General features: G+C 39.7%; 2 protein-coding genes, 2 long non-coding RNA genes, 2 other non-coding genes and 1 pseudogene across 15 annotated transcripts; 2 read left to right on the top strand and 5 right to left on the bottom strand.

Moving 5' to 3' along the window:
• Positions 1-16,095: 16,095 nt before the first annotated feature.
• LOC144365604 (uncharacterized) lies at positions 16,096-65,144 on the bottom strand. The gene is made up of 3 exons (XR_013424246.1): positions 65,069-65,144; positions 35,081-35,134; positions 16,096-17,552 (listed from the first exon to the last, which is right to left on the bottom strand). It is a non-coding gene; the product is annotated as an uncharacterized LOC144365604 (long non-coding RNA).
• LOC144365603 (uncharacterized) lies at positions 46,358-56,897 on the bottom strand. The gene is made up of 2 exons (XR_013424245.1): positions 53,719-56,897; positions 46,358-50,248 (listed from the first exon to the last, which is right to left on the bottom strand). It is a non-coding gene; the product is annotated as an uncharacterized LOC144365603 (long non-coding RNA).
• Positions 65,145-80,638: 15,494 nt separating the features above from the next.
• Positions 80,639-172,495, bottom strand: Cdk15 (cyclin dependent kinase 15). 3 transcript variants are annotated; one of them, XM_040294710.2, is made up of 14 exons: positions 172,139-172,495; positions 171,259-171,408; positions 170,944-171,041; positions 164,348-164,427; positions 151,683-151,777; positions 150,641-150,703; positions 141,032-141,155; positions 139,027-139,147; positions 123,010-123,103; positions 115,325-115,388; positions 100,272-100,320; positions 95,454-95,593; positions 84,601-84,743; positions 80,639-82,462 (listed from the first exon to the last, which is right to left on the bottom strand). In XM_040294710.2, exons 1-13 carry the CDS (start codon positions 172,259-172,261, stop codon positions 84,634-84,636), a joined length of 1,311 nt encoding a protein of 436 aa, XP_040150644.2. In that variant the 5' UTR covers positions 172,262-172,495; the 3' UTR covers positions 80,639-82,462; positions 84,601-84,633. The 3 variants fall into 3 exon arrangements, with proteins under 3 accessions (XP_040150644.2, XP_005338968.2, XP_040150647.2); XM_005338911.4 differs by having other exon boundaries at positions 170,944-171,038; positions 172,139-172,494; XM_040294713.2 differs by lacking the exon at positions 172,139-172,495 and adding an exon at positions 172,042-172,130.
• LOC110599524 (elongin-C pseudogene) lies at positions 146,783-147,054 on the bottom strand (annotated as a pseudogene).
• A 13,034-nt stretch (positions 172,496-185,529) lies between the features above and the next one.
• Positions 185,530-185,727, top strand: LOC120883833 (U2 spliceosomal RNA). The gene has a single exon (XR_005726023.2). It is a non-coding gene; the product is annotated as a U2 spliceosomal RNA (small nuclear RNA).
• An 8,529-nt stretch (positions 185,728-194,256) lies between these two features.
• Positions 194,257-269,139, top strand: Als2 (alsin Rho guanine nucleotide exchange factor ALS2). Of its 8 annotated transcripts, XM_078017849.1 has the most exons (36): positions 194,257-194,400; positions 197,135-197,214; positions 198,315-198,419; positions 206,931-207,010; positions 209,479-209,633; positions 212,863-213,800; positions 217,701-218,058; positions 220,777-220,945; positions 221,804-221,900; positions 223,025-223,102; positions 226,597-226,779; positions 232,834-233,005; positions 235,134-235,314; positions 238,202-238,267; positions 238,602-238,764; positions 242,517-242,648; positions 243,037-243,165; positions 244,000-244,070; positions 244,509-244,575; positions 244,881-245,083; positions 245,195-245,260; positions 246,655-246,753; positions 247,427-247,591; positions 249,156-249,267; positions 249,435-249,512; positions 254,454-254,587; positions 255,480-255,647; positions 259,139-259,256; positions 260,530-260,687; positions 262,845-262,967; positions 263,422-263,598; positions 264,858-264,903; positions 265,092-265,153; positions 265,291-265,440; positions 265,785-265,881; positions 267,773-269,139. In XM_078017849.1, exons 4-36 carry the CDS (start codon positions 206,991-206,993, stop codon positions 267,809-267,811), a joined length of 4,974 nt encoding a protein of 1,657 aa, XP_077873975.1. In that variant the 5' UTR covers positions 194,257-194,400; positions 197,135-197,214; positions 198,315-198,419; positions 206,931-206,990; the 3' UTR covers positions 267,812-269,139. The 8 variants fall into 8 exon arrangements, 7 of the variants coding, with proteins under 7 accessions (XP_077873975.1, XP_077873976.1, XP_077873977.1 ...); XM_078017850.1 differs by lacking the exon at positions 198,315-198,419; XM_021735672.3 differs by lacking the exon at positions 197,135-197,214 and having other exon boundaries at positions 194,267-194,400.
• Positions 201,809-201,884, bottom strand: Trnai-uau (transfer RNA isoleucine (anticodon UAU)). Its single transcript has one exon. It is a non-coding gene; the product is annotated as a tRNA-Ile (tRNA).
• Positions 269,140-269,921: the final 782 nt, after the last annotated feature.

Below are 269,921 nucleotides of genomic sequence, written 5' to 3'. Positions count from 1 at the left end.
TGTTGTACCTGATTGTGAGGCCTGAAGTCTCTAAGCTACTCCTAGAATCGAGGTGTTCACAAATTGAACCCGGCCTGATTTTCACCTTGGGGGAAACTGAGGCAAAGAGTTCATGAGGCCTTCACCGAAGGTCATGCCAAGAGTCAGTACCCAGTGGCCAAGTTCCCTTCCTCTCACCACAGTATGACTCTGCCTCCTGGTATGTTTATGGCAGCATGGAAGGTAATCTCACATGTCAGCATGGGCTTCCGGAATCCGTGCATCTCATATTCTGGGAAAAGCAGGCAGCGGGGGTGAAGGTGAGACAGGAAATCTTTCTGGAGGCACTGAAGCCATTCCGGTTTTGGAGCGTCCCCAGCAACTCCCACAGAGTCAAGCCTTTTAAATTGCCTTTTGGAGAGGTTGGACCGGGAGCAAGGTTGCCTCAATCTGCTCTGGCCCAGCTTCCTTTCTGTGGGACCCTGTGAGAGGAACAGAGCAGTGCCCCAGGGTAGATGCAAGGAGAATGAGCTGATTGAGGGATGTGGGCACAGGGCTGGCAGGCTGCCACCACCCAGCCCATCAGCAGGCTGCAGGGTAGCTGTTCTTCTTGGTTTGCTCAAGAACCAAGAGGCTGGGTGCCAGGGAGGATATTTCCTCTGGGAAAAGCCAGGTCCATCTGGCCTGCTCCATAGCCTGTAGCTTCTTGCTTGAGGAGATTTCCTCCCGGATGAGGACCCTTCTGGCTGGTCATCTGCATGACTGACAGGGGACACTGACCCTGGAAGAGGCAGCTGGTGAGGACCCCCCATTGGAATGTGTACACAGCTGGACTGGCCTGGCCAGCCATTCCTTCTTCCTGCAGACACCAGCTAGGGTCTCTCCCACTGGAGTATGGACATTGGCTTGTTATGGTGTCAGAATTGTCAAAAATGGTGGTTCAGCATTCTCAGGGAACTGAGGCTCAGAGATCTGAAATATTTTGGGCAAGTTCTCACAAGAAAGCTAGGATTAAGACCTGGCTATACCAGTGCATTGTCACGTGGCCATGAGCTAGCTACTCAAGCTTGCTGGGCCTCTTGCCTCAACTCTACAGGGGAATAAGAGAAGTACCTAGTTGACAAGGCTAATGTGAGCCTTAAATAAGATAATCTAGGTGCAGGGCTCATCATAGGCCCTCTACCCTATGCAATCCGACTTCATCTCAGAGTTGGCACTATCACTGTCTTAGTATTGCTGCTCCATTGCCACCACACACTGCATTTGCATGAAGACTTCAGAAACCAGGGCTATGTAGTTCATATGTTCTACCTGGCTGTCGACCAAATGCTTTCAGAATCCCTATCACTTTCCATCCTCCCCGTCCCTCTTCAGTAGAAGACAAATCTCCTCTCTTCCATTTTACTAATGAAAGAAAAAGTCCCAATGTGGCCCTCAAAACCCAGTTCTTTACTTCCGGATCCCCTTGTCCTTTCTGCCTCTACCTGCTGCCAAGTACAGCATTCCTGCTGGGGTAATATTCCAGCTATGTTGGGACTGACTGTGGGAAAGAAGGAATACCCTCCCCCCTCCCAAATGAGTGGAAAGCACCTCAGCATTCTTCCCCTTTTCTGTTAGAGGGCTGGATCTGACAGACAGAAGCATTTCTCTGCTCTAGGGCCGGGGGGGTCAGTGACAACTTTAACAGCAAAGACTTACCATCCATTGTGTTATAGTGGCTGAAGGGATTTATGGACATTTTCTGTGACTCTATGGACACAGACCCATGGTTCCAAGTGAACAGAGCCCAGAGGAAACACAGTGGTCCTTGTTAAACGGGAAGAATGAGTTTAATGTACACAGGGTGAGGCTGAGGGGTGGTGGTGGGGAAGTCAAAAGGAAAGGGGGTTCGCCCTGTTAAATATTTACAACTTGGGCCTTGGGCCCTGTATTTCCCAAGGTGGTGGCAGGAGGGTAATTTCCGTAATATATTCCTCCCTCTAAACCCACCTTGCATGAGAAACTGCGGCAGGCATAAAACACTGCTCATGAATATTAATCAATAAACTCCCCCTGCCACTTGGAAGCTGGGGCTGATATTAAAACTCTCCCTCCCTGACCCCCAAAGGCAAGTCCCCCACCCCACAAAAACCCCGAAGCAAGCACAGGAGGCTGAGAGAACAGTCTTCCAGGCAGTGGGGTCAGAGGGCATGGCCAGGGGAGGGGTCAGCTTTGTTTCCACTCTGTGTTGGTGAAAGCCAAACCTTTATGGAACTTTTTGAGCTGCATTTTGGGCTATTTAGCTTCAAAAACAAAAGATTTATTTTTCTCTTCTCCTTTTGGGTTTTGTCCTCCACTGACAGCAGTGACGCATGCAGGTCTGGAGGCTGTGAAGGCCAGGCCAGGCTTGCCCCCGGCTTGAGGAAGAGAAAAGATAGGATCTTAATTAGAAGAGAGCTCAACATGCCGAAAGCTAGCATAAACATTACCAACATCCTCTGCTGCTTCTCTCCTCTTTTCAATACAGGAAAAATAAGAGCAGGTTGGTGGGGAACACCTCTCATAATACACCCTCTTTGAACAACATGTTACATTTTATAAAACATTTCTACCTCCTATGGTATCCTATGTTGTCCCTGCCTCAGTGCTGGGAGATGAGACTTACAGTTTCCTTTAACATAGGAGGAAACCGAGGCTGATAAGTAACTTCACCAAGGTCACAGGGATCAGAAGAGGTAGAACCAATACTCAGACACAAGGTTCTGTCTCTAATCACAAGGACCTTCTCAACACGTAAAATAATGGTGTGGTTTAAACTTCTCTGGGTCTCATTTCCCAAATCTGTGAAAGACAGCTATTCTCTAAGTTCCATTCAGATCTTCCAAACCCTCGATCTCACATTGTCCCTTCACAGAAGCAGTCAATCAAAAGGGTGTCGGACCATGACAATGCTGGGAAGAAATCAAGTTGTGTACTTCAGGACAAGCACGATGACAAAGACAAGTTTTGTTTCCATACTGTTGTCAAATGTTGATCAGGATGGTTATAAGATCCATCTGGAATACAGCATTATAGGGTGTCTGAAAGTATGTGATTTTGGTCAAAAACACCATCCCGTTTTTGACATCATGATATTGTTATTGCCACAAGAGTGTGGAGAATGCTGCTAGGCTTCTGCACTGCTTTAGGGAGTGTTCTCATGGCAGGCATTCTGGATAAAAATTTGTAATTAGGTCGTTTGCGAGGGTAGGTGACATGAGGCATGGTAATGCTGAGTCTCAACCCATCTTATTTTTTAGTTCTTGAGTAAAAAGCTATACCTTAATTTCCACAATCCAGATGAAAGTGTTCTGGTGAATTCTGGTAGCCTCCAGAATATGTGTTTAGGCTTTATCCTGGCTAGTGTGGATGTAGCAAAGGGATTGGAGTAGGGCTGGGGGTAGAAAACCCCAGGGTCAGGTCCTCTGGCCCACATCTGAAAAGATGCTCTGGTTTGGTGGCGAAATAAGACCTTGGTATTGGGCTCACCATTTATCCCTCTCCAGTGCCTTTTCTTTGTGGGCAGGAGAGAGCAGAGGGCATTAGGGAACCCACATTGTTGAATGGTTATTTCTCTTCCCAGATCTCAATCTGCTTGGGAGCATGACATCAGTGAGGTGGTGCCAGAAGCGAGCTCTGTGGGAAAGTTCTTTTGCTCCTGGTCTCCACTCACTGCTTCTGCAACAACAACAAGCCCACAAACAATCACAGAAGTGGGTGGGATGGAGGCAGCAGTTTGGGCTCTGAGATGAGATTCCCTGGGTTTGGACCCCAGCTTTTCCATCCTGGCATCTTGGCAAGTTAATTTACCTCCAGGTGCCCCTTTTTTTTCTTTTTCTATAAAGGAGGCATAATGATATTCCTTCCACACATGGAATGAACTGATGATCAGCATAGGTTGAGTGTCCCTTCTCCCTGATTCCTGGGTCAAGGCCACATACTCTTCTCTGGTATCACATTGGGGAATTGCCAACACTTGGTTTTTCCATTTTTCTTGTGGGAGTGGAGCCACTCTGAAAGCTGTGCAGAGAAATGCAAACTCTTGCAGCTTTCTTTCTGCTGCTGAAGTGGGACAGGGATGTGCGTTCCCCACCCAGCCTGGTCCTCTTTGGGTTCATTGCCATAACATGGACCTCTAAGCACAACGGTGTGCTCCACATGAGGCTGCTTGTAAACCAATTGGCTCAACATGGCCTCCAGGTGGGAGGACTCTCTGATCCTCAAGGAAGCCAAACTTCCGTGGACTCTGTAGGGTATGGCCAAGCCAGGAAGCAGGCTCTGATGTCCCCACACTGCCTGAAACAGTGGTTCTCAGGGGACCCAGAAGCCAGTCAGAACTATGAACAATTGCAAGGGAGAGTTTATCCTTTCCCCAGTTTCTTCTTAAAGGAGCCTGGGACCTTGAAATGGGAATCATGTTGAAAAGAAGATGACCCAGGACAGTCATAGCCAGGAGGGAGAAGCCCGGAAAATGTTCCAGCATGAGATGGTCATTAGTAAGCCAGTCAGGGTCCCACTCAGGCTCTGCCGCTGGGGATGGCCGTGCTGAGGACACTAGCTGTGTTCTCCCCCCAAACCACCATATGGCTTCTGGCTGCCAGGCTTTTAGGACAATAAACCAGGGATTCTTCTATTCAAATACATGATTTAGGTTGAGGACCTGACTCTAATTAATACATTTGCTAATGCTGTTCTCTTTAAGGTTCCAAATTGGAAATCATGACAGATGATACAAGTTCCTGGGGTTGCTGTGGATACTCCAACCTTAATGAGAGGACAAAGGGTGCTGATTTTTTTTTTCTGGGGTGAGGGTTTCCTTCCTTGAGTGCTTTAGCTTGCATCTCTCCATCTTTGCTCCTCTCCACTTTCCAGCCTTATTTTCAGCCATTACCAATTCTAGGGCAGTTGTTGTGCACCAGGCACTAGGTGGGATGGTTCTTCCTTATTATCTAGATGAATCCCAACAATATTCCTTGAATATAAGCATTACAATGATTTCAGAGACAGGGAAACTGAGGCTCAGAGAGTTGAGCTCTCTTGCTGGTACCCGGATGAGGCAGGATTAGCCCAGTGTCTGCCCTGTCCTGCCCACTTTCTTCCCCTTCCCCTTCAGCCCCCAGCAGACGAGCTGAGTGTTGCCCTTTTGGCCTATGGGAAAAAAAGGGGAGAGGGTATAAAAAGGATAGGACAGCTTTGCTGGTGTCTGTGTGTGTGGTGGTGGTGTGTAGTGTTATGTGAGTGTTGTGTGGCACCATGTGTGGTGTGGTGTGGTGTAGTATTGGGGTATTGAATGGTGTTGTGAATATGTGTTAGGGCTATATAGAGTTGGATATGTGTGTTTTGGGGTATTGTGTCATGTTGTATGTGTTATGCTGTAGTGTTGTGTGTTTTGGGGTGTTGTGTCATGTTGGGGGTGTTGGGATGTTGTGCAGTGTTGAGAGTGTTGTGAGGATGTGTGATGTGGGTTATATATGACAGAAGGGGAGCAAGACTCTGTTCTCATGCTTGGCTGGTCATTCCTTGGCTGGGGACTTCACTCCTCCTGCCAAAGTCCCAATCCTTGCTGCTCCCTGCCTGCTGCAGGCCTCCCAGACAGAAGGAGATGGAGCAGCTGGCCCTCTGTCTCTTTCCTCTCTGACCTTGATGTGGGGCTGGAACAGGCTGCCAGGCTCAGTGCCAGGAAGCAAGATGATGGGCTTGCAGGGAGAGCTTAGGGTAGAAGGATCTTGGCATGGCTGATGGATTTATAAAGGTTCTGCAATCAGGCAACCCCGGTGAATATAAATACACAGAGAAATGAAGGAGTTGCTCAAGCTTTGCTTTGTATATGGAGTGTGTATATGGAGTATATGTATATGCTTTGTATATGTATACAAAGTATTTGTATATGCTTTGGAGAAACATATGAATATATCTAGTATATATATCATATACCAGATGTTAAAGATGCTACTACAATGATAATACAAATTAGCTTATTGTTATATAATGCTTATTATGTATCAGGTGTTGTTTTGTTATTTATATATTTATTTTTGCAGTACTGATGATTGAATCCAGGGCCTCTAGCATGTTAGGCAAGCATTCTATCATTGAACTATATTCCCCAGCCCTCAGGCACTATTTTAATTGCTCTACATGTAGTATTTAATTTAAACCTCAGAATAACTTTCAAGTAGCTACTTTTATTGTCCCCATTTTAAAGATGAGGACCCTGAGGCACAGAGTGTTATGCAATCTATCTAGGCTAGCACAGGCATGTGCTTTGTAAACCCTGTACCTGTGCCCTTAACCACTCCATGGCCCCATCATCATACCAAGGTGCAGTGACAGGCAGCTCTGACTTCTGTCCCCGGATAATGCAGCTATACGTCCATTTCTTCCAGGTCCTGAGATTGTTGAAGCTGGTGAGGCTTTGCGACTAAGTTAATAAAGATTTTGGTGAGGTTTATTTAGAGCAGCATTTCCATGGCTGTTTTGAACAATCCAGGACTCAGCCTGCTGGTTCTGTGGTGTTTGTAGCAAGAAACTTTTTTTATTGATTCAAGGGAAGATGGTCCAGGTGAGCCCCTGATAGAAGACAAAGGAGGCGAAAGGCAACATCTTTCCCTGCTGGCTTGAGAATAGTCATCATTCTCCCCAGGAATCAATTCCTTTGCATTCTGAGTGTTTAAAGAAAAGAATTGTGTCATTAAAAATAAAGTTTTTTAAAGGAAAAAAAAAAACTCACAGCAATCTTTGACTCTACATACATCTCTATTCCTCCTTAGATGTGTTTTCAGAAAAACTCAGTTAAATGAGCCGCACTCAGTGTTAAGGCATAAATGGAATAGGAAGTGAACTGGCTACTTGGTTATTTGACAATTCTCTGTGGGAGAAAAACTTAGGACAATGTGTAAAGGTCTCAGAAATGCAAAACAGGAGGATGTCAAAAGGTAATGGGGGCTGGGAATGTAGCCCAGTGGTGGAGCTCTTGAGTAGCCTGTGGGAGGCCAATCCCCAGTAACACACACACACACACACACACACACACACACACACAGAGTACAGGGATTCTTATTTGGGGGGGGGGAATGAAGGAAAGGTATCTAATGAAATTGTACCAGACTGTAAAACGCAGGAAAAAAACAAACTAACATTTTTAGCCGCTGAGGAATTCACACTGAACTCAGACAAGACAATGGACTTATTTTACAGGTGCCCTGTGGTGTGTATTGGGAGGATGTGGAAGGGGGACATTTGGCAACAAGAATTTTTCTTAACTGGAAAGTAGATTTCTAGCAGAACTGGAACCTGGTTGGTTTCAGATTCCTAAAGGACAGAAGAAATTTCCTGGGGCTCACACATAAGAGTCTGTTTCTACTGGGGGTTCAAGAGGAGCTGTTCCTGGGCTCTGTGGCACCTGCTTGGGAGGCTGAGGAAGGATTGATTGCAAGCTCAAAGGCGGCCTCAGCAGCCTAGTAAGGGGCTAAGCAACTTACTGAGACCCTGTTTTGAAATAAAAAATAAAAGAACTGGGGCTGGGAGATGTGATATGGCTCAGTGGTTCAGTGCCCTTGGGTTTAGCACCAAAGGAAAAAAAAAAAAAAAAGGAGTTGTCCCTGAGTTGCACATGTAGCACTTACCCAGGAGAGGAGCTCTCACTGTTTGGCCCAAGACCAGGTCCATGAAGGACACCTCACCTTTGTGTTGGCCAGTGTGAGTCTGAGGGAAATTATCAGAAGTCCCAGTGGTCTCAGTCAGAACCCCATACACAGTTTGAGACCATTACTGATCAATTTGGGGCAAAAGAACTATACAGAAGGGACTCAGAAACAGATGTAGAAGAAAATATAAATAAACAGACCCCCAAAACAAAACCCAGGAAGGCCTGGAGATAGCATAGATTGGATTGATAATTAAGGTGGGGGATGAGTGGAGGCCTGTCCCAGTACTCTGGAAACTCCCCTTCCTGCCTTCTTCCAACCACCTCCCCAGCCTTCCCCAAGACCTAGCATGAGGAGGGTACTCTTAGGGTCTTTCCAGAACAAACAATCTGAGCCCTAGATTTCTTCCAGGTGCACTTACCACTCTGGGATCAGTTGGAACCATGAGACTCTCACAGAATATGAAGATTTGGGGGCTAGGGTTGGAGCTCAGTAGTAGAGTGCTTGCCCAGCATGTATAAAGCTCCAGCCAGGTCCCATCCTCAGCCCTGCATGGTTTCCCTGAATAGTTCTAGAACGCAACCTGCACTTTCTGAAGCAACCTGCTTTCTAAGAATTAGGGAGCTTCAGCATTAGGGACCTGGGTGCAAGCTGGGCCCTGTGTTGCAGAGAAAATTCCATTTGTTAATGCTGTCCAGTCTCTGATCTGCCGGAGGATCTGGTCTAGCCTCTCCCAATCCCAATCTCTCCTCTGGTGACTTCTTAGTTCTGAGGTAAGCCTGGCTGTCGCTCTGTGGTGGGGCAGGGATGTTGCTCTCTGTCACAGAACCACAGAACTGTAGATCTCTGAGGGACCCTGGACACAGGATCAAATTGCTTGAGCCTCAAGAGACTGAATCTTAAAGGAAATCAGCTCTTTCAATGTCATCGGGCCTTCATGAGCTTTCTTGACCCCTTCCCTACCATCCCCATATCACCGCTTAGACCTCATCTCCCACCACTCTCCACGTCCCTCACCTGCGGCAGCCATGCTGACCTTCCAGCTGTTCTTGAGCACACCAAAGCCTTGGCACTGGCTCCTCTCTTTATGGAACTCATTTCCAGAAAAACTGCTTGGCTAATGTCCTCCTCTCTTTTGAGTCTGTTCAAATGGCAGATCTTCAGTAAAGTTCACCCTGATCACCTTATCAAAAATTCCAAACTTCCTGCCTTCCCCTCTCTAATGTTTTGGTTTAGCTATGAGGTGTCACCCAGAAGCTCATATGTGAGATAAAGCAAGAAAGTTTAGTGGTGAAATGATTGGGTTTTGAGAGCCTTAACTTTATAGTGTATTAATCCACCAATATGGATTAACTGGGTGGTAACTGTAGGCAGGTTAGGGTGTGATAGGAGAAGGTAGGTCACTGGGGATGTGCTTTTGGGGTTTATATTTTGTCCCTGGTGAGCAGAGCTCACTCTGCTTCCTTGTTACCACACTGAGCTGCTTTCTTCATCCACACCCTTCCACCATGATATGCTGCCTTACCTTGGGCTCAGAGCAACCCAGTCAGCCATGGATGGACTGAGACCTCTGAAACCATAAACCCTAAAAATACACTTTTCCACCTCTAATTGTTCTTGTTAGTTTTTTTGGTCACAATGATGAAAAGGCTGACTGAAACATATGGGGATCTTTGTTTTCTTACTGTTCCAAGAATTGTCTTTTTCATAGTTCTGAGCACCTAGAACAGTCTTGACCTGCCCGAGTCAGCCCTTCATGTGTATTTATTTATTTCTTACTTTATTTATTTGTTTGTTTCTGGGTACTGGGGATTGAATCCAGGGCTCTCTGTCACTGAGCTACATCCCCAGCCTTTTTTTAAGTTTTTATTTTGAGAGGGTCTTGCTAAATTGCTGAAGCTAGCCTCAAACTTGCAATCCTCCTCTTAGACTGGTGGATTGCTGGGATTACGGGCATGTGCCACTGTGCCTGGCAATATGTATCTCTTTAATGCACAAATGTCATCGATAGACTTCTCTATGGAGAAAAGAGGAACTCATTACTATTGTGTGGGGACTTTGAGGTGAGGTCAAAGTCAAGTTTACTTAGCTAATAAATGCAAGAGGCAGGGTTTGAACCCAGCACTGATGAATACTAACTCCCTGCCACTTCCTAGCTCTGGGTACCTCTTACCTCTGGGATCTTAGGCAACCTTGCTAAGATTCCATTTCTTCACTTGTAAAATGAGAATCAGGTAACTCCTCTTCAGAGATAATTGTAAGAATTAAAGGTCTTATAGTTCATATCTCAGCTCAAATGCCACCTCCTCAGGAAACCTTTCTGGCTACCCATTCTAAAGTCGTCCCTTGTTAGTACGTGGCATTCAGTAGGCATTTAAATATTTAACAAATAAGTCCCAAACCAAAAATCCATCAGGAACTCAGGGGAAAGAAAGTTCAAATCCTTTCCAGAGCTTGCATGATTCCATAGAGACTCACCTCCTTTTTACCGCCTCCAGGCTCCCCCCTCAGCCTGGAAGACCCTGAATCCCAGCCTCCGCCTCCACATTGACAACTCTTCCTCCCTTGGGCCATTTCCAACCCAGGAGCTATGAAATTTTACCCTTTAAAATGGTAGGGAGAAAAAAAAAAAAAAAACAAAGCAAGAAAAAAATCAAAATAAGAATAGCATTTCATGATGCCTGAACATTATATGAATTCAAATTTAAGTATCCAAGTTTATGGAACCCAGTCATGCCCGTGCCCATTTGTTTACGTATGGCAGCTCTGTACTGTGAAGGCAGAATCGAGTTAGTTACAACAGAGATCATAAGGCCCATGAAGCCTGATATATATTTATTGTTGGTCAGTTTTGAGTTCCTTTAGCAAAATACCCAAGGTAATCAACTTAAAAAGCAGAAAGGTTTATTTTGGTCACAATTTTGAAGGTTTCAGTCCATGGTCAGTTGGACTGTCACTTTTGGGCCTGTAGCACATCATAGTGGGAGCCTATGGTGGAGGAAACTGTCACTTCATGGTAGCTGAGAAGAGAAAGAGCAGAGAGACCTGGGTCCTGCTACTATTTCCTTCAAGGGCAGACTCCCAGATGATCTAAAACCTCCCTCCAGGCCCCACCTCTTAAAGGTTTCTACCGCCTTCCAAAAGTGCCAAGCTGAAGACTAAGTCTTTAACACCCAGGCCTTTGGGACACATTTTGGACCCAAACTATAGAATTTACTCTCTGTAGTTGTAGGGAAGGACCTCTCCAGAAAAGGTGTGTGACCCCCATCTAGATATTTTCTAGTTACTCTCAGGGTCATTATCTGAACCTGGAAAGCCTTTGTTGATACACCAAGTCTGGGGTAGGGAGTCTTCTTACATGTGCCCCAGATTTAGGTGTACTCATCCATCTCCCACAGGGCTGGGGTAGGTCCACCTTGTTCTAGGTTGCACCCCCAATGTCTAGAACCATGAGTGTAACACGATCAGTAAGATTTGTTGCATGGATGAATGGCTTCCAGGCTAAGCCTCCCTAGTAGCTGGGATTTGGAGCCGAGTTTCCTGACTGGGTCTCTCAGGACCCTCCAAGAGGGATCCTGGAATTTGCAGAGGCCCCATGGCCCTGAAGGCTGGGGATGGGAGGGTGCACCGAGGGTCCCCTCCCAGGTCTGGTAAAAACCTCAGATTGACTTGCTTTGTGTCTGATCTTTAGCTCCATGTGCATGAGAATGGGTCACTGGCAGGTGGCCTCAGGGTGGGCATGAATAGCAGTAATTGTCCTTGTGTCAAAAGGATGAGCTAGGAAACAGGAATAGGACTGGAGGAGGTGTGGGGGTGGGGAGTAGCTCTCAGTGAATTAGGCCTTTTCTGTAGATTCCATAAGGCTACATAATGAGCCCTTTGGCTTCACTACCCCCTGACCTGGTGTGGAGGGGGGGCACATAAGAGGGCGTCAGCCCCTCCCCTGCTTAATGTGCTCTGCCTTTGTTTACCTCTCATTTCTCAGGGAGGGAGACCAGATTAGGGAGCTAGCTGTTAGGTATTTGCCAAAGAGCTCTCCTGCCACTGACACCTTTGGCCAGGAACTGTACCTTTCTGAGCTCACTTTCCCCCTTTACTAAGTGAGGATGAAAATATTCCCAGCCTCTCCAGGGTATCACCAGGGCTGTGGGAAACCATGCCTGTGGCTGCCTGGTGTATCTCACTAAAGCGCTCAGTGGAGGGCAACGGCCAGTATTTTTCTGATTTCTGGCCAAGGCCCCAGCACAAGCTATACCTAAAATTGTGACTAAGTGTGTGACCTGGGCCAGCACCTTCTCCCTTCCTCCCGCCCCCCTCTGTCTCCTCTCCCAGTGAACTGTGGGTAGTCACACTGGGTCCTCCCTGCCTCCCAGGGACAGGAGGATTAATGAGATAATGTGAGAAGCCGGCTGCTCTGGGGAAGAAAGGTGTTCTGTACATGGAAGGTGTAATTATTATCCTGTAACTACATGAATGTTTATATTGTGCCTACCCTGGCAATTCCAAGGGGCTTTGACAAACGCGTTGTCTCAAGCTGGAAACCGGTCCAAGGGGTGAGGACAGCAGAAAGCTTGTTTCTGCTTCTGACTCTGACTCTGGCATCCTGGAGCCTTCTGGGGAGGCTGTGTCTGGGCTCCAGGTGTCAGGAGCTCTGTGGTTGCTAGGGGAGCAGGAGTCACCAATGGCTCCACACCCAGAATCTCAGCAAGGCCCCAGCATGGCTGCATAAAGCACTTGGGTTGGAATGGAAATCCAGGCCTGAGCATAGCAATTTTGTGGCTGGCAAAGATGTTGGTGCAGGGTTTAGCAAATTATAGTCTTACTTGGTTTCTCTTGCCCTCTCCCTAACATTTCAGTCTCTCGCTCCCCTCCACTGTCATCACCACCAACACTAACTTCATCATCCCTTAGGAAGTGACCCAGAGGGCAGGGCCCCATGCTGGGTCTTGGGCTGCTGCAGAACTCAGAATTGAAAATACCACTGCTACTCTCCTTTCTAGTTTCCCTCCAGAATTAGCATGCCAAAGTAGGGGTTGGGCAAAGAAATGGAGATAAGCCACCCCAGTCTTTGTAGCATTGAGGAGAAGGGAATATTTGGGGTGAGAAAAAGGAAACAGTGTGGGAAAAATGGCACCAAGATCAAGGCACCAATGGATGAAGGTGTCTGGTAAGAACTATGTTCCATGGTTGGCAACTCATTGCTGCACCCTTGTAGCACAAAGGGTGAGCGAGCTTCCTCAAGCTTCTGATCCCATTCCTGAGGGCACCTTTCTCATTACCTAGTCACCTCCTGAAGGCCACGCCTCCTAATACCACTGGCCCCACCTCCTAATACCAGTACCCTAGAGTTAGGTTTCAACATACAAATTTGGGGAGGGAGGTGGGAACATTTAGATCATCCCACCCTCTAAGAGCCAGAGGAATAAATAGGGATTATACATAAGGGGAAGTGAGAAAAACCAGCTTCTTAGAGAAGACCTTAAACAAAGTGGACTGTGGGATCCAGACTCCCAAATTGTGGTGATGATGATGGTGATGATGATGGTGATGGTGATGGTGATGGTGATGATAAAGATGACAACGGCAGTAATGATTATGTGCAAACTTTAACTTTCCAGACTGTTTTTAGTTTCCTTATTTGGAAAATGATGGAGTTGGATTAGATGCACTTCGAGGTCTCTTTTCCAACTCCCTCCTTCTATAGTTCTGTCTTGGAGCATACAACCAGGGATGAAGTGGATCCATTTGTCCCCTCTCACTGTGCCACGCCCCCCTCTATGCCCGTTGCTGGACAGCACTTCAGCACAGCCCTGCATAGAAATATTGTCATGTATGTAAAAAGTAAATAAATAAATAAAAGAAAGGTGTGGCCTTTGGGTGCTGTTCTGAGGGTGTTTTGACAAGATAGGGAGGAAGAAGTTTTAAAATGGGGTCATTTTGGAGCCAGGAGGGTGGGAGAGGCTGTGTGTGTGTGAAGCTTTTGTTTAAAAACACTCAGTGGGAAACTCTCAGGCCACTGAACAAGAACATTTGGGTGCTGGGAAAATGTGAGTCATCAAGCTTCCATGATTCGATGGAAACATTGCCTCCAGACAACTTAAATTCTTTTTCCTATGGTTCTGTGCTCACAAGACAGCCACTGGCTCTATGTTGGGAAAGAGGGATTCTGACGTGTGTACCTGTCTACCCTGGCTCTGGGATTGGACCTGACATTTTAGTGGGTGCAGCTCTCTCAGGGACCAATCACCTTGGGATGATTGGACTATCATAGTCACAAGGGGTGAGACATGGGACCCTTAATCAGGGTGATGCCCTCCTTGTGAGACCCAGGGAAACAACCCAAACTTCTTAGCCATGCATGGCAGATATCTGTTCCCATGACCAGTGCTGGATCTGGATAAACACATCACAGGGACAGGGACACCTCAGAACCTGCAGATGCTGTTTTCTTACTTTCTTTTCCTTTTTTTTTTTTTGTACTGGGGATTGAACCCAGGGGTGCTTAACCACTGAGCCACATCCCCAGCCATTTTTTATATTTTATTTAGAGACAGGGTCTCACTAAGTTGCTGAGGCTGGCTTTGAACTTGCAAATCCCAGTGCCTCACAAGGCCTCCCCAGGTACAGGTGTGCCCCACGGCGCCTAGCTGCGGATGCTGTTTTCATGCTGGGTGGGCTGAGTTCTAAAGGGAAAGAGAAGGAAGATGGCAAAGAAGGATGAGGGAGGAGACCAGAATATATTTTATAAAGCATCTTGTCCTTCCTGGAATGTGAGAAAACCCACAGACATAAATCCAGAGGTCTGATAGACAGAATAATAATCTCCCAAATGTGCAGATCCTAGTCCCCAGAAACAGGAGATATGTCATTAGATGGCAAGAGGGACTTAATGTTGCTACCAGACTGACTTCAGTATAAAGAAATAATCCCTGGGTGGTATGCGGAAACCCAGTGTAAAGACAGGGATTGCATCTATGAAAGAGGGAAGCAGAGGGCTACGTTAGAGTGACATGCCATGAAAAAGAACAGACTGGCCATGGTTGGCTTTGAATGTGGAGGAAGAGACCACTAGCCAAGGCACGTGGACACCTAGATGTTTCCTTCCAGCAGCGAGATTCCGTCAGAATTCTGCCCTAGGGAACAGTAAGAGAATAAATGAGTGTTGTTTTAAGCCACCAAACTTGGTAATTTGTTGCAGCAGCAATAGGAAATTAAGACAAGGGGCCTGGGACAGAGTCTCTGGGTGAGGAACAACTTGACATTATTGTCCACGTTGGTCTGAGGGGGGACATGACGTTACTAGCTCCTGTCCTGGTTACCTTGAGTTAAAGGCCACTGAGTTCCAGGGCCTCGGACTAAGACCTGGAACTGGGGAAGGGGAGGAGGGAGGAGGTAGCTGAGGAAAAAGCGCCCTGTGGCCAGCTCAGGGGCCTGTTGCCATTCAGGGCCACCCATGGGCCCAAGCCCACCTCTCCTGTGCCGGCCCTTCTAGAGTCTGCCCAGGACCTGAGGCAGCCCTGCACTGCATTGAGGCTCTGCTTTTCTTAGCACAGATCACACCGCTGTTCTCAAGTGGCCACAGGGATCCGTGGTTCTGCTGGCTAGAAGGCAGCAAGGTGTCCTCTTCTTTCTGGGAGCCCAGAGGAGACTCTACTGCTGAGCAATGATGTGACAAGGGGAGAGAGTGTCCCAGGGACACTTGGTGGCAGGAGGCTCAGGACAGTAGGGCTATACCTGCACTGGGTGGTGGTGATGACTCCCTCCCTCCAATCCCTAGATTTTTCCATTCCCCACAACCCTGCAGGTGTGGTCACCCTGTGAGGCCAGCTGGAGCAGTGACCAAGGTCTGAGCCCTTCTCCAAAGAAAGTAGGAGGCAAGCATATTAGTCCATATGAGCTGCCATAACAAAATGCCACAGACTGGGTGGCTGAAAGAACAATTGTTTCCTCACTCCAGAATCTCAAAGTTCAAGATCAAGGTGTCAGCAGGTCTGGAAGGCTGACGGCAGAGTCTTCAGAAGGAAGGTGGGAGCCAGAACTCCTGTCTTGGACAAAAGAGGCCTCTGACCTTGCCTGCATAGAAGTTGCAGGGCATGGCTTCTCCCTACCCTACCTGTGCAACCTTAGGCAAGTTGCTTATCCTTTCTGAGCCTCAACTTCCTCCTGTATACCACGGGACTAATAATACCCACCTCAAATAACTTTTATGAGGATTAAATGTGATGAAGTTGTAACTGGTTGGCACAGTGCCTGGTACACAGTGTCTGATAGTTGGGAATGTGAATATTGTTCCTGGATAGTTAGAGAGTGTTCTTGGACCAGCAGAAACACCCTGGGCATGGTATAGAGAAAAAGTGACACAGGTCCACCTTCTCCCCTACCCACCTGTGCATTTATCCCCCGCCACCTCCACCAATGGCCAGGATTATTTGAATCCATCACCACAATCATGTTACTTTGTAGCAAGAAACAATTTTATGGAGTAGCTGGGAGAGTATCTGTAACCCTGTTGCACGGATATAGCAACATAGTTTTAGCAGAGACTGACCCCAAGGTTAAGTGGGGAGTAAGCATCCATCAGGACAGGCTGTAGTCCTCTAAGTGCAGCAGCATTCCACACTCATTATTCCTGAGCTCACACCGTGACACCAGCAGCAACCCTGCTTCTGCATGAATGGACATACTGAGGTCAAGGGTGGGCTTCAGCTTTAGGGGTGAATGTATAGGGGAGCTGCCTGGAGGGGCTTTTGTGGTGAAGAATTGAGGGAGAGAATCTGAAGTCAGCTCAGTGTGTGGCACTGACAAGGACACCAGGCTGGTAACTTGGTGTTAGGCGGGGATTTGGGTGAAGAGTGGCCACCTGGGACCCTTAGCTAGGAGTAGAAAAGGGCAGGTAGAGTTTGTGACCACTGGTGACTGAGGGTGGCTTCTCATCCTTGGTAATCTGTCCCTTTCACATTTTCCAAAGCTTTTTTTTTTGGATTTTATTAAGAGCAGAACACACTTGGAAAGATCACATGTCTCCTTTCCAAAGCCGTGTGCTGGGCCCCTTGCAAAGTCTGATCCTTTGGCCTTCAGGTCTATCAGGCCCTGGGTGTAGAGACGCCAGGTCCTGGCATTTGTCTCTGGAAACCAGAGGAGGGATGGGCAGATATTTGGAGCCCACATCAGGCAGTGGGGGCAAATGTAAGAGTAGTTGGGGACCCTACAAAACATGCAGGAAAGAGGATAATGGCAGGGTGGCTGCTTTAATTTTATGTAGGATAACCAGGGGATGTGGGAAAGGCCGGGGCCTGCTGGCTTTGTGTGGGCACTGCCTGGGTTTTTTAGCCGCAGTCGCTTACAGTTCTGTTAGAACAAATGATTGTGATTAGGAGGGAAAATGGAGAGGACCTGGAGTGGGCTCCCACCCACCAACCACGGGAAGCAGTAGGGAAACAGAAACAGATGCTTGGAGCTGGCACTCACCATGGCGGGCAGGCTGCTGTCATGCTCAACTGGTTTGGCTAGTCAGCCAGAGGGCCCCAGGATAAGAAAGGGCCTCTCCTTGCCCTGGCTCACGGGAGAGCCTTGAGACCTCTGGGCTCCCCTCTGTCCTTGGGGAACCAGCTTTTGGCAAGGGGACCAGGAGCGGGAGCAGTCAGCTGTCGCAGGGGCTGGGCAGGAGGCTGGGCTGCAGCCATTCCTGCTTGCTCAGCAGGAGCGCCCAGGGCAAATGGTCCAAGACAGCCGCGCTGGCTCCCACCTTCCTTCTGAAGACTCTGCAGTCAGCCTTCTTGCATTTCCTCTTCCCCACGCCTGGATTCTGGCCTCCATTTGCCATGGGCCCAGCTGAAGAGCCAAGCCCATGCAGTTCATTCTTGCCCTCTCATGCACGCCAGAAGGGACCAAAGCAAAGCATTTGGATTTCTGTGCAATGGAAAACAACTCATCAATGAAAATGTCCCACTGCCCCTCCTCCATTGCACAACATGAGTCCGTAGTGTCACAGGCAAAATGCTAAATGAGAGAAGCCAGACACGAGTACACTGTGTGGTTCCATTTACATGGAGCCCAAAGACAGGCAAAAACAACCTATGGTGAAAGAAGTCCAAAGAGTAGTTAACTTGGTATTAACTGGGAAAGGGCATGATGAGCCTCCTGGGCTGCTGGCAATGTTCGACAGCTTCATCTGGTATACAGTGTATGCTGCTGTAAAAATTCATCAAGTTCTCCACTTAACTTTTACACCCTTTAAAAAAAAAATTAAAAAATTTCCCCTCTAGTACCAGGGATTGAACCTTGGGGCGCTTTACCACTGAGCTACATTCCTAACCCTTTTTATTTTATTTTGAGACAGGTTCTTGCTAAGATGCTAAGCGCTGGCCTCAGCCTCCTGAATCTCTGGGATTATAAGGGTGCAACACTGGCCTGCTACATGTTTTTACTTTAATGTACATTCTACCTCCATAAAAAAGTAAAAAGTATAAAAAAGATAAGCCATAACATAGGTTAGTTTTGCCATCTACCACCATCTTAAATCATAGGTCTTGATGTCTTCCTTGTGATTACTCTTCGTGACCTCAGGATGCATACAAGTATATTAATCCCCACATATCTACAGGGAACACATCCCAAGTCCTTCATTGGATGCCCAAGACCATGGACAGTATCGAACCTTATAAACCATGTATTTTTATATGTCATGTAGCACTGCCACATAGTATCGGAGTTAAAATGTCCTTCTATGTTTTCAATTCTGATGACTCCTTTGTATCATTAGTCTTGCACTTTGGGGCCATTATTAACTAAATTAAGGTTACTTAAACATAAGCTCTGTGTTATTAAAACAGTAGCTGTCTGATCCCTGAGACATCTACTTAGTAACTAACAGGAAGGTAACATATATACTATGGATACATTGGACAAAAGGATGATTCCTGTCCCAGGTAGAATAGAGCAGGGCTGCATTAAAATTTTTACCATGCTACTCAGAATGATATTTTATTTCTGGAAGATTCTACTTAGTATTTTCGGACTCTAGTTAACTGTGGGCAACTAATACCATGGGAAGTGAAACTGTAGATGACAGGGGGGACTACCATATTTCAAAGATTGTCCTTATTTACTTTTCTTTCTTCTTCTCCTTTTTATTTTTCCTTCAGTACTGGGGATTGAACCCAGGGCTTTGTGGTGTTAGGCAAGCAATCTACCACTGAGCTAATCCCCAGCCTTAAATGCACTTTTCTTAAGAGTTCTGACCATGTGTGGGCTGGAGTATAGCTCAGTGGTAGAGTACTTGCCTGGTATACCTGAGGCCCAGGGCTCAATCTCCAGCAATACAGGGAAAACAGAAAAACAAAGAATAAGAAGGAGGAGAAGGAGGAGGAGGAGGAGAAGAAAAAGAAACAAAAGTTCCAACCTTCTAAAGAAACATTCTAAAAAGTGTTGGCCTTTATATCTTCAAAGAAGTCCTCTTGAACTTCCTGATACACAAGGAAGGCCTACTACAGGAGTGCATACAAGCATGGGATCCACAAATTCTTTCTTGCAAATGGCTACTTCCTATCTAATCTGGATAGGAATTTGTGATAAGAGGAATGAGTGTCTCTCTTTTGAGATGGGGAGCAGTTGTGGGTTCTTGTTTGTTAGAACAACTATTTGCTGGGGGATCCTTGGTCATCCTCAAATCCCGGATCCATTGGTAGTTTACAGATTGCTTCTCTTCACTGCTAAGCAGGTACAAGCCATATTGATACACAGGCTCTACAGTCCGCTTCCCCGTTCCCTGTCCAGTCTTTGGTGGAACCAACAAGAGTGAAATGGACAGGAAGCTATTGGGGTGGGGAGGCTACAGAGAAGTTACCAGAGAAGGCCAAGTAATTTGTTCCTGGGCATTCGTTTCTCTATGTAACTGGGAGCCTTGTGTTCAGCAGGGAGAGGGTGGACTCTATCATTAGCTTCTGTTTCTCAATAACTGACCCTCTCAGGTTGCTCCAGGGGTATTGGGAGGGCAGCTGGGTTACAGGTAAGTTCCTGCCAACAATCTCCTTGGCTGATTCTGTGGGGCAGAAGGAGAGTGTAACCATTTTTCTTCAAAGCTAGAATTCAGCTAACTGCCTCAGAAAAGTGCTGACACATGGCCCGGATGCGATCAGACACATTTCTCCCATTTTCTGCTGCTTTTGGTGAAAGCTACTGGTGTTTGATGAGCAGAAACAAGCCGCCCTGCTGAGATTTCCTGCCAGTGCCAAGCGTTTCTGCCAAGAGCGCTGAGCATCCGCCATGTTGAAGAGGTAACTTTGTGCAGTCTGGTTCAGTGAGACTCCCCCTCCAGATTGGTAGGGCCTGCAGTGTTTCTTCACCATTCCTGTGCTGGAGCACAGGTGTTTCGTTCTCCATACAGTGGCCATGGTCAAGGCTGTGTGTATGTGTACACAGACACAAGCATAGAAAAACACATGAGACCCCGAGGCGGCTTACGTGGCAGGTGGACTTTGCTACTTTCTATGTTACCCTAAAGTTTTGCTTGGAAATACTTTACCTGAAACATACTTTTTATTTGTTTATTTTTGGTACTTGGGATTGAACTCAGGGGCACCTAACCACTGAGCCACATCCCCAGCCCTTTTATATATTTTATTTAGAGACAGAGTCTCACTGAGTTGCTTAGGGCCTCACTAAGTTGCTGAGGCTGGCTTTGAACTTTTGATCCTCCTGCCTCAGCCTCCCAACCCGCTGGGATTACAGGCATGCACCAGCATTCCCAGCCTTGTAACATACTTTTTAGGAAAAGAAAAATTCCCCTTTGAGCTGTGTCTTTTCTCTACTTTCCTGAGTTCATTTCATTTTATTTCTGGTCAAAAGGAGGTTCAACCCTTTATAGAGTTTTAAACCACTTCTTTAGTGGCATTTCTTTGTCTATTAATCTGTGCAAGTCTCTGTGGGAGTCTTGAGATGCTATTAGTTATTTTAAAAGTTCTGTGGATCACTAAGAGCCCTCCTGTGCTGTTAGGAAATGAAAACTTGCAGCTCGGCAGCCCATGGATGGAGCCGGACACGCCTTACACTCCCACGTTTAGTGGTATATTAATAAGTGGGATAATTGTTCCGGTAATGATCCCAGCAGCAGTAATTTCTCTGGCGCACCCTGAGCAAACCTACAAGAGCATAGACAAGATGATGTGCAATTAGGGCCTTTCTCGACTACAGGGCCAGGTCTTTGCAATACCTTTCTCTCAGAACGTCTGCTCTTTCCAAATATAGGCCTGCCTGGACTCAAATTACACTGAACCTCGCTGTTTTCCTTCCTCTCTTTTTATTTTTTGATGCATTTTTCTCCAACAGTCATGAGGGGTTGTATGTTCACAGGGCGGGGGGAAGGAGACCCCATATCAACATACTATCGACACACTGTAATTTTAGGTTGTCCCTGGATGGCAGAGAACAGGAAAGAACTCTGCTTGCTGGTTTAAGGGGAATTTCCCTCAGATTTCCTCTTGTAACTCGGCTTACCCTGAAATCCAACCGAAGACCAGGGGACAAAGGCCAGGGCATGTGGCTGCAGCACCACTACCAAACTCCGCAGAAGTTACCATGGATAAAAACTGGAATCCCCCTTGATTTTTCCTTTTAAAACACAACTTTTACTAAATACCTCTAGTTGGCCACTGTTAAGACAATGGGCCTGTCCAAGCATCTTGTTTAGGGATCAAGGGGAGAAAGAGATTGTGGGGCCCAGGAGCGGGCGAATTGCTCCCAAGAATGGAAAACAAATGAGCCGAGGTATAAATGGACGGAAAAACAAAAGGAAGAGATTCTCTGAACAATGCAGACTATTGAAGGGCAGGGGGCCGGTGTACAGAGCCCCGGGTCGTGGGACCAGCTGGGGAGTGGTGGGATAGGGTAGTTGAGCTGTCAGCACACAAGGGGGTCAAAGTGTCTTCTCCCCCTCGTCTTGTGCTTCCTGAAAACGCTGTGCTCCTTTCTCATCTCATTCTCTTGCTGGAATTTCCATCTGCCCTGCTGGAGCAGTTTTGTGGCTCTAAGAGAAAAGGGGACAGCCAGGTCCACCTCCTAACCCACTTGTTCCTGCTCCCAGCCTGGCTTGTGCCAAATGTGCACAATGGACACTGGTCATCACTTTCTCCCTGAATGTGGGCTGCAGCAAGCCTGTGGCTAATTTCAGTGGAACATACGGACTCCCATGTAGCTTGACCCCATTGTCTAGGATGATAATGGGGTCAGCAGGTCCTGGCCGTCCCCTGGCATAGTTGAGATACTTTTTTCCCCTCTAGAATACAGAATCACCTTGCCTGCCCTCGGGGCAGTCCTGTCTGTGGACACTGGAGGGCTGTGGTACGTAGGAGGGGCTTCATCTACCTTGGACACCAAGGCTCAGTCCTCTTGTGGAGCACAGATGCTCTTTGACTTATGAAAGAGCCACATCCCCATAAACACGTAGTAACTTGAGAATTTAAGTTGAAAATGCATTGAACACACCCAACCTATTGAGCATTACTGCTTAGTAACACAGCAATGTTGTTGGTTTTCCAACAACCCAGTTGGTTACTGTAGTGTTGTTGGTTTTCCCTTGAGATTGTGTGGGGTTGACTGAGAGCATCGAGAGAAATGATCTTTGTTGTTCTTGTTGTTTTTAGATATACATGACAGAAGAGTGTATTTTGAGATATTATATAACCATGGAGTATAACTTCCCACTCTCGTGGTTGTATATGATGTGGAATTTCACTGTATTCAGATATGAACATAGGAAAGTTATGTCCAACTCATTCTGCTGTATTTCCTATTCCCATACTCCTTTCCTTCCCATCATTCCCCTTTGTCTAATTCAATAAATTTCTATTCCCCCCACACACCCTCTTATTGTGTGTTAGCATCCACATATCGGATAGAATATTTGAAGCCTTTGAGTTTTGGGGATTGACTTGTTCCACTTAGCATGATAGTCTTCAGTTCCATAAATTCACCAGCAAATGCCATAATTTCATTCTTCTTTATAGCTGAATAATATTCCATTGTGTATATGTCCCACATTGTCTTTATCCATTCATCTATTGAAGAGGCACCTAGATTGGTTCCATTAGCTATTATGAATTGAGCTGCTATAAACATTGATGTGGCTATGTCACTAGAGTATGCTGATTTTAAGTCCTTTGGGTATATGCTGAGGAATGGGACAACTGGGTCAAATGGTGGTTCCATTCCAAGTTTTCTGAGGAATCTCCATACTGCTTTCCAGAGTGGTTGCACCAATTTTCAGTCCCACCAGGAATGTATGAGAAAATCTTCCCCCCCACATCCTCACCAATATTTATTGTTACTTGTATTCTTGATAGTTGCCACTCTGACTGGAGTGAGATGAAATCTCAGTGTAGTTTTAATTTGCATTTCTCTAATTGTTAGAGATGTTGAACATTGTTTCATATATTTGTTGACCATATTCCTTTTCCTGTGAAGTGCCTGTTCGGTTCTTTTTTCCATTGATTGGGTTATTTGTATTTTTTGGGGGGGGTTAAATTTTTTGAGTTCTTTATATATCCTGGAGATTAATGCTGTATCTGAGGTGCAGGTGGCTAATATTTTCTCCCATTCTGTAGGCTTGTGAGAGAGGATCTTACTGCATGTAGCTAGGTTGGGGAAAAGGTCCAAATTAAAAATTTGAATCATGGTTTTTACTAAACATGTATGACTATCACATTCTCATAAAGTCAAAAAATGTTGAGAACCACCATTGTGGATCTGGACAATATGTAATGGAGAAGGCCATTGGAAAAAATTTAGATGGGGAGTGGATGATCCCCACCCCCCACCACCAGCGGAGTTTTTGGAAAATCAGCTCAACCTGTAGAGTCTTTTTCTTTGGCCCTGAGACTTTCATTTTTCAGAACTCATTGTAGACTCAGACTCCTTGGAATTGCTCAGACCTGGAGCCAGGGATGATGAGGTCCAGGTGTGCCCCTTGGGCCAGAATCGCCGAGTGCCTGAGATGAAGAACCACGGACAACTTCTGATTCCAATCTTTCATTGCCTATGAATAAACAAGGCCCTGAGGGGAGGTAAATAGCCATCTGTGATCACACAGTTAGATTCAGAATCTGGATTAGGGCCAAGGTCTTTCTCCCAAGGCAACACATAGATCCTCAGGTAACATCAGGGCAGTTGTTGAGGACACTGGCATTGCCCTGGGCCCTATTGTAATTTGGATAGAGACATTTGGTTCATTATCTCTTATATGCAGAGCAAGTGACAAATGACTTTCTGTGTGTCTCTTGGTAAACTCCCACCCAGAAAGAAACAGACCAAGCCCCAGAGGGTTAGACTGGACTTTACCAGAACTGGAGCTAACTTGTCAGAGGAGAGATCCTATCACCCAGCTAATTCTGTGTGTATGGGGTGGGGGTGGGGTACTGGAGATTAGACCCAGGGATGCTCTACCACTGAGCCACAATCCTCAGCCCTTTTCATTTTTTACTTTGAGACAAGGTCTCACTAAGTTGCCAAGGTTGACCTTAAACTTGTGATCCTCCTGTCTTAACCTAGAGAATCACTGGGGTTACAGGCATTTTTCTTTGCCACCATGTGAGCAAACCCAGCTCGTTCTTATCATATCTGTGGGAACAACTAAAATCTAATAATGTAGGGCTTCTTTCTTTTTCTCTTAATGGGACTAATTTTCTCCATAGGGACAGAAGGAGCTTCTCTTTCCTTATCACACACCCTTCTTTGCAGACCTATCTAGTAAAGGTCCACACCTTGAGCAAGGCCCAGAGAGGTGACTTACCCAGGGTCACATCACTAGGAAGGAGTAGTGTCAAAATTCAAGCCCAGGTCTGCAGACCACAGTCCAGGTCCTCTCTGCAATGTTTCTCGGTGAGTCCTCTACCTTGGATGTGAAGGGATCATGAAGCCAGGCAGGGCTCAGGGGGCTTATGGGAAGGAGTCCTGAGGTCCCTAATGCCAATGCCAAATGGACACCCGGGAGCATTCTGCTTTACAACCCACCTTCTCTTTAACCGTGAGCCACCCCAACCTGCCTTTCAAGACCCTTGGAATCCCCTCCTCACTTCCACTTGCTCCCCACATATGTTTTTAGGAGAAAACAACTCTTTGTTATAACCAAATGGGTTAGCAAATTTATCCATCCAGCTCATCCCCAGCAACCCAGCCCTGTGACCTTAAAACACCACATGCACATGCCCCCCACTCCAAAAATAAAATGGCACCTCTATGTTTGGGGAAAAAAAAAGAAAAAAGAAAGAAAGAAGAAAGGAAAGAAAAAGAAACAGCAGCAACTCTGGGAATGGGAAATGACATTTTAGGAAAGCTGAATGTTCTAGGAGAACCCAAGACAGAATGAGCAAGAGAGTGAGTGTGGAGAGAAGGAGCGCATCCTAGAGGAGGGGGGGGCGTGGAAAGTGAGGGTCAACGGAGAAAGACCAGCCCAAGTCACACCTTCACACTTTAAGTGATTCTAGGCGACTGAGTGTGGAGGAGACGACTGGTCCTGGAGCACAGCTTACATGTTCTCCTTGGAAAGATAATGGGTATAGATGGAATGTCTGAGCAATGGGTCTTGAGCTAGAAATCCCACCTAAGGCGGGAGCAGCTGTATTCCAGGGCACCATTAGTTTTCAGTTAGAATTGACTGGAGCCCCATGTGGAAGGGCTCAGGGACCGGCTGGCTGCTAAGCAGTTCTGTGTAGGGTACCTTGGGGTGGAGGAGGCTCAGGCAGCAATGTGGGCCTGGATGCAAATGCAGATTCAGAGTTTAGCACACAGAGAGGCTGACTTCCAAAGTCTACAGTGATTAAATTGGTAGAATGTTTAGAAGTTTGCAAAATGCCTTTCTAGCATAAAAGCCTTACTGTGCAGGTAAGGCAACTATGGGAATGAGCATTTTGTCATAAGAAAACTGGGGCACAGGCAGGTGAGTGACACCCAGGTCATGAGGCTCGATGTGGTGGGACCAGGGAGGAAACAGTGGATTTCAAGTCTACTTTATTTAAGATTTTTTTTTTTTTTTTTTTGTATCAGGGATGGAGCTCAGGGACATTCAGCTACTGAGACACAACCCTAGCCCTAGTTTGTATTTTATTTAGAGACAGGATCTCACTGAGTTGCTTAGTGCCTCACCATTGCTGAGGCTGGCTTTGAACTCTCAATCCTCCTGCCTCAGCCTCCTGAGCTGCTGGGGTTATAGGGTGCGACACTACACTTGGCTTAGGATTCTTAATGATTTACCTTTTCCCCTGGAATCAGGGCTACATTCCTTGTTTCCTGGGAAAAGGATTCTGTCTTTACCATTTTTTTTTTCTGTTGCTATAACTGAATTCCACAGACCCAGTAATTTATAAAGAATAAAAGTTTAGTAATTCATGGTTCTGGAGGCTGGGAAGTCCAGAACATGGTACCAGCCTCAGCTTGGTTCCTGCTGAGGGCCTTCTTGCTGCATGGTAACATGGTGGAAGGCATCACATGGTGAGTTGGAACCCGTGTGCCAGAGAGCTCACTTTTATAACAAGCCTCTCCACAACAAAACATTACCCCATTAATCCCCATGTAAGTAGATGAATCCAGTGCCGAGGGAAGAGCCCTCCTGACTCAATCAGTTCCCAAAGGTCTCACTTCTCCCACTGCTTCACTGGGACCAAGTTTCCAACACATGAGATTTGGGGGACACACTCAAACCATAGCAGATACCTAAACAAAACTGAGCCTCGGTCCACAGAGGGGCGGATGATGTTGAGTGGGCAGTCCACAGATGTTTGTCTCACGTTATTGTCCTCCAGGGCTTCTGTTTTTATAAGACAGATTTCTCAGAGTGAGACCTCTGATCCAAAGTGGGTGCAACTTTTAAGTTTTAATAGGTACTCCCTGATTATTTTCTTTTGTTTTTGTTGAGATATTTTATATATATATATATCTGTCCTGGAAATTGAACCTAGGGATGCTTGACCCCTAAGACCCATCCTTAACACTTTTTATATTTATTTGGGGTTAGGGTCTTGCTAAGTTGCTGAGGCTGGCTTTGAATCTGTGATACCCCTGCCTCAGCCACTGGAGCTGCTGAGATTACAGGTATGCACCACCTCGCCCAGCCTTGAGACATAATATGTGTACATATTTATAGGGTACGGAAAGATAATTCAATATATATATGTAATGCATAATGATCAAATCAGGGATTTGTTGTAGATGGTAGATTGTTGTAGACGGTAGTTATCTTATTGTGCTACAGAATACAAGAATTAAATCGAAATGTGTATATATATATTTTTTTTGGGGGGGGGGAGGTGGGACTGGAACTGGGGATTGAACCCAGGTGCATTCTACCACCGAGCTAATCCCCAGCCCTTTTTACTTTGAAACAGAGTCTTGATAAATTGCTGAGGCTGGCCTCAAACCTGTAATCCTTCTTCCTAGACATGCTTCCCCATACCTGGCTCCAACTGTATTTTTAATTTTTTTATTCTTTTAAATTATTTTATTAATTTATTTTTATGTGGTGCTAAGGATTGAATCCACTGCTTCACACATGCTAGGCAAACGCTCTGCCGCTGAGCTACAGCCCTGGCCCACTCCAACGGTATTTTGATGCCCCTTTTCTAACCTCTTTTCACGCCCCATGCCTTCCTACCCTTCCCAGTCCCTAGTGACCACTATTCTTCTATGATCAATATTTTGGTTTCCACAAGTGAACGAGAACATGTGGTATTTGTCTTTCTCTTTGGCTTATTTTACTTAACCTGATATCCTTTATCTACCCACTTGGATGCAAATGACAGGATTTCATTCTTTTTTATGGATGAATAATATTCCACTTGTATAAGTGCCACGCTTTCTTTATTCATTCATCAATTGGTGGACCTCTTGGTTGATGCTGTGTCTTGGCTGTTGTGAACAGTGATGCAATAAACACAAGAGGGCGGGTATCTCTTCGATATAATGATTTCACGTATCACTTTGGATGAATACCCAGTAGTGGGATTGCTGGATGACATTTTAGTTCTGTTTTTCAATTTTAAGGGACTTTCCATACTCTTTTCCAAGGTGGCTATACTGATTTACTTTCCTACTGATAGTGTGCAGGAGTCTCTCTCCTTCCTCCACATCCTGACCAACATTTGTTATTGTTGTCAACTGGGGTGAGATAATATCTCACTGTGGTTTTAACTTTTATTTCCTTGGTGACTAGTGCTATGGAGCATATTTATACACTTTTTGTTCACATGTGTATCTTCATTTAGGAAATGTCTATCCAGAGTACTTGTTCATTTTAAAAATTAGATCACTTGGTTTTTTGCTGTTGAGTTTTCTGAGTTTCTTATACATTCTGGATATTAGTCCCTTGTTGGATGAATAGCTTGGGAATATTTTCTCCCATTCTTCTGGTTGTCTCTTCACTCTTCCTTTGCTTAGTCGTATATCATCCCTTTTGTCTATTTTTATTTTTGTTGCCTGTGCTTCTGGGGACTTACACCCCGTCTCCTGAAAATATTTTCCTACACTAAGGTCCTAAAGTGTTTCCCTTGTGTTTTCTTCTAGCAATTTTATAGTTTCAGGTTTTACCAGGTCTTTGGTCCATTTTGTGCTGATCTTTGTGTACAGTGGAGGTGGGGATCTAGTTTCATTCTTCCGTACTGACTGTCTGATTCTTGCCACAAATGTCGTGGCACCCACTCTCCCCGGCCGTGGGTGGGCAAGCCAGGCTCCCCACATCCTCTCTGGCTTCCTGCTAGTTTGCCATTGTCCTCTGTCACCACCCTTTTGGGAAGCATTTGCTGATTGCCAAGCAGATGTGCTTAGAGTGGCCGGATGGCTTAGTCTTAGTTAAATGCCTTCAGATACTCCATACCTAAAAGACATCATCTGTTCTTAAGTGACAACTGAAGCCCGTCTGGGATTGACAAATTTTGCCAAAGCTTCAATTGCTGCAGCCTCAGGAACGTGAGTCTTGATTCATGCTGCCCTTAGGTATTTCTCCTCCCCTCCCCCTTTTTTGGTTTTGATGTGTCCTATGATGTGTCCTCTCCTGACACCATGTATTAATTGGCACTAAGCCACTTATAACATTTCCCATATTTCTTGAGTTCTCCCTTAGAAAATCTTGGGAGCTTTCTTCCCTCCTTCTGTTTCTCCCTTCCTTCCTTTTTTTTCTTTCTTTGCTTTTGATTAACTTTGACTAACTCAGAGAAATGTGCCAAGAATCAGCCTCACCGGTCACTTGTCACCTGGAGCAGCTGCTGTTGAATGGTTATTGCCTCAGCATTAGAGGAATTTGCCTGAGGGAGAAGGCCAAGGGCTTGGCATGTATCTACTTTGCCAAGTTGAAGCCTCTTTTGTAGATGGCAGTGGAGGGGCTTTGCCAGTGCGATGACACAGCTTCTACATGTCATTCCGCCATGGTCCCATGCAGCAAGTGGGAATGGTGACTGCCTGGTAAACCATGAGCTACTCAAGGTCCCAACAATTCTCAAATAGCCTTGGCCTCTGCTGAAAGGCCTGTTTTTGTATGCTTATAATAACAGTGGGTTTCTCTGCCAGTAGTTATCTTGTTCCAGGGATCAGATCTTAGATTAAGAAAGCACCACGTTTTCTGGGATCACGTTAAGAAGCTGGTTAGTTTTAGTGATCTACTGTACTGTGTGGTGACCATAGTTAAAAATAATGTACTACATGTTTCAAAATTGCTAAAAGAATAGATTTTTAATGTTTCTAAAGCCACACCCACCCACACATATATACAGATAAGTTGGTTAGGTGATGGACATGTTAATTAGCTTGATTGGCTCTTTTCTACTATGTAAACATAGAGTACAACAGCATGTTGCATCCCATAAATATACACAATTATTTATCAATTAAAAATAAAGCTGGGCTGGGTGACGTGGTACATGCCTATAATCTGAAGCAGGAAGATCACAAGTTCAAGGCCAGCCTCGGCAACTTGGCAAGGCTCTAAGCAATTTAGAAAGATCTGTCTCAAAATAAAAAATCAAAAGGATTGGGGATGTGGTACAGGCATTAAGCATCCTAGGGTTCAATCCCTGCTATCAAAAAAAAAAATTAGAGTCAGGTATGGTGGCACACTTCTGTAGTTCTAGGAACTTGGGAGGTTGAGGTAGGAGGATACAAATTTGAGGCCTGCCTTACCAACTTAGCAAGACCCTGTCTCAAAATAAGGAATAAAAAGAGCTGGGGGTGGTAGAGTGCCCCTGGGTTTAATCCCCAGTAGGGTGTGTATGTGTGTGTGTATAAAAAAAAAAAAAATATATATATATATATATATATATATTCCTCCACTAAGCCCTGTGTTAGAATGAATCGCAAGACATTTGAGGTGTAGGAACACTGCCTTTCAAATCTTAGTGAACCAACACTTGTTCTACAACAACTCGGAGCTGAGAGTTGGTAGAGGCCAGTTGGTAAAGGCTGGAGTCTGGGTTTGAACTCTGCCTCTAACCGCATGACCTTGGGCAAGTTACTTTCCTCTTCTGTGCCTTGGATGGAAGTGATAACTGCATCTGCTTGAGGGGTTATTGTGCGGATTAAAGGAGGTGCTCCACACCTAGTCCTTAGATTCTCTGGCTAACAGTAAGTGCACAATGCATACAGTTATCATCTTGGGAGAGAAGGTCATTTTGCAAGTGTTTTCTTCCTTTAACTCAGCAGTGGCACTTGTATCAGAGCAGGGAGACCCAAGAGAGAAAGAATGGCATGGTAGATTCCTGGATAGGGGTGTGTGTGTGTGTGTGTGTGTGTGTGTGTGTGTGTGTGTGTGTGGTAATGTAGTCCAAACAGGGATTTTAGAATGTGTGAGTTATAAAGCAAGAAATGAAAGGACCCAGTAAGGACAAAGAATTGGCTCAGGAGGCCTGAGGACTCAGGGCCATTGGCAGGTTAGAAGGCTGAGGTTGAAGAGAGGCAGCCCCAGGTTGAGGTCTTGGAGGGGAAGCAGAACCGTGTAATGTGGTCCAGCTGTGGTCACTATACTGTGGATCAAAGGTCACCAGTGTAGAGGAGGGCACACAAGGGGGCTGTCAGGGGACTGGTCAGGTCAGTGACATGGAGACTGAGGGCACAGAAGATGATAGCAAGTGAAGCTGCAGGGACCTGGAGAAGGTGGGGTGACCAGATGGTAAGGGTTTGACTGGCATGACCAGCCGGCATGGACTTGATGCACTCTTCCCTACACCTCTGTGCTGAGGACTCTGGAGAAGGAGACTTCTGTTGGAGAGGCCAGTGAGGGGCAGGATGTGGACTGACGTGTGCAGGTTTGGTTGTGTGTGTGGGGGGAATCGAGGTTAAATTGAAATTGGCAGGGTTTCCAGAAGGTACTGTGGAAAGGTGGGAAGTCAAGAGGTAGCCTAAGAGCAAGAGCAGGATTTTAGGCCCAGCTGGGTAGGGGAGAGGTTAGGGATCCTCAGGGCGTTCAGGACCAGGAGCTCAGACCTAGAAAAAGAAGCAGAGGTTTAAAAGAATCTCCCCTTGGAGAGCCTGTGGCTCTGCCATAGCAAGCAGAGGAGTGGAAAGGAGAGGAAGTGAAAGGGCTTGATTATTCTCCAAAGAGGAGTGGAACATTTTGTTCCCTGGTGGTCTGAGCAGCTGGTGGAGCCTCCACCTCCCAGCTCCACAGCCGCCTGGCCATCAGTTTTGGTGGCCAAGACTTTCAGCTTCATGAGGAGCAGGGCTGGCAAGCTGCGGGGTTGACATCTGGCTCTCCCTAGACGTGCAGCCCAGACCCACCTGCTGCAGGAAAACCTCTGTGATTCCTGTTAATGCTGAAGGGAGCTGAGTGGCTAATTCATTCCTGGCACCATTGGGGACCGTGAGCTCATCGTTTCATTAAAGGAAGAATAAATAGGAATAGGGCGCTGCTCGGCACTTGAGCAAACCTCTGGCCCTCTATGGCTCCCACACATCTTTGGAGAGACAAAGGGGCCAGGACAGCGTGCACTTCCCGACTGCCACCCTGCCAGCCTTTCCACGTCCACCGCCAGCGTGGAGCCCGGCCTCTTGCCACATGCCAGGTCTCCACAGCAGCTTTCCTGCCGGTCTTTCCTGCACATCTGTGGGTTCCACCCGCACCTCCAAACCTATAAAGGCATCCAAGGGCCTTTGGCACAAAATAAAATCCTTCCTGATCTCGGGTTTTCACCCTTTTTCATTTTAGACCTGGTTAATGTAACTCTTGCTCTTCAAAGATCCAGCCAAGGAAAAGTGTTTTTGGGAAACTCAGCTTTTTCTCACCTCTGAGTCATTGGGCATCTTGTCCCACCTGTCTGGAATGCCCCCCTCCTTTTCTCTCTGAAGGGATGCCAGAGAGACTTCATCAATTGCTAGAGGACCTGTTTCTGGGTCCTTCTCTTGATCCCTTTGCCATAGTCTCTTTAGAGACTTCCTTTTCTTGCCTCTATTTTTTGAGCCCTTTATGGCCTCTGGATTTCCCAGCACTGTACGTATAGGAGGAATTGTGCCCCTATCCAGGTTACCAGGTTACTTTCTGTTTCATTCTCTCTCTCTCTGCTGTAGCCTTGTGTCCTGTATATTTTCATTTATTTATTGTCCGTCTTCTCCATTGAAAGGTAACCTTCAGGAGGACCAGGCTTTGTCCATTTGCTTCACTGCTGTACTCCCAGGTTCATAGTGAGAGTTCACTGGATGGATGGGTGGATGGGTGGATGGGTGGATGGGCCCATTCATCTCCTCTCCCAAGCTGGGCCCTTCCATTAGCTCTTTTAGTCTCTGTCCACAGGGCTTCTTCTGGAGTTTAATAAGGCTAGTGAATTTAACTAACTGGTTTACCCACTTTGATTTTAAAAGGACTCCAATCCCCAAGAGTGAATGAATCCTCTGAGAACTGGGGGAAACCAGCATTAGTTTTTGGGCTGCAGCTACTCTGAGAAACACCCAATGGTGCTGTGGGTAGCTGCATCCTGGGGCAAGTTTCTTAACTAGGGAGAGGGGTCATTCATGAACCTGCATATGTTGGCTTTAATTCCAATAACCTCTGGGGCTCAGATCTCAATATACTTAGAACTCACAGAGCTTGGTTCAGCTCCTTCCAGACTCTGCCAGTTTCACCCTCAGGCACAGCCAGGCGGTGGATGGAGCTGGCTTGGTCTTGAGCCTTTACAGAACTAGAGGTGGGCAGCCCCAGGCTGGGAATCATGTGGACCACAGGCTCAGGTAAGGCTTGGGGTTGAAAGGGAGTGGAGTGAGGATGCTGGGGAGCCAGATAGGCTTGGTATTCAGTTCAGGAGTCAGATGGAGTAAGCAACTGAGAGAGGACCAGACCAGGGCCTGGCACAGCACCTTGGTGTGAATTAGAAAAAGGTGCTACTCTGGGCAGATAGGAAAGGATGTCTCCTCAAACGTGTTGGCAAGCCCTGGGGGGAAAGAAGAAAGGCAGCCAAGTCCTGGGACAAGTCTAGGACGGGTGTGAGGTCAGTCAATAGGAGACTGAGATTGGATGGTGAAAATTCTGGTCCCTTACGGAGTGGGGTCCAGGCAAGGAGCCCAGGCATAGGCAAGCCAAGCTGAGCCACGGTTACTGTGTAACAAGCAACAGAAACCTCATTAGTAGGAACTGATATATTAAGGCCCAAGTGTGTCAACATCAAGAATAACTCCAGGTTATAACAGGATCCTTTATCCCTGCCTGCCACAGATGGCCCCAAGCACAAGGTGCTGCTGAAACCAAGGCAGGTATTAATGGCCTCAATAACACAGTCTCTAGATTCTCTCTCTCTCTCTCTCTCTCACACACACACACACACACACACACACCATCTTGGACCTACTACATTAGAAACTCTGGGGGTGAAGCCCAGAAATCTATATTTTAATAAGCCTTCCCTGTGATTCTGGTCCACTCTGCAGTTTGAGAACACTCTGTGCCTGAAACGTCCAAGCTCTTGTTTTAGACGCTACCTTGGGGTTGGAGATGGAAGAATCCCCATGTTGGTGCCAGACATAAAAAGCAGACGTTTATAAGAAAAGTCCACAAGGCAAAGGTTCTGGCCGAAGGTTGGGATTTGTAGCTAGTATTTATTCTGCCCTCACACAGAGTCGAGGAAAGATTTTCCTTGGCCCTAATTCTAACCTTGCTCTATTGATTCTTATAGTCCAAGGGACCCTGGTATTAGAGGACACCAATGAATTATTGGTTATCCCTTGGGGCATAATGATAGTGTCATGGTTATAAGAAAATGTCCATTTTTTTTCCCAAGGTGCACAGAGAAGTATATAGAGTGGAAATGATATGCCTTGGATTTGCTTTAAATAACACATTTCAGTAAAGATAGAAAAAAGAAAAAGGGTTAGAGCAAATGTGGCAAAATTGTGATAATTATTGAGTCTGGGTAAAGTAGATATGAGGGTTCATTCTTTTGACATTTTTTGTACTTGATCTTTGTCAAAAAAAAAAAAAGGAGCATGAAACAAACTGAGAAGCAAATAAATGCTAAATGCTCAGCTAAAACCAAGCTCATTCTGCTGTCTCTGGGCAAGCTTAGGAGGGGGCTGTCTCCTGGGGTGCGGTGGGATAGACTCCTCTGGGCCTCAGCACAAAACCCAGCCTCCTAAGCCCAGACCAGCCCAGCCTGCCTCCTTCAGCATCCCTATCCCGAGCAGCTCAAACCTGCACACACCTGTGGGAACCAGAAATGGCCCAGATTGGTCTCAGTTTTAGGGGAAAGGGAAGTTCTACACCATTAAATAATATAGGCCCCAGGGAAGGGATCAAATGTCAGCCGGGAAGGAAGGGAACGCTCCCTGCACGCTGCCCCCTCCCCAGCTCAGCCTCGCTTTATTCAGATTTTCATTTGGACCCTCATGAGAACTGCTTGGTTGTTCAGTTTGAATCCATTTAGCATTTTTTAAATGCAGGGCTGTGCTGCTGTTTAACCACACAAAGTGGCATTAGTCATTTTCATCATTCTCTAATTTCTGCTGAGGGATTTTTTTGGTGAACAATTCAGAGGACTGAAGGGCTTAACACTAGCCCTTCACATGGCTAATCCTGACTGAAAGAGTCTGTTATTTTTAGTTTTGGTTGGGAAAATTCATTTTCTTTTGTTTCTTGCCTATGCTGAACGATTTATTGTTGTTTTATTTATTTATTATTTTTTAAATGTTAAGTGTCAATGTTTTCTTTTTTGGGAAAGGGGCAGATGATGATGAGGTTTACTTAAATTCTGAAAGTCTCACTTGGACACAATAATAACCCTTACAGGCCACCATCTTTATCAATTATCCTGAGACACCTTCAGGCTAAAGTTCATTTTCAGCCTTCATCTCCTGGACTGTACAGAACTTTTTTCATGGAGCACAATCTCCATTCTGGTTTGAGGAAGAAAGTTTTTTAGTTCCCTACTTGAAAAAAAAAAAAAAAAGATCTTTCATCATAAAAAGTCAGGGGACTGATACAATACCTGCTTGCATCTTTTGTGCATTTTAGAATTCCCATTGCTAATTGTCCATGATGTCTGGAAGAGAAAATAGGAATATGAGATCAGTCAAGAGACCAAGGATCCTGGAGTTCCTAGGCAGGAAAGTCTGCCATTCCCTTCCCTTTATATATTCAATCACTTTATGTTCAGTGTCCACACCTTTCAGGCTGTGTGCTAGGCACTGGAGATGCATGAGGAGAAGAAGTGGACTCCACCCTACAATGACTCCAGTCGGTGGGGGACAGCAAAAGTCATGTCACATCTGGGCACTGTGGTGGAGCTGTGTGTGGAGTGGGTTTGGAAGGGAAGACCCCTCTGGGTTTCTCTGGCCGGCAGCAAAGGTGTCAAACCCTCCTGAGCTTTTACTAGCTAGATAGGCTTGGACATCTTTCTAAATTTCTGATTCTCTATAAATTCGGGGTAAAACAACGAAATGATATCATACAGGTAAAAGACCTCTACATAATTATTAGATACTTGCTATTCATCATTTGATGTCAGGTGTGAAGCTAGAACCAGCTGACAAGCTCCTTCAATTTCTTTAGTCCATTAACTAAAATACACTTGTGACTCCCCCTTGCTTCTCAGATTAAGTCCAATGTCTCTCATAGGCCTCTTCAATATGCTAACTGATAATGACCATTTATTGTGTACTGAGTATCATTTATTGAATACTTACCAAGCACTTTTCACAAACTTATTTTATTCTCGTTTACAGCCTCTCTGTATTAAAATCTTAAATTCCCCATGTTTACTTAATCTTTTTTTTTTTTTTTACTGAAGAGGCCTAGAGGGCAAGTACCTAAGGAAAGTTTGACAATCACCTTGAAGGCCCCCCCAGAGTTAAAGGAACAGGCTCAATTATTCTCCTCTACCCATTTGAATGGTGGTTAATACTGGAAGGAATTTGGCCTCAGTGGCCACTTGCCTCCAGGCGGCCCAGATAAGAGATTATAATTGTTATGGAGCCAGCCCAGTCCCCACGATTGAAACAGAGATAATTCTTTGCTGTTTAACACAAGCTGGAGTCCTTTTGAGACAAATTGGGGGGAAAAAAGGAGGGGAGACCTTAGGGGAGAAGGGAGACCTGTTTAAATCTCTTTATTTTCAGGAAAACAATGATTTTAAAGATTCACTCTTTAATTTATAAAACAAACACAGCTGGTCTGCATGCCCTTTATCTGATTTCAAAGGCGCTAACCTTCCAGCTCTGGGCTCCAGAGCGCTGAGACTAATGAGGGTCATGTCCTGGGCTCAAACCCACTGTGGGAGTTGGGAGCAGAGACTGGGAAACCCAGATGACACAAGTGCTAAGTTCTCTAGTTGATGATTCACAAGTGTGTGCCAGAGTTGGCACACTTGTTTGCAAATAGTTGCAGATCCAAAGATATAATTCTTGATAATAGGCTATCACATCTCTCTAGTGCAGAGCAGGCAAACCATCTACCCCACATCTATCCCTTTTTATGCTCATAAATCCAGGACTGTTGGTTTCATTGACTCCCCAGAGATGTAGGGCAATAGCTAAGCACTTAGTAGTCCTCATGAAAAGTTCTTTCAATCAAAAGGCATCTATGTTAAGTACAACCTGGAATCCTGGACTGGATGCTGGAACAGCAAAAGGAACTGGTGGAATTTAGGTCAGGAGTTTAGCTAATAGTAATGGCCAATGTTAATTTTATTAGTTTTGACAAATGTACTGAGGTTATGCAAGATGTTAACATTAGTGGAAATGGAGCACAGATAAAGAGGATATTTAGGAATTCTCTGTACTAGCTTTGCAATGGTTCTGCAATATTACAAAACAAACTTTGTCATTAAGAAAATTCTGAGGTTAGAAAAAAGTTACAGAGCCAGGCGCAATGAGGCATGTCGATAATCCCAGCAACTTGGGAGACTGTGGCAGGAGGACTGCAAGTTAGAGTTCAGACTGGGCAAATTAGCAAGACCTTGTATAAAATAAAAAATAAAAAAGGCTGGAGAATGTAGCTCAGTGGTAATGTGCCCCTGAGTTCAACCCCAGTACTGCAAATAGAAAAAGAAAAAAAAAATATGGAGTCACTTGAAGAAAAAAACATGATATAAAAGATGGCATGGTCTCTAAAAAGCAAACAAAAAAACCCCCCAAAACAACAACAACAAAACAATTTATTTATGACAAAGGGATGCCCAGAGCATTCAATAATGGAGACCTGTGCTTATCAAATTTGGGGGGCGGTATATAAGTACTCCAAATGATTGGGAGGAGGGTCTAGAAATGTAGCCCAAGTGTCCTAAAAATCTTCTTTTGAAAAAAAAATTTATTTTTAGTTGTATATGGACACAATACCTTTATTTTATTTACTTATTTTTATGTGGTGCTGAGGATCAAACCCAGTGCCTCACATGAGTTAGACAAGCGCTCTGCCACTGAGCTATAGCCCCAGCCCCTCTATGGTCCTTTCTTGATAAGAATGTTTCTTTCCTTCCAGTATAAGGAGAGTATCTTTCACATGGCAGTCATGTCTTTTTGTGTGTGTGTGTGTGGTACTGGGGATTGAATCCAGGGGCATTTAACCACTAAGCTATGTCGCCAACCCTTTTTATTTTTTGAGACAGTGTCATGCTAAATTGCTCAGGACCTTGCTAAATTGCTAAGGCTGGTTTTGAACTTGTGATCTTTGTGCCTCAGCCTCCTGAGCCACTGGGATTACAGGTATGAGCTACCACACCCAGTTCCCAAACCCTTTTTGTTTTTTACTTTGAGACAGGGTCTTGCTAAATTGCTCAGGGTCTCACTTTGTCTGTTGCTGTTAAGAAGCAGAAGGAAAGAGTGATCTTGCATCTGTAGGTTTTCAAGTAGCTTTAACTCAACATGCCAGAGTGGCATATTTTTAAATCTTTTTTTTTTTAATAATTTTTAATTTTCAATGGACCTTTATTTTATTTATTTATATGAGGTGCTGAGAATCGAACCCAGTGCCTCACACATGCTAGGCAAAAGCTCTACCACTGAGCCACTACCCCAGCCCTTAAAATCTTTCAATACATTCCTCTTTAATGAATTCTTCCCTATTGCAATAGCCTGGATAAAATCATCTTCTTAATTGTCTGATTTATTTTGTCCTTGATACCTGTTTGAAAAATAATAGATGTACATGACAGAGCCTATCTCAATGTCTAATACAAAGATGTTAGTAATTTTTAGACACGGGTATTAACTGTGACTTCATTGGAATCACATTCTAGAGCTAGAGATGCTGTTCTTTTTTTTTTTTTTTTAAGAGAGAGTGAGAGAGGAGAGAGAGAGAATTTTTAATATTTATTTTTTAGTTCTCGGCGAACACAACATCTTTGTTGGTATGTGGTGCTGAGGATCGAACCTGGGCCGCACGCATGCCAGACGAGTGCGCTACCGCCTGAGCCACATTCTCAGCCCGGAGATGCTGTTCTAATATTGTCCAATCTCACCCTTCACTTTACAGAGGAGCCTGGTGAGGTCACACAGTTGGCTAATGGTAGGATGGGACCCCTGCTCAGGCCTTCCCACGCTCAGTGAAAGATCTTTCTCTCTCTACCCCATTTCCCCATGTTACAGGGACCATTGAGTCTGAGTAATGTCTGTAAAAACTAGCAAAGTGCTCCGCATGAAACAGGCCTTTGGTGAATGTGTTTTGAGTGAATAAAAGATCTAAATTCTCTCCATCTTCCTGGCAGCTTGAAGAGTGATGTCTCTGAAATTCTTCAAAAGAAACATAATTAGATTATTTTTTCACCATGCTGGGGATGGATCCCAGGGCCTCATGCTTGCTAAACAAGTGCTCTCCCACTGAACAACATCCCAGACCTCTAACTAATTTTTTTTTTTTTTTTTTTTTGTGGTGTCAGTGATTGAACCCAGGGCCTTGTACATGCGAGGCAAGCACTCTACCAACTAAGCTATATCCCCAGCCCCCCTAACTAGATTCTTAATCTGCCCCCTTTTTGTCATCTCTGGTTCATGGATACAAAAATGGACTGACAGCTCTTGTGAGTGGATTTTTTTTTTTTTTCATTTCTGGGGGTTTGAGACTAAAGTATGTCTTGCCTGAGCAAAAGGTAGTCTGAATCCTATAACTATAGGCATTGAACTCAGGTGCACTCAACCACTGAGCTACATCCCCAGCCCTATTTTGTATTTTTCATTTAGAGACAGGGTCTCACTAAGTTGCTTAGCATCTTGCTTTTGCTGAGGCTGGCTTTGAACTCACGATCCTCCTGTCTTAGTCTCCTGAGCTGCTGGGATTACAGGTGTGAGCCACTGCAGCTGGATCCCAGTCTTTTTTTATATTTTTTTTAGAGATGGGGTCTTGCTAAGTGGCTCAGGGCCTTGCTACATTGCTGAAATTGGCTCTGAACTTGTGATCCTCATGCCTGAGCCTTCTGAGTCGCTGGGATTACAGGAGTGCTTCACTGTGCCTGGTGGAAGTTCTCCACAGACCTGTTGGTTCTGTGTTCTTGGTCCTGCTCTATAGACGTGAACCAGTAATCAATAAGGAGTCCACCTGTGAGCGAACTGCCCTCCAACCCTCTTGCCTTCTCTGGTATGGGGCACTTACTCCCCCAAGGTGAGAGTTTTCCTTCTTCCCCCCACCTTCTTTCCTTTTTTCAGTATTGAACCCAGGGGTGCTTTACCACTGAGCTATAACCTCAGTGCTTTTTTTTTTTTTCAAAAATTTTTTAGTTGTAGATGGACACAATACTTTTATTTATTTTTATATGGTGCTGAGGATCTGACCAGTGCCTCTTATGTGCTAGGTGAGTGCTCTACCACTGAGCCACAACCCTAGTCCCTCCCCCGTCCTTTTTATTTTTTATTTTGAGACAAGATCTCCCTAAGTTGTTGAGGTCGACCTTGAACTTGCAATTCTCTTGCCTCTGCCTCCCAGTCACTGAGATTACAAGGGTGTTCCACCACACCTGGCTCTTTCTTTCTTACCAAAATCATGCGGGAAAGTAGTGTTCCCCTGGACTAGCATTCCCTTTGGGCTTCTGTCAGAGATGGACTCAAATTCCCCAGGAGAAATTAAGTAAACACAAGGACTTGGGCTGTCATCCAAAGGTAGCGGTTTCTATTTTAACTATGTGCTCCTGCCTCAGGCCAAATTGCCTTCTGCGGCAAGGCCATTTATAGTTGGGACAGGGTTCAGTACACGCTACCCAAAAGTGGCACCTTGGAATTTGGAAAAATATCAGAAACTCTCTCACCTTCTCCTTGTCCTTCTCTGAGACAGCCACGAGACCCTCTAAAGGTGCCTTCCCTGTAACCAGAGGAAAGCAGCATCCTTACCCTTGAAGACACAGGACACAGAGAAGAGTGACAGATAGGCCTTGCTAAGCTGCCCCAGCTTGTCATCTTTAGCTCATACTTTTTCTCCCTCAATCACATGTCTTCACAATGGCCTGCTCTTCATGCAACAAATTTATCTGTTTCTTTGGGTCATCATTTCATTACAAAGGGTCCTGTGTCATGTAAAACTTATACTAAATAAATTTACAAAATTTGCATTCTTTTTTTTTTTTTTTTTGGTACCAGGAATTGAACTCACAGGTACTCAATCACTGAGCCACATCCCCAGCCCTTTTTTGTATTTTATTTAGAGACAGGGTCTCACTAAGTTGCTTAGCGCCTCACTTTTGCTGAGGCTGGCTTTGAACTCTTGATCCTCCTGCCTCAGCTTCCCAAGCCTTTAAGATTATAGGTATGTGCCATCATGCCTGCTAGTCTGTCTGTTGTTTTAGGGACCCCAGCCAAGAACCCTGTGATGGGTAAGGGTGTTGCTTTTCCTCTTCCACACTAAAAGGGACATATTGGGTCAACTGAAAAAAGGTTTGTAGCAACGTTCAACTTGATGAAGTTGATAACAGACTATTGTTATAAAAGGGAATATCTTATTCATAGTAAATACAAAATGGTGTTTTCATGGGCCCATAAAAAGGTCATAATGTAAATCTTTATTCTTAAATAATTCCAAGGAACATTTTATATATATATATATATATATATATATATATATATATATATATATATATATATATAAATTGTGTATCTTCACATACATGTATTTATATAAAAGAGAGAATTAATCATGAAACAAATGGGCAAAATATGAATCTGAGGGGAAAAGTAGATGGTGTTATATATCCAGTCTATGTTCTTATTTTTCTTTGCTATTTTTTCTCTTTATTTTTTCCAATCTATGTTCTTGCAGCCTTTTTGCATGTTTAAAATTATTTGCAAATAAAAAGTAAACAAAAATTATATTTGCTCCTAACTCACTCTTTGGGCCTTATTATTACATAAATTTCAGCCTGACATCTCTCCTTTTATTCTTCAACAAACCATCCTAAAAGAGGAGTCAGCATCTCCTTCCTCATTTCTCTGACACTGACTCAATCCACAACCCAGGAAAACTGTCTTCTGCCCACAGGGTCTTTCTAAGACCCTGCCACCCCAGTGTCCTCCACTGGGCATCCTGCCCGAGATCCACACCCTTTGTGCCTTTCTACAGCCCCTGACATCCTTCACCATCCTCCTTTACTTGGAAGTCTTTCTAGAGCTTGTGGCCCTCTGCCCTTAGACTGTATCATCTCAATCATTTTGGGACTCACGCTGTCCCAATAGTTGGTCTGGGATTCTCTTTTTCTGTCTTCGTATCTTCCCTTTTTGGCTCCTGAGCCATGAGGATGACAGTGGGAGTGACTCCCAGAATCACCTCTTCAACTTCATCATTCTCCATGGTTCCAGAGCTCCATGCCCAGCTGCTTTGGTCAGCCCCTGCCTGTCTTCACCCACACTCTTCTTCCTGTGTTGAGGTCATTTAGTGGCTCATTCAGAATCGCCATCCCAGCAACTTCTCTTCACCTGCTTGCCCCACGTCCACTCCTGTTGGTCATTCTCCTCTGCCACACGTCTCCTATTTCCCCCTCTTTACCATGGCCACCTCACTGACCTAGACAGGTCCTCACTCTTGCTTTCACTAATGAACAGTCTTTAACTGTTCTACCCATCTCGGATTCCACCCTTTTGTCCTACCAAGAACCTATATTTTTTAAACACAGGCCTGATCGTATACTCCTTGGGGGGCTTCTTTCATGGCTCCCCAGTACTAACAGAATAAAAGTGAAATACCCTAAGCACTCAGGGACCTCCATAATTTAAACAAACCCTATCGTCCTAAATTTATCTTCAAAGCACCCTATGGTCCATGCACGCTGGGCTGGTCACTGCACCCTGAGGCCACCTGCACCCTCCTGACCCTGAATCTCTGCCCCTTCTCTGTTTATAACCCCCGGCCCTTCTTGTCATTGAAGGCCAAACCCAAATGCTGCACACTGTGTCAAGCAGTCCTTCTAGGGTTCTCTTGTTCCTCTGGGTTCCCCTCACCTGGCGTCATCTCTCCGGGGCTTCTCATGTGCTCCATGGTCAGCACCATGTCTCCCCGCCCACGGTGGGTGGATGTCTGCTACAAAGGCAGGCCCCACACAATCCCCGCTGGCAGCTTACTCACTGTGGAAGTGCTCTCTCAGAGTCTGTGCTTTGTCAGATGACTGCAACTCACACTTTCTCTATCCAGTCACGTTTTCACCCTTGTTGACTCAAACATCCCGAGTTTTTGGCAACCTAGTTTGGATCTTTCTGAGAGCCTGGGAATGGGTAAAGACATTTAGGGTACTGGTTGACAGAGCCTTGGGCCGAGCATAGCCTGCTCTGTAGGCTGCAGACAAAATCAAGCAGGGAAGGGCCATCTTTGGGGAATCTGAATAGGGCCGGATAGAATAGAAGTAGGGGAGAATGGAACAACCCTTTGGGTCTGGGACATAATCCAGTAGAAGGCCATGCCAGATGGGTCTCCTGCTATAGGTGGGGGAAAAATTTCTTACCCATTGCCAGGTTCATGTTACCCCAATATATGGGACTGAGGCTCCTTTAACAAAAGATAGATGACCAAGAAAGGAGCATACACATTTATTTACTACAAGTTTTACATGACTCGGGAATTTGTGTAATGAAATAAAGACCCTCCAAAAAACAAAGACCCAAAGAATTTAAGTAGTTCTGTGCCTGCTGTTAGATGAAGACTGGACAATTATGGAGATGGGGGAAGAAAAGATATGAGTTAATGACAATAAGCCAGCAGCTCAGCAAGTCCTGTGTGTGTCACTTTTCACTGTGTCCTGTATCTTCAGAGATAAAGATGTTGCTTTCAGGTGGGCATAGGACTGGTACCTCCCAAGGGGGTTATTAGGATTGCTCTGGGGGGCTGGCAGGAGAAAGTAAGATGGACCTTTCTAGGTTTTAGACCCGCTTCTGCTGTTTTCTCAGTTCCAGGGTGCTGTACTTTGGGGTAGCATGTGCTGGACCCTTCACTGGGAAGCAGATGATAATTTGAAAGTTCAAAATGCTTATTGAAGCTGGGCGTAGAGGTACATGCCTGTCATCCCAGTGGCTCAGGATGATGAAGCAGGAGAAGTACAAGTTCAAAGCCAGCCTCAGCAATTCAGCAAGGCCCTAAGCAACTTAGCAAGACTCTGTCACAAAAGAAAAAATAAAAAGGGCTGGGGATGTGGCTCAGTGGTCAAATGTTCCTTGGTTCAATCCCTGATTACCCTCCCCCCCGCCCCCAATAAAAAGCTTATTGATAGGGGGTGACACTTGTGAAAGATAAAAGGGCAGGGAGGCAGAAGTGGGTGGGGAGAGCCTCACAGTACAGTGTAGATCTTTCCCTGTCTCAGCCAAGCCCATGGGGAGCTCTGGAGCCAAGACTGCCCAGTAGAGGAGCTTCGTGCTGCAGAGCAGGCCAGGCCCCAGTATTCTGCTCTGCTCAGTCACCGGAGGGGGGGGGGCGCTTCCCAGGAGGATGTGGCCTCAGACCTGAGGTGGGTCCTGGGGCTCTAATGGCTGGAGGCTCACTGTACTCTTTGTAGCCAGTGGCACCTTGTTTCTTGGTGGGAGACCCAAGCAGGGCACCTGGTGACTTGCTCCAAAGGCAGCTCAGAAGCAGGTAGATTGGCTGGTCCCATGAGATACGAAGATATTGCTGTCTCTATTTCCATCTGAGCCCCCAGCCCCTGTTCTCCAGGCTCACAAGTTTCTGAACATGGTGCTTCAGGTACTTCACTGACAAAGTGCGGAGCAGACCGAGGGGTTCCCCAGTCACTGGTGGCCTAAGAGCAGAGGAAAGAGAAGGTCCCAAATTGTGGGCACTCTGTAAAGGACAGGTCAGGCTCCTGCCTCTGGCATCCTCTCCTCCTCCCCACTAGAGAGATGACTCTGAGCCTTAGGCTCAGGCCTGTTGAGGAACATTTCATTCAACTGACATGGCCTTGTCCCTTTGTCATCTAAACCTAGGACATCTACCTGCCTGCTGTCCTGGGACTACAGCAGACAGGGTCCATCTCGACCTTCAGCTTGCCTGTACTGGGAATCACTGAATTCTTGGTGCTACATCTTCCTTAGGAAAGAAGAAAGTGGGACCCTGTCCTGCCTCTCACTCTCCCCTCATCCTTCCCTTTCTTTCCCCTAAACTCAGACTGGTGAGAAACTGCTGAGAAACAACATTCACAATTAAGGACGAGGTCACGTTTAGTTCAGCACCATTGGCTGCTTAATTGGCTGCTTCTATGCTGCTCCCCTCATCTGCCAACACAGCCTCTAACAAGCTGCTTGCAGGGCAATTAATCCTCAGGTTCTGAGACCCGCCTGATGCAAGGGTCCTCTCCCCTCCTTTATCTGTGGGTTGTGAGGAGTAGATTCTTGTCTAAAAATCCTGTGTAAACTTGTGGGGCTCAGAGAACACACCCTCTGGAGGAGGAGGCTCCAGGATCCAGGAAGGAAGCACTAGCCTTCCTAAAGGGTCTAGAAAAAGCAGGCCTGACTGGCCCTTTTGGATCTTCTAGGCAAAGGGAGTGGAGAGACAGTAAGGTCTAATGGTCAGAGAATGCACAGAGTCAGGAAGGTCCTGGTTGATTTGAAACCCAGCTCTGTCTCTTATTAGCTCTGTGGCCTTGGGACAGTTATAGTTTCTAATCTTTTTTTGGGTTTCAGTTTCTTCCCATGTAAAAATGGCATACGTTTTACTATTACTCTATTATCACCTACAAATAAGAATGACATGATATTGCATATATCGAGTGCTAAGTGTGGGGCCTCGTGACTATTATTAGGGAAATAACAATATTGGAGGAGAAGATGATTTCAATTCCAACCTGGCAGAAGGACCTGTAAATGACAATGGCTGTGGAGAGGTGCTTGTCCTTCTGTGGGAATGAGAGGCAGCTGTGAAGTCAACCAAGTTCGAACAGAGTTAAAACTTGGATTTTTGTGGCACCGACTACCCTTATGAGGAAGGTATTGTGGGTGACCAGTGTAGGAAGAGCCCTCCTCCCAATCATACTCACTGCCCATTTGAGGCCATTAGAAGGAAGTCTCGTGCTATAGTTTGGAGCTGGATGTCCTCATAAGGCCCATATATTAAAAGGTTGGTCCCCAGCTGTTACGGTTTAGATATTAAGTGTCCCCCAGAAGCTCATGTGTGAAACAATGCAAGAAGGCTTAGAGGTGAGGTGATTGGGTTAATTCACCCCAATCAGTGAATCACCAAGGGATTAACTGAATGGTAACCGAAGGCAGATAGGGTGTGGCTGGAGGAGGTGGGTCATTGGGGGTATGCCTTTGGGATATATATTTGGACTCTGGCAAGTGGAGTCTCTACTTCGTGATGTGATGTCTTGAGTTCTTTCCTCTGCCATACACTTCTACCATGATGTCTGCCTCACGTCAGGCCCCAGTGAATGGAGTCGGCCATCTATGGACTGAGGCCTCTGAAACAGTGAGCCCCCCTTTCCTCCTCTAATTATTCTTTTCAGGTCTAGAAACAAAATAGCTTAACCAGTTGGGAAATGTTGGAAACTGTTGGGAGATGGTGGAAACTTTTAGAGATGGGGCCTACGGAGAGGTCTTAGTCATTGGGGGCATGACTTTGAAGGGGACAGTAGAACCCCAGCCTTTTGTGAGAAAGAGAGACAGCATCTCATTGGGGTTTTTTTCTGCCCAGAAGAATCCAAGCCACTCTAAATAGCCACTCTAGATCTTAATATCTTAAATAATTAAGTCACCCTAAATCCTAATATCTCAAATAATTAACAAATAATAAAACACAAACACTCAGAAATATATTTACAAAAGTGAATCCCCTGATAGATCTAGTCCACATGGGTTCTGGAATTAGACAAAGAAAAGATGGCTCTGGTGGTTTTATTGAAAGGGGTACATCAAAGGCAGGGGTTAGGTTTCAAGGGCAGAGTCTTGCTCTGTGATGTCTTGCAGTCAGGCTGATAGACATCTTGGCAGGTCAAACCCATTTCAGATGCTGTGTGAGATCTTAGGCAGAGCTTGAGGGGGAAGTTCACCTGCATCAGGCAGTCAATGCCTGTGGGGAGTGCCAGACTTATCCCCTCAGGAGGCTATTATGCTCACAGACATCTTGTGATACCAGTCCCTTCCTCTTCTCTTTTGCTTTCTGACCCTAAAGTGAGTGGTTCTGTTCCACCACAATGTTCTGCTTCACCACGGGCCAAAAAGCAATGGGGCCAGCCAATCATGAACCCAAACCGCTAAAACTGTGTACCCTCCAAACCCTTCTTCTCTGTATAAGTTGGTAATCTTGCATATTTGTGTGGAAAGGTGACTACACAACATGTATTCAGGACCCACGATGGCCATTACCATTATTAGTATTCAAAACTGAGTGTAGTTTATAAACACATTGACCTCCACATTCATGAGTGCATTTAATCCTCAGAACAACCTTATGACATTGGTGGAAGTTCACATTTCCAGAGGAGAAAACCAAGGCTCAGGGAGGTTGTTATTTGCCTTGTTGGCCACAGCACTGGGCACAGAGGTAGATCTGGAGCCCAGTTCTTCTGTTTCTGAGCCCAGTTCTTTACGAGAACAGTCCTCACTAATACCGCTGAGGGGATGTGTTGCTTATGACCCTTTCAAACATCGCTGGGAGGGCTGTCCAGGCTTCACTCCCTGTCTATAAACACGCAGGTCACTTGAGCCCAGCTACATTGCCGGTAAAAGGAAACGTCATGTCCCAAACCCCTAATTTCTGCCAAGACTTATAGGCTGAATGTGGGGCTCATGGCTGGGTTCCAAAAACGTTTCCACCGGTTTCATTACTGAACCTCAAGCCTCTGGGTGACTCATAGGATGGTACAAACATGCTGGAGCTTTCTGAAAACTATGCTCACTGTCCCCAGCTGGGAGCTGCATTGGAGGTCTCTGAGCCATCACGTATGGTCAGGAGAAAAAGTCAAATCTCAAAGTGAAATGGCTTCTTTGTTTTTGATGGTTCAGGGAAGAAATTGCTCTTTGAAAAATAGAAAAGATCTCCTTTTAATTTTTGTTTGAATTCTATTCAGGAGACCAAAAGCCTTCCATGTCTGAGTGGGGGTGAATCCAGCTCCACATGGGTGGAGGGTGGGAATAGTGGTCAGTGAAGGTGACCAAGGACTTGTGCTTGCAGGAGGGCATGCCTGGTCCCCCAGTTTATGTTGTTACCAATGGTGATTGTGTTTATTTGCATTCCAGTCATTAGGAAACTGAGGGATGGGACCCGAGTTCTCAGCTTGGAACTAAAGTCCAGTTGTCCTACCACTAGATCTCAGGCAACTGTGTTGATTGCTTAAAAAAACAAATGAAACAACAACAACAACAACAACAAAAATATACAAAGCTAGTGCACGACTAGAATCCCAGCTACTCTGGGGGCTGAAACAGGAGGATCACAAGTTCAAGGCCAGCCTCAGCAACTTAGTGAGACCCTATCTCCAAATAAAAAATAAAAAGGACTAGGAATGTAGCTCAGTTGGTAAAGCGCCCCTTGGTTCAATTCTTAGTACCACCATAAACAAATAAATATAATAATAAAAACACTTTAAAAATAATAAAAATGTTAACTGAGAAACCAGGGAAATAAGAGAAGAAGAATGGAGCCATTTGAAATATCTGGATGCCTGAGAAACCTTTTCTGGATTCCTTCCAATTCCTCAAGGAACCTTTTCTGGATTCAGTTGTTTTTGATCTCTCTAAAGAGGATGGGGCTGGGGTAGAAGGGGAGGGAGGATGGAGTCAACAAAGTCATCACAGATAATGGAAATTCAAGAGAATCTTAAGCCATTATTTCCTTTCAGCTTCCTCCTCAAACATTTTACTGGGTTAGTTAAGAAGCTAAACTGGCTGATTTGGAGGTTTTTTTTTTTTTTTCCTTTTTTCTTTTCTTTTTTCTTTTTATTTTACCCAATCCTTTCGGGCAGGCTTGTTAATGAGCAGGGGATAGCTGAAAGGCAGGCAGGAGTAGGTAGAGAAAGGGGGAGTCATAGTAACCCACAAACTAGATAATTGGCCTGTGATTGATCAAGGACAATATTTTAGCTCTGCCTCTTTGAGGGAAGCCCAGAGACGAACACTGGGAAGAGTGGGCATCTCAAACTCCCGAAGCCTTAATGAAGAAGGACTCTGCTCATGGGAATGTTGAGCAGGATGTCATAAGTACCCAATTAAGGAAGCCCTTGCAAGATCGTCCACTCCCAGGAAGCATGGAGAAGGATGGAGAATTTGTTCATTTAAGATCAAAACAACAACAAAACCTTGTCAGTTTTATAGACATTAAATAGACATTATTGGTCGGCTCCCCAATATTAATCCATATCCATTCCTCCTCTTAGCAAAATCTTCAATTTCCTGTGGGAAATTATCTTCCCTCACTTTTTAGTTGTGTGATTCTAGATGATTCCACAGTTAATGCTAAGTAGTGAGCATGTGACCCAGTAAATCAGTGCTTACATTTTCCTTGGTCTTCTTGATTGACCCCCAGGTGGGAACATCACCAAGGGCTGGGAATGTAGCTCAGTCATAAAGCACTCTGGGTTCCATCCCCAGTACCAACAAAACAAAACAAAACAAAAATCTTTATGTATCAAACACCTGAATAAAATATCTTGAGCCAGTTTTCATGGAATTGGCCTTCTTTTACAACTAAAACCATTCCATCTTAAATAACTTACAATAGACAGCAACAAATAGGACAGAAAGTCAGCATCTTTGCTGGGAGGGAACAGAGAGAGATAGACACCTACTGAAAACAGTGTCTGCTACACCCCAGAACAGAGCAGCTGGGATATGGATGCAAGTCTTAGGCCCTGTTTTTGCCTTTGCAGAGCTCAACATGATGAAAGCAAAGTCTAAGCTAAGCCCCAGATCAAGGTTCACTGGACTGTTTCACAGGCCAAGCATTAACTACCACTCACCCTCGGTGTGCAGGGAGTAAAGTGAAAGAATCATGGCCCAGGGCAAACATGGACATCTCCAGGAAGAGCAGTGGTGCTACCCTCTGCATGAAGCGTGTCATCCCTCTTTCCTCTGAGCTGACAGCTACCAACAAAGCCAAGCTTTATTCCCACTTAGTAAAAAAAAAAAAAATTCTCACTACGGACCATGTGTGATCAATGCCCTTGCCTCAGGTGGGCTGTGGGCTTTCAGAAAAAAATATCAACATAATTTGCTTACAAAATCCTATTCCTGCCAGGCATGGGGGGCAGGGGGGGGACGCATATACCTGTAATTCTAGCTATTCTGGAAGCTAAGGCAGGAGGCTCTCAAGTTCAAGATCACTGTAGGCAATTTAGTGATTCCTTACCTTAAAATAAAAAAATAAAAAGGGCATGTCTTTCCGGAGGTGCACTGATGCTCCTTTTGTCTCTCAGGAGTGTCTCTGCCATAAAGAGAAGACCTGCCTTGGGAATATCTCCCATTCTTGGGGACTGTCTGAGTTTCCTGTAACAAATGACCACAACTTTATGACTTAACAATAATGCAAATTTATACTCTTAGAGCTTTGGAGACGAGAAGTGTGAAATCAGTTTCACTGGGCTAACATCAAGGTGTCAGCAAGGCAAGTTCTTTTGGAGGCTCTAAAGAAGAACCTGTTTCCTTGCCTTTTTCAGTTGCTAGTAGCTGCCCTTCTTTCTTGGTTTGTGGCCCCTTCCTCCAGTTTTGAAGCACATCACTCCAATCTCTGCTTCAGGCTTCCTATCACTACCTCTTCAGGCAGGTACTCGCCTCTAAGAGGAAGACAGAGAGAGTTCTATTTTTCTCTTTTAAGGACACTAAATTATTAGGGCCCACCCAAATAAATATAGAATAATCTGTCCATCTCAAGATCCTCAACACGATCACATCTGCCAAGTCCCTTTTGCCACATGAAATAACATTCACAGGTTCCAAGGATTAGGACCTGCTTATCTTTGGGGGGCCATTCTACAGCCCACCACAGCAACCGAGTCTGGGGAAGTCTGGTTGACCCAGGCCACGCTCAGGGGCCTGCTCCTCTTTGCTTTGGTGATGTCTGTGCCACCAGGGAAGACAAATGCAAGCCTCCCCAAAGGGCTCCACTCTGCCCCCTGAGTTGTGATTTCTTTGCTGGTGAACTCATTCTGCTAACCACTGGCATTTGTCAGAGGCAGCAGGCCATGAAAATCTTGGCCACATTCATCTTGGACCTTGAGAATCTGCCTCCAGGCTGCAGGTTCATGAATACTACTGCTGCTGGCCCCAGGGTCCCCCTCAGCCCAATATATAAAAAAGACTGTGAGGAAGTCTGGTTATTGGGGCCAGCTCTGCTCCAGGATGTCAGCCTATCCATTCCCAGGAGGCAGTGGGGAGCTCTCTCCATGTCCTCAAATAAATCGCCCTCCTTCTTGGGTGGGACAAGCATCATCTGAGGCTGTGGTAGATCCAAACTCCAGGAAAGTCTTTCTCATTGGGGCCTGAGCTGGGCTTCACAGAGGAAGGGCATTATGTCAACGCAAACAAAGTGAAACCGCAGGGTCCTGCTTGGTGGGGCTTTGTTCTGCCAAATCCTTCAGGCTACACAGCCCTGCCCTGGCTCTCCTCCTCCCTGTGCCAGGACATTCCTGTGTGACTTTGCAAAAGCAGTGCAGTTTGTTTTTAGGAGATTTGAGAGATGGCTTCAGAGCACCCTCCTCTCCAGAGTATGGGGGAGAAGGAGAGAAAATTCTCCTCAAACTGTGAAGGTGGGAGATAGTTCTTGTCAGGATCAGGATTAAATTGAGTTGTTGCTCTGTCTGTTATTTATGAGTGACTCTTTGGGCTAACACATAAATTTTTAATAGCAAGAGGATATATGTGTTAAAATTACCTCTAAATAAAATTGAGCTAGGAAAGTATAATCCCAAATGCTGGGAAATGGCATTTTTTAATGTATTTTTTAGTGGAAGAATATAAGTCTGTGTGTATTTACCCAATGTCCTCATGTGAGCAGAAACGAATATACTTTAGTAATTCAGACTAATTAGGTAAGAGGCCTAAGTGAGATGTCTGAATTACTATTTATTAAAAGGAATGTAGTTTTATTATTTTCAAGATCTTTGAGTAAGGAAGCTAACAAGATGTTACCTAGGAGACATATTTACAGATTTATTCTTCAGGTAAAAAATGCTTCAATTTAGAATTCAGCTCTTGGGAGGCCAACATTGGCAAACTGAAGATGTGTTCTTACTGCAGGTCGGAGACATATTGGAATGTTTTGATTCATATTAAACAGAAATCAATCACTTATTTTGTGTTAATTGTCATGGACTTCGGTGCCTGAAGTTCAGGTATCAGCTACCACATCTATACCACAGAATAGTCATGGTACCTCAGAGCAGAAAAAAGGTGTTTGCAGTCATCTGGTCAACCACCCTCTCTTGACCTGGGAGGAGATTGTGGGCTACCAGCAGCCCACACTAGGACAAAAGAATTGGGATCTGAATTTCTGGCTCCCAGGTCAATTCTCTTTCCTCTTTTACTGCTACTTGTTGGGCATTCACAGCCACCTCAGAGAAGTGGCAAAGGAAATGGACAAGAGGGAACAGAAGAGCCACCGATTTTGAGAAAGCAATAAATCATCCTGCTATGATCTCTGAACTGGAATTGGAGCAGGAGACCACTTATGCTTTCTCTTCCCTGCTGGCCCTGGAGCCAACGGCAGTATCAGTAGCAGTTGTCATTTATCCAGTGCTTACTTGGTGCCAGACATTCTCCTAAGTCCCAGACATGGATTCACTCATTTAATCCTCAGAACAGCCCTTTCAAGTAGGTATTATTATTAATCCCATTACATCTGTGAGGAAACTGAGGCAAGGAAGAAGTACTCACTCAAGGTCATAAGTGACTGAGCCAGGGCTCAGCTGACTTTTAGAGTCCCCTCCCCTGAGCACCACTCTGTCTTAACCATTTTGCTCTATGCCACTCTTCCAACAGGTGGCACAAAATACTGGCCCTTCAGCTATTGGGTATTCTGTAAAGGCCTAGAGTGGCTGAAGTCACTCAGTTGGTTGCAAAAAGTCTGGTTTCTCAGTTTATCATGGGGGTGTCTGTCATATTGTGTTATCATGTTCTTGTGTGCCACAATGTGAGAAAAGTTGGGAAGCATGGCTTTGTTCTATAAGATAGTCGTGACAGATGATTCAATCAGTGTCTATGTTACTTGTTACTCTCTGGTCAGCTTAGAAAAAACTTGCCATCAGGTGGCCTGAGAGGCTGGTGATTTAGCCTCTCAGACTCTACTCACTCCTCTGGGAGCATCTCAGGAACACAAGAGAGACACAGCAAGAGGAGGCCCGGATTCACAAAAACCCTTTATCTACCATAAAGGCTGTTGGGCCCATGCCCTCTGAGAACCAGTTAGGCACCCATTGGTGTGTGATGGACAGCATCTTTTGATCCCAGGAGGGGAGAACATTGAGGTTCAGAGTCCCAGAACCTGAACTGGGTGTGGGTTCTTTTTAAACTTCTCTATCTGCCATATAGGGGCACCTGAATTCTGTTCTGGTATAGCAATGAGATGTTCCTTGAAGGAGAATTACCTGTTCCAGAGATGTCAGGGTTAGAGGAGTCAGCAATTATGAGCTTATGAGATAATGACATGTGATGGCAAATTATACTATAAGAAAAAAATTTTTAAGATTCAGTTTGAACTATTTTCCCATATAAACTTACTGCCTCAGGAAAACTGTGGTTAAAATTATACATTACCAGGAAACTTCAAATTTCCTCTAGAGAGCCAAAATAGAAATACAAGAAGCATTGTTGAAATCATCCCAAATTGGAAGCAATGATTATTCAATTAAAAATAAGTGTAGTTACACTTTTTGTTTACATGATATCTTCTAGCAGCTTTTAGCTAGAGGCTCAAAGGGTATTGTAGTAATCCTAGACTTCAACCTCATCTCTGTGATGGGCAGCTAACCTTTTTCCCTACAAATCTCCAAAGATGTAACTTGCTCTCCTCTCATTGAATCCACTTCAGTTTTCATGGATTTCATGGTCAGAAAGTGCCTTCTTCTGTTTATCCTAAGTCTTCGTGCTATGATTTTAACTCATATTTTTTGTCCTGTCCTAGGGAAAATGGAAGCCATAGTTAATCCTTCACATTCTTACACAGCAAAACTAAGCCAACCCCTCTCTATCACCCTACAAAGGTAGCTAGGGCTTATATCACAAAGCTTTCATTTGCAGAGAGAGTTACCTCTGAACCATCTTCAAATTCTCACCATGGAAGAGTTGCAGGATCCATACCAGAATGAAATGTGATGGTAGACCAGGGTTGATTCCGTTTCCCATCTGTATAGCCATGGATTGGCCAGTGCCTAGCCTTCTGTGAGGAGAAAATTACAGGGACTACAGGAAGAAGAGGTACTATTTGCAAAAGATGAGACTGAGACTAGTCCCATACCACTGTATGCTGGCCTGGAATCTTGGCCAGCTCCTTTGAGCTCCTCAGGGTGGTCCTTCTCAGTATAAAGGAAGGTAGCATCTATTTCACACAACCTTACAGGGTGATGCTAAGAGCAAATAATTTAAAGCTGGGGCTGTAACTCAGCAGCAGAGCACTTGCCTCGAAAGCAAAATGCCCTGGGTTTGATCCCTGGCACTGTTTAAAAAAAAAAAAAATACAGGAGGCCATTGTTTTGGACTAAGCTCCTGCACTAGGACCCAACAGATCAGGCCAAAATCAAAATAGAGTCTCTCAAGCTAAAGTTCCTTGTCACTAAGCTGTTTACCTTACCTTCTGAAAAATCAGGATTAAAGAGATAACAGCCAAATTTCCCAAATGGGGCCAGTTTCAACTGGCATGATAATGAAATTCCCTTTGCCTTAATCCTTACACAAAAAAAGGTAATCTGAAGTAACCTGATGTTAACTAACCAGTTATTTTTCTATTGTTCTATCTCCCTGCCCTGCCTTACTAGCAAAGTAGCTTTGAAATGACCAATCTGACTCTTGTTTTTAGTTTCTGCTTTCTTTAGGCCTTTTCTGTCTATAAAAGAGACTCCCCTGCTCAGCTCATCAGAACACTTATTCTATTTTATGGAATAGAGTGTTGCCCAATTCTAGAATAAAAAATAAAGCCAATTAAGATCTTTAAACTGAATTATTGTAATTTAGTCCTTTGACAGTACCCATTACAGTGAGTCCTTTGGATTCAGGCCTAGTCAATAGAAGATGTCCATCAAAATACACATATTTCACTGGGTGTGGTGGCACATGCCTGTAATCCTAGTGACTTCGGAGGCTGAGGCCAGAGGATTGCAAGTCTGAGGTCAGCCTCAGCAACTTAGCAAGACCCTGTCTCAAATAAAAAGGACTGGGATGTAGCTCAGTGGTGAAGCATGCCTGGTTTCAATCCCTAGTACAAAACCCAAAAAAACATATTTCATCCAGGATGGGAACCAACCCCTTGACAACTGCTTCTACATTATTACAGATAACTTGGGTAATTCCCTAGCAGAGGACTGGGCATTGGAGGGATAGTAAGTGTTGTTTTGGGGACATGAGGATGTTGGCTTATGTGTATGGGCAGAGTGTTGGACAACGGGGACTTTGGAGTGGGAGAAAGAACATCAACCTTCAGTCCTAGATTTGCCATTTGTGGATGATTTGACTTTGGGTACTTTGTTTACTGTCTCTGCTGCTTAGCTTGCTCTTCTGAGGAAAAAAAAAAAAAGACAGAAGGATATGCATATACCCCACAGGTGGGTCTGAGGATTAAATAGTAGTGTGTGGGTGTTTGTGTTTTATTAAGCAAGAGGGGAAATGCAAACGTTGGTCATTGCCACTGCTTTGATCTCTACCATGTTTCCCAGGACCCAGGGCCAATAGAGAGGGGTGTAAATCACCAGCTAGTTACTTTGCTCAGGACACTGGATGTGTCTGTGCATGGGATGTGTGTGGAGCGGGTGAGTCCATGAAGAGACGCTGTAATAACAGCTTTGATTCTGGATCTACCTGCTGAGAGCCTGGCACTGTGCTAATGACTACCTGCATTACCTTGAGGCCTTATAACAGCCTGATATTAGTGATATTATTAGTGTATCTATATTTTTCTTTTTCAATTTTGGAAGAGGAAAGGAAGTCAGGACAAGTCATGGACCAAGGTCATATAGTAGTAAGAGATGAAATTGAGACTCAAAATGAGGCTAGGAGTCTTTGGGGCCTCACTTCTTAGTATTTGCTCCCCCTATAAATGTCTTTTCAGGTTCTACACCCCAAAACTTTCGCTAGGGAAGCCCTGGTTGAAACAGGAGACAGGCAGATCCTAGCACTGTTCCAACTCAGCTAACACAGGTAGCAGGCAAATGGGGCTCCCTGTTCTTCACTGAGATGTCTGGATATCCCAAATGTGAAGTGACCATCCCATATTCAATGTCACCCCAAAGTGCCTGTTCCTCATTTGGAGCATTAGTAGTTGTAACAGAAGCAGTAATATTTCAACAACAGTGATGATTAGTTACAGAAGGAGCCAAGTGACGGCTCATCTCCATGTAAAAAGGGCTTTGGGTCTTTCCAGGCACCCTGGCCTGTTCCATCCTATTTCAATAGGGGTGCAGACTGCCTGCCTGGCATCCAACTGGCAGCACAGAGCTGTTGTGACACAGACCCCTCCAAACTCAAAAAGCTTTTCATCAGCTTGCAAGGGAGGAGAGGGGAGTGGAAGAAAAATCATGAGAATGCAAAAGCAAGGGGGGGGGATTAACCCTTTCTGCATGAGGGATCCTTTCAGCCACTCCCTTTCCCAAAGAGAAGGTATGTGTGAGAGAGAGGGAGGTGTGGGGTGGGATTGTTTCTCCCCCGAGGCCAGGCCGAGGCCCAAACAACTATTTTTGAACTCCTGCCTCAATTTGATGTCACATGTTCATTTAACTCCGCCACCAAGCTGGTGTGACTTGGGAATTAGGAATGACAGGTGATTTGTTTCAATCACATAATCCTTCATCCACAGGAAATGGAGGCACTGTTGGTTTCCTCCTGAGGCCTCTGAAACCAGAAGGCCAACTTTGTAGGTGTGCAGTTTCACACCCTGGGCGTCTACCATAAGGGGACCAATGGGACAGACGGGAAGGAAAACATTCCATGATCTGGCTGGGGTCACCTTCTGCTCTGTGGGAGGGTTGGGGACCAGCCAGGGCAGAGGCCAGAGCCAGGGGAGAGAGGGTGTTACTGTGTGGCGGGAGCCAAGAACAAATGTGGGTGAAGTGGATGAGGTTTAATTTAGCAAGGGTAGTGTCATAACTGTCTCTTTAGCAACCGCAAGGTACAAACTCTGGGAATAACGACTGCTCACCCTTATTTAAAGATCTCTATAGACCCATGAGTATTAATGCAAAATGAACTTTTTTTCTGCAATGCTAATATTTTTGGTCTAGAAATCACTGTTTATGTTAAAATCTTTTCTGAAGCTAACAAGTTCAAAACACAAGATTAAAAACAATAAGAGCATTCTGCCTTTTTTTTTTTTTCCAGTCCTTGGGATTGAATCCAAGGCTGTTCCACCCACTGAGCTGTACTTTATTATGTTTTGTTTTAAGGCAGGGCCTCCCTAAGCTGCTGAGGCTGGCTTCGAACTTGCAATCCTCCTGCTTCAGCCTCCAGAGTTGCTGAGATCATAGGTCTGTGCTACCACACCCAGAGAAACTTGAGTTTGGGGGCTCTAAATTCAATGTTCTTCTTATGACTCCTTGCAGTAGTCCCCGTCACTAACAAATTAAATGTGTTCTTACAGGGCCCCTTTGCCTTGGACAATAATTACCAAAACTCCTGGGCTGAGGAAGAAACTAAGTCACATGACTCTCTAGCAACTATTTTCAAAAAATACCTTCCAGTACATTTTAACCACAACCATCCCCACCTTTGTTTGGTTGTGATATTTATTTCTCAGGGTCCCTCTTGGGTCTTTTTCTACTAAGATTCCCATTTCCAGGAGGTCTTCCTTCTCTCTTTGACTCCAGTTTCCCTTCATTCTTCAGCCCTGGGTCATTCATAAGAGTCTATGCTCCATCCCAGACGTGACCTCCTTAGAATCCCAAACTCCAGCTTGTCCCAGAAGGGACCACACATTCAGAATGGGTGGACAATCCCACAGAAGTGCCTCCCCACTACCCTCTGGGCCCAGCCCTCCTCTTGTTGCTCCTACCCTGAGTTCCCCATTCTCCTAGAAAAGGTTTGAGATGGACATGTAGTTAACATAACCCAACTCTGACTTGGAGGGCAGAATGTGGCACTGGTTGTAAACCTCCTTTTTGCCAGGGGGCCTGTTCACCATCTTCTGCTCCTTTTCTCCAATAAAATGACCCATTTAAGCCAGATTTTTCTGATTAACAAGCTTCCTACTAAATGGCTTCAGCTGTACTTGTTGATTTATGGAACTCAGAGAGTACTGCTCAGCTGTGGTCCCCTGCCTTGGTCCAAGGGCCTGAGTGAGCCATCTGCCCTGGTGACACGGTGCTAGGGCACAAGCTACCCTCTGAGAGGCAGCTTCAGAAGGGGCTTTTTAAAAAAACATTGTAATTATGAAAATATCGAAATGCAAAATTATAGGAAATAATTACCTGCCATTACCTGCCCATCTTGTTTGATCTGTTTCTCTCTACTTTCTTAACTGCCCTTCATCTAAATTAAACTATATCATTCATCTAGGAAGAGTTCAATGTATTTTCTAAAAGATAAAGACCATCTGAGCTTTTAACAGAATTGCAATGGCATTATCATATCTAAAAATATTAACAATAATTCCTTAATATTATCTGATATCCACTCAGTGTTCAAATGTTCTTGATTGTCCCTAAATAGCTTTTCATGTTTGAGTCATTCAAATCAAGATCCCAGTTACATTTGATTGATGTGATGACTCATGTGTTTTTAAAAAATCTGTAATAGTCTCCCCCCAACCCCAGGGCATCTTGAAATAGACAAGTTCCCAAAACATATGTTCACTATGTCCTCACCAATGAGGAAATCCCCAAAGCACCCTTATCCCTAGAAACTTTTTTTATATTGTGGTTTTTCTTCTGCCATGGCTTCCTATTACCATGGCCCCCACTCAAAGGCTTCTGCCGACGTCCCTCAGGATGCCCTAAGAAAGCTGAATCATCTTACACCAATACTGATTGCAACATGAGACCTAGAGGGCTAACAGTTATAACCCCTTCATCCCAATAATAAGTTATGTAATTTGATTTTTTTTTTTTTTTTTTTTTTGCCAGTGCTGGGGATTGAACCTAGGGCTTTTGCTGGGCAAGCACTCTAGTTATCCCTAGCCCAAATCGCACATTTATTAACACATAATAAGTACTTGCCGCAACCCAGTAGGATAGGTCCTTTACAATCCTTACCTTACCTTACAAATAAAAGAATAGAGGGAGAGAAGATTCAGTTCTACTCATCCAATCTTGACTTTGGAATTAGGTTGTCTGTTGAATGCACCCACGTGCCTAACCACTGAGAGACACTGCTTCATTATGCAAGGGCTTATTTCCTTCCAAGGCTTCTGGGGCTTCAAGGCTCCTCTCAAGCAGAGCCCAGGGAAAAAGGAGAAACCTAGATCAGCAGGAGATGTTTGCACCCTTGGGGAAAGGTTCGGGCAAACAGGCAGTGGTCGGGCATGGCCAACAGAGACCTGGGAATCTTCTGTGGATTCCCTTTGACCACAATGGCCTGTGCCTATCCCTGAGGGAGGCAGTGAACAGCTTCCCCTACCCCCTGTCTTTCACAAGTCCACACAAATCATTATTGCCACATACTCTCGAGCCCACACAAATACCATATCCACATGTTCTCAGATCCACACTATACACTCTACCCAGCTGCTTGGCTCACAGGACAGTCTCCACAGGACTCCCTTCCACAAGCAGAGACTAGCTGGTGCTGAATAAACAGACCCTAGAGACTGTGGGAAAAGGGGAGATGTTTTCTCTAGTGGCAGCCAGAACTGAAGGCTATCTGACTTCAGGTAGAAAGGCTGTCTGTCTCTCTCTCTGCCCATCCATCCATCCATCCATCCATCCATCCATCCATCCATCCATCCATCCATCCATCTTTAATAGGTCGTCTTTAGTCTTGGAGAGGACAAAGGCTTTAGAGTTCCTGGTCTCCGAAGGCCTGGAGAGTCTGGTTGGAGCTGCAGGGTTAGTGAGCAAAGCCAGGGTCGGGAGGGTGAAGTGGGGTGAGGAGCTGGCTGGTTAAATAGTGCTCAATCTAATTCCTTCCATCTGAAGGAGAGAAGCTCTCATTTGTGGTTCTAAGTGATAGAAAAACACCAACTGCTAGCAAGATAATCCAATTTCCTTTCTCCATTGAATAGGAGGGGACTGCCCTGGCCCTCCTGCTCCAACTTCATGCTGGGTCTCAGTCTGGCTAGAGCTCTTTACCCCTCTAGCAGAATTCATATCAAAGCCTCAGCCCCCCAGGGTTCATTAGGAGGCATTTATTTCTGCATATTCTTGGAGGGCAGGAGGGAGGATAACTTGATTCGCAATGCAAATTGCTTGGCTGTAATTTCAACTTGCTCTCCCTCCCTGCTCACAGGGAGATTTTGCAGGTCATTAAAAATATATGATTGCCTCCAAAATAGCAGTGATAGCAGCTCTGCTGGGCAGGGCCAGGTGCTAGTGTTTGAAGGCCGTGGAATGATGTGGAATGAATTCTCTGGGCAAATGGAGCCAGGCCCTCTCTCCTGTGCCAGCATCTGGAGTCTAGATCATAGATATGGTGGACCTCGTTCTGAGGCCGGTTGGGTACTTAGACCTCATCTGTCTTCAGTCCACTTTTGCCTTCTGTTGCTGTGGGCACATAGGCAAGTGTTTCTGTCTTTGAGCTCTTGGTTTCATCCTCCATAAAATGATAATAAATAAGGAATTGACACAGAGTAGTTGATATATAGTGAGTGGGGGGGGGTCACACACTGTAGGATTTGCTGCCTGGCCAGGTATACCCTTCTTCCTTCCACTGCCCTCCCCAGTCTGGGCTTCTAGGACCCAGTCAAGGAAGGATTGCCTAGACCCTTTGGTCTTTTCTCCCCTGTATTGCTACAGGACTTCAGAATCCCAGAACTATGTAGGCCTTTACTGTTAACCTAAATGAATACTCTTGACATGTATAGGAAAGGAGGGTAGGACCTAAGGGATGTGAGCATGGCTCAAAGCCAATAGCAAGAAGAGATTTGAGGCCAGACAGGAAGGAAACTTCCTCCATGAGTCTGAGATACTAATCTGGGATTCTCCTGGGAGATGAGTGGGGCCCCAGGGTGCTCCATTCCTGAGCTGCAGGAAAACTGTTATGATGTCCTATTTATGTAATAAATACACGAGGGAGTACAAGTTGTTGTGTACAGCTGCAAGAGGGAAGCTACATATTTTGAAGGTTTAAAATTATCTATTTAGTGCAGGATTTTTTGTTGTTGTTGTTGTTTGTTTTTGGCCTGTGTGTGTATGTGTTGTGTGTGTGTGTGTGTGTGTGTGTGTGTGTGTGTTAGGGATTGAACCCAGGGCCTTACACATACTAAGTATGTACTCTACCACACTTAGGTATGCCCCCAGCCTTGTTTCAGATTTTAAAGGTCTATGTATATGGAAAACAGTGCTTAAAAATGTCAAATATAGAGCTGGCATAAAAGCCAGCAATTTTACTTCTGTATAAGAAATGAAAGCAAAGAACCCCTTGAAAACATGCATATAAATGTTCATAGCAGTATTATTCCTAATAGCCAAAAAATGAAAATAACCCGAATGTTCACCAGAGGATGAATGGATAAATAAAATGTGGTATGTCCCAACAATGTCATATTGTTCAGCCATGAAAAGAAATGAAATACTAGAAAATGCTACAACATAGATAAACATTGAAAGTGAACAATCTGTGGCCAGGCATGGTGGTGCATGCCTGTGATCCCAGCTTCTTCCAAGGTTGAAGCATGAGGATTGAGAGTTCAAGGCCAGCCTGAGCTTTTATAAGGGGTGGGTTATAACTCAGTGGTTGCATGTCCATGGGTTCAATACCAGTAATGGGGGAAAAAAAAGAACCACAGGAAGCAGAGAGAGGTGGACAAACTCTCTAAACTCTCCCTGTTTGGTGATGCTAAGCTCTTTCCTTTCTACCACCCTGCTCAGGCGTGTTTCTTCGGTGGGTTCCAAAGTTCTGCTCAGAGCTGACAGAAACTGGCCTAAGGGGAAAGAGGGTTGGGGGGTAGGTAGAGACGACAGGGCATCATTGGTGGGAAATTTGCACATCCCCTGTCATCCAAGAGATGGTGCATTCTGAAAAAAATAACGATGACCTTCATGAAAGGTTTAAACAAATCTCTGGCTGACAGAGGCAGTCCTCACCTTTGAGGTTGATGTCATGAGCTTGTCAAATTAAACAAATGATGTCTTATGCAACGGGAGATCTGAAGGTACAGTTAGACATGAATTCCAATTTTTAACAAATTTATTCATCACAAACTCAATCTCTCTTTTTTGCACATGCGCACGCGTGCGCACACACACATACGCCTGCCTGCATTTATAGTTTAGTTTCAACAGTTTCATGAAGAAACCCAGGTGTCTTCTCTACAGTTGGGGTCAGGAGGCAGGTTTACACAGGAGTACAGGAACAGGAAGAGAGCTCCTTTCTCCCCAGCAGCTGCTCCTCCACATCCACCTTATGCATCAGATCTTTAACTTTTTGCAGTTCTGGAACCTTCCATGCTATGCTTTTCTCCTACTTCTCTGTCTGGGGGTTACCTATTTGTCTTCCAGAAGAGCTTTCCCTGACCTCCCCTTATCCAGGGAAAGCTTGTTTCTTCACCTCCAGTGAAATAGCTGGGCAGTGGACTAGCTGTGTCTGTTCCCTGGTTATGGAACAAGCACATGTGACTGGACTGTGAGCTCCTAGGAGCAGGGATCATGGCCCATCATTTAAATCACGGTGTCATGTGGGACATAGAGTGGTGTTCAAGTGATGATGAGAAGGAAAAAAGAAAAAGAAGGTAGAAACACAGAAGGGAAAGGGAAATCTTTTTTTGGCATTATTTCTTTTTTTTTTATATAGTAACATTTAAAAAATAAATGAAAATGGTTTCAAGAAGTCTTAGTTCTATTGTCATTTTTTGTTGGTAGTTTCATTTATTAATAAAGTAGAAAAAGAAAGACTCAGGCATGCTTTACATGTCAATGGAATTCTAGATTTAGGAGCAGTGGTACATGTCTGTAATTTTAGCTACAGGCTGAGACAGGGCAGGATCACAGTTTTGAGGCTGGTCTGAACAATTGTTCCAAAATAAAATAAATAAAATAGAAGGGCTGGGGATGTAGCTCAGTGCTCAGTGGTAGAGCACACTTGGATTCAATCCCTAGTACTGCCAAAAAAAAGAAAAAAAAAGTAAACTTTACTATTTAGCTGGGATCCATGGTGCATGCCTGCAATCCCAGCGGCTCAGGAGGCTGGGGAAGGAGGATTACAAATTCAAAGCCAGCCTCAAAGACTCTGCCTCAAAAAAAAAGAAAGAAAGAAAGAAAGAAAAAGAAAAAGCAGGGCCTGGGGTTATGGTTTACTGGTTGAATGGGTTCAATTTCCAAAAACTTTGCTATTTAAACCACTTTTAGTGTATAGTTCAGTGGTATTAAGTACATTGTATGTGTGTAGCCATCCCCAAAATAGTCAATATAGTTAATATTCATATCTCCCCTATAGAAAAGTTATTTTTCTCCTCCAGATGCCTTGGGTTCTTACAATTTCTTGGAAAATGGAGTTTGATTGATCTAAAAGCTGAATATGGATCTCCTTTTCTCTCTGTTCAAGTGGAGAACACACACACACACACACACACACACACACACACACACACATACACACACACTCCTTTTCAGAGCAGAAGGGGCTCAACTTCTCTTTGGTCCAAACACAGCCTGCTCAAGGCTCCCTGTGTACAGAGCACCAAGTGAGGACTTCAAAGGGCGTTCCAAACGAGTGCTGGAGATATGGGGGTGCAGCAGGTGGGAAGGACTCCTCTTTATTAGCTAGCATTTACCAAGTCTTTGTAATCATTAACCAGTTGCCCTGGTGGAGTGAGTCCCACCGGCATTGATGAGAATGATCTGAACATAGCATGATGGAAACAGACCATCTGACCAGGCAACCCTATAATTGTTCCCAAACAGGTGCTTTCATGAGGCACTTCTCAGAACCAGGGGCAGTATGGTGTAGAGGAAAAAACACTGAACTGATTCCTGCTCTATCTCTGTCATTAGCCAGATGTGTGACCTTGGCTGCCTCCTCACCTGTTTCCTCAGTGGTTCTATAGCTGGCTTCAATCAGGGAGTGCAAATAGGTAGCAGATGTGCCACCATGGATGCTCTCCTGTCACCATGGCAGACATTGCTAATCAATCACAGTCCTTTCCCCGATCCTGGACAGGGCTCCATCATCCCAAGCACTTACAATTGAGCAGATGTCCTGTAAGCGGCTGCTCATGGCCCACGTGGGACTAGATGGTCTTTGCTGTTCCTTCCAGGGCTAACACTCAATAATTTAAAGTATTACGGCTGTACATTTTGTTGTGGCAACCACAACCAACAGACCTCATAAAACTGTGCACTTCCATTCCAAGGATCCCAAAGAATTTCTCTCCTCAAAACACTCCTACGAAATAGGAAAGTACGCATATCTTCCAGTATCCCTGAGGCTGAGACTGCTTGACAGAAAGAGGGTGGCCTAGATACAAGTCCTAGGCAGGGCTAAAGTAAAGGCCACTACTGAAACCACTTCCTAGTTCTGCCCTCAGGAGTGAGGGTCAAGAGCCGATCTGAAGAATTCATGTAGGAGTTAAGGTAAATGTGGGATTAAAATGAATCGGTTCCTCGTACACTGAGGGTAGGAATGTAAACTGATGCTACTGCTTGGAAAATGGTCCAGCAGTTATTCAAAATGTTAAATACAGGTCCACCCTATGATCCAGTGAATCTACTCCTAGAGATATATCCAAAAGAAAGAAAAGCATACATTGCCCCAAAAGTGTGGACATTATTCATAGCTCCCAAGTGGAAACAACCCAAATGTTCCTCAACTGATGAATAAAAATGGTACATCCATACAATGGAACATTATTTAGACATAAAAAGGGATAAAGAACTAATGCATTCTACTATATGACCGACTCTTGAAAACATGCCAAATGAAAGAAGCCAGATAAGAAAGAGTACAAATGGTAATATTTGTTTATGAGAGATGTCCAGGACAGGCAAATCCATGAAGACAGAAAGTAGATTCATGGTTGCATAAGACTGAAAGGAAAGATTAGAGGTTGATGGCTAAGCATTGTGAGGTTTATTTGTGGGGAAGAACTGGAAACATTCTAAAATAGTCTGTGAGATAAAGCAGAAGAGACACCACTCTTCCCAAGCTGTCTTTGCTTAACTTCCTAGGTCATCTCCTGACATCACCCCTGCCACCCCGCCATCATCCCACACTCTGCCCCACTTCTGTGCCTTCACAGATGAGATGCCTCTGTCTTCTGTGACTTGTTTCCACCCTCCCAACTCCTTGTCTGGCAAAATTCAACTTACTCCTTAGGAAAGAAGAATCTCTGGGCAGTCTTCTCTGGACCCCGGGCAGTGTACTTGTGCCCATAATTCTTTGCATGACTCACCATCTGCACATGCCCTGAGATTCTCTTTTATCCTGTCCATCTCCCTCACTCCACTGTGAGCACATCAAGGTCAGGGATGACACAGTGGAAATTTATGAATCCTCAGGGCCAAACAACACTCCTGAGACATAGCAGGCCCTTGGAACACAAGTGGAACACTTGAGGGTCCTGAACTTGGGATAGTAAAACTGCATTATTTTAGTAAATTATGTAGTTTTCTCGCCCCTTTGAAACTGAGAAGAAGCAATCAAGTTTATGTATAGACAGAACCTTCAAGAGTTGGGTTTCATTCTTGTGGCATCTATTGAACAAGAATCCAGTTGTGGGCTGGGGATGTGGCTCAAGCGGTAGCGCGCTCGCCTGGCATGCGTGCGGCCCAGGTTCGATCCTCAGCACCACATACAAACAAAGATGTTGTGTCCGCTGAAACCTAAAAAGAAACAAATATTAAAAAAAAATCCAGTTGGAGTGTGGAATGGAGACACATCACCCACCTCAGGAGGGACATCTCTTCCCTCTGACTCAGGACCACCCTCTTCTTTGTTGAGGAAAATTCCTGAGCATCTCAGTTTGTAGAAGTTAGGGAAAACAAGGAAAGGTTCGATGTCTCTGGGTCTAGTTCCCACTGATGGAGACAAAGAGGTTGGAAAAGTGGTGAACCTTGTGAGAAAACTATCACGTGGCCATTGTTCACCTCCAGAGACTGCAGCATGTGTCTGCAGCTTTGCCCGCCTACCTCCGTGGGTCTTCCTAGCTTGTCCCCATCTATGCGAAGTTTTTACTTATAAATGATGTGTGTACTACTGCACTAATTGTATACAGTTAGAATCATGCAAAGGCTTTATGTATACCATGATCTCTTGGAATTTGCTAGGGATTGGTTCCAGGACCCCTGCAGCTTCCTAGAGCTGCAGATGCTCAAGTCCCTTATATAAAATGGCCTAGTATTTGCATATAACCTACGTTTTATCCTCCTCTATGCTTTAAATCATCTCTGGATTACTTATAATACCTAATACAATATAAGTGCTATGTAAATCATTGTTATACTGTATTGTTGAGGAAATAAACATAAAAAGTCTGTACATGTTCAGTAGATATGTAATTTTTTAAAAAAAGACTTATTTTACTTATTTTTTGTGACACTGGGGATTGAATCCAGGGCCTTGCACATGCTAACCAAAAGCTGTACCACTGAAATACATCCCTGACTCTTTTTATTTTGTTTTTGAGACAGGGTCTAAGGCTTTCCTTGAGCTTGTCATTATCCTAACTCAGTACCCTAAGTAGTTGGGATTATAGGTATGTGCCACCATGCCCGGTCAGGACTGACTATTAATACACACACATACACACCCCTACATATGCATGTATATAAAGTAAACAACTTTTGCATTATTATAGATTTACATATTTAATTAACAAATTTATATTTGTTAATATTTATATAGTATTACGTAAATGTAATAATATTGATATGTACTCAATTTTTTTTCTCAGCAGCTTACTGGATCTTACTCTGTACTACCACTCCCTTTCCACTCTGCCCCTTAATTTGGGAACTACCCATCTAGCTCAGCACAAGTCCAGAAAGCAGAGCTCCTTCTCTTCTATGTAAGGCTGAGAACAATAAGGCTAGTGGATGACAGAGTCAAGTCCCAAACCTTCCTAGATAGTATCACCCTCACTCCATTGGCCCAGCTGCTGGGAGGGGTAGGGAGCAGGGCACATTGAGGAGTCTGTGAGAAATCTAAAGGGCAGCTACAATTTGGGCAGGGCCCAAAATGTTGTGTAAATCATTTAGGAATAAACAGAAACTGACCCTTTTGAAAATATTAAAACATGTAAGAATAAGTGTTTTAGCAAAGCATCTCTGCTCCATTCAATTCCCGGACCTGAAACATTATATGCAGCAAGCTTTGAGTTGATAGTGAAGCAGCCTTCTGTGTATATACAGAATAAGTGATGGCCCCATAAAACATGGATTTCTTTAATCTACTGAGGGAGCACCACTGACAAGACACCACGAGGGCACAGCTGTGTTTACTCCGGGGTGACCTGGTGTTATTTATAATAAATGCTTTCGCTTTTGCACTTTGGATATGAAGTATGTTACCCCAGGACCAGACGCTGTTAATGGGCCCACACGGCAATGAACACACCAGCCGGTCCCGGATTTTATAGCATCCATCATGGGACACCAGGATCCTTATTAAAGAGGAGAGCTTTTACGGTGTTTTCCAGAGCACCATATTTTCTGGACTCAGCCCGCAGGGAGAGTGCTACAGTGAGCGATATTGAACTGCAAGCCTTTAGATGGGGTCTGAGGCCTTGAATGTGAGGGGAGAAAATCATCAAACGGTATTTATTATGTGCTGTCCTGGGTTGACGCAGTGTTAGGGGCCATATAAGGAAAGTTAGAATGTCTTGACACTTTTCCCTTAGGAACCTCCATCCAGAAAGAGAACACTGAGGCATAAGTAAAAATTATGACCCACTTCACCATGCACACTGTGGAGTAAAAATGTAATTAACTTTGATTTACAGCATGTGGTACAAACCTTAATCTATTCAACCCTCTGGCCACCAGAAGTTCTTTTTCATTTCAACCCTTGTTTAATGTCTTATCAATTGGTCTTGGGCCGCTTTTCCTATTTAGGAAGCTGAGTTCACTGAATATAATCTTATCTTTCTTTGAGAACCAAGAATCTCGGTGTTAGATTGATGTTAGTGGATGTTAGTTCTCTTCCTGGGGACGCATTTCATGTGCTCTGTGGTGAGCTGTGGATGAAGTGGACTGCCTTTGATGTCCAAACCCGGCTCTGCCACTTTATTAGCTGAGTGGCCTGAGACAAATAGCTTCACCAGTTGTGCCTTCTGAGCCTTAGTGTTCTCATCTATAAAATGGAACTAATAATGGTTACTTTACCAAGACTAGAGATGGTGATTGCAAGATTCTTAACATAAAGTCTGCTTCATAGAAAGCACGAAACTCATAATGGTTCTTACCTGTCATATCAAGTCAACATGGAGTATATAATATATTGATCTCAGGTGCATACTTACAAATATTATTGCTTGCAGTGAATGTTCTAGTGTCTGCCTGGCTCAGGGCCAAATCACCTGTCCCCCAGCAGCTGAGACCATCCACTGTTGATGGCTCACAGCATGTTCCTTGCAGGGCCTTTTTCTCAGCTACCAGGAACTGCCCCAACCAAAGTTATACTGTCTCCCCAAATGGATGGTGTGGATACAAAGGTCCAGCTCCTTTGTCTCAGTTTGGGACAACTTTGAAGGGCCATTCCAGGTCCATAGTTACCTGTAGGATGGGCTAAATCTTTCGAAGGCAACCATTTTACAGGCCAGCATCCGTGGGTCCAGCTTTCCTCACCTGAGACCTTTCCCAGTAGGCCTGTGGCACCCAACTCATGTCAGAGTCTGTTTCTGGAGAGCTTAACCTAAGATCTTGCTTAAAAGTAAATTTCTAATTTAACTTTTTCTTGAGATTTGAATATTTCTCTTAGAAGTAATATGCAGGAAAAGGGTCAATGAATCATGCTTTCTGGTTGTTTTAGTAACCCATTTGTTTCTACTCACTGCTATGACAAAAAGAAGTCGAGTGGTTTAAAATAACACAGTTATTATCTTATAATTCTGAAGTTTATAAGTCTAAAATGGGCCTCACTGGTCCAAAATCAATGTCTCAGGAGGGCTTAGTTCTACTTTAGAGGCTACAGGGGAAAATCTGTTTCCTTTTCTGTTTCTAGAGGCTGACCATATTCCTTGGCGCATGGCCTTCTTCCCTTATCTTCAGAGCCTACAATAGCAGGTCCAGTTCCCTGTCACAGTATTCTGCCTTCCTCTTCTGCCTCCTTCTGACACTTTTAAGGACCTTGTGATAACACTGAGCACACCAGGATAATCCAGGACACTCTCCCTTTATTAAGGTCAGATGACTAGCAATCATGATTCCATCTGCAACCTTTATTCCCCCTTGTCATGTAATGGAACACAGCCTTAGGTTCCTGGAATTAGGACATGGGCATCTTTGGGGGACCATGATCCTGCCCACCACACTAATCAAAGTTTTACTGTTCAATCGACAAGACAAATGGGAACCGCACCAAGGTAAGACAAGTACAACATGCAGACATTTTATTGTATGGCTTATTTCAGGGTTGTGAACCCCTGGGAAGCTCAGTATGGGGAGGAGGTGCTTTGGGAGGAAGTGGGCATCAGTATAGGCAAAACCAAAAGTGACAAGTTCGTGTTACTGCAGAAAGTAGAAGGGCTGTGCTTTGAGTAAATTAGCAGAGAAGCACTTCAGTGGAGTCTGATGTAATGACTCAGCCCAGTGAGAATGTCTTTGGGTTGGGTTAGGCCTACTGGCTGATTCATCAAGTGTTGGGGCTGAGAAAGGCCAAGGAATGGTAGTCCCATCCATAAGTCTGACATTAAATTGATTATCAAATGTCAGGCCACATAAAAGAAAACACATGGAAAAATCGACAGTTTTTTTGTTACAAGTTGTCTGGCTCTGTCTGGGCTCAGATGCCACACCAGGTGTCCAACAAGTGGGAGGCATATAGATCAAGCTTAGGGTAGTTGCATAAAAAAAGCTGAACTCAATACTCAAACTGTCTCTTCAGAGCTGCGAACTATCCTTGTAACTGCCATTTCTGTCTTAGAGTTCAGCCTTGCAGAACTGAGATGGGTCTCTGTGTAAGTGTGGGGGTGTCTGTTTCAGTGGGATCTCTTTCCTCAGTGGAGCCTTTTGCTCATGTTTATAAACCTCTGAATAAAAGTTTAGAAGTCCAGGGAAGACACAATTCAAAAGAATTTGGTGACCTCATCAATTTCCCCTACATCGGCAAGGTTGAGCGTCTGGGGCATCCAGGGAAGTTACTTGTAAATCTGTGGAAGGAAATTTAAGGTATGTTTTAAATAAACATACCAGAGCGTATGCATCCCACATGAGTCGCCCCTTCAAAGCCATGTCCTTGGAAGACGAATCACTTATCCCAAAGATGCTGTTAAAAATCCCCTGGATCATTTCTTTTCAGACACTGCAGTGAATTCTTTGGAGTATCTTGACGAGGGCAAATATTTATCTTTTAAAAGTGGATTTGATCTTTAACAACAGCCAAAATTCATTCAGATCAAAGCCTAAGGAATAAGGTGCATAATCAAGTTAAGTAATGCTATTTTAGATTAAAAGATGAGGTGGATAAAATTGAATTAGATTAGCTTTCTCAGGAGGCTTGTGTATGGACCTAAAAGTGAGAACGACGGCGGCACTGATGGGGTGAGCCGACAGTTTTCAAAATGCTTTCTTCAAAATACAGCACACCTTTGAGTAGCAATATTAAGAATTTATTTCTTTGTAAAAGTCTATTACGTCAGAGAGGCACCATACCATAGCCCTTAGCACAGGCTCTGAAGTCAGTCCTGGATTCTAAATTCAGCTTCCCCCTTTATTAGCTGGATGACTTCAAGCCAGTCACCTAATCTTTCTGAGATTCATTGTCTTTCTCTGGACAGGAGATTATACAATCTTGCAAGATGGCCACAAGAAATAAATAAGATCATGTATTAAAGCACAAAGTCATGTATATAAAGCACCAGGTCTACTAGATGACACATAGTAGGTGCTCGATAAATAGTGGCTGTTGCTTTCCTTCATTGTCACGTTGTGGACCTCCAAATACATATGCCTGTTCACAACTATGTGGGAACAAATAACATTGATTGCATTTGTGAGGATATGATAATTCTAGTAACTGTCATTTGTTGAGCACTCCCAGTGGGTCAGACCCTTTCAAGCCTATCATAACCCCCTCAGAGGCAGGTACTATTATTTTTACAGACCCATTTTTACAGATAAGGAAAAGGAGGCCTCACAGGCATTCAGGTACAAGGCTAGGGCACTGGGAGTTGAATCCAGCACTTGATTTGCAAGCTGGCCCCTGGATCCCCTTCCACCCAGCTATTCTGGAAGCCCAGTCAGTCCTTGGGCTTCAAGTGTGGACAATGGAGCCCCGTGGGCCAATTTGAGTTTGAATCCCACCCCCCTAAACCTGTCCTGTGTCCCCTGGGGCTGAAGAAGAGGAGCTATGGGAGCAAGGTCTAGCATGGAGCTGGTCCTCAGGAAACAGGGGCTGTAGTTAATGTAAATGAAAACCTCAAGTAACCCAATGTGCCCCCTGGCTTTGGTGGCCTACCACCTGCTCTTAAGGCACTGCCCCCCTGCCCCAGGTGATAGCAGTGCCCCGTTGTGAAAGCCTTTGGCGATAAACTAAGTATGAAAAAACAGCCTTACTGATAGTGGAGAATTCTCTGAAAGTGGGCAAAGTGTTTCCATCAGATAGTGGCCCAATTCCAGCTGGGGTGGAGGAGGTGACAGACAAAACCACTTAGTGTTCCTCCTCAGCCCACACTTTTCCTAACACACATTCCTGGAGAGTGGATGGCTATCTGGGCTGGGGCTGGGGGCTGCCTGCCGAACTCCAAGTGACCTGGGACCTGCCCCCTAGTGCTTTCTCACATGTCAGGTGAAGTCGGAATGGACAGAGGAAAGCCTCACGGTGTTTATGGCTCAGTGTGTGGCTGCAGCACTCATCCCTTCAAGTTTCTTCCACACATTCATTTCCCTTTCTTCTGTATCTGGAAGGCTCCATGCGAGGCTGTCCTGAAAATGGCTTTCAGACCTCCCAGGAGTGCCTCAGCTCTCGGGCTCAGGTCTATTGAGGTGATCCATTTTTGAAAAGCAACTTATTTACATGGATATGTCTGCTACATGCTTTACCTATTAAATGACCCAAGTCGAGCTTCTTCCTGCCTGTGAAAGGACAGCAACATAAATTTAAATGCATATGGAGTAGAAAGTACTTTGTTTCCCATGAGAGGAATTATACAATCCAGAATTGAAAATATTCAAAGGTGCCTGCAGGGAATTTTTCTAAAATTTTTCTCAGTCTCCCAATTTCTCATTAGGTGCCAACTAGGTGCTTCCTAGCGATGGAGCCCACCAGATTGCTGCTGAGGGGACTTGCTTTCCTACTTGGTCAACATCAACTTGAAGCTTTATTAAAGGTTGAAATTAAAATGGCTTTCCTGACTTGTTGCCTTGTGAGAACCTTTAAAGGTGACCTTTGACACTCCTTCCAGCTGCCACTGTGTGTGAGTTTTGTAAGATGGGCACTTCTGTGTCTCTCCAAGCTTAAACTAGCAAGCCACCATTCTAACCCCGATATCATTCATTTCTTTCACTAACTTAATAAATGCTCGTTGAATGAGTGACTGAACTCATTAATGAATGCCTACGGTGTTCCCGCCCCAGGGAACACACAGATAAATCAGACAGTTTCCACCTTGGAGTTCACACTCGAGACAGACGTATAAACACAAGTGTTGTTCCGTTTAGCTTTCTTCTTAGTTAGTTTTGCTTGTTAGTATAATAAAAAAAAAAGTAATTTATTTGGTGCCTAGTCTGTGTCAGCCAGGCAGCTGGGTGTTACACTTACTTCACAACGTAGGCAATATCAACCCTGTTTTAAAGATTAAAAAAAGAAGGCCCAGTAAGTGACAGAACCTAAATCTGTTGGCTCCTGGTTATGCCTGTGTGATTCCTGAGTCATACATGTATGGTATGAGCTAGATGGGCTCTACTGATTCTGGAAAGAAAAGCAAAATGGTACCATGATTTGATCTCAAGGAAAGACAGCAAGTGTTGATATGTTTTCGGTCCATTCACTGAACCAATCAGGACCTCAGATTGACCCTAATTCAAGATAGGTGTGGCCTGACAACTGTGTATAGTTTGTATTTCTTCTATTAGACATAGAAGTACCCATCTTCTTTCCTGATGATTTGTTTGATCATTAAAAGACTATGATGATATCTTTTTCACCACTGAAAAAATGGTAGTATTTTTATACATATAAACTCATATATAGGTATATGTACATACATATATATATACACACACCTACACACATATCTCTCCATGTGTGTATAATTTAAAAATTGTGAAGAACCAAACTTAGATAAAAAATGTTTAAATGGGCTGAGTTTCGTGGTACACACCTATAATCCAGAAGATCAGGAGGCTGAGGCAGGAGGATTGCAAGTTCAAAACCAGCCTCAGCAACAGCAAGATGCTAAGCAACTCAGTGAGACCCTATGTCTAAGTAAAATACAAAATAGAGCTGGGAATGTGGCTCAGTGGTCGAGTGCCCCTGAGTTCAATCTCCAGTACAAAAAAAAAAAAAAAAAAGTTTAAACAGCCTTCACCATTTTTTCCCATTCATCTACACCATGAATTTTAAAAGGAAATAAAACCTTTATTTCTTTGTTACATGGATAGTTTTGTTTTCCTTTTACTTGTGAGAGGAGTCTAGAGGATTCATCTGAGCCTCAGTTTCCTCATCATAAAATTAGGGGTTGATTTCAGTGACGGCCAAGTACCTTTCCGGCTCCAGCATTCCTAGAGTTTGGCTGTGATTCTGTGTCAGTTTTGCCATAGGATCTCCAAGAGCTGCTAACACTGAAAAAGTTTTTTGTTTTTGTTTTTGCCTGGTTTAATTTAACTTTTTTAGAGTACATTTCTATATTAAAAAAAAAAATAGTAAGGCTCCATTGTCAGAGCTGTGTCTTAAAGGTATTTCCAAACTTGTTTCTTATTCTTCACTTGACAAGTGCTGTCACAGGGCTCCATCACTCCTGGGCTAACAGCTACCAATAAACAGAAAATTATTTCCAACCAGCTAACATGCTGTTTACTTTCCAGAAAAATTGCACTTTCCAATCTGACAGTTGATCAAGGGGTATCCCGCTGCTGTCAGCAGGAAGAAATGTTTAAACACAGAGATGGGAGTTTAAACATTTTCTCATTATCACAGAATAAGGGGAAAAAACACAAATAAATAAATAAGTAAAAATGGCATCCAGACTCTCTAACCCCCCACTGGGAGCGTAATGAAGCTGTATCATGTGACCAGAAGGAGTGGGCTTTTATCTCTGGCCCCAGTATCTTACTCAAGTGACACCTGTCACATGACCTAACTTGGGTCTTTTATCTGCCTTCCCCAGCCACCCTTTTGGGGAATCGTCTTTTCCAGAACTGCGAGGCCCATTGCAGCCATCGCGGGCTCTGCTAGGGCTGTTAGCTTGGCTTTTTGTGTCTCCTGCCTTGAATCCTCCAGATCTTTTCTCAAACATTGTTTTCACATAATAACAAAACCCCAAAAGAATCAGGGATGAAAGAAAATCAATGCCATTATTATATTTTATAGAAGGAATTGGAATGTGCCTGAAGAGAACGGTACCTGTGTTTTTAAACACTGATCCTCAATTTTAAATCTGTTTGTTTGACTAAGAGGCCAGGGAAACCCAAGTACACGCCTTAGAAAAGTACCCGCAGCCATACCTAGTCAGGCTCACCGGAAGAACTGCAGTCACAAACAGAATTAGGGGTTGTCAACTACCTCCCCATGTCATTCCCGGAGCCAATCTAACTCTGGAACCTAACTTGATATCTTATTACTGCCACCTGAACTACTACTACTAGCTAACTTTTGAAGCGCTTACTATGTTCCAGCCGCTAAATAAAGCTGGGTGTGGTGGTGCATATCCATAATTCCTACTACTCAGGAGGCTGAGGCAGGAGGATCATGAGTTTGAGGCCAGAACCGGCCACCTAGACAGACCTTTTCTCAAAAAATAGAATATTTAAAATGTATTAACTCATTTAAACCTCATAAGCAAATCTCTGAGACAGGTACTGTTATTATCTGTGTCTTACACAGGAGGAAGTAAAAGCACAGAGAAATAATTTGCCCAAAAGTCAGGCAATTAGTTAATGACCAGATCTGAGCAGAAGTCATCCTTCAGCTCCCAGTATTGTAATACCTGCTTAGCAGCTTCTTAATATTTGTATCGGTGTATTTTTTCCTTTTCTATCATCTCAGAGGACACACCTCTCTTACCCTCTCCCAGGCAAACAGAGACTCTTTGTCTCATTTCCTCCAATTTCTGAATCTTTACTGATTTATTTATTTGTTTGTTTCATAAATATTTTGTAAACATGACTATGCATCGCGCACAAATCCACGTGCTTAGCATACATCAGTGAGTAGAATGTGTCAGAATCCTTGCTCCTGCAGGGCTTACACGGAGGGAAATGGAGGACATACAATAAACATAAAACCTGGGTGTCTCATATGTGGAAAAAAAGCCAGAACAAACAGACATGGCAAGGGAGAAAGGGAACGCTGGACTGCCTGAAGACATGGAAAAGGTGTTCAATTCATACAAAAGACACTTGTTGAGGACCTACTATGTGCAGGGCACTGATCAAGATGCATCAGTGACTAAAAAAATAGGTTCCTGTATTTGTGGACCTTGTATTTTAGCAATGGAGAAATAAACAATCAATGTCATAAAAAGGAAAGAAGTTATTGAGCATGAAATTGAGTGATAATGTGTTGGAGAAGCATACAGCAGGTTAAGGGGATTGATGTGCAGGAAGGCGGCCCCCTTACTTAAGGTGGCTGTGGCTGGCTTTACTGACAGGTGACAGGAGTAAAGGCTTGCTGTAAGCTAGGGAGCTGTCTGTGTGGACATCGGGGGAAAGAAGTCTAAATTGGGAAAGAGCCAGAGTGGAGCAAGCCTGGTGTTTTTAGATTATTTGATTCCTCCTCCTCCTCCTCCTCCTCCTCCTTCTCCTCCTTCTCCTCCTTCTTTTTTAATTTAGCCCATAAAAATGCATAGCTTTCTTTTGCTAAAGAAAATATGAAACCTCCCATTCCTTCCACTCTCTAGCTAGTATCCCACGTTTTTCATCCTTTCATGAAAGAATTTCTGATAGATGCTCCTTGCTTCTGCTTTCTTGCCAGTCACTCTCTTTAATCCATCGTGTTTTTCTGTGACCATAATTCCATGAAAGCTGTTCCCTTGTAGGTTACCAATGACCAACTGTCAACACAACCATGACCCTTCTGAGTTTACACCCTCCTAAAGTTTTTCTCTGGAGGCTACTCAGTCTCAGAATGTTCTTCTTAACTTTTGTCACATAGAATGACTCTCGTTTTTTCTCCCCTCCTGATAATACCTCTTTTCTCCATCAATTTCTAGCCACTAATGTTACATCTCTGTATTAGTCCATTTTCTGTTACTGTGATATAATAACCTGAGAAAAGAAGAAAAGAGGTTTATATAGCCCATGATTCTGGTTACTGGAGGATCCAAAAGCATGGCTCCAGTGCAAGAGTACTGGCTGCATCATCCCGTGGAAAAGAAATAGAAAGGGAACCAGCTTCTTGAAGAGGGGCAAGCATGTGGAATGGCCTACTTCATAATAATCCATTATTGAGAGAACTAATTCGCTTTGTGAGACCAACATTAATTCCTTCTGAAGGAATTACCAATTACCAGGCATTGTGCCCCTACCTCTTACAGATTCTACCCTGAAAATTCCTCCACACTGGGGATCAGTCTTCAGGATGTGAACCTTTGGGGGTCAGACCATATGCAAACTACAGCAATCTCCTTTGCCAATTCTTTTTTCTCCCACTCCCTAAATGTGGGCCTAGTATAGTTCCTGTACTTCTTCCCTTTGCCTATGTTCTTTTGGGAAATCACACTGGGGAACTTCAAGGACCATCAGTATTAGGTGATGCCCAAAATGGCCAGGCTCCACTTCCTGCAGTTAGGCCAGTGGTTCTAACTGTCTGGTGAATGCAGCACTTCAAATTCAAGATATCTAAAAATGAGCTCATAACCTTCTCTCCCAGACTGGTCAGCTGACTGTGAAGGGTGTTATAAGTCATCCTGGCCCCAGACTGGAAAGCTTCCAGCCATTCTTTAGACCCCCTGAGCCTCCCCCCTTGACCCCACAGTCAATCAGTTGCTGTAGATTATGTTGTTCCTGCTTCCACGGGGAAGGGGCAGACCCGTATGCTGTCATGACTATACAGGGAAGGTGGTCCTGCTTCAGGTCAAGAAGAGATCCTGAACCTTCTAAAGTGGTCGTCTAATTCTCCCTGCTATCATTCAATGTGACTATGTGACAGTTCGATCAGTAAGGTGTAAACAGAACTTGTGCTTTCTTTTAAAAAGAATCACACAGGAAGAGATCCCCTCTGCTTCCACTGCATGTGATGCCTGGAAGCATGCATCCCCCTTGTGACCATGAGGGGAACCAGCCTGAACACTGAGGCAGCAGACCCTGAAGACACAGAGAAGAAGGACAAGGAACCTGTGTCCTTGGGTGTTGTTCTCCCATTGACTTAATCCTGGAGCCAACTAATTTAAACTTTATATATATATATATATATATATATATATATATATATATATATATATATTTAGTTCTAGATGGACACAATATCTTTATTTATTTTTATGTAGTGCTGAGGATCAAACCCATTACCTCACATGTGCCAGGCAAGTGCTCTACCACTGAGCTACAACTCCAGACCCTTGAACTTCTTACGTGAAATAATATTTTGAGACTTTTAGACTGGGGTTTTCATTTCCTTATAGTCAAATACATCCTCTCCCTTCTACATTTCCCTTGCACAGGGCTGTTTCCATTTTTCAATTCCGTGCCTGGCAAACTCCCACTTCAAGACAAGGCTTCCTTCCCAACGTCTCCTCTGTGATAGGATAGATGGATATGTTGTCATGGGATCTTCACTTCCGTCTACCTCTCCATTAGACCATGAGATTCTTGAAGCCACTGATAATCTTTGTATTCCTAATGCATAGATGTTTATTGAGTGAATTAACAAATGAATTGGAAGATTATTTTATGTTTTGGTTCAGTTTTGCACTCCCACAATACACTCTTGATAGGTTATAATGATACTAGTTGATAGGTTATAATGATGATAGTGAACTTGGATGAATTCATTACTGAGCCCATCAGATCTCATATTCATGCACATTAAACCACCTAGGGATAGAGAAGAAAAGTAAAGAAGTAAAAAAATGCAAAGTTCAGAGACTCTGAGAAGATGGACTACATTTATGCAAAGTGGTGGCACAGGCCTACAATCCAAGCTACTCAGGAGGCTGAGGCAGGAGGATTGAAAATTTGACACAGACTGGGTAATTTAGTTGTAACCCTGTCTCAAGATAAAATGAAAAGTACTGGGAGTGTAGCACAGTGGTAAAGCATCCAAGGGTTCAATCCTCAGTTCCACTAAATAAATAAATAAATGAATAAGAAGGTATCAAGAGAAACAAAAAGATATTAATCTTTTTTTATCAATGTGACTTTCAGGAATGCACCTTCTGAGCTCTTTGGTTCTAAAAAATGTAACTGCTCAGAATGATTTCTTTTCTTCCACAGGGTAACCTCCATTGGATGCTCCCAGAGATTTCGTTCATTTGTTTATTTATTTTCAAAATTTTTTACATTGGTGCACTATAATTACAAATTATAGTGAGATTCATTATGCTATATTTGAACTTACACTTAACACAATTAGATCAATCTAACTCCTCAATCTCTTCCCCTTTCCTCCCCCCACCCACTTGCTCTACTGATCTCCCTTCTATTATTATTATTTCAATTGGTGCATTATATGAAGGATCAGAGATTTCATTTTAAAACTTAAAACTTTATAAGACTAACTCCAAGGTGGTATTAGATGAACACACTTAAAATATCAAGACATGTTAGAAGATAGCATTACAACTCTCATAAAAGTCCAGCAGTCTATTAGCACTAGTTGATAGGACATTTTGCAATGATGGAAACATCTGCATCATGCAGCATGGTGGTCACCAGCCACGTTGTCTAATGAGCCCTTGAAATGTGATCCGCATATTTGAAGAGCTGATGTTTTAAAGTTACTTTAATAATTAATTTAAATTTAAATATAAAGAGTCACATGTAGCCCTGCATGTTGGGCACTGCAGGTCTGAAATTTTTGTGCCCCACTACTGGTCAGGATAGGCTAGATAATACTGTAGTAACAAATAACCCTAAAAGACGAGTGGCTCCAAACAGCGGACAGTTTTATCTCTCTTTCCCACTACACATTCATCACATGTCATCTGGGGAATTCTGTTCCATGTTTCCTTATTCTGGGATCCTCTTGAATGCTGCTGGTCTCTGTAACAGAGGGACAATTTTTTTTTTTTAAAGTCTGAAGAGCCTTGCACCAGCAACCAAATGAAAACTTGGCCCATGACACAGATGTTTTCATGTCACAATTCATTAGCCAGAACCAATCATGTTGCCCTATCTACCCACCAAAGAGCCAAGAAGTGCCATCCAGTTATGGATGTCAAGAGAGAGAATTTTAGATGATCAGCACTCATGACTAAATAAGTAAGCATTACTAATAAAATTGATCGAAAATAAATGATGCTTTTAAAATTCAAGTGTGTTTCTACCAAAGGAACCAAAGGAAACATGGGAGGGAAAAACTGTGCACAAACACCAGAAATGCTCACTTTATAAAATCAAAGAATGAAGGAGGATTTGAATGCTGTTTCAGAATCTTTCACATAATTTTATTAAGCTTTTCAATAGGCAGATCTATCATTTGAAGAAGAAAAAAGAAGAAAGTATAAGCATAATTTACTTTTCATTATAAAGAGGATAATTTTGTCAATTTAGACTTAAGTGAAAAGATATCTATTTTAGAAAATAAAATAAGTCTCTCTATCCTTGCAACAGTAATATCTTACCTGAGTTCCAAGTATAATCTGTCCATATTTATTCACAAACCATTATCAGAAAATTTTGAGAGAAGATAGGGCCGTAGAGATCAGCTGTTCTAACCTCCAATATGAGAGTCCTTCCCATAGAAATCCGTATCTTTGGGGTGGCAGAGGAAGTCTACCACTGTGTGGGAACACAGTGGATTGGTGGACAGGAGAAACCATTTGGGGACTCCTCCTGCTGCATCAAAAGTATCATCAGGCTGGGTGTGGTGGCACATGCCTGTAATCCCAGCACCTGGGGAGGCTGAGGCAGGAGGATCAAAATTCCAGACCAGCTTCAGCAACTTAGGGAGACCCTCAGGAAATTAGTGAGAACCTGTCTTAAAATAAAAAAGGACTGGGGATGTGGCTCAGTGGTAAAGTGCCCCAGGGCTCAATCTGCAGTACCAAAACAAAACAAAAAAGCATCCTACAGCTTTCCATCTGTCCTAGCTGGGCAGCCACCCAGTGAGGGCAGCTGCTTTGCTTTGTGACAACCCTTAACTCTCAGGAAGGAGTCTGCCTGGCCTTTGGCCTTTCTCTTTTCTGCTACTGTTTCTCCCGGTGGCTTGGCCCACATGCTCTCTCTTCTTGGAGGATGCAACAGAGTTGGAAGTAGGCTGGAGAAATCACAGACATTGGGCACAGAGAGAGTATGGGCATCAAATTCTAGCAACTAATATTTGATTCTTAATGTTCTTCTCTGTAAAATGGTGACCAAGGGCATTGATGTCTTAGTCTCATTAAGAGGATTAGATCAGCAGACTAATTGGTGCACAATAAATATTTATTTCAGCATGATGTTTCTTTTAAAATGTGATGTGTGGAGTTGAACATGATAATTTAAATGTGGTCTGTTCTATAGGGAGCAAGATACTTCTCTTCTCTGGAATATCATCTTAGTCCTTCATTTATGTAGCCTGAAAGTATTAGCATTATCTTTTGAGGGCAGCCAGATTATACTATTCATTCACATTGTACTTAACAGTGCCAATTTCCTCTAAGTCACCGCTTGACTTAAGTTGTAGGCATTTTAAGCCCAATGTGCAAGAATTTAAATCAGATAAAATTTGATAGGAATGAATATTGCTTCAGCTTATTGCTCATTAGCTTCTAGCCAAAGCTTAATCCTTTGAATCATGATCCAATGATAAATATCAACTGCTTCTTCAAGAGATGTATATTCTATAAATCTGATATGTATATGGTTCCTGGAGAGATCACACTGGAGACAGCCAGACCTGAAGTTTGCATCTGAACTCTGGAGTACTCCCAGGGAGGAATGATTAACTTTGTTGAGCCTCAGTTTCCTTTTCTGTAAAATGGAACTAACACATGCATAATAATAGTACTTCGGTGAGTTGTATGAATAAGCTGTCCACCTTCTCAGATTTTATTTGAGCAATTAATAAAAAATATTTGACCAGAATAAGACAAGTCTGAACTCTGTACCACACAACCATCAGCCTTCTTTAAAGCTGGACAGTCATTATTTTTGAGCACACATATCTGCCCCATGACCTAGCCTACACTATTCCATTTCATCTTTTAGGTACATCTGGAAAGGTTTTGTTTAATGCCTTATTAATACTCATAAAGGCAGTTTTCATGGGACTATCTGTATGCATCTTTCTTTCTTCCATCTGAAATTTTGGATGGATAGTTATTATTTTTAAAATTCTCTGTTAATTGGTCCTCCTTTTTCTTCTGAAGGATACATAGAGGTCTCTGGTTTCTAGGCTACCAAATTTCCCAAAATGAAGTTAGAGTTTCCCTGGTTCCTTTTAAAGTCATTGCAGTAAATGGGGGCAGCCTTAGTCAAGACAGATCTCCTTTAACTCCAGGGCTATGTGTGTGTGCACACATGTGTGTCCAATAGTGCAACTTGGCTTGAATGACATCTGTGGACTCTGCTCCTGTCTATTCAGTATCTCCACCGTCAAATGAGAGCTAAGGTTCCTCATCACTGTTGCCATTACCATAGGCAATTAGGATTCTGGGGGAGACAGTGGCTCAATCCAAACTTGAAATCTGTGTGGGGTGGGACGGCAATGTGTTCTGATAAAGCAGGTGGTGAAGGAGAAGCGCCCCCTACCAAGGCATAACAACCAGTCTATAGTAAGTCCTTTTGTTGATGACTTTATCCAAGAGACCATTTTCCCTGGAGACGTTTCTCAACTTTAGACTAATCCTTTCCTGGTCACACAAGTCCTTTTGTTGGGGGACATTGTAAGTGAATACAAGAGGGACAGCCCTCTATAAGCACCAGTTCTGTCTACAAATTCTTTCAACTGTCAGTTTCCCATGTCCTGTTGGGAAATTGACTTTCTGGCCCAGGAATCTCTCTCAAAACAGATGAAATTGTTCAGAAGTTCTCTCTCAGAGAACCTTAGTTTCTGCCCAGTGTTTGAGCCAATCACTGTTAAATTCTAGGCAATGACCATAACAATCTTCCATGGCTTTTTCTTTGAGTATTATGAACCATTGCCTTGAACATCATATTTAAAATATCCCCGGTGTGCAGTATGGAATTAGATTGGAAGCTTCTTAGTAAGCTGAAGCAAATGAAAACTGAGGCAGCATGAAAACAGCCCTAGAAGGGAATAAAGAATAAATAAGATCAAAATAATGAACAATAACATAGTTTGAGTCAAGAAAACCTGTTAAACAGTATTGCAAAGTTTCTAGTGGTAAGTATAAGAGGCAGTATGTTACCGCTGGTAATAAGAACTGAGACTTAAAAAATAATCCAAATCTAACTCTGGGTGTACAAACTACAGTGTTAACTCACCCCAATCCACTACTCAAAACATGCTATGCTTTGAAATAACATGTGAACAGGGCCCATTGCAGTGCCTGGCACATGGAATGCATCCAGAGAATTTTAGTTCCTTCCCATTTCTCCTATAGATAGCAGTAGACATTTTTTTTTTCATGCCTGAAACTGACATTTTAAGGATCTATCATGAGTTTTAATTTTGAGGAATTGCTGCCAGTTACCAAATCCTAATACCTCAATTTACATTTTGACTCTCCTGAAAAGTGAATATTTTAACATAAATTCAATTCAGTGGAAAAGATTTACAGGCCCCCAGTGTCTGTGTGATTACAGCTCTTAGTCTCTTTAACTCCAGCACTCTCAGATTTTGCAGATCCCAAGCCATTTATTAAACAGTTTAATTGCTCTAGCTTTTCCCTCTTGTGGTTCATCTCCTACCGGTTTTATCTCCTTACATTAGTCTCAAGGCCTAGGGATATCATGAGATTAGTCCAGTCGAGACTCAATCTCTTCTTCTGTTCTTCAGTTGCTGGCACAGGCACCAAGCTTGACCAGCTGCATTTAATTGATCTTCTATTGTGATTAATTTATGCCTAATAGGTGACAATTCTTTGTGCAAAGCCACTGTAGATCCGAAAGGCAAGGTTATCTCCCCACCTTCTGGCTGCTAAGTAAGACCAAATACATAACAACAGCAATTGAAATCATCATGATAATGCTAAGGACCACCACCATCTGAGACCATTTTCCTTAGTATCTTTGATCATTTTACGAAGGGCACATGCTTCACTTTATAGATTGCAGCTGAAGTTCATCCAGCTTCTCATACCTAGGTAGTTTGATGTGGCATAATTAAACAATAAAAACTCTGCTCTAGAAAATATTTTTTCTTGAGGAATACCATGCTATTGCATTGCCAATTGTAATTCCAGTTGTATATTGTCAAAATACAAACTTAACGTATTTCATAAAATACTCTGGGGAATAGCTCTATCTCTAAACTTCCCTGTTCTTTGAAGTCTAGATCATTGTTGAAGAGCCAGAAGGCAGACATCCTTGATGTACATATGCCTTTAAATAGTGACAGTCAAAGATAGAGATCCAAGAGAAAGACAAAGAGAAATCCAAAGAGCTGAATCCTGCCATGTGAGTAAGTCGGGTGTGTGTGTAGGGAATATGTTGGTAGTTACCATCTAGGCCCCAACAGCTCTGTTAGCAAGCACGGCCCAGCTGTGCCCACCAAATGGATGGTCAGATTGTAGTATAATGTTTGTAGTTTGGTACATAGCCAGGGTCACCTAAAGAGCTGGCTGGCCCTGTACATGAGTTTCAGCTTGACTTCTCTGTCTAGCCTCCACAGAAGGATCATGTGGGAAGTGCTCCTAGGGATGTCTCTACTATGGTGGCTTTTGGGGTTGTCCCACCTGGCTTCTTGGTTCCTATTGGCAGAATTTCTTTTAGAGTATGGTAGCTTTGGAAAAATCCTCCACAATATCACTTCCTCCTTGAGATTACCTTGGAAGGTCATTTGTACCATTAAGGTGACTACTTATCCTGGTTTACCAGGGACTGTGCCAAATTTAGCACTGAATGTCTAGCATGGCAGGAAACCCCTCTGTTTGGGATAAACTAGGACGATTGGTCACCCTTTCTTATGGTCTTGCTTTGTCAGAGAGCCACCTAAGGAAGGGGGAAATGAGGTCAGTTGTAATGTTTTGTCACAGCTGCATGGGTCAAAGGTGTCACAGTGATCTGGAAGCTTGGAGACAGGTGATATACACTGTCCTCTTCCCCAGGGTAGGAGGTATGATAATGGAGGTCTAAAGCACAGGCCACCTGTTCCTCAGACCCAGAACAGAGATGCTCTGAACTGGTGAATAATGTTCTCTCTGCCTGGCGGCAACTGCTTTTCAGTTCTATCCATAAGGAGCCTCCTTGTTGGGATCACTCACCTGGAAGATTCCTGGTGACTCCACCCCTTCTTTTCACCAGCATTTGCTAAACCAGGCTGGGTGGTGACCTTTCTGGTAGGAGGCCAAAAGGTCACACATTTCTGGTTTTAGCCTCACTCCTGAAACTGTAAACAAAGACTCCTCTGTAGGGAAGAAAAAAGCACCAACATATTATTTCCTGGGATGTTTCACAGTATGTTATACTTTTATGTCTGTTGTAACATTGTCACCTGAAGAGATGTCAAAACACGAGCCAGACTTATTTACTAGTGATTTATAGTAACTCAAGGATGACTCACTTTACCAAATCTACTAATAATCGTCAAGTTCTTCCTACTTGACTCAGGTCACGGCGCATTTACCAAATGAAGACTAGGGCAAGGTAGGGTGCTACGTGTGGCAGATGGTAAAAACAGGGATCGAGTTGGGAGAGACCTACAGACACAAGCAAGGGCAGAAAGTGAGGTGCAAACAAAAGAATTTTGATAATCTGTCCCTTTGGGGAACATCAAGAAAGAGCGTCACCAACCTGGAAAAAGATCAAAATTCAGAATTCTAAGTCCAGTTCTTCATTGGTCCCTGCTTCCCAAATCCAAGAATCCAAGTCCTTTTACATAAAATGGTACAGTATTTGCTTACAGCCTCTGCAGATCCTTCTGTATACTTCAAATCATCTCTAGGTTACTTATAATACCTAATATAATACACATGCTATGTAAATAGTTGTTATATATTGCACTGCTTAAGGAATAATAACAAGAAAAACAGTACATGTTCTATCCAGATGTGAGGTTTTTTTTTCCCCTGAATATTTTTGATCTGTGTGGTTGGTTGAAACCAAAGTCGGTAAACCAACTGATGAGGATCCTTTGGGCACAGAGGTCTATTGTAAGGTTTCTGTTGGACGTGTGGATGACTTCTGTGTCATCAAAAAGTTTTAAAAAATATATAAATAAAACCACTGTCAATTAGGGTCAGTTGGTATTTGGTTCATTGAGCACACTAGCAGTTTCCATGTCCACAGACGCCTGTTTTTATTAAGCGCCTATTGTTTCTGAGTGCTTACTAAACTACAGTTATGGGCCAAATCCTCCAAAAGTTAACATTTAAGAGTTCCATCTACAAATGGGGAAAGCTGAAATCCCTGGCAGATTGCTGTAAATTTAAAGAAGTGAACATATGCAAAACACCTTGAGGAGTTCCTGGCATACAATGTTTCTAATAAGTAGTAGCCATTGTTAGAAACCTTAACAATGGCGCCAAAGCAAATCTACTAGAGAACTCGTTCTCCTCCAAGTCTCACAATCAGCACAAACCTGGGTAGCTCAGAACATCTCACAACTCTATAAAGAGAGAAATTTCTATGTTTGGCTCTCCACATGCATAAAATGTCCTTAATGATAGTGTTTGCTGGAAGATGCTCTCACCCAAAGGGTAGAAATAAACCTGCAATGCTGGCCCTGCCTCGCTTGGCCAGAACTTTCTTAGATGCTGTGGGGAGTCTGTGGCTCTTACTTCTTTGGTTTGGAATTATATATTTGCTAGACTAGAAAGGGGAGACAAGTTTTGTCAATATGCATTTGACATCCCCACAGGGACATTATAATATGCACTTTTGTAGTCAACTTTCTTTTAGCTCATGTCATAGCATGAACAGTTAAATGGCTAAAATAAACAGTGTGTTCAATTTACAGGTGATGCTCAAATGGCCTCAAATCCAAACAATGTTGGGAACTTCTATGGGGGAGAAGTCTCCTTGTGCCTTGGGGACAGTGGCATGAAAAGCTGGGATTTCCCCCAGGCTTCTTTGCCTATCAAAAGCAGCTCCTCAAAAACACAGAGGACTACGGAGAGAGGGAAGGAGGAAGAGAGAGAGAGAGAGAGAGAGAGAGACAGAGACAGAGAGAGAGAGAGAGAGAGAGACAGAGACAGAGACAGACAGAGAGAACAAACAAGGAATCAAAAGGATTCTGGTTTGACTGCGGACTGCCAGACTCTCCTTCCCAACTCAGAAAAAGAAAGAGAAAGGTGGGAAAGAAAAAGAAAGAAAAAAGCCGTAGAGCGTCTCTCCTTCTTCAGCAATCTCACAAATGCAAAACCTTCCACTCTGGTGACTCCTCATTAGCTGACTGAATCTGACAGCATAATTATCGCAGCTGCTTCGCGCTTAGAATAAATAAATACGAAAGTGGGTGTTTAAAAATTTTTTTTTTGAGATGAGAAATTCAGTCATCTCGACAAGTCAGTAGGACAAGTTTATTTAAAACTTTTAGATTCTTATGTATTTAGATCATTTCGGAAGGAGATAATGAGATAGTTGTCTTTCATTCTAATTGAGTTCCCAAGCTCAGGGCTGTTGGCTGTCACCCCTTTCAAACTTTGCTTTAACTTTCCTTCCTTTAGAAATCTGATCCTGGTGTCTCCATTTACTCTTCCTGGGTTGATAACCTGGAGAAGGCGCGGTGCACTGGAGTGCAGAGAGTGACTTAATGGGATTGAGAGGCTAAATAACCTTTCACAGGAAACAAGATAATCAAATCCCTTTTACTTGTCTGTAATGGCAAAAAGAAAAAGCGTAAGTTAAAAAGAAAGCTTGGAAATTATGCCATCCTTTCAAAATGTCTTGCCATTCCCCTCATCACGTGGTCTTTGCACTATGCTTACATATCATCAGTCCATCAGCTGGGGTTGCTTAGTGCATGCAATTATTCAGAGTGTACACGTAGTCCTGACTAGGCGGTAATTTTAGCTCATGTGTATGTATAGAGGCTTCATATCTTCAAAGCCCAAAGGATCACACAGTACCTTAAATTGAAGCTGCTAACTAACAAGGAGTGCACTTCCGACTCTGACTAGGGGCACGGTACATATGCATTTCCCATTAAAGCAGATGATCTTTCCTTTTAAAATTAATTAGTGCCTATTTATCTTTCCTCTCCCTCCTACTTCTCGTTCTCCTAGGACCACACTTACATGAACCAGTGAGCTAAAAGTTTTACAAAATAAACATCCTGTTCCATTTGGGGTAAGGGAAACTTGTGTTGGCCCACTGTGCAGATGGAGAAATTAAGGTTTATGAAGGCCAATAGTGCATGTTGTGTTAAGTGGGGAAAAAAAAGAAGAAAACATAGGTCTTTAACTCTCAATCCAGAACCCAGGCTCCCTGTACCATTTTGTTTTAATCCATTCTTTTAAACAATAAAAATAATTCAATATCAATTTTTAAAAAAATTTGAAAGGGGAAAAATAATCTACAAACCCCCTAAACTAGAAGAACATTTTAACTTTTGTGTGCTAACTTTCAGTTTTATTCATAAGTATGGTAATTTTCACAGGTACATTATAATTTTGTATTCTAGTTTCTTGCAGCTCATGTCCCAGCAGAAGCATTTCCATAGTACCGCACACGTCTGTTAATTATGTTAATTGGCCGCATGGAACTTCATGTTGAGTCAACACACACTTTCCCCAATCCTTTCTCTAGTGTTTAATATTTGAACTTGTTTCCCTCATTTTTATTTTATATTTGTAAAAACCTTATAGATACCACTGCAATGAACATTTTCATTAACCTAGCTTTTATTTTATTTTTTTTTTCCTATTCAATCGTTTCTTTGAATAGTTTTCAGGAATAAAAATACAGGGTAGAATACTTGATGGTGTTTGATTTCTAATGTCATAAATCAGGCAGGAACCACAAGTCTGCATGATTTCAAATTAAAAAAAATAAAGTAATGGAAAAAAACCCCAGCTTTTGGTATTGATTGTTTTGATTACATACATGTCAAAACTGATCAAATTGCATGCTTCAAAATATGTGCATTTTATCGTACTTTAGTTTTACCTCAATAAAGCTATCAAAAAAAAAAAAAAAGAACCCAACACAGGGTAGTAGGGTATGAGCATTTATTTGTGTGATTCCTACCCTAATGCTTTGCAAAAATTGCCCCAGTTTACAGCAGAGAATCATTTTACCACAACCTCACCAGCACTGGGAGTCATTAGGTAAAAGGGAGAATTAACTATCTTAACAGTTATTTGTGTTTATTTAACCCCTAGTAAAGCTGTCTGTTTATTCCATGTATCGGTATGCTCTTTTTGTTTCCTCTTGCATAAACTGCTATTTTATGCCTTTGCCCCATTTTCTATTTGATTCCTCATGTTTGTCTTGTAAAACGGAATGAGTTATAGAGTGAAACAAAAACCATAACCAACACTGAAGTCTTAAAACCCAAGAGTGACTGTGTATGTTATTATAAAAAGAATAGAAACTAAGATCAGATGGCACTGAGGAAGGAGTCAGTGGTACTGGACTGTGAGTCTATTAAATCTAAAAGTGAACCTTCAAGTGTTGCATATTAAACATGTTACCTAGGGACGTTCGGAATCTTTCCCAGGAAGGTTTTAAACTAAACATAGAACATGAGATAGCAGAAAGGACAGGGACTGGGAATCCAGCTCTTGGTTCTGCTCCTGGTTTTGCTCTGAAGTTCTTAGGAGGTCTCTACAAGAGCAATATGTGGTGGGAAGAGAGTGGGCTTGGAGTCTGATGTGAAGTCAGGTTTAGACCCTACCACTCACAGCCATAAATTAAGCAATTGGCCTCTCTTAGTCCAATTTCCTAATCTGTAATATGAAGATAATAATCCCAGCTTCATCGATTAGTATATAGTTTGAATGAGAATTATGTAAAGTACATGGATGCTCCATAAAAGGCAGTAATTACCATTCTGCCCTGGGTGTCAGCAATCCATCTCTGGAATGAAGGTATAGAACAAGTAGTCTGCAAGTCCTTTCCCTCTCCAAGGGTCTCTCTTTCCTCAAAATTTCATCCTTACTTGGAGATTCTTTCAGAACATAATGATAACAAATTTAACCAATTTAAGAGCTTGGCAGGGCAGAGGGACTTGGTTTACCCAGCTGTCTCCTAGCAACAGTCTATGCAACACCATAAACCATATCTCAAAATAAACCATATCTCAACCTGAGATTTCCTCTACTGTATTGTAATACATTGAGGACAACTGTTGAGTGTAGAAGGTATGAATAAGTGTTTAATGAAAGCCATTTCCTAATTTGTTTCTTTCTTTTTTTTTTTTTTTGATATCATGATTGAACCCAGGGTACTTGACCCCTGAGTCACATACATCCCCAGCCCTATTTTGTATTTTACTTAGAGACAGGGTCTCACTGAGTTGCTTCGCGCCTCATCTTTGCTGAGGCTGGCTTTGAACTCACCATCCTCCTGCCTCAGCCCCCTGAGCCACTGGGATTACAGGTATGTGCCATGGTACCTGGCACCCAATTTATTTGTTTCTTTTCTTTCTTTCTTTCTTTCTTTCTTTTTTTTTTTTTGGTGGTGCTGGGGATTGAACCCAGGGCCTTGTGCATGCAAGGCAAGCACTTTTCCAGCACTCCCAGTTTGTTTCTTAACGTATTGTTTTTAAAGTACTGATTAATGGAGGATTTGAAAATTGGAGAGAGTGGTATAAGGTATGTTGGAAACCCCTAGAAGCTGTATAAAGTTCAGACAGCTGGCTCAGAATCTGCCTTCCCTCTTCCCTACCACCCTCAATTCCTGAAACCTGGCCTCCAGAATATTCTGGTTAAACTCTGAGTAAACCAGACAATAAAAACAATAAATGAAATAAATCTGAAATCATGTAGAAGCATATAAGTTAAACTATTCACTAGTCAATGTTAAAGAGTGTTAAAGAGTGTTGCAAGAATATACACAATGATAAAAGTAAAAATTACCATGGTATATGAATTAAGATTGTGCTACTATTATTAAAATGAAGACAGCTTTAGGATGATATTGCATGGTTTGAAGAGGAACATGACATTCCTTTCCCTGGATGTCCTTTCTCCCTGGCCCTCCAGACTCATCATCTTTTAGGACTCACTCTTTCAAAGTCATCCTGGATCCCCACAGCTGGCTTTAATCTGGTTAATCTCTGCTTCTCGGAGTATTTAAATATGTTATCTGATCTGTAAATGTTTACATACTTGTCTCATTTCCTTAATGACTGGAAGCTGTTTGAGGACAGGGTCCATGAGTAACTCATTTCTATTATTTTCAAAATCACAACTAATAGACACTTGTAAATCTTTGTTGAATGAACTGGAACATAATTCTCCCACTGTATTAGAGACCTGAGTCTACACTGGGTTCAGAATCTTTGACATAAGCAAAATAATTGGAATGGATTCAGAATAGACTAAGAAAGTGGAAGAATCAGCTGGGTGTGGTGGCGCACGCCTATAATCCCAGTGGCTAGTGAGACTGAGACAGGAGGATTGCAAGTTCAAAGCCAGCCTCCACAACTTAGGCCTTAGTGAAGCAACTAAGGGAGACCCTGTCTCAAAATAAAATATAAAAAAGGACTGGAGATGTGACTCAAAGTTTGAGCGACCCTGTGTTCAATCCTGGGTACCCCACCCTCCCATCCCCCGAAATAAAAAGCAAAAAGAAAGAAAGTGGAAGAAACAATCTACATTTGGAAACAACAACAAAAATGGTGGAAGATATTCAGCCTAGAGAAGTGACCTTTGGGAAGGGATATCACAGGGATTTTCCAGTACATTAAAGTAATGTTAAAAGAAGGACTGAATTTGTTTAGAGTAAAATAAAATATGGTTTAGATTTTAATGGGGCAATCTGAGTGGGGCTTGCTGAAGAACTTGAAGCATATAGGTATTAGGTGGTGTGAAGGCGGGCAGGGCAAAGCCATGCCTCCTTTCACCCTGTGTGTACAAAAGTACATGATGACAATACAGCCTACGGCACATTGTTTTCAGAAGCTTACTTGTGAAACAACTGCAAGCTTTTAAGTTTTAAAAATTTTTTTTCCTAAGATGCTAAAATCTGTTTTAAAGGAGAAGGGGGATTTAGTCCAGGAAGAGGAACAGTAGACGCTGAAGCCTGGGATTTGGAGAGAAAATGGGACCAACCCAGAGAGAGAGAGAGAGACAGAGAGAGAGAGAGAGACAGAGAGAGAGAGACAGCCTTTGATGTCTTGACAATCAAGGACGGTGGCTTAAGGACCAGACTCTTAAATCACGTGGCATTTGCTGCCCCAGATTAAAAAAAAAAAAAAATACTTTTCTGGATCAGTGTGTGTAATTCAAAATGGCTAGGTTCCAAAATCAGTCTTAACTTTCCAAGGGCAACATTTGGAAGGCTTCCTGTAAAGACCAGAGTGGAGCCAGTTTCTAGAAGGGGCAGCTTAATGATTTTCTACTCCCCCCCCCCCCCAGATCATTAAGCAGTGTTCCTTTCCCAGAGCCCAAGTTCATGCTGGGGGCAAAGGGAATTAAGTGAAGAGGCTGAACCTGCAGCTAAGATTAGAGAGTTGCCAACAGCCTAATTTTAGGTCCTTGCTGCCCCAGCTGACGTGCTGCACTGCTGGCTCAGCCAAGGGGACCACAAGTGTGGCCATAAGCTGGTGCCTGAGTGGGGAGAGCGGCTCCCTGGGCATCTGCAAAAGCAATTAGTTTGATGCTGGGTGTGTTTTGAGAGGGACTACCAATAATTTCTCCTTCAACAAATGTTTCTTCAGGTGTTCAAGAGTCAATGAGGGAAAATGTCAGAGCTTGGCTGAGGTTCCCACATGCTTTCCATTCCCGTATTCACGCTTTTCCACTTAAGAGCCATCTCCAAAAGGGAACAAATCCTGGAATTCCTGGTTTTTCATGGCAAATAACCCCCTGATAAATTTCCTCTGGCTCTGAGCGGACTGCTACAATCTAGAGAAAGTGTTATTCGGGACTTGGTTTGATGAAAATCAAGCTGGCTGGATGTGAGAGCCGTTCTTTTGGGGGGAAAGGCTAAACCACGCTTCTGCTGAGATTTAGGCTATTCCTTTGCCCTCCACATATTTCCCAGGCACAGGTTTCATGCTTTAATTGTCTTCTTCAGAGGGCAGACAATAATAGCTGGCATCTTCCAGATCAAAGGGGAAACAGAATATATTTTAAAGTGACAACTCCTGCAACCAGAATAATAAATTGATATAAATATAAGCTCCTAAATGATTCCATACTCAAATGCTACCCGAGAGTAAAATTTCTTGCATAATTATGGTCAGAAAACTCTCCTTACAAATCACCAACAAGGGCGTACCTCATTTTTGCTAGATTCTCATGCCTGGGGCAGCAGCCCACCTTGGTGATGGAGATTTTATGTCCCCGCAGGTTGGGAACTGTGATTACCCACTGGTGCTGTCTGTCTGCAACGGAGACTCTTAACAAAGGCTCTTTGCCAGGGGCAATGAAAAAGCAGACTGGCACTGCCAGGCCCAGGGAATGCAGCCCTTCGTGGATAATGCGCCCTTGGCAAGGGCCACTGTATCGAAGGTGCATAAACTGGCTTCAGGGGCTTCTCTCTCTTCTTCTACCTCTTTTACCAATTTTCCCGGTAGCGTTGCCTTTCCTCTCTACTTGTCCCCTGTCCTAATGTCGATCTGTCTCTCTATGTATTTCTACCCCCTCCCCATAGCATACATGCACACGCACGGGCACATGCACACACACACACATATGCACGTGCACGCACACACACTTGCCCCCCCCTCCCCTGTCTCTTGGCGCTGGCCCTTTCATCTTCTCCCTCAGGGATTCGAGATGTCGCTGCAGGAAGTGCTTGTCCGCCGAGGCAGCAGCAGCAGAGCCCTGTGGCTTTGACAAACCTCATTTAATTGGGAGGAAGCCAGGAGAATTTGAAAGAACTGAAACATCCACGAAACTCCTTTTATCAGGCATAATTTAAACTCTGCATGGAAAAACCCCTATATGTATAAAGAAAAGTCAACTTCCCTCCTGCTGCGAGCACCCCTCATCTCCCCCCAGCACAGGCAGGCTCCTGCAAGATTCCATCTTTTCATTTTTCTAAAAGTGTCAAAGTAGATTTGGGCTCTGTGGCTGGGTGAACAGAGAAGGAATACAGATTGTTCTGTCTCTCTCACCCTTGCGCGCGCATGCACACACACACACACACACACACACACACACACACACACATACCTCTAGACATACATGCATGCACCAGGGCCCCTCTGTTGGTGGCTTTGCCAGGAAGAATCAAAACTCAAGTTTCCAACAACACATCAATTGGACAGTGATTGTTTCTTCCTAATTACCCTTCATCAAGCAAAAGCTGGTGCCCAGAAAACTTTGAAGATCCCCCAGCAGTTCTCAGAATAATAGACCCTGGAGAGGGCTGACGGGGGAGGTTTCTTTTAAGTGGGGAGAAGGGTGTGTGTACACCCAAGCATGGACACTTGCACGATGTGATGGAGTTAGAAATCCCAAACCCCAAAGAAGAAAGCTAAGAAGGAAAGAGCTAGGGACTGAGGTTGGGAAGAGAGAGTTGGGATGGGAGAGGACAAGGTGGGGCTCAAGTGGGGCAGAGGTGCCAGGAAGGAAGTGAGAATTGTAGGTCTGCCTGCCACATCTTTCATTCCACCCACATGCCAAACCCTGTCCCTCCCCTCCTTTCGAATTCCACTTCAGATTCACCTCCAGCCTAATCCATCTCACTTGAATTATTCTAGTTTCTCCAAAGAACTGCCGTTAGCACACGCAGTCCTGAACATCTGCAGTTGATTACACACAGATTTTAGCTGTTTAGATATGATTTGTGCTAATATGTGTACGAGGGTGCCCTGTTTCCTCTTCCTCACCCTCTTTTCCTCCCACTCCTTGAGGCCAAGGACAAGTCTCTTGTTTTCTTCAACTTTTTATAGCACTTCATATGTTTTTGACACTTATGTCAACTTAATAAATTCGAATGACTGATTCTTCCTACAAGGGTAAGTAAGACATTAACCCCAGTTGTATGATTACAGTTATTTTTGGAGATCTTAAATGACTCATTTTAATAATAAAATTCCTCAACAAGTCCCAAACTAAGAGTTTTGAACTACTGCAGGACAATGACACAGATACAGTGGAACTGCATTTATTTGCAAACCCTAGCCACTTGGACCAGACTGTGTCTACACCTCTTGGGCAGTAACTCCTCACCCCACTGCACCCCAATGAACCTCATTCCCCCTGCCCCCTCCTCCCATTTCAGTCCCCTCTTCACAGTCTGAGCCCCTAGACCCTCCTGCTTAGCTTCCTTTTCTCTGCCTCAGGACTCCTAAAAACTGTTTTCAGTTGAATGGTGGATATTTTCAAAGAAACCCTACCTAAGGACATTCCCCTCAAACAGCCCAGACCTTGACCACAATGCCCACATCCTCCTCATAGCCCTTTCTGGCCACGTTCTGAGAAACAAGAGGACAGCTCCAACCACATGACCCTCAGCAGATTTCAGATTTGGAGGATGACTTCAGGCCCAGGCAGCAAAGGCTGATTTCAGGGTAACTTGCCTCTCCAGCGGGCAGCTGGCCTGGGAGGGTGCTTCCCTCCCCACAGCGCCCCACCTCCACACTTCCTTCTGCAGCATCATGTTACCAATCAAGAAAGGCCCAGCTCTGCTCTCTGACATATCCATGTCACCTATCATCTTACTCTCTATGGAAAGAGAGAAGGGGCTTGTTAGAAATTTTGGTTTTGCTTCTCCTGGCAGATGCTAGCTAAAGCAAACAACTCAGAGGGAACTTTCATCTCATCCAATTTCTAAGTGTAAGTTGTGTGTTTGAAATGTTGGATCCTTGTCACCTCTCTACCAGTGCTTCAGGGTTTTAGAGAATCTCATGCAAAACTCAGGCAAGATTCGGTCCCATCTTGCATTCCTGCAGGCAAATTCATTATTATCTTCATTTTAGGATTTTATGATTCTCCAGGTTGAACACTGAAGACATGGAAACTTAACACCAATGCGCATGCACACACTCTTCACTCACCATCAGGAAGCTGGGACAGCTGGGAGGGCAGAGCACTGAAATAATCATGGCCCAGTGCTTCCTGGGCGGAGACCCGGTCTCTAGGAAAGCCCTTCAACATTTGGGAGGCCAAGTCTTCAGCTTCAGGAACCCTGCCCAGCCTGGAAAAGTAGGAGAGAGAAATAGAGTTTCTCCAAGGCCTTCATCCTGGAAAATAAAGGTTGGGGGAGGAGGGGGGAGGGTGTGTGTGTGAAAAGTATAGAAAAGGAAATGGCTAAAAGTATAGAAAAGGCTAGATGTAGAATAATGTTTCAAATAGAACTTTCCTGGGTTTACCACAATTGTTGGAGTAATAACCTTCATCCTGAAATTCTTATCTGTCCTATTACTAAGATTAAGGGGGAAAAAAAAATCTCAAAGTTCTATCCTTCAGCTTGCCTGCCCTCCACCATGTCTCGGAGCACCATGTACACATAAAGGACACAGTTTTGTAATTATAGAAACAGAAATATATAATTAAGGATTCTTCTTGGATAGACACAGCAGCCTCAACCAAGCGGAAAAGCCCAATTGACAATGCTTTCTAGGTCTGGACGCCAAAAGCATCAAGCAAGGAACCCTGGAGGGAGAGAGGTGATTCCTGAAGGTGAAGCTCGAGTGGAAAATTCAATTATTTATAGTGTTTCTGAAGCTCAGCCCCAGGGGTTTTAGCTGAGAAGTCCTCTTCCTTCTTCCTGAGACAGAGCAGAACAAGACAGATAATTAAGCACCCAAATCACACGAAGAATGAGTTTTCAACTTGATTTTATGTTGAACTGTATATTTGGAGATGAATAAAATAATTTATCAAACAATTATTATGTGGTAGTGAGTGGTTGGTTCTGGGGGGTATGAGGCAAGACTGTCTTTTGGCATCTTGGTCTAGTAGGCCAGAAGTTCACCAAATTATCACAAAAATGCATAGGGACCACTTTGAAGAAAAGGCTCCTGCTCTAGTCTGAAAGCTTCTGTTCTTCCTGAAATTCTTAGGTTGAAATCTAATCACCAAGATGATGGTACTAGAAGATGGGGCCCTTGGGAGGTAATTAGATTATGAAGATAGAGCCTCATAATGGAATTAGTGCCTTTATAAAGGAGACTGCCCCTTCCACTATATGAGGACACACCAAACAGACACCGTCTTTGAGCACAGAGTTCTCACCAGTCACCAAATCTACTGCGGCCTTGTCTTAGTCTTCCCAGCTTCCTGAACTGTGAGCAATAAATTTCTGTTGATTATACATTATATAATCGCAGGTATTTTATTATAGCAACCCAAATCAAGACAGCCCTGATACCTGGCTCAGAATGGGAGAAGGCAGTCAGGGAAAACTTTCTTTTTAAAAAATTTTTTAGTTGTAGTTGGACACAATACCTTTATCTTATTTTTTTTTTTTATGTCGTGCTGGGGATCAAACCCAGAACCTTGCACATGCAAGGCAAGCACTCTACTGCTGAGCCACAACCCCAGCCCCAGGGAAGACTTTCTTGAGGAAATAACATTTGAGCTGAGAGCTGAAGAACTGGGGATAGGCAAGGGGAAGGCATTGCTGCAGAAATCTCTGGTGTTCATACAGAGCCTGGAGTGGAAGGGAGAAGAGTGAGTTAAAGAAGGGAATCAAGGCTTAGTGACTGGCCTAGGAAAAAGAGAGGGAGAGGCACCTGAAATGAACCTGGGGAGAGTGGTAGGGTAGGGGACGTCCTTCCTGTTGCCTATTTACTTACAATGCTTTAAAGTTTTTGCTAATCTAGTGCCTATCATTTAAGTACATCCATCTCTACAAGCCACAAATAGGTTTACAAGTAGAAAGCCACAAGAGGGAAAACTATGCAGATCCTGGAAGACAATTAACCATAGGACTGATGTTTGACATTCAAAATTAAATTGCATGGTCATGAAACAATCAAGCAAAAAACAGAGCAGCTTACTTAACATCAAATTCACATACCAACTTAGAGCAAAAACAAGAAAGCAGAGACTTCTTCCCTCTGCATTCCATGGTGCTGGGATGCTGGAGGTCTTGGTGCACATTTGTAATTTGCCTAATTTTTGCACTAGGCTTACATAAGAAGTTTTCAGATCCCTGATTTCCATGACATAAGACTGTTTCTGCAAACAGATTACTATCCTCCAACTCAGGAATAAATTCTTCATAGACAAGATGAAGAAGAAATTTGGAAATCCCCAGTCCTTGCAGATTTCCAGATCAGTTAGGACTAAAAGGAGCCTGAAGGAGGAGGACTGAGGAGGTCTGGCAGGTGTAGCTCTCCATTCAGGGTGCCGAGCCCAGTCTTTGTGATTATGTCAAACACTGTCTATGAACCCATCATTCAACATATGTTAAATCTAGTTGTTCTCAGAAGAATGAGACAGTGGTTTTAATTTCTTAGCAAAACCTGGCTCTTAAGTATGAAAATCTGCCATTGATCCTTGCAGCACAGGATGAGCCTGGTTACCTTGAGCTTAACTGGGTTTTTTGCTTCCCCCCGAGCAACCATAGAAAGGAAAAGGGCAGGAATGGAGTAGGTAATTTTCTTACTGCTTTCAGTTTAGGACATGGTAAAGTAGATGCCCACAGGAAGCAATCACTGGCATTAGGAAGAAACAACAGCAGAGAAGCTGTCTTACAATTTGCTAATCAGTCTAAAGAGTGTGTCTTACTAGGTCCACATTAAAGAGGTCACCATCAAACCCCTATCGAGAACCTGTGCCCATTTACAGGCTGGAGCATAGTTCCACCACACCTCTGTAGGAATCATGTAGAAAAGTCATGAAAAGTCAGCTGCTCTTGATTTAACCATACTAACAATTGAATTGTGGATTCAGTTGGCAATCCATAGAGACCTGTACACAAGATGAATCCTGACTCCACCAGTTACCTAACTGGATGACCTTGGCCAGGTTAGTTAGCATCTCTGATCCTCAGTTTCTTCCTCTTTGACATGAAAATGACATTTGTAAGGATTGAATGTAATAATATAAGCAGCACTCTGCTAAGCACATAGTATATAGCTCACCTAATGCTACTGCTCTTTGCAGGGCTCTTTTGAGCACCAAGAATTTTCTCATGTGATAATCTAGGCCAGCACTGCCCCAAAGAACTTTCTATGAGGAGCCAGGTGCCATGGTGCACACCTGTAATCCCAGGAGGCTAAGGCAGGAGGCTAAGATAAGAGGATCACAAGTTGGAGGCCAGCTTCAGCAACTTAGACCCTGTCTCAAAATAAAAAGAGGTAGGGATGTAACTCAGTGTAACTCCTGGGATCAATCTCCAGTACTGAAAAAAAGAACTTTCATTGATGATGGAAGTATTCTCTTTCTGCTCTGCCCAATATGGAAGCTACTGCACACATATGGTTCTTGAGTCCTTGGAATGCTGCTTGTGCAACTGAACAACTGAACTTTAAATTTAATTTGGAATATTTAAGTTTAAATAGCCATGTGCGACTAGTGGCTTCTGTATTAGCACAGCTCCAGACATTACTCCTTGTTTTGAGAATCTGAGCAGAGAAAAACCTAAGCAGAGGCAAAGACACTGCCATGGGCAAGGGGATGGGCAAAGGTGGTAAGAGTTGTGTAGTCAGAAAAGTCAGAGTAGGGATTCAAGTCGTGCTTGGCCCAGAAGGAAGGGCTAGTGGGCAAACAGAAGGAAGCTGCAGCTCCAGACAGCATTAGGATGCCTCATAGGTGTGGAGGTACCATTTATTTTGAAAACCAATAGTGGAATGAAAGCAAGCCATGGGCAGTGTGAAAATCCAAATGTTTCTGGCTAGGGGTTAGGGAACCTGACTACACTGGCAAGAGAAAATGTGAATGAAATGATAAACAGCAATTCTCTGGAAGCTTCCCCCGAGATAATGAGGAGTTTCAAGTCATCCTCCCAATACAAGGTCCTGTGGTAGTCCATAGCTCTGTTTCCAACCTATTCACCCTTTGTGCCCTGGTATTCGGTCTACGTGGTGACTTTTTAAAGCATGCAAAGAGTAGGAATGGAACAGTCAAACGACATTTGGTTAGATTCAACCCTTCCATATTTTCAGTCAAGAGCAATGTTCAAACTTTCGGTTAGGATCTTGGCTTGGGAAACTCTTCACTTCTCCCCACCTGTGTGAGTGTGTTTTTCTTTGACATTTGAGCTCGTTTCCCCTGTCTCTGATGTTTTCCTCACTGCCCTTTTTGCCTCCTCACTGAAGCAAAAAAGAACAGAGGCTCGGCTAATTACTCTCAGATCAAATAATACTGGTTATTGTAATTGGTCATTGTCCGAAAACACTGAGTTCTTCTTAGCCCCGAGGTTGCCTGGCACAGCTTAGTTAGCTAACTATTCCCGGAATGTCTCTATTATCTGTTTTACTTTGCAAAAGAAACTAGGGATTTGTTGAAAGCTGGTAATAAAAGTCTGCCCTGGTCTGAGCCGAGACTGCGTTGAGAGGGCCTGGGAAAGCATGACCTCCATGAATCAAGTTCCCCATCCAATGGCCACTCAATGATGTTATTTGGTTTCTCTGTGTCAGAGAATAATAAACCCACTAGGTTTTCTTGCAAGCCAACACTCCCTGTTCTCAGGGCCCGGGGCATGACTGAGGGGCACAAAACAATTTTAATGACCAAACTCACTGAAAGTAAAATGGTTCATAGAGAAAAACCAACACATTCACAGGGGGCTGGGTCTCTCAGAGCTTCTTTCTGGGACTCAGAGCTCCCAGGTCAAGGCATTGGAGGTTGTTCAGTGGACCAAGGTCCAGGGACATGTCTCTTCTTCCTGCCTAAAAATACAGCTTCCCCAATGTGATGCTTACCTGTTCCAGACAATCTGAAGGCTCTGAGGCTTCGACAGCGGAAACCATTCTGGAAAGCACAGAGAGAAACATTAAAAAAAAAATAAAAACAACCCTCCCATATGTTGCTAAAAATATTATTAAAATTCTAAATACTCTTCTTGGCCTGGATAAAAGAGGACTCAAGGATCAGCCGGGTGCAGTGGTGCATGCCTGTAATCCCAGCGGTTTGGGAGGCTGACGCAGGAGGATTGCAACAAGGCCCTAAGCAACTTAGTGAGACCCTGTCTCAAAATAAAAAATAAAAAGAGCTGGGGATGTGGCTCAGTGGTTACTTGCCCCTAGGTTCAATCCCCAGTACCAAAAAAAAAAAAAAAAAAATAGATAAGCTAACTAATGACTTCTTATGGCCTCTTACTCTGAATTTTTATTTTGAAGTCTTAATTGCAAGCATCTCACTCAGAATATGACTTTTTTTTTTTTTTTTTTTTTTTTTTTTTTTTTTTAGTGCCAAGGATAGAACCTAAGAATTCTCTACATAGCACTGAACTAAACCCCAGCCCTTTTGTTTTTTAATTTTGAGACAAAGGTCTGGTTAAGTTTCCCAGGTTGTCCTTCAACTTGTGATCCTCCTGCCTCAGTCTCCTGAGTCACTGGGATTACTGGCACACACCATAACACCCAGCAGAATATGACCCTTTATGGAAATAGGGTTATTGCAGATATAATTAGGTAAGATGTAGTCATTAGGGCGGACCCTAATACAATTTTACTGGCTTCTTCATGAAAAGGGAAAATTTAGCTGGGGAGGGTGGTGCACACCTATAATCTCAGTCAACTGGGAGGCTGAAGCAGGAAGATTACAAGTTGGAAGCCAGCCTGGACACCTTAGCAAGACCCTATCTTGAAATAAAATTAATGAACAGAACTGGGGAGTGTAGTTCAGAGGTAGAGTATCCCTGGATTAAATCCTTATTACTCACCCCACCACACACATACATACAATAAATAATAAAGACCAAAATCATAAAATAAAAGAGACTGTGGATATAGTTCAGTGGTAGAGCAACCCTGGGTTCAATAGCTGGTATTGCAAAACCAAAAACATCACACACACACACAAAAAAAAATTTGGATGCAGAGGTAGACATTTACCAAAGAATATGATGTGAAGAAATACAAAGAGAAGACAGACATCTACAAACCAAAGAGATAGGCCTGGAACAGATTCTGTCTCATAGTCCTCAGAGAGAACCAACCTGAGGACATCTCAGTTTGAAGGTTCCAACCTCGAGAACTGTGAGACAATAAATTTCTGTTGCTTAAGCTACTCCATTTATGAAACTTTGTTATGGCAGCCCTAGCAAACTAACAGAGTCAAAATGTTCAGTAAAGTCAACAAACATTTATTTGGCATATATGGTGTGCAGAGCATGTATCAAGGGCTAGGAGAATATGAAGGAATCAAAAGAAACTTTGCCATAGACACATGAAAAGCCATGCAAGGAACAATAGGGCAAAGTTCCAAAGACTTAAAAGTGGTAAAAAGAAAGGGGAACTAATTTTATATGCCATTTGTGCTAAAAAACAACCAATAATAATAATTGTAATTTTAATTGGAACATTCTAGAACATTTATATTTGGATACAGGATTTTCCCATAACTTTTGGTATTGATACTAACTCCAAATAAAACCACATTGAAAGGGAGCATTTTTCATTCAAGAAATCCAACGTCACCTCTAGGTGAGGACCATGAAAAGATCCATACAAGATGCTTGCTGATGCTGCTTATTAAATTTGCTGTATTTCTCATCCAAATTGAGAAAAGAGTATTTTGACTCTCATGTAAAGTGATATTTCTGCCTTACCCTTTTCTAAAGCATGAAATTTTGATTTAAAAAATTTTTCTTCTTCTTGTTCTATACAAATGGAATATATCAATGCTGTTTACTACAACCAAGAATTTCATCAGAGTTAGGCAAAAGAAAAAATCATTTTGATAGTACTGACATATTCAAGCTGGTATGTGCATAGAAACATGTAGAAGACTACTCACTAAATAGTGACTGTGGTTAGAGGGGCTTACCCTTTATACTTTTGTGCCCATTTTCTCAAAAAATATTAATAAAAAGCATATATGGTTGGCCTTTTATTTTTTTTAGTATCTATTTATTTATTTTTTGTGGTGCTGGGGATTGAGCCCAGGGCCTTGTGCATGCAATGCAAGCACTCTACCAACTGAGCTATATCCTTAGCCCAGTTTTTATTTTTTATTTCTTATTTTGGTAATAGGGATTGAACTCAGGGGTATTTTTATCAATGAACTACATCCCCAGTCCTTTTAACTTTTTATTTAGAGATAGTGTCTCATTAATTGTTGAGGGCCTCATTAGGTTACTAAGGCTGTCCCCAAACTTGCAATCTTCCTGCCTCAGTCTCCCACATCACTGGGGTTACAAGTGTACAGCACCACACCTAGCTTACTGTTGGCCTTCTGTCTCTGCAGGTTTCTATCCAGGTTCCCCATCCAAGGATTCAACCATCCATGAATTGAAAATATTTAAAAAATTGCTGGGGCAATTGTACTGAACATGTACAAACATTTTTTCCTTGTCATTATCGCCTGATCAATATATCATAACAACTATTCACATTGTACTATGTACAATAAGTAATCTAGGCATGATGAAAAGCATATGGGACAATGTGCATAAATTATATGAAAAATACTAAGATACTTGAGCTCCTGCAGATTTGGGTATCTCATGAGGTTCTGGAACCAATCCCCTGTGGATACCGAAGAATGTCAGTATCCTGCTGTACTTTCAGAAGCAAGTTCAATTAAAAGCTGAATTTATAGTGCTAAGAGTTGTAGAGTAAAAGCAGTGATCAAAGAAAATGGTTTGAATTTTCAAGGTCAGATGCAATCAAATGTGAACCACTCTGCCGGTGGTTTATAGTCTCAGGTGGGCACTAAGGGAAGCATTAGTATATACAGGTTATTTACCCTCTGTTCAGTACAATTGTGCCTGAGTTCAAAATAACCAATAAAGATAAGAATATCTGGTATTCGTTTGGTATGTTTATTTCCAAACCACTTTCTGCTGTCTATTTACAGTTCTTCCCTGGCCAAACAACATTAAAATATTTCCTCATTCAGTCATATCCCAATTTCCAATTAGCATAATGAAATCCATGTCAGTCCTCTCCCATTTTCTGTTTTTCCCAGTGTAGAACTCTCTGCACTGTGTTTTTTAGCCTTTAGTAATTTTATACTATTTCCAGCTTTAGTGTTGTTCATGTTGGGAGTTAGCTGAATCCATCTGGGTACTGACTGCTGCTTTAGTTTTGTCAAGACTTGAAGCAAATATTTGAACCCTGGTGACCCTCGGTTTCCTTAACCCAAGCTGCAGGTCACAGTCACCTTCAAGGACGTTAAAGCAATTCAATTACACAATGACTGTAAAGTGCCTGCTCTGGAGCATTAAGCAAAATAAACCCTATCTGCCTTTTCTTCCTCTTTCTTTGAAAAGTGATGAGCAGTGTAAACTGTGTGGTGACGTACTTGGATCCTGGACCCGGGTTTTCATTCCTCGATAAACCACTTACTGATTGTTTGACTTGAAAGTGTGGCTTAACTTCACTAGGCCTCAGTTTTCCCATCTGTAGAAGGGAGATAATTACAGTTCCTTCTGCACAGGGTTGTGGAACTGGGTAATAAGTGCCTGTAAACTTTGCTCACTGTTTCTCCTGCTCCTTTCCCTTGTCTGGTGTACCTTGTTTCTCTCTCTCTCCTCTCAGGTATCTCTGCTTTATTGTTCTCCTAGGAAACCTTCCATAACTGTTTCCTGCTACTGAAATTCTAACTTGCTCCAAGCTCCAATTCTTATAGGCCTGGCTTGATTTCTTTTGAGGCCTCAGTGTGAGCCAGAGGTGTGTTTCTTAGCTGTGTAGTGCAGTAACCTGAACACAAACCCAGGCTCAGATCGCTTCCCTGCTGCTTAGGAGCACTGGGACTTGGGGAAAAACTGCCTAACCTCTCTGGTCAAGTAACTGAGAAAGCTTACAAATCCATGAAATGGGCATAATTTTCCAGTTGCAGGAAGGATTAGAAAAGAATAAGCATTTGATATGCAGAGGGAATTAAAAAAAATCTGGTTCCTTCTCTCTTCTTCTTCTTGTTCTTACCATTGTCTTGGAGAGGTTGCATGGTCTAACATGGTGGCTCTCAAGGGGGCTGCATATTAGCCTCACCTGCAGAGCTTTTAAAAGAAAGGCAGCCCTGGCTCCACTCCCCCCAGAGAGTCTGATTTAACTAGTCTGGGAAGGTCCAGGCATTGGTTAGTTGTTGTGCTGTTATTATGTCTTTAATGGTCTCCAGATGTCTGTAGTGAGGCTAAGACAGTGGACTGCTGGTCTAGCTAAGAGAGCGGGTCCAGCACTCACCAGCGGCTCCACATGCTTCTCTGAGCCTCATTTCCTCAGCTGTGACAAGTGAGGTTGTTGTGAGAATTCCATTAATCAATGTATATAAAAACTGCAGTAGAGTCTGACTCATACCTTAATATGTTGTTGTTCCAGGATGTAAAAGAAGAAGTGTGACAAGGCAGAAATCAGCTCTCATAAATTCAACCAGGAAAGGATGACTGTGAGAGTTGTCCCCAGACCCCAGGAGTGACAACATTTTGCATTGGAGGTTCCATGTTCTGTGTAGAATGATAGGGCTGGCTCTTGCCACTCCTATTTTGTAGCTACATTCTCACAGCAACTGATGTAGCCAGGAGCTGCTAGGAAGCCAAGTCAAAGTCCCAGGCCTATTGTGGCCTACCCTCCCACTCTTAAGCAGGTACCAGATGTTGAATAACATCGAAACACCTTGTCTCTCTTCCATTGATTTTTCCCAGTAGTTAAGCTGCAAGCGATCGATGAGGGAACCGTCCACAAACAGATAGGCATTGTACACATCACCATTTAGCCTTCAAAAATAACAGATCTGGAGTAGCTTGTTTCCCTTCTCCTTCCATAGACGATAGTAAATCATTAGACCAGATTTCCCTCCATCTCCTCCCTCGGCGGTTCTCTTTTAAGAGTTCTCTCGTTTGAGTTCAACTGAAATTTGAGGCAGGAAAAGCAAAGCAAGTTGCAAAAGAAAACTAAAGATGGGATATTTAAATGTCCAAAGTAAATGGAAGAAAATTCACTGAAGGCAGAGCTGTTGCCACCATAAAAATAAATAAATAAATAAATTCTATTTCGCATAAATGTTTAATAGAACTCATTTCACAACTGACTGAAATGTGGGAACCTTAGTCAATAGAGATTTGTTGGTTGATTGATAAAATATCACTGGGACATTTGGAGTCTCCGCTCAAAGTAAAACATTTTCTAGTCTTGCCACAATCACTCTAAGGTTATCTTATAGTGCGGTCTACTGAACTACACCTCTGGAATTTCCTGAATACAATGCATTCTTGAGATACCATATATTTAGATAGTTGATAATGTTGTTAGCCTTACTTTGCTATCTCAAGCAGTAACTTTAAAAGTGCACTACCAAAATCTGTAACCGTTTTCTCCTACCTGTGCCTCTTGTCCACCCCAAACACACACACACACACACACACACACACACACACACACACACACACACACACATGCTATTGTTCCCTACCTCCCAACTACTCAACTGCTGGCTTTGCTTTTCCTCCAGGAGCTAGCTTGGAAGGTTCCTTATTCTTTGGCTCCAGGAGCTTTTACCAGGCTTTAGATTCCTCTTTATGCATCATCAGGACTCAAAAAGTCAGTGTTCTCCTGGGCAAGGTTCCTTGGCATTTGAGGCTGGCACTCTGATTCATGTTTGTAACTTGCCACTTTTCTAACTCTGCATCAAAACCTTCTGTGAGTCTGAGAAGATGCACCATCCTCTGAAGCCTGTTCCCAAGGTCTCTGTAGGTGAAGCAGCCAGGCCTTGCTCTTGGTGGATGAAGGTGAAGGGCGTGGGCACAGTTAGGAGTCACTTCCCTCTCAGCAAGCAGTACTGAGGTTAAAATGGATTTTGAACTTGATCATACTTTTCAGGGTTTATCATCTTTTCACAGTTGCATATTTGACAACATTTGTCATTCTCCTGTAGTCTCTACAAATATTTAAGGGCCACCATGTGTAGTCATTGTGCTTAGTACTGAGAATATACACACATGGTACCTGGCTTCCTCCAGTAAGCTTACAATCATGTGGTTTTCTATGTTATTATTATCATCACCTCCTGGTCTTCTCAGCTCCCAAAGACTCCTTTCCTTCTACCAGGCCCTTTCAGTACTAGGTTGGCAGTGTCTTTTCTTCTTTCTCTGTATTGTCTCTCACCCGTAACAGGATTCACATCTTGGGCTTTGAGCAAATGACTTCCAATTCTGCATTTCTAAACTGGACTCTTGTGATCACATACTTGAATTTCTAATTGCTTTTTAAATATCTCCATTTGGCTCAAAATGTTGAAACTTTATATTTATTACCTTTCGCATAAATCTGTTCCTACCCCCTTTTATTTCCTGTCCCAGTGAATGATGCGCTCTCTCTTTCTCTCTCTCTCTCTCTCTCTCTCTCTCTCTCATCCATAGAGACAGGTTTTTGTTCCTTCACAACTCAAATCTAATCAGTCACTGCTCAAGTACAGACATCCTATTGTCTTCTAGAATCTAGAGCATTGCTTGTTGCCTCACCTTGCTTAACCACCAGTTTGATTCTACAGTCTTGCAAGATTTTTTTTCCTAAAAATTAAATCCTGCCATATCACTTCTCATTAAAAATCATTCAAGTCTTTCTGTTTGTTTACAGGTCAATGTGCAAATCCTTAGCATGATTACCAGGCATTTCCCAGTCTGCTCCTTGACTACTCTTCCACTTCATCTCCAGTGATGCCACCATTCTAGCTGCCCCCAGCAACTGACTGGCTTGTTACATTACCACATAAGCCTGCTTTCCTATTCTTCTATGTCTGGTCCCTTTGTCTGGGATATCTTTTCCTTCTGCTCACCCCTATCACCTTTCCCTACTCATTGTAGAATCTCAGCTCATGTTTCTTCCTCTTACAAGGTTTCCAAACTCCCCAAATAAAGATGGCCTCTCCCCAGCCTTCTTTAGGTCCCCAGGGCATGCTGCTCTAATGTACTTTCCACCTTGTGTAATTGGTTTATTTCTCCCTCTGGGTTATATTCCTTGAAGGCAGGATTCCATGCTGTATTTCTTTTTTATTCTCCCAGTCCCAGCACCTAGCACTTAATAAATATTTGCTAAATGAAAGACAGAAGTTGATGCTTGGATAAAAAATAAAAATGCAATAAATTTAGTTAACCTTACTCTTAAAATGTAAAAGTAACTCATGAGAATCCACTTGTGTATCCAGCCCTGTGTGTAACAGAGATTGACGACGCCACAAGGCATTGGCACTAAAGTTAAGGAAGGAGCCCCTGGTTTGAGTCAGTTCCATGACATTTGGCACTTTGAAAACCCTTTTCTTCTGAAACTGTACAAGAATGTAGACAGGTTTTGCTTTTTAAAATTTTTTTTAAACATCTAATGCATTTATTTATTTTAATTGACAAATTTATATATATATAATTTATATATTCTACGTATAGCACACAACATAAAAATTGCATGTTTCTTTCTCTTAGAAAGACATGTGTTTTACCTGTTTTCACTCCCAATTTTTCTTAATCTTAATTACTTTAAGATCATCTACTCCCCCTCCATAAAAACTAATAATTGCCACTAAATAAATTAAATATGAGAAAACTAAAAATAAATGTAGAAACTAGAAGAAACTATTAATGAAGATCAAAGTGGGCTGTGTATCTAAATGAATTTCACTGACTGATGTGGGGGACGGGTTAATAAAGATGTTAATAGGAACTCCCCGGGAGCTTTCGGCAGCGCTCCAGAAGCGAAACAGTAATGAGCCCAATCTCGGTTCATAGATTCGGTGATCGCTGGTGGCTTCATTAGCTGTAGCAAGGGAGGGCTGCCAGAGTCCCAGGGTAGGGACGGCAGTCACATTACATTCCAGGAACCCGTCGCCAAGCTCACAGATTCGAACATCAAGACTAGGTGGAAAGACATAATCATCTGGAAATGGACTTGGAAAAGTGACATAGGCTGGGCCCCTGTGTAGGACATTGTCCTAATCATCAAATCATTACCGTTGCCATTTGACATTTAAGGTAATGTGAAACACAGCTAAGAGCACCATCTTGGGGTTCAATGTGTCTGTAGATACTGGGTCACCCCTTACTAGCCAGGTGACCTAAATAAGACATATAGCTGTCAAAGCTTCAGCACTCTTTTGTAAAGTATGGAGGATAACAGCGCCCTGATTTGATAGGGTGGTTGTGAATCAATGTAAAATGATGCTTCTCCTTGTTAATACTCAATAAATTATAGTGACTACTGCCCAGTAATAAGGTCAATAATAACTATATGTTTTTTTCTTGGGAAAGCAGACAGAACAAGAATAATTAGAGCCCTAGAGGGTGCCACTGGAATTTGAACCCAAGTTTTATAATTCCTAGTCATTGATTTCATTTCACAAATATCTACTGACTACCTATTATGTGCCATTTAGGGGACATGTATAAAATACTAGAAGTGCTAGAAGTTTGGTCTGGAGAAAACTCTCTTTCGACCATGCCATCTTTGATCTTTGGGTAAAATGAATGAAGATAACACAAATGCTGTTGTGATTTGGTGGCCCTTACTGGATATTCATTATGTGGTAGGTAGTTCACAAGGATTCTCCTAGGGAAGAGCCCTGTGGACCTAGAATGGGCAAACATCTCACAGCGGTTCAGGTGTGAGGAGCAGAATGGACAGACCATTTGACAGGGACAGCCTTAACAGGCACTCAGACTGACTCAGGTAGATGTTTGAACACTGAGCACCCACTCTTAGAATGTGGGAATTCAGGCAACATTTAGGCCTAAGCAAGCAGAAACAAAGTCAGTTCTGTTGTTGGGAGACACACCTGACATTTAGAAGGAGGCTATGCTTTTGAAGGAGCTAAATATAAAGAAAGAGGCAGCATCAGTTCTCACACCTGTCATTGGGTCTGCACCATGGTGAGTCATTAGGCAGCTGAATTTCTATACTGCAAAAAAACAAAACAAAACAAAAAAACAAAACAGAATGTAGGAGCTGGGCTGTGGCTCAGTGGTATAGCACTTGCCTAGCATGTATGAGGCCCTGGGCTCATCCCCAGCACTGGAAAAAAAAAAAAAGCAAAAATCCCCAAACCCTAATTTATTGAGCACCTACTGAAGGTTAAACACCATGGCAGATGCAGTTCAATAATTTCATTGACTTCTCAACACCGCCCTGCGAAATCAGACAGGGACACAACATGATTAATGGAGAAAAAACAAGGTTTGGGTACAGATTTGACCCGTTTCCAGTCAAGAAATGCCTCTTTCTGAGCCTGGGAGGAAGGCCTCTGTTTCTTCATCTGTAGGATGGTGTTACCCTTTCCAGCACTGCCGTTGGCAGGCCATGGTAGGAATTAGCAGTTATGTATATTAGCAACAAATATATGCATATTGCTATATTGTATATGTACATCACATATGTATATAATTATGAACATTGCCTGGCATATAGGGAGCACTTTTTAAATGACAGGATTTTACAGATTTGGGAACTGGAAACAACTTCCTCAATTCCCTTGACATTAAGAAGGGGAGCTTGGACTTGCTATTCCATATGAGAATTGATGCCCCTAGTTAATGCCTTGTCTTATCACATTTTTCTTCAATCCACTGAATAACGCACTCAGCTAATAGCTCATGTGACAAAGCTGATAACAATGCAGAGGCAATCTTAGGTTGTATCCATAGCAAACACAGAGATGTGCTCAGAACCCTTCGAGCCTAAAGCATAACAGCTCTTTATAATCCCAACGGAGATGGATTATTTAGATTTTATTCTTCCTCCATCCCACAGTGGTGTCAAAGGCAGTGAAACTCTCATGTTGCATTTAGTCAAAATTAGACATTCTGGGAGCGAGGCTATGGTGCTGGAGGGTTGCTCTGTCAGGGCTCATTCCACCCTGGTTATTTCTTGCTTCCACCTGGTGGTCAAAAGTTGAAAAAGCAAGCATACCAAAAAACAACTGGGCATTGCTGCCTATCCCTGGCCATGGGCCTATCACTTAGAGTGCATCTGATTCTGGTCCCTGTGGGGTTTTTTGTACTGCTTTTCTGCCTTTTGATTTCCACTAAGTTCCTCCAGTGGAAAAACTTCCCGTGTGAGGCGTTCTTTCCTGGGACTGAAAGAACTGGGCTAATCCCGGATGCTTCCCTGTGGCGGAGTTCATGTCACAAATCAGGCATGATTTTCAGCAGATATTGCTTTAAAAGTTGGAAGGCCTCGGTGGACTCTGTTCCCTTCTCTATGGGAACAGGCATCAAAGAGACAGGAGTAAAATGCTTTGCACGCACATCAGGAACTAATTGCCAATTTGGCAAATGCATTGACTAATATCAGGGGCTGTTATTTCTAAATCCTCTCCTGTCCTTGAACCCTAGTATCTAGACGTAAACTTGGAACCATTAGTGGAGGAGGATAAAGTCTTCTGGTGCCTCAAATGGAATTGAGAGGGATTTAAACTCAGCGCTTTTGAGTGTGGTGAAATGAACTCAGCAGTGCATTAATGCTAGGATTTGAGCTCACACAGCGTGAGCGCTTTCAAAAACCGTGTTTAAGGAAGCAAACAGAGCCACGACAGACCCTTTCAGGGGAGCAAAAGGAGTTGGATGAAACAATCAACGACACATTAAAAACCACAACTGGGCTGCAATCATGTGGGCAGAAAAAAAGTTTCTCTTTATCACAGGATCTTTGCATCTAATGAGGTAGTGGGTGGACTGGGCAGCCCCTGGAGGAGGGAGGCCTCCATTTACTTGAGCTGAGATGTGTCCAAATATTTAGTTGATCCTCTGAAAAGCCCTACATGATTCTGTAGCAAATGGGTCTCTAAGGTATGATCTTATCAGGTCCTTATGGCCAACAGAAAACCTATTAAATGGGGACTTGGGAAAGAAAAACCAGAAAATATCATGATGAAAAGTACAAACGTTTGAACTTTTTCTCTCAGAACTGGCTATTTTCAATGTCTTTCAAATACTGAGTTTAGGACCAACAACTTCCCAGTTGATGCCTTGTGTTAACTGGTTCTAAATGGCTGGCTGTTTTATTCCTGTTTGTCCCTACAATAGTGAAACCTCTGTTGTTGGATTGGCATGTCCTCTGTCTCGTGCTCTAGGCTCAAGGCGGGTGTGACCTGAGTGGGTGCGGAAAGGGAAGCTAAGATGGTTGAAGGAAGTTTGCAGAGTTGTTTAGAGGGGTTCACTGTTCAAATCCATACCACTATATGAACAGATTTTAGCCAACATGAATATCCAGTTTGCTCTAAGCTTCTGGGATCTTCTGAGCCACAAACCAACCAATCCCAGATAAGGCATCAACTGGGCCTTTAACTTTTTCTAATTCTCTGAGAGTAGAATCCCCTCCAGCGTTCATGCCTTTATCTTTGCTACCCAGGGTCTCTTAGGCAGGATCACCAAAATTTCTCCCTTCCCCCACTGCAGGAGGCCAGCACAGCCCCAGTTCCACCGCCAGTTTGATTAATGTGTCTTGACTAATTGTGTGAAAGATGGCAGCCCTTTAGCAAGTGTGACCAGTTTATTGTTCAGCCAATCACGGGCACTCAGTTAGCATGTGAAAAGGGGGTGTGTTGTGGGGGAGGGGGGGTGTTCTGGCGGCTGAGTCAAAGGAGGAGCATTTTGGGGGGTCAAGAGCAACACCCACTTCTTTGAGGGGATGTTACTATGCTCTACTAAACCTGTAAACCTCGTACTCAAAGCACTTTTTTTTCTCCTCCCTCTTTTTTCAAGATCTTTTTTTTTCCCATGGTGCAAGCAGGCAAGACACCGGCTACTCTGCAGATGGAGTTCACGTTCCAGGGTTTTTAATATTTCACTTTTATATTTCTGTTAGAGAATGATCCCGCTGAGCGTCTGGGAATCCGGGCTCGTCAGAACCCCCTCACTGACACTTGGATATATTGCTCTGAAAGCTATCCCAGGAGAAAAGATTAAACAAAAAAAAGGCCTACTTTTCAAAGCCTACTTCTCAATCTGCCCACATCAAAATAAGACAACTGGCCCTTTGAAGTGGAGGACACAGAGTTCTCAGCCAGCTTACTTAAATGGGGAGTGGGTGAGAAGGAGAGAAAGGAAGGAAGGAAGAAAGGAAGAAGGAAGGAGCCAGACTCTAAAATAATACACCCCTTTCACCTTGCCAGATTTAATCAGGCAAAAGAGTTTGCATTGTAGCTAGAAAGCTTACCACCCTGCTGATCAGAGATCCAAGAAAACAGGTAACAGCAGAGATATCTTAAAGCTGAGTCAGCACCAGGTGAGTTTTCAAAACTGTACAAACAGAAACTGTGTTGTCCTCCTAGACAGAGCCCAGACAAAGTAGAGAAATGGAAGAGTGGACGTGGATGGACCCTGGATGGTTCTCCCAAGTTCAGAGCAACTGAATTCTCTCAAAATTACATTGGCTGAAGAATATATAAGGAACTCAGACAACTCTTCGGCACAAAAATAAATAATCCAATTAAAAATGGGCAAATGACCTGCTTAGATATATCTTAAGAGAAGACATACAAATGGCCAACAAGTACCTGAAAAATGATCAACATCGCTAATCATCAGAGATGCCAATCAAAACCACAATATCACCTAAATCCAGTTAGAATGGCTATTTTCAAAAAGACAAAAAATAGCCAGTACTATAGGATGTGGAGCAGGGTGGGTGGCTCTTACACACTATTGGCGGGAATGTAAATTAGTAGAGCCATGATAGGAAACAGTACGGAGGTTCCTCAAAAAACTAGAAATAGAATTACCATACAATCCAGCCATCCCGCTACTGGGTATATACAGGAATTAAATTTGGTAATGTCAAAGAAACATCTGCACTTGCATGTTTAATGCAACATTATTCACAATAGCCAAGATATGGAATCAACCTAGGTGTCCATTGACAAGTGAATGGGGGAAAATGCAGTATGTATACATCACAGAATCCTATTCAGCCATAAAAGAAATGAGATTCTGTCATTTGCAGCAATATGGATGAACAATATGGATTAAGTGAAGTAAGTCAGGCACAGAAAGGTAAATAACATGTTTCATATTTTATGTGGAAGCTAAAAAGTTGATCTCAAAGAAGTAGAGAATAGAATAGTGGTTTCCAGAACCTGGGAAATGGTATGGTGAAGGGAGAGAGGATGGTCAATGGGTCCAGGGGTACAGTTGGATAGGAGGAATAGCTTCCAATGTTTTATGGCACAGTAGGATAACTATGGTTGGCAACAATTACCTAGATATTTCAAAAAAGCCAGTAAAGAGGATTTTTATTATTCCCCACACACAAAAAAAGATTAAATGTTTGAAGTGATGGATATGTCAATTACCCTGATTTGATCATTACACCTTGTATGCACATATTGAAATGTCACATTACACCCCATAAATATATATAATTACTGTGTTAATTAAAAATTTAAAAAATACTTAGAAGATTGTGCTGATTGAGTTCAAAGTTTCGGTGTTTTTACTTATGTGGAATGAAAGGGAAAGGTGTGGAAATCGTGTCCAGAATGGTGTAAACATTGTTCCAACTGACACTTTTCCTGACTCCCATCTCCCCTTCATTGCCCTTTAATTGCTGGAGTTCATGTGTATGGAGGCAGAAGCAGCACCTCAGGGCTAGGGATGGGGGTGACTCAAAAGGGACTTTCTGATTCACATGAAGGGATGTTCCTGGAACACAGATCCTGATGACCTTTCAAAAACATATTCCTTATAATTGAGTTATTAATAGTACTGACCCCATGCCCAAGATAGGATGAACTCTTAAGATTTGCAAAGGCAGGATTAGACATCTTGCCTCTGGCTAAGGTTTTGGCTCCTTTCCTTCTATAAACTCAGCCAGGCTCAAAGCCACAAGCCTCCCAAGCCCAAGGGAGCAGCACTTACAAATAGGCACCTTGCTAAGGAGGACCAGTGCAAGAGTGTGGATGAATGAATTCAACCTAAGCTTCAGAGATCCAAAAACACACTGTATTCATCCCCACAGCCTCAGCACCTCTCCTAATGCCTAACAGATAGTACTCAAAAATTTTTGACTTACTTGAATTAAGTTGAACTCTTACTAAAAACAATGCAAAGTATGAACTCTCCTGGTGTCAAATCTTGAGAGTTTTCTTTGTAAAAAAAAATGCACATTACTTTGATATGACAGTAAAATGCAACTCACTTCTGTTTTATTATAGCACAGATTTCTTATTTAGCATAGACTCTGGCAGGAAGGCATTTTTGGCCAAGTTTCTAGCATTGTTATTCTCATCAAGACATTCAGTATTAAGGATCTCTATTTGTTGCCTGGACAACCTGAAACCCAAATGTTTGAAGTTTGGGGGAACAGCACATGTGTTTACCACAGCAGCTTTGTTTGGACCTCATGCACAATGTTTTTTGTGACTCCAAACTTCTGTTTGCATACATGTTAGAAAGCTGAGGAAAGTTAGGGGTCCCACTTTCATCCAGATGGAGAAGAGAGTGGACAGGAAGAAGTAGGGACAGGGTGGGAAAAGATGAGAACACCACTGTAACTCAATGACAGTGTGTGTGTGTGGGGTACTTAAAAGTGAGATCATATTTTGAGTTCGGGGGGTTTTTAATTTTAATTTTAATTTTTTATTTTTGCCATCAGGCAGTTGGAAATGAATGAGGAATCCATAGTATTAGTAATTCCAGATTATGTTTCAGTTTGCTACTTGTGTTTTACAGAGTTGGGGAAACCAATCTAACGTTAACTACTATTTCAATGTCTTTCTCATAAAAGAATCCATCTTTTAAGTTAATTTCACAATGCAAAGCAGACACTCGGTGTGGCCAACGCTCTCCTGACATTGCTAATTCCAAACATTCAGAAGTTTGGATTGATATTACCTGGATTGTAGTTAGGTAGCTTGGTGACTCCAGGCCAGGTGTCCTCTGTAGGGACTCCCAACACCTATATAAAGACAGGAAAAGACAAATAAAGGTCGATGGGAAGACCAGGAGGATGAAGCAGGTACAGAGATATGAAGGATAGATCAGGGAGGAGTAGAGAAAATTGGATTATGTCACATTACACCAGCTAATATATATGAGAAACTGTAGTATTTCCAACATTGGGCAAAGTCTAGTACATGCCTATGGTCTGTGTGTCTTTGCTAATTGACTTGATATTCTGAGGCAGATCATATGGCCTTGCTTAAAGTCACCCTCATCTGCAAATATTTATTGCATGAACACCATGCACAAGGAGGTCATTTTAGCAGACGGGGTATAAACAAGCCGGAGTGACTGTCCCTTTGCCTTACATCATGTTACCGTAAGCATACTGACAGAGGACATTTGACAGCTTAAATCATGCCTCAGCATAGGCATTCAGCTGTTCCCAACGTGCTCAGATTAAAAAGGATTCAGATTACTGACCTTTAGGCAGTGGAATGTTGGCTAAAAATGACCCCTAACCTAACTCCAGTCCTTTCTACCAAATTCATCTCATGGGTTGTTTTCTTTGTATCCAGCAGCCTAGAATATAGCTTTTGGTTTTTTCACTAGTGAACTATAATGGTAGCATCACTTGAAAAAGAGCTAGCCTATGCTTTAGATGACCAAATCAAAGGTCTTGATTCTAAATTAAGATGCTGTATGAAAATAAAAGTTGTTTGGAACACAAAGCCAAAATAGATTTTGGATGGTGCTGTCCTGGGAAGTTCCCCTATAGGATTCCTCTTCCCATTCTTTTAAGATGATCATGAAAGCCCATAGCCAGTTATATCTGGGAGTCTGAATCACACTGTTTTTGTGAAATACTAGTAAAGCACTTGTAGCTTCCAATACACTGTTATAGCACAACTCTTCATAGATGCATACCTCAGGATTACTCTTGAGAAGCATCTTGCAGAGACAGTCTGGAGGATCCATGTGAATAAAGATGCTGGCGCAACTTTTATGACAAAGAAGTTAATTGCCCAACACCAGCAGTATTATCAATAAGGAATCCAGAATCTCAAACCTATCAGTTTGCTGACTAGGACTCTGGCTGAGAGGTCTACTTTTCCAGCCTTCTAAGCTTGTTCTCAAACAAAAGATACTGAAGTGCTATTTTCCCTCATATATTAAAAAAAAAAAAATCATGCCACCCAGCAAAATCTTCCTGCTTTGATCCATTCTCTAAACAAACAGAAAAGCGACTGAGGGGATTATAGGCTTTTCCTATCAACCACCCTGAGCCTGAGGGAACACTCAGAATCCTAGAATCCATTTTGAAAAACCAACTGGATTAATTCTTCTTTTGTAGGAAAAGGCCAGAGGACGGGAAGCTAATTCTTCTTTCTTAACCTACCATCATATGTATTTGCCTCGATGCAAGTATAAATGAGTGGATGTGATTCATGTGCACCCATTCATCTTCTAATGGGTGGCAAAACACGAGGAAAAGAAAGCAAAGATCAAGAGAGAAAACAATACAAACAAAATAACAACCACGTTCATATCTTCTCTAGGTATCACTAGACTTGTCGGTTACTTAGTGTTGCATTTCGTGCCAATGAAACAGATACCAAAGTTTTTGGAAACTCTTTTGAGCTAAAAGCTTTAAGCTTAAGATTTTAGAAGTGTAAACCAAAATATTCAATATACTTTATTTGGAAATTTGATGCTTAGTTTCCATTTGAAAGTTAGAGAATTCTTTTTCACTTGAGAAAGTTACTAAATTTCATCTTCATTTTCTGGGAAACTGAAACTCAAAAAATTACTGATTTTCTCTCTTCCCATGGGCTCTGATAAGGCAGAGAGTTCTAGGTTTTAAACACAGTGGTTGGAGGAGCTGTTTATTTGCCTTCGTTGGAATGAAAACTAAAGGCATTTTGATGAATGGATTTAAAGTTTGCATAGTTTATTCTGATAGTTTATTCTGATTTTAGGACTGAATACATGATTGCTTGCAAAAACACTTTAAAAATATATTTTAAAAGTACTTCAGAAACTGTTGGCAGCTATGACTTTAGATGTAAATACATCACGTGTACATGCACACACACCCACAGACCAAAAGATGTTAAAATAAATATTCAGAACTTCTCATTTTGTCTTTATTGCTAAGACTGAGATCTAACTGTAGAGAAAAATGTGGTTAGAGGTTGGGAAATTTAGAATGGGCCCATTGATTTCAAAGAAGCAATTCCTACATCAAATATCATAGAACCTCAAATAGCTTTCCTATTTTTATCTGTGAAGACCACATTTAGTAAAACACAAATTCAGGAACTATTTGTAATCTGTTTCATTTTCTAGCCTATTTCTCAGGCAACAAAAGTGGAAACAGACAAATGAGATTACATAAAACTAAAGAGCTTCTGCACAGAAAACAGAACAATTATCAAGAGACAATCTATAGAATGGTAGAAAATATTTACAAACCATGCATCTGGTAGGGGATGTTTGGAAAAAAGGAGGAAATCCTGTCATCTGCAGCAACGTATATAAAGCTGTAAGACATGTTAAGTAAAATAAGCCAGGCACAGAAAGACAAATGCCTTGTGATAACTTCGTATGTGGAATCTAAAGAAGGTCAACTCAAGGAAGTAGACTAGACTAATGGTGACCAGGGACTAGAGCTGAGAGTTGGGCAGATGTTGGTTGAAGGATACAAAATTTCAATTAGATATGAAAAGGTTAAGAAATATACAACATATTGATTATATTTATATAATTATAAATTATATTATATTATTGTATTATATATCATAATACAACATGGTGATTATAGTTAATGTATTGTATTCTTGAATATCATGGAGTACATTTTAAGTATTCTAAATACACTTACATACACACACATACACACACAAAGTATGTGAGGTGATGCATATTTTAATTGGCTCAATTTAGCCACTCCAATATGTATTTTATTTGATTTTTAATTATTTGTGTGTGTGTGTGTGTGTGTGGCATGAAGAACTGAACCCAGAAGTCTTCTACCACTGGGCCATACCTCCAACCCTTTTTGTTTTATTTATTTATTTATTTCGTACTGGGGATTGAATTCAGGGACACTTAACCACTGAGCTACATCCCCAGCCCTATTCTGTATTTTATTTAGAGAAAGGGTCTCAATGAGTTGCTTAGTACCTCGCTTTTGCTGAGGCTGGCTCTGAACTCACGATCTTCCTGCCCCAGCCTCCTAAACTGTTGGGATTATAGGCTTGTGCCATGACATCCGGCTTTGTTTTATTTTGAGACAGTGTCTCACTAAATTGCTGAGACTGGCCTCCGAACTTGTGATCCTCCTGCCTTAGCCTCCCAAGTTACTGGGGTTACAGGTGTGCACCACAGTACCTAGTTCCAAAATGTCTTTTAAAAAAAACATCATACTGGTTCTAGGGTGTAGCTCAGTGGTAGAACAATTGCCTAGTATGCATAAGGTCCTGGATTTGATCCCCAGCATGACAAAACAAAAAACCAAAAAATCCCAAGAAACATACTATGTTGTATATGATAAATAAACACACTTTTAATTTATCAATCAAAAAGAAAGAAATCGATCCAGACCCAAAGCACATATCCACTATACTTAGAGGTATAGTAGAGCCCTATGGATAAGCTTATAGGTATTGTGATGTCATTAAATGTAATGTTAGTGGCTTCAAACAATATTCAACAGGGTCTTTTTCTCTCTATGGCCTTTTTGCTGTGACTTTATCTGTGCAAACTTGTCTATGTTGAAACTACTCTGGGACATTATTTCCTCAACTGTAAAAATGAAAAACTGGGGCTGGGGATGTGGCTCAAGTGGTAGCGCGCTCGCCTGGCATGCGTGCGGCCCAGGTTCGATCCTCAGCACAGGTTCATCCACATACAAACAAAGATGTTGTGTCCGCCGAAAACTAAAAAATAAATATTTAAAAAAAAAAGAAAAAGGTTTAAATTATTTAAAAAATAAAAAAAAATGAAAATGAAAAACTGGAATCCACAGTTATATGCTCCCTTTGTAGATGTTCTTTCCTCATTTTTCCTCCAGACACTCACTTCCCTGATGGCCCTATTGCTTCTAAAGCAATACATACTAGTTACAATCAGATTTTACATATTGAGACCAAAGTGGAATACAAGTATATTATCAATAATAGTATGATTATTAACTTTGCACTTACCAGAGGCTAGGCACTGCACTGGGGAAACAATAATTCTAATCTGCTTGAGATTAACCAGATGAGGTACAGTGATACAAAAGACTGCAAATCTGCTAACTCATGATATTCACATTTTTCCTCAAAGTATGGAACTACAGATGTAATAACAAAACTGCTTGGAGAGGACAATGAGAAAATGAGCTTTCATGACTCTGACCTCCTAGTGCCCATAATCCACAGCTACACAATACAGAACCATCTTCTAGAAGCACAGGTTGAAAGTCAACAGTGAACAATGCAATTACATAAACTTGAGAAAAAAACTGAGGGAAAAATTTAATGAACAGAGAATATTGTGATTAAAATTCATAGGAGCTACAGTGTTCTCTTTGCTCTTTGGTTATTGAAGTCAGAGTCAGAGAATCAAATACAATTGAAGACTCTGAGGCCTGGAGCCAGGGGTGTTGGATACACACTTGCTCTACTTCGTGCCTGAAGTTGGAGTTGTGTTCACAACTCCTGAGCCCTGACTTCAGGCCAGTGTTATTTCAAATATGTCCACTTGTTTTAAATTTGTAGTGGGTTGTCATAAATGTCAAAATAAAGACCCTTTCACTCACTGCAATGTGGTAAAAGTAACAGTAGACATGAACATGGCTTCTGGGACAGGTCCTGTTGGATTCTGTGGCCTCACTCTTTTTTGGTACTTTACATCCAAATTCAAGTCCAGCACCTTTCACTTACTGAATTACCTGACACATCCTTCAGGCACCCAGTGTCACTTACCAAGGCCAGGCCTAAACACTTGAACTAATAGCTAGAGTGTCATCAGATCCTGGGAAACACCTAGTCTACTCCTTCTGTTCATGATTTCTAAGTGCTATGCTAAATGCAAAGAAATATAAAATGATTGCTTTTTAAATGCATGGTAATTTAAATCGTGTGTGATATTTAAAAAGTCAGTTTATATACCGCTCTTTAAACACTTATAGCATATAAGAATATATTCTTTTAAAATATGCTACTTTTCAAATCTCTGAATATTACATCTTATTTCAATATTAAAATTTATCTTAACTATACATATATCCTTTCCATATATACACATTTGTTTGTTCTATATGTATTTACTTGGACTCTACCCATCATCCCACCTAGAACAACTCTTGAAAACATAATCACGAATATTTCTTATTCTCTTTTTTTCCATGACTTGCTGCTTCCTATAAGTCCTTGAAAAGAATTTATATATGGTGAATGTTCAATAGGTATCAAACAGCTGGGAAAAATTCTTTGAATGTGTAAAGGGTTCTTGCAGGGTAAAGTTTAGGCAGTGCTAATTGTGCTTTTTCTATTGTGGATAAGAAGTAATAATGCTAAGTGGAAGAATCGACCAAATAAGTTAAATATCAGATAACATTTGATAGTAATTGGGTTACTGAAACATCTCTGTAACAATTTATATGAGAAAGGAAGAAAGCAAATATTTGTCAAGCATTTATGGCATACTGAGTTTGTTATGCATTTGATCTTATGGAATTCTCACAGCAAGATTAGAAAGTCATGAAGTCCAGAGATATTACATAACATTCCCACATTCATAGCTAGAAAGTGGCTAGAATTAAGGAAGATCCAGGTTTTCTGATTCCAAAGCCATTTCATTAGCCTGTCTCCAGTTTAGATGGTTACAACCATCTAACAATGTTATTTTAAAGTAGCATTTTATCTGTTTTGCTAGGAAAAAGTTCTAAGTCTTTTTGGTCTGAAAAATGTTCTTTTAGTTTATGAATGCTTTCCAATTTGTCCCAGGTTTCTTCATAAAAGCCGCTCTGGTTCCAAAAGAAAATATAAGTCAGTGATTAATTGCTATATAATGTGCTAATTTCCCAAAGTACATTTTATCTTGGCCAGAAGACAAGTAGCAGGATCCAGAATTGCAAGTGATAAAAGCCCAGTGTAAAGTACCTGACATTGTCTACGGCATGAATGAACTTTGAAAATACTATGCTAAATGAAATAAGCCAGATACAGAAAGACAAATGTTACTCGATTCTACTGACATGAGGTACCTAGAATAAGCAAATTCATGGAGACAGAAAGTAGATTAGAGGTTACCTGGACCTGGGGGGTTGGGTAGATGGGGAGTTATTGTTTGATAGTTGCAGAGCCTGTTTAGGATGATGCAATGGCGCTGGAAATGATGTCACCGATGACATTCAATGGGAATGAACTTATTGCATGAACTGTACAGTTAAAAATGATGAAACTGGTAAAAGCTTTCACTTCATTGCATTTTAATTGACACATAAAATTTGTACAAATTTATAGGGTACTGTGATATGTCAACACATTTGTATATTGTGTAATGTTAATATCAGGATGAACATATATACGTTTTTAAACATTTATCATTTCTAAATCAGGTACAGTGATGCACACCTGCAATCCTAGTGACTTGGGAGGCTGAGGCAGGAGACTCTCAAGTTTGAGGCCAGCCTTAGAAATTTAATGAGGCCCTCTACAACTTAATGGGGATCCTATCTCAAAATTAAAAATTAAAAGGATTGGGAATATAGCTCAGTGGTAAAATGCCCACAGGTTAAACCTCCAGGGCCAAAAACAAACAAACAAACAAACAAAAAAACAAGAACCACCACCACCACCACCCCCAAAAAATCCCCAAACCAAAAACATTTCTTTGTGATGAAACATTCAAAATTCTTTATTCTAGCTTTTTTTGTGCAACAGAACACCAGAACTTATTTATCCTATCCTAACGGTAACTTAGTTCCCATTGACCAACCTGTCAAATTTTATGTATTTTGTCACAATAAAAGAAATCATCAAAAGAGAAACATACAGATGACTATAGTATGACTGAAATACTTCTATGTAAGGGACATAAAAACCAACCACATCTTAGTACCAAAGAAGGTAGAGATAAATAATACAAAGGAATGGAAGTACACTACACGGGCACCTAGACATCTTAGGGACCTGGTTGTTGAGGAGCATGATAAAGAGAATACCTACCTTAGACTGACAAGGGAAGTCAAGGAATTCTCTGTTTGATGAGGGTTCCATGACAGTATGTCATTCAACTGAGAAAAATCCAGGGCCAAATACATGGTGGAAATACTCGGAGGTGAGAAGGCAGAGAAGTGCTTAAGTAGTAATAGCAGAAATTGCCCCAGGAGGCTGAGACCTTAATAAGAATAGGAATCAGGAGACCTATGTCATTGGTGGGGTGGCTTCATGGGCTGCTATGGAGCAGCAGAGGTTTTCCTAAACACTCATCTCTAAGGTGCTTATCCCTGTAGCAAATACCACAGTTTCTATAATCTTTAATACATGACTCAGACGGACTGCTCCATTTGTCTCTAAGGCAAATTTAGTTCAAGATTTGAAGTATGGATATTTCTTCTTCCTTAAGAGGAATTATTTTCTTACCTCCCAGATCTTCTCCAGCTGTTCAAGGATGTTGGAAACCCCAGGAAACAAAGGTTGACCCTGGAACATTTCAATAAAGATGCATCCTGCACCCCTAGCAAAGGAAAACAACACATTTTCAGGGAAACCACACATGCAAAACTGAATTATTAGAGTGTCAACTTCTGAGGAATACTTTGGAGACTACTAAATAGGGGCCATATGCTATTAAAAGTCACCACATCAAATGAAAGTGAGAACAACATGCAGCTTTTTGTTAAGATGCAACTAAGCCAGCAGCAGTAAGGAACACTATGTAATCATCAAACATCTTAGGTCATTCAAGCTTATTAGTGATCCATTTTATGAGAAGAGGGGAAAGTACTGAATTCACAAATTGCATAGCCCTTTCCACTGAATCTAAGATGCTATCATTGTAAAAAGTCATCACTAGGAGCAGCAGTGCACATCTGTAATCCCAGTGGCTCAGGAGGCTGAGGCAGGAGGATTGCAAGTTCAAAGTCAGCCTCAGGAAATTAGTGAGGCCCTAAACAACTCAGTGCAACTCTGTCTCAAAATAAAAAATAAAAAATGGTTGAGATTTGGCTCTGGTTAAGTGCTCTTGGGTTCAATCCCCAGTACCTATCCACTCCCCAAAAAAGACCTCACTATGGTGTATTTCATTAAGATAATTTAAAAACTCCTGCAAGTTATTCCATAAGTATGTACAACTATTCCATGTCGATTAAGTTTTTTAATAATTTAAAAGATTTCAACCCCTTAAAACACACACACACACACACACACACACACACACACACACACACACCTTGCAAGTTAAACTATGATGTGGTCAGAACATTTATTTTGTACTTATTGAAAGGAATGTTATAAATTTAATTAGATTATTTTATCATACACATGCAAGAAGAAAAGGAACATTAACAAAATAAATTGGTTCCTAAAACTTATTCACATTTAGCATTTGACTCAGACTCCTCAATATCTGTCTGTATTTACTCACGGTATCATCCCCTGTATTAAGAGGTTGATGATGCAGCATTTCTTAAAATAAGTTATAAAAGAACTAAGTCATTGGTTCTGGGCTTCTAAAGTGGTTTTGCAATTACATAGTTAGCTTACTTTTGACTCCTGCTTAAAGAATGTTGCTAAACATGTTCAACTCACTCCTTCTCCACATCATTTGGCTCATACAGTTTTTTTTTTTTTTTTTAAGGCTCTTTATTTGTAAGTTTTCCTCCCAAGTCAGGGATACCCATTCTGCAAGTTTTGATGCTGGCTCATTTGATGTTCATTCTGCAATTGTAACTACAGTCACAACTGCAGCTGGCTGACTTCTATTGAAGATGCTACTATTGGTGAGATGCATCCCAATTTAACAGAAAATGTGCATCTTCAAAAAGATTAAATAGGGCAAAATATAAATTTTCCTTCCTCCATTATGAAACTGAAAGATAATTCCTGAGAGACAAGAAGGAGTGAGACTTATTTTGCTAATAATGAATGTACATTTTTGTTTGTTTGTTTGTTGCAGGTGCTTAGGACCCAGACCAGGGCCTCTCAGATGCTAGGCAAGTGCTCTACCATGGAGCCACATCCCCAACCCCATGTGCACATTTTTATGTCTTTTGTGTGTTAAAATGATTCCGTGACTGATTATAGCAATTATCTTCCTGGCCCAATACTTCTCAATTTTTTTCTACTCCAAATCCCATTCACCATAACACATAAATTTGTAATTTTGGGGGGGCACCATGAACAAGGAAATTTAAGTAAAACATTTATTATGGATTGTTGTATTATGAAAGACTTATTATCAAGTTCACATAAAATGTTGTCTCTACTGCATATTCATTTACTTCATATGATAGATTGTTACTTTTTCCATCCAACTGTAAATATACACTATTTAATTTACTTTTACTGATTGTGCAGAAAGTGGCAGGTTTCTCAACAATCAAGTTTAATAAAAAGTCTTATCTTGTATTTGGTTTGAGGAGAGACTATATGTATTTTCAAAGAAAACTGAAATTTATTTTATGTCACAATAGGCAAAAGCTGGTTTCATGACGTACCCTTTGAACTTAATCAACTGGCTTATTCTCATAATTTCATGAAAAAAGAAAGATATCAGACTAAGCTTTACAAGCAGGTTTTTCTTTACCCTCTTGAACAATAGGTCTTTGTTACACATTTTTTAAAAAGTCAATTAGTATATAAGAGCTACATTTAAAAAAATTTTTTTAGTTGTAGATGGACAAAATACCTCTATGTTTGTTTATGTATTTATTTTTTTGTGATACTGAGGATTCAACCCACTGCTCTACCACTGAGCCACAACCCAGCACCCATTTTTTTAAAATTTTTTGTCATACATTTTAAATTTTGATCAGATAAATGTAACTTATGGATCTAGTAAAGAGTATCTTGAAGTGGAGTTCTGGAATTATTGTTATTTTAAAACTCATTAATTTGTTTCTAAATATTCCTATTCTTTTTGTTTGTTGTCTTTAAAACAACAGATACAAAATGTATAAATGAAACAATATATGGAGGAGAATGAAAGTAATGGCACCCTACCAAATGGTAAACCCATCCTGGTTGCTAGCAATGGTAACATAAGGGGCAAGTCAACTGAGGAGCAGGTAGCAAGTACCCCCAAATGGTTTCCATAGCCCAAGCTTTCTCCAAACACACTTGAAGAGCCTAACACCATTTCATTTTGAAGTGAAATGTATACATTGTGTGGACATAAAATATATATGTAATTGGTTTATTACTTGTTTATAAAATAAAAATTAAAATGTATTGGCTTTTGAAGACTAGACCCAACACTCCTTCCAGTTCCCAACTACCTTCAAGAAATTCTATGGCTTGCAAACCACTAGAAGAGAAGACATATTAAACAAGGTTTAAAAAGTATGTCATTCCTAGGGTTAAACTGGAAGTTGACCTTTTTTCTTCTCCCTAAAATAGACTTTCATTGCCTGGAAAAAGTTTGTTGTCTTTTCAAGGTGTGTGTGTATATTGCTGGGATTTGAACCTAGGGCCCTGGGTCCTGCCCACATCCCCCTCGGATGGGGGAAATGGGGTTCCCCTTGGTGGAATGGGCTGGCTAAGAAATAAAAGCTAAGAGAAATAAAACACAGGAAAGAAACACAGAACATAGAAAGTAGTTTTAAAAACGGGGGCAAGACCAGCAAGCTGATCAATGGATGGAGCTTCTGGAACAAGATGGAGCCCAGTCTATCGGAAAACATCAAAGGCCTTCTGTATTAGACTGTTCTTCACCAAAATAATATAAAGGTGGACTGTTCAGTTCCTAACAGGATATGCCCATCTCCAGTACTACTATGAGAGACCTTTCTAGCAGAGTGGAGGGGAAGGTCACATGCATTGGGCAATCTGTTGCCACAGGAGAGCCACAGAAAGTTCCCTATGCCAGGCCTATCCTTCCCTAGCTCCCATGCCTAGAGAAGGTCCTCATGTATTTCACAGATGGCTTCCTGCATTGGGCATGCTACTTTGGCCCTTACCTATACCCCCAGCCCCTCCTAGTATCTTTTCAATTGGTAGATTTGGAAAAACAAGAAGGAAGTCCTTTTGTTACACAATTTCTTCTTCTTCCTCCTCCTCCTCCTCCTCTTCCTTCTTTTTTTTTTTTGTACCAAGGATTGAAACCAGGGGCATTCGACCACTGAGCCACATCCCCAGTCCTATTTTGAATTTTATTTAGAGACAGAGTCTCACTAAATTGCTTAGTGCCTTACTGTTGCTGAGGCTGGCTTTAAACTCACCATCCTCCTGCCTCAGCCTCCAGAGTGGCTGGGATTATAGGTGTGAGCCACCGCACCCAGCTTGTTACACAATTTTTTAATGTCTTTATCTTCTACGCTGCTAAGACGGAGCACAAAATTATGTAAAATATATTAAATCTAGAACATTCAGGCCATTATACAAGTACTACAAAAGAAACACAAGATATTTGTGTTATAGAGATAAAATAATAATATTTGGTTTATTGGTTTAAATGTTTCATAATCATTTCAAGGCAGGCGGAAATTTTAACAAATCTGGAGTCTAAATATATATATATATATGTGTGTGTGTGTGTGTGTGTGTGTGTGTGTGTGTGTATACACATTTATATATAGATACATATGTGTATATATGGATATAAGAATGTGTGTATGTTTATATGTGTGTATATATGTACATATATGCATTATATGGATATGAGAATAGATGTGGACATAAGAATATATATGTATATATAAATTCCTTAGCTGCTTTATTTTTTATTTACTTTTTAAATTTAAGAATATAAGCTGTGAGGCTATCATCCATTTTGCCCACTTCATACTAGGATTAAGCAAACATTTAAAATATTCTGAACACTAAAGTCTAGATAGGAAACTAGCTCTTTTTTCTTTCTTTCTTTCTTTCTTTCTTTTTTTCTTTTTTTTTTTCTTTTTTTTTTTTTTTTTTTTTGGTACTAGGGATCCTTTACCACTGAGCTACATCCCTAGCCCTTTTCATTTTTTATTTTGAGACAGGGTCTTGCTCATTTGCTTCAGGCCTCACTAATTTGCTGACTGACTCCAACTTGTAATCCTCCCGCCTCAGCCTCCTGAGTTGTTGGGATTGCAGGGATACACCACTTCGTCTGGCTTCTGCTTTGTTTTTAAATCTTCATTCTGGTGGCTGTTCTTATCCTAGGCTTCTCAGTGGATTTCTGGTCTGGAGATACTCTTGGGATTGTTCATGTAGATGAAGAGGAACTTCACACACAAGAAGGAAAAAAGACCAGGTGGCATAAACAGCGAATCCTTCGGAAGGGAGAGATGCCCTGGGTCATTTTATTACTCTAACTGTGGTACTTCAGTCAAGAGAAAACAGCTTACATGTTTTCTACTCCTTCTGGCAATCTTCCTAACTTTTTCTCTATTCTAAGCATGAATAAAATCTTCCATAAGAGAGAAAAAGATTCCTCAAATTCCTCAGGCAATCCCTGGGGAGAAAACCATCTCAGGAGTTTTAAGGCTTTCAGAGATGCAAGGAGCATATAAAGATATATTGTTGGGAGAAATGAATCAGTATTTCATTTTAGTGCTGAACTTGATTCAGAATAGCATAATACATTGCAGGGATATGACATGTCCATTTGCTTTTCCTGGCCAGCATTTTTTTATTTGCAAGTTTGCAGAGAGAAGCCTGACAGGACAGGAATCAGGCAGGGACAACTTTCCATAGTCTTAAAACCAGCAGCTGATGGAAGTCAGAACTAAATAGGAAAGCTGGTGTACCCAAATAAAGCCTCCTTTAAAACTCTACACTAGACTGCCATGAACCTTGAAGACAGTACACTGAGCAGAATGCCACACATAGAAGGACAAGTATTATATGATTCCATTTAGATGAGGCACCTGGAACAGTCAAATTCATAAAGACAGAAAGCAGAAGGAGAGGAAAGGGGAGGGAAGGGGAGGGAAGGGGGAGGTGCTGGGAACTGAAAAGGAGAAAACTATTATATGTATGTATATAAGTGGAATATGTCAAAACAAACCCCACTATTTGTATAACTATAATGCACTAAAAAATAAAAAATAAAACAAATTTTACTCTAATACAAAAAAAGTAAAACAACAACATTGTAATTATTCTAAAACAGATTTTAGAACGATTTTAGTTTTTTACTTCAGTGACTGAAGTACCTCATGGACTCTTTTAAGGTCTGAAAAGGGGAAGGAAAGAGGAACAATGTGAAGTGCCTTTATTCTATTTCTTTATTTTTATGTGGTGCTGAAGGTCGAACCCAGTTTCTCAGACATGTTAGGCAAGTGCTCTGCCACTGAGCCACAACCCGAGCCCTGTAGTCAACTGCTTTCTTTAAGAGAAAAACTCCAATGCTCACTCGCTGACATTTGCCTCCTACAAAGTCATTTGGTTTGGACCTTATAGGTTTGCATGGTCTAGCAGAACAGGATTTTTTCCTCCCCTTTCTTTACTTTGTAAATTAGAGATCTTCTCCCTACTCACTTGCCCTCTTATCCCTCTGAGAAGAAAAATTTAAAAAAAAAAATTAAACGGGAGTGGAGAGGGAGAATCATAATGCAAATACTCAATTTCTAGCAATGGCTTTGAGGGTAAACAAATATAGTAAACTCCATGGAAAATGCCTGTTGATCTATTTCTATATTCCTGCTGAGAATGTAGCTCAGAGACCACTAGCATTCTCAGGGCCCTGGTTTAATCTCCAGTACCAGAAAAACAAACACTATTTCTATATTATTTTTTTAGTTTTATTGGCAAACAATAATAATAGTGGGATAAATAAGAGTAATGACATCATTTTAACTCATAATTGAATTTTTGTTTTGTGCCATCATCATCCATGATTAAATCCATGAAACACTTATCAAAGTAATAAAGCACATCTTTGTACAAGCAATAACAGGGTTTAAGGGAGATTTAAAGAACTGGCACAGGAGCTGAAGAAATTATTCAGAATGCAGCACAAAAGGTTCAGGAGATGGAGAATATGAAGGAAAGAAAAAGAGATATGGCTAATAGGTTATGGTCCAAAAATCTTTCATTGGAGCTCTAGAAAGAGAGGACAGAAGTAGCGGAATAGAGGTAATATTAAAAAAAAAAAAGAGTGATGAAAGGCATGAATTTATAAATGGAAGAAGTACTATCTATATCAAGCAGGATAAATGAAAAAATACATATTAGACTCCTCATAGTGAAACTGCATAACAACAAAGGCAAAGAAAAATTTCTTTAAAACATCCAGAGAAAATGGGGATCTCAAGGTAAACACGCAACACCTGCAAAAGGAAGACTGAAAAGCTTAAAGCAAACTTCTCAGCAGCCACAATGGGAGACAAAGCAGGGTATTACCTCTTCAAAGTTCTGAGAGAAAATAACTGTCATCCAGAACTGCACCCCCAGAAAAACTGCCTGTGAAGGTGAAGGTTTTACCATCAGAAAACAAAAGGGAGAGTTCACCACCAACAGGCCTACACTAAAGAAAATTCTAAAAGACTGACCTTAGAAGAAAGAAAATTATTCCAAAAGTAACATCTAAAGTGCAGAAAGGAATAATGGACACTCTTAAAATTATTTGTACTTAATGAAAGTAGCTTCAAAGTAAGTAAAGCAAAAATGAATAGAAGGCCAGGCACGGTGGTGCATGCCTGTAATCCCAGCAGCTGGGGAGGCTGAGACAGGAGAATTGAGAGTTAAAGCCAGCCTCAGGAAAAGTGAGGGGATAAGCAACTCAGTGAGACCCTGTCTCTAAATAAAATACAAAATAGGGCTGGAGATGTGGCTCAGTGGTCAAGTGCCCCTGAGTTCAATCCCACTACCCACCCCACCCCCAAAATGGATATAATTGTGGTAAACTGACAATACAGTGAATGATTTCAACATATCTCCATTGATAGGTTAAAGAGACAAAAATTACATTAAAAAGGTTTGGGTGATATGATTAACAATCTTAAATTTTTGGATATATTAAAAACCTGTACTTAAAAATTAAGGAATACTTTCAAACATGCTTGAAATAATTACAAGCATTGATCATGTACTAAGTAGTGCTTCTTATACTATCTTTGGGGAAAGACCAAGTTTTTCATTTTTTGGTAACTCTTAATCTTGAATTTTTTTCCTTGTTGGGGATCAAATGTAGAGCCTCCTGCATACTAGGCAAATGCTCTACCACTGAGTTACATCCTCTACTCTGAAATAATCTCAAACTTACAGAAAAGATGTAAGAACAGAAAGAACTCCTTCATGTCTTTCAAACACAGTAAGCCATTGCCAGTGTTTTCCTGCTTCCATCTCATCTTACCCACCTGTCTAACTGTCCTGAAGCATTAGAGAGCAACTTGCAGCAATCATGACTCTTCACTTCTAAATGCTTATGTGTTTTTTTCTTTTGCCCCTCAATTAATTAACCAATTATTATTATTTTCCCATGTGTTCTATCAGTGCTTATAATTATACATTAGGATGGGACTCATTGTTTCATATTTGTTCATGTATGTGATATAACAATATAATCTGGCTAATGTCATTCCCCAGTGTTTCTCTTTGCCCTCCCCTCCTCCTGGCCCCCATCCCTTTCTTCTAGTCATCTCCCTTTGATTTCCATGAGACACCCTCCCCCAACCTTTATTTTCCTTTATCCTTTCCAGCTTCCTTAGGTGGGTTATTTTCTGAGAATACAAACATTGTCTTATATAAAAACAGTACAATTACCACAATTAGGAATTTTAACATTGATCCCAAATCACTAATTCATAAACCATGTTTAAATTTCACCTATAGTCCCACTAATATTCTTTTTAAAATTAAATTATTTATTTATTCTAATGTTTTATATACGATGGCAGAATGCAATTCATTTCATATCACACATATAGAGCACAGTTTTTCAAGTCACTGATTGTACACAAAGTATTTTCAAACCATTCGTTGACTTCATACATGTACTTAGGGTAATGATGTCAAACTCATTCCACCATCATTTCTAACCCCTGGACCCCTCCTTTCCCCTCCCTTCCCTTTGCCCTATCTAAAGTTCCTCCATGCCTCCTATGCTTCCTGCCCCCCACACCCATTGCCATTATGAGTCAGCCTCCTCATATCAAAGAAAACATTTGGCCTTTGTTTTTTGGGATTGGCTTGCTTCACTTAGCATTATATTCTCCAACTCCACCCATTTACCTGCAAATGCTATGATTTTATTCTCTTTTAATGCTGTATGTATACACAATGTTCCATTGTGTATATATACCAAAGTTTCCCTATCCTTTCATCTACTGAAGGACATCTGGGTTGGTTCCGCAATTTAACTATTATAAATTGTGCTGCTGTAAACATTGATGTGGCTGTGTCCTTGTAGTATGCTGTTTTTTAAGTCTTTCAGGTATAGACCGAGGAATGGGATAGCTGGGTCAAATGGTGGTTCCATTCCAAGTTTTCCAAGGAATTTCCATACTGCTTTCCAGATTGGCTGCACCAATTTGCAGTTCCACCAGCAACGTATGAGTATGCCTTTTTCTCTACATCCTCATCAACATTATTGTTGTTTGCATTCTTGATAACTGCCATTCTAACTGTAGTTGAGATGAAATCTTAGAGTACTTTTGATTTGCATTTCTCTAACTGCTAGAGATGCTGAACATTTTTTCATGTTTGTTAATTGATTGTATATCCTCTTCTGAGAAGTGTCTTTTCAGTTCTTTGGCCCATTTATTGATTGGGTTATTTGTTTTTTTTGGTATTAAGGTTTTTGAATGCTTTATATATCCTAGAGATTAGTGCTCTATCTGATGTATTTGTGGTAAAGATTTGCTACCATCCTATAGGCTCTCTATTCACCTCACTGATTGTTTCTTTTGCTGAGAAGAAGCTTTTTAGTTTGAATCCATCCTACTTATTGATTCTTGGTTTTAATTCTTGTGCTATAAAAGTCTTATTAAGGAAGTTGGCGCCTAATCTGACATGATGAAGATCTGAGCCTACTTTTCTTCCATTAGGTGCAAGGTCTCTGATTTAATTCCTAGGTCCTTGGTCCACTTTGAGTTGAGTTTTGAGCATGGTGAGATATAGAGGTTTAATTTCATTTTGTTTCACTTGGAATTCCAGTTTTCCTAGCACCATTTGTTGAACAAGCTATCTTTTCTCCAATGTATGTTTTTGGTGCCTTTGTCTAATATAAGATAACTGTAGCTATGTAGGTTAGTCTCTGTGTCCTCTATTCTGTATCATTGGTCTACAGGTCTATTTTGGTGTCAATACCATGCTGTTTTTGTTACTATTGCTCTTTAGTATAGTTTAAGGTCTGGACTAGTAATGCCACCAGCTTCACTCTTCTTGCTAATGATTACTTTGGCTATTCTGGGTCTCTTATTTTTCCCAGATGAATTTCATGATTGCTTTTTCTATTTCTATGAGGAATGTCACTGGGATTTTGATTGGGATTGCATTGAATCATTGAATAGTGCTTTTGGTAGTATGGTCATTTTGACAATATTAATTCTGCCTATCCAAGAACAAGGTAGATCTTTCCATCTTCTAAGGTCTTCTTTAATTCCCTTCTTTAGTTTTCATTGTAGAGGTCTTTCACCTGTTTCATTAAGTTTATTCCCAAGTATTTTTTTTGAGGCTACTGTAAATGGGATGGTTTTCCTAGTTTCTCTTTCAGAGGATTTGTCACTGATATATAGAAATACCTTTTATTTATGAGTGTTGATTTTATATCAAGCTACTTTGCTGAATTCATTTATTGTTCTAGGAGATTTCTGGTGGAATATTTTGGGTCTTCTAAGTATAGAATCATATCGTCTGCAAATAGTGATAATTTGAGTTCTTCTTTTCCTATGGTATCCCTTTAATTTCTTTCATCTGTCTAATTGCTCTGGCCAGTGTTTCAAGAACTATGTTAAATAAAAGTGGTGAAAGAGGGCATCCCTGTCTTGTTCCTGTTTTTAGAGGGAATGCTTTCAATTTTTCTTCATTTAGAATGATGTTGGCCTGGAGCTTAGCATAGATAGCCTTTATGATGTTGAGGTATTTTCCTGATAAACCTAGTTTTTCTAGCATTTTGAACCCACTAATATTCTTTATAGCTCCATTTGCCCTAGGATCCAATCTAGCACTGTGCATTGCATTTAGTTGACATGTCTCTGTAGTTTCCTTTAATCTGGAACAGTCCCTACATTTTTCTTTGCTTTCAAAACCTAGACCCAGGGGGTGGTATATAGCTCAGTGGTAGAGCACTTCCCTAGCATGTATGAAGTCCTGGGTTCATTACCTAACACGGCCTTCCAAAAAAGGGGGGAGGGCGGGGCTTGACCTTCTAAAGAGTGTACCAATCAGGCTGGCTACTTCTGTAGAAAATTCTTAAATTGGATTTATCTCCTGTTTCCTCGTGCTTAGATTCAGGCTATGTTTTTCGGGAATACCAAACAAATGATGGCATCCTTCTCAGAGTAGAATGTTTGGAGGCACATGATGTCAGTAGTCTTATCATATTAACTTTCATTACTTAGGTAAGATGTTGCCTGCCATATTTCTCTCCAATAAGGTCACTATTGTTTTTCTTTGTAATTAAGTGATTTGAGAAGAGGTACTTTGAGACCATGTAAATATCTTACTGCTCATCAAACTTTCCCCTTCTAGTTTAGCACCAATGGTTCTTGTTTCAACTAATTACTCCCATACTGGTTATAAAATAGTGATTTTCCACCTCCATCATTTCTTCTTCAGTTTAAATTGGCATTCTACTGTAGGAAGGTGACGCCCTTCTTATCCATCTAACTAGCTTACATAGCGTGAACATATGTATTCTACTCTCATCATTTACTTTAATATTATCCAAATTTCCCTAGATTTGGTCAACTGAAATCTCTTCAAACAGATTCCCCTGTCCTTTTTTGTTTTGGCAATGATGGGAATCAAACCCAAGACTTCTTGTATACTAGGCAAATAGTCTAGCCTTGAGATACATCCCCAACCCTTCTGTGTCCTTTTGACACACCCTCAACCATTTGGATCACTTTGTAAGATGCTCCTGGCTACATATTCTACCCAACTATTCCTCTAAATTGACACAGTTCTTTTTGGTAGATAGTGGTAAAAGAAATCAAAAGGTAATTAATGTAGGTAACACTACATTAATAAATAATTAATGCAATTAATAAAATATTTGTATTATTTTGATAAATATCCCCAGTGTCATCAAATACAAATCCTCTCTGAAGGACTCACCTCATTTAAGACCTCAAAGAAATCCCACAAATAAAATTCCAAAGCAAATTAACATCACTGTCAAAAACAACTAAACACAGAGGGGGGAAAACACACCATATATAAGAAACAAAAGAAACCATAAAATAGGCTTACAAGAACTTCTACTTGTTTTTCTTCTTATAATGCTGAATCCAGGGCCCCATACTACTCTACCACTGATCTACTTCCCCAGTACTTTTAATTTGTTTTGAAGCAGAGTCTTGCTGAATTACCCAACTGGCCTGTAACTTGGGCTCCTTCTGCCTCAGACTCCCTCAGATGTTGTACTCTTATATCTGGCTAAGAACCTTTATTTTAGATAGGTAAGAACTTAGATTAAAAGAAAATTATAAAACTTTAAAGAATAACTAACAGATGGAGAGATATATAATGTTCAAAAACTGGAAGGCAATATCATGAGTGTTAATCACAAAGAAGTCTATAAATTCCACATAATCCCAGTGAAAATCATATTAGGAATTTTTATGAAACTCGAAGTATTGAATATAAACTTTATACAAAAAATCATCAGAACTTTTTTTTTTTTTTAAGATGGGGTTTTTGCTATGTTGACCAGCTGGGCTCCAATCTGCAATCCTCTAGCCTCAGCCACCTGAGTAGTTGGGATTTTAGATATGGGATTTTAGATATGTGATAATCAAGGTACTCTTGAAGGAAGAGTTGAAGTGGGCGAGGAAACTTGTCCTACAACCTATCAATTATTATTATAATGCTATAGAAGTTAGGACAGATAAATTGACCCCAGTGGACTATAATAGAGAACCCAGAAACAGACTTATACATTTATGGAAACTTGATATATGAGAGATTTGGCATGGCACGTCACTGAAGAAGTGAGACAGTTTGGTTAGCATACACAAAAGTCAATGCACCAAAGATTGAAAGTGCAAAGAAAAAACTTTATAACCTTTGATGGAGCATTGTGTTTCAATCCTGTAATCCCAGCTACTCAAGAGATTGAGACAGGAAAAACACAAACTCAAGACCAACCTGGGCAATTTAGTGAGGCCCTATCTCAAAATAAAATTAAAAATTTTTTAAAAAGGGCTGGAAATGTAGCTCACTGATAGAGTGCTTGCCTATCCTGTGCAAATCCCAAGTGATGTGCATGTGTGCACACACACACATACACACACGTACACAACTGTTCAATCTTTAAAAGCATCTATTAGGTAATATCATCCTCACCTAAGGGAAGGAAGAAAGGACTTTTGAAATATGAAATTAAAAAGGATAAACAAAAGGTCATCAATATTAAAATTTAAAACTTTATCCAAAAGAATAACATTAAGATATGAAAACATAAGCCCTTAAACTAGGAAAGGCTACTTGTTAGACACATAACTGATAAAAGATTAAAATCCAGAATACATAAAGAACTACTGTTAATCAACAAAGGAAGAGAGGGAAACAGAGAGACCAACAGCAAATGAACAAAAGACAGGAATAAGTAAATCACAGAAAAGAAACATAATGGCAAATCATCCATGAAAAGATGCCCAACCTCATTAGTGATTAGGGACAAGCAGATTTACATCACAACATGAAAACATTCTGTACACTTGATAAGCAAGAATTAAGAATTAAAACCAAATTTTTTTAGTTGTTGATGGACTTTTATTTATTTATTTATTTGTTTGTTTATATGCAGTGCTAAGAATTGAACCCCAAGAATTAAGAATTCTGCTATTGCAAAGTGGTACAGATATGAATCAGAGGCTACAATCCACTGCTGGGATATCAACTATTATAACCACTTATGAAAACAATGAAACACTGTTTTATAAAATTGAACATTTACATCCCCTGGGAGATGGCACATTTTTCCCTAGATAAGTATCTTAGAAAAACCCTTAAAAAAAAACACCAATTCTTTTCAAAATAGCAGGAACAAAACAAAATCAAAGTAAATAAAATGTTCAACAACAGGAAATAAAGTGTAGCTACATAAATCAATGTGGATGAATTCTAGAAACATTGCATGAGAACAAGAGCAAGATACAGAAGACTAAACAATGTAATCCCGTTTTTATAAAAGCTCAAGAGCAGGTAAAATAAAATAACATTTTTAAGAATACAAATAAAATGTGAAGGTACTATTATTATTATTATTATTATTATTATTATTATTATTATTATTAGGTACTAGGAATTGAACCCAGAGGCACTTTGCCACAGAGCCACATCCTCTGCCTTTTTAAAAAATATTTTATTTAGAGACAGGGTTTCATTAAACTGCTTAGGGACTCGCTAAATTGCTGAGGCTGGCTATGAACATCATGATCCTCCTCCTGCCTCAGCCTCCTGAGATGCTGGGATTACAGGCATGTGCCACTATGCCAGGTAAGATACTATTTTTAAAAGTTTTAGGGTAAGGGAATAGGATCAAAAAATAAAATAAAACAAAATTCAGGAGGACACCGATCCAGTGGAGCAGTCAGTTGATGGAAAAGGTACACAAGTCAATATGGTAATATTAAATTCTAGCTGTTATACAGGGTAGTAGGTTCATGCAGTTCATTTTATTATGCTTCTTAATCTGTATCAGCTTTTTCAATCTTTACACCATTGTCAATCAAGGCTGGATAAATCTTTGCTGTGGGGAGCAATCTTATGCATTGTAGTATATTTATCAGTATCCCTGGTCTTTCTACCTACTAGATGCTGGTGGCAATCCACCCCACTGCACCCTATACACACAGCCTTGACAGCAACAACAAAAAAATGTCTCCAGGCATTGGCAAGTGTTCCTTGGGGAGCAATATTGCTCCTGGTTAAGAATCACTGATCTACATATGTGTTCTCCATATGTTTGAGTGTTTTAAATATTCTCTAATAAGAGTGAGTTTAAAATTGATGGGTAGAAGTTTCACTCTGTGAAACACAACAGGAAGACATCGTTATGAGCTGAGCATGCCTGAGCCTGTTGAAGGCCTTTGAAGTGACATTGCAGAGCAGGGTAAGCTGACAGTTTCAGAGGGGTTTGACTATCAGGTGATATTTCTAGAAATGGGACCAGATATCAAAAATCCATGACTCTAGATAAACTGGAGGAAATTTTCTGCAAACTTTTTCAATTTGTTGGGAAATCTAAAAGCTTACATCAGCCTTTGAGTGCACTGTTCTTTTAAAAAAATATATTGATTTTTAAAAACAAAGCCTGTGTTTATAGAAACCCTTTTTCTAAAGCCTCTTGAAAGAGGTCTGTGCATTTTATCACCTTCGAAGAGTTGACTGTGTAACTGTGGCCCTCAAATGATGGGCTACCTCCAAGAACAACACCCAGAGTGCATAACACCACTGAGGTCCCATTCTCTCCACATACCCCCTTGACCCAAGAGTCACCCTAACAATGCGGTTCTACTTATAGCATCTATCTATCTGGTCCTTATACTTGCACTACAGTTCCATTTAGCCCCTGGTGGGGAGAGCTTATGACCCTCATTTTTAAAATGAAGAAACACACAAAAGAAAGATATATGACTTTTTCAAAATATTAGAATCAAGATTATTTGATTAGAAATAGAGCTGGGTATGGTGGCACATGCCTCTAATCTCAAGCAACTTAGGAGGCTGAAGAAGGAAGATTGCAAGTTCAAAGCCAGTCTCAGCAACTTAGCAAGGTGTTAAGCAATTCAGTGAGATCCTGTCTTTAAATCAAATATAAAAAAGGGCTGGGGATCTCGCTCATTGGTTAAGTGCCCCTGGGCACCCTCAAAAAAGAAAGAAACAGAATTGGTATGAATATCAGGTCCCCTGGTCTTAGTCTCCATGCCTTTCCCACCAGACTGTGCCCTATGTTTGGGCACATGAGAGTGTGTGGGTGCAGTTATGTGTGTTTGTATCTGTCTCTTTGGGGGGTTTATATGTGTTTTTCTGAGGACAAGGTGTTAAGGAGAAAAGGCAAAAGACTGAAATGAGGAGCCAGGAGGAGGGGGGTGGTAGAAGGAGTATAAAATGCAGAAGATCCCTTGGGCAAGACCTCTCTGGATAGCAGTTTTTTTACCATAAAAACTCATAGATTGATTGCAAAAATCAAATGAGATAGTGCATTCGAAACACCTAAGGTCTCTCTATATAAACGTTAGTGACTGTCCTTATTAGATCATTACTTGACATGTATTATAGATGATCAAGCAACCCTCATGGTTAGGTGACTCACATTTTCTTCAATTTCTTGGCATCGGCTCTTACCATATGTCCAGCTCAGAGGAGTATTCAGTGGCTCCCAGCAAAGCGTCAGGAGGCCGGTACCAGAGGGTCACAACTTCTGAAGAGTATGTCTGGCTAGGAATGGACTTGGCCCGAGCAAGACCTGCCCAAAGGAGGAAAATCATGGAACTCACTGTGGTGACCCTTCTGGGAGACACAATGATTCACTCTCCTGGGAGAGTGTGTGAATAGCAGAGTAAACAGAATTTTAAAAATAACACACAAACTTTGGGGGATTTTAATAGAAGCACTCAACTCTCTTGACCCTTGATTCTCACCAAGAGGATTTCCCAAAGCTTGACTGCTTTGTAGCTAGGTATGGAATTCCTGGTAGCTAAGTGTGGTCAGGTGACCAAGTTCTTGCCCATATGATGTGAACAGAGATGATGTGTGAGCTTCTGAGTCATGTCCTCATGGAGGAGTGAAATGTTCTGTCTCCTTTTTCTCTTTCTCTGAGCTGTGATGAGCCTGAAGTGGCAAACACCTTGAAATACACAATGTCATGGGAATGGTGGGGCTAAGGAAAATGTCATGGGAATGGTGGGGCTAAGGACACAAGAAGCCTCAGCGGAGACACCAGGGGCCACCATACAAGCTTGACTGTGTGGTTAGGACTCTTAGCTTCTAGCATGCTACACCTCTATAATTTGTGGTCTCTGCAACAGCAACCAAACTAACTGTGTTTAGGACTAATATGTCTACCCTCGATTTTTGCAGGAACCCCCAGTTTCATAGGTAAATGATAGGGACTGATGATCCAAATTATTTCATTTATCAGGACCTGAGATAATTTTCTCTCAAGCACTATTCTACAAAATGACAGTATTTTTGTCAGCTGCTTATTTCACATAATTATATGATTTGTAATTGGGAAAAAAACTTAAAAGACGAGTTCACTGTTGTAGAGAAGTGGTAAATGAATTTCTGTTAAATGCTTATATGTCAAGATGAATGCTACTGGGCTGGGGATGTGGCTCAAGCGGTAGCGCGCTCGCCTGGCATATGTGCGGCCTGGGTTTGATCCTCAGCACCACATACCAACAAAGATGTTGTGTCTGCCGAGAACTAAAAAAAAAATAAATATTAAAAATTCTCTCTCTCTCTCTCTCTCTCTCTCTCTCTCTCTCTCTCTCTCCTCTCTCACTCTCTCTTTAAAAAAAAAAAAGATGAATGCTACTACCTCATAATAAAGTCCTGCAGCTTCAGCACTACCATTTGACATTTGTCAAACAGAGAAGAGTGGTTCCTCCACTCTCACGGAATCAGTTTGTCAACAAGCATTTATGGAGCACCTAGTGTGGTACAGGGCAGTAGGGATAAAATGATAAGCAAATCTAATCCCAGCTGCCCTTATAATGCTTATGCTCTAGTGGAGGAGAAAAAGCTGTGTGTATGTACCTTTGTGTATGGGCATGTGTGTGTATTCGTGTGTACCTGTATGTGTGCGTGCATGCACTGGTATGTGAATATAATTATGAACTGTGATAAATGCTAAAATGGAAAGATAATAGTGATACTCAGAGGAAATCTGTCACTTTGATGGGAACACAGTCACACTTCTGCAGATACTTAGGTGAGCAGGAAAAAGTGTCCATTGCTGCAAGAGTCCGTGCTGTAGTCTGGAGGTAACCTCTTTATCCTGGGATAACCTTGATCTATTCTAACAGAATTTGTAATATCCACTCAGATGTAGGGAAACCTACCGAGGAGAGTCTACTCTGCCAATGCCACTATATTAAAAAATGGCAGCAAGGGTGTAGAGGATGCCTAAGTTTTGAGGCATCTGACTAGATTTGGGCTTGACGGAATCCTAGGAAGCTGTTGATCTCCACTCTCTCTTTTGCCTCACACTTCCTGGATGGTAGTTATCCGATATCCTCACTGGGCATCTCCTTCCCAGCCCCCAAGTTTTCAAAGGCCAGGATAGTCCATACACACAAAAGCATCATTGTTCACAGCCCAGAAAGAGACCTGAGGGGCGACTTACCGAAATCAGCCAGTTTGAGCTCTCCCAGGTGACTGATGAGCAAGTTCTGAGGTTTCAGGTCCCTGTGAAGGACGTGTTGGTGGTGGATGTACGCCAGGCCCCGCAAAAGTTGAAACATGAAAAGCTGGAAGGAATGAACACCAAACCTAAGGACATTTGAACCACTATGTGTTGACTTCTCCTCTAAATCAAAAACAGGCATCTGAAAGAATATAGTGGAAGTGTCTCTTGAGAGAGAGAGAGAGAGAGAAAAAAAAAAGACTTTACATTTATTCAGAGGAAGGAAAAAAGGACAAAGAAAATCTAGTAACTAGACCACATCCTAAACAAAGGGATTCTGGCTTCTCCTGACATCTCATTTCTTTGACACTGCAGGAATTACCCTTCCTTAAAAATATAAAGCCAAACTTTGAAGTTTCCCTTGGAACACTAGTTATTGATTTAGATGTGAAAGATATAATATTCCCCCCACCAATGAATTTGGCATATAAGATCAAAGTTGACCTGGAAATGATATTCTAAAGTTTACAATTATGAAAGTTTTCCAGATTCTGATATGAAACCCTCTTTGAAACACAATGCAAGGAGACCTGGCTCGGGGATAGATCCTTCAATGGTGTTAGGAAGAAAGGAATCATTATCTTTTTAAACTTAATTTTAAAGTCTTAAATTCAAAGCTAAAAACAAGAGAAATACACAGTATAGATTAAGAAGGAAGAGAGACCAAGTGAAATGAACCCCCCCTCCAAAAAAAATCAAAAGAAAATAAGGAATCAATAGTAGGGAGAAGAAAAGAGAAAGAGTGGTGGTACTGGTGGAAAAAGCAAAACTTCATTCCAGGCCACAATTTAAAATGTTTCACATGGAAGCCAGGGGTGCAGCTCAGTGATAGAGTGCTTGCCTAGCATGGAAGAAGCCCTGGGTTTCATCTTCAGCACTGAAAAAAAAAATTTTTTTCCCTTGTGATTGTGAAGCACAGAAACCAAAGACATTACTAAATTCCCATCGAGGTAAAAGCTTACAAGGAAAAACTAATGTGTCTCTTGCTATTTTCCAGTGCCACTGGCAATGAGAATCCAAACACCAACATCAGTGTTTACAAAGATCTCTGCCAAGTGGGAACATGTTCTGACAGTTTAGAAAAGAAAAGGCCAGGCCCAGCATTCCTGGGAACAGAGGCAAAATGGCATCTGCAGAGGTGTGTGGATAAATCCACTTTTCTCATGGCAATTTGAAAACTAGGAACTTCAGAGCTACTAGGAGCAGGGCTAACCTAACAATGACATGGAGACATTGGAGCCAAGTTAATGAGCAGCATGGTCCCACCAAAGCAGGAGACAGGCAAACTTATATGCCAGTGTATCTGAATCTCTCTATATATAGATATCTGGGGATATGGGTCTGTGGTAGAGCATTTGCCTTGCATGTTTAAGGCCCTGGGTTCATATCTAATACTGAAAAAAAAAAAGTTAGAAATTTCTTGGGCTGAGAATGTAGCTTAGTTCTGAAGCACTCATCTAGCATGTATGAGGCCCCCAGTACTACCACCCTCCATTTTTTTTTTTCATATGACTCTTTCTTCAAATGTTCACTGTTCCTATGAGTCTTTCCAACACTTTATGTTTCTGGTACCTCAGACACATACACTATTCAATTTACCACTCACCAATAAGCTACCAAAGCATAAAATTCCTATGCTAACATTCAAAACTTCCAATTGGTATAAATAGAAATTTTCATAGCCAAGACAATAAAAAGAAGCAATTTGAAATTTTAGGCAAAAGATAAGGTATCATAGTATGCTCTTTCAATGAGAAGGGATGAAGGAAAGAGGGAGATGAAGACAAGTGAGAGACAGTAGATAGGAATATGGTGGCCAGAGAGCGTTCCAGCCTTTGGAAGACAACTTGTCCTCAGTTTTCAGATAAGAAAACCAGGACTCAGGAAACTTTAAAAATATGTCTAGAGCAGGGCACAGTGGGTGTATGCCTGTTATCCCAGCCATTGGGGAGGCTGAGGCAGGAGGATTGAAAGTTTGAGGCCATCCTAGCAAGACTCTGTCTCAAAATTTAAAAATAGCAAGGACTGGAGATGTAGCTCAGTGGAAGAGTATGCTGAATTCCTCCAGTGCCAGGAAGAAAAAAAAATGTCTAGGAAGAGTCTAGAAAGACACAAGGCAAGGCACAGACTCAAATTCAGGACTGCCTGACTCCACTATACCATCCTGAGAAAAGACAGGAAATTAAAACATGGCAAGAAGGAAAGAGTCAGCTGGCTGAGTCAGAGACACAGCTTCTTGGTGGGTCAGCTTGAAATGCCTTTCATGTCCCAAGTGTAGACAGGTCTCACTAATTAGTCACACCCACCTCCTACCTTCTTGCTGCTCAGTGCCTTGCTTCTCTGCCTCTTCAGGTACCTCTAAATATTGTAAATGGCAAAGCCCTGCGGCATCAAGGTATAGTATTTTGTAGCCACAATTCTTAAAACTGCAGTGTGTGCTGACTAAGCTCACCGCCCACTCACTCTTTCATCCCTCACAACCTGGATTCTTCCTTCAACAATTACTCCATCATTGCTATCACCAAATCCTATGGGTTTTTCTCAAAGTCAAGCCAGACCATGGGCGACTCTTTCCAAAGAGACTTCCCATACCCCACGGGTTAGACCTGTTTCCAACACAATAAGGTTTGAGGGGAACAAAATAATTCCACTGGGCTAGTGCCATCTGGGCTAGAGTCCCTCAAAAACAGAATCGAGTCATTTAGCCTGCTATGTGCAGGGAAGCCTGCCTCCTGCCACTTACCAGGGATCCCTAGGACTCATATTAGAAATCTAAAAAACAATGTCATTTTTTGTGGGGTGGGAAGTACCAGGGATTGAACTCAGGGGCATTCGGCCACTGAGCCACATCCCCAGCTCTATTTTTTATTTTATGTAGAGACAGGGTCTCACTGAGTTGCTTAGCACCTTGCTGTTGCTGAGGCTGGCTTTGAACCCACAATCCTCCTGCCTCAGCCTCTCGAGCCTCTGGGATTACAAGAATGCACCACGGTGCCCAGCAGATATCAGGCTTTGACATGGAGAGTGGCCCAAAGCTTCATGTATTGAAGGCTAGTCCCTAATGCAGTGTGTTCAGAGGTGGGGCTTTGGGGAAGTGATTGGATTACAACGGCTCTGATCTCATCCATGGATTAATGGATTAATTGGATGGGCTTGTAATTGAATGGACTACTGGAAGGTAGTGGAAACTGTAGGAGGTGGGGCCTAGTTGGAGGAAGTGTGTCACTGGGGGCATGACCTGGAAGGGTATATTTTGTTCTAGATCTCTCTTTCTCTCTCTTTTCCCTGTCTCAATGAGGTGAGCAGCCTCTTCCACCACATTCTCCCACCATGATGTTCTGCATTACCACAGGCTCCCTGACCAAAACAACAACAACCAAAAAAAAAAAAAAACCCAGAGGCAAGTGACCATGGACTAAAACCCTGAGCCAAACATCTTTCCTCCTCCGAATTGATTGTCCCAGGTGCTTTGTTACAGTGATACAAAGCTGACTAACACAAAGTTAAACCTCACTAGGATTCCACCCTGTTTTTTTCTTGGTCACTTTTCAATATGCCTTCTCTCCCATAACCTCATGTCCATATGGCTCTGCTTTTCCTATCACTGAACCCAGTGTCTGTTGCTCTTTCCCCCCCCCCAACCATTTCATTCTTTACTCTTTACTCCTCAATCCTGGTTTCAAACACTCCAAAGATTAAGCTCTAATGAATTTTTTTTTCTGCCTCCTTTCCTTCAATGAGAAGTGAGTTCATTGCTTCCTTACACTATTCTCTAGTAGATGCTAGTTTTTCTTTACTTTTCATTTTTTTTAGATTTATTATTGAATTTTTCTTCTCTTTTTTATATGCTAGTTTTTCTACAACTTCCTCATAATTTTGATCACGAAAGGTAGGATATGCTACCTCTCCCTTCCCAATATCACTTCAAAACCATTACTTTTTCTAGGTATGATGGCATTCACCTGTAATTCCAGCTACTTGGGAGGCTGAGGCAGGAAGATTGCTATATTCCAGGTCGGCCTGGTCAACTTAGCAAGACCCATTCTCAAAATAATATTTTAAAAAGAACTTCAAATATAACTCAGTGGTAGAGGGACCCTGAGTTCCAGCCCCAGTACCTCAATAACAAACAAAAAAACAACAGAAGCATTACTTCCCTACCCTTAATTTTAAGTATCTCTTAGATTTTCATGCATTCAGCTAGTCTTCCTCTACTCTGTCTTCACTGTCATCTCGTCAACTCCTGTTCCCTGTCTATCACCCTGAAGACATGGCATCTGGATCACAGCTGTTGCCTCAGGACATCAGTGCCCAGGAGAGTGAGTCTAGTCAATCTCCCCAGCACCCCGGATCTGCTTCTCGGGTCTACTGTGGCCACGGACTCCATGGTCACATGCTGGATCTCACCATCACATGAAACTGTCTTTTGAAATGTGAAATTCACAAAAGGCTATGATGGTGAGGCCTAGAAAGAGGTTTTCTGCAAAAGGCCATGATCACCAATGCCTTTTGCCATGAAATCCAATAGATTCCTCTCATTTCTTATCTCTGCAGCGTTTGGCATGGTTGACCATGTTTTCGTTTATAATAACTCTCTCTCTTCCTGGTTCCCCAATCTCCTCATTTTCCTCCTGCCTTTCTGGCTGTTCTTTTAATAAGTTCCACTTCTACTAATCTCTAATATACTGATGTACCTTAGGGCTCTGTCCTTGACCTTCCTCTCTTATGGGTCTATATACTCTCCCTTCACCACCTTACCCATTGACAGGACTTCAGGGACACCCATATTCTGATCATTTGAAACCTTTATCTCCAACTCTGATCTCTTTCCTGGCCTTTAGACTCACATGGCCTGATGTTCACCTGGACATCCCATCATCTTCTCACTCAGCAGGTCCGAACATCATTCACTGTACCTTCAATATCCATTGTCTTCCTATTCCTTTGTCTCAGCAAATGGCACCACTATCCCCCTTAATACTCAAAGCCAGAACAGTTCTTGCCAACGCTTCCTCTTCCTGTCAATGCTGGCTAGGTAGCTGATGGCATATGGAGCCACTTCCCTCCACCATCACCTCACATGGCACCACCGTTGTGCTGATCACCCTCACGGTCAAGGTAGACACCAGCACTTAGGGAATGAGCAGAGGAAGAGAAGCCTACATACTGTGTGAGTGGGAGTTGGGGGCCGGGCAGGTAGGATAAATCAAGGAGGATGTTGGGTCTGGGTAATACAATATTTTTTAAGAGTATTTCCCTCCTTTCAATCACCACACCTGTTATCATCATGAGCTTTACAAAAAGAATATCTGAGTTTACTCCTTTCTTGTTTAAAACCATATGGCACACAATGATACAGACCAAGCCTTTATGCTCTGGCTCCTACTCATTATCTCCCGAGTCTCATCTTTACCCATCCCAAAGTCTGCTTACTTTAAACTCCAGCCTTACTGAATTAGCTTGGTCTCAGGGCTGTTCCATGCCTTCTCTGGCATTCTGACATTTTTACTGCCGCCTCCATTCTGGGGAAATCATCCCCACATCCACCCGCTTTGATTGATTACTTTTTCCTTTTTGCCTCCATATAACCCCAATAAGTTCCTCTGCTTATTAGTGTATCCCTCACAGATCTACAAAGCCCTTGAAGCCAAGAGGATGATTTTTTTATTATGATTTATTTTATTTTACCATCTAGGAAGTTCCAGCCATCAGCAGTTCCAGTGCAATTTCAGGTGCAATTGGGAATTCAGGAATCTCAGTGGAGCTGTGTACACCTTTGATAGTACATGTGAAGGATAGCTCTTAAACTGACCTCAATGGTTTCATTTCTGGCAGACTGACTTGGGCTATTTTAGTGTACGTTCTCTTTCTACAACATATTCATGACCATCAGAAGATTTCAATGTGACATAGATGGCATCAGGGTCTTCACCGCCACTATAGGTTTTCTCCTCTCTATCCATTACGTTTTTATAAAATTCAAATGCAGTTCCACAGGAACATTAGTAGTTTCTCTCAGTCCCCTGACCACTGATGTCACATCCCCTCAAACAACTGCAGCCCCAACTCCCAAGAGGATGCTTTTTTAACTGAATTTCTTGTGTTGGTGATACTCTCCACTATGCCCCTCTTGAAATAAGCTCTTCCTTTGACTTCCATGACAAAGTATTTCTCAGGGTGCTGTACATTCCTGAAAGCTTCTCCCTTTTGTCACTTGCTATCCTGTTCCTCTTCTCATCCTTAAACTGAAAGTTCCATCCTCAATCCTCTTCTCTTGGTGCACTTTTGGTTATCTACTTTCCTATTTTTTTTTTTGTACTGGAGATTGAACTCAGGGGCACTTGACCACTAAGCCACATCCCCAGCCCTATTTGATTTTATTTAGAGATAGGGTCTCACTGAATTGCTTAGTGCCTCACTGTTGCTGAGGCTGGCTTTGAACCCGAGATCCTCCTGTCTCAGCCTCCTGACCCGCTGGGATTACAGGCATGCGCCACCATGTCTGGCCTACTCTCCTGTCTTTTACTCCAAAATTCACGAGTTAACTACCATCAGATCTACATCTCCAGCTCACAGCTCCCTTCTGAGTACCAAGATCCTCCTCAATTGCCTGCTGCTCATTCCCTTTGGGTATCCCATCTCAACTGGACACGTCTCCACAGGACTCTTCTCCCTCCCCAAACCAACTTCTCCTATTTCTATTAATAAAGCTATAATTCTCCTTGTCAATCAAGTTCAAAATGATTTTGAACAGCCCCATCCTTTTCTTCCTTGTGCCCAGTTAGCCCTCAAGTCCAAAGTAAACTCTTCTTTATTATTGTTTTTCACATTTCTTTCCATCACTACCATAATTTAGGCCTTTATAACTTTGTACCTATATCCATGCCACCCAATGTTTGGTCCTTCACCAGCAGCATCTGTATCACTTTGGATTATGACAGAAATGCAGAAACTCAGGCTTAACTTTAGACATACTGAATCAGATCCCTTGGTAACTTGTCTGCCAATAGAGTTTGAGAAGTGCTAGACTAGACCACATCCTAGATCACTCCTAACTGGAATCTCTGACTCTAGCCTCTGTTTCCCTTTTATCCATCCCACAAATCACAGTCCTAAACATTTCCTTCTGATTGTGTCATTCTCTCTGAACTCAAACTCCTGAATTGACTATACTAAGGAATAAAGTCCATTCCTCTCAGAAAATAAGGCTCTCAGCCACCTAATCTATTTCCCTAGACTGTGTACCCTGTTTCACTAATATTCTCTGTATTTCAGGCCAACAAAACCAAAAATGCAGTATGGCACTTGTAGAAAAGAATCTTAACCAGGTGTCACTTTTAGTAACAGTAAGTCTGGTTCCATGAACTCAGGCAATATAGTGGTCCTCTCAAATTCTGGATACCTTGTACTCAAAATAAGGAAGTCAGACCAGCCCTGTGCCTTGAAGCTTTGTTGACTGCAATCCACAGTAAAAAATACATACACATCCAGCATTTATCTCCATACATAAATATAAGTATGGTTACAACCAGAACAAAAGTTGCACAAAATAATTCTTGCTCTAAGTGAAATGCATTCTAATGTTTTCTATTCTCTTCTCATTCATTATATTTTGTTTTAAAAATGCTGGTTGCTAATCACCAAATTGATTTTATGACCCACTCATTGGTAAGAACCTGTAGACTGAAAAACATTGTAGTGCTTTTAGCCCTAACAGGGCAGAACTCAGGGTCCCTATTCCTTAAGCACATCCTTGACTTCCCACTCTGTGCCTTTTCTGAGAGCATTCCCTCCCCCAGGACCATCTTGTGCTATTCCAGCCTCTTCAAATGCAGTGCATTTTTTAAAGCCTGAAACTTTTCCGGAAGTCTTCTTTGCAAGTCTACAGTACCAGGTCTCATTTCTTAGTTGGCATAATTCACAAATGTCCCACAGTAACACCAGTGTATATATCTTATCTGCTGTTTTTAGGTGCAAGGTCCTGAAGGTCAGGAATCATGCCCTCTGTATCTTTTTTTCATTGTCGTCATTTTGGACAGTGTCTGGTTATGTAAGTCACTCAGACCTGAAAATCTGTCTTCTCCGTTATCTTTCTTCTGCCTGGTCTTCTGTTTAATCAGTTCCTTGGCCCTTCCATCCTCTACTGAGCAACTGCTTAGCTTCACTTCCTATCTTCATGTTAGACACTGTCTAGAAGCTGCTGACCATCACTTTAGCAATCTCCTTATCTCCTCTTGCTTACCTGGCTTTTCTTTTCATGGGTCTGGCAAAACTAACTCTGGATCAGTCCAAATGTTTACTTTCTCCAATTGTCCTCCATTCAAATTGCTAAACACTGATATAAAAAAATAAATCCCATCGTCATACAGATGAGTTAATGGACTTCATCCGTAGCAGAGTCCTCAACAGACTAGACATTCCTTCTTGGTTTCCCTGGTTAGTTCTTTATCTCATCATCCATAGTTATGTTAATATTTCCCCCACTCTACAGGTCTTGTCCTCAATCTTCCCTACCAGACCCAAGACTGGGTTAGGTCCACTCGCCATGTATTCCCATAATATTCTTGGTTAACGTGTACATAGTTCTTAGTACTGCACTTCAAACTGCCTAGTTGAGTCCATGTATCTTATTTCACTTTAGGCTCATTGAAAATAAGAAATACAACTTGTTACTGAAACTATAGAACTTAATATAACACTGAGTACTCAGTATTTCTTGAGTGAATGAATAAATTAATACATAAATATTAGTTCAATGAATAAATATATCCTATACAAATCTCATATGGTTATTCTAAGAGTTGATCAATTAATTAATGCCAATAAACCCTTCGGGAGTAGAAAGTATGAAATATAAATGACTTCTAAAATTTATAATGTAGAATTACTGCTAGTTAAGCATTTACTATTATTTCTATTCTAATGACTGAGAAAATGGAATTTAGTCCCATATGTATAATAGGATCCACTAGAACAAGCAATGCAAATTTTATCATGGGCCACAGTAGTCTCCCATGAAAAAGGCATTTATTTTATGAAGACCTACCTTCATTTCTTTTCTTTTAATATAATCCTTTTAAATTAGTTTATATTTCTGAGGACACCTTGGCATGATGTTGATGACTGACAGGGTTACGTTACCCAGAAAATAGCTAGATATTGCTCCAGTTCTCAAGGGACAACTATTTATTTATTTATTTATTTGATGTTTCTCTAAAATATCAGTGAGGACCATCTCTTATTTGGTGTCATGGTACTTGGCTATGTGATGTAAATCTGTTTCAAAATTCTTCTGTTGTAGCTGGACTATGGTGGTGCATGCCTGTAATCCAGCGGCTTGGGAAGCTGAGACAGGAGGATTGCGAGTTCAAAGCCAGCCTCAGCAAAGGTGAGGCGCTAAGCAACTCAGTGAGACCCTGGCTCTAAATAAAATACAAAATAGGGCTGGGGATGTAGCTCAGTGGTGAGTGCCCCTGAGTTTAATCCCCAGGACCAAAAAAAAAAAAAAATCTGCTGTGGACAGGAAAGCCTGACCTTTGCAGTACTCACCCTGACGTTGTGAGGATGAAGCCCTCCTGGATGCTGAGACATATACTGGGCCAGGTCTGTGTGCTGAATGGAGCAGCAGAGGAAGAGAAGACAAGAGTGAAGTCAGGGGTGCTGGGATGTTGTCCTAAAGCAGACCACAGACCTGACCATGAAGGACGAATGACGAAGTTAAGGATTTTGAGACCATGATGTTAAAGGACTATAACCAGGTTTTCTGAGACTACACTGTTAAGGTCAAACACAATGTGTCTTTCTAATAGGCAGCTTGTAGAAGGAAGCCTGTTTCTTGGCACAAATGGAGATGCTCATTATGAATGACTGGCACTGAACACAACACAGGAATTTTTCACCCTCCAAGGATCCTTGGAGGCAAGTCAAATACATGCGCCTTGTGATTTCTTTCTGCTCATTTGAATCTTTTTTTTGTACTTTTAAAAAAGTACGAAATTAGTTGTTCTTTAATAAGCTTACATATAATTTTAAAATATTTGTGACATATCTTGGTTATCAATGAAATAAATGTTGGGTTCTGCTCAACTAGTGATTAAAACTAGGTTGTTTTTATAGGGCAAAATTTTATGTAGAAGGCAAATTCAAAATCCTAGTTTATTGTTGGAGGAGACAGGAAAAGAGACAGCAAAAATAGTGGACAAGGAAGCCAAGTGTGGTGGCACATCCCTGAAATCACAGCAACTTGGGAGGCTAAGGCAAGAGGATTGCAAGTTTGAGGCCAGATTTAGAAATTTAGAGAGACTCTGTCTCAAAATTAAAAATAAAAAGGGCTAGGGTGTGGCTCAGTGGTATAGCAACCCTGGGCTCAATCCCTAGTATCAAAAAAATAAAAATAAAAAGAGTGGACAAAGAAGCTGGACTAAAGATGGATACAGGAACATTAAGGCTTCACAAATCACAATATAATGGAAATTTCCATGCTCCCTTCCACATTGTAATGAAAGTTTTACCATGCCATAAAATATTAACAGATTCATTATACAAGCACCAGGCCTCTCCTTCATGTGTTGTAAAATGTTGGAGAACTCACCATGTATTCAAAAACGAATGTCAGAGTCTCTTTGGTGTGAATTATGTCATGCAGAAGCACAATATTGGCATGTTTCAAGCCCTTCAGGAGAGAAGCTAGAAAGATTAAACAAAATATTAAATCAATCACTGATAACAAAAGTGCTGTTTTAAAAGCTATCAAGCCGTATTTATTTTTTTAAACATTTGAAATTAAGCATTCTGTTTTCTTACAGCAAGAAATAAATCTCTCTGGAAAGAATACTTAAAATGACAAAGTCCATTATTTTTTAAATGGTAAAATCACTGCATATATACAACTTATCATTCTTACAGGCTAGAATGGTTGCAAAATCTGTTTCTGTTTACCTCATCAATTTCATCAAAGCACTCAGAGCACTTTGTGAATGCTCTCCTCTGGGAATCTCATCATCCCCGCTCCACAGCAATAGGAGTAGGGGCCTGGAGAGATAAAGGCCACTAGGAGAGCAGGAAATAGATTGTCTGCCTTCTAGAGCAGGACTTTGCAACGTAGGACCGTTTCCAAAATGCAAAGTCCTGCTAGTGGTCAACAGGGTCAGTGGAGGTGATTATAACTGGGAAGCAGAGGGCGAAGATTTGTTGAGGCATATTAGAGAGTGGAAAGGCTTTCTTAGGGAATGTTGCATACCACTGTGGAAAGACAAAAAATGCAAACTTGAAAAGAGAGCCAACTTGGGAAGTCAGGGGAAGAGAGGGGAAGGGCTGATGACTGTTTCTTGCCTCTTCAATCACAGGTTGCTCTTAGATGGCTAAAGGCAGCCCTTTAAAAGGGAGAAGTAATCACAAAGGCCAGGAGTGGCTGGGAACAGAGTTGAAAGGCTATCATTGAGGGCTCTAGAGATAGGAAGACCCTGTCTTCAGGAGAGCAAAAACCAGAAAAGCCACCATAAAGAGATGATAAGTCTCAGCTCAGGGCATTCCTGAATGAAGAAATAGTGTCTTTAAGATTTAAAAGAGGGCTAGGATTGTGGCACATCGTTAAAACACTCGCCTAGCACGGGCGGGACCCAGGTTCGACTATCAGCACCACATAAAAATAAAGGCATTGTGTTGTGTCCATCTACACCTAAAAAATAAATAAATATTTTTTTTAAAAAAGACTTAAAAGAGGGTTGGGATGCAGCTCAGTGGTAGAGGACTTGCCTAGCATGTGTGAGACCCTGGGTTCAACCCCCATCATTGAGGAGAGAGAGAAGGAGGAAAGAAAAGAAATGTTAAGTATAAAAGTTCTGTAGGGTACACCTGCATCTCACAAATCTCTTGCACCAACTCCCTCCTAGTATAGAATTCCCTAAGATTAAAAACAAGCAAACAAACTTAAGTACTCAAATTGGGGAACAAAGTTATTTCCTGCATGAATCTTATCCAGTTATAATGAATCCTTATTACAGCCCTTCTGACAGCCATTCTCCCTTCTAATGGGGACACCTCTGTTTTTCTGTTTCAACCCTCTTCTGACTTAGTCAATGCCCTTCTGTTGTGGCTGACTTCACTTCCATTCAATGTGGGCATACGACCCAACCAGAGATCAGCCCCAGTGATGGATGATTGGTTCAGACACTGGCACAAAACCCAGGCCTGGGAGAGCCCTACTTTGGTGGTACCATCAGGAAAGAGGTGCTTTCTTTTCTACCATGAGAAATGAATTGTGGGATTTATCCAGGAGTTGCTGGTACCAAATTACCAACACCTGGTGACAGCAGGCCTAGGAATAAAACTAAGGCAGAGAAAACCAATGTTGAGTGATGGAGATTCGTGGCTTCCCACCATCACTGTTTGTACCCTGCAAACCTTTAATTATCAGATCTGTGGGCTAGTGCATTTCCTTCTTTATTAAGTTGGTTGGAACTGGGACCCTCTTACCACCAAAGGAGTTCAAAATCCTATTTTGCTCTAATTTATACTTTTTGCTCCCAAAGTCCTTTTGGACTAAATTCAGTATTTTGCTTTTACAGATGCACTGTTTTATAAATGTAATCAGCAAGTTCCACAGGCATCTGTTTCATTTCTCAAGTTCCAGACCAAAGACTACATGGGAATAGAGAGATGACTTTCTCTGTCTTTTGGATGCCCCGCCACACCACCTATTACAACACTCAGCCAAGAGTAAGCACTTAATTTATCAAGCATATTTATTGAGTGTCTTAAGGGAGAACTGTCTGTGGAGCCAGAAGCCCTACATGAATCCTGGCCCTGTCACTTTCTATCTGAGTATCTCTGGAGAGTATCTCAACCCAAGTCTCCATGCAGCCACTCCTAGTGAAAAGTCCTATCAGCTTTCCTGACTTTACTCCACAGGATTGATTCGAGGATGGACTCCGCTCCCTTTTGCAGAACGCTTGGAAAGCATCACTCAAAGGCAAATTCAAATTAATGTCCTCAAATCTGCTTCTCTATGCCCCTTTCACACTGAACCTATTAAACCCCCACACCCAGTCTTAAAGTCTTGCTTTTGGTATGTTTCTGCAAGAGTTTTCAACACTTTCTGTATTTATAACCTTGACTTCTGACCATTTACTGAGAATGCTTATATTTTATGTATATTTTTACTTATAAATTGTTTCATAATTTTCCCTTCTTATAAATATACACTCTCTCTCTCGCGCGCGCACACACACACACACACACACACACACACACACACACACTACAAAGTATGTATCAAAATTAGTATTAGGAAAGGCAGCAGAATACAACAGACACTAGAATGGCAATATGTAAATCAATGGAAGTGTAACTGATGTGATTCTGCAAGCTGTATACGGGGTAAAATGGGAGTTCATAACCCACTTGAATCAAAATGTGAAATATGATATATCAAGAATTATGTAATGTTTTGAACAACCAACAAAAAAAAAAAATTAGTATTAGGGGCTAGAAGTGTGGCTCAGTGCTCCAGTGCTCTTGCCTAGCATGCACAAAACCAAGGACTTGATCCCTAGCGCCCAGTGTTCTTGCCTAGCATGTACTAAGCCCTGGACCTGATCCCTAAAAAAAAAAAAAAATTTAAAAGGACATGGTAAAGCTGACATTGCTAAAAATATTAAGATTTTTAATACAATTTTAGTCTTAATTATATTACTAAAAACCCTTATGCTTATTTTAAAAATCATGATCGTATGTTTTATTAATCATGATGATTTCAAACTATCATTTGCTAAAAAGCTCAAGGAATGATATCTATTTGGATGAGACTACTAACAACAGTGAATATAAATCTTTATTTCATGTAATTTTCTTGATTATTTTGCTTATTAGGAATTTTGCCATTTCTCTGTTTTGATCTATATTTTCTGATTAGTTTTATCTACAGGTAACAGTTTCTTATTTTATTTTATTTTTTAGTTGTAGTTGGACACAATACCTTTATTTTACTTATTTATATTTATGTGGTGCTGAGGATCGAACCCAGGGCCTCGCATGTGCTAGGCGAGCGCCCTACCACTGAGCCACATCCCCAGCCCTTACAGGTCACAGCTTTTTTTTGCAGAAATATTTTTAAGCCATTCATTCATTTTATGGAGGTTCGCTGCTCTGGCAAATGGCTACTTCTCACTACTCTTTTTTCCCCACACCCTCACCCAATCCATCAGCAAATCTGTTGGCAAGACCTTCAAGACATTCCAGAAGCCCTCACAGGCCAGGTCCTCTGCACTCTTCCTGAGCCAAGTCACCATCCTACCCTGGCAGAACTGCTGTAAATGCCTCCTAACTGGTCCCCCTGCTCCTACCATCTCTTCCACAGCTAACCATTGGGATCCTTCACTGGAGAAGGATCCACACCCTGCAGTGACCTTTCATCTCACTCAATAAAATCCGAAGTTCCTGCTCTGGCCAGCCCACCTCTGCTCATCCAACCATGCCCATCACTCCTGGGCATCTCCTCATACTGCCACCCTGGCTTGCTGGGCTTTAGCCACATTGGCCCCCTACCTGTTCCTGGGGAACTTGCAAACACAATCCTTCTCTGAAATCTCAGGTTTGCAATCCTTTTACTTGCCACTCTCTTTCCTCAGCTCTCTGCACACTTCCTTCAGGATTTTGCCGGATGATACACATTAGGTCTGGGCTTCTTTGGCCACTGTAGATGAAAAAGCAGCTCTCTATCCCATCCCACCCCAGTAGGCCTCCATCCCTGGACCCTGCTTCATTCTTTTCCATAGCACTTACCAGCACCAGAGACAAAATACATACATGCACACGTGTATATACATGCACACATACGTTTACTGTCTGCCTTGATCCTTGTGAATATAATATTCATCAACAATAGGGACTTTTATCTTTTTTGCTTATTGCTGTGTCTATGGTACACAGAACAACATCTGGTATATTCATGTTATCAATAAATTCCACCCATTGTTGGCTGGTAGAGAGTGTTTCTGATTGAGATGCTTTTATTCCTTGTTTCTTTAGTCTTCTCCCTCCCAAATGTTCTGCTTTATGGCCATGTCTATTACGGATATTTTTTAATATATTTATTTTTCAGTTGTAGGTAGACACAATATCTTTATTTTATTTATTTATTTTTATGTGGTGCCGAGGATCAAACCCAGGGCCTCACACTTGCTAGGCTAGCTCTCTACCTCTGAGCCACAACCCAGCCCCTACTAGTGCTTTTTTAATGCCTGAGACTACTGAAATAGCTATGTGGAAACTGAATTTTACTGAGTAATTTATAGGGAGTTTGCATGAAAGAGCACATGATGTTTAAAGCTTTTATCTTGTGGTGGCATTGGTATGTGGTTGAGTGTATGCACTGCAGGACCAAAAATGTCTTTAGTTTCAAATATGAGAGTCTCAAACCCAGGGAAGAACAGTCTTTCTTCAAATTTCAAGGACATCTTATAATCTTTGCAGTAGGATGTAATGCCTGTTCTGCAGACTAAACATATTCAGGATGCAAAAGTTAACTGAGAAAAAGGGAGACAGATCCTAAAATCAGCATTCTGATTCTGGTAAAATTGCTGTTTTCATAATCATATTTCAAGTATTATCTATCTATCTATCTATTTATCTATCTATCTATCTATCTATCTATCTATCATCTATCTATCTATGTAACTGGGGATTGAACCCAGGGGTTCTCTGCTACTGAGCTACATTCCCCAGCTCTTTATCTTTATTTATTTTTAAATTTTGAGACTATATGGGGCTGGGGGTGTGGCTCAAGCGGTAGTGCACTTGCCTGTCATGGGTGCAGCCTGTGTTGGATCCTCAGCACCACATACAAACAAAGGTGTTGTGTCTGCCGAAAACTAAAATGTAAATAAAATATTTTTTTAAAAAAAGAGAGACTATAGATGCACGCCAGCGACAAGCCACTGCTCGCCCAGCCTGCGGTCTCCACCACCAGCTGGCTGTACTTGCTCAGCTGGTTCTTCTTGTGGCTGCTCTTACGCTTGGGGACACCAAGGTCCTTGTCGCTGCCCCCCATGCGTCACCGCCCCCGCCCCCCGTGGCCCCCTCTGTGCCCGGGAGCGGCAGGGCCTCCTCCAGCTCCACCGACATGGTGGCCAGCGGTTTGGTGGCAGGCGGCGCCAGGAAGAGGAAGGATCTTAATAAAGATGCTATGAAAGAATGTAAGGCAGAAAAATAATTAAATATTTTTACTGTGGCCTTGGGAGAGCTCCAGTGCTTGTTGCCCTGGCATTGATTGAAGGCGGAATGAAATATGAAGATGCAGTACAATTCATAAGACAAAAGCGGTGTGGAGCCTTTAACAGCAAGTAACTTGTATTTGGAGAAGTATCGTCCTAAAATGCGGCTGCGCTTCAAAGACTCCAATGGTCATAGAAACAACTGTTGCATTCAATAAAACTCGGGCGCCTGATGCTATTGCCTTGGAAGTGAAACTTAAGATGGGACCTAATTTGTCGTACATATTAGCCAACATGTTAGCGTGGTGAATAAGTCTGATGAAGCTTCCATAGGAGTATTGGAAAGCAGTTTTACCAGGCCACAAGCTTGACAGAATTTCAACCTCTATGTTTGGGTTATGATCAACCTGTTTGGACACTTAGCAAAAGATTCTTGCTGTTCACATTTTAAAATGTGCTTATCATTTGTACCAGTTGACCTTTCCTGAAATCATGCGGTATTGAATTAATGTCTTTAAATCTATTTCCATGCCAGAATCTTACATAAGAAATTTAGAAAGATTAGGTGCCAAAATACCCAGCACAATACTTGTATATTTTTAGTATCATACAACACCAAAATTCCAGGAACTAAGAACACTCTAGACCTTATGTGATTTATTCCTTCAGTCATTTCAAACATTGTAGGCCCTATATGATTATTTGCCTGCTCTTTTTATATTTACATCTCCCACATTCAAACCAGTATACATCAGGTTTGCTTTTACCTATTGGGTTTTTTTTTTTCCTTTTACCAAGTCTTACAGCAATTATTTTTTTCAATATCTTTCTATAAGTCTTATTTTTTGCTGTTATGGGAAACCTCCATTTTGAAAACCTAAGTTTTTACAGAAGCACATGTCTTTAAGTCTCCAGACCAAAAAAAAAAAAAAAAAAAGCCTTACAGTTAATTTAATGTTTGCACTCTGAAGTGAAACTTAACAGGGAGGGCCTGAAAAAAAATGGGAGGGGGCTATTAAATATTTTTAGTAAAATGTTGCCTTTGTCTCGTGCAGAACCTGTAGAATATATGCTCTTTAATTTAGTAAATATTTTTTTAAAAGGTAGAGATGCTCTGTTATTGTAGGTAAAACAATTCTTAATCATAAAGTTTCTGAAATTCTTGTAATTTTTTTTCATAATTATCAGAAGTTGTTTACCAACTTTTTGTTTGAAGTGTGATTTTTTTTTCTTTTATTCCCAACCTCTTGCAAAAAAAAAAAAAAAAGAGAAAAAAGTGGGTTTCTGCTGATGAATTGAGCAGACATCTAATATTTTATATGCCTTTTGAGCTGTGTAACTTAATATTTGGATACTTGATAATTTTGTTTTATTATGTAATTGATAAAATGGTGATGTGTATTAATGTTAGTTCAACCATATATTTATACTGTCTGGGAATGTGTGGTTATAGTTCTGTGGGAGAAATAATTTGTCAGTGTTCACCAGCTTGTAAAAACTTAGTACGAGAGCTTAAACATCTAAATAAATAATGAAATGCAAAAAAATAAAAAAGAGAGACTATTCTCAGTTGCTGAGGCTGGCCTCTAACTTGTGATCCTTCTGCTTCAGTCTCTCCAGTAGCTAGGATTACAAGCTTGTGCCACTGTGCCTGACATTATTTTTGTTTTTCTTCGACAAAAAGACACACAAATAAATGGGATGCAGGGTGCTCAAAGCTCCAGACAAGTCACAATGAGGTTTATTTATTTATTTATTTTAATGTGGAGCTGGGAATCAAACCCAGGGCCTCCCATATGGTAAGCACATGCTGTACCACTGAGCTATATGGTGCTTCTAAAGTAATTTCAGTGATGGGGGTGTAACTCGGTGGTAGAGAACTTGCCTGCTCTGGTTCAACCACCAGTACCGCAAAAGAAAAAAGCAAATGAAGTAATTTTATAAATGATGTCAATGATAATAGCTAACACTCATTGAGTATTTAGGCCAACCCAGGTATTGTTGTAAGAATTTTGTATGTATCTACTTGGTTTGATCATGAAAACATCCAGAAAATCAGAAGAAACATGAAAAAAAGAAACCCAATCCCAAAGATCAGGAAAAATCATGCATGGTTGATTTTGATTCTGTTCATAAGATATCTACAAATCTAGATAGTAATATGATAATGTAAGCTATTTCAAAATTCAGCAATTATCACTTTCATCTCACAATGATAAGAGAATATTTAATATCTTGGTTTTGTCCATTTCATTGGATTTTGTGGCTTAATGAAGTTTTAGGAAAAGTAATGCTTTTCAAGTGCAGTGAGTCACAATGTCTCTTCCTTGTCCTGGAGATGTGAAGAAAATATGGAAGATGATGACAAGGGAGAGCAAGGCTGCCTCCCCAAGTCGTGGTGAGTGCCTGCAGGTCAGAGTCCTCTCCAGACTGTGGGCTCCTTGAGTGTGGATTGAATCCATCCCTATTTTCCCATCTCCAGCACTAACACAGGCCTTGAATGTGGTGCTCAATAAGTACTGAGAATTAATAAAGAGCAGGCCACTTGTAATGAGTTTATGTAGGAGTCAATAAGGCAACCCACCTCAACTCCCACTAGACATTGAATAAAAAAGAGTCGGTGTGCTAGGGGTGTAGTTCAGTGGTAAAGCTCTGAACTAGCAGGCATGAGGCTCTGAATTTGATCCCCAGAACTACAAAAAAAAAAAAAAAGTGGGGTTGCAGTTATAGTCCCATTTTCTCTGACATGGGATCAGGTCAATGAGTCAAGTTATACATTCCAAAAAAAGATACAATCTAGATAAACATTAAGACAAATGTCAGATATGAAGTTATCCTCTGGGCGGGTACAGAGGCGCATATCTGCAATCCCAGCAACTCAAAAAGCTGAGGTAGGAGGATTGCAAGTTTGAGGCCAGCCTAAGCAATTTAGGATGCCCTAAGCAATTTAATAAAACCCTATCTCAAAATAAAAAAATAATAACTAACAGGGCTGGAGATGTTGCTCAGTGGTTAAATGTCCCTGGGTTCCATCCCTGATGCAAGAAGAAGAAGAAGGAGAAGGAGAAGGAGAAGAGAAGGAGAAGGAAGAGGGGGAGGAGGAGGAGGAAGAAGAGGAAGAGGAGGGGAGGAGGTTATCATCTGATTTTTCTGGAATTATAATCTCCATCACATACCTTCATTTTGTTTTATAAAGATCTAACCATGCACATGTGAATTTGCTGTGTGTGATGTGATTTGCTTGCATTCCACTGCAGACTATTTGTCAATGTTTTTATTTTAAGACAGGGTCTTGCTAAATTGCCCAGGCTGGCCTTGAACTTGCTATCCTCCTGCCTCAGCTTCCCAGGTAGCTGGGATTACAGGTATGCTCTACCACACCAAGAGCAACTCTGAGATTCGAATCACACTCCTCCTTTGTCTCATCCCATGACCTCAGCAAGGCTCCTTGGACTATTTTTTGGCTTACTTTTCTCTTGTATGGATTGGAAATAATTACTCTGTAATTTTCCTAAAAGCAAATGGTCTTAAAAGATCCTTAGCTGAAACTTTCCAATTTAGAGAATGCAATTACTGGTGTTGTAGAATCAATGATAGAATCAGAATTGCTAAATATACAATATTATTTTCTTTAAAAATGTTTCTTCTGCATTTTCCTTAATGTTCATACAGAGAACATCACAAAAACAGATTTCTATTTTCACTTTTAATCTAGTTAAAAAAGAAATGCTTAGACCAAGCATTTCCAAATTTATATAATAAAGTAGAAAAAAATTTAAATAGAATAGATATGGATTCTAATACCTAATAACTCTTATTGCTAGCTCTGTGACCTTGGACAAGTCACCTAACCTCTCTGAAACTCAGATACTTTCATCTCTACAACAAAAATAACACTTTTTACTACCAAGAGTTCATGAAGGGGTTTAAAAAATTGATTATGGAGAGGGGCTATCTTGTATACCTGGTTCTTAGAAAAGGTTAATTATACAATTGCTTCCTAAGAAAATATTGGTAATAATTGAAGGTCCTAGGTTTAAACCAAAAGTTGAACATTTGTACAAAGATATTTAAAATAAGGTATATTACTAAGATATTGATGAATAGTTGAATAAAATGAAGACTCTTCATCCTGATATAAAAACATAAACATATTTTCTTCTAGCTATGAGAAGAAACATTTGAAATATAATTTTGAGCCAATTGTGAAAGATAGAAGTTTTTGCAAAAGCTTCTGATCTTTTTAATTAGCAAAATAATGTAAGAAACATGCGCAGTGCTGTGTACCTAGCAGTCAGCAGAATGCTTGGCCACCACAGGTACTCAATAAATATTTGTAGAACGAATGCATAGGAAGTTGTGGATTTTTGAATCAGAGAGATTTAGTTTGTGTCTTACAGTGCAATCATAACACCTTTTGCTAAAGAAAATTGTTAAGAAAATTGAAAGAGGTATAAAAAGGACCTGGAACTTGAATTAAGACGTTTTCCTTAGTGCTGTTTATACTTTTGATAATTTCATAATATTATATGTCAAGATCAAATAAAAACAAATAGTATTGTACTTGACCAGACTTATAAACTGCCACGTGTATTCTCCCTATAACATACAGAGAGACTCTTCATGTAGCAAAATCCTCCTCAATATGTCTCTGGCTGCTATGCCATCAGAGCAGCCAAACTGCTCAGAAGTAATTCCTGCTTCAAGGCTTTTTAAAGCAGGCTGTGGTACTCACTTGGTTTTTCTGCACTTGGCTTTCGGTTGCCTTTTTAGCTAGTGACCCTGGATTTTAACTAATGAACTCCAGCTGTTCTTATTTTGCCTTCCAGCCCTACTCAGTTAACCTCCTGTCTCCCTGGGCGCACATCCTTCGAGTTCTTTCGGGAGAAATGGGACAGTGCCAAAGTTCTTAAATGAGGCCTCACATCTTGAAGGGAGAGGGCCTCTCTGACAAGGACTCCAAGTTTTTATACTGATGGAAAAAGAAACATTCGTTGTTGGAAACTGGAAGCCTAACAACCTCCAATGTGTCAAAAATCCTTTTGTGGTTTTTATTATTATACATTGCAAACCTTTCAGTAAGGGAAGTTCATAAAACCAACCAAGAATGTCCTCAGTTCAATACTAAATGTAATTGTAAGCACCTGTGACCGGGAGGCAGCTCGTTGGTAAAAGTGCAATGAAAGAAGCATCTAGCATACGGAACAAGACAGATTCAGCTTTTCTGAACCATGCTGAGAACCATCTGTTAGCAAATCCAGCAAAAAGATTTCACTGTTAGCCTCAAATGTCAACCTGAAAAGCTTGGCTGTGGGCAAAAGCTAAGCAGCAACACTGGCCTTACACAATCAAGCTCACAAAGGCCACAACTGGAGAATGCAGTGAACCTAGACCTGGATTCCATCCCTGAACGAGAGTGATCTGGTGATTTCTATTCTATTCAGAAATACTCTTTGTCCTATCCACACATTTCTTCCAAACATGATCATCTTTCACAGGGACCACTAATAAGTACATCAGTAAATGCAGCTTCCATGGTATTACACACTTAAAACCGTGCATTCCCCAGAATGCACCTGATCCTACCAGGATGGGTCCCTGGCTAAGCTGACAGCCATTTGGCCCTTCCACTTCAATTTAAAGTGATGTATTCCCCAGAGGCTCTGAAAGACTTTGAAAATGGCATTAAATTCAGTTATAAACTCATTTGCTGAATTGCTTTTTCCATGCCTGTTTGCATAAACCCATCCTAAGCTCAGCATCTACTGACTCCATTAGCCATAATGAGACCACTGGTTCTTGTCTTGATTTACAATATCTTTTACACACTTGTTCCGTGAATTATCTGCTCCACATGGAAAACCACATAGAAAAGAGACTGGGGCTTTGTCATCCTTCACAACACTCAGCAATATGCTTTGCACATAATATGTGCTCAGTAAAGAAGAGAAGATAAAAGGGGGAGAAAGTAAAGCCAGGGAAAGGCATTTCTTTTGTTTTTTTGCTGAAATGGACAGTGATCTCAATTTCATTTTAAATGGCCCATGTAAAAAAGTTGATACATTATATTTTTAATGATTTATTCACTCTATCTGCTTTTCTTTTTTTTTTTTCTTTTTGTAGTACTGAGGGTCAAACCCAGTACCTCACCCAGTCTAGCCAAGTGCTTTACTGCTGAGCCATATCCTCAGTCGTTTTTAGTTTTTATTTTGAGACAGGGTCTTGTTAAATTACCCAGGTTGACCTCAAACTTGTGATCCTCCTACCTCAGCCTGGCTTTTCAATTTTTATGGTGTAAATTATTGGTTATCTCTATGCTTAACAAGAAATTATCCAAAGAAAGGAGCAAGAATGGAATAATAAGAGCCAACATTTACTGAAGTCTGAAAACAGACTCTGTGATAAGTGCCTTGTATATATATTCTTGTTTAATCCTCATAGCAACTTGTGAAACATGGACTATTATTATCTTTTCTCTACAATAAACTAAGTCTTGGGAAACCTACCCAACACCACACCACTGGTAATGGTAGACCTACAATGCAAACCCAAGTCCATCCTTCCTCACTTGCTATACCAACCAGGGTACAAAGGAAATACAGACACAACACTTAAAGTGCATGCCTTCCTAAAAGAGTTTTTCAACTATGATGAAAGAAACATGCTACATTTAGGCAAATTTCCCACTAATAATTTGTATGATTTTTTTAAAAAAAAATTTCATATGAATTTTTTTGGTGTTGTATAGATGCAGTTTTCACAACCAGAATGAGGCCAAACACTTGGAACGTATTCAGAAACACTGTTTGAGGTCAAAGTTTTGGTCAAGTGATATAACAGTTTTGAATCTTAACGCCCTCAAGAATAAATAATGAAATAGTAGTATAAGTATTCTTAAAAAACTGGCATCAAGAATAAAATTGTAATGGTAATATTTCTTTCATAAATATTAAAAAACAGATGTTGAACAGATAAACTCAAAGCATTCTTTTACCAAATCCAGGAATCAAAACAGATCTCTTGGGTTTGCTTTTCCGGTTCTTACCTTCCCGAATTGCTGTGAACGGGACTCCTTCCTCTGCATTCATGCTGATGACTTTTAAAGCCACTAGTTGTCCATTTATCCTAGAAAAGGGGATGGGAAGTATGGCACTCACTTATTGACATGGTTCAAAGCAGCAATAGAAAAAGAAGGCTTAAGAAAAGGAGTTTTCTGACAAAATATATTCCAGCATATGGATCTACAATTATCTCCAAACAAAAAAATTTATACATATAAGTACATAAAAATATTCTCCAAACAAAGTTTTATATATATATGTAAAGTATATATCATATATATGATTCATATATTTTAACAACACTATATCTACTAAAGCGATGTATGTTCATTATAGAAAAAAATTGAATAAAATAGAAGCACAGAGAAATCAACCCCCTCTTTATAGGGGTGCTGGGGATTGAACCCAGGGCTTTGTACATGTGAGGCAAGCACACTACCAACTGAGCTGTATCCCCAGCATCCTTTTTATTTTTTGAGACAGTCTTACTAAGATTCTTAGGATCTTGCTAAATTGCTGAGGCTGGCCTTGAACCTGTGATTCTGCTGCCTTAGTCTCCTAAATCGCTGGAATTATAGGCATGTGCCACCGTGCCCAGCCCTCATAATAGTTTGATGTGCATTGTTTCTTTTATTTCCCTTTTGTGCATTTAAGATATTCTTACTTCTCATCTGACTCCTTGTAGTGGTCTCCTAACCATCTCCCTGCTTAAATACTTGTACTCCATCTATCTATACTGAACAGAGTAGCTGGGGGCACATTTTAAAAACCAAAGTCAAAACAAGTCACTTCTCCATTCAAAAACCAGCCAGACTTTTACAACAGCCTCCTGATCAGGCAAGTGCTGCCTGATCTGCCCAGGCTTCACCATTCTCTCTCTTTCCCTTCGTCCTCCTACTCTCCCCTTATTCATTGTTTTGTTTGTGATGTAAGCCAAGTGCCCAGAACAGAGATTTAAAAAAAAAAAAAAAAAGGAATGAAGGAAAAAGAAAAAGAACAGAGATTTTAATGCAGGTATAAATATGTTGGGTTGCTTTGGTTTGTGGGGTCCTGGGGCTTGATCCCTATGGTGTTCTACCACTGAGCTACAGCCACAGCCCTTTCTACTTTTTATATTGAGACAGGTTCTTGCTATGTTGCCCAGGCTGCCTCGAATTTGTGATCCTCCTACCTCAGCCTTAAGAGTAGTTGGGATTATAGGCCTGCACCACCACAATCAACTATAAATGTTATTTTTACAGAGCAGGATTTATATCATATTGTCAGTAAATCTGATCTTTCCCCATTTAACATTTTTTCTTATCATTCCTTATTATGTTGTATGATGTTTAATAATGGCCTAATATTTCATCATGTAAACATACTTAATTGTTCAGCCAATTCCAAACGTGTGGAAATTGTTTCTACCTTTGGACTACTATAAAAATACAATAATGATCATATTTAAAGATTCATCTTCTCATACAGCCTTAATTATTATTTCCTTAGGTAGATATGGAATTGCTGAGTCAAAGGGTATTCAGTGCCCATGTTTTCATTGACTTGAATTCACTAAGTGATCACGCAATGATGGCATGAGAGTGGCCATTCCATCACTTCCTTGCTAACACTGAGCTGGGTTTTGTTTCTATTTTTGTATTTTTAGATTTCTTTTTTTTTTTTAAAGAACAGTTTTACTTTTTCAGAAAACTTAGGAAGACAGTGAACCAACATTGATAAGTTATTATTTGCTAAAGCCCAGAGTTGATTAAGATTTCTTTAGTTTGTACCTAATGGTCCTTTTTATTGTCCAGGATCCCATTCAGTTGTCATGTGTCCTTCAGCCACTCTTGGCTATGATAGTTCCCAGATTTTCCTTGTTTTTGATGATCTTGGCAGTATCGAGGAATACTGGTCAAGTATTTTGTAGGATGCTCCTCTCTTGGGATCTTTCTGTTTTTCTTATGATTGGTTTGGGATCATGAATTTGGGGAGGAGCCATTATATTCAGGATACCTACTGTGGACATGACGTATGTCCTATGATGTGGACCTTAACCACGTGGCTGAAGTAGCATTTGTCAGGTTTCTCTACTGGGAAGTTACTCTTTCCCTTTTCCATTCTGTACTTCAGGATGAATGTCACTACATACAAGGAATTGAGAGCTATGATCTACCTCCTTGAGAACTGGGTGGAATTCTACATGGGAGATTTATTTCTCCTCTCTTATTTATTAACTTATTGAACCATTTATTTATATCAGTATGGACTCATAGGTATTTTGTTGTTTGGGTTATAATTTGATATTACTTTACTTTGTTTTTCAAATGTTTGCAGATTTGTCCTTTGAAGAATCTTTCAGTTAGCTCTCATGTCACTTTGGCACATCCACACCAAACTGGGTTTTGTGTTGTTGTTTTTGGATATTTTTGTTTCTATCTTCACATTTTAGCTTATATGATAAGTTAAAGACGTTATCACACTTGAATTTCTTTGCTTATGCAAGTGAGTTTTCATAGTCATTTCTATTTCTTTTGTGCTTTCCCTAAATTGCCTACTTGTTTTGAAATATTTACATATACATCTCACCAGTTATTTTCATTTGCTTTATAATGTCTTTGAAGATTTATTTACTTGTTTGTTTATTTTTGTGGTGCTGAGGATCGAACCCACAGTCTCATGTATGCTAGGCAAGTGCTCTACCACCGACTACATCCCTAGCCCTGAAGTTTTGAACTTAAAAAGATTTTTATGATGTTCAGTATTTTCCAAAGTGTTTTGCTTAGAGCCTGTTTCTGTAAAATTCTACCCTACTCTCCCCCAAGAAAAGTTTTTTTTTTTTTTGGTCAAATATGTTTAGAAAATGCTTCTTGATTGTTCTTAGAAGGTCACAGTATACACTGACATTTTTAAAATACTGAAAGAATCTATAATAAAGAATCGAATTTGGTTTTGTTCTAGGGCTGCCCATATTGATTTGTCCATAACTGTTTCAATGAAACTTCTATTAAGGTGTCTCAGAACTGGGGATCCCTCGAACATACTTGGATATATGGGGCACCACGGACACTTCCTATCTTCTCTCATGGATTCTGATTTGAGTGTTAGACACAGACTTTCCAGCCTAAGAGTTACAAAGAATACACTTATCTTTTCTTCTAGTTCTTGTATGTTTCTTCTTCATTTTTCTCTTTAATCCACCATGATTATATATTTTAGTGATACTTGGATCTTTAACTGTTCTGGACTTTTCAAAACCATGTTTCTTTGATCTGTCTTTCCTTATATTGTGCTGGTCTTTTTTTGTTGTTTTTGGTTTTGGTGCTGGGGATTGAACCCAGGGCTTGGGAGGGAAGCATTCTACCAACTAAGCTATATCCCCAGCCCTGTGCTGCATAATTTTAATTATTGTAGTTTAGAATACACAGTTGGACCTCTGTATTTGTAGGTTCTGTATCTCTTAAAACAACTTCAGATTGAAAATAATCTGGGAAAAATTATGTCTGTACTGAACATGTATTGACTTTTTTTTCTTGTCATTATTCTCTAAATGATACAATGTAACAACTACTTACATAACATTTACATTGCATTAGGTATTAATTTATATTCAAATACTGCCCCCTGTTATATAAAACACTTGAGGATTCATAGATTTTGGTGTCTAAGGGGGTCTAATTCTCTGAGAATTCACTATATCTAGAATACATCAACACTTGAAATTAGACAATCACTGACATGTTTGCACAATTAGAATTTCTTTCTTCTTCTTTTTTTAGTTGTAGATGGGCACAATACCTTTATTTTATTTATCTATTTTTATGCAGTGCTAAGGATGGAACCCAGGGCCTCACATGTGCTAGGCAAGCCCTCTACCACTGAGCTTCACACTCCCAGCCACATAATTAGAATTTTTAATTCAAATACCCTGTACTTAAACAGTCCTTGGACTGGTCATTGTACAAGACCTACACAATCTCCTGGGGCACACATATGACCTCCTGCCTGCACTCATCTCTGTCCACTGTCTCCTCCAATGCCAGGCTGACTCTGCCCCAGGGATTATTGTACTTGCAGTCTCCCCTGCCTTTCACTGTGCTAATACATAGCTCACTCCTTGCCTCCAACAGGTTCCCTGTTCAAGTGTTTCCTTCTCAGCCAGGCCTCCTATTGGAGCCCTATTTAAAACGGTAATCCAACAACAACTCTGGCGCGCTCTCTCTCTCTCTCTGTTTCATTCTTTTCTATGAATTATTGGGGATTGAACCCAGGGGTGCTCTACCACTGAGCCACCTCCCCAGCCCTTTTTATTTGGAGACAGGGTCTCACTACTTTGCTCAGCCCGGCCTCCAACTTGTATTCCTTCTGCCTCAGCTTCTTGAGGAGCTGGGATGACAGTTGTGCACCACCACGCAGGCCATTTTTCATTCTCCCTGGCACTTTTCACCCTTCAACAAATTCAGTAGTTTACTGATTTAGTCACTATTTATCTCACCCCCATCACACTCTGTAAGAGCAGGGATATTTGTCTCTTTTGTTTTCCAATGCATTTTTTTTTTTTAGTTGTCAATGAACCTTCCTTTTATTTATTTATATGCAGTGCTGAGAATTGAAGCCAGTGCCTCACACATACTAGGCAAGCGCTCTACCTCCGAGCCACAACCCCAGCCCCCAATGTATTCTTATTAGCTTAAGTAGTATGTGACACATAATAAATATCACAATTAGAAAAATTAATAGACTTTAGTAGAATGAATGAATGTCTGACTCTTTAAGTCTTGGATGTCCCTTAGTAAATCTTTACATAAATCCTGCTCTGCTTTTTAATGTTAATCATCACATTTTGTTGTTATTATGAGAGGAGCTTTTCCTACTATATTTTCTGAATAATCATTTCTAATACATATGACAATCTTAATAGGTATATATTGATTTTGTAACCGATTACCTATTGTTCCGTTACTACTTTTAATAGTTTCTTAGATGATTCTCTTTGGTTTTTTTAGGGGGACAATGATATAATATACAAAAAAATTATTTTTGACATTGTTTGTCAGTTATGGATAATGGTCATTTTTGCCTTATTTCAATCTTACCAGGAAAGTCTCTAAAATTAACAGAAAAGTGTGTGTGCTATTGACTTGAAATATTCTTCATGGTAATGAGAAATTATCGTTCTATTTCTGTTTTGTTCAGAGTTTTAAAAACTAGAAATTGATGTTGAATTTACCAAATGCCTTTTTGGCATCTATCTTTACGGTATTTTTGAACATATTTTTATATTATAAATGTAATGCCTTTGTGGTGGGGAATAAAGTGAGAAGTTTAAGAGTGATCTTTGTTTCCCTGCTCCAGTTTCAACCACTAGAAATAACTAATCTCTTGTGTATTTCCCCAGACTCTTTTATGTACATACAAATCTATATATGTATAATACATCTGAGTGTTTTTTTTTTCTAAAAGGGATCAAAGAGTATGTATTGTTCAGTAACTTGCTTTTTTTCTTTTAAAATACTGGACATCTTTTCATATTAGTACATCTACTTCATACTGCACATGGCTGCATACAATTTCACACTATGGTGATTATTTACCCAGTCCTGCCTTGATGACTATTTGTGACCAGGTTTTTATTTATTCTATTATAAATCCCTAAGTGAGCTGCACACCTCTACTTATATCCCTGTGCACTTGAACATGTACTTCCAATGCACTTTTCATCCTATTCCTGGTGAGTTTCTTGAAGGAGAAATAATTTTTTTTATATCATTAATTCCTATGACAATCTGCAGGTGTGAATTAAATCTTGCTTCTATACAATATTTTTAAACTGTATTTCCCTTATAATCTTGTTTTAACAAGTAAAAAAATCATAAAAATCACAAACCATTAAGATAAATAATAAGTACTTAATTTTGTAGTGTTTATATTAAATTTCTAAAATTAACATTTAACCACTATTAAGCCATTATTTTTCTCCATCCAAGTAAGATAAATGAAAGAAACAAGACCTTCCAAACTTCCCACCCTAAAAGGCAATGGAATTCAATTTTCCAAAATGGGTAATTGTCTTGGATAAGTAGTATTTTTATTCTCCAGTTATTTGCATATTTTGCAAGTGTAGAAAACTCAGGATTTATCATTTTTTTGCATATTCCATACTTTGCAGAAACCAACTTCAGATTTTTTATAAGAAGGCAAGGTGGAAGAATTAGCAGCAAATTCAATAAATTACAATTGTAAAACTTTATCATTGTGACTTACATATGAAAAACGCTCTAGAAATACCTTCCCAATTGTGTTTCCCACCAGGCAGTAATTGTTCTTTTTGGTTAATAGTAGAGAAAGTCTACTTTATTTTAATGGAATAAAAGAGAGGAAAGGCTGATAAACATTTTAGTGAGCTGGTTTTAATTGGAGTAGGACAGGTTTATTTTTCTTTTAAGGCTATTTAAGTCATCATGTCTCTCTCCCTGTTGGCCCTGGTGTCTTGTACAGGTTCCAAACGCTGTGAACTTCTGTACTGTGTCATCTGGCTCTATAATGTAAAAGGAGGGGGATGGAGCCCTCATCTTTAAAGTCTCCTGCAACTGTAACTCACCTGCTAATCCCCTTGTAAACTGTAGCATAAGAACCTTCACCCAGCTTCTCCAAGTTCAAGTAAGATGAGGCGGCCCCAAAAGGGAGGCTGTTCCTCTGCTTGAAAGGGGAGGGGTGAGAGGTGGAAAAGACAGAAAGATCAATTTTTTCTTTTATTTTATTTTTAGTGTTGATTCCCCTGTTCCCCCCCAGGGAGACAGTATTGTTGAAGCTACCTGGGAAGGCCTGCTCAGTAATTGTCCTGGAAGTTGAGGACCAGCTTCCCGGGACCAGCACACATTAAATTCTTCTAGATCAACGTCAGCGGTTCACTCACCCACTGAAAACCCTGCCTCAGATCCTCTTCCTGAAAAGAATCGCTATTACTCCGTGGCCTTTTACTCTCAAACTTCTGGGCACCAGCCCCCTGCACTCCCCTGGGGTGAAATGAAGTCATGCAGCTTGATGCTTCTTTTAGGTCTGTTAGCTAGAGAAAAAAGAAAGCGCAGGAGTAAAAATCTATGCAAAGTCAAGATTCAGCCGCTGCCAAAACCATCTTTTTTTAATTTACCCGATTCTCACCCTTAAGATGTTTTCTAAGGTTCTTCCTACACCCCCAAAAGGCACCTTTCTGAAAGTCAGATCCAAAAACAAAAAACAAAACAAAACGACCATAATGGTATCATCTGCAGAAATGCTGCAATCTTTCTTCACTTGAATACATTTACCTTTAATGCTTAGGTTAACCTGAATCTCCTTGATACATGTTTTTCGTTTTTTCTTTAACTCAGCCTCCTCTGCCCCACACACATCTGTGTAATTTATCACTTTAGAGGAATAGTCTTCTAGCATGACATGGCTAATAGATATGAGCTAATTACTGGAATTTTGAATCCACCACAAACCAATACTGCAGCCTGTCAGCTCTGCAATGTAGTACCTTAGAGATTTCAGGAGAAGAACCACTTTTTCCACTTCAAGTCAAGGGGAGTTTCGGGCAGCACAAAGTCAAGGATTATTTTTCCCTTTTGGTTTACAAGCACATCCCCACAATTGATAACTACAGCCATAAATTCTCTGTGACTTTAATAGAATTTTCTTTTTATGGGTTTCGACCTACCGCAGAAGGAATCAGACCTCTGCTTCGGAAAGGGAGCGTCGGTCTGAACTCCTTGGTTTATCAATAGAGAAAGATGCTCCTCCTGGGATACCAATACCTGGAATTCAGCCTCCATGGTCACAGGCTGACTCCTCCGGCTGCTGTGTGTCTCGCCTCCTTTGGAACGGTGATAGCAGCTGCACCCAGGCTGTAGACTCTTAGCACACAGCTCTTGACCCATAGTCTTTCAGGTTCAAGGAGAAAACCCACACTTGAACCTCTCCCCCTCTGCCTCTCCTGTCCTCTCTCACTCCCTTTTTGCCAGAGGTCAGCAGTGTGGAGCTTTCATATGACTCACATGAGGCTCTGCCTGGAGCAGCCTCATGACTTCAGCAGTTTCTCCATCTCAGTGCAAGTAGCTCGACATCAGAAAGGCGGCTGCTTGCATTCATATATGCACAACGAAAACAAGGCAGCTCTAGTATGAGATAGAATAAAATTGGGCACAGTTAAAGTTCTTCTTCCAGCCACAAGTTAGTGCTGTTTGTATGCATACTTTTTCTGAATTCACATTGCTTATCCATGTGATGATATTTATAAGATATCATGGATAATGACATTGATATTTAGTAGGCTTTCCTGGCACTAAAGCAAATACACTGAGGAAGTTTTTTCTCCCTGCCTTTCATCTGAAAGCATTTTGGTTTTCCGACTTTTAAAACAAAATTGCAATACAGCCAATGTTTAGTGGTCAAAAAAAACCATAGAATGAGAAGAGGAGGAAAGCTGAGGATGTCTACTTCATCTCTTTGCCTCCGAGCAACAGTGTATCTAACAGTCCTAGATGGGTAGTCATTCATTCATTTATTCCATCACGGTGTAATGAGCACCAGTGTTGTTCTTACTGTACAGGTAAGGATGTAAGCCAATGGTAAAGAGACACGAATTTGCATAAAACATCTTCTTCCCTCTTTCTCTCCTTCTTTCTCCCTTTTCTTCTTCCCACATAAATATAATACTTATTATATGTAAGTACTATGTTAATATTGACATGACCAGGAATCTGGCGCAAACTGTTTTATATCCTTCAGTTTTTGAACAAAACTTTTTTTATAATTTATTTTTATGTTTTTGTTTGTTTGTTTGTGAGAAATTGAACCCAGGGGCACTTCAGTGCTGAGTTACATCCCTCGTCTTTTTTATTTTTTATTTTTGAGGCAGTGTCTCACTAAGTTGCTGAGGGTCTTGCTTAGTTGCCCAGGATCCCCTCAAACTTACAATCTTCCTGTCTCAGACTCCTGAGTTGCTGGGATTATAGGTGTGTGCCACTGTGCCCAGGTGAACAGAATTTTTTTCTGTGACAGACGCTTAAGATTCTTGCTACTATAATGTACCACTCACAGAATGATACAGAAAAGTCACAAATACACACACACACACACATGCACACATGCACACATGCACACGTGCCCACATGTGTGTTCGAGTCATGTCTAATGTCACAATAATATTTATGGATATTTGATATCTGAACCTCACAATACAATACTTTTTTAAAAAAACTTTCTGATAATTCATTTATGAACATGTATTTAAGCTTTATTTCAAAAAAGAATCAATTCAAAGATTCATATTTCATAAAAAGGAGACTAATTTCACTAATATACAAAAATATTTTTAAAATAGTCTTGAAAAACTATTAAACTTTTAACCAACAATCAATTAACAAAGAACAAAAAGCTAATTTTTCAGAATATTTAATTCCACTAGAATTTATCAAAATGTTTTTATTTTTTATTTTTGAGGCAGTGCCTCACTAAGTTGCTGAGGGTCTTGCTTAGTTGCCCAAAATAAAATACATTTTATTAGAAATGCCAATTTCTTCCTAAAGGGAGATTATGCATTTTATCAAATAAAAGTTATATTCTAGAACAGGTGTAGGATAAATTTTTTTTACCTTTCTCTAATTATCCTAAGCTTTAGAATTTTAAAATGATCATTATTATTATTAGTCAAGGGAATTAGGCATAAAGTAACAAGTATACTAGAATAGAATAGTCTGATTTATTTTGTTTGTTTGTTTATTGCCACTGCAGATTAAACCCAGGAGGTACTTTGTCTCTGAGCTGCATCCCAACCCTTTTTATTTTCATTTTTTCTGAGACATACTCTCATTAAGTTGCTGAGGCTTGCCTTGAACTTGCATTCCTGCCGCAAACCAACCTCCTGAGACGCTGGGATTACAGGCATGCACAACTGCACTGGGCTAGCCTGATATTTTAAAGATTAAAATTGCTGTTTAGATACTAGAATGGGCTACTGAGGAGAAATTGTGAAATATTCTTCAGAATTTTAAAAAATTAAATAATTTATGGTCTTGCTTAAAGTTAAGAAAAATATCAGATAAATTCTTAAGGTGTTTTCTAGCTTTGTGTCCAAAACAATAATTTTTGTTACCAAAGATGTCTGAATAAGGACAGAAGACTTAGATGATAATCTCTTTTTGAATTCTGCTTCAGACCCAGTTCATGCACCACTCCAGGTCAACTTGGCTGCCCTGCTTTTTTGCAGTCTGACTAGTTTTCCAATGGGAGAAGCCATTCTTGTCTGGAGAAGAATGTCTATTACTGCCATTACCTCTTGCTTTTGTAAAACAAGAGCCCCCACACATGAGGCTGACTGACAGGGAGAGACCCCTGGGCCTGCCCACCATCCCAAATGGACTAACAGAGACTCTGGCTTCAGCAAAGTCCCACAAGGGCCAGCTCACACAATTAGGAAATGCAGGAAGGCTCCTGGAGCACACTTCCACCATTATGAAACCAGCAAGAATTGGGCAACTCAGAAACCAGCTCCATTCATTTGCTTTCTCCTTTCCCCTCACCTTTCTTGGGATTGCATATGTCACCTATTCCTCCTACCTTTTTTTTTTCCAGGCTTTGTTTTCAAGGAATTATGTCAAGAAAAATGCCAGCCATTTTAAAATTAGCAGTAAAATCATATTATTGACAAATTCAGGTTAGCTTCTCCACTCATTCCATTTTTTTGAGTTTTTTTTTTCTTTTGCAAGTGATGTGAAATTGAACTACCATATTTAACTAGGAGTATGTGTTTTTTTTTCCCCTTTTGTGTATGTGTGTGTGTGTGTGTGTGTGTGTGTTCTATCTTTATTAAATTTAGCCAAAATAGTGGGAATTATGATTTAATTATAACTTTCTAGGATATGTAGATTACCATAGATATTCAACAGATAATAACATGAGAAACATATAAAATTTGTATTAGAAACATTAAAAATATTTCATATACATCTACACAGTGGGATAATATGCAACTAAAAAAATGGAGTGAGATCTTTATATAATGACATAGAGTGATCACCAAAATATTTTAAGTGAAAAAATAAAATGCAGAACAATGTTTATAGTGTGTTGTTACATTTTGTAGCAAAAAAAAAAAATTAGGGGAAATAAAATGTAGTTAAATCTTACCAATAGTAGCAATATTACCATTATTTTTATTTTGTTGTCTATTGTAAGGGAGAAGTAATTTCTTTTCTTATCTATTGCTTAACTTCATGGTTGAGATCTCTATAATGAATAGATTAACAAGAGAAAATCATACAGATTTATTTAATGTAAGTTTATGTGACATGGGAGACATACATGACACACATGAAGACTCAAAGAAACAGGGAAGCCTGTATATTTTTATTCTAAGTTTGATGAAGTAGATAGTTGGGAAGAAATATGACTGGAAGATAAAAGGGTCTGATTTTATGGTTAATAAACTGGGGAGAACTTAGCAAAACCTGTTTTTTCAGATTCTTCTTGGCATCTCTGTGTCTTTAAAGATAGGGATGTTCCCTTCCTCTGGGTAGAGAGTGGTAATCCCTAGAATTAAGTATTATAACCCATTTTAGAGAAAAGTCAGCTAGGTTTAATGGCCTGCTTTAGGAGAGAAGAGGAAGAGGAAAGTAAGAGAAAGCTTTCTGCTTCTGCTGTTTTTTCACTTATCAAGGTGCCATATTGTGGGTTAATACAGGCTGAACCCCATCACTTTTATGTGTATCTAAGGCTAAAACAAATAAACAAATATGCTAATATCATTAGAAATCCAACTCTTCAGTGTAAGAGAAAATAGACATAAATATTAAATCAAGGAAAACTTACGTGAACTTAAATTGGACTTGGAAACATATACTTATGTTTCTTATTCCTTTAACAAAAAAGAAAAGCCCTGGGGGCTAGGGATGTCACTCAGTGATGCTTAGCATGTACAGGCCTTGGGTTCAATCCCAAGCACCTAAGGGGGAAGCCAAAAGCTCTGTCAATCAAAAAGACCTAGGAACAACAACACAATAGAAATGAGTAATCTTAAGTTCAATTTAGAGACCCTAATGGTCTCTAAATACCATTTTTTTTCCCCTCTAAAAAGAACTAAACATCCATGGAGAAATCATGGATTCTAGGTCTAGAGTACAAATTCCACAGGATAAGATGGGTATCTGACTAGCTAGAAAGCAAGAAAATTATCAAGAAAGATGTCTCAGGCTTATGTAAGCTGACAGGAGCCTTGTTAAAAGGACACAGCAACCAACCTGAAAGGGACCCCCCATTGTCTTAAGGTGGAACAAATTAAGTGTCAAACAGAACAACAACAAGGAGTGCATAAAATCGAGAACTGCAGACTAATTCTTAAAAAAAACAAAAAAGTTGTCACTTGGAGGTTTCTAGTATACAAACATTACTCAGAATATCAATTAATTTTTTTAAAAAGAAAAAAACAAGTATTTAAAAAATATTTTTGCAAATTATTTTTCCAGATTTATCAAATTGCTAATGAGGGGAAAGTCCTCATAGAATTCCAGCTAGTAAATGTAGTAGAAAGAATAAAAAGAGAAAGTCACTATCATGCAATCCTTAATGCAATGGTAGATCTAATCAGTCATCAGTGAATGCTGAAAGCCTGAGATAAAAGACTGATGAGGAACGTTGTCATGAAATCAGCTGAGCCCACTGATCAGTCATGTGTTTAAGGTTTTTCTGAATAAAAAGAAGAACATTATTTTTAAAAACACATTCTTGAAAAATCCATACCTTTTGATTGTTTATTTATATTCCTGTCTATTTCCAAAAAAGGATGGGTAAACTGGGCATGGTGGTGCACGGCTATAATCCCAGCAACTCAGGGCTGAGGATGTGGCTCAAGCGGTAGCACACTGGCCTGGCATGCGTGCGGCCAGGGTTCGATCCTTAGCACCACATACAAACAAAGATGTTGTGTCTGCCAATAACTAAAAAATAAACATATAAAAAAAATTCTCTCAAATCCCAGCAACTCAAGAGATTGAGGCAGGAGGATCACAAATTCAAGTCCAATCTCAACATTTTAGGGAGAACTTGTCTCAAAATAAAAAATACAAAAGGCTGGCGATGTAGCTCAGTGGTAAAGCACCCCTGGGTTCAATCCCTGGTATCAAACAAACAACAACAACAAAAAGGCAGGTAGGCCTTTATAAAAATATAGCAATCATCATTATCATCACAGCTACTATGTCCATGCTTGATCTGGGGCAAACTACATGCTGCATGGAGATTGATCATCACTATGCCATGACGATGAGGTAAGTACCATTACTATCCCCATTTAATCATTAGGGGAAATAAATCTTAATGAGTTCAAGTAGCCTTTTCATAAGGTAACTAAACGAGCAAGTACCAAAAAAATATTTATAAAGTTCCCCAAAGATTACATACCAAATTTCACAAATCTCATTTAATGGGAGATGCTAATAAATTATATTTGCACAAAGAGCATGAAATCTCTTTAGTTTGGATGTACTCATCAGTTATGAGGGCTAAATTAAGATAAGTCATTTTATTCAAATATAATATTCAATTCAAAATATAATACTTACCAACAATAAGTAAGTGACTGTAGTTCATTAATCAGGGGCATATGTCATCATCTTTGGTAAAATACATATCTTTCTGAAAAATAAAAGCTACAAAATATAATTTCTTAAATCACCCTTCTTCCTGTAGTACTTTAACTTGTAACTGTCACATGTTGATAGTGCTGTCTGATGACAATAAGCAGAACTGCAAGCACATGGCATGTAGGCTTTCCTTTGTATCTTTACATGCATATATTGTTGTTTTCCACCCCACATTATTATTGCATGGTAGTGTGTTATTTGTTTACTAGTACTTAATTTTCACTTTGAAGTAGACATTCTAAACATGCTGTCTTCTATTTCCGCTGATTTTAAGACAGTAATGTTCAAAACTGGTGACTTAGTTATTGGAAAAGAATGTGGAGCAAGATGGCCATATTTCCAGATTTTAAGAATTCTTACTGACTTAAGAAGGTAATTTCTGAAGCCCTGGGAATTTCTGTGCACAAATGCCAAATGTCCCAGTTACTGTGCTTAGTTTTCTAGTTTTAAATTCCATATGTAACTCAGTGATAGAGGGCTTAGCTAGCATATCCAAAGTCCTTGGTACAATCCCTAACACCAAAAAGAAAAGAAAAAAAAAATCTATGTTCCTTGCCCTCCTAGTAGACTCCTACCTCTTATTCAGGCTTTTCCCACATCCTGGCCTTCACTTCTGAAAGCACAGTTTACCTGTTGTGGATCAAAACTCTTAATGATAAATGGAATGCTCAAGGATGCCAAGTAATTCCATATGTGTAGTCCCACACTCTGAAACACCTGGAAAGGAATTATAGGTTTAAAGCAAAACATTTCACAGGCAAGTAGAGAAATCTAATTGCAAGGTGTTTCTGTGATAGAATGGCTTGTAAAACTATAAATGCAATTATACTAAACAATAGACCTAAAAAAAGGACCCATTGTCTAAAATTGTTGGGAATAGCTGTAGATGTAGGGAAAGAGGAAGACTTCCTATTTCTAGTCTTAAGTGAAAAAGAAAACAGTGTTTCTATACACCAGATATTTTCTTGGTTGTTCTTTGCATGTGTATGTTTATTTTAATTTCATTTCCTTATTTATTTATTTTTATTTTGCAGTTCTGAGTATCAAACCCAGAACTTTGTACTAGGCAAGTATTCTACCCCTGAGCTACATCCCCAGCACTGTTTTAATTTCTTGAGCCTGAATGGACAAAGGAGATATTCCAGAAACGAATTAATAATTTGGTCCCTATTGAAATGAGAGAAACCAGTGCTATATTTAATTTTCCGCTTTCAATTTAACAGCTCAAGTTTTTAAAAAGAATGAGTCAATGCTCTTTTTATAAACAACATATTTGTAAATACAGCATAGTCAGCTCCCTTGGTAAGCCAATTTGAAACATACGTAAGTCCAACTCTTCTGGCTATGGGTAGAGGGGGAAAATCAACATTAATAAAGAAAATACCCAGTTTTCTTGTATGTTCTTATAACAATTCTGTGATCACAGAGATTCTGCACTAACTTGACTGAAAGCCTAAGGTGTAATCTTCCCCTTAGAAACTGTTAGGATGGCTAAGATGCCAGGGTAAGGGTCCCTGATAATTGGTGCATGCTGTGACAAGTGCAGAGCAAGTCCTTTCTTTCTGGTTGCTGTGGATTGTGTACACAGGTTGACCTCTATGTGGTGCTAGCCAGATCCTAGGAATTTATATTTTTCCTGTATTAACCTGTGTGAGTAGGTGTCAACTTATGGGAACAAAGACTGATTAGAAATTTTGGGACAGTTTCAGTTTTCACTTGAATTTGTTCTTAACACAAGTATCTGGTTCTATAAAAGGGATCCCAATAAAATATTTCAAAGCAAAAACCAAAAACTTCCAGGCGCAATGGTGCATGCCTGTAATTCCAGCGACTCAAGGCTGAGACAGGAGGATCACAATTTCAAGGCCAGCCTGGGCAATTTTGTGAGATTCTGTCTCAAAATAAAAAGGGCTAGGCATGTAGCTGATTGGTAAAGCATCCCTGGTCTCAATCCCTAGTACCAGGAAAAAAAAATTGTGGTCAAAAGTATTAAATAATTTGCCCTAAAGTCAAACTAGCCAGAAGTGGTAGAACCAGGATGTGAATCAAGACAGGCCAGCTCCTAAGTCAATACTTGTAAGCTGCTTGACCATTTTCCTGTCTGATACAATTTAAGACTGTCCACTCATACCCAAAGAGTGTTCATGTCTGTGCTTGTTTCTTCCTTAATTAGACATTGCCACTAAATACATCTACCATTTTTTAATCTATTCTAAACAATATCTTCATATATATCTCATCTCATTTAATTTGGCAATGTATTTATTCCCTTCATTTTAAATGAGGAAATGGGTTCATTCATGTTTTTTTAGACTGTAACTGTCAGAATTAGAATTTTAAACCCAATGGTCTTGATTCTAGTCTCTTGCCTCCACACAATGGGCACTCAGGTTCTGTGAGCAAGCACCCTTTTCCAACACTGTGAGTTGGTCAACTTAGCATACCTATGTGGAACGGAATTTTGCTCCTTGTACTCAGAATGGTACCCAACCCATGTGAAAAAAACTTCCTTTCTGAAATAGGGATCTTGAACTCCATGGGCTCTCTTTCTGCCAGTCCCTTTAGTCAATGTCCAATTAAAACAGTTTGTCCACTACATATGTGCTCAGTCTGTGTCTAAAGAATAATGATACCTGGGCTGGGGGTGCAGGTCAGTGGTAGAGGGCTTACCTCGTCTTGATGGGTTTGACTCTGAGCACTACAAAGAAAAAAAAAATAATGATACCTTTGTCCAACTAGTTACTGTTAATTTCTCTGAATGCGTTAAAATGCTCCAATTACCTCTAACACTGTCCTGAAGTTTCTTCTATGTCAGGGTAAAATGATCTAGCTGGAAACATCCTTTTGTCACAGTGAAGTTCAGAGCACTCTGCAGTTTAAAAGCAGTGGTTTTAGGAATGTTTGAAAAACATCTACTGAAAGTTATTTCTACTTTAAAATAGGTACTTACTGTGTCTACATAAATGCAAATAAATGCATGTTACAATATCCTGACTTGTAAATTTCTGATATTCACTAATTGTGGGTCAGATCTCTGAGCCTCTCTCTCCTCATCTCCATTCCCAGGGCTCCTGAGGCACCCTGGCCAAGTCCAAGTGAAGACAGTCTTGTTCCAACAGCACCACTCTGTGGCCAGGGTGAAGAACTGACTAAAAACTCTTCCTACTCAACTTTTTCCTCAGACATTGTGCTTCAAATCCCAGTCTCTCCACCCACCCCAACTTTCCCTGGATTTAGCTACCCATAGCCAAGTTGATTCCACCTCAGGCAATCGTTTTTCACACTTGTATACATCCTTTTTAAGGAATATTTCTTCTTCTTCCTACCAAGCTGCTTCAAATCTTTTCTTATTCCTCCAAATGCCTTTATCAACATATGTAAACCTGGCAGCTACTAGAGCCAGGCCACCCACTCTTGGCCCCCATGCTTAGAAATGTGGAAGAGTTAATCATGACTTTTTTTGTTTGTTTGTTTTTAGTACTGGGATTGAACCCAGGGGTGGTCTACCACTGAGCCACCCTCCTGGTTTATTTTGAAACAGAGTCTCATTATGTTGCTTCAGTCCTCTCCTGAAGCTGAGGCTGTCCTGCTTGAGCCTCCAGAACTGCTGGGATTACAGGTATGCGCTACCATGCCTGACACTAACCATGATTTTTAAAGTTGAGCATTTCAAAACCTTATTCAAACTGCTTAGGCTACTTGGACTTCAGAAATACTGTCATCTTTCCCTGTTCCTAGCCCCCAGTACCTGTTAAGCTTCTTTAACAACCAGGGAGGGAGACACAGACCCACAATAAGAAAAGATAGCACTGTGTGTTTGGGGGTGGGGGAGGCGGGCAGACAGAAAGAGAGAAGGGAAAGAGTGCAAGAAAACAAGAAAGGGAGAAAGAAAAAAAGAAAGAAAGAGAGGAAAGGAAGGAGGGAAGAAGAAAGAAAGGAAAAGAGTGAGGGTGAGAAACAAGGGGCACCAAAACCCACTCAGTAATAAAAGTAATAAATAAATAATTGTGTGATGCAGTATTTCTAAAAATTAAGCTAAAAATACATAAACATTCCTGATGAACAAAATACAGTATCTGAGGGGCTGGGGAGATAGCTCAGTTGGTAGAGTGCTTGCCTCACATGCACAAGGCCCTGGGTTCAATCCCCAGCACCACACACACACACAAAAAAAGAGATTAAAAAAATAATATAATATCTGGGGGTTTGAGTTGTGACTCAGTGGTAGAGCACTTGCTTGGCATGTGTGAGGCACTGGGTTTGATTCTCAGTACCACATAAAAATAAATAAATAAAGGTCTATTAACAACCCAATAAAATGTTTTTAAAAAAATACAGTATCTGAATTTTAAATATAAACAGGTGGCCGATTTCAAAACCCATGTGATTATGCAAAGGGAACATCCTTTCCAATCCTGAGCCAGGGGTTTGCAGGCTGCTGGACACCTGGTGCACCCACTGTCCCCCTACCACTCTAACATCATCACAATCCCCCACCACAGGGCAGGTTTATGAGAGTTGATAGTAGTATGAGAATATATGGACATCGTGGGGCCTTATGTATAGACATTTTTCTAAATTGTAGAACTTTTGTTGTCTTTTTCCACTTGATTCAAAATAAAGGAGGATGCCGGGAGTGGTGTTGTTAATCCCAGGGACCCAAGAAACTGAGATAGAAGGATCACAAGTTTGAGGCCTCAAAATAAAAAGGATTGGGGGTCATAGCTCAGTGGTAGAACACCCCTAGGATCAATCTCCATTAACCTCCCTGCAAAATCTGGGGAAAGGATACCTGTTCTGTTAGGGCACATTTTCTCTTCTGCTTCAGGCCCCAATGTGGCTGGATAGGACTCTGCTCTCTGCTTGTACATCCTTGCTTCTCTTCCCTCCTCAACTGCACCACCTCCCAGAAACTCTTCACTGTCCCTTAAAATCTGCTTTTCTACAAGGACCAGCATTCATGAAAAATGACTCACTCAAAACCAAACAATTTTTCTTCTTGTTTCTTTAACTACAAAATATTGCAAAAGTATTGTTTTCATAAAGGAGTGACATCATAAATAATATTATAACCACAAATAACATTTATAAGTTAACAGAAATTAAATATTTATTTACCTCACTGTACCTATGATTTTCTTTTTTGGTCCTGGGGATTGAATCCAGAACCTTGAATATGCTAGGTAAGCACTTTACCACCAAGCTACTCCTCAAGTTCCTTACTATTTATATGGGAAAATGTGTTCTATGTTTTAAATAATTCTCTTGCAAAATCTTTCTTTCTTGTTTTTTATTTTTATTTTTTGTAGATTGGGAACCTAATGCTTTTTAAAAAATATTTCAGAAAAATGTACATGCTATACATTGTAACACATCAACAACAACAAAAGAAGTTCTTTAGCCCCAAACTAGTAAAACAACCACCCCCCCAAAAAAAGCAACTTGTAATGCTAAGTTTGAGATCAAAATGCCAAGATATATAAATAGAATAGATTTTGTCAACAAAACTGAGACAATAAGAAATAATTGTAGCAGTGTTATGCACATACTATATAAAGTAATTCAGATTTAAAAGAAGTTTTATTTAAACATGGATATTTAAATATTATTTAAATATTTATTTATATTATTTAAATATTAAGCATATTGTTATTTAAATATGCTTCCTGTAGTCGGTGTGTGGCACACTCCTGTAATCCCAGCTATTCAGGAGGCAGAGGCATGAGGATCACAAGTTCAAGACCAATCTGGGCAATTTTGCAAGATCCTATCTCAGAATAAAAAGGACAAGGGATGTGACGCAGTGGTAGCGCACACTCCTGGGTTCAATTCCCAGTACCACACCAAAAAAAAAAAGCTGCTCTAATATCTAATTACTTACCTGTCATAATATAGGATTTATGAGTATGCGTCTCAACTATCCTCATATAGCATGTGCTTCCATTCTAAAAATAACAAGTTAGCATCTGCTTACCTACATCTGGTGATTAGTCATTCAATCCACTAATTATTTTTTGGTATGAGATGAGTGGAAGCGTTTCTATTTAAATCATCCCCCGAATTACCACATGTCATCTGCAGGTATTTGTTCCTCATTTTGGCCAATATCTTGCATGAAGTTCTGCCATACAGTAAAATGCTCCCAGATGTCAGTGAGAGGTGGGTGCCCCCATCCAAAATTTCAGCCAAATCTCATGTGTCATCCATTTGTCAGTCCTCCAGAGAACCACTCAGATGTGTCTTATTCTGTGCTCATACTGCTCTGTCCCCAGTTCAAGGCATCACCATTTCTCATCTGGCCTAATGCAAGAACCTACTGCGTCTCTCTGCTTCCATTCTAATCCTCCTGTATCTATTCACCCCAAATAAACTTAAACAAGAAACTATTTGTATTAGGACTTAGCCCTTAACTAAGCATCTATTTAATATTCTGTGTAAATAAATGGGACATATACTTGGAGCATGAGCCAGAATCAACTTTTTAAAATTTGGATCAGATCAAATCATTCTCCTCCTTATAACTTTCTCAGGGCTGGGGATGTAGCACAGTGGTCAAGTCCTTGCCTATTATGCCCAAGGTCCTGGGATGAGAGCAGGGGAAGAAAACTTTCTCATGCATTTTGAACAAAATACAAACTCATACAATGGTTTACCAACATTTCCATCGTCATTACAAGTTCATTTTCTACTCTTCTTCCCTTTCACCCATTCTCTGCTAATTTGGCCTTCTTTCTGTTTCTCAAACACAGGTCACTTGTTCCCTCAGAGAACCCAGAGGGAGCCTGGGCTAGGGCCTCCTCATCTTCTCTGTCTCTAGAAGAATGTCTCAGAGCTCAGGCCTCAGGTTGCTTTTCTTTTTCAATGACTTCTCAAGTTATATCTCTAGCCTGGATTTTTCTCTCAACAAGATCATCTCCTCAACTGTCTATTTGATATGTCCATTCAGATGTCTAATAACAATACAAAATATATGACATATCCAGTTCTGATATCCAACCTCACTACCTCCCCAAGAATACTGTTTTCCCAGTCTTTCCTATCTCAGTATTAAATAAAAATTATAGGAAGCCTTGTTTGGAACAGGCTTCTCTACTAGAACCTAAACGACCAGGATAGAAATCAAAATGGACTTATTGACCTTATATTTCCACATCACCAATCTGAAAATAAACTGTTTATCTAAACTTCAGAGAAATCAGCATTAGAGAGATAAAAGCTGAATTTCCTAATAGTTCATAATAGTAAAGTTAAGCTTTACACAAAAGAAATGCCTCAAAATAACCTGATATTAACTAGTCAGTTATTTTTCTATTTTGTCTCTGCCTCGAAAGGAAGTAACTTGAAATGAGCAGCCTACTTTGTCTTCTTTGTTGCTGCTTTTTTCAACCTTTATCTTTCTATAATACCAAGCTGGTACTACTCAGTACCCTGGAACACTTATTCTACTTATGGAATACAATGTTGCCTAACTCTAGAATCAAAAATAAAGCCAATTAAGATCTTTAAACCATCCTTCTTGACCTTTTGGGGAAGATCAAGTGTAGTATCTGTTCTTATCAATTTACAACTCGCTATCTGATATTTCCTCTATATGAGGACAACATAGTTAATGGATTTTTGAAGAAGGGAAAGGGAACAGAAGGTTTCTCCATCCACTCTATGCATCCACCTGGTACTGCAGTACTTTTAGGAACAGGGCAACAAAAAGAAGAAGAGGAAGAAGAAAAAGAAAAGGAGGAGGAGGAAGGGAAAAGGAAAGAGGAGGAGGAGGAGATTTTAAAATAAGTTGTTGCAATTTTGTCATTTAACATAATAAATGATGGCTCATTTTTACCAAAAACTCAGGTCTTAAGTCCTTTCTTTCTCTCAAAGCTTGTAATTAATCCATGAACAAATAGTGTAGCCCCTACCTTCAAATTATATCCAGAATCTAACTCCTTTCAATAAGTAACAGAAATGAGCAGTGGGAACATGAGGTTCAAGGGACAATTCTGTAAATTGGGCCAAGCGAGTTGACTGACCCCAACATATTTTCCTTTAAAAAGCAATTTATGTGCAGCCCTGCCTAGTATAATTCAATAGGATATATTACATTTTTTAGCAAACAACTCTTATCTTCAGGCGATATACAGATCCCCAAACTCCTCTCTACTGATAAGAAAAGCACAAGTTACCCTAAAGGAGAAGGGTGACTTTTGTGACCTTTACACCAACCAGATTTCAGAATTCAAGGAGAGATGAACATAACAACCAGTTAATGTGACTCAGAGTTGCCTTGGATTTTTGGCATGCCATCATAATAATAAGATCTCTCTTCCATGGGGTAAGGCCCTGTGAAGTGGGGACTTGACAGTCTGATGCAATCCTGCTATCAGTCGGAAGTCAAGAGGTGACCTGGGTGGGACTCTCTGGAAATTTCCCTCAGCCCCACCCCCACCAATAAATCTGGAGGGTAGGAGGGGTGCACCATTCTTTTCCTCTCTGAGAGGACCTACTCTCTCTCTTGAGAGTGTCATTTTTGTCCCTTTTCCTATCCCTCATGGCTATTACTCTGAGCGATACATCTGAAATCTTTCTGGTATAATTATAAGAACCAGTAACTGAGGACCCCCATGATTGCCTTGGCTTTACTGCAGGCCCTTGCTCTGTAATACATTTTTTTTTTTGTACTAGGAATTGAACCCAGGGGCCTTAATCACTGAACCACATCCCCAGTCCTTTTTTAAAATATTTTATTTAGAGACAGGGTCTTGCTAAATTGCTTAGGGCCTTCCAAATTGCTGAGGCCCTAAATGGCTTTGAACTTGAGATCCTCCTGCCTAAGCCCCTGGGGATTATAGGTGTGTACCACCATCAATGGCTCTGTAACACTTTGACCTTCTCCTCCATTGCCACTCAGGGTTAAGCCATAGTGACTGTTTGCCTCAGCTATTCTAATGGTCTCTCACTGATGTCCCTGCTTCCACTTATTCACTCTATTCTTCACTCTCCGTTTGGTAGAAGAGCTATCCTTCTGAAAAAGGAAGCCAGTCATGTGAGGTGGTGCACACCTGTAATCCCAGCAGCTTGGGAGGCTGAGGCAGGAGGATCATGAGTTCAAAGCCTGCCCCCAGCAAAAGCAAGGCACTAAGCAACTCAGTGAGACCCTGTCTCTAAATAAAATACAAAAAGGGATGGAGATGTGGCTCAGTGGTCAAGTGCCCCTGAGTTTAATCCCCAGTACCACCCCTGCTCAAAAAAAAAAAAAAAAAAAAAGAAAAGAAAAGAAAGCCAGCCTCTAACACCATCTGCTCAAAGCCCTCTAAGAGTCAGGAACATCAGATAAACCCATAGACCCAAATGATTGCCTCACTACCACATCATTGTCAACCTGATCTTATCTCATACCTTTCTATTCTTTTTTCATTTATCTTTAGCCTCATTCAGACCCTTTGAACCTTTATCATGCATCTCTAACAGTACTGCCCTCCCTGCCTTTGCAATCACTTGCTCCCTTTGCCTGGAGTGTCAGGTGTCCACAGGTTCAAGCTCTCACTTCCTTACATGTCTCTTTTTAGATGTTGTCTCCTTCTCCTTCTCCTTCTCCTTCTCCTTCTCCTTCTCCTTCTTCTTCTTCTTCACTGGGGATTGAACCCAGGGGCACTTAACCACTGAGCCACATCCCCAGCCCTTTTTGAATTTTATTTAGAGACAGTGTCTCAGTTGCTGAGGCTGGCTTTGAACTCTCGATCCTCCTGCCTCAGCCTCCCCAGCCACTAGGATTACAGGCGTGCACCACCACTCAGATGTCTTCTTAAAAGAAAGCTTTTTACTTTATAAAAAGCAGCACCCTTTCCCTTCTATCTCTATACCTTTTTAATAACAACAACATCACATAGAGCATAGAACATATAGCATTCGCTATATGCCAGGTATCATTGTAAGCACTTCACAGATAGTAAATCATCTAATCCTCACATCACCCTATATAGACAATGTTACTATTCCCGTTTTATGGATGAAGAAACTAAGGCATACAGACATTAAATAACTTGCTCCAAAGTTACAAAACCAAGTGATGGAATTGAAATTTGAATGCATGCTCTCTGGCTCCTACATGTTCTTTTTATTTATTGTCCTATTTTTTAATAGCTATAGTCACTACCTATTTTATATTTATTATCTCACAGTTTTATCACTTGTTTCAGCATAATCAATCATCCCAAACTTAGTGGCTTAAAGCAATAACTTATCATTCCTCAGGAATTTGTCAGGAATTCAGGCAAGGCTTGACTAGGCTGATTTCTGACCTACTTTGCCTTGGCCCATCTTACTCACCTGCATTCTTTAGGTGACTGAGTTGGCTGGAAGGTCTCAGAAAGCTACACTCTGGCACCTCAGTGTTCCTGAATGTGGCTTCTGTCTTCACATTGTTTCTTATTGGCCCGTGCTATGGCTGAAGCTTTAGAACATAGCAGTTGGCTTCTCAGCGAGGATGTGAAAGTTGCCAGTTTACTTAAACTCTTGATCCAGAAATCCTATAACTTAATTTCTATTGCAATATATCAGTTAAAATGAAATTGCCAGGGGCTGGGGCTGTAGCTCACTGGCAGAGCACTTGCCTAGCATGCGTGAGGCACTGCGTTTGATCCTCAGCACCACATAAAAATAAAACAAATAAAATAAAGGCATTCTGTCCATATACAACTACAGAAAATTTTTTTAAAAAAATTTCCAGGTATAGTGGCACATGCCTATAATCTCAGTGACTTGGGAGGCTGAGTCAGGAAAATCACAAGTTTGAGGCCAGTCCAATCTCAGCAATTTAGTGAGGCCTGTCTCAAAAATAAAGAAATGAAAAGGGCTGGGGATGTGGCTCAGTGGTTAAGCCTCCCTGGTTTTAATCCCTTGTACCAAAAAAAGTAAGTAAATAAGTAAATAAATAAATAAAATCACAGGGTTGACCTATATTTGGGGGAGAAGAAAAAGTCTCCATCTCTTGATGCTTAGAGTGGCATTTGTATACATGGAAGGAGGAACTGATAGATGTAATCTTAGGAGAGATCTTCTACATTACCAGTGTGTAACTTCCATGAGAACAGAGACTCTTTGCTATTTCATTTATTATTATGCCTCTCCAGTTCTTAGAATAGAGCCTTGCACATAATAAGTATGCAATAAATATTTATTTCATCCGTGAATTTAAGGCACATTTGAAAGAAAGAATCTGCAAAGATAATGGAAAGGTCCAAAGTAAGAGGAAACCAGGAAGAGCTATGTCCCAGATGTCAAAGAAAAAGAGTGAAAGAAAGATCCAACCAAGAACTTTGCCTTCTACTCTCTTATTAAATTGACACATAAAAATTGTACGTATTTATGGGGTTACATATGATGTTTCAGTACACGTACACATTGTTTAATCAGAGTAAGCATATGTATCTCCTCAAACATCATTTCTTTGTGATACAAACATTCAAAGTTCTTTCTTCTAGCTTCTTTGAAATATACAGTACCTTATCTTTATCTACAGTCACTCTACTGTGTAATACAACACTAGAATTGATTTCTCTTATCTAACTATAACTAACTTAGTTATTCTTGGGCCTCCTTGGACCAACCTATCCACATCCTTCCCTCATTCCTATACTCTTCAGGCTCTGGCAACCACTATTATACTCTCTACTTCTATGAAATCAACTTTTTTAGATTCCACTGAATGAGGTCATTCAGTATTTCTCTTTCCATGGTGGCTTATTTCACTTAATGTCCTTCAGTTCTATCCATGTTTCCCCAAATGACAAGATTTTGTTCTTTTTTTAAAGACTGAATAGTATTCCATTGTATGTACACCATATTTTCTTTGTCCATCCATCAGTTGATGAACAGTTAGATTGATTCTATTTCTTGGCTACTAGTGTTGCAGTAAACATGGGCATACATACATATCTTTATACACTAATTTCCTTTGGACATATACCCAGTATTATACTTGCTGGTAATTCTATTTCTAGTTTTTGAGGATTCTCCATACTGTTTTCCAAAATGGTTGTACTAATTTACATTCCTACCAACAGTTTATGAGATTTTCCCCTTTCTCCAAATCCTTGCTGGCGTTTATTGATTGATTGATTGATTGATTGATTGATTGATTGTCTTTTTGATAATGGCTATTCTAAATGGGATGAGAGGATATCCCAATATAGTTCTTGCCTTTCCATGCCGATTGGTTGAGTATTTTTTTTTCATATACCTCTTGGCCATTTGTATGTCTTTTTTGAGAATGTCTATTTAGGCATATAAACCATTTTAAAAATTGAATTGTTTGGGGTTTTTGCGTTTTTTGCCATAGAATTGTTTGAATTTCCTATATATTCTGAATATCAACTCCTTGTCAGATGTATAGTTTGCAAATATTTTACTCCATTTTGTAGGTTGTGTCCCCCTTCTGTAGATTGTTCTCTTTGTTGGATAGAAGATTTTTAGTTTGATATGGTCTAGCTGTCTATTTTTGCTTTTTTGCATGTGCTTTTGTGATTATAACCAAGAACATTTGTCCATTCCAATGTCCTGATGTGTTTCTCCTATTTTCTTTTAGAGATTTTCTTTTGTGTCTTACACTTAAGGCTTTAATCCCTTTTGAGTTCATTTGGAGAGAGGGTGGGGAGGTAGATATTATTCAGATAGTTTGCATGTGGTTATTCAATTTTCCAAGAACTGTTTATTGAAGAAACTGTACTTTCCCTAGTGGATGTTCTGAGCACTTTTGTCAAAAATCAGTTGGTTATGGATGCTTGGGTTTATCTCTAGGGTCTGTATTCTGTTAATTTGGTCTATATGTCTTTTTTTTTTTAATGCTAATACCATACTGTTTTGATTACCATAGCTTTGTATATATTTTGAAGTCACCAGTATAATGCCTCCTGCTTTGTTCTTTTTATACCTTTTTTTTTCTTTGTGGTGCTGGGGATCAAACCCAGAGCCTCACTCATGCTAGACAAGTGCACTATTACTAAGCTACATTCTCAACACTCCATGCCCTTTTCTCATGTTAAAAGTTTTATAAGTAAAAAAGCATATGATTAAATCAAACCATACAAAATGGCATAGTCAAGTTTTCCTCATTCTCTTGTTCCCAATTCCCTTCCCCCAGTGGCAGATACTCTTAAATGTGTTCTTTTAGAGCTAATCAAGTATAAGGATATATGTCATAGTATTACTGAAAACTCAGTCCTTGACCTTGATGCCAATCCAATAACGAGGGCACAGTTTTAAGAAAAAGGAAAAAGGAGTTTTGCGAGGCCTGCATAGAATCTCGCAAAGAAGAAGCACAGGGGACCCCTTTCTCAAAGGCTGTGATTCTTCCCATCAGGGGAATAAGGAGAAGAAGGGTTTTTAAAAAGTGATTAAAAAGCTATACCCCCAACTAGGGAGGCGATTAGGAAGATCAGAGAGGAGAAGGTTGGGAAGAAGAAAAAAAAATGTCAGTTTTAAAGAAGCAAGGACTATATTCAAAGCATAAAGTGGGCCACTGTTACAATAGCTATTCACCAACCTACCTAACCTTTTTACTGAAAAACCATATACATAACACAATTGGTAGAATACTATACACATGATCCAGCATCTAACTTTTTTTTTCCTTTTAACAACCTAACTTCCCGATCATTTTGTATAAACAATCCTCATTCTTTTAAATGGTTGTGCAGAATTAAAAGCAGAGTTTGAGATGAAACTTCATGGATGGGTTCTATGCAGGCCTTGACAATTTCCCTCAGGTTTGAAGAATGAAAGCCAACAGACAATAACGGAAGGAAAGAGTAGGATTTATTTAAGTGAAAAGAGATAGAACTTTTGCAATGTGGGAAGGGACCTGATAGCAGGAAAACCTTTTGATGTGCTACCTAGGGGCTAATGTGGGTTTTAAGTATGAACATTGAGGAAAATTTGTTAAACAGGCATTGAAAAAGTATACCAAAGCCATTGGTCAAAATACATGTTAAATAGGCATTGAAAAAAATATCAAGGCTATTGGCTGTGTCCTTTAGTCTTTTTGAGTTTGAATCCTTCCTGTCACTTCCATCTGGGTTCACCCCCACCTGGGTTTACCCCTACCTTCCATTTTCCCTGGGCTCTGGGACAAAGGGTTGACTGGAATGTTTCCACCCCTTAGCTTCATGGTCTTTACATTTGAAAAAGGCTTTGGTGGGGCCTATTACTCTGACTGCCTAACCATCTATTCTTATTTAGAGTGGTTCCCCTGTTTGACCATATCATTAGATTCCATAATTAGGAGGTGGCTACTGCTTCCAGTAGACTTGAAAAAGCCTGGATTACAGACTGGGTAAGACTGAGAGGTCAGAAAGTAGAGGTATAACATTAGGTTGCAAAGGAAATAAGGCAGAAAAAAAAAATAAAAATGAGACAGAGTTGGATGCGGTGGATCACACATAAAAATCCCAACTACTGGGATGGCTGAGACAGAGGACTGCAACTTCAAGACTAGCTTCAGCAACTTAGTGAAACCCGGTCTCAAAATAAAAACAAAAGGGCTGGGGATATAGCTTAGTGGTAAAGTGCTCCTAGGTTCAATCTCTAGTATGGGGAAGGAGAGGGGAGCAACCTTATATACTGAAAGATTAAGAGAGGTGGACATTGAAAATACACAAAAAAAGTAGGGCTAAATCATGGAGCAAAGTCTCTAAAGGAATTGGAAGAGATGTCTCTGGAGAAGGGTCCAAGGAGTTCCCAGAGGAGAGGGGGAACTCAACTCAGAACCAATGAGGTCTTGGCATCGGTGAAGGAAAAGAATTTCAGCATAAGCCAGACAAGGCAGAGGCAGAGGTTTATTTAGGAAGGTATAATTCAAGGGAGAATGAAAGCTGACTTGGGCTCCGTATGGGGGGTGGGATGTCCAGGGGCAGGGCTGGAGGTGCACAATTCTGCATTTTTCCCTCATTTTACAAGCACATGGGCCAAAATTTACAAACTGTTTTGTGCCTTTCAATGGCTTGTGCGTATTTCCTTCAACTTTCAGTATTTCTCTATTTATCCTAAATCCCTATCTCAGAAGGTTTGAGTTCAAGTGGAGAGATTAACCTTGAGAGGTCAGAACATTTCTCTTAAGGCAGAAGGGAGATGGCGAGATGGCGAGATGGCGAGGAAGGCTGGTGTTGCAAGTAGACTTTGAAATAGTGGCTAGTGGAGTTGAGGAAATTCACCTCTACTGGTCTCATTTTCCTCAGAAATGTAGGAGATGAAGTATTTTATTTTTATTTTTCCAAAGGGGATGGGAATTAAGTAAGAGGTTAGGAGTACAAGGGTTGGGATTAGCCAGGAGGGAAAAGCTGATAGTCTGAGAAGCAATGTGTAAATGTGACTGTTTTAGGTTCAATCAATACTACCTGATCGCATGGAAGTTCTGAGATAAGTTGGACACCTTTGGTTTATAATGGCATCAATTCGCAGGGTCGTGTGATTTCTTGTATTGGTGCATGAGTGGATGGACCTGGTTGAGGTTGCAGGAGAGTTTTGCAGGTGGGTGGAGCATTGAGGAGGCAAGCGGTTGAGGGTTTGGTGAAAGACCATTCAGAGCTGGGAGCTTCAGACTCTGAATACACATTCATCGTTGGCTGTTTAAATACATGTTTGCAGGTCCAGTGCACCGCCTAGCTTAAGAGAGTTAGCATCCCTGGGGCCTGGTACCAAGACCGGCGGTGAAGGACTTCAGGGTGCTGGCGGGGTGGGGCTGTGACAAGCAGATGGTTGGGAAACTCATTTTATTCAGACCGCACACTGGGGAGCCCCGCAGGAATCATAGGGGAGGCCAATACCCTTCGGGGTTATAACTGAGTAGTAAAAACAGTGTGGACACTGCAGCAAACCGGCGCCGCGTGGCGATGACGTCATGCCAGGGGACAGGAAGCGATCAGTTAAGATACAGTTCACAAAGGCGGTTTAAAGATATTTCAGGCTTTTTACTTTATACTTCCACCTCCTGCAGTTTGAAGTTGTAACAAAACGATACTCCTTCACCGTCGCCCGTCACCATGGAAACGCTGGGTAGCTAGGCCGGGACAATTCCATATTACGTCATTGTTGAAGCGCGCCCGGGAACTGGTGGTTCCGCCCTGGCCTAGGGAGGGGCACTGCACATGGAAACGTTGGCTTCAGTGCTTAACGCATCTTCAATAATTTTGGTCCCTACCAGGCGCCGTCTCCAGTCTTCCAGTCTCACCCCACCTACTCCGGGAGCAATCCCCTCCCGCCCTCCACCCGCTCACCGCCCGCGGCCCCGCCTCTGTACGGAGGCCCCGCCCCCGTGAATCAGCTGATCTTTCGGACCCGCGGGGCTGCCGGGCTCGTGCCGGATGCTGATCGCGGTGCTGCCGGTGGAGCTTCAGGTGAGCCAGCGCGGGTCCCGGGGTGGCCCTTGGCTTCCGAGGACTCATCTATCGGTCGGGACCTCTTGGGTGCGGATGGCTGGGGTCCGGGAGCGAGGCGTAGACTCCGGCCGAGGCCCTGGAGTGCACTGCGGGGGGCCTGCGGATTCGGCGCCCGGGTCTTCCCACCCAGAGTCTACAGACGGCGCCTGCCTGTCGAGGAGCTCGGGACGCTGCCCGGGGCCCCAGGTTGTCCCTCTCGCCCGTATCTCACCCTCCCCAGTCTGGCCTCCCCTGCAGTGGTCTCAGTGGCGTGAAATTCCTTCATGCCCTCTCTTCCCGCCTCCACCCACGCTGCTTTCCAGCCATTCATTCTTGAGGATTTATTGACTGCCCACACTAGATGCTAAGGAGATAAACCCGGGTCCCTGGCCATGAACCCTGGTGCGTGTCCCAGGCCGATTTGCCCTCCGGTGCAAATCGTGGTGAAGAGTAAACCAAGGGCTTTGGTGTTTTGAAAAGGCGATTGCGGAAAGAAGTAAATGACTTTGATATTAGTAATTAGGAGTTTAGTCAAGTCTTTTTAGTGAGTCAAGTGATCCATTAGAAGAGAGGTTAAGTTAAGAAGTATTAGAAGTTCAAGAGGTGTATTTCGGTACGGCATTTCCTTTATGGTTTAGGAAGGTGAAGGAAATAACTGTTGTATCCAAATGAAGATCCTTACTCTGTTGCCTTTATTTGTTGGTGACTGTAAATGTTCTTTAAAGTGCTTTAAGAAATAACATTGTGTGACGTATGTTTATCTGAGCAGGTACAATATTTGGCAAAGCAATTAGTCACACGTTTTTTTCTATTGTATACGTGTGTGACTCGGAGTGATCTTTAGATTAGAATTTAACAGATTTTTTTTTTTTCTTTGCTGGAGATTGAACCCAAGCCCTCACGCATGCCAAGCGAGAGTTCTACCACTGAGCTACTACCCCATCCCTTTTTAAAATTCTATTTTGAGATAGGCTCTTGCCAAGTTGCCTAAGCTGGCCTCAAACTTGCAGTCCTTCTGCCTCAGCCTCTTGAATAGCTGAAAACTACCATCCTGTGCCCCGTTCCTGGCTATTCACAGAATTTAAAGCCGTGAAAATTTTATTTTGTAGTAGATTGCACTATTTTAATCTTAATAATATAGCATAGTGGCATGCTTACATCTTTCTTTGAGCAAGTTACTGAAACCTCTTCACATTGGTTTCCTTATCACTAAATCGAGGATAAAATTGCTTTCCTAACATTAGTAACTTTTATATGTAATGGTTCATGTATCTGTTTATTACAGTGCCTGGTTCATGGTAAATATTCAGTATATATTAACTCTTCTCATAATTATTTCTTCACTTCATCATGATCCAAACTATATGGATTTTTTTCCCCTGAGTGGTGAGAAAGATATATTTTAGTAGAACAATTATTATTCATGTTTTTAAATCAAGAGAGTTTTCCAGATAATTTTGTGATACTTATATTTAGAGAATATGCTTTCAGGTTGGTCTCTAGTTACTTTGATATTAAATAAGGCATTTTAATGTGTAAAAGATGCCGTCTATACCTAACTTAAATTTATTACCTCCTAAACAGAGACTAGTTAGGCATATTGAAGGCTCATAGTTATATCAAGAAAAAATTTAAAACCACTTTGTGATGTTAAGATTTGAATAGGTAATGGTCCAGAAAATAAAGTACCAAATCATAATTTTTGGAAAAAAATTTGAGTACCATTTCTCAGACTGCTCATTTCTTAAATTGATATACAAAGTATGAACTGCATCCTTTCTTATCAGATTTGTTTTTCACAGTTTAGACTATCATTTGAAACCCTTACTTTGAGCATTTTGACTGTTAAAGAAGCAAAGGTCATGTTAAGAACTTTACTGAGTCCTGATTTTAGTTTTCGTGTGATTAAGTGGAAAGAATACTATCAGTCTCCCTTTCATAAAAAAACATGGGTTTAAGCAGTAACTGTTGGAGTTCCTTCTAACAGTATTTCTAAAGAAATGTCACAGGATTGTAACAATCTTCTGTGATTATTAGTATGAGACTAGTAAGGTATGAGTGAAAAACTACGAAGCAGGATGGAATGGTGATTTTTGAGACTGTGTTTAAGAAGGCTTGCTTTGTTGTAGTAGAAAGTTGAATACCTTTTTCAGTCACTTTGAGGAATGATAGGATGATTTTAGTGACTTCCAAATCATTTAGCTTTTCAAAATAACTTTACGTATTAAATCTACCACATAGTCCAGCAATATTAGAGATATGGATTTTCTTGATAGAATTTCCTTTTTTTAGCAGATTTTTTTCTTTTAACCCCTATCTATTGATAACCAAATAATCCAGTTATCACTAATAAGAAAGTAGTACATTTTGTAAGGTGTGGGTCCTTAAGAAACTGCTTGGTAATCACAAATAAAGTAGCAATAAACTATGATTTGATTCTTTTTTAGTATTGTACTAATTTTCCTATTTGTATTTCCTGTTTCTCTAGATATGTGATGGTGGTATCTTTAGCTTATGTCTTGGTGTTTGCCTGTATGCAGATGAACTACTTGATCCAATTAGGGTAGAGCAAAACTATTTAAATTAGTCAAGTACTGAATACTTTTTTTGGATATTGTATAGTGTGTTTGTTTGTTTTGGTACTGGGGATTGAAGCTAGGGGAGCTTTACCACTGAGCTACATACCCAGTCCTTTTTTATCTTTTATTTTCAGACAGGGCTTGCTCAGTTGCTGAGGCTGGCTTTGAAGTGGCAATCCTCCTGCCTCAACTTCCCCATATTCTAAGATTACAGGTGTGTACCACCATGCCTGCCTATCTATATTTCTTTTAAATTTAAAGAAAATGTAGTTTTTCTCAGCTCTTAGGAAAAAAAGATTGGGGCTGTTTGGTAGAGGTTCATTTTGCTGCCATGAAGTATGCCTAGAAAGATTAGCTTTTGTCTAATTAATTCCATAAATTGATCAACTTATATTTCCCTTAATTATCACATATTATTTAAGTATTTTTCTTCTGAGTCGTCACATGGTTCTTATTTGGAAAGTGGCATCTGGGTGGGCTGTAATTTATTCAGGATTCTTTTCTCTGACAGCCTAAATTTTTGTTGAACCAATTTCTTAACTGAACTTGGGGCAGTTTCCCAAACAAACATGTAATAAAGATTTAAAGTAGCAATATAATACAGAATAATAATAATAATTCAACTGTATGTTGTAGGAAAACTGGTTTATGCATGCAATTAAATACTTATTCCCTAGTGAAAATGAACTATATCTTTACTTACCAGTATAGATACACCTCAAGTACATAATGTTAACTGAAAAGAATCAAGTTGCCAAAGGATATATAAAGTAAGATGTATTTTAAAGCCATCCAGTCACATAGATTATTTATTGATAAGTATATATCATGTATATATTATGTATTTATCTAAAGTACATAAAAGTATAGGCATCTGTGTGGGAATGAGATCTATTTTTACTGACTAGAGCTCCTTCAGCTCTCAATATAACTTTTTCTTCTGTTTTTAAAGAAAGATGAAGCAAATTTGGAAATATGTTCATGAATCTGTTAAAACTGGGTGATGAATATGTGGATTTGTTTTTTATTTTTATAGTTTTATGTATGGCTAAGATGGTTTGTGAAACTCATACTTTAAAATTTCTTTTTTAATCAGGGTACTTTCCAACATGCTTTCTTTATTTTACTTTGTAACCTCAAAGTAGTAGAATGTAAAATAACTTCTCTCCCTGCCACAGGGAAGGAATGTACCAGTGCATCTCCACTATGTGAAGCTGTACTATTCTGAAGACAGGAGACAGACCAATTCTTTGGTCAAGTTTTACTTTGCAGTTTGACTTTGTGTCCTGGGAAACACTTTTTTTTTTTTTTAAGGAAATGAGGAGTGATCCCTTTTAAAGAGCTGCAGGGGAATTAAACTGCTAGAGATTCCGGGAAATACAGGCATATACTGGACTTGAATTCTCAAAGTATAGAGAAGTAAGTTGAATCATAGTACTATAAAAGGAATTTGGATATAGATTAACTCAGATATGAAATTACCACAGATTTCATGTGATCGTTAAGAGTTTTGTGAAGTTTGGGTTTAGTTGGGTTTGCATTAGTTATTCTCATGGGTATGATAATTCTATCAATTGAATTTCAAATTCCCAAGTACTGCAACAATTTATGCTTCTTATTATATGGCATTATTACAGAATGTTTCATGGGAATTAATTCTGAAAAATTCATTTTAAAAAATATGCAGTAGTTACAAAAGAAGCTAAATGAGCATGACTGGGTATTTATCGTGCTGCATTTACATACTTTTCCCTTTTAGAGGATTCCCGTAATCAAAAGAGTGCAGATTTATTAGGTTTCGGTATAAAATTAGCAAGGCATCAAAAAGTACACTATAAGGCTGGGCGCGGTAGAGCACCTGTAATCCTAGCGGCTCAGGAGGCTGAGGCAGGAAGATGGTGAATGCAAAGCCAGCCTCAGCAAAAGAGAGGTGCTAAGTAATTCAGTGAGACCCTGTGTCTAAATAAAATACAAAAAGGGCTGGGGGGTGTGGTTCAGAGGTTGAGTGCCCCTGAGTTCAATCCCTGGTATCCCCCCACCAAAAATAAATAAATAAATAAACACTGAGAAATCTTCACATCCCTGATCACACCAAAATGTATCTCCCTGTACTAAGGGGAAAGGGAGAAAGATATTATTCTTCCTTGGGTTGTGTAACATTTGCAAAGTGGCATGAGATAAAAGTGTCTCCATGGTTAGGAAATACCATTATCAAATTGTGTACAAGAATTTCTATTATGAAAGATATTTTACTTTTGTATCTGATGTTGACTTTTATTATAGGCTCTAGAAATCTACAGCATTTGGAAGACTGTAGAATAGAACTCAAGATGAAGGGCAGTGTCTCCCACTCAAGTATTCACTTAAATGTAGCCAGCTTGTATGAAGTGGTTACTATGGGTACCAGCGTACTGTATCAATGAATAAGGTTTAGTGTCTTGGCTTCAGGAATTTTGTTGTTGTTGGCAATACTAGAGATCATACCCAGGTCTTGCAAGTGCTCTACTGAGCTACTTCCCCAGCCCTTTTAATATTTTTATTTTGAGACAGGGTCTTGCTAAGTTTCCCAGGCTGGCCTGAAACTTCCTATCTTCCTGTGTTAGCCTCCCTAGTAGTTGGGATTATTGGTGTGCACCACTGTGCCTGCCTTACCTTTAGTAATTTTTCATGAATGAATGACTTAGTAAGTGCATTATCCTATTGGTAACAAAGTTGTAAATAAGTAGCTTTCTAGATCAGCCTACTGAATTTATTCAATACATTAATTTACTGAGTTCTTCATCTGGGTGAAAATTTAAAGGCTAGTCAGCTCCTGAAGTAGTGTTAGGCAATGCTCCCTATGCATCACTTACTGTTGAGAACGCTGGGATTTTAAGTGGCTTTGACCTTCCATGGTGGTTGATTTGTCAAGGCTTCAGTGCTAAGTGATCTTCTTTAACCTTCTGTAGTGCATGGTGAAGGTTTCAGTGGCAGGATGTCCAAAAAATAGCAGTTGTTATTGTATAGGTTATTTGTAAGTCAGATGTTTGAGTTAATCCAGGTGTAAATATATTGACTGAGACAAATATTTATTAAGCATTTACCCTGTGTACATTCCAGATACTCTTAAATTATTATTTGCTGTATTCACAATATAAATTCTAGCTTACTACATTATAATAAAATATGACCAACTAAAACTTTAAGAAGAAAATGTTAATGGGTACTTGAACTTTTGTTTTTTTGTGTGTGGTGCTGGAGATTGAAACCAGGGCCTTTATACATTGCTAGGCAAGCACTGAGTCATGGCCCCAGATCTTTTCCTTTTGTTTTGAGACAGGGTCTTTCTAGGTTGCTCTGGCTGGCTTCAAACTTTTGATCTTCTTGTCTGAGCCTCCTAAGTAGCTGGTATTGTTATTATTGTTGTTATTTTGTGTTCATGTAATTTATTTTATTAATAATGACCCCCAAAGTGTAAGAATGGTGGTACATAGGAGATACCAGGATATAAAACATGGATGGATAATTTAACTCTGATTCTGCATGATAATGCATGTAAGAAAAAACATAATAGGGCTTGGTACTGTCCCAGGCATCTATTAAGGGACTTAGAACTTATCTCCTGTGTATAAGGGTGGGGACTATTGTAGTATGGAAATTCATTTATTTACACATGTATGTTGTCTGTCTACAGATATTAAGTACCTTAGAAACATGCTAAGCAGCTAGGATATGCACCCTGTGTCCATGGAAATTTTAGACTAGCAAAGTACCTGGAATATAATAATAAAAAAATACATGCAATTTAGATGTTGAAATTTAAGCACTTGAAGTTTTCACTATGATCCACAGATTTATCTGTCACTAGGTTATTAAGGAAAAAGGACTTTATCCTTTTAAAGTTTACTAGAGATAAATACAGGAAATTCCTATACAATTTTTTCTTTTTTGCACTTGAGATAATAGTCTACTAATGCATTCCTTTACCACAAACATTTTATCTATATCCTGCCCTGGTCCCTCCAAGTTTAAGGCAGCTTACAAAAGTGTGTAAATATAAGATAAAATAAAGAAACAGAAAAAATGAAGCCAGGAGTGAGAATAGAATATTCTACACATGTTCTGGATGCCAGTCTCTTGTTTTTTGGTTGCTTTATAAAATTTTTATTTTATTTTTTTCACTCTCACTTTGGGACTTTGGTTCTGTCCTCTGTCCTCGTCTCCCTGTATCTAGGATGATAACCAGTGTTGTGCAAACAGGTTCAACTATTTCATCTCCCCCACTTCAAATAAAAGGAAACAAAACCCTTGATCTTCACATTCCCTTTCAGCTACTGCTCCATTCCTTTGTTTTCCATTTCTACATTTCTAGTTCTTTGTTTTGGGTCTTCATTTCCCATTTAAATTCACTTTTTTTACAGTGTGGTTTTCACTCCCCAAACAGACCACTGAAATTGTGACCAAGCTCAGCAGTGATACCTGTTTTGGCAGATGCAACGGACACTTTTTAAGATCTCTGCTGCCTTGACCTAATTGGCCTCCTCCTCTGCTTTGCTTTCATGTACCCACAACATGGTCGTGTTTCTCCTTCCTTTCGGACCATTTCTGACCTCAGTCATCTTTGTTGGGTCCCCATTCTGGTCAAGCTGTATGTGTAGGAGCTCTGTACAGCTTGATCCTGTGCCTTTCCTTTTTCTTTACCCACACTCGATACCTATTGTGCTGATTTCAGATATTATTCATATGTCTTCCCATATGTCTTTCTTCTGAACTCCATGTTCTTATATTAAACTGCTAATTTGACAAGTACTTTCTTTTTTTTTTTTTTATGGTGGTGCTGGGGATTGAACCCAGGGCCTTGTGCATATAAGGCAAGCACTCTACCAATTGAGCTATATCCCCACCCTTGACATGTACTTTCTCACAGGCAACTTGAACTTAACAAAAAACAACAAAAATTTTACCAGAGTCTTGTATTTCATTTGAGGATCTTGTCTCTCAGTCTTTCCCATTTCAGTAAATAGAACCACTAAGCTTGGGGCAGTGGTACATACCTGTAATACTAGCTACTCAGTAGGCCGAGGCAGGAAGATTGCAAGTTTCAGGCCAGCTTGGGTAATTTAGTGAGACCCTGCTCAAAATAAAATTTTAAAAGGATATGGGGATGTGGCTGAGTGGTAGAGTGTTTGCCTAGCTTATATGAGAGGCCATAGGTTCAACTCCCAGTACTCAAAAAAAAAAAAAAAGAACCATTAACATATAGCTGTTCAAGTTAGAACCTGGAGCCCAAACTTGATACCTCTTCCTTTATGTCATTTATTCATCTGTTTCATCTCCACCAAGTTGGCAGATCTTGAGAGAGCCCAGATCTCACTCCAATGAGAACATGAGCCAAAGGAGTATTTATAGGCAGGATAGTCCTTGCAAAATTAATTTGTGTGCTGTAAGTGAATATGTTCAGTATAAAATTGACTTAAATGTTTTCAAAGAAATGTTAATCATAAGGCTGGGGTTGTAGCTCAGTGTAGAGCATGTGTGAGGTCCTGGGTTCTATCCTCAGCACCACATAAAAATAACTAAAATAAAGGTATTGGGTCCATCTACAACTAAAAAAAATTAAAAAACAAAGAAATGTAAATCATTGCCATTAAGTCATCAAAACATCAATAGAATATCTTGGTGGAAGCAGTACAACTTCCTCCTGTACTCTTCAAGGTGAAGTTAATGTTAAAAGTACAAGAAAGAACTGGATCCCTGTGTTTATAATCCCAGCTACTGTGGAGGCTGAGGCAGGGAGATCACTTGAGGCCGGGAGTTAGAGGCCAGCCTGAGCAACATAATGAGACCCCCATCTGCCACCCCACTCCCCCCCAAAATACATAAACTGAAGGAAATATAAAAATAGTTAAAAGTTGGGAGACATGTACCAAAAATGGTAGTTGTTTTAGAATACAAGATTCAAGTCTCTTGTTCAAAATGTAAGGGTCCGGCGAAGCGTCAGAGAAAGAGACCACCAAGAGACCACTCATGCAATTGGCAGAAGGGGATTTATTGAACCAGCATGCTGGGGCTCCGTGCCCACTCAAGAAAGGAGAGCAGCCCAGAGCCCCGGGCAGGGGTTGAGCAGTGCTTAAGTACACTTTTTTTGGGAGGGCGGAAACTTTGCATACATCAGGACAAATCATCACAAGGCGCGGGAAAATCAAACAACATCTTTTAGACATGATTAGTACATTCATTGGCGGGAACAGGCTGGGCAGGGGTGATTGGTCACTTCTAAGCGTGGTACACATTCAAACTGATTGGTTTTGGGGCCTGGATGCCTACGTGCTGGGCTACTCAGAGCCCTTAGTTATTAAACAGCCAGAGGATCAGGAGGAATATTTACTGGGCAGTTCGGGTATTGTCCTAACAGAGGAATGTAACAATACCTGGTCCTTCATTTTTTACTCAGGCCCTGCAGCTTGGAAACTTTACAATGCCCGGTCGTTTACACTTTAACTTTAATTTCTTTTACTCTTACAAAAACCCTTGTGTTTTGGAATTTATATTTCTTTTTCTCTTAAGAATAAGGTGTATAAACCATATGTTATATAATACTTTGTGTAGGATCTATAATATTATTACATTATTATCATGTTAATATTTATGCAGCAAGATAGAGAGATATAAAGGCTAGACTACCTCACATTTGTTCAGGTCAGATTTTGCTGTCAGAGGGTTCAGGTCAGATTAGATTATTTCACCAAAAGAATTATGGAAAAAAATCTAGTTTTAAAAGCTTTTAGATTTTGGATTTCTGGCTAAGGTATTGTGGAACTGTAGGTGATTTGTAGCTCTTCTTTCTTCAATAATTAGCACATCTAGACCAGATTAATTTTTAGGGCACTCCCAGATTATGGTATTAAATGATATCCTCAGCACATACCAGCTTCTTTTTCTGTTATATGTAGCAGGAGGATGTGTATCCAGTGGAATCCAAAAATGGAGTTAGATCATTAAGAACTATTTGCTCTTATTTTTAAAGAGCATCTGAGAGTTTAATTACTTTACATTTTACTGTGAAAGAGATAGTAATTTAAAGTATTGGGTGATATACTTTAAAGTGGATCAAGCTTTGTTCTTTGGCTCATAGAACTTAATAGCTACAAGGAATGCTAAAGTCTAGTTTACTTACTTTTTGGAGATACCATTGATCTATGGAGAGGTAAAAAGGCAAGAGAAGCCCATGTATTTTGACTCCAAGTAAGTGATGCTTATATACCATCACACAGCTTCTTTATGAGAGCTGCTTAATCTAAAACAGGTCTATGGAAGAAAGTTATTATTAATAAAAGAAAAGCAGTAGTACAGAGATCTTTCCCCTCAAAGAATGTAGGGTAAGGACCTTAAAGTTTAGAGGAAGCCCCATGATTAAACAATTTTATAAAACTTTACAAAATAACAGCAATGAAAGCAATTAAGGAAGCTTAAGTGCTATTAAAAATCTTATAGATATCTTGGAGAGGAAATCCTAAAAATACTAGAAAAAGAAAAAATTTAGTTTTACTTCCCTTTTCTGTATGAATGCATAATTGAGAAAGAATGTCTTGATAAATTTACACATGCGAGTAAAACTTTATAACAAGCTTTTCATATTTAACTGTGATATTCCAATATTATTTCTTTCTTTTTTTCCCCCAGTACTGAGGATTGAACCCAGGGACTGAACCCAGGGACGCTCTATCACTGAGCTACATCCCTAGTCCTTTTTTGTTTTGAGACAGGGTGACCCTAAGTTGTCCAGGCTGGCCTTGAACTTGCCATCCTTCTGCCTTAACCTATCAAATGGAATTACAGGAGTGTACTATGGTGCTGACACATCTGTACCCAGCTTCCCTCTTCCACTTTGAAGAACTCTTGTGATTACCTTGGGTCCACCTGGATGACCAGAATAATCTCCCTTTCTTAAGATCAGCTGATTAGTACCATGAGTCCCAGAGCTGGACATCTTTGGGGACCATTATTCTGTCTACCCTATACAATAAGTAAAACACAACAACAAAAACTTTGCAAAGCAGTTTATGGAATTTTAATTCAATTTGGGTTTAGGGAAACGGGGGTGGTGATAAATAAAGATGTAATTGTTTTTTTAAGAAAACTCTTGACTATGTGCAGTGGTGCTCACCTGTAATCCCAGCAGTTTGGGAGGCTCAGACTGGAGGATCACAAGTTCAATGCTAGTCTAAGCAACTCAGTGAAACTCTGTCTCAAAATAAAAAATAAAAAGGGTTAGGGATATAGCTTAGCATAAAATTGCCTCTGGGTTAAAATTCCTAGTAAGCATCTCCCAAAATAATAAAAACAAAAAGAAAAGAAAAACTATTCAAAACTCTGACACTAAGAATAAATATTGATGATTTTATTCACTTTACCAAAAAGTTCTCAATATTCTTGAGGTATTTTCCATGCAGCGAATCTATTGTGAGAAGTATGATGTGCTTTTGTACTTCCGCATCCTCCCAGAGGAGTTCTCTGGCTTCCGTAGGGTACTGCTGGAATTTAGCCAAAGTTATAGAACTGCTTGATCTGCAACAGATAAGCACAGATTAGATCTGGCTTCAAAATTTCACTGTACACCACAAAATGTAGATTTTATTAAAGCTAGTTACTTATGCAAAAAATGCAGTAGCACTTAAGGCTTGTATTTTTTAAATCAATAACATTTATTAAATTTATTCTGATTTACTTCCTGTTTACACAGTACACTTCATCCAACTTTGAATGATTCAAAATCTTTCTAAAATAAGCAGTAGGTAGAAAGTAATTTCCTTAAATATACAGATGGAAAACAGTAAGAATTCACAGGCAACCTGGAGTAAACAGATGGACCTTAGATTACCCCTGCCAGTATGGGCTGTTTCCAGTGTACTGTGAGCCATATCCTTTTCCAGAAAAAAAATCACAAATTTGTGCACAGTATTTTTGTGGTCCACATATAAAAAGGCTTCATTGCTGTTATTTTCATGAGCTTTGGTAACCTTAAAAATGTAAATATCTGAATTGAAATGCTTTCAGCATTTCTTCTGCTTCTTTATTTTTCAATGTCTTAATATTTATTCAACACTTAGTTTCTAAACAGGTGGGTCATGATATTTGTACAGTGATTTAAAAAAATTTTTTTAGATGTTGATAGACCTTAACTTTGTTCATATATGCAGTGCTGAGAATTGAACCCAGTGCCTCACACATGCTAGACAAGTGCTCTACCACCCAGCCACAACCCCAGCCCCTGTACAGTGATTTTGATGTGGCTCTTTCCCACTGAATGGTGGATTTTAAAACAACTATTTTAAAATTCAAGCAATTTCTAGCCCTCTAGATGAGGCATGTTATTAGTTTTGGATTGAGGTTGATTTGGGGAAAATACTGCTAGTTCCAATAAATGAAAAAACTTCCTTTTTTAATAATGTAACTTTTTGTTCATTACTGAAATACATAAAATTATTTGAATCTAATACATTACTGAGGCGATTTTAGCAAATCTTCCTCAGTTGATATTTAAGTCTTCATATTTTCCAGAAACATTTTAAAAGTAACCTTAAAATGTATGTGATTTTTGAACTTAACACATTGATTTTTGGATTAAACCACCTTCTTCATAATACAAAACAAACAAAAAATCAGTTGCCTGGAACAGTACAATTTAACTGTAGTAGTCTTTTCTTCCTTGACATTACATTTGGCAGGTCAACAGGCATTTTTATAAGCTTGGTGGGCAGGCTCAGTCTAGATATTTGACTTTGGCAGGCAGGATGTGAAATAGTTTAAATAGTTTTGCTGTGTATTTATTGCCCAGTGAATGTACACTTGTTAGTGGGCAGCCCTCCCCCCTCCGTTTTCAAGTCTGAGGAATAAAATAGCAAAGTATTCTTAACTCTCTTTGTGTTTACCCTGTTTTTTCCCATTTAGGTCTTCATATACTCTTTCTGAAGAGGGAATGGTTTGGTGATGGAGTGCTCCCACTGACCGATGGACTCAAAGAAGAGAAGGTAAAATCAATTGTTCCTTCTCTTCTATTGTTCTAGGAAAACAATAAACAATTCTATGCCGGTAGCTTTTTTCAGTTTAATTTTTTTGGTTGTTGATGGTTGTTAAGTGGGAATAGTTAGTGACATTTGTAGTTGATTGGTAAAGAGAGAATAATATTAAAATTTGACTAGTAATAAGCTTTGTTGCTAGTTTCTTATGCTTGTAAAGACAACTAAATAGCTTCACTTCATCATTTTAAAGCTCTTGTAGCCATTTTTTTCTTACAAATAATTTCAAGTTTTCAGAGATATCTTTACCAATTTTAATCAAACTATCCTTAGAAAACTAATCATGGAAGATATTTAGAAAGAAGGTTAAATTTGTGGCTTTTCTTCCAAAGAACCATGGTTTACACAATAATAATTTAAGGGAGTATTGTTTAGCAAAAGTAGAGAAATTCTAGGTATTCAAAAAAATTGTTCCACATAGCAACTAAATTTACCCCACTAAAATTTTTAGCACCTGTGTTCTAGTAAAAAGGAAAAGGGGGAAATTTATCATTGTGGCATGTAGGAAAACTTTGTAAAGGAAAACAGAATAGCTTAAAATACACTTTTCCTAGAAGGGGTGGCTGTTAGATTATAGTCATTATTTTTCAGCTGTGAGTTTTGTATTATTTGAAATAAAATCTCAAATTAGATAGAATTCTTAGGCTGGAAAATGAATAAAGCCTGAAGGATTTTACTGGCATCTGTTGTAAATTTTTCTTAAATCTAAATAATGGAAAATAGTATAGAGAGTCTTGAAAAACTAGAAAAAGAACTACCATATGACCCAGAAATTCCACTACTGGGCGAATATTTCCAAAGGAAAGAAAACAAAAATATTGAAGAGATGTCTGTAACCCTGTGATTATTGCAGCTCTGTTCACAGTAGCCAAGATATGGAATCAGCCTACATGCCTGTTAACGGATGAATGGATAAAGAAAATGTGGTATATATATGCACAACAGAATATATTCAGCCATGACTGGGCACTGTGGGCATTCCTATAATCCTAGCTACTGGGAAGGCTGAGGCAGGAGGATCACAAGTTTGGGGCTAAGCTGGGCAACGTATCAAGACCCCATCTCAAAATAAAACATTAAAAAGGGCTGGGCATGTAGCTCAGTGGTAAAATGGCCCTTGGTTCAGTTCAATCCCTAGTACTGAAAAAAAAGAAAAATGGAAAAAAAATTCAGCCACGAAAATTTGAAATCTTATCATTTTCAGCAATATGGAGAGAACTGGAGAACATTATGTTAAGTGAAATAAATTGGGCACAGAAAAGTAAATACCACAGGTTTTTACTTAACATGCTGAAACTGAAAAGTTGATTTCAAAGAAGTAGAGAATAGAATAGTGATTGCCAGAGGTTGGAAAGGATTGGGGGATATGTGGAGATGGAGAGAGGGTGGTTAATGGGGATAGTATATCACTGTAGGGAAATATGAGTGACAACAATTAATTGCATACTTCAAAATTTCTAGTAGAGAGAATTTTGAATGTTTCCAACATAAAGAAATGATGAATATGTCATTTACCCTGATCTGATTATCTGATCATTACACATTGTAGACACGTATTGAAATAGTCACACTGCACCCCATAAATATGTACAATTATGTATCAATTACAAATCGAAACATTATTTTTGATACCAGGGATTGAAAAACAGGGGCATTTAACCACTGAGCCACATCCCCATCCCTTTTTTATTTTTATTTTGAGACAGGGTCTCACTAAGTTGCTTAGGGCTAAATTGTTGAAGCTGACTCTGAACTTTCGATCTTCCTGCCTCAGCCTCCTGAAGCACTGAGATTACATGCATGTGCCATCATACCTGGCTCAAATTATTTTAAAAACTTAAACAGAAATTATAGATTTAAAGTAAAATATGGATTTCTATTTCTCAGATCTTTCTCATCAAAACTTTTCATCAATTATAAACTAATTTTAAAATAAGACTTCATCTTGGGGGTACTTTATTTTTTTTTAGTTTTTTTAGTTGTAGATGGTCATAATACCTTTATTTTGTTTATTTAATTTTTTTTTTAAATGTGGTACTAGGGGACAAACCCAGTGGGTATGTTTTAACTTGACTATTTAAACAAGGTGTTAATTAATGAATTGAGAAGTTAGAATCTCAAAATTTTATGCTCCCAAATATAAAACGTCCAAAAATATCCAGTTTTTTTCTTTCTGCTTAGACAGAAATAATTTGTGGGCTTAGATTATCTTCCAGCCTTTATGTAAATAATTGTTTTTTCTTGTCTCCTATATCAAAACCAAAGCATATTGTAGGTGCTAATTAAACTTTTAGGACCCAATCATCCATGAATCCTGATAAAAAACATAATTTCATGGAAAATATTAAGACCAAAAGATACAGTTTTGAATTGTAAGAAAAAAATGTACATATTTATATATTTTCCCCAAATGTTTATAGTTCAACAGAAGCAGAAGGATCCAAAGAAAGAGGCCTGGTCCATGTCTGGCAGGCGGGATCCTTTTCCATCATACCAGAGAGATTGCCAGGCTGGGGAGGAAAGACTGTTCTTCAAGCAGCCCTTGGAGTGAAACATGGAGTTCTTTTGACTGAAGGTATTGAAAAGAATGGTTTAACAAATACTAACTAAAATGGTAATAAATGCCTGAGTGTGTAAAGTCAGGTAAGAGAGTTATTGAATGTTAGGGGTTCTCAGTGAACTTTGCTGCTTATAATAGTCAATGTTTATCAAACATTTGTGTGCCAGAATTAACACTAAACATTTTCCACATTTTATCTTTGAATCTTTACCTTATGACGTGGCTGCTATTGTTATTTACAGATAAAATGAAGGTCATAATAAATAAACTGAATGTCAGGGAAGTTAAATAATTTCCCTTAGCATACATAGCTATTTAAAGTGTCAGAATCAGGATGGGAACTCAGTCTGATTTCAAAGCCTACTTTTTTTGTTTGTTTTGGTACTGGGGATTGAACCCAGGGGGGCATATAACCACTGAGCCACACCCTCAGCCCTTTATATTTTTTATTTTTTGAGACAGGGTCTTGCCTAGTTTTTTAGGGCCTTGCCAAGTTGCTTAGGGCCTTGCCAAGTTGCTTAGAGCCTCGATAAGTTGCTGAGGCTGGCTTTGAACTTGTGATCCTACTACCTCAGCCTCCAGAGCCAGTGGGATTACAGGTGTGCACCACTGTTTCTGGCCCTTCAAAGCCTAGTTTTTAAGTCACTGGACTGTATTGTATCAGTACAGTTTTTCTCAGGCATAAGTAGCAGCTCATAAGAGCACATAAAAACTTGTGCATCTAAAATAGAAGCATGCTAATGTAGAGTTGCCTTTAGTCCCCTGCCTCCAATGAGGATTGAACTCGGGGGTTTTATACCACTAAGCTACATTCTCCAGACCTTTTTATTTTTCATTTTGAGACAGGATCTTGCTAAGTTGCTAAAACTGGCCTTGAATTTCTGATCCTCCTGCCTCAGTCTCCCAAATTGCTGGGATTATAGGTGTGAGCTTTGAGAGTTGCCTTTAATCTTGATGTTAGTTTATCAAATCAATTGTGGCAAATTTGATTTGGGCCAGGATTGCCACTGATTTCACTAATTCATACATTTTGCTGTATAAACATATTAAATATTAAATGCTGCTTTGGTATTTTCCTTCTAGGAACTAAGGGAAGATAAACTCTAGGAAATAAAGCTTAAATCTGACTTTGGAGTTCTCAAGCTCATAAAAGTAGAATACTGTTGTTTTGAATGATAATTTGGAATATGTTCATTAAGATATTTGGAAATCTTCAGTAAAAGCTGGGACAATTGAGGGATAACTTGAAATATATATAAATGTCCTATTATTGTTCGTGTTTAAAGCAGTATCCTCAAAGATGCCTACGCTCCAGAAAAAACAAAGTAAAAAAACCTCATTTCACACAATGTGAGCATATTTTAGCACAAAGATCTCTAATATTATCCTTTTCAGGTGAGAAAATGAATGGTTCTGAATGAATGCTAAAATGATTCAAGATTCTTTGTCTCTATTAAATTTGACTGTTAGCTCATAATTCATTGATGCTTCGTTATTATGTATTTCAGGGTAAAAATAAAGTGGTGGGGAAGTTACATATCCATTTATTTGCAGTGTTGCTCTTGCTAGTGGAATAATGTTACTTGAAAGAGTGAGTGACTATTGTTTTATTCCTTGGGAGAAAAGTTTAGAAAGTCTTAATCAGTGAGCTTACTTTCCCATTCTTCTTCTTCTTCTTTTTTTTTTAAAAATACTCTTTTTAGTTATAGATGGACACAATGACTTTATTTTTTATTTTTTTGTGGTGCTGGGGATTGAACCCAGGGCCTTGCACATGTGAGGCAAGCACTCTACCAACTGAGCTATATCCCTAGCCCTGCACAATGACTTTATTTTTTATTTATTTTTATGTGGTACTGAGGATTGAATCTAGTGCCTCACATGTGCGAGACAAGCGCTCTACCACTGAGCCACAACCCCAGCTCCCCATTTATTCTTTATCCAAGCATAAATTTCTTAATAAAAGTTCCTTTATTCCCTCTAGCCACTATTGTGTTTTTCCCTATATAACTATTGTGATGAGTTGGCGTGTGTAGCTATATATGCCACATACAACAGGACAGAGATAAAGTTTGCATTTTTTCAATTATCAACTTAATTGCTGCCTTGAGGGGAAAACAGTACTTATTTCTTCATTAATTAAAAAATATGGATAAGTTTCTGTTCATATAGAAAAGAAGGAATAGTAAATTTGATTCAATATTTTTTAAAACTTACGGTCAAGTCTTTGTTACGCTTGAATTTTTAGCCAGCCATATGTACATGCTCCCAAACTCCTACAATATAGCAATAAAATTAAGACTTATAGCTACCTGGATACATAGAAGTTATAATTTTGTGTATATCTCACTGCCTTTCATTTTAGTTCTAAAGTTAGTCATTTGTTAGTTTCGTTTGCTTTCTGCTATATTTATTTTGTTGTGACGATTTGCTTTTTAAATAAATCTTATCTTAGAAAGGCTCTCTAGTATCCAGTATACCATATATATATATATATATATATAGAACATCTAGAAATTACATATGATGTGACTTACATGTCTTGTTGATACTGGTGCTTTCTGTATAACCTAGAGGCATAAAGCCACTTTCCTAGTCTGGATCCAAATGAATCTTTATTTTTATGCCATTGTATGATTTTCTGTTGCTCCAACTTCTAGACATTAGCAAATGTGTCTATTTTATTATCTTCTGCTTACTTTATCCTATGGTTACTTTTTTCTGAGTATTTGGTATCTGCTTCTCCAGTAGACTGTTAAACTAGCTAGAGTTTAGTAGTAGATTCATGCTGGGAGTTTTAGGATGGAGCTGAAGGAAAGAGCAATAATACCCTTTGACTAAAAGTAACCTGCTGCGGTTTGTAAATTCTCATTATAGTATAGAATGTTTATTTGTTAAAAGTTATGTTATTTGTTGGGGCTGGGATTATGGCTCAGAGGAAGAGTGCTTGCCTCACATGCGTGAGGCACTGGGTTCGATCCTCAGCACCACATAAAAAATAAAATAAAGATATTGTATCCACCTATGACTAAAAAAAATAAATATTAAAAAAAGTTATGTTATTTATTAAAAGACAAATAAGTGTGAAATACTGTGTGTTTGAATCAAATTGCTACAACTGTCCTTTGGAAAGAATTTTTTAAAATTCTGTTTTGTTAAATCTGGGGCGCAGTGCTAGAAGTTTGCTGATAAAATTTTTAGTTAATTCACTAACCTTCTCTTTTTCTTTTTTTTAAACCTTCAGATGGTGAGGTCTACAGCTTTGGGACTCTTCCTTGGAGAAGCGAATCAGCAGAAATTTGTCCAGATAGTCCCATTCTAGAAAATGCCCTGGTTGGGCAACATGTTGTTACTGTGGCAACAGGGAGCTTCCACAGTGGAGCAGTGACAGAAAGTGGCGTAGTGTACATGTGGGGGGAGAATTCTGCGGGTCAGTGTGCAGTAGCTAACCAGCAGTACGTGCCAGAACCGAATCCTGTCAGCATTTCTGATTCTGAAACCAGCCCTTTGTTGGCAGTCAGGATTTTGCAGTTGGCATGTGGCGAAGAGCACACTCTGGCATTGTCAATAAGCAGAGAGATTTGGGCATGGGGTACCGGTTGTCAGTTGGGTCTCATCACCACTACCTTCCCAGTGACAAAGCCACAAAAGGTGGAACATCTTGCTGGGCGCGTAGTGCTACAAGTCGCCTGTGGTGCTTTCCACAGCCTGGCACTTGTGCAGTGCCTCCCTTCCCAGGACCTGAAGCCAGTCCCTGAGAGATGCACTCAGTGCAGCCAGCTCCTCATTACCATGACTGACAAAGAGGACCATGTGATTATCTCAGACAGTCACTGTTGCCCTTTAGGTGTGACACTATCAGAATCCCAGGCAGAAAACCACGCCAGCTCTGCCATCAGCCCCTCTGCTGAGACCCTTGACAGTCAGGGAGGAGTGTTTGAGAACACGCTTATAGAAGCTGGACTGCCGCTTGCCACCGAATTGAACATTGAAAGCACCCCCACCACAAGTGGTGATACTACTTCCTCCCAACAAAACATCCAGGGAACAACTGAAATTTCTTCTGCCAGAAACATACCATCATACCCTGACACCCAGGCAGTAAATGAATACTTGCAGAAACTGTCAGATCATTCAGTAAGGGAGGATTCAAAGAATGGTGAAAAGTCAATGCCACCTCAGGTACTTGCTAAATTTCATAGCCTAAGGGTATTATTGGAGTTGAACTATATGCATTTTGCTTTAGAAACTTGGAAATGCTAAGATTTTGTGGTGTGTTTTAGTTTGTAAGTTTGACTATATTTCTGTTTTATTAGGTGAGCCTAGAGAAAAGAACCTGTATTAATTAAAAATCACTGTGTTCATATTTTGATTCTTTATCATGTTGAAAAATGTCTTGCTGGGCCTATTTTGGAATTAGCACCCTCCTTTTTTTTTTTCCTCCTCATTAGTGACCCCCCAGCATGGCTAAGGTACTGAATTTTGGTGGATCCCTGAATAGTTTAGTCTAATATAATCACATACGCACAGAATGTTCTGAGTTCTATTTTGGAAAGTCCTTTACTTCCTAACAGGGAAGGTTGCAGGGTGGCAGATCCTTCAGTTGTAGGCAGAAAGATACTGAAAGGCATTCTGTTGCGTTTTTATCAGTTTTTATCAGTTATAGCTGTGGTCCTTACTGAACTTTATTTGGTTGGGAGGTAATGTTTTCTTATCTTGTTAAAACCATTCTCATTTTGAATACTTGTGGCAAGATGAACAAAAGCTTTTACCTGTACCTTGCAATAAAGTTTGAGTTTATTGAGTCTCCCTGCTTAAAACTAATTTTTCTAAAAGGATAATTTCTGCTTTTTACTTAGATGTAGCCTTTTGATTTTGCTTTTACCAAAACCCTAAAATTAAGAAACTAAAATTAAAAAAATATCTAGTCATAGAAGATCTGCCATGTGGTATTTTTTTCATGCTTTAAAAACCATATAGTCTCTTGATTCTTTATTGCTATTGTTACTCTGTCAGAATGAGAGCATGGAGGTATTTTTAGAAATAATCTTTATTTCACAATCCATTCATGAAACCATGTTGATATTTCATTTGTAAAAAGTTAATAATAACTGGGTTTTTTCAACTTTTATTTGGCACTTTTAAAATTCTTTTTAGTTAGACAGGACAATAGGATCTATTTTGATATATTTATACAAACATGGAATATATCTTATTCTAATTAGGATCCCAGTCTTGTGGATGTATAGTAAGATTCACTGTGGTATATTCATACATGTACATAGGAAAGTTATGTCAGATTCATTCCACTGTCTTTCCTATTCCTATCCCCCTTCCTTTCCCTACATTCCCCTTTGTCTAATCTGCTAAGCTTCTATTCCCTCCAACCCTTGTTGTGGGTTAGCATCCACATATTAAAGAGAACATTCAACCTTTGGTTTTATGGGGATTGGCTTATTTCACTTAGCTGAGAGTCTCCAGATCCATTCATTTACTGGTGTATATCATAAAGTCATTCTTCTTTATGGCTGAGAAATATTCCAATGTGTATATATGCCACAGTTTCTTCATCCATTCATCTGTTGGTGGGTGTCTAATAATAGCTGTTTTCTAATATTAACTCTAGTCCCAGCTACTCAAGAGGCTGAGGTAGGAGGATTGCAAGTTTGAGGCTATCCTGGGCAATTTAGCAAGGTGACCTTGTGTAAAAATAAAATAAAAATGGCCAGAAGGCTGTAGCTCAGTGGTAGAGTGCTTGCTTAGCATGTGTGAGGCTGTGAGTTCAATTCCCAGTATTGCCAAAAACAAAACAAAAACCAAAAGAACATTCTTAGACTGCACATGCCTATAAAAAAAAGTGTGATAAAAAAGTCATTCCTTTAATTTACTAAAGTTTAATTTGTTATATATAGCTTATTTAATTATTAAATTGCCATCAATGACATTGCATTTTACTTTAGACTTATTTTGTTAAATATTGAAAGTTTTTGTCACTTGTGCCAGTTTTGGCAATGTGTGTTCCTATTAAGTTTAATTCTTTCTTCATAAACAGCATTTCAGTCATATATTCAACTTAGAAATTGAGGTTTGGGACAAGATTTTTCTCCTCTGGCCAGTTATACTGAAAGTGTTTCCCATTTATGTGAAGTAAACCAAAATGTTATTGGTTGACCAGTACTCCTAAATTGTCTTTCATCAAAATTGCTGGTTTTGTATTTTTTCTGTCTTGTTTTTGTTTTATTTATTCACTTACTGTATTCTCCAATGTAATTCAATAGAAAGACCGAATTAGAATAATAATTTAATGTTTATATAAGGTACAGATATTTTGTTTATTTGTTTTTCATGTATGTTTTCTTTGGCAGTGCTGAGGATTAAACCCAGGACCTCGTATACACTAGGCAATTGCTGTAACTCAGGGCCACACCCCCAGTCCAATAGATAGCCTTTTGTTACTTTTCCACTACCTAGTGGTAAGAACACCTTAATAGCCACCCCTAAGTATATCACTACTTCTGTAATGAACCTTCATAAAGGGTGGAATATTGAGGTTGGTTCTTCTGAGCAAATTATGAGGTAAAATAATAAAAATACACACACACACACACACACACACACATATTTGTATCAGAGATTAAACACAGTGATGCTTACCCACCGAGCCACATCCCCAGCCTTTTTTTATAGTTTATTAGAGATAGGATCTCAATGAGTTGCTTAGGGCCTCACTAAGTTGCTGAGACTGGGTTTGAATTTATGATCCTCCTGCCTCAGTCTCCCAAGTTGTGGAATTACAGGCATGCACCACATGCCCAGCTAAGTTATGAGAATTCTATTACCAAAGAAGTAACAGGGTTTTTATTTATCTTTCGTTTCATGTGATTGGCATATTTTTTATTTCGTTGACTTATTACAGACTACTTACTTTGTGTAGAAATAGCTCTCCTGAATTTAATATTTAATTCAATAAAACATATTGAGTACCTGCTACACTTCAGAAACTATACCAGGAACCAGGAATTATTTAAGAAAATCAGAAGTCAAAGTGAAGTACTATATATATTTTATTTTGTTGTTTTGGTTTGGTTTGGTGGTAGGGATTGAACTTTGGGCACTTGGGCTGAGCATGCATTCTGCTGCTGAGCTACACCCCCCAACCCTGGTTTGTTTTTTAATTCAGGACAAATTAAGGAATGTGTGGCTATCCTTTGGGATCTTAGGGTAGAATAAGAAATGATTTTTTTTCATTATAATTATGCTTATATGACAAAAAGCTTTTTTTGTGTTAACTAGGTATATTTAATGACTCTTCTTTTTAGTGAACAATGGTATTTATTAGCTTAGAGTAAGTTTCAGCTCATTTTTTTTACTAAGATAGTAGAAAACTTTGGTTTGATTTTTTAATATATCTGTGAATCACATTAAGGACATTAGTTCCAGGTGTTTAATTATTAATGTATCATTTTCGCTCTCTATGGTAACAAGAGCAAAGGTAACTTGTCTAGCTACTGGGTCATGGAAAATAACTCATTGATAAAAGAAGCAGAAAGCCTTAACATAATTCTGAGGATGTTAGATCAGAGACCTAACTTATTTTTCTGTTTCTATATCCCATATCTAAATTTCCATTTATAAAATGTTCTTAAAATCTTATTTTTTCTGCTATTTCTGAGTAGCAATCTGCAAGTTTTCCTAAAAGTGATCAGTAGTAAAGCTTGGATTTTTTTCCACCTTATATCCAGGGCTGTGTCAGTGTACCTTATATTAAAGCCAGTGTTTTTTGTATCTTTCCTTCTCCTCTCCTCTTTTCCTTTGCTTAATTTTATGAAAACAGTTAGAGCTTATTTTTAAATGTCATGAAAAAACACAACATCCAGACAGAAGGAAGTACTTCAGATAAGAAACTGAAGTACTAATATGTTAACTGATCAAGAGGGGATACTTTTAAGTTGGAGATGAAGACTTCTCTTGTTTAAATTTTTTATATGCAAATAGTGATGGCTAAATTTTCTTTATTGATTATTTGTTTTATAAGGGATTATATTTTTATGTTCTTTTTTTTTTTATGTGTGTGTATTTTAGCCTCTTGTAGAAGAAGCAGTTCCTAATCTTCACAGCCCACCAACCACAAGCACCTCAGCCCTCAACAGCCTGGTGGTCTCTTGTGCATCTGCTGTTGGTGTGAGAGTGGCTGCTACCTATGAGGCTGGGGCCTTGTCTCTTAAGAAAGTTATGAACTTCTATAGTACAGCCCCTTGTGAAACTGGAGCGCAGGCAGGCAGTAGTTCCATAGGCCCAGAAGGTCTGAAAGACAGCAGAGAAGAACAGGTTAAACAGGAGTCAATGCAAGGAAAGAAAAGTTCAAGTCTTGTGGATATCAGGGAAGAAGAATCAGAAGGAGGCAGTCGAAGACTCTCCCTCCCTGGATTACTGTCACAAGGTAAGGAAATAACCAGCTTTGTGAACTGACTTCTGGTGAACTGTAGATGCTATCAGTACTGTATGCTATATTATAATAAATTAGGTTTTCTGATTATGGAGCTGACATACTCAAACTTTATATAGTTTTATTAAAATGGTGGCTTTTAAAAAAGGGTCACCTTTTTTATATGCTTTGCTTTAGAAATAACTATAGAACATAATTTTTTCTTGATGTCTGCTTCTGCTTATGAACCTTGTTATGAATCTTATTTGTTCTGGAATGTGGCAGTAGCCTTATTTCCTTATTGGGACCTCTACTCTAAATCAATGAGTTTGCAGATAAGAGCATTGGGTAAGTGAATTTTTAAGCTTCAATAAGAGAAAACTTCATTTCTGTAACCATTAGTAATGTGGTTACAGAGTATTTAGAATATTACACAGTTGGGGTTCTTTTGCATTTTCGAATCAGTTTTGTAATCTCAGCCAAGTAGACTTTTGCTTCCTTGAAATGGTCTGCAGACCAATAGCATTAGCATTATCTGGGAACTTGGTAGAAAGGAAGAATCTCAGACTTCTCCCCAAACTTACTGACTCAAAACATGCATTATAACAAGGTACTGAGGTGATTAGTGTGACATTAGTATTTGAAAAGTATGAGGTCAGACTAGAAGTTGTCAAATTTTTTCTGTAAAGAGCCAAAGAGAAATATGATTTGTAGGTTACACAGTCTGTGATAACTGCTCAACTATGCTGTTATAACATAAATGCTACTGCAGACGGTCTATAAATGAAGTGCGTATTTCAATGAAACTTTATTTATAAAGACAGACAGTGGGCCTTATTTGATCTATGATCTATAATTTACCAACCCCTGATTTATACCATTTTGTGTAGAGCTCCAAAATTAGAAATCCTAGCCTGACTAAAATTTACCTCTTATGGCCCTGTTCCCTACATTTGATCTATTTCCCACAGTTTCTTGTGCCACTGTGTACTTCTCTTATCCGATCTCCTGATTCTCATTGCCACTAGATTTTTATGTATGATATATATATATATATATATATATATATATATGATATATAAGAAAGCCCTTGGGTTCTATTAAGTCTGTAGGAGAATTAAAATTTTTTCATCTTAAATGTCCTTTAGCTTTTTAAGTATACATAATTTTGAGATCTCTTTGACCCACAGATGTGGAATATTCATTTTGTTATGTCACTAACACACTTACATGCTAAGATCAAATTTTACTTAGTAACCTAAAGTATACCTAGAAAAATTTTATTTTTTCTCTCTTTAAAAATTATCTGTGGAGCTGGGTGTGATGGCGCATGCCGATAATCCCAGCAACTCAGGAAGCTGAGGCAGGAGGATCACAAGGTCAAGACCAGCCTCAGTAATTAAGTGAGGCCTTAAGCAACTTTTGAAGCAAGACACTGTCTCAAAATCAAAAAACGTAAAGGGCTGGGGATGTGGCTCATTGGTTAAGCGTCCCTGGGTTCAATAAAAGGAATAGGAAGAAAGCAAGAGAAAGGACAGTGTGAACGCTCATCCTGATATTACTGCTTTGAAGATGGACAGAGAGGGTGCCTCAGGGTTCAATGCCCAGTACCAAAAAAAAAAAAAAAATCTGTAGTACATCTTTGAAGAAGCTTCAAGTAGATTATTTGGGTCTCTATGCTTACAAATTGTACATTAACCAGAAAAGAATGTAAGAAATGATGATCACTTTGTGGTGGCCCACAAGTTAATGACTAAGTTCATGAGTGAATAGGTCTGCACTTAGTGACATTTTGATGATTTTTTTCAAAATTTATCTTGCAACCATATTGGTATATAAGATTTACATAGTGTGGTGTATGTTTGTTATAATTTTGAATACTACAAAGATGGCAGCATCCTTTCAAAAGATTATTTCTCTATAAAATAATTTGAAATATACAGGCAAAATGCAAAAGCTTTTAATACTAATATTTTATAAGCCTTTTTCTACCATACAAGTTTTGAAATTTTTTATCTAAAATAAGTCCTTTAGGGGACTGGGGCTGTAGCTCAGTGGAAGTGCACTTGTCCCACATGTGTGAGGCACTGGGTTCAAAATTCTCAGCAAAATAAGTAAGTAAGTAAGTAAGTAAGTAAATAAATAAATAAGTCCTTTATTACAAATGTACATGACTATTAAATCCCCCTTTTTTCAGAGAACCTATCAAAATATGCTTAAAAATACCATGTTAAGGGGCTGGCGATGTGGCTCAAGCGGTAGCGCGCTCGCCTGGCATGCGTGCGGCCTGAGTTCGATCCTCAGCACCACATACAAACAAAGATGTTGTGTCCACCGAGAACTAAAAAAATAAATATTAAAAATTCTCTCTCTCTATCTCTCTCTCTCCTCTCCACTCTCTCTTTAAAAAAAATACCATGTTAATGTATTTATTTGAAAAATTCTCAATTTTTAATCCCCTAGGATTATCGGCATGCACCATCACACTCAGCTCCACAGATAATTTTTAAAGAGAGAGAAGAAAAATAAAATTTTTTTAGGTATGCTTTAGATTACTAAGTAAAATTTGACTTTAGCATGGAAGTGTGTTAATGACATGGCAAAATAAATATTCCACATCTGTGGGTCAAAGAGATCTCAAAATTATGTATACTTAAATTATGATACTCTATGAAAACTGTATCTTTTCCCTGGCTCTCTGCTCCTTTATCTTATCTCTGGTTTCTTTTTTAGTATCTCCCAGGCTCTTAAGAAAAGCTGCACGGGTGAAAACCAGGACAGTGGTTCTGACTCCCACATATAGTGGAGAAGCAGATGCCCTTCTGCCTTCTCTGAGAACAGAGGTGTGGACCTGGGGGAAAGGAAAGGAAGGGCAGTTGGGGCATGGCGATGTTCTGCCTAGGTAAGTGCAACAAGCATTTACTGATAAAAGTTGGATTAAACAAATAACTGCCTGAGTATGAAGGTCTCTACATGTCCATTTCCTCTTAGAAGAAATCCAGTCCCTCTAGATCCAGGTTATAATGCATCATTAACTCTGCTAAAAAACGAAACTAACAAACAAACAAAAAACTCACTTTAGCCTTGAATTTGCTCCTAATAATAAGGACTTAAGTATTCATGGTATACTTTTCCATGTCTCCTTTGATGTATGTTGATCTTGGAATTAAAAAAAAAAGCAATGTTAAAGATAAGATGATATTTCATTGCATCATTTGAATAGTTAAAATTTTTAACTTATGCGGTAATACCAAGGTTATTTTATCCAAAAGATATCTCTCTGCCACTGTCAAAATAACTATACTATCATTATGTTTAATATAAGTATAGAAATACTTATCTTAAAAAGTATATATTTGTGAAGCTTGAAGATGTGTAATGGAATGATTGTCTAAAACAATGGGTTGATATAAATGTCTATTCTTAGCAGAGTGAAGGATACTATGAAATTAAAAAAAAAATTTTAACTCACCCACTTGTATAGTTATGTTCTACTGTGTCCTTAGTATACCCTCTGCTATAATGAATCATTTGTAGTTCTGTGGTTCTTAAAATATTCTGACTTATGGGGGTTCATTAGTATTCAATAGAAAAAATTGAATTAAAAATTGAATTAAAAACCTTCTAAAATTATTTATAAAATTTGGAGTAGTGTTATTGTAATGTTCATTTTTACTGAAAAGCCCCTATAATTTGAGCAAGATCATAATTCTTGCTGAGAATACATTGATTTTGTAATGTTTGTGTGTTTATCTTTAAGGCTTCAGCCATTGTGTGTAAAGTGTCTGGATGGTAAAGAAGTGATCCACCTGGAGGCAGGTGGTTACCATTCTCTTGCACTTACTGCCAAATCCCAGGTAAAGATAAACCGTTTAAATGCTGATCTTATTTCCATTCCACATAAAGCAAAAATGGTTTATTGAGTACCTGCTCTGTCAGGCAAAAATGTCACATCTCATTTAAACTTTTGAATGTATTACATGGTGCTATTTCCATTTTACACAGGAAGAAAGTAAGCTAAGAGAAATTTTGTAGCTTAAGATATTCTTAAATCACAAATGCCAGATAATAGAGCTTGCATTTAGCATTGGTCTATCTTACCAAGAAGCATTATTTATTTAATGTTGTTTTATATTGTTGATTTGTTCTTTGATGAAGAAAATCCATAGTAATACACAAAAAAAGGGCATTTTTCTTTTGAAATCATGGGACTTGAAAGTGATTTCTGACATTATAAACCTTTCTAAGAAAATAAGTTGTTTTAAGTTATTCTTAAATATATTCAGATAATGGCTTCTTCACCAATTCTCTTATCTTTTTAAGAAGCCAGTGAAGGACTCTAGCTACCCTCCCTCCCCCGTTCCTATTTTGAAAGGAGTAGGATTTATTCAAATGAGAAGAAAAGAGAACTCTCACAGGGCAAGAGGGGATCTGATAGCAGGTTGTCCTAAACTTTTAAATATTTGATTTTTATTTTAGATTTCACATACCTAACAATTTCTGGAAGAATATATGTTCTCAAAACACACTAGTAATTGTCTTTAAGTGGCTAATTCATCAATGTTTTCCTTTTTTAACTATCATCACAGTCTTATACAAGGACCATGAATTATTTTCATGATCACTATGAACAAAAAACATTTTCATTTAACATAATCTTTGTGATCCAGTTTTCAGCTGTCTCTGGTAGAGCACAGATACTTTTGTTTTTCCTATAGTGACACTGAACTTCATATACCAAACGCTTTCTGGTCATTCCATAGTTTCCCTTCTGCAGAGCATTTACCTTTATTTTTTTTATCACTTTCTTTGCAAGTAACTTCTAATGTTACTTTAAAATACCTGTTATTTTAAAGAGTGAATGAATAATATGAGTAATTATGCATGATTATTGATATACATTAATGATTTGAAAGGTTCAAAATTGATATGCAAGATCAGATTCACAACTCTTATCTCCATTCTTTTGCTTTTCTGGTAGGTTTACTCGTGGGGTAGCAATACCTTTGGTCAACTTGGGCATTCCGATTTTCCAACAACAGTTCCTCGTCTTGCAAAGGTACTTTTCTGAGCTTGATAACAATTTACTCAGACTTCTAAATTATAATACTTTCATGTTTATTATTTCTAATTACAAAAAAATTAGGGGAATTGTATATTTGTAGCCGAATATTGTTTTGATCCTTAAAATTTTTTTTCTAGTAACACGAAGCCACTTCTTTTCAAGCTAAATATGCTTTTTAAATATGTTTTATTTGGGCATGGTGGAACATGCCTATAATCCCAGCTATTCTGGGGGCTGAGGCATAAGGATCACAAATTTGAGGCCAGTCTGGGCAACTCTGGGCAACTCTAATTCAAAAAACAAACAAAAAAAACCAAAATGAGCTGGGGATGTAGTTTAATGGTAGAACACTTTCCTAGTATGTATAAGACCCTGGAATCAAGTACTCCCTACCAAATGTGTTAGTTTTAATTTTTTAACCATAACTGTTCACTGAATATTTATAGTTCTTTTGTCTTTTTTAAGGCAAAAAAAATCAAAAAGTGAAAGTTCTTTTATATTTTGTATTTTTCTAGAAATTGGAACCAGGGGTGCTTTACCACTAGCTACCTCTCCTGACTTTTTTATTTTTTAATTTGAAACAGAATCTTGCTAAATTGTTGAGGGTCTCACTAAATTGTTGAAGCTGGTCTCGAACTTGAAATTTTCCGGCCTCATTCTTCCCAAATTACTGTGATTACAGGCATGTGCCACCATGCCTGACTAAAAGTACTTTCTTTTAAAACAAATGTTAGGACTGTGATATTTTCTGAGCTTTATTCGTAAAATGTCTACTTTTTGACTTCTCACTTCAATTTGACTTTTTCATATAACATTTTGTGGTGTTGTGTGTGTGTGTATGTGTGTGTGTGTTTTGTAACATACTTAGCAGTAAAATGCTTTTGTAAGTCTTTTCAGTTTCTGTAATAAAACTAAAAAGTATAGGTCACTTTTTCACTGTTTTTGAATGGTTTTTATTATATAATGTTGTTAAGAGCTTGGTAGCTTCTAGTCCCTTTTATATAAATCTGGAATAGTGTTTTTCAACCTTTTTCAACACTTGGAAGAAATATCAAATTCTTATTAATAATATTAGTTTCTTTTACAAGGGTTTTGGTTTTTTGGTTGGGGCAAGGTAGGTGCATGGGATATGGATCTCATTTCTTTATGCATTTTTATTCTAGTATCTCCCCCATCTGAAGGCATCTTCTTTCTATTGAGAGTGATAGAAAATAAAAAAAGGATAGTTGGCTCAATTTTAGGAACATGATTCAAATTTAAAGTATAGTTAATAAATATTCCATTAATTCATATATGCAATGTTTACCATGTATCCATCACTAAGACTTTTCCATATTGCCTTTTCTTTCAATGAACTTAATTTTACTTGGAAGTAAAGATAATAAAGCATCAGAGAACAGGTAGTCTAGTTTAATCTTAAATATTTTCAGTATATGACATAGTAATAAACCATCCAGTTTCTGTTTTCACAAAAATATAGCAAATTGTTGTTTCTTTTTTTTTTAATTTAAATAAAATAGAAAGTATACTTATTCACACTAAGGAAAGTTTTAAAGTATAGCATTAGAGACCCTAGAAATCAAATATTCTTTTAACATTTTTAGAGTCAGAGAAGAATAGAATTTGTTATTAGGTCTCAGTTTCATAATTCTTTAATTGTATATGTAAAAGTTATAGCATCACCTTTTTATTTTTTTAATTTGGGGAAGGGTAAACATGAATTTTGAAGTGATTCCAATCAGTCTGAGAAAATTAAAAGTAAAGACAGTAAAATTTGAATTAGTTTTGATTAGAGACTGAGATGATGAGTTTTTTCTTCCTATTAAAATCTCCGTTTCTTCCTATTAAAATCTTCTGGGTGCTGACCCACCCAGAAGTCAGGTAACTGAATGGCTTGAATGGCTTGAAAAGCAGAAAAGGATAGGTATGAAGTTGTGGAGATACGCATGCACCCCCATCACCACTTGCACAGTCACCTTGTGCTTGGAGCCTATCTAGATAGGAAGGATCTAATGGACTAGGATTTTAGTTAGTTTTTGCTCGTTTTTTTTGTTGTTGTTGTTGTTTATCAGCTCAGGAATCAGACGGAAGCTGTATAGACATAAAAGATCAACAGATTGGTTTTTTTTTTCTTTTTTTCTTTTTTTTTTTTATTGTTGGTCGTTCAAAACATTACACAGTTCTTAATACATCATCTTTCACAGTTTGATTCAAGTGGGTTATGAACTCCCAACTTTACCCCGTATACAGATTGCTGTTTCACATCAGTTACACTTCCATTGATTGACATATTGCCTTTCTAGTGTCTGATGTATTCTGCTGTCTGTCCTATTCTCTACTATCCCCCTCCCCTCCCCTCCCCTTTTCTCATCCCTGTTTAATGTAAATCTTCTTCTCAAGCTCTTCGTCCTTACCCTGTCCTTGTTTACTCCCCTTATATCAAAGGGGTCATTTGGTATTTGTTTTTTAACGATTGACTAGCTTCACTTAGCATAATCTGCTCTAATGCCATCTGGTTTTTTTTTTTTCTTATCAGGGTTGGAGTCAAGGCTAAAGCTGGGTCTAGAGGTTTTAGGGAAGTAGTTCTGCAGCAGTACACGTTCTTCAAATTAATTTATGACGAATTTGATATATAAAACAGATCACGATAGAACCACCTTAGTTGAAGGTTTGTGGGAATTCCCTGGCATTGGTCTTTCCATGGTAGTTCCTGAATCATTAGGCAGAACCTCAGCTTTGAAAATCATTGGTTTAATTAATGGTCCTCAAACATTTGCACATATCAGAATTACCCAGAGGGATTGTTAAAACAGAATTTTGGATGCCACCCTCAGTAACTCTGGGGCCAGAGAATTTGCATTTTTAACCATTGCCAGGTGATTGTTTCTGCTGTAGTAGCTACAACAAAGACCACTCTTTGAAAACCACTGGTCTAGGTTCACACAGATGGGCCTCTAGGGGTCCTGCCTATTTCAACATTCTGGGAATTGGCATAGTGAATTCATATCAGAAAGGTAATAAATTACAATTGGGAAACTACATTTTAGCATCCAAGGTTTATTAGAAAGAAGATAATATAGCCTTAATTTTTTTTTCTTTTTACCTTGATATTTCTGCACACAACTAAATGTGGATGGACAAAGGTGTATTTTAGCTGTTACTTTTAGAATGGGGCTCCAGACATTTCTGAGCCTCTTGATTGTAACACAGATTATTCTGGGGCTTCCAAAAATAACTCAGAAAATTAGATCTGTGGTTTTTCCTTTTTAGATACCAGTCTTCGGATTTTTATAAAAATAATCCAGTTCTAAATGAAAAGGCTAAACGTTGTATTTCTTTCTACTTCTTTATCTGTTCTGCATTTGATTGCACACTTTGCTGAGTGACTTTGTGCTATGCCTATTTAAGTAACCTAACATTTTGGTTCTGTGCATCTGAGGTTCTTTCTGATTATCTTCATCTCAGACAGTATATTTCGATCATTTTAGGTAAATGGTGAAAATGGAGTCTGGAGTGTAGCTGCAGGCCAGGATTATTCCCTGTTTTTAGTGGATACAGAAGACTTCCAGCCTGGGTTGTATTACAGTGGCCGGCAGGACCCTGAAGAAGGTGACAGCCATCCAGAGAATCCCAGTGGTACTAAGACTCCAGTACTTCTCTCCTGTAGTAAGGTGAACAGTAATTGGATCTTAGGCCCACATTCTGTAACACGAGAAGTCTTTGATTCTGTTTTTAATTGTATGTATGCCTATTATTATAAAATAGCAGTGCATGCGTATTACTGTGTAATTTACTTGTTTTGTGTATTGTCTATCCTTACTATGGTGTGAGATTCATGAGGGAAGGGATTTAGGCTTTTATTCACTGCTGTATCCTCATAGTACATACTTTATTTTTTAAAAATCTTTCCAGATTCCTTTATTGGTACATGATAGTTATACGTAAAGATTCCCATCTCATTATGTATTTGTACATGTACACAATATAACAATAGAGTTTGGCCAGCATCGCTCCCCAGCACTTCTTCCCTTCCTACCCTCCTCCCACCCCCTGGTCCCTTTCCTCTACTGATCTTTGGTTTTCATGAGATATCCCCACCCCCCACCTTTCTTTACCTTTTTCCTCTCTAGCTTCCACATAAGAGAGAAAACATGATTCTTGACCTTATGAGTCTGGATTATTTCACTTAACATAATAGTCTCAAGTTCCATCCACTTTCCTGCAAATGACATGATTTCATTTTTCTTTATGGCTGACTAAAACTCCATTTTGTGTATATACCGAATTTTCTTTAAATAAATTCATCCATTGATAGACAGCTAGGCAGGTTCCATATTTTGGCTATTGTGAATTGTGTTGATATAAACATGGGAGTGCATGTATCACCGTAGTAAGATGACTTTGATCCTTTAGGATAAATATCTTTTGCATAAATATCTTTAGGATAAATATCAAGCTGGATCTTATGATGGTTCCTTACCTAGTCTTTTGAGGAACTTCCATACTGATTTCCATAATGGCTGTACTAATTTACAGTCTCACCAATAGTGTGAAAGTGTTCCTTTTTCTCTATATCTTTCTCAACATTTATTGTTATTTATATTTTTGATGATTGTCATTCTGACTGGTTGGGATAAAATCTCTAAAGGTTTGCCAGGCGTACACCTGTAATTCGAGTGGCTCCGGAGGCTGAGACAGGAGGGTTGCTGATTCAAAGCCAGCCTCAGCAATGGTGAGGCACTAAGCAACTCAGTGAGACCCTGGCTCTAAATAAAATACAAAATAGGGCTGGGGATGTGGCTCAGTGGTTGAAAGCCCCTGAGTTCAATCCCTAGTAAATCTCCCCCCAACCCCCCTGCAAAAAGAAATCTCTAAAGTTTTGATTTGTATTTTCCCATGATGTTGAACATTTTTTCATATATTTGTTGGCTATTTATACTTCTTTTTTTTTTCAGAAGTATTTGTTTAATTTATCTGCCCATTAATAGAATTATTTGGGGGTTTTTTTTGTATTAAGTTTTTTTGACTTCTTTATATATTCTACATATTAATCCTCTGTCAGAAGAGGAAAGATTTTTTTTCCCATTCTGTAGGTTCTCTCTTCATATTTCTAATGATTTTCTTTGCTGTGCAGAAGCTTTTAAATTTGATGCTGTCGCATTTATTAACTCTTGGCATTTATTTCATGAGTTTTAGGGGTCCTATTGAGAAAACTGTTGCCTGTGCCTAATTGCTAGTATTGACCCTACATTTTCTGGGAGTTGCATATTTTCTGGTATAATTCCTAGAGCTTGATCCATTTTGAATTAACTTTTGTGCTGGGTGAGAAATAAGAGTCTAGTTTCATTCTTCTACCTGTGGATAACCAGTTTTTCCAGCACCATTTGTTTAAAAGGCTATCTTTTCTCCAATGTATATTTTGGGCACCTTTGTTCAGAATCATATGATTGTAGATGTGTGGGTTTGTTTCTGTGTCTTCTATTCTGTCCATTGACCTCTTTTATGCAGTACCATGCAGTTTTTGTTACAATAGTTGTGTAATATGATTTAAACTCAGATATTGTGATGCCTCCAGCATTGCTTTTTGTGCTTAGAATTATTTTGGCTAGGGGCTGGGGTTGTGTGGCTCAGTGGTAAAGTGCTTGCCTAGCACATGTGAGGCATTGGGTTCAATCCTCAGCACCATATATAAATAAATAAAATAAAGGTATTGTATCTACCTACAACTAAAAAAAAAAAATTGCTTTTGCTTTGCTGGGTCTTTCTTCCAAATAAATTTTAGAACTGTTTTTTTCTAGTTCTGTGAAGAATGTCATTGATATTTTGATGGGGATTACATTGCATCTATATATTGATTTTGGTAATGTGGCCAGTTTAGCAATATAAATTCTGCCTATCCATGAACATAGGAGGTCTTTTCGTCTTCTGAGGTCTTCACTTTTTTTCTTCAGTGTTCTGTAGTTTTTGTTGTAGAGGTTTTTCACCTCCTTGGTTAGATTTATTTCTAGGGTGTTCTTTTGTTTGTGTTTCTGGTTTTTTTGTTTGTTTGTTTGTTTGTTTTTTTGAGGCTTTTGTGAATGGAATTGTTTTTCTGATTTCTTTGTCAGCAGATTCATTGTTGTTCTATGGGAAAACTTGATTTTTGTATGTTGATTTTATAAACTGTTACTTTGCTAAATTTGTTTATTCGCTCTAGCAGTCTTTTGGTGGAGTTTTTGGATTTCCTATGTATAGTATCATGTCATCTGCAAACAGTGACAGTTTGATTTCTTCCTTTCCTTTTTTTATCCCTTTTATTTTCTTCTCTTGCCTAATTGCTCTGGTTAGAATTTCTAGCACTAATATTAAGTAGGAGAGGTTAGAGTATACATGTTTGTCTTGTTCCAGATTTTAAGGGGAATGCATTTCATTTTCCCCCATTTATTATGAGGTTGGCTTTGTATTTTTCATATATAGCCTTTATAATGTTGAGGTAGGTTCCTTTTATCACTAGTTTCTTTGGTGTTTTTATCATGAATGTGTTCTGAATTTTTTTCTAAGGCCTTCTCTGGATCTATTTTGGATGACTAAGTGATTTTTGTCTTTCATTTATTAATTTATGTATATTAAACCATCCTTTTTTTTGGAGTACCAGGGATTGAATTTAGGGACACTCAACCACTGAGCCATATCTCCAACCCTATTTTGTACTTTATTTAGAGAAAGGTTTTACCAAGTTGCTTAATGCCTTACTGTTGCTGAGGCTGGCTTTGAACTAGCCGTCCTCCTATCTCAGCCTTCTGAGCTGTTGGAATTACAGATGTGTGCCACTGCACCTGGCAAACCTTCCTTGCATCTCTGGAATAATATCAACTTGGTTGTGATGTACAGTCTTCTTAATATGTTATTGAATATGATTTGCCAATATTTTGTTAAGTATTTTTATATCTGAGTTCATCAGGGATATTGGTCTAGTTTTCTTTCCTTGTTGTGTCCTTAGTTGGTTCTCATAGTACATACTTTATAAGTATTTGTTGAATTAATACCCTCATGTCAGTATATTGAAAAGCACATTTCACAATGAAGTTCTGTGTTTCAGGGAGCCCTCAGTTAAATTAGTATACAAATAGAGTAGATGAATTTCTCTTAGTGGGAAGTAAAAGCTGCAGGGTCCTAAGAAGGGCTAGTGGCAGACTATGACAGACTTACAGACCATTAACAGTGCTGTTTCTCATTGCTTCCCCTGATCTCTTACCTTTTCATTTTATTTTCTACTGCTTATAAAAATAATCCAGTTCTAAATTAAAAAGCTATATGTGGGATTTCTTGTTACTTCTATATCTTTTCTGCATTTGATTGGGCACATTGCTTGGTGTTGCTTTTCTGCTTTGGTGTTTCTTTTTATAAATGTAAATCATTGATTTATTTCTGTTTTTGTGTTCCTCATTCAAATAACTCATATCCTCAAAGGAACATGCCATAGGAAAATTAACCCTTAGTGCTCCTACATTTTGTATTTCTTATCTTGTTGAATAATATGTATTATGGAGTGCTTTTTAGTCTTTTTCTGGCTAGTAAGATCTTATAGGACAAGATCTAAGGCATCATTGTTCAAGATTTGATTCTTGACTTATGTAATGCTTGTTTTTTCAGCATGTTGATTAGTTGTAGTTGTTGACCATATTCTCCTTGAAAGGTCCACAGGTTAGATAAGGGTGAAATAGGATGATGAAAGGGATGAGGTTCCAATATATATCTTTGGTTACCATGGGATGTTAACTTTGCATTGTGTATACATTTTGCCTGCTGATTTAATAAAGATATGTAAATAAAGACATTGCATGTTTACGTTCAGTGGTATCATGGGTGGATGATAAAAAATTCCTTTTACAGAAATCTCTTTTCCCTAAAAAAAAAAAAATCTATTTTAATGACACATACTAATTAAACATTTACAGAGTATAGTGTGACCTTCAATAAATGTATACAGTGTATAATGATTAATTCAGAGTAATTGGTATATCTGTCACCTCAAACATTTATCTTTTCTTTGTTGAACATTTAAAATCCTTTCTTAGTTATTTTGAGATATTCAGTTTTTGCCAACCACAGTTATCCTACCATGCTATAGAACATTAGAAGTTACTCTTTCTTACTACACCCCTATACCCATTGACCACTCTTTCTCCATCACTTCTGCCCCTACACCCTTCCCAGGTTCTGGTAACCATGCTTCTGTTTTCAAATTCAGTGAGATTGACTTTTTCAGTTTCCATATGTAAGCATGAACATGTTTTATGGGTCTTTCTGTACCTGACTTAATGACATTTCCTTTAGTTCCATCCATGCTGGTACAAATGACAGTATCTCATTCTTTTTTATGGCTGAATAGTATTTCATTTTGTGTATATATCACTTTTTCTGTATGCATTCATCTATTCATCTATCTAGGTTAATTCTGTATCTTGGCTATTGTGAATAATGCTACAATAAACATGCTAGTGCAGATATCTCTTTCACATACTGATTTTAATTCCTTTGAGTGTGTATCCAGGAGTGGGATTGCTGGAACTTATGATAATTCTAATTTTTTAATATTTAGTTTTTAGTTATAGGCGGACACAATGTCTTTATTTTACTTTATGTGATGCTGAGGATCTAACCCAGTGCCTCACGTATGCTAGGAGAGCACTCTACCTCTGAGCCACAACCCCAGACCTATTTCTAATTTTTTGAGGCCTTCATACTGATTTCTCTAATGGCTGAAGTAATTTACATTCCTACCAACTGTGTATGAGAGTTTCTCTTCACATCTTTGCCAGCATTTATCTTTTTATTGATAATTCTTTTAACTTGGTGAGATATCTCATGATTTAATTTGCATTTCCCTGATGAACTAATGATGTTGAACATTGTTTCACATATATGTTAGATATTTGTGTATCTTCTTTTGAGAAAAGGCTATTTAGGTCATTTGTTCAGTGGATTTTGGGAAGATTTTTGCTATTGAATTTTTTTAGCTCTTTACATATTATTATTATTATATTATTAATCTTCTGTTGGATGGATGGTTTGTAAGTATTTTCTCCCATTCTATAAGTACAGTATTTTCTTTTCATTCTGTTGTTTCTTTTCCAGTATAGAAGCTTTTTAGTTTGTTATAATCCCATTTGTTAGTTTTTTTCTTTTATACTTTTTTGGATGATAGCCAAAAAATACTTGCCCAGAGCAACATCCTGAAACATATCCCCTGTTTTCTTAAAGGAAATTCCTTTTTGTTTTACTTTCAAGAAGGCAAGATAATTCCTAGACTCTTAATTTCATATATAGCATAAGGTTCTTCTTCATTCTCCTTAATCTTATGTCATGCAAAAGGGGTTACTGAGACTTGTAGCTGTCATTTGGATCTATATATCTAGGATGTCTATGGTTCTAAGCACTTGTAATATGAAATAAAAAGTATCTTAGAGATAAATTGAAGTAGATATATATAACAATACCTAGGTCCAGATATATATACAACAAACCAGCTCTAAAATAAACAAATGAAAAGGTCCTGATCTTTAGTGTTTGCAGATTTCCACTATGGTCAGTTTGAAGCTATCCATGGTTTATTCACCTGCTTAAAAAATTCCTGAATATTTAATCATTTGCATTTTCCAGTTGTATAAGCCAGCTTCAGCCCACCAAATTGATGGTAATAAATTATATTTTATCTGTAATTTTAAAATTTTCCTCTTTTTCAGCTTGGATATATAAGCAGAGTAACAGCAGGAAAAGACAGCTACCTAGCCTTGGTGGACAAAAACATTATGGGGTATATTGCCAGTCTCCATGAATTGGCTACTACAGAAAGACGATTCTATTCAAAACTAAGTGATATCAAATCTCAGATACTCAGGCCTCTTCTCAGTTTAGGTAAGTTGAAACTTCTTCCCACCAGCAACTCTAAATCATCAGGGCGCTTGTTTTATCTGTTCTTCCTGTATTATAAATAAGACTTTGTGGTTTGATTTTTTTTTTTTTTTTTTTTAAAGGGATGAGGTCTTGCTATGTTACTCAGCCTGGCATTGAACTCCTGGACTCCAGTGATCCTTTCTGCCTTAGCCTTCCAAGTAGTGGCACACACTACCTTAATTGGCTTTAAGAAAAGCCTTTGAGTTATGGTTTACTCCTTTTCTTTCCATTCCCCTTCCCCCTCTCTTTTTTTGGACACAGACAATTCAAACTGTTTTTAGTTTCTCACTAGCCCAGCTGTCTCCACCCTATCCTGCTGCTCCCAGAGCTCCTTCTTTGTATGCAAGTTGAAATTGAAACTTTCAGAATATTAATATCTGGGGAAGTAATCCAACATTTGGACTTCCAAGCAACACTTCCAGCTTCACTAGTGTTAAGATATCTTCCATTATACTCTGAATTTTTCATTTTCTTTGCTATAGGTCTTAGAATTATATCAAGTAGATTCATTTGGATTAACAAGTGATCTCCATATAATTGGTAAGGGCCAGGCTTAGTGACACATGCCTATACTCCCAGCAGCTCTGGAAGCTAAGAAAGGAGGATCACAAGTTTAAGGCTAGCCTCAGCAACTTAGCAAGACCCTAAGCAACTTAGTGAGGGGCTGGGGACGTAGCATAGTGGTAAAGCGCCCCTGAGTAAAATCTCCAGTACCCCCACCCCCAATTGTTAAGGGTCTTATCCCACATTAGCACAAGTTGATTAAATCTATTATTTTTCTACTCTTGGCTACAAAGAGGGATTAGAAGTGAGCTGTGATGTGGAGAAAGTAGTTACTGTGGTATTCAATAGGATGCTGCTTTCCAATAATAACTGGGACCTGAGTCTCTGGGAGGTTAGGAAGGAATGTAGGGTAAATAGATCAGGGGGATGTTTGAAGATAACCATTCCCTTTTTTTTCAAAGTTTTTTTCTGTTTGGTCTTGTGCTCGGAAAATGGAGAGGAAGTTTCTTTTTCTCTTTTACTCCCTGCTGCGCTTTGAGGACCTAGAATTTAGGCTAATCTCTAGCATATCAGTTTTCCTACATTAAGATGACATCAACTTGTATGGGTTCACCTATTATTCCTAATAGAAAAACATCTGCTTTCCTAACAACTCCCTCATTCTTTGTGAATACAATCACTTTGTAAATTGGGGATGATCTCATTTTTCTTTCTTTCTTTCTTTTAATATGCTTTGCATTTTTAAATGTTCACAGTCCCTGATCTGTAAATTCTCTCTCTTGGGTGGGCCTAACACTATAGGATTTAGACAAGGGAAAGGGAGCAACCCCTCTTTCCTGGATTACTCTGGAAAGAAAGTGAAGACTACCTTTCCCCTGCCCCAGTTCCCAATGTCTGTGTTGGTCTTATCTGATCTATTCATCTATTTCATTTCTTGGAAAGAAGTCCTAGAAATGAGTAACTTTGGAGAGGGAAAAGGCAAATAATCTTTGGATGCCTTTTATAAAATTCAGAGTGATCTAGACAGTATTATTTTTGGTTTGCCCTCCCTCTGCATTAAACTTGTCTAAGGGGCAAGTAGAGAAGAAATAAGTATAAAATGTTGAAAAGGTTAATCAAGATATAACTATAGAAGTGAGTTTAATTACTGGATAAAAAAAATTGTATGAAATTGAATAATTCACTTCCGTTCTATTAGCTTCATATTACATGTTTTCAAAACCTGAGACATGTTGGGGTAGCTCAGAGGTTCTAATTTGGTTAATCTTCAGCTAGAAAGGACTTTTTTTGTTTTTAAACTAACTACTTGGAATCTTAAAACTAGATCTACTGGGTCAGAACTTAAAAGTTCCTGTGAATTTGTTGTAAGTTCCTCAAATGATTGGATTCCATGATTTCTGAAATTGCTTTCTGTAACATTTTCTGTAATTATTTGGGTTCTATAGATGAAAATACATCTCAAAATGTTAAGTATTCTTAGAAGAGTAAAACTCTTGATCATATAATAATATGATTTAATTTAATTTAATTTAATCATAAGAAACCATTTGGTCTTTGTGTTGTCATCATTATTATTCTGTTGCAGAAAATTTGGGCACTGTGCCTGCAGTCCAGCTGTTACAGGAGGTGGCAGGCCGTTTCAGCAAGCTGTGTTACTTAATTGGTCAGCATGGAGCCTCCCTGAGCAGCTTCCTTCAGGGGATAAAGGAAGCCAGGAGTTTGGTCATTCTGAAACATGCAAGTCTCTTCTTGGATAGTTATACAGAGCAAGTATCCAGTCCCGTGTCATGTTCAATCTCTGCAGGGTTATTCTGCCAAGGAGAACAGCTCCTTAATCAGAAGAGACTAGATTAGGGAGAGTGATATAAGGTAATAGAAATTGAAAAGCAGTATTTTAATTTTAAACCGACTGTAGTTCTGCATTGCTAAAATTCAGTTTTCTTTAATGGGAAAAAAAAATTCTGGATTCTCTTATTTCCTTTTATATACTGGCAGTGATTGATAGTATACTTAATTTATATGAAATGTACTATAGTAAATCTGATTATTTTGTTTACTTAAGTAATTTTTAGTAAAATTTGAGGAAATAAGAAATAAAACAAAATTATTTTAAGACCACCTATAAATATGGAGCTGTTCTGATGTCTGCTTTTATTTATATAAATGGAAGGTTTAAAAGGTCTACTATATTTAACATAAAAATATTTCCTCAATAAAACATAGAATAGTTTTGGAAGGTTCTTTCTGTTTTTTAAGTAAACTTTCCTGGGTATATTTGAAAATTTAACTTAGAAATTTTCTCATTTTGTCTTGATTTGTATGTTGATATTATGATTTAGGGCATACTTTATGAATTATTTTATTGTATACTATTTTATGCTGCTATGCTGAAATATGTATTGGTTTTATTCTTTATTCATTCATACCTCAACCATGAATTTATTTTTATTCCTATAGATGGTACAAAATATAACTGTGTTTATGATTTTTTTGTTGTTGTTGTTACAGGGGTTGGACCCAGGGGTGCTTAACCATTGACCCACATCCTCAGCCCTTTTTGTTTTTCATTTTGAGACCTGGTCTCACTAAGTTGCTTAGGGCCTTACTAAGTTACTGAGGCTGACTTTGAACTTGTGATCTTTCTGCCTCAGCCTCCTGAGCCACTAGAGTTAACAGGAGTGTACCACAAAACCCGGCATATTTATGAATTTTTTTAAAAAAATATTTTTTAGTTGTCAATGACCTTTATTTTATTTATTTATATGTGGTGCTGAGAATCAAACCCAGTGCCTCACACATGCTAGGCAAGCGCTCTACCACTGAGCCACATCCCCAACCCCATGAATTTTTAAAATTGTTTTATTTGTAGTAAAATTCATATCACCTAAAACTTACCACCAAAACCATTTTTTTAAAGTCTGCAACATCTTGAGTTATTTTTATTAAGAATTTCTCTTCTTTTTTTTTCCTACCATAGTTTTTTTTGTTCTAGAACTGCATATAAATGGGATTATAAAATACATATAAGACTTTTACTACAAATACTTTTTTCAGTTTTTTGATACTGGGGATTGAATGCAGGGGTGATTTTTACCACAGAGCTACATTCCCAGCCCGTTTTTTTATTTATTTTAAGTCAGGTCTCACTAAATCTCAGAGGTTCTTGGTAAGTTGCTGAGGCTAGCTTTGAACTTGTGACTCTCCTGCCTCAGCCTCCTGAGTCACTGGAATTATAGGCGTGTACCACTTGAGGTGGCTACGATGCATACTTTTGAAGTTCATCCATTTTGTTTGTGTATCAATAATTCATTTCTTTTTGAATCTGATTAGTATTCCATTAAATGAGTATACCACAATTTATCTGTTTACCTACCTGTTTGATAGATGACATTTGTTGGTCTCCCCCCCCCCCATGTTTGGGTATGTTCTGAATAAAGTTGTTAGGAATATTTTTACACACACACACACACACACACAAGTCCCTTCTTGGTATCTGTGACAGCACATGCCTATAATCTCGGGGAAGAGAGGGAGGCTGAGGCAGGAGAATTGCAAGTTCAAGACCAGCATGGACAACTTTGTGAGACCCTGTTTCAAAATATAAAGGGGGTCTGAGAAGTATCTCAGTGGAAAAATGCCCCTGGGTTTAATCCCCAATACAATAATAAAATAAAATACAGAATTTCCCTTCTTATTTGGTACGGTGGCACACACCTGAAAGCCCAGTGACAGGGGAGACAAAGGCAGGAGGATCTCAAGTTCCAAGCTAGACTTGGCCACTTAATGAGACACTGTTTCAAAACAAACTAACAAAAAACTGGGGATAGGGCTGGGGAGGTGGCTCAAGCGGTAGCACGCTCGCCTAGCATGCGTGCGGCCCGGGTTCGATCCTCAGCAGCACCACATACCAACAAAGATGTTGTGTCCGCCGAGAACTTAGAAAAAATAAATGTTAAAATTCTCTCTCTCTCTGTCCCCCTCTCTCTCACTCTCTCTTTAAAAAAAAAAAAAACTGGGGATATAGCTCTGTGGTAGAGTGCCTCTGGTTTCAATTCTGAGTATGACAAAAAAAAAAAAAAAGAGAGAGAGAGAGAGAGAGAGAGAGAGAGGGTGTTCCTTCTCTTTCAAAATGAGTATAAAGTTAATGTACCTAGCTTAGAGTAGTTTGTCTACCTCTCTAGCAGTGTCAACATGTAATCAACATTTTCTAATATTTTCACACTCAGGCTCTTTAAACGTGTTTTCTTACCTTCTCTATTATTCATTTTCTGAAATCTTAGTTGGGAAACTTGAAGTGAAGATTAAATTTTCATTAAAATTAAACAACCTTAATCATATTTTTTCTAGTTAGTTACCATTTACTATCTGCCAAATAAATTCAGCATCTTCATAGCTTTAGATGCTTTTAAAATTTTCTGTTTTATTAACATTTACCCCTAAACTGGCATTTACCACTCCCCACCCTCTTGTGATTATCCCACCATCTGCTCTTTTCTTCATTCCTTTACAGTTCCCGAATGTTGACATCACTAAAGTTCTGAAACTCATTGGTGAGATTTCAAGAAGCATCTGTTCCAGATACTTGCTTGAAAACTCTGAAGAACTATTTACATTTTATCACTAATATACATGTGTTTTCTTTTTTTGCTCAAGGTATTGCACATCAATTACAAATTTCCTGGTTATGGGAGGATTCCAACTTCTTGCTAAACCTGCCATGTAAGCAAATGTGTTCCTCCAGTTATCCTAATATCCAAAGATCATGTTTTATAGTGCTGTGTGTTTTTGAGGGCCCAGGGAAAGTCTTTTGACTTGATCCTTTTACTAAATGAATTAAAATTTAGACTTTTTGCTTTGAAAATAACAGGTAATGGTGTCATTTGGTCTCTGATTATTCCCCCAAACTGTGAAATATATGATTCATTTCCTAGAACATAGCACCTAAACATGTATATTCTGAACAAAGGTACTATCTGATAAAATTTTCTATACAATATCCTGCATATTAGCTAATACCAAATTATTAACTGAATTTTTTTTCTTCTACCTCCAGTGATTTCTTAAATAAAAACCAAGAGCTGCTGCAAGACTTATCAGAAGTAAACGATGAAAGCACTCAGTTGATGGAAATACTGAATACATTGTTTTTCTTGCCAATTAGACGGCTTCATAATTATGCAAAAGTTTTGCTAAAGCTTGCTACTTGTTTTGAAGTGGTAAGTTTCCATATGTACTCCCTTTGGATACTTATGAAGCTAAAGGATCATGGTAGTCTGTTTGGGTTATGCTACCATAAGATCTAAAACTTCATTAGTATTTACATGTGTCTAATTAAATTTCTTTTTCTTTGGGAACATAAAAGTGTAGTTAAATCTAGTTTTCTTTGCTTTGGATTCAGCTTCCTTTCAGGACCATATCCAAATGGATTATATTCACTTTATGAAACTGTGTCTAAACTTGAGATCCTATTATGAGTGCTACTCATTCAGTAGTTGTTAGTGTCTGTGGAATGCATACTGAGTATGAGTGACACCGAACTCTTTAAACCCTGGCTTCTGTATAATGGTACACACTTGTGAGGTAATGGAGTTACCACCTGGCCTGGATTCATGGTAGACTGACATCAGGTGTTTTGGTCACTGAAGCAAGTGCTTTGAGAAATCACTGTTATAGGATTTTCTCAAATGTTAGCCAGTCTACTTTCTGTGTAAAATTAACCAATTGGAGCCCTAGGAAATTAGAACCACTGTAGGATTTGGGTATAAGAGCTGATGCTGAGATATTCACTTTTGAAATTATACTGAAATGTGTGATTGCATTTTGTTTCTACTCTGAAGAACTCTAGAGAAACCGTAATGATTCCAGGGTTCCTTAAAACTTTTTTTTTCTTTATTTGTTTATTTTTATGTGGTGCTAAGGATCAAACCCATTGCCTCACATGTGTGAGGCAAGTGCTCTGCCACTGAGCCACAACCCCAGCCCCCCTTAAAACCATTCCAAAATTATAATCTTCTGATCTGGACAGATTCAGTCCCCAGAGTGACCCAGGAACTGATATGGGATTTCTGTATTTGATACTTGTGTGATCTCTTATGTCTTTCCTTTAGTCTGATTTTATTTTCGCCCAGACTGATCTAGTTTTAGCTGTGCAGGTTTGAGCCACCAAATAACCCAACAAGATGGAGATTTCACCTCAATATGGCCTCAGTTGATCAAAAATTTTCTCTACTAGGTCAGCTTGGAATTGTTCAGCAAGACTGGTGTTGTACTATTTCTAGTTTGAAGGGCATAATTCTGAGGAATAATCAAGACTGTCAATCAAGGCCTTGCATACTCTAACCCTCTTTTGTTTCTAGTCTTATCTTTTCCTGTGTCTGATACGTTAGTCATGTGCTTTATATTTCCTTCCTAAAGTAACCTTAATACTATCCTCACTATGGAAACTGTAAAGGCCTGGCTCCAAAGTTTTATTATTTTTTAAAAATCAAGCCCTTCTAGCCTATACTGCTTCTTCCTCCCATTCCCAGCTCTTAACAGTTAGTTACTTCCTCCTCTGTGCTCTGCCAGCACTTCATTTCTCCATTATGTTTTTCAGTGCTCCTTGTCACAGTGTATTGAAATCATCTGTGTGGAAGTTTTCTCAAAACACACACCTGTGTTCCGTTATTGTAAAGTATAAGTAAGTCTAAGGTACAACCTAGATCATCATTTTGTATATTTTTTAAACTTCCCCATAAAAATTAATAATATTTAATGTTTGTTTAATGCATTTCATCTTCTAGTTTTTTGATCTCCGCATCAAACCTATGAAATAGGTATTACTACTATCCCCCTTTTACAGATGAGAGAATTGAGGCACATCAGAGAATTGCCAGAGCTAGAATTCATATCAGGCATTCTGACTTCAGAGTCTGTTCTTTTAACCACTTTCCTTACTATATTGTCTCCTGATATAGAAACTATTTTAAAAACTTGCATTATCCTGTATTACATGTTTTTCAATCTTTCCTGCCTACTTATAAGCTCCTAGAAGACAAATCTCTTAGATACTCATTAAATGTTTGTTAAGTATTTTAAAGTTGCTGGGATTACAGGCATCCAGCAAATATGAATATAAGCCACTCTTACCTTCTGCTCATTTACCATATGGCGCAGCAGTTGTATCCTGTCTTGGCAGTTGGTTCTATTTTCATGACAATACTAAGACATTTGTCCTTTTTTCCATGTTGTGATTTGCATTAATAGTACAAAAGTAAAGATGGGTAAAACCACTGGTTCCTTAGCAGGAATCAGGCAATGGTAGGTAACAAACTGTACTAGCCTTGTACTTGCAGTTTAAAACCAAAACAAAAATTCCAGTTTCCTTTAAGAATGAGAAAGCAAGGGCAGAGGTTGTGCCTCAGTGGTGGAGTGCTTGCCTAGCATGCGTGAGGCACTGGATTCGATCCTCGGCACCATGTAAAAATAAAAAATAAAGGAATTGTGTCCACCCACAACTAAAAAAATAAATGTTTAAAAAAAAAGAATGAGGAAGCAGTTAAAATTATTAACTTTATTTAACCCCGGCCATTGAGTAGATGATGTCTTCTTAATTCTCTGTGTGATAAAAGGGAAAGTACCCATAGAGCAGTTCAGCTATCACCCCAAGTTTTTCTCAAGAAAAAGCACAATGGCAATCAAGCTGAGAACTGCTATTTCTTTTTTTTTTAACTTGAGTGGACAATTTAAATGGACAGATGATAAACTATGGTTACTCAGATTTGGGTATTGTGAGATATTTTCTTAAATATGAGTAAAGGAACCTATTGTTTCAGGGAAAACATGATGATATTTGTTGCCAATGGTAAAATCTGAACCTTTTTCTTTTTTTGGTATGGGGATTGGATTCAGGGGCACTTTACTACTAAGCTACATCCCCAACCCTTTTTATTTTGAGATAAGGTCTCACTAAGTTGATAAGGCCGACCTCAAACTTTTGGTCCTCCTCCCTCAATCTTTCAAGTTGCTGGGATTACAGCACCCAGCAAATCTGGACTTTTATAAGCAAAAATTAGACAATCACTGATAGTTTCTCAATATTTAGAACTTTTTCTGATCAAATAGATGGTAATATTATGTTTTTTGATGTTGTATATAAAAATATATCTATATTTGGAAGATCTGTATAACTTAGTGTTTTCCAGTTGCCCCATCTACAATGTTATAGAATCGTGTATGATGAAAGTGACTTAAAGTGCAAGATACTCCAGTGGATATATATAACAGTACAGAAGTTTCTTGCTGTGGTTTCAGATTTCACTTTTGTAGCTACCCTTTAAGAAACTATCTTAAGTTTTAGTATGTATCAAAGGAAAATATCTATATAATTATTTTAAATAGATATTAAAGTACATCTCCCTTTTCTAGTTATCTATCCTTATAAGGCCAGATTTTCTTCCGATATTTCAACCAAACAAAAGCACAAGTAGATATAAAAATCTGGCTATTGTCTTTTAGGTGATAATGAAGAGATATGAAAATCAGTGCCAGTTTTCTTACTAAAAATGCTTTTTTTGGGGGGGGAAATACAGTTATCATTTAAAATCTTAAATTTTATTTGAAATGAATGAATATCTTTAAAAAATTCTTATTATCTAAAATGACAGTTATCAATAGGTATGCCCTACAGGGACTCTGAAAATGAAACATTTGAGACCTCCTGCCCTAACCTGTGTCCTCACTGATAATTGCCAGTGTGCACTCTTCCCCCACCCCTTGCATTATTCCCCCATCTCATGTAGACATACTTACATCATAAATATTTTTGGAAATGAATCTTTTCCCCAATTCCCTTTAGTGTACCACTACTGTCCTTGGGCTGAATTTTCTCCCTCAATTAAAGACTACCTGTCTAAATCACACTAAGGCTACAGGTCCTAGACAATTGTTTTATATTCTTTTCTTGTTTTTCTTAATTATTGGCCTCTAGACATCTCCAGAATATCAGAAACTGCAGGATTCCAGTTCTTGTTATGAGTCTCTTGCTCTCCATCTCGGCAGGAAAAGGAAGGAAGCAGAGTACACACTGGGCTTCTGGAAGACTTTTCCTGGAAAAATGACGGTAATCCATGCCAACTGACATTTGTTACTCCAGCAAACAGCAGGCATTTTCATAACAATTGCCATCATTTTCTTGGTTTCTCACTTGTTTATAACAATAGTGTTTTAATGATCCTATCAGAGCAATGGGGGCTTTAAATACCAACACCTCCCTTCATTTATAGGACTCCTCTGAAGGCTTACCTTCTTTAGTTTGTTCCTGTCTTCTTTTTAATATCCTTAGGGCTCTAATTTTATGAAGTATTTGGATCCCATGTAAATATAAGTAAAATACCATGCTGAGCCATGACCAGGAGATTCCCCTAAATGTGGTTTGTGTCTGCTTCACTTTTTCTTTGCATGTTAAAATAATTTTGATTGTTTAACATAGTATTTGTTTTTAATTCTAGGATTCCTTGAGGAAGCCAGAGCGTCGACTGCTATGCGAAAGTAGTAACCGAGCCCTCTCTCTGCAGCATGCTGGGAGGTTTTCTGTGAATTGGTTCATTCTCTTTAATGATGCTCTGGTCCATGCCCAGGTAGGCCAGATTTCTAACAGGCCTTATTCTTAATGACTACAGTCATATGTTCCTTAATGACATACTAAGAAACATGTTGGTGGGTAATCTTGTTCTGCAAACATCATAGAGTGTGCTTTAAAAACCTGGATGATATAGCCCACTATACACCTGTTGTTCTCAGGCTACAAACTTATAAAGCAGGTACCATACTGAGTACCATAGGCAATTGTAACACAGTGGAAAATATTTGTATATTTAAATGTATCTAAACAGATTTGTTTACATCAGCGTCACCACAAACACATGAATAAGGTATTGTGCAGTGACAGGAATTTTTCACCTTTATTGTAATCATATGTATGGTCCACCATAGGCCAGAATGTCATTAGGTAGTACATGACTATCAATTTTTGTTAAAAACTATTGTGATTTCTCTACAACTGTTGAATAAAAGAGAATATTTAGCTATAGCTTGCATTTGTAGTATAGACTAGATTTCAGAGAACTTTTGTTTGTTTGTTTGTTTGTTTGTTTGTTTAGTGTTGGGGACCAAACCTAGGACCTTGTGTGCCACGAGGCATGAGCTTTACAACTGAATAATATCCTTTATTTATATTGAGAATGAGTGTCAGCCATATGAAGAGGTCCCTGCAGCAGTGATGGCAATGCCCATTGGGTTTATTATGGGAACTCAGTGGCAGAGATGGTAGCACCCACGTGGACTTAACCATTGCAAGGGGATTATGCTGCAGAGATAGGCCTATATGGGCCAAGGGCATGCAGAGGATGTGCGCAGAGACCCTAGATGTATGTGGACTTTCACAGACATACCTCTGTGTTCTCTTATTTCAGTTCTCCACACACCATGTATTCCCTTTGGCCACACTGTGGGTGGAGCCACTTTCTGAAGAAGCTGGTAATGTGTAAGTGCACTTCCTCTTCCCAGATTACCTCCACTACTTCTCTCCCTGTTACCCAGGTCACTTCCTTACATGTTTTCTGTTTGTTTGTTTGTTTGTTTAAAAAAAAACGACACTCAGGAAGGCTTGGAAGGCTGAGTAATCAGAGTTCCTAACACATTTGATGGTTAAGTGGCCTGTTGATAATAAAATGGCCCATTGTAAAAATCAAGATAGAGAGTAGAAGGGCATCTCCATTGCTCTCATCCCCATTGTTAACACAGAGCAAAGTAGCTCTGCATCCTTTCCCCTACTGTGGGATTCAAAATCAGGCCATTAGCATTTATATTTAATTGACTTCTGCCCCTCCTGAAATAAATAGACTGCTTTTCATATTTTAGGATTGATATTGTAATGACAGTTTGTCATACCTACTGGTATTTATCCTTGTAAACATTTTAGGAATGGCCTAAAGATAACTACACCTGAAGAACAATTCACTCTCATTTCATCAACACCCCAGGAAAAGGTTAGTCCATTATGGTATTTTCTTTCTGTCTTTGACCTGGCTATTTCTGCCTCTTTTGGTAGTAAAGAGGAAATAAAAATTGTTCTTGCTTGACTAAGAATCCATAGTTATATAATTCTTTATTAAACCAAAAAAATGTTTTTTTTTTAATGTAACATAATCTTAACCATATAACTAAGTTGTATTACTCAACTAATTAGAAAAGTATTAGGAGACAGAAAAATTACAACAAAGAAAACTGTGATTAAAGTGGTGTTTGATGACTTGTTGCCTTAAGCTTATTGACATTCGATTTCTACTCCTAGACTAAGTGGCTACGAGCCATAAGCCAAGCTGTGGATCACGCTTTGAGGGGCACATCCGATCTTCCACCTTATGGAAGTGGTAGCAGTGTTCAGAGGCAGGAACCACCTATTTCACGCAGTGCCAAATATACATTCTACAAGGATCCTCGCCTAAAGGATGCCACTTATGATGGGCGGTGGCTATCAGGGAAACCTCATGGCAGGTAAAAATGCTTAAGATTTGTCCCTGCAATTAGGAGAAATTAAAGTCACATTATAGAAAAAGTACCTGAAACATTAGTTGATATGCATTATTCTTTGCTTATGCTTTCCAGGGGGATCTTGAAGTGGCCTGATGGAAAAATGTATTCTGGCTTATTCAGGAATGGCTTGGAAGATGGGTAAGAAAATTGTTTAAAGCATAAGAATAAATTTTGAGTTTGATCACAAGTTATATTATGTTCAGAGTTGCTTTTCAAATATGCAATAGATTTTCGTTTTGTTTTTTAGACATGCTTACAGTTTATTAGTACTTACACTGCAGATGTGTGACCATAAATGGAGCTGGGAATATGGGGTGTAGCCTCTGATTTACCTTAATAGTCACGTGGCCTCAGTTACATAGCCTTCCACCTATTAAAATGGGTCTGTGCTTTCCCTCCATCTCCCATTCCTTGGGGAATGTCAATGGTGAGGTTGTCCAGACAGCAGTGCCCCCTTTACACAAAGAACAAGAGCAATTTTCCTTTTAGTTTTAAATCATCTTTAATTTTTGTGATATGTCTGTCAAACGGGCAATCTTGAGGAGTTCTGCCCTGCCCTGCTCTCTGCCATTGTGAGATTTTCCTTTCTCTAGCCCCAGTGCACTTTGCACTCTCCTTTATCACCACAGCCGCTTATCTTGTATTGTAATTTGTAATTATCTTTGTCAATGTCTCCTCATAGACAGGCCTTAAGCGTTTGGGATTGTGCTGATAAGGAAACTCCCATGCAAACTGCAACAGTTCTAGTACCTAGATTTATGAATTTAGTCAAATTATTTAATTGCTATATGCCTTGATTTCCTTGATTTATAAAATGGACATTAGACTCTTGATGGCATTTGGTTGCTGGGAGACATGGTAGTAATATATGTGAAATATGAGGCATAAGGTGTATTCAATATAAAGGGTACATTAAAAAAAGGAAATTTTGCAAGTGATGTATTATCCTAAAGATACTCTAATAACATCTTTTTCATAAACTTGGCATAAATTTTTTCAGGGGCTTGTCATATTTTATAACACTGTAAATATATTTACACAATCAAATTATGGTGGTGACATTTTGTGTCATGCTAAGGAAGTAATTTATATATGTGTAGTACATGATTGTGTATATGTGATAATACAAATTTTTTTATGTCTTTTGATCTCTTTTTAATAGATTTCTAAAATGAAAGAGCCTTTAGATAATACACTTTACCCCCTTTATTATGCCAATGAGAGATGAAGGATTCCCAGACTTACATAAGGTGATACAGCTTATTAGTTAGAGAGAGAGGCCTGGAGCACAGGGCTTTGCTTTTCACTGGCCTTGGAATAAAACATTCATTCTGTAGGTATACTGTAGGCTTGATGTCCCTTCTAAGGCTTGCCAGTTGATCTAAGTAATAGATACAACTTAACCAACCTCCCCTTTCTTCCTGTAGGGAAATCTTTTCTCTGTCCACATTAAAATGCTTACTGACATATACATAATAAAGGTGAATAGATCATAAATGTATCTTCTGGTGTTTTTAAATGTTCCTTGGAAGGTATGGAGAATACAGAATTCCAAACAAGGCTCTGAACAAAGAAGACCATTATGTGGGCCACTGGAAAGAAGGAAAAATGTGTGGTCAAGGAGTCTATAGGTAATTATGTTAGAAAGGTTATTAGACTGGTATTGCTTTTTCAAAGAACCATGTAAATCTAAAGTTTGTGTAGCCAGAACTTCTAAGGAATAAATTTTATTTGATGACTCTTTTTTTAAAAAAAAAAAACAAATATATTTTTTTATGTAGTGCTGAGGATCAAACCTGGTGCCTCATACATGCTAGGCAAGCCCTCTACCACTGAGCCCCAGCACCTATTTAATGACTCTTAATGACTAAAAGTATAATCTTCCTATAAAGAGCAACCCCTCATATATCACAAGATGAAATTCTAAGTTATTAACTTTGATTCTTATCTAAATTGTATATGTCATATAAACCATAACATTTTTCACATCTTGTCTACAAATTTAATTTTATTACTCAACTCTAATATCCTTCTCTCTTTATCGACAACTTATTATTTAATTTTCTCATAAGGAACTAATATAATTTTCTCCATGTTATTAATGCAAGATAACCACCCATGATGTCTTTAACTTCTTAGGCTCAATCGTTGAAAAATGAGTTTTTGATTGAAAAATGATTATATAAACAAGTATATAGTTATAGTTACCACTGAGATAAAGTATAGTTTTGGAGTTTTTAGACTAAGATAAACATCAGAATTCAATGTGTGTGTGTGATCTTTATCCATTCTTTCCAACCATAGTTATGCCTCTGGTGAAGTGTTTGAAGGCTGCTTTCAAGATAACATGCGTCATGGTCATGGTCTCCTTCGAAGTGGAAAACTGACTTCTTCTTCTCCCAGTATGTTCATTGGCCAGTGGGTAATGGATAAGAAAGCAGGATATGGTGTCTTTGATGATATCACTAGGTACGTTATTCTACTTCTAATCTCAAAAGTGTAGTGTGTGACAGGATAAGGTTCTTTTACTTCTCCGAAAATAGTGGAAGTTATATGAAGGCTGAGCATCTTCATTGAACGACATTAATAAAATTTTCATAAGGAAGCAGAGGTGACAGCCATCATCTTTTTCATTTTCTTTTCTTCTTTTTTTTTCTTTTCTTTTCTTTTTCTTTTTTTTTTTTTTTTTTTTTGTACCTAGGGTTGAACCCAGGGGCACTCAATCACCAAGCCTCATCCCCAGCATCCCCCCTTCTTTTTGTCTTTTGTTTAGGGACAAGGTCTCACTGAGTTGTTTAGGGCCTCACTAAGTGGCTGAGGCTGGCTTTGATTACGGTGTGCACCACCACACCAGGCTTCTTTTCCATTTTCTTGTGGGTCAGACAATAGATTACTTCTTTATGAAATCATAATAACTAAAAATTTATGTTTGTGCTGTTTTCCCTAAAGCTTCACACAAAAATTTCACTATCTAAAAGAAGCTACCACACCTTATTATACAAATAAAAACTTTTTTCTTTTTTTAAATTTAGTACCAGGATTGAACCCAGAGGTGCTTAACCACAAAGCCATCCCTGCCCCCAGCCCTTTTTATTTTTAGTTCAAGATAGGGCCTCACTGAATTGCTGAGGCTAACTTTGAACTTGTGATCCTCTTGCCTCAGCTGCCTGAGTTGCTGGGAGTACAGGTGTACACCACCACACCAGACTAGGGAAAAATTTCTAATGCAGTCAATAGAAAATAGGAACAAAAGATAGGAGAGAACCAATGGATAACGCTTAGAGGTTAAAGAGAATAGTCTGGAGCTGGGCAAGGTTATGCACACCTGCAATTCCAGCAGCTCAGAAGGTTGAGGCAGGAGGAGGATCACAAATTCAAGGCCAGCCTTAGCACTTTAGGGAGACCCACAGCAACTTTGCAATACCCTGTCTCAAAAAATGTAAAAGAACTGAGGATAAAGCATCCATGAGTTCAATGCTCAGTACCTCCCTTACCCCAAAGAAAGGATAGAATGGTATCTAAACAACTTTCTTCTTAGGGCTTCCTGTTAAGTTGGAAACTTGTTATTATGCCTACCTACCAGAAATCAAGCCTAATAAATTCAGTTAACTAAACCTTGGGGAGGAATATAATCCTTTTGCCTCCATATTTGATTTGGCTTAATTTACTTTGGACTTAGTGTATACTAATCCCTCCCATGTTATTATTTGCCATAGTTTCCATAATGTGGGATTTTAAAAATTGCTGTTATTATAAGCTGTGTGATTAAAGGTATCTAGGAAATGTATAAAGTATATACAGATCTGTATCAAGTAGGCCACAATATTAAATTCCTGAGAGAACATTACTTGGAATAAGATGTCTTTTGCTATCACATTGTCCCATGTTTGAGGGGTTAGGTAACCACTTTAACTAGAAAAATGGAACTGATACCAACCTAGAGGTGATGTTTGGAATCTCTTTTGTCTTCATTTTTAAAATCTGATTTATCCTTATTATTGGTGATTTTTTTTTTCCCCTTATTTCTATGCAGGGGAGAAAAGTACATGGGAATGTGGCAAGATGATGTGTGTCAAGGGAATGGTGTGGTCGTTACCCAGTTTGGATTGTACTATGAAGGCAACTTCCACCTTAATAAAATGATGGTAAGTGGAGTGTTCACACTGACTTTTAAATCATCTTTTTATTAGTATTCTACCTTCTTGGTGCTATTCTCCTGTCTTTAAGATTATGTTAAGCTTTGGGCATGGCTGAACATACTCTCGGTACTCACCTTTTGTGTGTTGTGATTTTGTTTCATTTCTTCACATAGGGAAATGGGGTTTTACTTTCTGAAGATGATACTATCTACGAAGGAGAATTTTCTGATGACTGGACTCTTAGTGGAAAGGTTGGAACTTTTTTATTTGTCTCCCTAATACATTCTTTTGCCAATTTTTCTTGACTTTAATGAAACCTACTTATATACCATAAGATTCACTGCTTTTAAGTGTACATAACACCTATTTGAAGAAAATAGTTATATAGTCATCACCGCATCCTAGTTTTAGAACACGTCTGTCATCTGAAAAGATCCCTCCTGCCACTCACAGTCACTCCCTTTTCTACCTCCAGGACCAAGCAATGGAAGTGGATTTTATTATGCTGTAGATTTGCTTTTTCTGAACTTTTCTTATAAATGGAATCATGCATGTGGTTTCTTCTTTGTGTTTTTTGAAATTTACCATAGTATTTTTGACAGTTACCATAGTATTTCCATATTGCGGCATGTGTTGTACTTTATTCTTTTTTATTGCTGAATGGTATTCCAAAATCACATATTATCCTTTTGCTAGTTTGATGGACACTGGGATATTTCTAACTCTAGACTGTTGCAAATAGTGCTACTATAAGCATTCAAATACAATTTCTTGTGTGTACATATTTGCAATTGCTGGGTTATATGGTAAATGATGTTTAACATATTAAGAAACTGCAAAAATGTTTTCCAAACCAGCTACACTATTTTATATTCCCACCAGCCAATGTATATTTGAGATCCTGGGTTCAATCCCAGTAATGTGAAAATAAATAAACAACAGATTTATAGTTTTTTAACTTCTTCCATTTAGGCCTGTGGTTTACTTTGTGGTAATTTTTGTGGGTGATATAAGTCTAAATTCCTCTTTTTGTTTGTGGATGGCTAATTGCCCAACACCTTTTCCTGCTGAATCTTCTTGATACCTTTGTTAGAATTAATTGATCGTAAAATTGTTTATTTCTGAACTCTCAATTATATTACACTGATTAATATGTCTCTTTTTGTGTTAATATTGCATTATCTTGATTACTACAGCTTTCCAGTAGGTTTAAAATTAGGAAGTGTAAATCATTCAATCTTGTTCTTTTTCAAGGTTTCTTTGGTTACTCTGGATCTTTTGTCTTTCTGTATAAATTTTAGGGTTGGTTTGTCAAACTCTGCAGTAAATCCTGTTGAGATTTTGATAGTGATCTGTTGAATCAGTTTTTGCTGATCAGTTTTGGGGAGAATTGATATATTAATAATTTTTGAAATCTTTCAACCCATAAATGTTGAACATCTCACAGTTTACATAGGTTTTTAATTTCTCTCAGCAGTGTGTAGTTTTCAGCGTACATGTCTTGTGTTTCTGTGGCTAAATTTCCTCCTAGGTATAATGCTATTGTAAAGAGAATTGTTTTCTTAATTTTATTTTTAGATTGTTCATTGCTATAATATAAAAATATAGTTGATACTGTAAATTTTGTTCTTATATCCTGAAACCTTGCTCACTTATTATTAGTTCTCGTGCTTGTTTTTGTAGACTTATTAGGATTTCTTGTATACAGAATCATGTCATCTACAAATAAAGACAGTTTGGGTTCTTCTTTTACACTGTCTTGAATCCCCAGTAAAATCTTGAATGGATGTGGTAAAGTGAACATTTTTTTTAAATTAATTTTTAAAATTTATATATGACAGCAGAATGCATTATAATTCATATTATACATATAGAGCACAATTTTTCATATCTCTGGTTGTGTACAAAGTATATTCACATCAATTTGTGTCTTCATATATGTACATTGGATAATAATATCCATCACATCCCACCACCATTTATAATCCCATCTTCCCTCCCTTCCCCTCCAAATCCTCTGCCCTATCTAGAGTTCATCTATTCATGCTTCCTCTCCCTATCCCACTATTGAATCAGCCTCCTTATATCAGAGAAAACATTCGGCATTTGGTTTTTTGGGATTGGCTAACTTCACTTAGCATTATCTTCTCTAATTCCATCCATTTACCTGCAAATGCAATTGTTTTATTCTCTTTTGTTGCTGAGTAATATTTCATTTTGTATATATGCCACATTTTTTAATCCATTCATCTATTGAAGAGCATCTAGGTTGGTTCCACAGTTCAGCTATTGTGAATTATGCTGCTATAAACATTGATGTGGCTGTGTCCCTGTAGTATGCCGTTTTTAAGTCTTTTAGGTATAGACTGGGTCAAATGGTGGTTCCATTTCCAATTTTCCAAGAAATCTCCATACTGCTTTCCATATATTGGCTGTACCAATTTTCAGTTCCACCAGCAGTGCATGAGTATACCTTTTTCCCCACATCCTCACCAACACTTATTGTTGTTTGTATTCATAATAGCTGCCATTCTGACTGGAGTGAGATGAAATCTTAGAGTAGTTTTGATTTGCAATCAAGTGGAATTCATCCCAGGGATACAAGGTTGGTTCAACATACAGAAATGAATAAATGTAATTCATCACATCAATAGACTTCAAGAATCATATGATCATCTCCATTGATGCAGAAAAAGCATTTGACAAAAAACAGCACCCCTTCATGTTCAAAACACTTGAAAAATTAGGGATAACAAGAACATATCTCAACATCATAAAGGTTATCTATGCTTAGCCCCAGGCAAACATTATTCTAAGTGGAAAAAAATTTAAGGTATTCCCTCTAAAAACTGGAACAAGACAGGGATGCCCTCTTTCACCACTCCTACTTAACATAGTTCTTGAGACACTGGCCAGAGCAATTAAATGAAAGAAATTGAAGGTATACACATAGGAAAAGAAGAACTCACATTGGCACTATTTGCTGATAATATGATTCTATATCTAGAAGACCCAAGAAATTCCACCAGAAAACTTCTAGAACTAGTAAATGGATTCAGCAAAATAGCAGGATTCAACACCCATAAATCAAAGGCATTTCTGTATATCAGTGATGAATCCTCAGAAAGGGAAACGAGGAAAACTACCCCATTTACAATAGCCTCAAAAAAATAAAATAAAATACTTGGGAATCAACTTAATGAAAGAGGTGAAAGAGCTAATGAAAAGTACAGAACCCTAAAGAAAGAAATCAAAGAAGACCTTAGAAAATGGAAAGATCTACCTTGCTCTTGGATAGGCAGAATTAATATTATCAAAATGACCATACTACTAAAAGCACTATACTGATTTAATGCAATTCCAATCCCAATCCCAATGACATTCCTCATAGAAATAGAAAAAGCAGTCATGAAGAGTGAACATCTTTACATTGTTCCCTGTTTTAGGCAAAAAGCATTTTTGTTAAAAAAGGTTTTCTGCATCTATTGAGATGAACATATAGTTTTTGTCTATCATTCTATTAGTATTATATTGGTTGCTTTTCTGATGTGAAACCAACTTTGCTTTTCTGGGGTAAATTATACTTGGTTGTGGGTATATAATCCTTTTATATATTGCTGGATTTTTTTAAAAAATAGGTTCTTGTTATGTTACCTAAGCTGATCTCAAATTCTTGGGCTCAAGTCGTTGTCTTGCCTTAGCCCCCTGAGTATTGGGACTGTAAAGCATAAGCCATTTCATATTTTATGGAGGATTTTTGCATCTATATTTCTGAAAGGTAATAGTTTGTAGTTTTCTTTTCTCATGTGCCCCCCAACCCATTCCATTTCCTGTCCCTCCAGAACTACACTAGTGATTGAACCCAGGGCCTTATGATACATTCTATTAGGCAAGCATTCTATTATACTTCTAGTCTCTTTGATACAAGTTGAGAAGTTTCTCTCTTGTTTCCTGAGTTCATGATGCCCTGGTATTATTTCTTCTTTTGAGTATTTGGAAGAGTTCACCAGAAAAGTCACCTGGACCTGAGCATTACTTTATAAGAAGATTTTTATCTCTTTTTTTTTTTCTCATTTTAGGTTTATTTAGATATTCCATTTCTTCTTGATTGAGTTTTGGTTATCTGTGTCTTCCTAGGAATTTTTCTTTTTCCTCTAAGTTATCTAATTTGTTGTCATCAAGTTGTTTTCTTAGTATTCTCTGTTTTAGTTCATTTGTGGTGCTTTGACAAAATACCATAGATTGAGAAGCTTATTTCCTGACAAATCTGGAGGTAGGAAGTCCAAGATCAAGGCACCAGCATTGGTGCCTGTTGAGGGCCTTCCTGCTACATCCTTCATGGTAGAAGGTGCAGACACATGGTGGAAGGCAGAAGGGCAAAAGGTTGTAAACTACTTCCCTCTATCACTTTTATAAGGCATTAATCTATTTGTGAGGTCAGAACCCTCATGACCTCTTCACTTCCCCAAAAGACCTCTATACCTCTTAATTCCACCCTAGAGAGAATTAAGTTTCAACATGAATTTTGGAGGGGACACATACTAAAACCATAGCACCTTCTAACTTTTTACATTTCTGTAAAAAAGCTAATAATATCCCTGTATCATTCTTTATTATGTAAATTTATGTCTTTTCCTAATTAGTCTAATTAAATATTTGTTAATATTGTACCTTTTCAAAGAAACAGCTTTTGGTTTCATTGATTTTTTTTTGGGGGGGGGGGTCTTCTGTTTCATTGATTTCTGCTCTAGTCTTTATTCCTTTCAGCTTCTTGCTTTGGCTTTTGTTTGTTCCCCTTGTTCTAGTTTTATAAGGTAGAATTTCATATTACTGATTTGAGATTTACTAATTTTCCTAGACAGGTATTAACAGCTATAAATTTCCTCCTAAGCACTGCTTTAGCCTGATTCCATAAATTTTAATAGGGTTTAGATGTTCATACATCTAAAAATGTTTTCCAACTTTTCCTGTGGATTTTTTTTCTTTCACCCATGGATTATTTTCATACATTTTTTGGACTTGCACATATATACATTTTGTTGTTGTAGTTGTTGTTTATCAAAGAGTTGGAGACTGGTAAAATCAAATTAAAAAGAAAATTGTTAACAATTTAGTGGTTTGGGCTCTTAATTTTTAAAATTGAAAATAATTTCTCTAAGTCCACATTTTTTTTTCCCTCTAACTTTACCTAGGGAACACTGACCATGCCAAATGGAGATTATATTGAAGGATACTTTAGTGGAGAATGGGGATCTGGGATAAAAATCACTGGAACCTACTTTAAACCTAGTCTGTATGAGAATGACAAAGACAAACCCAAAGTTTTGTGAGTAACTGATGTTAATTCTGGATTAATTATTGAATGTTTGAGTTGTTTTGCTTTCATCAAAGCTGGTTAATATTTTAAAAGAAAAATCAAGTTTTTAAAGTCATCATTGTAAAACCGTGAAACTCCTAAATTGTGAACTGACACTGTATAGATAGCTGAATCTATAGTCTTGGCTTAAATTTTAAGTCTTAGTAATAGATGTTTAAAATAAAAGTTACTAGGGATAAGAGTAATCCAACTGTTAATGTTGCAGGTGTCCAACTGACTAAAAGAACATTCTTAAATAAAATCCCTTCACAACTTTAATTTGAAAAGTAAACATCAGTAGACAGATAGATATATGCCCACCCCATGTGGACTAGTACCATCTGCATATGAGTTAAAAAGTCAAAACCTAAATCTATTTTTTCTTCCAAGGTTTTGCCCTATGCCTTTCTTTTATTAGCTTTGCTTTTTATTTTTTGGTAGTATCTCAGATTCTTTATTCCAATGGGAGCTGGATGTGTCTTCTGTAGTATGCTTATTTTTAGGATATTTTTTAAACCCTCTGTGTGTGATATATTTCACAATTCTCATCATTGATTGTGCTAAGTTCAGGAAGCCCTTGTTTTAACATGAATCAATGTTACAAAATAAATTCTGTAGAAATGAAGGAGGCAGACAAGCTAATTCTGATGTGGTTTAAGCTTAAAAAATCCATAATCTTTTAATATTTAATAAACATTAATTAGGTAAAAAGCATCCCTTCTAAATTTTCATTCAGTGTTTTTAAAGTAGAACTAAACAGTTTTAGTCACAGAACTGTTCTCAATTGTATATTAGAAAGTTTTTAATCTTCAGAATGATACTGTACAAAAGAAGTGATAATGGGTTGCTATGGATTTATTAGCAGGAAGCTAGGAAACCTGGCAGTGGCTGCTGACGAGAAGTGGAGAGCAGTATTTGATGAATGTTGGCATCAGCTGGGCTGCGAGAGCCCAGGCCAAGGGGATGTTTGGAAAGCCTGGGACAATATTGCTGTGGCCTTGACCACCAATCGGCGCCAGCACAGAGACAGGTGAGCGCTTGCCTACCCAGCACAGGACATAGCATTAGGAAGATGTAACTTAGAACTAGTCAAGGCTCTGTACATTCAACTACAAACTACAATTTCATTTAAAAGTTAATCATGTATTCCTTCTGTGTAAGATGGATTAAAGCATACCTCCCTTATCTTCTATTAAACTCAAATAAAACCTGAACAGAATACTTGATAGCTATTTGAAAATTCTGAAAAGTAAATATCAACAATGAAGTGAAGAACTCCTAAATTCAAAGTGCCACCAAACCAGTGGTTAGTAGCAAGATAGTACTGAGTTTTTGCCCCAGTGTTGCTCAGCTTGAACTCAATGCAACCTGAAACCTAAAGTAAGCAGACAGACAAGAGATCTAGAAAATGTCCTCTGCTTCTGACTCAAGGAGTGAGATAAGGACTCCTAAAACTCAGAACAGAGCCTGTGCACCTGGTTCTCTTCCCCTTCCTTTTCCCCAGTCTCTCCTGCTGTAGTCTCTAGCAAAGGTAACAATGGCAGTGGCTAGAGCAGCCATGAACAATCCTCTATTGATGGATTATCAGGTCCAAGAGGCAAGGTTAAACCCCATTTTGGGTGGATGGGGGACTCTGTTCTCCCATCATTCAGTCCTAGATATGGCACATTCATGGAAGTTGGCATTTTCTGGCTGGAGTACTTAAACAGGAAGTCCTGAGAACCTGAAAATGCCAGGAAGGTAAAGGAGAGAGAAAAGCTCTGGAAACAACCCCATAAAGTTGTTCATGAACTCCTGGGGTCCCCTCAGACCTGCATCCACATCAGTTTGGTTTTAATTAATTTATCAAAGACTTTGAGAACTGAGCTAATAGGTCAGTTCCAGACTATTAAATGCCACATTCACAGTTCAGACCTAAATAGGATTACAGAGGCTATTTTAGCCTACAAGAGACTAAAATTAGTTGGTTGTTTTAGAGATTCCCAAAATTACCTACACTTTCACTAATTCACAAGACTCAGAATATAATCACACTCACAAGTAAGATTAAGGCAACATGGGTACATAGCTCCATGAGAAGGGAAGAAGGAGGTAGAATGTAGAGAATTCCACATGTGAACTTCCCACGTTCTCCTTTCTGTGAGTGGTCACACCAAAGCACACACTTTTCCCAGCAGTAAAATGCAGTTACATATGTACAATGTTCCGGCCCAGGGAAGCACATTGGTACCCAATGTAACTGGTCACATTGGTACCCTATGCCTGGCACCTACCAAACTTCCACAGTCACAGACGGAAAGCAGATGTTCACCATAAATCACATTGTTAATACATCTGTGGACAGCATGTACCCTTATCAGTACAGAGAACTTTTAACAAGCTGAGTTCCTAGGCTCCAGCCAAGGGCCAGCCTTACAAACAAGTTATTCTAAAGATAACAATGCAGGCAAAAAGATAACTATTTTATTCATGTCAGTATTCTCCATAGTATATAAACAAGATCCAGAGTAAACATGAAAACCTCAACTCATTAGGGGAGACAGTCAACAGACACCAACAATGAAATGATGTAGATGTTAGAGTTGCCTGACAAGAACTTTATTTGTTTATTTATTTTTAATTTTTTTTGGTATCTAAAAGAACTTTGAAGCAGCTGTTATAAAAATTCTGAAGTGAACAATCACAGAATCCTTGAAATAAATATTAGAACTGAAAAAGTCAGCAAAGAAATTATAAAAACGTAATTAAGAACCAAATAGAAATTGCAGAGTTGAGAAATACAGTAACCAAAATCATTTGCCATATGGACTCAGAAACAAAGAATAACATCTTGAAAGCAACTAGAGAAAAGTGTTTTATCATACATAAGGAAACAGCAGCTCAAACGACTGCATATTGATTCTGGCAGAAAACGTGGAGGCCAGAAAGAAATGGCACAACTTTTTTGTGCTAAAAGGAAAGTTACAGATGAACTTTAAAATCTTTCTCCCTTTTCTTGTTTTTCTCCTGCATTTTTCCAACTGCCTTTTTTATTTCCTTATTTTTAAAATTTGGCCAATAACTCCCATAAGGATTGTTTAGCATTTGGACCTAAAGAATTTACTAATCCCTATAGCAAAACCCTTACTAAACTACTTGTGTAATTCTAAGAAGTTATTTGAGCTATTCCTTTATTGTTAGATTTATGCCAACTTTCATTTACATGTATCAGTTGCTTTCTAAGAAAGAAAATTCATCAAGTGTCCATTTATTCAGAATATAAATGTTTGTTCTGAGTAATCAAATATTGTGGTTTCCTAAAAGTAACTTAATTCTCTAAATAAATTATCAATTTTCAAATAACTGAGATACTGAGCTCAATATAATTAACATAGAAATTAAATTCCAGAGGTTGAAAAAATTTTCAGGAAGTTTAAATATCTCACAATAAAGTCTAACAAGTAATAATTGTTATTCTAGCCTAGAGAGGTTAATCTAGCCTCTAATTCAATACCCAAAAGGTATATACTGAGTCCCAAAAGGTATTCAATTCCATTTTTGATTAGGATTTAAAATAAACTATATCATCTTTTTTTCTTGCTGTTTTTCTGTGTATTTTATTTTTAAGAAATGTATGAAAGTCTTTTTTATAAAATATTTGGGATAAAGAGGTATTGATTATAATGTTTCATTAATGTAGTTCATGATTATTACCTTCTTTTCTGTTGGTGGAAGAAATTCGAACTACCAGAATTGACTATAATCATGGACTGGCCCTTGTGTGTGATGCAAATGATCAGTTTTCATTGTATAGCTGTTGGTGTAGACCTTAGCTGATAGCCCTCCAGCTAACCTTGCTTAACTGCCAATGGGTATTCCTGAGAATTGAGAATGAACGGACTTGTACATAAAGCCACATTGCAACCACAGAGATCTTATTTATCTTAAGTAATATAATAATGATTATGTGCTGTTTCCAGTTTCCAACTGGTTGTATTATAACAATAGAGTGCCTTTGCCAAAAGTTTCTCTTGGTTGCTAGCATGTGATTTGTCATTAGCCTTTCCATCCAAAACATCTCTTTACCCATTAGGTGCTTCCCTTGCCAGCTGTTGGAATGCTCTCATCAGCTTGCCTCTTGAGCTCATTTTCATTTCTTTCTTTGCCCTTTGATTTATTTTCCTTTTCCCTCAGCTCCTCCCCTGTTTTTATTCCATTTTCCTCTTATCAGTAACCAGGTCTATGACCAGTTTTCTTTTCAAACTAATGTCACAGATTTCTCAACACCATGTTTTAGATTGGAGCAAAATCATTAATTTATTGTAGTTGGTATGAAGTAATCTTAAATGCCATTTGAATGAGTGCTATGTTAACAGGGTACCTAATGGCAGGTTGTTTACCATTTTTGAACTTATCTGGGCCCAATACTTTGCTTAATGTTCTACTTCATCCTTAGTTCGTAACTATGTTTTGTGTGTACATTTACACTTATTTGCTTTCTTAATGTGAAATACATAATGGTTTTCCTTTCCCTTTTTACAGTCCAGAAATACTAAGTCGTTCACAAACTCAGACACTAGAAAGTTTGGAATTCATTCCACAGCATGTTGGTGCCTTCTCTGTGGAGAAATATGATGACATCAAGAAGTACTTAATAAAGGTAAACTGGAGTTTGAATTACATTGGTTTTGTGAATTAATAATGAAACTACAATAACAATTTGCAAATATTAACCTAATACTGGTTTTACTTTCTGAGTATTTCTTTTGCAAATTCTCTTGAGTACTAAGATCACATTTCTACATGAAGATTATCCCATTATTAGGATAAGACTTTTTGAGTTTTGTAAGGTATTTGAGATAGTTCTTGAAAACTTAAGACAAGAATTTAAAGTGGCTTTTTGTTACTAACATTAGCAAACTAGAGATCATATATAAAGTACACTATCCTCACCCTCTAAAATACTCTTTACTTCTTTCTTAACCCTGTAAGATCAGCTAGAGTTCAAAGTATGATAAGCATTGGTAGGGGGTGCAGGAAGGAAATACATATTAAAGATGTTAAAAGCATTCTTTGATTAAGAAGATTAGGAACTCTAATCGCCATTTTTCTACTCCCTAGTTCTGTGACTTCAACACATTTAGGTTTCACATATGAGTGAGAACATGTGGTATTTGTCTTTATTGGGTGGGGGTACTAGGGATTTAATCCAGGGGTACTTAATCACCGAGTCATATCCCCAGCCTCTTTTGTTTTCTGCTTTGAGACAGGATCTCGATAAGTTGCTGAGGCTGGCTTTGAACTTGCAACCTTCCTCCTCAGCTTCTGAGTTGCTGGGATTATAGGCGTGTACCCCCAGCTAGCTTATTTCTCTAAATATTGTGATCTTCAAGTTCATTCATATTGCTACAAATAACAGAATTTTGTACTTTTTTATGACTTAGTAGTTTTTTTCATTGTGGATGAGTAAGGGATAGTGTTCTGTTACACAGAGGGCAAATACGCTTAACAGGATTGTATCAAATAGTTGCAAATAGCTGGAGAGAGGATTTTGATTGTTCTCATCACAAAGAAATGATAAATGTTGGAGATGATGGATAACCTCAGTATCCTCAGTTTATCAATATGCAGTGTGTAAACATACCCCACAAAAGTATACTGTTCCCTATACAGGTGTGCAGTTAGTATCTATCATTTAAAAAAGAAGAGAAAAGATTAGAAACTCCAGCTCTGTATAATTTGGATAGACTTAATACTTTCAGAAAAGTTAAAGTATTTGAATTTTCCTGATCTAAAAAATGACTCCTGACATTTTGAAAATTGTTTACTGTTTATGAAATTGCTTATTATTTACTCTTTATGAATTGCTTGTTATTGATTGATCTTGTTATTAATGTGTGTTGACTGACTTCTTTGGTTCTTTTCCTGCTCAGGCCTGTGACACCCCTCTGCACCCTCTGGGCAGGCTTGTGGAGACACTGGTTGCAGTATATAGAATGACATATGTGGGTGTGGGAGCCAACCGCCGATTATTGCAGGAGGCTGTAAAGGAGATTAAGTCCTATCTTAAGCGAATCTTCCAGCTGGTGAGGTAAAAGATCTGTTCATTGAAGTCTGAAAGTTAGAGAGTAGTAATGTATATTAATGCCTGGGTATCTTCACCCTAAATCTAGACATTACAACTTTGTGAAGAATAATAAATGTTACCATTTATCTTGGAAATTATTCATCAAAAAAGTGATTTTATGCCATAGGTCCTTAAATAGATTAAATAATGAGTTGGGCACAGTGGCACTGCTTGGAAAGCTCACAAGTTTAATAAAGCCAGCCTGGGCAACTTAGCAAGACCATGTCTCAAAATAAAATGAAAAGGGCTGAGAATATAGCCCAGTGGTAGAGTGCTTGCTTAACAAATGTAAAGTCCTGGGTTCAACTCCCAGTATGTCAAAAAAGATTTTTCAAAAAAAATTTGTTTATTCTATAAACAATAAAAAAATATGAACCTTACCCATTGTTACTTATTTCCTTTTATGTTTTCTTGCTTATTAAGTGTTTTAGAAGGTTAAAATAAATATTTGTCTGTTTCCAATTCTAGTTGGTATGAAATGTAGTTGTCTTCTTATTTATATTTAAGTTCTAAACATGCCTCTAAAACCTAACCACAAAATGGATGAGGTTTGACATAAATTTTTGTGCCTGATTATTATTAGCATATATGATGCCTGTCCGTTGACAACGGCATCATATATATTAATTTTTTCAACAAATAATTTGTTGAGTATTTCTGTATGTTACTGACCATTCTCTGCTTTGGGGGGAATTTATCAGTGAACATGGCAAAAAAAAAAAAAACAAACAAAAATCAAAACAAAACAAAAATAAACTGCTCTATGCAAATAAAAAACATGGGATATTGGGGTGATTAGCACTTTAGAGAAAAATAAGGAAGGGAATGAGATGGCTAGAGATAAGATGCTGCTATGTTAATAGAAGGTCAGGAAGCCTAACTAGTCAGGTAATATTTGAACAGAGACTTTGAACAAGGTAAGAAAGTGTTTCAGGTTTTGAGGGAATAGTCTGTCCCACTTAAAAGGTAACTGAGTTGGAACGGGTATAGTGGAATGTGCCTTATAATCCCATCAGCTGAGGAGGACAAGGCAGGAGAACCACAAGTTTGAAGCCAGGTTTGTCAATTTAGCAAGACCTTGTCTCAAAAAGTAGAAAGGGCTGGGGATGTAGCTCAGTGTAGAGCACCTCTGGATTGCTCCAGTAAACTACCCCCATCCCACCCTCCAAACCCATCGCCAAAATCACTGAGCTTGAAGTGTTTCAGATGACATTAGGTAGATGTGAATAATGAAGATAAATTTCATGACATTTATTAGTTTCCCAACTATAAAATTTGGGCAGAGGAAGAGGCAAGGTATAAAAGTCTACACAAATAGAAATTATCAGGTACTTTTGAAAGGTGGTGATTTAAGTCTATAAAAATAAAGAGGACAATAAACTTATTTATGGTAGAGGCCACAGGCATACGAGAAGTTAGATAAATCTAGGGGGAAAGTCTCCAGAAAACCTAGGGAAAAAAACAAACTCAATAATTTAGTCTCTGGGTCATTTGAAAATTAGCTTTCAGCATCTTCACTTCCAAAATTTACCTTAATTTTGAACAGATAAGTAATATCCACTAGTATTTGCATGTACTCTAAGGATAATGATTTCTGGTCAGAGTTAGTACATAATAACCTCAGATAAGCTTTGCCAAAAGAAATACATACCTTGTATAGATCATAAATTTTCATTTCTTAGTAATTAAGCAGGATAAAAGCACAGCAAATAAAGGTTTTAAAATATTATTAACTAACTCACTGTTTTGGTTCTAGAGATTTAATTCAGAGGTACTTTACCACTGAGCTATATCTGCAGCCATTTTTGTTTTTTATTTTGAGACAAAGCCTCATTAAGTTGCTGAGGGCCTCGCTAAATTGCCAAGGCTGGCTTTGAACCTGTGATCCTCCTGCCTTGGCTTCCCTAAACTGCTGGGATTATAGGTGTGCACCATTATGTCAGACACTAGCTGCACTCTGTTTTATTCTGTAGGAAGCATCAGTTAAGAACCTCAAAGAAGTAAAATACTTACTTGATGATAGTTTGATTTTATAGGCCTTGAAATGGATTAACTAATGGAAATGTATTTTTACTCTTTGCAGCCACTCAGAGTACAGTTATATTTATTATTCTTTCTTAGGTTCTTATTTCCTGAACTTCCAGAAGAGGGCAGCACAATTCCTCTCTCTGCTCCTCTGCCGTCAGAAAGGAAGTCATTTTGCACAGGAAAGTCGGATTCCAGATCTGAATCACCAGAGCCAGGGTAAATGCAGTTGGGTGAGATAGTGAAGAAAGGGTGTGAGAGCTAGATGATCTTATCCAGAGATTCCTAGATCAGTTTCTTCATTTCTACAATGACGTGATTGGGTTAGGAGATCTCTAATAGAACTAAAGACCTTAGGTTCCCCTAAGGTCTTTAGTTCTATTAGCATACCCCAGAAACGAGCAACCATAAATAATACTTACCAAGAATAATCCCAAAGAAAGCAGTCTCAAAGTATAAACATAGTGGATTTTCAGTTAGATTTTGAGTTATTGAATAGAATTCTTAATTGGACCAAGATGAAGCTCTGGGGCCACCGATGAGTTCCTTCTGTCAATTCTGTATGTAAAGAGGAGAGTAGCATTGTAATTTCCTTAAAATTTTCCATTCATACTTTTGACTTTTAGAAACTGCAACTCTCTTTGATTCTATATTTGGTTCTAATATTGTGTAGTTACGTTGTAACAAGTTCTGGATTACTGCTTCCTGTGCTGCTCCCCCGCCTCTACCCACCTCTGTTCATGCTTTATGCTTTGGACAATGATCGAGAGGAAGACATTTACTGGGAATGTGTTCTTCGACTAAACAAGCAGCCAGATATTGCTCTCCTGGGCTTTCTTGGAGTACAGAGGTAAGGACAACAGTTATGAATAGAACCAAAAGGTTTTAATTGAAGCTCTATCATGTTTATCAGGAGTCTGGTACTTCAATATCTAGTTTTACATATATATGACTTGTAGTTTATGTACTTATTTGTATATCTTATTTAGCAATATAGTGATATTTAATATTTCTTATTTCTGAGAGTATTTGGAGATGAGTATGAAACTGCTTATTATCAATGTGATTTTTATTATGTATATATAGGTTAAATATCAGTTATCTTTCTATTTTGTACTTCTTTGAAACAAAATACTTTTTTGGTACCAGGGATTGAACCCAAGGGTACTTCCCCATTGAGTCACATCCCCAGCTCCTCTCAACTCTTTTAAATATATTTTATTTAGAGACAGATTCTCACTGAGTTGCTTAGATACTCGCTAAGTTACTGAGGCTAGCTTTGATCCTCCTGCCTCACCAGCCGGGATTACAGGTGTGCACCCTACACCTAGCTCAAAAACATTTTATATTCATAGTCCTCAGAAATAAAAGTAATTGTATTCAGTCTTTGGCATTCTTCCTTTTTTTCCCTCCTGCAATTTGTAATTTAATATTCTGGATATACTTAAAGAAACTTCTGCTGGTCCAGGGGAATGCTAAATAATAATCATTGGCTTTTTTCTCCTGTAGTGATAAAGCTGATCTCTTACCTGTTTCATGATTATATATTGTGCTATCAAAAAATGTGAATGAGCTTTAATTGTACAGTTTTCAACATCCCTCCTCCCATAGTGCAATAACATAGTAATAAGTAAAAATTAGATGAAACTGAATGAAGGAAAGATTTTGGCCAGTACCTATTAGTGCACAGGGTTGAAGTATAGAACTATAAATCCCATAGAAATTTAATAGAATTTTTTTTTTTTTTTTTTTTTTTGGTGCCAAGGATTGAACCCAGGGGCACTTAACCATTGAGCTACATCCCCAGATTATTTTTTATTTTGAGACAGTCTTCTAAATAGCTGAGGCTAGCCTTGAACTTTTAATCCTCCTGCCTTAGCCTCCCAAGCTGCTGGTATAAGAGGAGAAATGCTGGGATAAAAGGCATGTGCTGCCATGCCCAGCTCTTAGAAACTCTTAAATCACTTCTGGAATGTGTATTAAAGTTTAGCCAATCGGCAGAAATTATTTTTAACAAGAACCAGGAAGCTAATATAGCTATCAACTGTTTTTATGGGGATTTTTCTATCATAGTAACTATATATTAATAATTTATGGATTTCATTCTAGGAAATTTTGGCCAGTGACCTTGTCAATCCTTGGAGAGAGTAAAAAGGTATAGTAGAATTTAGTTTCCTCTGTAAATATGTTTTTCTTTGCCATGAAGGATTCAAGATAGCAAAAAAAAATTCCATTTTACTTGGATCCGTTACCCACCAGTGAGTTGCACTCTGTCATCAGCAGCACTTATTTTTGTTGAAAAAGACAGCTCTCCTCTCTGACCCTTGTTAATTCATTTTGTAGGTTTTGCCAACCACAAAAGATGCTTGCTTTGCCTCAGCAGTAGAGTGTCTGCAGCAGATCAGGTAATAAGTCTGTGATTTATGGAGAAATCACACAAAGTAGTGGTTAGTTTATTAAGATATTATATTAAGATCTGGTCTTTGCTATATATCTATCTTTGAGAGGATATATTTTTATTTTGTTTTGTTTCCCACAACAGCACAACATTTACCCCATCAGACAAACTTAAGGTTATCCAGCAGACTTTTGAGGAGATCTCTCAGAGTGTCCTGGCATCGCTGCAGGAAGACTTTTTGTGGTCCATGGATGACTTGTTCCCTGTTTTCTTATATGTGGTGCTACGGGCCAGGTAGCTTATCTTTTCTGACTTTATTACTATTAAATCATTATTTAACAAGTCTTTTTACTTTTGTTGAACTGATGCCAAGAATATGCTGTCTTACCAGGGGGAAAAACAATCCACTCTCTTAATCCATTCCACCATGACATTACCTTTTTTCCTTTTGTTATTGGGGTCCTGGGGGTTGAACACATGGCCTCATACTTGCTAGGCAAGTGTTCTACCACTGAGCTACATCCCCAGCCTTGGTATTACCTTTTTATTGAATTGTTCTTTCTCTTCCCATCCTAGATTAAAAAGGAAGATGGATTTGTAAGCAGAAATAACTTAGCATCTTTTTCTCTTTGGGACAGGATTAGGAATTTAGGCTCTGAGGTACATCTCATTGAGGATCTAATGGACCCCTATCTTCAGCATGGGGAACAGGGCATAATGTTCACCACCTTGAAGGTGAGTGTAGGTATTAGTTAATAATAAAAATTGTCCTTCATTTACTATATTATAAACCTGTCATTAACTGTTTTCTTCTTTATAGAAAATTTTTACTGTAAACATTAAATACCTTTAGAAAAGCACGTTATTGATATTTAAAAGCATGATAACATTTTGAAGAAAAGTAGGATTAGTCAGTTATTCAAAATACTAAAGCAAATTATTCATTATCCAATGTTCTTTGTAAATTGAACATTTCAAGTGATCATAAATGCTTACATTTATATAAATAACTCTAGAAAAGAAGCAGAGAGGATTCTTAGTGTCCTAAAAAGTATCCAGCAGTAGAGCTATGTAATGAAACTAAGGAAAGACACAGAGGCAACATGAAAATAATGAATTTAAATTCCATCTTTTTCTTTCACTTGTATTTACTATAACCAATAGGTCACATGAGGCTCTCTGATCTGGATACCCTCTAGGGATTTATTAGAAGTAATTTTCACTTCCCACCTTGAATTTTTCTTGGAATTTCGTAAAATTACTCTAAAGTTTATCAGAAGAGCAACAGACAGAATATCTTCAAAAGAAGAGGGAGGAAAAATAGATTCACTCTGTCAGTTAATGGAATATCATGAAATTATAATAATTCAGATGAAATAGTATGTTGCTGTCATAGAAATAAATAATACCTAAGCAATAACCCCTGTATAGACAGCACTATAATAAAAATTTCTCATGAAAATAGAAGCATCAAAAATGGAAAAGGCAAATAAAAAATGGAAAAGAAAGGAATTATTTAATAAATGATAAAGCTTATTAGCAGTTTGGGGGAAGGGTAGATTAGCAAGTTATAGATGCTTTGGGGTTTAAACAGAAAGGAAGAGAGAAGAAAAACAGGTAAATTGAAATGAGAAAAAAACTAGAATTTAATGTCAGATTTCTGACAACTTTTAAAACTTGTAATTAAAACCATTAACATTTCTATTAAACAGACTGAAAAAGGGGGGAAACTAGGAGACACTGGCTGCAAATTGCTTGCATTATTAGTATTTGTTACATGAAGAGTGCCTCTAAACAGAGAACAAGAGACTAAATGAGTGAGTTTAGATGTGGAAAAATGCTCAAACTTGCTGAAAATCTAAGTACTGCTGATTAAACAAGATATCATTTTGTGCTTGCTTAATTAGCAGAAATGTGTCAAAATTATGCCCAGTGCTGGTGGCTTTATAGTGAAATCATTTCCCACATTGACAGTGGGTAAATAGCTGTTATCCTTTGCTGTTATAATTACAATTGCTATAAATTGTTATTAACAAATATGTTGAATCTGACTGGGTAATCTTACTCCTCGGAATTTATCCTAAGGAGTTAAAAAAAGAAAAATGGTATATATTATCTGAACGTGGTGTTCTTTATAGTATGAATTATTCCCAGACCTAGGCACTTTCAGAAACATTGAGGATGTTTCTTTAAAAATAGATTCCTGAGAATTCTGGCTCACTAGATTTGCAATGATACTTAATCTATTTGTTAAATGTCCCAGGTGTTTCTGATGACAGTTGTTCTAGCATAACTTTAAAAGATCAGTATATTCTGCTCAATCATAAATGGTTCATTATGGTATTTCTACTTGATAAAGAATATCATACATCTTGTAAGGAGTTCTTTTGTTTGTTTTAGAATTAGAGGAAAAAATGCAGAATTTTATCTGTATTAATTACAACTAGAAAAGAAATAGTCATTGAATGGGGGACTTGACAGGAACAGGGAAAAGTGTAAACAACTGAATTTATTTGGTCACTAGTTTTTAATAAAGGATTTTTCTTTCTTTGATTACATATTCATTGCTTTGTTTATGTAATTTCTTTAAAAGTAAATTTGAAAATAATTTTGAACTTTTTTCCAGGCATGTTACTACCAGATTCAGCGTGAGAAGCTTAACTAGGCTGCATAATAGCTTGAAAACTGGATTATCATCTACCAAGGGTCACAGCACCATCTGGAATCTTTGTAGTGGTGAAAAAGAATGGTGTTGAAAATTGAAAAGGACTGTGTTATTTTGGTTGTTATTTCAGAGCCTTACTAAAAACTAGAGCCCTGAGCTCAGGAAAAAAACAAAACAAAACAAAAAAGACTAGTTTAAAGGGAGGATGGAAAAGAAGGTAGAAATCAATCAGACCAGTGCTTGGCCTGTGTTAAGTCCCAGAAATTTCATGCTTCTATTTGGAAAAAAAGGATATCCCTTCCTGAAGTGAAGGGTATGTCAGCCACGTGGATTTGTAAGGCAAGTTCCCAGCATCGCTTCTTGCATTAAAGAAGTTAATGATGAATATTTTTGAGTTTCTGGTTTGCCTGAATCCATCTGCAGTTACCCCAGATCTCTTTGCAAGGAGCAGATTGTACTAAAAACTGTAGTAGCCACACCATGCCTTTTTAGATCCCTTCCAATCATGTGTGTGTTATGCTTCTTTGCTTGGAGAGGGGAAGGAGGAATTTTTGAACTGCAGTTTTAACTTTTTCTAAGCTTTTCCACCAGGATATTCATGATGGGAGAGATTCTATGTAGTGACTACCACATCCTGACCCAAGACACAGAATGAATCTAAATAGGAGCCTTCTGCCTGCTTGAGTGAAAGGAACATAGGAATTTCGGTTTTGGTTTCCTCAATATGCTGCAGGAAGTTGAGTACACTGGAATTGAAGCACCACTCAGCTGCTGTGGAACCCTTATTTGTCTATGTGCAAATGCTGTATTCCGAGGCCTGTGACTGGCAGCCCGAAGAGCTTCTGCATACAAGGCTGTTGTTTTGGAGCAGGACTGAAGTTTGGGAAAAACAGAAGCAAAGAACTGCATCGATCCCCAACCTAGTGTTGTGGTTCTTCCCTATACCTCACACTGAACCCAAGAGGGAAAGAAAAAGAATATAAGCTTTGACTGTTTCCATCTCTAAAGTATTGTGGCACCTCATCAGTTCAGTGTTTTCCTTTTTTAAAAAATGTCTTACTGTAAGTTTTTGGTTTACACTGTACCAGTAACACTAGTAGCTGTTTTGGATAACATAGGTGCTCTCCCTCATCTCATCTCCTACCCACTGCGGTGAACATATGGAGTGTCCTGATTTATGTGAAGTGACTCAAGCTGATGTTAATTACTTTTGAAAAAGGATCATGGTTTCTGCTCTACTTTATAATCAAGACAAGTGTTTGTTAAAATACTGTTTTGGAATGTTGGCTTGTAACAGCAATTTTCATAATAAAAAACATTCATCTTTATGAGGTGGTTTATGATTATAGAAGAAATGACACAGGGCAGCCTAAAAATTTAAAAGAAAGCCAGGCTTAAAATTTAAAAGAAACCCAGTATTTCCTCTGCCCACATTGTAATTTATGCCTTTTTGACCTCAGAGGAACTTCTAGGACTTTAGAGATCTCTCTCTTTAAACATAAACCAATAATTACAGCATCTTTGCTAGCAAAGAACAGATTTACTTTCTGATCCTGAAGATCCTGGGACAAGTCTTAAATCTAGTATTTCTTGGGGGAAAAAATGATGTATTTGATAGTTATTGATAGTTACCCTAAATAGATTCATGGAAAGGGTAAGGAATAAAAGTTTGGTGAGAAACATTAGGCATCAGGTAATGATTAGTTGTAATGTTTTCTCAAGGAGCCTTTCCATTTTGCCATGCCTTCTAAGTGTGTACTTGTAGTAGGAAAGGGACCGGTTCTTAAAGATTTGTCTATGTTAAACACTTTGCATTTCCACTGGGGATTGTTTTGTCTTTCTGAATAACCACACAAATGCCTCATTTGCTGATAAAGACAAATTATTGAATATCTAACTCATTAAGAGACAGGGATAATATGTGGAAATGGACAAAGGATGATAGGCTATCTCAGTTCTAAGAAAAACATGTTACAATTCATCCTTTTACTTGGAGTCTTGAATGAAACTATCCAAATACTTTAGATTCTTCATTGTATATTTTATTTTCAGATTTTATTTTCATATTTTATTTTCTCATTTTATAAAAGAGACCTGAATTTCCAGTTCT

Source organism: Ictidomys tridecemlineatus, chromosome 7 (assembly GCF_052094955.1).
Source record: "Ictidomys tridecemlineatus isolate mIctTri1 chromosome 7, mIctTri1.hap1, whole genome shotgun sequence".
In the NCBI taxonomy this organism is placed as follows: domain Eukaryota; kingdom Metazoa; phylum Chordata; class Mammalia; order Rodentia; family Sciuridae; genus Ictidomys; species Ictidomys tridecemlineatus.
Note: the sequence above shows the minus strand (reverse complement) of the source record. Positions and strands in the feature narration are given on the sequence as shown.

Bases quoted from the DNA above. Each gene is read 5' to 3' on its own strand.
- Cdk15 (XM_040294710.2), bottom strand. From the start codon at position 172,261: ATGGGTCAAGAGCTGTGTGCTAAGAGTCTACAGCCTGGGTGCAGCTGC. The intron at 171,042-171,258 runs GTGAGTGAACCG...TCCCCTTTCAAG, and splicing joins TGAGGCAGGGTTTTCAGTGG to CAGAGGAACAGCCTCCCTTT. The intron at 84,744-95,453 runs GTGAGTGAAGAG...TCTTCCCTACAG, and splicing joins GCTGTCCCAGCTTCCTGATG to AGGAGTCTTTGTTTACAGTT.
- Als2 (XM_078017850.1), top strand. From the start codon at position 206,991: ATGGACTCAAAGAAGAGAAG. The intron at 209,634-212,862 runs GTATTGAAAAGA...TTAAACCTTCAG, and splicing joins TGGAGTTCTTTTGACTGAAG to ATGGTGAGGTCTACAGCTTT. The intron at 233,006-235,133 runs GTAAGTTGAAAC...ATTCTGTTGCAG, and splicing joins CAGGCCTCTTCTCAGTTTAG to AAAATTTGGGCACTGTGCCT.